Source organism: Polyergus mexicanus, unplaced genomic scaffold, assembly GCF_030449975.1.
Source record: "Polyergus mexicanus isolate NDT 795.1 unplaced genomic scaffold, iyPolMexi1.0 SCAF_2, whole genome shotgun sequence".
Taxonomy (NCBI): domain Eukaryota; kingdom Metazoa; phylum Arthropoda; class Insecta; order Hymenoptera; family Formicidae; genus Polyergus; species Polyergus mexicanus.
The window spans coordinates 9592130-9880487 of NW_027223322.1; the positions used below are offsets into that span (position 1 = coordinate 9592130).

At 36.2% G+C, this 288358-nt stretch overlaps 7 protein-coding genes across 13 annotated transcripts in view; 3 read left to right on the forward strand and 4 right to left on the reverse strand.

Moving 5' to 3' along the window:
* LOC138942202 (chemosensory protein 2) overlaps window positions 1–3122 on the reverse strand; it is a 7320-nt gene extending 4198 nt beyond the window's left edge. The window contains exon 1 of the mRNA XM_070312246.1: window positions 2958–3122. Within this exon, the coding sequence (XP_070168347.1) occupies window positions 2958–2975 (18 nt within the window). The 5' untranslated portion in view covers window positions 2976–3122. The remainder of the gene's footprint in view (window positions 1–2957) is intronic.
* An 11393-nt stretch (window positions 3123–14515) lies between these two features.
* Pygo (pygopus family PHD finger) lies at window positions 14516–20775 on the forward strand. 3 transcript variants are annotated; one of them, XM_070315888.1, is made up of 5 exons: window positions 14516–14847; window positions 16209–16499; window positions 16582–17601; window positions 17706–17851; window positions 17922–20775. In XM_070315888.1, the coding sequence occupies exons 2-5, from the start codon at window positions 16284–16286 to the stop codon at window positions 18040–18042; spliced, it is 1503 nt and encodes a 500-aa protein (XP_070171989.1). In that variant the 5' UTR covers window positions 14516–14847; window positions 16209–16283; the 3' UTR covers window positions 18043–20775. The 3 variants fall into 3 exon arrangements, with proteins under 3 accessions (XP_070171989.1, XP_070171990.1, XP_070171992.1); XM_070315889.1 differs by lacking the exon at window positions 14516–14847 and adding an exon at window positions 15037–15194; XM_070315891.1 differs by lacking the exon at window positions 14516–14847 and adding an exon at window positions 15220–15349.
* Window positions 20776–23293: 2518 nt separating this feature from the next.
* Window positions 23294–28885, reverse strand: LOC138942206 (tubulin polyglutamylase TTLL13-like). The gene is made up of 13 exons (XM_070312260.1): window positions 28615–28885; window positions 28247–28328; window positions 27890–28180; window positions 27206–27362; window positions 26870–26970; window positions 26579–26707; window positions 26252–26477; window positions 26002–26183; window positions 25656–25890; window positions 25231–25365; window positions 23900–24262; window positions 23705–23744; window positions 23294–23624 (listed from the first exon to the last, which is right to left on the reverse strand). Exons 1-13 carry the CDS (start codon window positions 28883–28885, stop codon window positions 23434–23436), a joined length of 2403 nt encoding a protein of 800 aa, XP_070168361.1. The 3' UTR covers window positions 23294–23433.
* A 1135-nt stretch (window positions 28886–30020) lies between these two features.
* On the reverse strand, window positions 30021–33285 carry LOC138942213 (D-aspartate oxidase-like). Of its 3 annotated transcripts, none has more exons than XM_070312281.1 (8): window positions 33005–33285; window positions 32254–32473; window positions 31616–31828; window positions 31197–31413; window positions 30846–30913; window positions 30653–30770; window positions 30474–30575; window positions 30021–30320 (listed from the first exon to the last, which is right to left on the reverse strand). In XM_070312281.1, exons 2-8 carry the CDS (start codon window positions 32436–32438, stop codon window positions 30204–30206), a joined length of 1020 nt encoding a protein of 339 aa, XP_070168382.1. In that variant the 5' UTR covers window positions 32439–32473; window positions 33005–33285; the 3' UTR covers window positions 30021–30203. The 3 variants fall into 3 exon arrangements, with proteins under 3 accessions (XP_070168382.1, XP_070168371.1, XP_070168392.1); XM_070312270.1 differs by having other exon boundaries at window positions 31188–31413; window positions 33005–33284; XM_070312291.1 differs by lacking the exon at window positions 30846–30913 and having other exon boundaries at window positions 30653–30750; window positions 31202–31413.
* Window positions 33286–36168: 2883 nt separating this feature from the next.
* Nup44a (nuclear pore complex protein Nup44A) lies at window positions 36169–39187 on the forward strand. Of its 2 annotated transcripts, XM_070312304.1 has the most exons (6): window positions 36169–36374; window positions 36564–36720; window positions 36816–37077; window positions 37209–37442; window positions 37527–37814; window positions 38771–39187. In XM_070312304.1, exons 1-6 carry the CDS (start codon window positions 36264–36266, stop codon window positions 38934–38936), a joined length of 1218 nt encoding a protein of 405 aa, XP_070168405.1. In that variant the 5' UTR covers window positions 36169–36263; the 3' UTR covers window positions 38937–39187. The 2 variants fall into 2 exon arrangements, with proteins under 2 accessions (XP_070168405.1, XP_070168414.1); XM_070312313.1 differs by lacking the exon at window positions 38771–39187 and having other exon boundaries at window positions 37527–38393.
* A 1635-nt stretch (window positions 39188–40822) lies between these two features.
* LOC138944841 (uncharacterized) lies at window positions 40823–43449 on the forward strand. The gene is made up of 7 exons (XM_070315901.1): window positions 40823–40976; window positions 41320–41385; window positions 41680–41781; window positions 41993–42106; window positions 42180–42341; window positions 42518–42686; window positions 43264–43449. The coding sequence occupies exons 1-7, from the start codon at window positions 40902–40904 to the stop codon at window positions 43362–43364; spliced, it is 789 nt and encodes a 262-aa protein (XP_070172002.1). The 5' UTR covers window positions 40823–40901; the 3' UTR covers window positions 43365–43449.
* On the reverse strand, window positions 42828–241576 carry LOC138944840 (neural cell adhesion molecule 2). 2 transcript variants are annotated; one of them, XM_070315898.1, is made up of 14 exons: window positions 240495–241576; window positions 114896–115028; window positions 106556–106758; window positions 84957–85067; window positions 82836–83039; window positions 61217–61368; window positions 55373–55517; window positions 55108–55238; window positions 54034–54193; window positions 52617–52910; window positions 49592–49900; window positions 47854–48180; window positions 47262–47452; window positions 42828–46649 (listed from the first exon to the last, which is right to left on the reverse strand). In XM_070315898.1, the coding sequence occupies exons 1-14, from the start codon at window positions 240616–240618 to the stop codon at window positions 46374–46376; spliced, it is 2760 nt and encodes a 919-aa protein (XP_070171999.1). In that variant the 5' UTR covers window positions 240619–241576; the 3' UTR covers window positions 42828–46373. The 2 variants fall into 2 exon arrangements, with proteins under 2 accessions (XP_070171999.1, XP_070172001.1); XM_070315900.1 differs by lacking the exons at window positions 114896–115028; window positions 240495–241576 and adding exons at window positions 111523–111638; window positions 111776–111841.
* Window positions 241577–288358: the final 46782 nt, after the last annotated feature.

Here is a 288358-nt window from a genome sequence, read left to right on the forward strand (position 1 = left end):
GCATACGACGTGTCGTGAGAGAACTGTCGGTATTAGTATAGTATTAATTACGCTCATGAGAAGCTCGCGCCCATGCATAGCCCAATAATTACATATATCGTGTATTTATATCGGCGCGCCACTTTCGCCCCGCTTCGACCCGATGATTTATTCTCGCTTCGCGTCGTCACGCTTGCGTCGCACGGCACATTTGCACGATTATAAAATTAATTTGCATTTATGCCGATGAAAGAGAGGAGATTTCCCTTCTCGTTGGTGAATGGTTACCGAGAGATATAGCTATCAGCGAAAACGCACACACCTTCTCATAACTTATACGTTCGACCGATATCGTCGTCGCGTTCGATAAATAATAATTTAGCGACACGCCGCCGCTGCCGCCGCGTCGATGCGGCATTATTTACGGCCGCATTGATTTACGGTTATCAAATTAATTTACAGTTGCTTAGCGATAATCGAGATATACTAGCGAGATTGTCGCCACGATCGGTAGCCGCGTCTTCGCGTTTGATATCGAGCACGGTCAGTAAATAACATCGTCAATAAATAACACAGCTTGCTCTTCCGACTACAATATTTGAGCGAATTAGAACAAGCGAACTGTTTGGGGTGAAATTAATGGTAGATCGTAGATTAATAATAATTATCAAACAAATGTTATGTGGTCGAAGTGCATTTATATCAGGACTGCATTTCGTATGAAACCGTAAAACTTATCAATAATTAAAAAGCATAAATGGCATCCTCATCAATCTTTAATTTTGTGATGTTATATAAATACAATAGATTTTTTAACAAGAAAATAATTTTGCACATATTAGCATAAACTGTGCTAAAACGCTCTATACAAAAATTAATTTATTGTATTCTCCAGTCAATGTTCAGGATTAAAAATTTTGTAAGTTTATGCGGCATACGATTTGGGTTTTGAAATCGAAAAAATTTTTATCGATCATTTGATGTATTTTCTTACATTTTCATTATCATAAATAGATTTACAAATTATTTTCTGTATAGCGTCAAAGAGAGAGTTTCGTTTAATTTTTTTACTCATTACTATACAGGCTATAAACGCGTCTTTAGACCACAATGTGGTTGCAGTGGGGTTTACGAAATCGTTCGACAACTGTCACGATTGTTATTCTAGTCGATTCCACACCTTTGGCATAAGTATACGATTGCGATACGTATGAATTATAATGTTATCGCATTGTCGGATAAGCCGTTGTTTCAATCGCGGCGCACATATAACCGTTGCACTACGTGCGAAAATTCGACAATTGGATTTTATAACAGAAAAATTCTCTTTTCTTTTGTAAGATTTTATTCATGGTTCTAACAATAAGTTACTTCTTGGGAGCATATATGTCAATTATTTAAAATTTTCACGTAATTCGAAAGACGTATCTATAAGTTTATAAATTATATAAGTTTCTCTTTTTACTTTGAAATAACAAGTTACAAATTGCAATTTGTTCTTGTATCTTATGAAATATATTCTTTTACAATTTAACTCAAGTAAATTTATTTTATTATATTAATTTTTTCCACTTTTCCGCTAGTATCTTGCAATATTATAAAAAACAAAACATATTAATACAACTCAGTTTCATAAGCACTCAATATTTTAGATCGAAAGACACTCGTGAAGATTTGATTCGGATGTCAATCCTATTATATTCATGCAAAGTAATTAGGGCACGTAACGATACGTTTGTCTCGTTATTATAATAGAAGAATTTCGATATGAAGTTTCTCTCTGTCCTTCATCTCTGCTATCTATCTTTTTCTATATTGTATGCATGTATGTGTATAATTGTTATAAACCAATACAATTTCAGAGTATAGCGCTTTCAAACGCATTACAATGTTTTTGTAAACGCGCAATGGCGGAATTATTTTCCATCATGCGATCGTTTATCCGTATAAAGATATGCAACAATGAAACATTATTGGTTTAATTTAATGGCGCATTAATCCGAGCCTTTGCGTAAATGCAAACATTCATTTCAACAAACATTCATTCCAAATTCGGTAATATGGTCTGTAAAATACATCCTTATTGGCTTCCAATATTTGCTTCATTCAAATAGAATATCATCTACATATATCCGGGAAGCGAAAAGATAAAAAATTAATTTTCTTCTGAAAAAGGCAAGAGTCGTGAAAAAAGTGCGCAAAAATAAATTTGAAAAATTATTTTATTCAAATGTATTTTTTTATTAATATGACAAATTTACTTTAAACAAATTAATTATTATATTTATTTTATTATTGCTAATACGCGTTATCAAACAATATTTGCGAGTTTTAATCGTAGGCTTTATTTATTTTGTACTTTATTTGCTTACTTTATTGATTTAACGATACTATAAATCTGTCCGAACCGATAATTTTGGACTTATTCCTTGTTATTTCTGAGATACAGATAGAGCGCTTTGTAAAAGCAGCGCAACTTCTGAGACACACGTCCCAAGCAAATATGCAATTATGCAAAGTAGAGCAATTTTTTAACACGAATTTATTCGCCACTGGGCATCTCCGTTCGTACGGGCTGAAACGCATTACAATAAAAATAAATCGCCCGGAAGCGGCGCGGTAGGGTCTCCCCTATCCTCATCTGCCGTAAATGTATGACACAGAGCGAATCCGCGAGGAGGATCCTAAGTATCTCATATCGTATCCCTGAACCTGAACGCCCGATGAATAAGCTCCTTGAGGCGATATCTCGTAGAGGCAGGTTATCGTAGGGCGAGAATTTGCCCCGCATACCGAAACAAACCACCGCTCCCCTAAACGCGTGAGCTTCGCGAACGTGTCGGTTCTCCCTCGAGGGCGCTCTCCCCCGAAACTTTAAATCACCGGTCGCGTATACACCTATATAATAGGGTGGAGGGAGATTGCGTATCGCGCGCGCGAGAGTGTGCATCAACCTGTTGCGCACGTTCGTCACTCACCTTGATTGTCGGAGCCATATCGAAACCTGGGAGATCGCGCCGCTTGATCTTGGATGTTTTGCAAGAAGGTATCGATCAGCGATATCGATCGAGACAATGAGAAATGACGTTCCAATGGAGAGTCTCGAACGTGTGCTCCTTCAGGTTGATCCTCTCACCGCAAAATCGCGCGACGCACTGGGCCCTGGGCCTAGAGAGAGTACGTATCTGTGGTCTTTCCTCCCCTTCCTCTAGATAAGTATCAAAGTGTGCGTGGCGCGCGTAACGAGTGATATATACCTGCACTCCGGAGAGATACTTGTTGTCTCCGACTGCCGGCAACGTTGAAGGAAGGGAAAAGGTGCGTGACATAGCGAGAAGTAATAATTTTTCACCTTTGATAGATATGCATAAGCGGATGTCGTTATTTTATGCGACTTTCGTCGACATGCTGTTTCTTTCGTAGAAAATAAAATGGCGAGAGAAAGAAAGTTATTAAACATTCTCAAGCTTATCTCGAATAAAACGTAAAAATTTACATGATTTATTATATTTTGTTCTATATAAATTAAATTCTCGAAAATAATTAGAGAGGACTAAATATAATTTCATCGAAACATAATATTTCTTGTGTTTCAATATTTTATCATAAATTATAATTTATTGATAAGAGATATTTTTGACAAGAAGCGAAGGAGCGAGCGATCGAGTAAAATGTCGTTATAATCTGATTTTTTTTTTTTTTTTTTTTTTTTATTATTATTGTTGACAAATTTTCTATTTATACTTTTAGTGTGAGAATATTATTTTATTATATCATACGTATATCGTACGACTTTTCGCTCGCTTTCGTGACAACGCATACGGAACAGAACGGAGCAAATCGTTAATTTCTTAGAGAACTTTGTAGAACTCGAAGCGGATCTCGCATCATTAGGTAATAGCCGCCCGATTGATTTCACTCATTGAAGAAATGTGCTGTTATAGTTGGCTATTTTTGTTCAATCTCCTTAGCGGAAACAAATTTCATGCTTTATGTTACATAAGGAAAAGTCGTTTTCGCGGATTTACCGACTTTTTTCTTGATACACTTTGGAATGGCAATTTAATTGTACATATCCGTTAAATATTGCAGCGCGCATAACGTTGACGATCGGTTAATGCGTATTTTTAACTGGTAGATTAAGATGTTAGAAAACTAGAGCAAAAATAGCGCCTTCTATTTATTCAGTGTTATCGATGAACTCTACTATTTTAGTTCCTTGAAAATACATTGGCTGAAATATTTAAAGTTACAAGAGATAGTTGCAATAATTAGCTCAACAGATAGCTAATAATATAACATCTTCGTTGCTCGACTCTTTTAAAGCTAATTGTATCATGTAATTTATCTCTATTTGAGATTTTTAATTTTCATATTTTATTTAATTGCATTTAATTTTCATCTCTTTTAATCTTCTCATCTTTAAAGAAATACTTTCTCTAGATCTTGGTAGACGATATAATGAAAACGAGCGGAAAGAGACTTCGAGTGAATATTTCCATATTCCAACAGAATTAATGATCGCAATGTGAGATAAAATATATCCGCCACCATGTAAAAATATGCATTTATCTCGTCGTATGTTCAGACAGAGGTCTCGGCTTTTTACATCGACTCTACGCCCCTTAATGTGGCATTTGCATCGCAAATTCTATCGCTATTTTCTCCGCCGGATACATCCGATCCGCAAAGATTACATCGTTACAAAAGCAATCCCTTTAAAATCTCCAACCTGTCTCTCTCTGGGACGAATATAACGAGTCAACGAGTGTATTTTTCGGCGCGCATGTTTCATTTTGTTGCTGTCGCTCTAGCTTTGTCATCAACCGTCAACCCCTTTTTCTTTTTTTTTTCTTTTTTATACGTTTTACCGTGACTTCATAACCTGGAAGCACGGAAAAGAATTTCCGGCTAAAATCGACGAATTTAATGGGTGTCCGGTATGCGATGCCATATGTCGTAGCGTCATTCGCGTTCGCATATGCAACGCGTGCTCGTCCACGATGATAATGGGTTTCGAAAGTAGGATTCGACGAAAAAAGAAAATAAAAAAGAAAAAAGATGACCTGGGAAGAGAGGCATGAAAAATACAGCGTTGTGTCGGCGAGAGAGCGGACACGGCAACCCAGCTTCCACATCAACGAGATGAACCGACGACGAGCGAAACTCGTGCCTTGTATCGATGAAGGTTACATCGGCCGGAATTTGCTGTGCACTCTCGAGCCGGAAAAGTTTCCGCGGCTTTGCGTCAGCGAAATTACACCGACAACGAGCATTCAAAGAGAGTAAACTTGCACAAAATTTAGCAAAATATAATTAAAATTAATGATTATTGCATAATTAAATTAGTAAATAATGATTATAATTATAAATATTAATCAGTATTTAGGACTGATAAATAATGGAAGAAGGATAGCTAAATTAATCATCATTCACGGTTGAATTATCAATCATTAATTAGAGACTGATATTTTGGATGCAATAAATTAACGATTAAAAGAATATTGGAAGCTTTTATGAAATTTATATATATTAGTTAATTGTTAACGAAAAAAATCTTGGAATTAATACAGAGTATGAGAAATTTAAAGAGAAAATATGTTAATTAAATATGAGATGAAGATTTTTATGCAAAATTTATGGAAGCTGGTCGTTATTTATTCAACTTCTTAATGTACGAGAGATATTACATATATAGTAGATATTATATATAAGTCTACTTAAAAATTAATATACTTTATAAATAAATGTGTATCCTAAATAAATGTGTACATTTTTGAAACTGAAATTGAGAGTTGTATTTACAATTGTTTATAATTCAAAAATTGTTAATATTTTAAAATTAAAAAATATAGATAAAAATTACAACAGATAAAGAATATTAATATTAAAAATATGCCAAGTAAAAAATACATTGTTAAAGTTTTATGTCAGTTGCAAATTCTCTGTGTATTGGCTCAGAGATTTTCGCGGTATCAAACCGATGGGTAAGAGAGTCCAAAAAGAGCAGGATTCTAGTCCCATCGAGACGTGCCGAACGATTGCATCGATTTGTTCGGCAGTTTCCGTAGAAAGATTTAATTTTCCGGGAGGAACGAGTACTGTATTTTTGTTCGAAGATTTTCGCACAACGCCGGCGGCATCCGAAAAAGGGCGGATTCCAACCCCGTCGACGTGTCGGAGCGATCGTGCTTTCGCGCTTCGATTTTTCCGCGCCGCCTCTCCGTCATCGGTTCAGTCTTCCTTTTTTTTCGTCACTCGACTAGGTTGTCGGGAGCTGTTTGAATGGGCTATCGTTTCGAGGCGATCCGATTGTTCCAACGGAACGAGTTTACCTTGAAAAAAAAAAGAGCCCGATGGGGAAAAGGGGAGATCGATGGCTTATTGTGCTGTTAGTCACGTCGTGTGGCTCTTCCGAAGAGGGACGGAAAAGGAAGTACGGTAGGGGAGGTTTAATTCACCTCGCATTGAGTTTATTTTAACATTTGTAACCGCTTAACAGCGCAATTGATCTTATATTCTATTAACGGCGCATGCATATTGAGATGCGTCAATTTTAAGCTCGCGCGTGTATAATACATAAATAGATTTCGTTATAATTTAATTTAATAATAATTGAATTCGATAATTCCCTAAGTATTTAATTTATCATGAACTATTTTTTATTTATTCCAGATAAATTTATTTAAGCTTCAATTAGCTTTAATTAATAGTTTAAATTTAAATATTTTTTGTTCATCAATTTAATAAATCGATATTCTTGATTTAATTATCTGCAACCATCATTCTTAATTAATTGATGTAATAGTAATACAGTTGTTAATAAGAATTAGATGTTTGTTTGCCAGAAAAATTATGTTTTCGATTATGGTCGCGAAAAGAAATTAGGAAACACTAAGCTAATGATTAAGGTGATTTTAACGAGTATGTGCCGGGCGTACATTTGAGGTATCGCGCGAATGTGGTCGCTCGTTAATTTTTTTTCTCTTTTTTTTGTCGCTTCGTTATTTACCAAGCTATCGGAAAATTCAACAGTTTTATCCTTTTCCCGGGTCCGGCGCAAATGGTTTTTCCGTTTTTACATGGCGTAACAGCCATAACATACGTGGATGACTGTGTATAGTGAATTGTATAAATAAATGTTTCGCATTTCAATTTGCAGCGAAACGAATGTTGTTACACCACTCTTTTACACATACATATATGTATACATACGTTTATATGTATATATATATGTATATTTATATTTTCCGGAAATAGCGCTGTAAATCCTTGACTGCCAAGTAAACTTACCGTGAGGTGGATCAGTGGACGTTAAACCACCAGATTAGAGGCAGGAAAAGGATGATGCTTGTTTTAATCCTTCTGCGAGGGTTAATCTCCTCCGAGAGAATTCGAATAACCAGCCCGTAGCTTAACAAGGACTGGTTTTCCTCTCCGAGGATATAAATTTAGATAAACAAGTTTTAATCACATTTTGTTGCTGGGAATTTTGCCGCTGCAATGTTAACTGTAATTTAATTATGTTAATTTTAAGCGAATTTGTGGATATAATTATTCTTCCATGCACGCGCATGCACACGAACGGGAAAAATTGTGCGCTTTAAATATACGAAGCGCGAGATTGCGCGCCCGTTGTCAGTAACGATATCGAGTTACGCGAAATTAATCGTGCAACATTAAATTTATCGACAGAACCGTCTCGCGTTTGAGTCCCGCTTGATATTGGCTAGATTGAATAAATCGTCCGTGTTATTTAAATATTTATTCGCGGGAAATTACTCGCGTCGGCTTAATAAATTCAACTATGATTTCCCTGTAGACTTGATCTCTTTGCTTCGAGGCGCTGAAAGTTGGAAAAAAATACGAAGGAGAAGAAATCTCTCTCTCTCTCTCTCTCTTTCTTTCTACAGATTTTCTTTATTTTTCGTTTAAAGCGACAATACAATTGATTGAAAAACAAATCGTTCGTAAAACTCAATGATAATTCTGTCTTGGAAAAACATACGAATACGAATAGATCGCACGACTTTTAATATATGATCTAATGGGTATTATAAATCTTTTGCATTATTAATATTTTTATTGACAGACTTAACTGATTAACGATTATGCTCTTACATTCGTTATGTTTTACATTATTATTTATATCATTTCCTACACATTTGTATATGCTATGCTTTCTTACATAAATCTAGATTTATTTTATATTTCTTGCAATGTTCCATATTTTTTACGGCAAGACATATACGATAATTTTTATTTTTATCGTTATACATCGTTATGTTAGTTAAATATGAAAATAATTTTTATAATTTTTTATCGTAGAATAAGATAAAAATTCGGGTCTTAAAAAGTCTATATATCAATACATAGCTATTATGTATATCTGTAAATATGAAAGCATGAAAGTTGATTCTATTTCGCAGATACAATAGATACTTCCTCACGGTTTTTACAATCTGCATCGAGAAGAGAAACCATTTCACACAGATTTACTGCAGTTACATTGTTCGCGCATTCGGGTAGTCTGTAGAAAGTCGTTCGAGATTGAAACCGACTTGATTTAAGGATAAAACGAATTTTTCAATCCACTATTTGCGCGTGACCATAGGAAAAGATATATATAAAGAGCGATATTGGTAAATTTGACATTTTCATTGACAGTCACAAGGTATTCGATCGAACAGTTCAACAACGACAATGATAACGACGACGACGAGTTAATCACCTGCCGACGTGAATGGCAACGTCAATGATGAGCGAATGAACGGGATTGAACGCAATTTTGTCATTACGAGAATTTTGTTCGCTCGAGATAATGCGACCTGAGAGAGAGAGAGAAAAAAGGAGAGAGAAATTTCGCCGTGCGTCCATGAACGAAAGCCGGGAGCTTCCGTTTAATGGCAGGTTAATTTTTCGTGGCGAACACAAACAATCCGCGAACAACAACGGGACGTAATTAACGGCTCGCGGAAAGGGCGTTCATTCCACGGTGATTCTACGTTTTCACTCGCATCTCTCCCGTTGTACATAATGTATCGTGAATGAGTCGCCTGATTATCGGCCTGCGAGAAAGAAATCCCAAGGTGAAAGTTCATGAGAACGCGTTACGGCCCGCGCCATTCGCTCGCTCGACGAGAGAAAGTGGGAAAAGTCGGATCGACCTGTCGTCGTTGGTGAACAGTCACAGAAGGTGCGTGCGTTTCCCGGAAATATCTTACATAGATGTCAAACTTGGACAATGTTAGAGGCAGATTAAGTAAAAATCTCGAATTTCTTTTTTATATAATTATTCAATTATATTTGCATAAATATAAAATTTTATATATTTATACCTCTTTTATATTTTATAATATGTTTATAATATATAAAACTTTCGAATATCGTTATATTTAAATATAAATAATTCTTTCGATATAAAGATTATAATCTGGACTTAAATACTATCGATAACGAAGTGATTATTTGAGTAAGAAAACACATAATTACGGATCAATGAATTCTTTTTTTTTTTTTCTTTTCAAAATTGCATATTGAAATAATATTAATACGGATTCTATTAATCATATAGTCTTAGATTCTAAGAAGACATATAGAAGATCGCGCGCTTGTGGTGAAAGAGTTTTAAACGCGATATTATTCGCGCTCGAGATTGCGTATCGTGCGCGTATCGTGCTATGGTTCCTGATTTTTCTCCGGACTTTATCATGACATTATTGATTGAAAACTCGACGGCTGTATTTCGACGCGCTCGCAACGCACGTAGAGTGGAGCCGAGGACCACCACGGGAAATTGACACGGTTCGCAGCCGCGCAAACATCGCCGTGTAATTATCGCCGTCAATCGTCTGTTCGAAAGGCAAATCGAGTGGCGGCGGGGGAATTTTCTCGTGCGAAAATGATGATATGCGTAAACATGCATGATTTCTTTTGTAAATATAATAAATGCAAAATAATGCAGCAAGATATCACACAAATGTCGTAGGAAAAGTTACGAGAGGACCTCGGATCGTTAAATTCTCATTAAATAATACACGAAGCAAATAAATATTTTGGAATGTGATACACACACACACACACATCTATTTTCATTCGAACATATTTTTGAAGAGTGCAAGAGTCTCGAATATTGCACGAATATTGAGGATTCGTATTGAGAATTCGGTCAATACGCGAAAACAAAGCAAGTTTGCTTTTTATTGATGTTTCGTCGATACATTGTAACGTGCACGGAGCAAGCATTGCGCAATCATGCCAATGTGAGTTTACTAGAGCCGAAATAGTTATTGGAAAAATAATTGATAGCTATCGTAGTGCTAATAAATTTCAAATCCGTGAAAGCGTTTCCTCAATAATGTTATGTAATGTTATAATATTCTATATTCTTTTAACAATTGCGACAATGTTTTTCGATAAATTGTCGATCATTGTCTTCTCTTTTCTATATATGCGATTGTATAATTTCTATATCAGTTGAAATATTACTTCGATATTTTAAAAATCGTGTTTGATATTCAAATGGAAGACAATCTTGTTCAATCAGATCGGATCTCGAGTTTTCTTTCTATAATATAATTGACGCGATATATTTTCTCAACAATAACGATCATTCGAAGAAAACAGGATTAATCGTTCTATTATCAGATTCTGAAAACAGAAAAGATAGAAATCGCAAAGAAATGGCTACCGCTACTTCTCCGATAACAATTGAACGGCGTTCGAGCAGTGAAAACAGCAGCGGACTTTCTTCAATCTTTTCGATAGCGCTACATTTTCTCGCGAGACATATTAACGATACGACGAGCGCGAAGTGACGTTCGAGATACGTTCCACCGTTGGAGGAATCGTCCGAGTTAAATTCTTTATAAGGGACACCGTGGAATGTCGAAGTATCCTTGAGTAACAGGTCAAGGATCGCTTCTCTCGACTCCGTCGGCGATGCAATCGGCGCATCCGGTCGGCGATGGAAAAGTATGTTCGAGTGGTAATAAACCGAGATTGCATGCGTGTCATGTATACATACGTGTGCAATAGAGATGGATCTCTATAAAAATTTAGGAATGTAGATTCGAAATACCACGTGAACTCCAATAAGTCTCAGCCGTCGAAAAATGTAATGAAATTCTTGATATAACTTTTACAGTCGATCTTTCATGTACAGTATACAAATCGATTCTTAAATAAATATTTTTTTAATTTACTTAAATAAATATTTTTTTTAATTTAATCTGCTTTTGTGGTTACTTTCCAAAAAAATTTTTACCAACAGATCTGAAGGGGAAAAAAAATATTTCGAGAAAAGTGATATGCGATTGATAGGAAGTTACGCGGTCCGTTGACTTTTGAAATATATTTGATAGTTAAATCTCATATTTCTATTCGCCAATGGAATTGACAGGATATTTCATTTTCAAAAGTATTCGTTAATTATTTAAGGTCATATATACAGAATTCTATTTCCAGTGTATTAATTTTTAATGACAGCTTCTTTATGACTAATTTAGAAACGATTAATCTTTAATAATAAAAAAAAAAAAAAAAATTAAAAAATTATCAACTGTCTCTAATGCGCGATTATAAGCGGGCGTCGTAACGAGCTGTCAAGAAGAAGCTACCAGGATTATCTTCGACAAGTGTGCCGTTCTCACCGCCTCCCTTTTTGAGGCCTCCGGCTGAGTAACCGTCGAGCCTTCGCGTAATTTGTGCAAATCACCCATTTCTTATTCAGGACACGCGTGCACCACGCGACAGATTGATTGGCGCGCTGTTTTTGTTTGTAAAATGTCGCTGTTTGCGGAATCTGTTCGCGTAGATAGTCGATTGCTACACCGAATAATTCGCCAATTGCCGAACTCTTCGCCGCCACTCCTGTTAAGCCCATTCGATTGTGATTCTTTTCTCAGATTTTCGACTCTTTTTTTTTTTTATGGTACAATATTGATAATGTTAATCGAGAATCAAAGTTTTATCGTTTTATATTAGGTAGAATACATTTTGCTTTAAATAACATTGATTGAGTTTAGGATTTATCGAGAGAGCTATTTTTTAGTGTATAATATATAAAAATCTTTTTAAATATTTTTATGGAAAATGATTCTTCTCTCCTCGTAAAGATACATGATTCTGATAAATCAGTAGCACTATTGTTGAATTGTGAGAGAAGTTTCGTATTTTATTTTTATGTAAAGGTAAACTGTTTCCCAGAAAACTATGAATTTTCATGAGTTATCTTTCTTCCGACATTTCTACTTAATGCAAATATTTAAAAAAGAAAATTTTAAATACAAAATGAATTTAGGAAAGATATAATATTTCTGGGATTATGAAAGACTACGTGTGATAATTTGACATTTACACAACATTTGTTTACACGTATTATTACGTACTTTACACGTATTATTACGTACTTTTAATATAAAGTCCAAACGAATTGAAATATATTAACTTACATTTTATTATTTATATTTCACACTTTTATGTTATTAAGTTAATAATATAAAACAATAGCATGTGTTTGTTTATTATATGTAACAGAGCATTATTCCATAATTTTACTAAGAGAACGGATATTCCTCTTAAATAGCTCATAACCGTATGATTTACCCCATTTAGTAGACTCCTCCGGAGAAATTTATTAAATCCTTCCCTTGTCCGTCTTCACGTCTTTTGTCATACTCTATCCTTATCCTTATCAAGGGTTCCCCCCAGGACGCCCATTCCAGCTTTTTCCCCTCCGGGGATTGGCCCAGTTTTTCCATTCTGCTCACGATGCTCCCGATTTGTACCACTTTTGCCCAGACGAAAACGACGCGACTCTCTGGGAAAATCTATACTCTATCCCTTCGATAAAAATGAATCGCGAGTGCCCAAGCCGTTAATGAGATCGATAGAGCCGTTAACGTGAACGGATAAACCAACATCTCTACGCTTTTTCATATTATTTCCCAGGGAATTATTTTCCTATCGGATTAATTTCATCTGTCTATTCGGACAACAGATAGACGTTTATATAGGGATTTCTCTTTCGCGATGCAAAATATAATCTAGATGTGTCATAGATACCAGCGACCGTTTATGTCTACATGTAATTATATAATTATAATGAAAACAGCTATATGCGGTAAAAAAGAGACAAAAGGTAAAAGTTCGTAAAAATTTTCATTATTTTATCACGCAATATCAGCATAAAAATATCAAAACATAAAGCTTTTTTATTAAAATGATAAACTTTTATGTACCCTATAATACGTATCTTATTTTATACTAATTAGTATATGTATATGTATGTGCGAATCTCATGTTTTTAACATATTTTCATATACTATGATGTATGTACATTATATCTTTCTGAAGCAATCGTTTGGAGTTTAGATTTATCGACAAATCATGCGATATCTCGCGCGTGTTTCATAGTTGTGATCTAGATTAATATTAAAATAAAAACAAAATAATGGCACATGGTTCCGGATATATATGTATTGTGTTGTGTTGTGTATGTATGTATATATATATTATGTAAGTAGATAGGTATTGTCCAAAGTAAATATCCACGAGAATTGTCTTTTGCTTGTTGGAGTCGGGTTAATTTACTGATGTAACTGAAATGATTAAAATGATCCGTGCAAGCTCTCTAGGATCGTGAGACAACTTTAAGCCCTCCCGGATATGGACGGAAGATCCGCCGTACAAAATGTCACAGTGTGTATTTCACGCATCTGTACAGAGTGCATGTGACGTTATATATGCGCGGTAATCATATATTAACTTGTATCAAGAACTTCTCTCTTACAATTAATATTTGAATTTTAGAACTAATCGCAGTATTTTTTATCGCATCTATTTATCCGTTTTATATCGCTTTTGTAAAGTCTATTATTATATTGGAAAGTCAATAGAGATTGATATATTTAATTTTTTTTTATATATAAAATTATCTTTAAATAAATTCTCATAAAAAACAGGATATACGCTATATAAAATGTACAAAATTCTATATTAAAAAGTATTAAATAATTCTATATTAAAAAGCAAGAAGTGAATACAAAAATTGATATTTCCTGCGAAAATAAAAATTTATATGTATATGTGCGTACTTTTAATAAAAATCAAATAAATATACATATAATGACGGCAATAGAAATGTGAGAAATGACATGTAAAAAAACATAAATTATTGTGATTTTTTATCATATAAAAATAGACATTTTTTTACGCGGTGAAATCGTTAGAATTTAGCGTATTTTTTTACGAATTACAGATCGCGCGTAGCGGATTCACGCGATTACTATTTACATTACTTTCGCTTCTCTCTGCGTTTAAACGACGCGGACGACCGAAATGCGACCAGTGACGTTATCTATCGGGAGCCTGTAGCAGTTCAGGCTCTCGTAGACGAAAGTCGCGTTCCACTTAACGACTCATGGTACCATTTCATCCTTGTTGACCGAAAGTTAAACAAAGACAGATGACGCTCGCGAGCGTTGCAAGCGTTAAGCGGAATGCGCCCGAGAGCGACACACAGACGTAAGAGGGACACGCGTAAATGCGACAATGGCGACCTGAGAGGGATCGTGGCGTGCGTTACCTCGCTTCCGTTCCTTCAGCAGTGCGACGCGCTGGGTGAAAGTGCGATAGTGCGTTTATCGCGATCGTGTACGCGCGACCGTGAATGCGTGGCCCGTTAACGCCACCGAGAGACGCGTCTTCCGAGAGGCGCGAATCGCGAATCCCCGCGTACCGCTCGTCCCACCGAGGTCAGCGAGACGGCGATCGAGACAGCCGCGATTCATGGTGCTGGTGTATCCCGTCGAAAAAACGACCGAGCTATGCGCACGTTCGCGTCGTCGCCTATCCTATAATGCGCTGGTGAGTAAGAAAAGGACGCCGATTCCGCAACGCATCGATAACACGAGAAGCTCGACCGGCTTTTTAAATCGCCCGGTGCTCCGAGAGACCGAGTGCGCGATCTACGCGCTATACTACGCTTACGCTACGCCATGCGTATATACACACGCGCATACACACGCACGCACGCACGCACACATAATGAGATTGCGGAGGCGCCTGCGGAGATCTCGACGGTGAACTCGCGTGGTTAGGTTAGTCCAGCGAGATTGCCAGGCGGAATTTATTTTGTTCCCTTTTGTGCACGCCGCGCGACGCGGGCTCTCCTCTATTTGTTGTATCACGGGTCTCTTATCGCCGTTCTCAAGGTATGGTCGCGTCAAGAACGCGCTCCCCGCTCTCTCTTTCTCTCTGTGTGCGTGCGTGTATGTGTGTGTATTTCTCTCTCTCTTTCTGGTCTTCTGGATTTTCCGCCTCCACACGTTAACGGACGAACCAACTACTAGTGCTACTCGAAGTAACGGTAGTAATTTCGTTATTTATATCGGCGTATATATAAATATAGGCGACATGCTTCGAGAGATAAATGTATATACGTGGATCAGAGATTCGTGTGTATATTTATTCATAGATTATATACTGCGCTCTCTCACTTTCTGTCTCTCTCTTCCCCGTACGCTAGTAAATTTATGAATGATAACTCTCTCGTGCTCGAGACGAGACTAACTTTTTAATGGAACGACAGTGCGATATACACGTACATACAATGTTTTGCTATCGTTATCTGCTCTCGTGGCTTCATTCATCTGCCAATTATCGGGATATTTAATTAGTGGCTGGATAAAACATATTCTTTTCTCTGATTAATATATTCGGTAATACCATGTGTTAAAAGTGAATATTGTGCAGAAATGTAATTAATAATGAATTTATTGCGAAAGATTTATTAGAGTTATATCCATCTTTGCATTATTTGGATTATAGATTATTCTGTATATTTTGGTGTGGAGGGATATGTTTATAATTGGAGAAAATATTTTGTAGCTAAATAAAAAAATTTTGTATGCATTTTGTATGTACATGTAATATTTGTTTCGTCATTCATTTTCATATATATTAATATATATATATATATAATCTTATATTAATACATATATACATAGTTGTTATTATATATTCAATTTAATAAAGTTCAATTTAATTTTTAATTCCTTAAAAATATCAAAAATATATATTATATTTGAAATAATGACTAATAAATATTCGCCTATCTACGGAATTTATAAATATGATATACAAATATATTAGAGTATGATATAGTTGCGTATAGCTCTCTAAGTAAATCTATATCACAACAAAGCTTTTTTTTTTCTTTTTAACAGTGGATCAGCAATAATTACTTGCCACGAAAATTTAGTGGTACTGGCATGATAAAATAAGGAAAGTGAACGAAGGAAATGAGCCACAATATCGCGGGCATGCCACCCTTCACAAGGATGCCATTGGCGGGTATGGGAATGGGTGTGAATATGGGCCCAAATGCCCCACATCCTGACTCTTCTGCACATCCTCATCCACCACCACCACCACCAGCTGGTACTAACCCTAAGAAAAAAAGACGTACAAATTCAAACGTTGCTCAACCACCTCCACAGCAACCTCCATCTGTACAGGTAAGTTATTGTATCTTTATTATATTTCTGTGTTAGCATTTAATTATCATCCTGATATTAATGGGTAACAATTATCCAACAGGATCTACTACCCCCACCTTTATCGGGTTACGGTGATACAATAGTAGCGAGTAATCCTTTTGACGATACACCGCCACAGACTTCGCAAAGCCCAATGATGCATGGAGGTCCTCCACATATGCATCCTCATCATCCGCATCACATGGGTGGACCTCCTATGCGAGGCATGAGTCCTTTAACCTCTATGGGTGGCATGAGTCCTATGATGCCACATAATATGGGCAATATGAGCCCCATGGGTAATTCACCCATGACAAATCATATGAATCATATGGGAGCTATGTCTCCTATGAATCATGCTCCTCTCGGCGGCATGAGCCCCATGAATAATATGGGGCCAAACATGCCACCTGGTCCAATAAACACTATGAACAATCATATGAATATGAGTCATATGGGAAATTCGCAATTAAGCGGTCCACCTATGGGTAGTCCAATGAATAATATGAATAGTGGGCCTATGGGTAGTCCGATGAATAACATGGGTCACAATATGGGTAGTCCTATGGGTGGGCCTCTAGGTTCTCCGATGAATACTATAGGAGGATCTAATCATATGCCTAATGGACCAATGAATATGAATAATATGAACAGTCATATACCGCCCAACAGTCCGTTAAACGGACCATCGCTAAACAACGTGAATAGTCCATTAGGACACAATGGATCTCAACCTCATCCGAATCATATGGGAAACAATCTTAACAATTTAGGAAGACCTATGAATGGACCTATGACTACTATGAGTTCGATGACATCAAACAATATGAATATGACTGTGCCGAATCAGATGAACAATATGAATATGGGTGGTCCAGGAATGAATATGCCTAATGTGAATATTAGTCATCATAATCAAATGGGAGGTCATATGACAGGACCAATGGGTACAATGCCCAATAATATGGGCGGTGGACCACCTATGGGACACCCCATTAATTCCATGGGAGCTTCTCTGCCACCACATGGATTTCAAGGTCCAGGAATGGGTCCAAAGTCAATGCCAATGTCCTCAGTCAAAGTAAGTTATTTGTTTTATTAAGTACATTACTAATTTATTATAGTTATATTTAGCATAATGTGTAAATTATGCAAATTTACATATGATTTATTGATTTCTTTCAGGTATATCCTCCAGAGCAGTCAATGGTATTCAATCCACAAAATCCTAATGCGCCACCAATTTACCCTTGTGGGGTTTGTCACAAGGAAGTACACGACAATGATCAGGCAATTCTGTGTGAATCAGGTTGTAATTTTTGGTTTCACAGGTGAGTTGATAGTGTGACGTGATTTAGCAAGATAATATAACGCGCGTTTTAATGAACGCGATTATTTCAGGGGTTGCACAGGATTGTCAGAACATGCTTATCAATTATTAACGGCAGAGATTTATGCGGAATGGGTGTGTGATAAGTGTTTAAATTCGAAGAACATACCTCTAGTTAAGTTTAAACCATAACACTTCGTGTCCCGTCGTTCTTGCGACGCTCGAGTGACTCTTTGTTAGCGTTTATATGTGGTACATGCACATATGCGCGTACGATTGCGCACATATACACAGACACATCCACAGCACACATGATAAATATTAGTGCACATGCAAAATCGTGCATACAATATAAAGATTTGCTGTTTGTTAATAACTTAGCTTTAACTTGTTGAAATATTAGGGTATCATTCAAATCTTGCGTATCAATGAATACAAAGGAAAAAATAACAGTCAGAAATTATTTTAAATTTTGTCCGATTGTCCAATTGTGACAAATGGGTTCATAAACTAAATTATTAAATTAAATAAATTTTAAAGTGTAATATTAGCATTCATATATTTCTTTGTTTCTAAAAAATAATGCGTAATATATAGTTTAAAGTATTTTAAAAGAATTTGGTTTAAAACAAAAATAAAAAAAGATTAAATATGATGTTTAATGATAATATTATAATATCCAAGGTTTGCAAAAGACCTAGTATTCTTATGACTAACTGCATTTAATTCAAAATTAACAGTATCTACGTATCGATATTAATAGCAAAACAAATATATATTAAAGACAAGCCATAAGCAATTGCATCATCTTTGTTTTATCCTACCTAAACGTTTTTAATAAACATTGTAATAAATATTATCTTTCAAGAATTGATATAAACGATTTGTAATATTACAATTTCGTGAACAAAATTAATGTTTATGAGTACCATTTGTCATCAGAATCATTGGGCATCGATTAAAGAATTCTGCGAATTTTTTCGACATTTTTAAAAGTTACAACACATGAACATTAACGTATATCTAAATGATATCGAGTGAATTGTAAAAAACATAAATCATTAAATGTACAAATAATGATGACATTTGATTAATAATTTTATTATATAATCAGATTATTTATGGAAAAATGAAAATATGTTTGAAACTATATATATATATACAATACACAGGTCATGTATTATTTAAACTATTTTTTGTTTATTGCAATTGATGAATGTATCGCCTTTGACACATAGCTATATTTATTGTGATAAACAAATTATTATTGATTATTACTGAAGATTGACATAAGAGCTTGTCACAAGTCCTATTTTTATTGTTAGATCTACATGTTTTATTAAACTTAAGTGTATGACTCAAAACAATCAGCACGAATGGGTCAACTTCGTTCAGAAAACAGAATTATACAGACTTAAATGCAGTATTGGTACTCCCAGACGATATACCTAGAAATACTGCAATTCTTATATTTTTGTATGTCATGTATTTTAATATAAAAAAAACCATGGTAAATTTTATATTTTAATATCTTTAGTTTATTTTAGCGCTATAATACTTCTTTAAATTTAAGTAAAAATAAAGAAATTTTTATTAGGTTAACATTATTTTTATATAAAATGAAAACAATATATGCAAAGCTTTTTGTATGCACAAAATAAATGAACTATTCAGTGACTTTGAAAAGCTTAACAGCAAATTTGGTTAAATGTGCTAGTATTGGTACATATTAAAGGCTATGGTATATAAATTATGATGTAAAAATGTATGTACAGTCTAATCTAAGCAAGTTTTGGACTGACAAAATGCTCAATATAATTTATATTGATATATGTTCAAGATATTTTAATTAAATTACTTATATTATGTTTTTAATGTATGAGAAGAGAGAGAGTTTGATATACAAAACTCTTTAATTTGCACCAATATGCTATAGTGCAGCCAAATTTATTAGAAGATAAATGGAAGTACAATCTATAAAATAATTCTCTTTGTTTTATGTTAACCATAATTTAGTTGATTATATTGTCATTGCCATGGTTTAAGCTCTTGATTTGAGTTATATACAGTTATATTAAGTGGTTATATTAAGATATAAGAACTGTATATCTTTCTAAAGTTATGTAAAAACTTTTAACGATAATGATATTTTATTTTACCAAGCAATCCTTACAAAGATTGTTTACGCACACAACAGGAATTTATTTGACTGACATAAACATGCAAATTTCTCTATTATAATAGATAATTTGATATATAGGAAATAGACTCAATATAAGCCCCTGACATTTAGGCAGAGGGTTAAATGAAAAATTAATTTGCTAAAAATCTAACAATAATGATGAATCAAATTATAATATTGTCAAAGTTGCGGTTTTTCTGCGAATATTTTCTTTTATAATTTATCTTAATATGATAATCTCTATAATATTGAACTTGATTATGCAAATAAAGACTGTTGTACACAAAATGACATCAATATGTAATTGGTTGGATTAATGAAATGCTCAGTAGAAGTATACATTGTTCAGCAAATCTGTTCATTTTATCATTTGAAATGCTCATATTATGCCCATCTCTGTATTTAGATTAATTAGTATACAACAGACTTTAATCTGCAATCAAATTTATTATGATATTAAAAGCTAGTTATTTTAAAATAAACTGAAATAATGTTTTAAATTATAAAGAAATCTTAACAAAGAAATGCATACTTAACAATTTTAACTAGCTAGCATAATCTTTCGCATCTACTAGATGCATAGTATCGAGGATATGAATATTGAGAAGAATTGAATATTATTGTCATAAAAAATTAACCATTAGAAGAAACAAGGAAATTAAAGTCGGCAGCTAATACAAAATTATTGAGTCTACGAATTGTATAGTTTTTTATATGTCATAAACTATTAGCCATATATACAGAGACACATATATGCATACATAAATATACATATGTATATATATATATATATATATTGTGTGTGTATATATATATATATATATATATATATATATATATATATATATGCATATATATAGCTAGATAGATAGATAGAATTTAATGCCTGTGTTAAACGGAGATTCAATTTGACGAACAACAGAAATTGTATCGAAGTAATTAGTATCTCTACTTTATCTCGATCATATTAATTAAAAATTTATTTTTGATCTAAAATTATTAAATTTAATTTTCAGATTAAAAAACATCAAATTCTTAATATAAAATTAAGTAATATAATTAAATAATTTTAATTATATTATTTAATTAATTATTTAATTAATATTAAATAATTATTCGCGCGCGCAGTCTCCGTATAATTCATGCTTTAAGCTTATTTTATTATGATCATTTTTAACACAATATATATGCGTATCACATATGAGTGACATACAGGATGCTATAATTACATAATGCTCATATTAGTATTACAACGAATAGAATACCATCTTCACATATCTTCTTTCTATATTTTCTCGTACAGAGAAGAACGTCACACTAAAACCTGTTAACATTGCTTTTATTACGAAGTTAAAAAATGCAGGGGATTAAACGATTTACAAACTCTTATACAAATAACAGCCATTGTCAATGACTAAGGCAGCAGAGGAAATCGTTTTGTAGTACAAATCAATGAGCTGTAATTTAAGTGATAATGTCTGAGTTTTCACAGAATTAAATTATAAATGATATAATTTTAAATATTTGCTACATGTTTATTCATGACACACAGAGCATGTGTTTCAATATATACTTTTTAATAATTTACAATCCTTTGTTTGGTAATAATAATTAAATGTTTGGCAAAATAGCTTAACTCCCCCCTGTAAAATCTGTTCGAAACAAATGCATTTTGTATATGTCCAATTATTTGTCTTATTTTGCACTTCTTTTAAATACAGTTACCTTTATTTTCAGTGGAAATATATATGTATATACCGAAACATGGTGACTTTTCAACACAGATGGAAATATTTCGCATGAATATATATATTTACGGTACTTGACTTCTCTTTTTATAAGCGCAGTATATAAGGTATCATAAATGTATATCTCTATTGACTTTATGTACATAAGCCTTTCTATATCTAAGACTTAATATGGTGGGAATCAAATCTATGAGACGCGCAAATATACGCCGCAACCACAGTGGTTTTTATGTAAATAATATATATCACGTTAAAAAAAAAAAAGAAAAAAGAAGATTCACCGATTGTAATGTGTTGGATGTATTTCGCACTTAAAATCTTGTTCTTACAATGACTCAATATTGAAGGTGTAATTTACAGTCGAAGGAAACGACCGACGTTGCATCGCTACGTGCATGGATTCTGCAAAGTTATACTGCCATTATTTTACGCGGTGTGTTTTATAAATGAGGATAAAAAAAATTGTACTTGAGAAAAAGTCCTGTCGTGCGCGATTTAGAAATTTAAGGTACAGGGCAATGCGCTCTTTCTTATCGTTGCCAATTCGACGCATCGCTTTGCATCACAGTATTTTATTAATCGATGAGTATATTATTATGCTCTACCGAAAGAGTAGGACTTTGGATTCTCAATTACGTCGTAACACGTGAGAAACACGTCTATTACGGGCACAATGCGTATTGATTGCAATATAGAATGATAAGACTAAACGAGAAAAGAAGCTACAGAAAGCATAGCATGGTGAAACGCAGCGATGAAACGATATGAACGCAATATCACGAACGAGGCAGAACCCAACACGCGACAAAAATTGTTCATAGATTATTTTTTATCTCTCTCATGTGAATACAGAATATATATATCAGCAATAAAAATTGTTATACATGTTATAGAGTAGCGTACGTATGTGATCATTTGACATACGTAGCGCACGTAACTCCCACACTTAAGCGACGTGTACATGTTCACTCATATCTATTGTACATATTTATATGGCACTTTAAATAACAAATCGATACATTGTTGATTTTTATATTACTGTTCTCTACCTTGAAATAGCATTCGCTTACACACCGAAATATGTGTTTTAAGATTTGTGTTGGACTTTCGAATATTATACAAACCACAAAATTTATTTTTTTTTTTTTTTCACTAATTTTTTTCTCTTCAGAATAAAAATGTATATAAAGTATTTTTCTCATATTCAATATATATATATATATATATATATATATTTAATTTAAAATTATTTTTCTCAATATATTTTGTACGAATCTTATTGTTACTAATTTTCATTAACGTGATCAATGTTAACAAAGTTAATGGTAAGAAGATCATATAGTGTTATCGCTTCAAAATAATTGCCTATATTTTTTCAATCATAATTTTATATTAATTGTTTTTATATTTTTCATAAAGGTAATTTTTTTCTTATATTGTTATAACGTATACTTTTTTTATTTTCTTATTTTTTCTACACGAAAAATCTATTTTATCTTTTTTATCTGTTAGGTTTTAACATCAATTCTAGAATAACTTTGTTATAATTGTATTTTATATAATATTATAATTATATATTTTTAGAAAAAGTTAATATCTCACAAGAAGAAGTATATAGAATCATAATAGATACAAATATAAATGTATGGCTTACTATAATTTTGATGAATAGGAGGCTTCTCTTTTCTTCAGTGTATGTAACCGCACGGTATTTGACAATGTTCGAGCAATCTGAGCTTTTGTTACACGACTCCTATTAGTAGAATTCATATCCTCCATCCACAATTTTTGCGGTATTTTTGGACGAACATAAACAAGCGCTTCATTACAAGTTATCCACAAAGCTAAATTAAAATGTAACATTTTTAGATACATATAAAAAGTTAGATACAAAATATAATAGTATAATTATCGATACGTTTACTTTTGTTTGAATTGTTGAATTCGCGTCCCTCCATCTTTTGCTAAAAAAAAAAATGCCTATATTTTATATATTTCTTAAATATTACATTCCTATTTCACTTTAATTATTAAGATGTAAAAGACTAAAATTGATCTAGATCTGAATTCTGATTCGATTTTTTAAAGAATAAATTTTGCTTCATAAAAATATAATTACATTATTCCCTTTCAGAGAGCATTGTATGTATTGGTCCGTGGTTAGTTGCGTGGCATGTGTACAGTTATTTTGGTGACAATGGCGATGTTGGTGCGCAGAGGAAGAATTCGTGTTATCATTCGTGTTCGCGTGTTGCCCAAGTCTGCCGTACAATCCGTACTTTCTTTCATCAGCAGGTCGTAACGTGCCATTCTTCTTCATCGCCATGTATATCTGCTCTAGCATACCATAACTCTTGATGAGAAAATCTCTCTGCGCGAGAGCCGTTATTCGCTCCCTCTCCTCGGATTCAGATATGATTTCAGGCTCGAAGGAATACAACGTGTTGTTGGTAGCAGATCCCTTTGCGTCCTGTTTATTGATCTGCGAAAAAGCGAGAAGATATAAATACGCTTGTTCATTTCAAGGGTTGGGAACGTTACTTTATAAAAGTAACGCGTTACCGTTACCGTTATTTTTTGTAAAAAGTAATGCGTCACCGTTACCGTTACCTGAAAAGTAACGATTCGTTACTTTTCGTTACGTTTTTATTTTATTGTAATGTTAAAATAAGCTATTAGATTATAAAATTATTTAATAATCAATATTAAATGTAATAATCTATGTTACAATTAAAAACTCTAAATTAATCTCTATATAGCAAGAGTTTTTTATATTAAACTTATTTAATAATTCTAATTTTTTATGTTAATATCTTTACTTTTTAATACACTTATCTTTATAGGAATTTAAATTGTAATTTACAAATTTCAATTTTATCGAAAATTTTTATCAAACATTGTTTTTAAATATTGATACGAGAAATGTTGATATTATTAAGAGAATATTCCAATATTCATTATCAGTATTGTAAAATCTATAATTTACGTTATTATAGATTTTCAGTACTGGCAGTGACTATCAAAATGCAGCCTATGATAGAAGTCTACAAAATATTTTTCAAAAAATACATCTATTGAGAATAAATATAAGATAATAAAGAACCAAAAAATAACGATAAAAGTAACGGCTAATTCGTTACCATTACTGTAAAAATGTAACGATCGTTACCGAAAAAAAGTAACTGTAACAGTAACGACGTTACAAGTAACGCGTTACTTCCCAACCCTGCTCATTTCTTGCTTCTTTCTTTAGATGAAGGAAGACCTCCCGTCCCATTCAATGGCTTTTTTTATTTTCCACTGACTGAGACGTCGTATTTTAATAAGAGATAATTATTTTCTTCCTAATTTTTGCCAACAGTTTCTTTGCGAAGAAATAAAATAACGAAGAAGCATTCTTTTATGCAGATGGCAGTTAAACCGAATGAATTAATTGTTTCAAATACTCACGTTTTTCCTTGGTAGTACGCCTGCAGATTTGCTCTTCTCTTGGAATTTCTTTGATGCATTCGAACTTTCAGAGCCTAATTTCTGCTCGCTCCATTTCCTGACTATTCGTTTGCGTTCCTCCTCCTTCGCTTTCAGCTGAAATGTGATGAAATTAAAACTAGAGCGATGAATAATAGATATGGCAAGTTGTTTTATTCATGCCGGCGTATCTCTTACATTGCAAAAGTTTTATAATCTTAGAAAATTGATTTAATTATTTGGATATATATAATTTTTTATGATGTACATTATTCTTATGAGATATATCACAATTTGTTTCTTGTGTGAATTATTATATGATGTCAATTTTTATATTAATGTAACTCTTATAAACTTCATCCGTTGATTTCGGAAGATCGAATTATAAAATGAGAGGAAATTTTTACTTCGTTTTCTTCCCTCTCTATTCTCGACGCTTCCTCTCGCGCTCTCGACGCTACCGTATCTTGAAAAACGGAAAGCGTATTCTGCGTGAAGAAAGGCTGGTACTTATCCTCGCTAAGACATGGATAAATTCTTCGAAAATTGCCCATATGGTCGTCTTCCCACTGAAACTGTCTCCGCATATAATCGTTCTCATTCCTCACAGATTTCGTCGAAGCTGTCGTATCATTAGTTTGACTGCACATCGTATGCAATATTTTGATTTATTATAACATCAGATTTTTGCTACACTGGATACAGTTTATAAATATAAATTATGTTATGTTCTCTCTAATACTGAATTTCTACCTGAAATCCTTTCCATTTATGCCTTGAAGAAGTCGCTCCCTGATTCGTTTCTTGTCTTCTTCTATTATTTTCTTCTTGTCGCATTGTTGCAGATTTAATATATCAAAGATATCCATTAACAATCCTTCCTTTACGTCTTTATCTATTTGTGCATCTGTATGAAAGCTTGGCGAGTGATTTACCTGATAGATGTACTAAATGTAGAAGATACGCTTAATAATGTTTCTCTTACATAATCTTGAAAGATTACCTCGAGAAGGTAAGGTTTAAGTCTCCAGTCGAGTAAAATGTCGAATCCCAGCAACTCGAAGCACGCATAAGTTTTGTCGTGCATCGGAAAGCACGTATGATAATTGTGTTTTAATACGGGATACGCGGCGACTAAGGTTTTTATTATAATTCCATCGATCTTGCTCCATAAATCATCCACGTCGATATCTTTTGCTTTTAGCCATTTATTAAATGTCGAGATCTTTCTGTAAAATGAAATTTGTTATTTTGTCAACTCGCATTTTATCATATTATCATTTTTATCATTTTATTTTATTATCGATTTTACAGATCGGAATATACGAACCTTTTACTGCCAATCTCGTCATCAATAACATACATCCGGCTGTGTTTGTTAACGGAATAATTTGTCAAATGCATGAACATGTTAGAAATATTTTGACCGGTCGGTTCCTTGTACTTGCTGGTCGCAAATCTGAAAGTGTAGTATTTCTCACAGCTTTTAAATATATATTAAATTGATACATATATTGGCAAATACATATTTGCTAGTATAATTTTTTTAAACAGTTACTAATAAAATATGCACTTCTTATAACTATTAATTTTTCAACATTTTTTTAAATACACGTCTTACCTCGCGAGTCCTTCGTTGTACACGTAAATCCTGAGAGGATCGCAGGACGTAATTAATGCGTAAATACGTAGATCAAATTTGTATCCGTCTATTAAGAAAGGCTAAGGACGTAGTAAGAAAAAGGGCTGTATGCATTATACGTGCTTTGCACTGCAACTGTGAAGTTTTTAATTACATCTACGACTGCATATATTCGTCGGAAAGAAATCTGAACGAATATCAGACAGTAAAAAAAACGTAGAAAAATTTTTCTTAATTTGAAAAAGAGCTAGTTAAGTTCTGTCAATAAATTTTTGTCGACTTCTTTACTGCATGAAAAAAATTGATATTCCGTACCCTTGCGATGTACACTTGACAGATCAAACGTTCGCTTGGTTTGATATCCTTCAATTGTTTTGTTAAGTAAATACCGCGTCCTTGGCAGCCCATATCCGGTTTAAGGATGAAAGTTTTTGACCTCCGCGTCTTAGCATAAGCCATTGCGTCGCCATGACTGGAATCCGAAATCTAAAGTTTCCGATTTGCTTACACGCTCACACATCGACATTTGGAAAATATTGATTATTCTTTATCGCCGTAATGGCAAACTCCTTCGGAATTTACGACCGGGAACCCGAGAGCAGTCTCTTTCATTCGGAGAAGCAAAACATAATTATTCATGCTTGTAAAATAGATAAGAGAGGACTTTCGATCGATAGAAGACATTCTTTGTTCTGATACGTGAGAGCGATTCGTAGAATTGCAATATGATATTTTACCTCGTTGATCCTAACTATCGCTACTGAAAAAATATGCTTCCATTTAAGCTATTGTGTTTCAATTAGATAGTGAAAGTGAGATATATAAAACAGCCGTACATTTATCAGTTATTTAAAGAATATCTTGTTTTTGTTAATATGATTGATATATAAATATTTTATCAAGAATTTTTTTAAAAATAAGATATACATAATGAGATAACATTTTTATCAACTAAATCAATATTGTGGAATAATATTAACAAATAAAACATTATCTTACTCCGCGGGAAAGCACCAAGTTTTCGGGAAAAAGTTATAGTCCTTCGGGAACAGCTTCTGCATACGATTGAGATTACGAGCGAGAAGATCCTTTCTACATATCTCTGTCATTCCGGGAAAATGATTGACTCTCTGAAATCTCTTCATGTCCTTGGCACGCTCTACGCTGACGCTCAAATCGGTCCAATAAAGATCCCAGCTGCTGTCCTCCGTAACTTCTCTCATCCCGAATCGCGCAGCCACCCGTCTAACCACGGTGTATTTGCAGTTCGTCGTGCAGATTGTTAAAAATCTATTTCGTTAAATCGAAAGGACATTTTTGATTCTCGCGTGAGAAGTGTAATTCCTTTCGACATACCTCCGCTTTCTCTTCTTGGTTTTTGACGTTTCTTCCACGTTTTCCGTACGCTGCTCTGAATCGTTTCTCTCATGCAATGCGTCTAGATTCAACAAATTTTATTTATAAGTGTTATGAAATAATAATGTGGCAAATTTGCAAGATTTGGTAAAGTATATTTAGTAAATCATATTTAAAGTATTTTTTAAAGTTATAATATTAAATTTAAAAATGTTTACAATAACTAAGTCATTAAATCAGCGAAGAAGTTTCTGAATTTTTTATATATTTATGAATATGATATTATTACATTTCTAGATAGTTTTTATTATAGCATAATTTCAAATTTTTCTTATATAATTTTGTTAAGTTTAGAATTGAATGGATACCTGTGTTATTGTCTTTGTCTGTGGTAATTTTCCAGTGATATAGCTCGGAATCATGCTTGGTAACACCTATTCTGTCGTTTGCAAGCGATAGAACGTTCGGGGAATTGTCGGGAATGATGTATTTTCGATCTCTAAATACAGATTTGCAAGATTTCCCTTCGAAGCCGCTATTGGATTCAACACCGTTTGTCACACCAGCGTTTCTGAAATTATCGTCTTTGGAATCGCGTGATATCATCAATGAGTACTTATCGCTAAATTCGATGATCATGACCGATACTCTTTTCCATTATTCGATTATTTCAATCACACTGTCAACGCGCGTGTATCATTTATAAAAGCGCGCGCGATGCCACAATCAATTATCTACGCGTTGAGCTCAATTTGTACTTAATCCCTTTTACATTTACTTTTATCACGCAGAGAAACAATAAATCGCTAATCGATACGTTGCTTATATGTTATATCGATTGGTGCTCAAATCATTGATAAATTTTTTTCTTTGGCAAAGCCACAGACTTCTAATATATAAAATAATATACACTGACTTCTATTATATATTATATATAAAGGTCTGTGGGAAAAGCTACTTTTATAAATCTGTCACTATTTGCTATGACATTTGTCACTGTTTATCTGTCATCCTCAGACGATTTTTACTTTCAACTTTTTATGATTAATTTAAGGTACCGTTTGTAGTAGAGCCTTAAAAAATTTATACCTGATTCTATTTATATGTATATATATATATATAACATAAAATAAAAAAAAAATTGAACATGTATATATATATATATATATATTTTATTTATTTTTTTATATTGGTTATTATTTTCAAATTCAATATTGATAGTATTATTCTAGTAGATATTTTAAATAGTGTGCGTACCTGTCAATATTAACAATTTTCAAATATTAGAGATTTTAATCTTAACGATGATAATTCGCTAAGGAATAAAAGTTCACAACCGATATAGATCGCACTGCGACTAGAGAAATACGCGTCGTAGACGTTCTAGCTTTACGCGACTACTGCGGCACGGTCGACATGTAAGGCATCTCGGTAGTTAGTTTGGTGCTTTAATTGCACAGTTTGACGACCATATTTAGAATTGTACAGTTACGAAGTAATCACGACATGAAACTTTAAATAGGCTCGTGCGCCTTGCGCAGATCGAACTCATGCGCGCGCGTTTACGCTTGTGTTTCTTGACGTTTAATTACATTTTTTGTCTTTTTACCGTTGTTATGCAAAACAGACAGGTCTAAAATAAAAGTTGCAAAAATATTGTTCCAGTGTTAAATAGATTTGGATAATGCGGATAAAGAAAGATAGGAGACGGTAATATTTATTCAACGAATTGAATATATAGAAAAAGAGATTATAAAGATTCATTTAAATCTGATCAAATTTATTTCATTAAAATCTTGCATCTAGAAACATAAGATAAAGATAATAAGAATGTAATATTTTTAATAATATAATCCTTTTGGAATTGTATGAGAAGAAAAGATTGAGCAAGGTTGAGTGTCGCGATCGTGTGCGAGTAAAAATGTATGAATAAAAAGTTTGTTCTGTCCCTGGAGAGTTACAGTTTGGAGTTTAATTCTTGTACTTTCAAGTTTCTTATCATTTCCACGACGTCTGTGGCACACCCCCAGCACAACGTCACGCCACTTCCGCCGTGGCCGTAATTGTGTATCACCTGAAGTATAAAATACGAAATGAGCATTATAAGAAGCGATTCGTAGACTACAATGCTTATCATAACGATTCGTATGTACGTATTAAAATTCAGTTCGATATTACTCATGATACGACGTAGCTAACATAGCAATAATATTTTATGGCGATATACCTTAATTTCTTTTCCCGTAAGCGAGCTGAGGGTTTCACATTCCAGACGAACTCGCGGTCGTCCTGGTCGAAGGCCTACCCATTCGCGAATTATTTGACAGGCCTGCGACAAAAATCATCAAAGTAAGAGAATCGTTCGAGAATTATCCATAATTGAATTTACGTTGGATAACTTAGTACATTTAGAGATGGCATCATGCGGCAACATCCATCGTAAATGTTTTTAGAGTCTTCTTCCCTTGCAGAACAGTCGAAATCACCTTCTTGATGCGTACCGCCTAGTACAACATTGTTGATACTATAAGCAGAGATATTAGGGAGAAATAAATGTCATTGCCAATAACTACGGATTATTAATGCTTGATTTATTTACTTAGGAATAATGTAATTGCAAGAATCGTCGTCCAGTAGAAAACAGTGCATTGTCCAAGGTGCTTTTACCTTAAACAAATTTTTCTACATTAGTTTTCTCATTTGCAACACATTCGACAAGATAACAAAACAACAAAATATTTTTTAAACGATATATTACATTTTACGATAGAAAGAAATAATATTTATAATAGAAAAAAAAAAAGATTAGTGCTTAAAAAAGATTAACTCTAAATAAAATATATAAACGAATCACGATTACTATCATAACTTTAATATATTATAATTGTAAATCTGATTGTAAAAAAGATTTATGCCATGATATAAATTGGAAAACGATTACCCTATACACCTGACCTCTGATAGATGTCATCGTTTTATCCGCGACAAGCTCTCGTGCACCAAGTCCGCTACAATTTATTATTAAATCGTATCCTTCCTCGGCTAAATCGTGCAACGTTTTAATATTCCTTTTTTCTATTTTTCCACCCAAAGCGATGAATCTTTCCATCAGCCACGGCAGTAGCAGAACCGGCTCAGCGGTGTAAGTTATAAAATGCCAACCTTGTCTGAAATTATTAGCTTAAAATCTCGGAAAGCGCGCGCTCTCAGATAAAAGAATAGTAACAATAATAATAATTATAATTAAAACAAAAATTAAGTAATTTGTTTAGGCACAAATATAAAAATTCTAATAATAATATTAATTCAATTTTAAACTATATGATAATTTGATTTTAAAAACGATGTATAATAACGATAAAAACATACTTATAGTTAGACTTATGTTCTTCATTCAAGCGTTGTAATTTTTCGTCAGTAATTTTCTGGAACCCGTATACAAGTTTTGCCCAATTTATATTAATGTTGGCCTCGCAATCGCTAGTAACACGAGTTACAGGTATCAAAGAAACACCTGTTTTTGATGATAATCCAGCTTTCCACAATTGTTCGAACCATTGATGCGTGCAGCCAGCCCATCGACTAATAATACCGTATGTGATTATTATTGTAAAATATTTATTAATTATTAAAAATACAGTTTGATTTTTAAACTTCTCCATTTACATCTATCTTTGTCTACTAAAATTGTGCATTTTCACTTACGGTATTTTCCACAGATACAAAAGAATATATATTTTCTTAAATGGAATCAGTGTGATTATCACCGATAAGCAATGGTTTCAGTTATAATTATAGTATCGTAAACAGTGAAATTTCACTAAAAAGAATTAATTAGTAGTTAATGATTGATTCATTGAAATCTTACTGCCATAATCAGTGAAAGATAAGACGGAGAGAAGCAAGTGTGATTTTCACTAAAAATCGGTGGAATATTCATTGATCTTTGTTGTAATATTGTTTTAATCAGTGATATTTTCACGGATTTATTTTAAGAGAATAATCACGTTATATTGTCGATAGGTGTATCGCCGAGAAGGTAAGGACCCCATAGGCCGGCACTTCCGTCACCAGTAGTGTCAGGCGAAAATGCGTCGGCAAAGATCTTTACGTCATAGCTCGGAAAAGCATCTTTCACCGCGAATGCGCTCGTTACTCCTATTACACCAGCACCCACGATTGCCACGCGCATCTTTTTCTTCACCGATGTTCACCAATATCGCTTTTCTGCAAAAATTGAATTACGAATGTAATTTAAGATTGCAACGCGTCGGAAATCTCTATTATCAGAAATAAATATAGATCTTATATTCCTACACAATAAACATCTATGTTTATTTCTGATAACAGAGATTATCGATAAGTCGGAGCCATCTTTACTTATAAATGTACTAAACGCTAGATAGAGATTTCGCAAATTCAAACATCTTTAACAAATCATATTATTATGGAAAATAATAATAAACTTTGCATTAAATATAAAAAAAATGAAAAATCGTTTTTTAAGTATAACGTAACATCCATAGAATATATATATATATATATATATATATAGAAATTTTTAGAAGATATTTATAATCTACAAAATTGATGGCATAGTTTTTTTACGTGCGATATATTACATTATGACAATAATTAATACTTTTTTATTACACACATTTAATTAAATACGTTTTTTGATTTTTTACTTATTTAAATATTTTTAATTACACTTATCTAAATACGTAATTTAATAAATGTTGAAAATTTTTTACTTACTAAAATTGAAACCACTTTTAACTCTTGCTTTTTTATCGCATTTCCTTAAATATTCACATGAAACACGATTCTCTCTTCTGTAATATAAAATAAAAAAATGTCGCGAGAATGAAGTTAATTGCGAGGCACTCGCGCGTTACCCGGGTTTGTTCTCGGCAGATTCTTCGCGCAAATTACCGTTGCAGTTTACAATTTATGCATATTGATAGCGCGTAATAATAAACGTAACGAGGTCGCGGGAATCGATAACCTCGGTGAAAGAAGATTTCTTCAATGCTACGTGCAAATGTGACGATTCCTCGGTGTGAGAGGACGGATTATTAAATGACACTACGAACGATGGCACGCTCTTCGTAATCATGACGATAATAATTTGCTAAGTTTGCAAGTAAAATGCAAGTGCTCCTCCCCTGACGACAATCTTACAAATGCTGAGGATGGATTATAAAGTATCCATTATGAAATTCTGCTTTTAAATTGTCTCCTCGTAGCTCAGTACACATTTACGACGTCACATATTTCTAGCATAATGCCCAATAAAGACACGGCTGAGTTATGCTGGAATATGGGAGCCGCAAAAATCAAATGTAAAAAAATCTTCTTCTTTGATCAACAACAACAGATGATTTCGTCGCACCGTACTGTTAATAAACAGAGCATAATACTTCTAACGATACTTTGCAAAGTTCTTATACTCTGTTTACCGAAAGCACAGCGCGCACATTTTGCAATAAAAATGTCATATCGCTATAGGATCGCTATAGGTCGTTGAACACACTATCGGATATTATATTTAATCCAAAATATATGTTGGATAGTTATTTTATTTGCGAACGTCTTTTCGCAAAAGGAGATACACACTTGTTTTACAAATTGTCAAATCAATTAGTGTAATTATAATATTTGAGGTAATAACGCAATATCTTTTATGATGTATCGGACAGCCATTATATTTCTAATTCAATAAAAAAATCTAAGTCATACATTTTTTTACTTTCTAATTTATTTATTTTATTATTTTTTATTTTATGTATATTGTATTTTGTATATACAATAATATTTATTATTTATAACTTTTTAGGATTCTATTATTCTATTAATGTATTCAGCACAACTGATAGAAATATTTCAATGTCATAGTTATATTTCAAAAGTTATACGTCACAAATGTCTAGATTTTAAAATATATTTTTTATCCATTCTGCGATACTTTAAAATATATTATTTTCATGAATTTGGAATTTAATTATCGCGTCTTATGCATCCTTGATGATCACAAAAGTATCGGTTACTTCGTCGCGAAAAACATTACTCGATCTTTGTTATTCACATCCGTTTTAGCAGGGGAGCTATTATTTCGATCTGTCATTTCGCGGCTCGATCTCGACACTGAATTCAAGGTGCGAAGCATCGTCGTTTCTTAAGACGACTAACTGAAGTGCTTGATCCACGATATGGAGTATTTATTTACCCTATACGAAACTGCCCTAGACATAATATAGCCCGGAAATGCGATAAAGGGTATTAATGACAGTACACCGGACTTGGCGTACAAATTGTTCTTCCTGATGCGTTAATGTTCGATACAAGTTTTTTGTTATTTCACGTTATTATCTTTTACTTTATTGCAAAATTTTATTACTTTATTTTACTTTTGTTTGAGAAAGTGAGAGAGAGAGAGAGAGAGAGAGAGATAGAGAGAGAGAGAGAGAGAGAGAGAGAGAGATTTTATGCGACCAAAGGTTCTTTTAATTTTGACGTATCTGTTCGAGAGTAAAATTAGGATATGCAATTAATTAATTAAATTTTATTTCTTTGCATATTAAGTTTTACAAATTTATTATAGAAATAGTAATATATGATTAATTGATGAATTTTTTCTACGTCTTTTTTATATACGTCATCTTTCTCTCTTATTTGACATTATTCTATTAAATTTTAAGTTCTACTTTCTAAAAGAGTTAAAAAGAATTTGAATAAAGAATAAAGAAATAAAAGAAATCGAAAATCTTGCGTAAATAAATAATAAAATATTCTATTTTGAAATACAAAAAATTTATAAAAATGATATTGAAATATTCCGGATATTGAATTCAATTTAGATCCTATATTTCTTTTTATTTACGTATTATAAACAAAAAAGTTGAATGTTACCTTCAAGAGATTGATAATCACCTTATTAGCTTCGCAATAATGATAGCTCATACTGAGCGGTATCATCGCTAAGGAAAGATCGGTAAAAATATCCGGTCATTATCGCGATACACCTGATCGCATTCATGGCGATCAGCCGGGGTGACCGAGGAATAAGCTTGCAGTTGCAATTGCGCGAAAACGAATCGGATAACAGACACCATATGAACGGGTTCAAAGTGTTATCCGAAACCGTCATCGGCCTTACAGACGAGACTGCAACGCTTTGCAATACCAGCTCCCCGCTTTTTCAAGAATTTTTTAATCTGTTTTTTCTTACTTACATAAAGCAAATTTTCATCAAGATTAAATAGCTTAATTAATACTGGTTATATGAACAGATAAAAAGAGAGATAAAGTTTATTCATAAATGGAAAACCAAGAATCTCTGGCTTCTCTTGGTTTTATCTAATCTGATAATTTATATATATTTCTTACATTCACAATATAAATCAAAAATATAAAAATCTATATAGAGTGATATCCTAATAAGATATTATAAAACTTTTAGAAGCTAATTTTTTTTTGGTTCATTGCATTTCGAGTAAAAAATTCTTAAAGATAGTTATATTTAATTTTCATCATTATATTATTATTTTGTATATTGTATTGGGATAATATAAGTATAGTCTCAACTTTTAATTAAAAATTGAATATTTTGTATGTATGTCTGTGTGTGTGTGTGTGTGTGTGTGCTGTGTATATGCAGATATTTTAATATTTTTGGCAGGTTTGAGATATAATATGTAGAGATGACGCTATCATCCAATTGTCTTTCTATAACTCTATGATGCAGTCTCATGATGCGGAATGTATAGACCATTACATACCAAGGACAGAATTTTTTGTCCTGATTGATTCATTTAATATTTAATTCAATGCTATTTTATCTCACGAGTTGAATTTCCGAATGCATCTTAAAAAGTGCCAACAGATGTCGACACAGGGCATACTATACGATTAAGGTTATGTGTGATAACTTTCGACGCGTAGCATTCTTAGTAAACAACAGAAAGCAATATAATTTAATACGCGAGTGATATATTTGACATTAATTTTAGTCGCAATGTTCGAGGCGCACAGCATCAATGCAGAACACAAAGATCTCATACATGATATTGCCTACGATTATTATGGCGAACGCATGGCGACATGCTCCAGCGATCAATTTGTTAAGGTATAGTGAATAAGAAAACGATAATTTATTTCTTTTTTTTCTGTTTATATTTACTGTTTAATTTAATCATCGTCTCTTGTGGCTTTTCGTGCGACTAATATATGAATATTAGAAATATAATTTATAATTAGTCTTTTAAGTGTCACTACTTTCTTTGTAAATATATATGTACAATGAAACGTGTCGCAGGTCTGGGATGAAGATGAACATGGAAATTGGCACCTAACTGCTTCTTGGAAGGCTCACAGTGGTTCGGTATGGAAAGTTACTTGGGCGCATCCAGAATTTGGTCAGGTTCTTGCTACATGTTCTTTCGATCGTACTGCTGCTGTTTGGGAAGAAATTGGTATATGATTATTTTTTTTATTAATTTTTTTTATGCAAGTTTAATATTCTCATCACATTTTTTTCATCTGTCATGTCTTTTCTCTTTCTTGACAGTTGGTGAAGGTTCAGGCCCAGAGGCACGTGGTAGTAAGCATTGGATTAAAAGGACAAACTTAGTTGATTCACGTACCTCTGTTACTGACGTAAAGTTTGCACCAAAGACTTTAGGCCTTTTATTGGCCACTTGTAGTGCAGATGGATTCATTCGGATATACGAAGCACCAGATATCATGAATTTGAGTCAATGGACATTACAACATGATATCAATTGCAAACTTTCATGTAGCTGTCTTACATGGAATCCATCTCTTTCAAGGTAAGCATATATATTTATTTTTAGCCTTAAAATTTGTTGATGTGATGTCACAAAAAATATAAAATGATTTTTTACATATATAATATTACATTCTTTTTTTTTATATTGACATTAGAAAAAATATATTTTAGATTACATCCACCTATGATAGCAGTTGGTAGCGATGATTCAAATCCATTGCTTGGTGCAAAAATTTTTATTTACGAATATTCTGAGAGTAGTAGGCGTTGGGTGAAGGCTGAGACATTATCAAGCATTACAGATGCTGTTTATGACATTGCATTTGCTCCTAATTTAGGCAGGAACTTCCATACATTGGCTATAGCCACAAAGGATGTACGGATAGTTACCTTAAAACCAATACAGTGAGTATCGATATTTAAAGCTAGATAAAAAATTATAGACAAATTAAGGCAATAGTAAAAATATTTATTATCTTATTTTTTTAGGGATAGTATGCAGACTGGTGTGTCACATTTTGAAACAAATGTAGTTGCACAGTTTGATGATCATTACTGCACTGTGTGGCGTGTTAGCTGGAACTTCATGGGAACGATTTTAGCGAGTTCCGGTGATGATGGCTGCGTTCGATTGTGGAAGGACAATTATATTAATCATTGGAAATGTATTTCTGTCCTCAAGGGAGACGGTACCCCGGTTCAAGGTGCCGAAACTCCCATTTTAGCAACTCCTCCGAATTCATCTACGCCAGCTCAACAGACGCCGTCTACCACCAGGTACTATAAACTGGGTACCATCAGTCATCCAAACCAAGTACCTTGGCATTAGAAGATTAATTAATTTCTAGAATAGACAACTGTCAATTATTTTGAATTTATTGATATATTTACTGATTATGTCAGTTTCTATTAGACAGTAAAAATGTGTGGAGCGTACATTCTCTTTGTTATAATAAAATTGTGATTTATCTGTGTTCTCCATCCATGTAAATCCTTAGTTCACATATATATATTTTGTTTCGTTTATAATATGTTTGTTTATAAATTGCGTTTTTTAAATGTTGGCTCTATTTTTTAAGCACAATATTAAACATTTACATCAAGCTAAAGATATTATTATACATAATGCTGTGTTCTGCACTTTTATTATAAATTTACATTTTATGTAGCACCAATTTCTCCTTTTTTTTATTTAGACACGCTCAATTCTTACATTATTATTTATTAAAGTCTTAAAACACTGAAATATTGATCATAAAAAAGCGCAATTTATGAATGTGATATAAAATATATAAACAGTTTTTGAGGATATGAATGGAGGATATGAATGTCATAATATGGATATGTATTTGTTAAAATCAGACTCAGAGAAATTTCTAATCTACTCAAATTTTGATAAATTATTTTTTCGTAAATTTATTACTGAAATAAATGGCGAAAGATTTGTAACATACTTTTTATTAATAAATGCTATTTCTGGATTATAAATACGTTTTTATTTTCTCCTCCCTCGATCAATTTTTGTCAAAATTTGTCATAGGTATTTATTTTTTAAAAGATGATCTGCACAGTGACAGTCTCTTTCGTTGCTTCGTTATCGTTTTGTCACATAAGCGATTTTATGTCATATGTTCGTTGGAGACGGACCGCATTTATTAATGCGCGATCTTTCTTCTTGTGCGCTCTCTCATTCTTTCTTAATCTTTTCTTAAAATCTATTTTTACCATTTCAGGGCTATAAGCATAACTACAGTCATGACGGAGAAGCCGACAGTTACCGTCATGTGCAGTAATAAATGGCAACCGCCCGTTATAAAGGGGCGTTTTAGCAAATCGGTATGGTTGGGTAATCCCAGCGAACTAACACCGCCACCGCTGCCGTTCATAGCAAAGAAATAATTGAGAAACAATTCTTTGCAATCTAACATGCAATGCAATGTAGTATTATTTGAAATAAGTGCATGTCGATTAATTTTAATTCGAGTATATAATAAGACATAATTTGGCATACTTTCGTGCGATAATGCGAAATTGTTTTTTTACACAATTCTACTTAATTTTTCATAGTGATGTTTGAATATATATCGATAAGCAGATTGTGATATATATTGAAAATTAAACGTAAATAGATACATATATATAGTTGTATAAACTTAAGTTTATGTTTGACAGTATTGGAAATATTATGCAATGTTTTCACTTTTATTTCTTTTTATTGATTTCATAAAATTAAATTTCTTTATACATGATCTCGGATTTGCGAAGCATTCTCTCTTTCTCTCTTTCTTTCTCTCTCTCTCTCTATCATTAGTATATGAAATATTTTGTTAAACATATTTTTAGAAGTGTTTGATTAATTACTTAAACTCGAGTACAAATCTCGGGTACATCTGATTTTACTTTTAATTTTGGAAATTATATGTTTATATGTATAGAATATATACTTTATTTTATTAAACTATACTATTATTTTAAATTACTAAAATATTATAAAACATCACACGCGCGCCATTTATTTCTTTATTTCATATATCATTTAATATTTAATAAATTCCAAAACTAAAAACAAAAATGTTTGTGAATGTACAACAGTGTAATCATATCGATGCATATAATATATAACATGTCTTCTAAAAAAAAAATATTATTTTTTACATGTTGTTTTAAGAATAAAAAATGAGCAACATAAAATGCATTAGGATATTCAAAATAAATGCAGTATTTTGTTATGCCAGATTAAAAAAGATTCATATTGTAACATATGTAAAATTGAGATAATCTGCAAGATTACCGTAAATTACTACAAATATCATCGACTTTATTATTATCGTAAAGCATCTGCTAAATACATCTTTTTTTGTACGTATTACAAATTAATTAATTAATTAAGCTATTCTATAATGCTGAATATGTATATACACATACAGGATGGGGCATTTATATTGAGACATATAAATATCTAAAAAATAAAGCAAGATACAAAGAAATGTTTCAGACAAAAGTTGTTCGGTTCTAAGGGAGTCATAAGATGCCATTAGTTTGACCTTGTATGGAGGTACTTCGGAGATTTCAATGTCAATCTTGTTTTTTTAAATGGAAACACCCCAATTTTTTTACATAAATCGATTCCTTGCAATATTCTGCATAAAAAGTTATAGAGGTATGATGGCCAAAAGTTTAATAGTTTACGAGATATTTTATACATTATTTTATTACTTTACTTCGAAATAATTTTACATAAACTATGAAATATCTCATAAAATTATTAATTTTTTAATAATGTTACCTTAATATTTTAAGCTCAAAAAATAAGAGACATCAATTGATGTAAAGAAGATAAAACAAGATTGACATTGAAATCTCCGAAACGCCTCCACCCAAGGTCAAACTGGCACCATCTTATGACCCCCTTAAAACCAAACAACAATTGTCTGAAACATTTCTTTCTATCTTGCTTTATGTTTTAGATATTTAGGTGTCTCAATATAACTGCTTCACCCTATATACATACGTACATATATACATATTGTATACATGTGTTTTTATACATATATTATAAACTTGAAACGACTATTTATGGTTGCATATATGAAACTTGCATAAATGACGTAAATGACGTTGCTTCAAAGCAAACATTCATATCGATAAAGGACTTTTTTGATGTATTCAGATTACTTATTCACACTGCCATTATGTTGTTTCACATTGCATATTAAAATTATATCGAAAATGCAGCTGAAAAGAAATTAAACTGTGATTTTCTGTTTTTACGTAGATAACGAATTTTGTGAATTTCCAAAATTAATAATAATATATCATATAATTAATATCATCAATATCTTGTAATTAATATGCAAGAAACTAATGACTGATATAACCGAACCAGTAAGAAAAAGTGCTTTAGATGTGATACAATACAATCTTCATGCTGCAGGTTGTGTAAGTATCGTTTTAATATTTTGCTATTTGCAATTAGAAATTTCTAAATTTCTAAATTTCTAAATTTAAAATTGTATTAAATTTTTATAGTAATAATATCAAAACGTGTAATAAAACACAAGAAAAAAAATCTGCACGTTAAAATTTTTTTTTCAAATGGATTTACATAAATAAAACTTAGGTATTCGCGCGTTTGTTGTAAATATAATATAAATTTAATATAATACACATACACACACAGAAAAGATTTATATATTATACATTAAAAAAGTATAACATTAAAATTCATAATTTTCTGATTTGCCCCCTAATTTTTACATGTAGCATATCGTTAATTTTTCAGAATACTTACGTTACACGAGTTGTGTACCTCGGGAAGTATTATGGAACTCATGAAGTTTTGCAGAAAGTAAGCGCGTACTACTATAAATCATATTTTATAATTCAAAATTTTGCAATTGTAAATACAATAATCTGTGTAAACAATTTTTATTAAACTTTAAAATATATTGACTAAAATTCAACGAGAATAATTGAGTAAAATAATTTAAAGATAATTCTGGATTTGCATTACGTAAAGAGATAATATTTTAATATTAATTCTTTGACTCAAGGTCTCTGATATCAATTATAATTAATATAAATAATAATAATAATAATAATAATAATATTAATTTTTTTTATAATTTATCATATTTTACAGAGAATGGAAGATATTATACACGATTTACAAATGGATTACAGTGATATGCCTATCACAGGACTATTTCTTATTTATCCGAAATATTATATACACTTATTAGAGGTATTTGAACTCACATTCAATATTTCTATATTATATGTTCACAATACTATATAATATTAAAATATTAAAATAAATTATTATATTAGTTGAACCGTAAAATTTGCAAATTTATTAATTTAAAATTACAATTTTTATTTGTGCCATCTATTCAATTATTTGCTCGTAAAGAGTGATAAATGGAAATAAGATAGAAATTTATTTTCTTAATAAGGCGTGGGAAGACATTATTTATAAACATTACAAGCTTATGTACGTTACTACGGAGAACAATGAATGCAAATTTGGGAAAGCGATTCCATTGCCTTCGTATCATCACGTTCATCAAGTCAGTGACCCGATTTACGATGTATATATATTTATATAAAAGTGTTCGCGCGAAATATATATCACGCTTTCAGAGATTTTTCGCGAGCTGGTGCCACTTTTATACGATACCGCCTACTTTAATAGGGATATCAGAAGGCCACACATTGGACGATATTCAAAATCAGGTTTCAAATTGCTTAATGAAGATGTACACGTTGTGCGAATATGTAGCGAAGAAAAGTTTGGACAAAAAGGTTTGTAGAAATGTAGAAGAAAACTAAGGGATCTATAAAATATTCTCTTAGCTAGCACAAACGGGGCTTTAACGAAGCTTCAAAGAATTGTTTGAAGTGCTTCCGAGTCTGATATTGAATAAAGCTAAGAATCTTTTCCATTTTATTTTGCGACATAACTTTATTCGATTTTACAGTTGATCAACGTTCAAAACGTGCTACGGAATTTGGGAGACAAGGCGGCCCGAAACTTGCCCGAAAGTACGGTCCTCGAGTTTCTCTTGAGCGTAAACTCGCCTGTTTTAAAAACTATCGAGGAATATCTGCAAATGCATTCCGACATGTCACCTAGCGCGTTTTGGGACGGTAAAAATAATATATGTCTATTTTAAAGGAGTTTCGAATAGCAGTAAATCTAATATTAATGCATTAATATTAATGTTTCACATTAGTGACGATTTTATCGTTATTCATTTTTGAAAGGATCGCAGAAAGGGCACAGTAATGCGCATCGCCACGTGAATAAAAACGATTATTTATTTCAGAATATTTACAATATCAAAAAAACATTCTCTGGTGTAGGGGTACATGAGACTCGTGTGTGTCGGAGACAGTCCTAAACTAAGTACATATACAAATTTTAATGTGTTGTCTCGCACAAATGGCAGCTGGTCAGATCCGGTCTCTTTATTGTGACATACAGGCAGTTAATGCAACGCATTCTTATTCTAAAAAAACGATTTCTCCTTGTGTTTTATTTTTAATCGATATTTAAGTTACACACGCGGAAATGAGGCCGAGGGCAAGCGGCACGCGTCAGTCAAACTATCGTGTCTTCGTTAAAATTATCTTCGTGATTCATGTGCGATCGAGAGATATCTTGACACATATGTGTATCTTTCAGTGCTGGGAGGACTGACAATATCGTTTGATCATTTTATAGATAATAATGTATGGCCACCGCCTTGCGATATCATGCCACGCGACGTATTCGACGAACATGATCGTCGAAAGATTTCGTGTCATCCGAACAGCGAAAAATAAACGTACTCCGGAAGTCAACTCTCACTAATACAATGTAAGAAAAAAATATGATGAATTATTTTTTTCTTTGTGTAAAATATAACAAATAAAATGTGATTAATAAATATTTTTAAACATGTTGTTATCTTCTGTTGGAAAAAATTGATATTATTTATAAAGTTTACATGATTTTATAATATAGTGCGCGTGTAGTGATTACACACACGCATGCACGCACAGACACACACGAATATAGAATAGAAACTTTGGCATTCTGAATCCAGGTTTTATTGTACGGTTCGTTTTCGTGACGTTTTTCTCTCATCGGATTGTAGAACTTCTTTGGTTACAGCGTTTTTTTTTTACTGTATACACAATTACAATTATTATGTGTGCAAAAGTTATAACAAGGGGAGAGGGGAACGAGGGAACGGGGGTGAATGTATAATGGGCTGCGCATTTCAACGTTTACTAAAATTCTCTTCGATAATGTACACTCACAATACTTCGACATCAATTCCATTAATGGCAATAATAATAATAATAATAATAATAATAATCAACGATTTGTCTAATTTTTAATGATCTCTCGGAAATGACGTAACGTAACGCCTAAACAATCGAGAAAACAATCTTTGCTTAGAATTTCTCGAGGCATTACGGTTCGTTTAGCGTGATTTTACTGGTCTCGTTTCTTGTACATCAAGTAATTCTAAGTATTCCCGATCATCGTCCGTCATTTCCTTTGGAAACGCATACGAATGCTATGCTTCATTCATGTAGGACCGTCTCTTCTGCATAGTTATTTGTATGCATATATAACAGACTGAAACACGACGACGCGACTGCAAATAGTCACAACCTACATTCCGTTTATGGTCAATTTATGCGAAGTTTCTATCTGATAGACAAATAGGGAGTTGCTTCAACGAAACTTTGACTTCATTTATAACATCGCCGCATCGAAATAAAATTGAGATTCTATTTAATCATTCTAATTTTGCTACTAGATAGATGAGATGATTTTATAATTTAAATATAAAAAGAATATAATGTGATTTTTTAAATAAAAATACATTTTCCCACTCTCGAAATGTACTTAAAAAATAATTTTATCTAAAAAATCTTTGCCCTATTTTTCTGGAATGCTGTCCGCTATAATGGCAGAAAAAAAAAATGCAATATAGCAATCATTCCGTCGATAGATCAATTTTACGATTACATTGTCGAATTCTAGAACGATATACATATATACTAGCGCATCGATCTTATTTAAATATAGCGAACATCAAAAGATTATTAGAAAGATATTTTCTTTCTTTCTCTCTCTCGCATTACGCACACAGCCATATATAGAATAAAATACATTCTATTCCTCACGTGAATCCTTGCAGTCGCAGCAGGATCGTCGCATCAATCGAGGAAGCGTAAACCTGTACGCAATAATCAATCTGTACAGATCGAAGCAAAACGGGTTATCACTTCTTGCAAAAAGGTGAGATTCTTCTACGTGCGCGCGTCTCGCGTAAAATATTATAGCTTATTAAACTCACCGTCCAGCAGTCGACTGCTCGATATCAAGCTACACATTCAGTTCTCATTATTTTACCTTTCGCGAAACGTGCCTTGAATCACTCCAATCGATGACGAGAATATCTCAGTATTGTACGGAGGATATGACGAGGCCCTCTTCTTGGTGACCCCTTTTTTCTTTTTAAAGCTATATAATACAAAGAGGCTAAGAGCGGTAGCCTCTGCTGAACGAAGTACCAACAAGATTCACAAGCGTCGAAACAGGCAGTAAGTTAGAAGTGCTATCGCGATTACCACATGTTACGAAAGAACGCGTCCGTAATCCGGAACGCGTCCCTCTCTCTATAGAATAAGATTCAAGACTTTGAAAAACAACGTTCATCATACTCAGTACATTTACTTCGAAGGAAGTCGTTACTTTATACATTGTACAAGAGATACTTGATTTTACCGTATAATTCAGAATACTGCAAACTGAGACGGAAAAGCGCGATGAGGATATTGATCTATTCCTTTTTCCTCTTCCTTTCTTTTGTCTCGCTACTCCGCCACTAATTTTCGTACGTTTTGATTCTCATCGATAGAGATACAAACGATATGTCTCTGACACAACTCTTCCCGATTCTCTTTCCGTTTCCGCATTGTCAACGTTATAAATAATTATAACGCGCGCGGGACGATGACGCGATGGCATAATGATGCGTTGATCATCCCTCTCAGTGTACATTATTCTAGTCCGATGCCTCCCGACTTAACGCATATACATATTTATACTTACATCGACTAGACAAATTGTACAGTGTTGTGTTCATAGTAAAAGTGGGAATAAACCGTTAATATACGCGACTCGTACAAAATATCTCCGCGTCTCGAGGTATATACAAGAGTGTGCACGGTAAGCTTTTTCTCTCTCGCTTGTGCGTGCACACATCGTAAACTCACTCTAGCACACCGCAGAAGCTCGTCGAGGTTCCACCGGGGCACGGTCACGCAGCTACGCACGAGATGAGAAAAGCCGGCGGAGCAGCCGGTTCGTCGTTCTTCAGTGTAAAAAGGGCACTTGATTCAACAGAGAGGCGCAAATTCGTGACGCTTTGTCGGAATGGAAACGTAAATCCGTCGAACTCGAACCGGCTCGTACGCCCGAAGCGTCCCGAACAGCACAGACGTTTGAAAAATGTCCCAGTTTAAAAGACATTTCTTACGAATCTTCCAAAGTTTTTTTTTTTTTTTTTTTCGGAGAGTTAATTTTCGGATCTAGGTAATAATAAACATCTTAGATGTCTCAATCGTTCTTTAGAAGTCTAAGAATAACTATTCGGCCCTTCAAAAGACATTCCAATCTTAGCGCATAAAGACATTCTAATAATATTCTATAAACATCCTTTAGATGTTCTTGTGTCGTTCGGGACTCACAACTATCTCGTGATTGACAAACGGCGCGATTCATAGCAGTTCGCTCACGCTGCAAGTGCAGGCCCCGTGGTGGGTGTAGGGTCACACGGAGCTCTCCCTCTTGGCCATTACTATCGGCGTACCTATCGTCGCGTCCTTCTGCGACTGAACTGTTAGACAGCATTGGCCGGGCATCCGCGTCTCACAATCCTTCGTTAGGAGCGCACTGCTGCTCGGGCAGGTCCTGGTGACGACACCCAGACCAGCGTACAGCATCGGAGGACTCATTGTCATCGATTGTATGCTCTGGCTGGGCCAGTGTTGCCTCGGCAGGGTGCAAACGCCACTCTCGTAGACATCGCCCACCAGCGGCTGAAACTGAAATGCGCTCGTAATTTTCGTAGATCAATCGATCGCGCGAAGTAACATAATTACTTGAGAGAGAGAGAGAGAAAGCTTCATTTATTGAGCGCTCTGGGATAAATCCCCTCAAGTGCGTAAATGCAAGACAAAAGAATAACAATAACAAGAAATTATCAATATATAAGAACAATATTAAGCAGAGTGAGTGTGTACGAGTGTAATTATAATATGAATGAAGTAAATGAATGAAAAAGGAATAATAATATTAATAGTGGTAATAGCGATAATAGATAAATGCGATAATTGTTAGATTCACGATAAGTAAGCAATAGAGAGAGAGAGAGAGAAAGAGGGGGGGGGGAGAGAGAGAGATCTCTCATTCTCAGTTAAGAAATACTATCAGTTACGTTCCACATCACGGTATCATTGATATTCTACTTAATTATTTTATTTAATTCCGAACCACATACACGAACACACACGTGATGCACATCGTTTGAATTGTTCCAACGGTAAACTAACGTATACTGATTGTTATTAATATAAGCTCTACTCTATTATTTCGTTAAACATTTACGGAATATTTGCATAACGTTTATGTGTCATTGAACCTTGAAGGGAACTCACGCTTTTGTGCTTCGTCGACAAGTTTGAGAATTCGTGCAGCGGCATGCCGTTGCGAATTGTACAGTAGCCGATGTAACTGCTGTGACCGCTGATGGAAGTCACCGTTGAGTGTTCCAAAAGGCTCCTCGATGGTGATGTCTCGATCGTTGATACCAGACGTCTCTTTCTCAAATATTCCGACGGTTCGTCGCCTATAGAGAAAACGAGCACGAGTGTTTTATAATCAGAAATTTCGTCCTAGAGTTTTATGAGTTTTTTACTCATATGCGTATGTGTATGTAAATACGAACTAAGAGGAAGTTTCAAAAAAAATTTACAAGCGCGTAAAGGAGCGAGGCGCTCCCTCGGCAAGAGTTTCTTTCAATCACGAAGAAAATGTTTATGAATACTTAGAATTTGTATATAAATTATATTTACATACCTTTTTAAATACATATATTATCGTAATCATTTTTTGTTTTATATATTCTCTTCTTGATGAATTACAAAGAGGATAAAAAATTTAGATTTTTCAATATAATTTCGGCTTCGCTCCCTTAATTTTGCCAGAATTAATACAGAATTATAATTAGCAAATCGCAAAGATACAAACCGGTGATTTGCTGTGGAATGATATCCGGATTCTTTTCATCGCTCTCGCTAAGATCACCGCTGGTGTCGAGCTTCCTGAACGGACTACTGGGATGTTTCTCATCCGCGAGCAGACTGCATCCCTCTCGGAATCGTAGCTCCCTTTGTATAGGAACGGTCTTCGTCTGCTTCGCGTGATCCTCCATCTGCGACTTGTTTTGTTCCTCCACGTGCGTGTGCTGGAATCGTAAGACGACCATCACTATGATCGCGACGATGATGAGGGCCGTCACCACGCCGATCATCACGCTCAACATCGGTGTCAGCCGGATGTTCTGTCTTGGTCGTTCTGCAATGTCAAAATAGTAAAACGTAATTGGAAAGAACCGATATCGCCGTATAATTGCTTGTAGACGTACGCGATAAATTTATATAATAATTTTAAACAGCTTTCAATCGTGACATGAATAATTCGTTCTGATAAAAATGCTTTTAAAAGCACTTTAAGATCTTGACATGGCATTAAATTTTTAACGGATTTTATGTGATACGATGAATATTAATAAAAGCATAGATGGTGCTACATAATAAAATATCATGCATGGCGCAGCTTTTACGAGAGAATAAAAAATATAATGGAAGGTGTTCGAAATTACAAGAGTCATGCTTGATTCGATCATGTATTTTGTTAAAATGCGATTTGAATAAATATAGCGCATACAATATATATTATATTTTAATAGAAATATAAAACGCGAGATCTCTCAACAACCTTTGGTAGATGAAAAATTACGATAACAGTCGCATCGAGCAAACAAGGGGAAAATTGTCCGACCGTATTAAATCGCCAATTTCTGATCCGATTTTTCGCGCGATCATAAAAGCGCCAAAAGCTTTTTACGCGGCTCACTCGACGAATTAATATTGACTCGATGGCTTTTCATCAATCCGGTCAATTGGCGGCGACTCATCATCTGTGCTGTATGATCGACGAAATTTTTCCGTAATTACTCAGATTTCATGTAAACCTTTCGAGATTATGTACATCGTCGTAATATCCAGCATATATATATATATATGTCATATCATAGGAAGAAAAACGTTACGACTGGCAAAAAGTTTTTAGAAGACTTAAAAGAAGCCAGAAAAACTTTAAAAATTAAAATTATATACCTTCATATTTAGTTTATTGTTTTCGATAAGTTTCGCAATATAATATTATTGAAAATTTCGTCTATTAAACATAATTTTATAAAGCCAATTGAATTTTACACTGTCCTTAAATTTAATTTTATTTTTTCGTATTAAATTAACGTTCGTACTTAATTTTATTTTTTCGTATTACTTAAATTGATTTTCTTTTTAGCTATATCAATTTTCAATTTTTCAAAATGCGATCGCACGACCTCTCATGATATGAATTTTATGTCACAAGCAAGCAAGTTTGAGAACTACTCGTGTAAGATACATCAGATAGAATGATGGCCCCCGAATCAGTAACTTCCTTGGAACTTTTAAGCAAACCGAGTATCGAAGCTTCGTTCAAAAGATATCGAAGGCTTTGGAGTTGTTAAAATTACAGCGAATTTTGCAGAAATTTTTACACGAGCATTAAACGAGTATCACTTGTGAATAACGCTACATGTATCAGAACTGATATGTAGCTTTCGATATCATATGTGATATTCGATTTCTGGTGCGAGGATATCAGCGTCCGTTAGTCCTTCAAGGGAAGGAAACAGGAATATTTGCGCACTTACCCGACTCAGACGTCAATTGTTTCTCCGGTAGCCTCAGAGTGCCGGCCTGCACCACCATCGCCTCGCTACGGCCTTTGTCGTTGTAGGCATAAATGCAAGCCTGATAAAGGGCACCCGACTCCAGCTGAATGACGCTGAAACGCGGCACTGGCGACGTAATATTGGCACGCAACTCCTGGCTGTTGCTCTCGCGTACCTCTAGCAGGAAGGATTGTGGCAGGCCGCCGTTGAAGCCCTCCGTGCATCGCACGGAGAATGAATTGGTCGATGTGTTCGAGGTTGTGCAATTATGGACCATGTCCGGCCGGCCTGTCACGGATAAGGTTCGCTCACGTTTTAAAATGCACCGCGTTCGCACGAAACTATTCGCGCGTTCATAAGAACTCATAATGAGTACGAGGTAGCGATAATATCGCAGAGACAATCTTTAAGTTTCCCAAGTATGCCTTCGGTAACTAAATAACATATATTTTTATACCAGAGATATTGGAGTATTGATAAGATGGCCAACGAGAAAATAGAAGAAAAATAATAGAACAAAAATAATAAGATAATAGAACAAAAAATAATAAAAGTAATAATGTTGAATCCTACATCGGTAAAAATTAGAAATCGGACTATTTCTTTTTATACAATTGTATTAAATTTTTTGAAAATAAATCTCTACTGGATTACGAATTCGTTTCAATGTTTTGACTATTATAACTGTTACAAAATATTTTAAAGCTTTAACGGATTAAAATATTCGTTTAACTTCAATCACGCTAGTAAAGTGAATTGTAGAAATAAATGGATTACATGTTAGCAATGTTAACATGCTAGCATGTTGAGATACTTTCGATTTGCATGTCAACAATGAGAAAAGCCTTTTAAAATGATTAATATATATATATATATATATATATATATAAGACTTTAAAGAATTCTACAAATTTTATTTTTCTACACAATATACAAAAAAATTTATTTTTCATTAACACAATATTTAATAAAAGACAATCAATATATCTTGCGAAATGTAAAAAAAATGTGAGTGAGAAAAATTGTTTTATGAATTTAACTTGATATATACATATATATATATATTGATTGTCTTTTATTAAATATTGTGTTAATGAAAAATAAATTTTTTTGTATATTGTGTAGAAAAATAAAATTTGTAGAATTCTTTAAAGTCTTGTTAATATTGTTAAAGTCGAAAAATTATACACAAATAAATATAAAAGTAAATTAATTCTCGAATTAACATTAATGGTTGTAAATTAATTATGCAATAACTCTCCTCAACATTTCTAAAGTTCGTTTATACCTATTTTTTACGCCGCTATTAAAGTGTGCTACATTTTAAACAAACTAATTATATAAGCAGTCTAATTATGTAAATAGATTCTCTTCTCAGCGTCAGTGTGTTCCAAAGTTTACTTTAACTTTCGATATTACGTTCTTTTCTTACTAAGATGATGTATAGTCTCTTATACAGACGAGGGAGTGTTATGTAACATATCGTATATTCGCGAATCAGGGCATGATAGTTGCTCTGTAAATCTGATTGACGGTAAGCTGGCATATACAAGAGCCACTTGTAACCGAGTCGGCCGTAAAGATGCACGGTTGTATACATGGTTTTTTCTACAAAGGTATTAGCCGATGGTATACTTTGCGGCTCGTAAAAGCTGACTAAAAGGGCAGCAACGAGACGGTAACGGGGACACGGCATATTGTGTCGCGCGAGAGAAGAAATAAAGAAAAGGAAATAAGCGGGAATATGCCGAGGTTGTTCTCGCGTTTATGGTTGCTGAAAAATCACAGTGCCGGACACCTGCTACCCATTTCGCGGTTCCTCCACTTTCTTATCTTCCTCCTTTCCCCTCCTTCCCTCCTTTTTATCTGCACCCGTCGAATCCGCAGCTTTTTGTTGCAGTGTGAAAGAGTAAAAAGTAAAAGCTATTTTCTTTTTTATGTTCCGAATATGTGCGTGTTTGTGTATGGACTTGTATACGCGTTTTCTTTGCATCAAAGCAATCCGATAGCGAATCGTGATTAATTGGTAACTCGAGCACCACCAAACCGGCAGAAATACGACCATTATTGGGAATAATGGGAATGCCGATGTTATGGATCTTCGTTAGACTTGCCTGGGTTTGCTAACTCATGTTTTAAATAAAAAAATAGCAGCGTCAAGTTTTATCGTGATAATGATTTTTGTTTGAGAAATAAATAAATTTTTGTTCATGTTAATATATACTAGCGAAATGAGAACATATATCCATATTATAGTAATTACGTATTATTTAAGTTTTATACATCTACATATTACAAAGACTTCTGATATTTGAAGATAACTCGCGATTTCGATACTTCATTGTTAATTTATTTCATTATTCCGATATTAATTTTAGAGCTAATTATGATTGCATGACTTTAAAATTTCAAGTAATTGTATAATTCTAATGGAATGGCACATTCTGTCTCTTTCCGATTATACATATATACTGAGATTTGAATTAGTTATTCAATTCCGTAAATTGAAACTTTAGAAACTAGAAATCTGGATCTTAAATTAGCATAAAGTTGTAATTTTTGGAAGAATTAAATTTCTCAAATAAAAATCACATTAGCATTAAATTTATCATTAATTTTACCAATTTAAGAAAATGAAGCGGATTAAATATAAAAATCTATTTTTTTGGATACAAATATAAATCTTTTTAATTTTCTAAATCCGAGAACAAGTTTTAATCTTTTAATTCAGAGAAAATTATAATTATTCATCCTTATTACTAATTTTCTCTTTTTAGAATAAATCTCTATTCTTTTTATATATCCACTCATTCTATTTTTTTCTTCGGTTCACAAAAATTCTGGAATAATTTGCATAACTTTATTACGTCACGTCGTGATTGAGTCGTAACGATTAATCTTCTTGATTAAAAATTCATGCTGCATATTGAGTAACCAATTTTGTAACGTCTGTTCACATTTTCGTCAATATCACAATACGGATAGGAATGAGAAAATACTTTACCAGCTGGTATAATGTGATAGACGCAGGGCACTTGTTGTTGGCCGATATGATTGCTGGCCCAGCAGAGTAGCGTACCATAATCTAATTCTGTCATTGGTGTGTACGAGACGATAGAGGATGTACCGGCTCGTACTATGTGACCTGCCGCAACGTCGATACTCTCGGCGGAGTTATTGAAAGTCCATTTGAATTGCACTTCCGGTGGATTTGCATCCACTTGACAGGATATATTCGCTTTCTCCTGTTTTGCCACGCCGTGAACTTTGGTCTGATTCGGCTTGCACGTGGGAGCGACTGTAGACACGAAAATCGAATGGTATCGACAAATAATTAGAACACCGGATGCGAACGATATCTATGTTCTATGCAGAGTCCGTTTTTTTTATGTTATTGCAAAATATATTAGGATTTGACGGACATTTAGTGATTTATTAAGTTTTTCGCACATAAAAGTCCGATAAGAAAATAATTTGATTATTATTTTCGTTTCAACCATTGACAGATTTTCTAGCAAATTTAGAGCCAATGTGTTAAAAATATTACGGAAAAAAGTTAAAAATTATTAAAATTTAATATCTTGTTGATTCAGGGCCACACATACACATATTGTATTTCTTGAAATATTCTCGTGAAAACAGATATATTCTCTGCCGCTCTTTTAAACGAATAAAGCTTAATTTCCATAGATATTTTAATTTCGATGTTAAATACGTGGGAGTAACTTTGCTATATTATGTTCCATAGCGAATCGGTTCTCGCTCACGAATCAATTCAAACATTGATTAGTAAAACTGTTACGATTCGTGAAATATTTCGATATCGCATCCGATAATCTGCGCGCACAAACGGATGAACTGGTTACACGCGCAATTCACGAGGGACATTCAGACGTATGTACGTAAACCCGGAATTAAAATTTCACGGTGGAAATTTACGGGGGTACCGAATTTTTACGTGTTATAATCCATTATTAATTAAAGCCGGCTGAACGAAGCGTATCTGTTTTTCATTACGCTGTCCATATCGTTGTCACGTTACCATTTACGTTCTTAGCGTGATAAATAATCCGAAAAATCGTTTATTTATCACCAAAGGGAATTCTAGTAATACTTTAACAATTTGTACAACAATCCATGAAAATCCAATTATATGTTTCTATACGTGAAAAAAATTGAAAAGCCTCGGATGATATTCTTTTTTTTTTTTTGTTTATTAATTGTTAAAATTATTGTACATAATTAATTTTGGAAAAAAATATTAAATAATTCAACTAGAAAACTCTAGATATATACATATATATATTCAAAATTACTTTGAATACTTCTCATATATATATGTATATGTATGAGTAAAATTGTGTCATCGAAGCGTCTGACCTATTCAGTATCTTACTACTAGCGAATGCTGCGATACATACACATCACGTTGAGATAAAAGGGCGAGCTCTCGCCGTCCCCCTCGGTATTATATCCCACGCACGTGTAATTGCCGGCGCTTTTGCGATCGACCCCCTGCAGCACCAGGCTCTGGTTGCTGATTATAATACCTTGCGTGATGTTGTGATGGAGTGCCTTGCTCTGGAAAAAAACACGATAATTGACGGCCTCTCTCGCCGATAGATTAAACATTAAACCGCCAGTCTCCGCTTCCCCGGGATAGGAGAATTATTTTCCGCGTGTGTGCACGCATTCCGACGCGTTTGTGTTTGTACGTAAACGAGGATCTAGCCTCCATACAATCTCCCTCATCAGAAGCGAGGGAATACGGGAGTGCTGGCGGCTCGGGTGACGAGAAGTTATTATAAAAGTTTGATGCTTCGAGCGCCGAAGTTTGTATTCGGTCTTAACGTAAGTTGGTGCTCTCACGAGTGAGTACGGGTATAATCGAGCTTGTTAGCCGGCGAGAGATCTCAATCTGTTTACGACACTCGGGTTTTAGAACTTCCCGGGCGTGGGTTATGGACGAATTACTCGCGACAAACATTGTTGCGTATCTTCAAGATTGATTAATGATAATCGCAACAATTCAGGATGAGAAGATACACGTAAGATAATATTCTCGTAACGCGACGTACAAACATCTCGTTTTTCAGAAAATCTCTTCTCCAAGATATTTCACGATAAATAAAAATATTTATCGATAAACCGATATAATCTTGACGAATTCCATTCTGAGAATACTGCAATAATTTGAATTGTTTATCTAAAATTTAATTAACCAAGTAAAACTTTGAATAAATTTTCATAATCGAAAATTTTTGATTTATCTTATTTTTTAAAGAATGTCTAATACAGCTCATGATTCGGAAAATAGCGTTTGTTGTACATCTTACTTTAAGATAATTTTATTTTTGCAATAATTTAGAGAGTTATATATATTTCTTTTTCTCCATTATATCGAATTTAGTTCGAACACCAAGACATACTGGATACTCGTCTATAAAATAACGAACCGAATATATTGTTCTGATTAAAACTATATTCTCACTCACCTGATGCCGCCATTCCACCTTGTAAACCGAGGGTTCGGCCTGTATGAGGCAGTCGAAATATACATCCGTGCCCTCGCGTATATCGTTGGGCTTCAGTGATGTGCCGAGCTGGATCTGCGTCTCCGGCGTGTCTGCGAATCACGACTTTCGATAAATCGTCAAAATCAATCGGATTCGTCTGAATAAATAAGGAAAGAACATCGCGCGCGCGCGCGTGATTTCCGAAGGGAAAGAACGCAGGAACCGTCGCCGTTTATAAGCTTACATTGTATCTGGAGTATCCAGCCGTCCTCTATTGGCGCGGTTCCCATGATTCGATTTTCAGCTTGACACGACAAGTGTCTACCGGCGTCTGCCTTCGTCGCTATGAAAGATAAAACGCTGGTGGTCGTGTTCCCATCGGCGGAAGTCTGTAACAACATTATGATAACGTTCACCGGGATTGATTCCGTCGACCTGCCGGCGCCTTCCTCGCTGCATTTATTCTCTTTTTCTTAAGCATCGGAGAGACCGCCTATCTACCTTCTGCGTTGTGTCGATGACGTTCAAGCTCCCATATATTAAAAGCGTATCTGTCACTCGATCTGGAGGGTCGGCACTAACTATAGCCGAAATTCTCGATCAATCTCTCGTTATCCTTCTCGAGGGATCGACCTATTTTTTGAAGAAGTAGCTTTTATCTTTTAGAGATCGGACCGTCATTACATCAGGTTTGCCTGGTAACTGATTTATTCAATGGTTTTTCTTTGATTTATTTCCACGACTTGTGTAATTGTGTTAAATGTGTACAAAAAATAAATAAGAGATTCTGCGCTTTTCTATTTTTCAAGGTTGTCTATATTTATATTGTCGGTTGTCTTTTTCTAATTTAATAATACATCTATCATCATTAAGAAACTTTATTCTATATATATATATCCGCGGAAACTCTTAAATTCATTAAAGTCATACAGATAGTATAATGCATATATGTGGGTAATATACTTTTTAAAGTAATTCATCCTTCAATTTTTTTATTAAGAGTCATTTCTTTAGAGCATCTTTAGAGCGCAAATAAATTTCATTTCTTTTTTCAAACGATATTTTAAAGTTGTTTATTGTTTTGTATAGCATTATTAAAATAAAAATATAGTATATCTAAAATAAAAATTCGGTTCTAAAAGTTTGAATTAATAACTTAACAAATTTTTTAAGATTTTTTTTTATTGTAGATTTTATTTTGCTTCTTATATAAACTAAAAATGAGGAGAAAGTAATTATTTAGAAGCGGTAAAAAATTTATGTTATTTATAAATGTGATGAAATTGACATTTAATTCGACGCTGTAAATTCGTTCTTCAGATCATTCTTCAAATCGAAAACGTATCTAAACGATCAGATGCGCATCTCCACGCAGAAAGTCGCGCGCCCGAGAACTTCCGATTCGATTTACACCATCGGGACGCGCACTCAATGCAATTTGCAATCTGCAAGCTCGACCTCGGCTCGTACAGCTCCTTAAAGCGACTATAAAATAAAGTTCTCGGACGCGCACATTGTTCCGCGTAATTGTGCGTAAATTATCGTTATCGCGGTGTCACCGGCCCACGAGAGACTTTAGTAAAGGCGTCGTTAGGCGACAAATACAATAATTTAAATCAGAGAATAGCGCGGCAAATAAAGCTTAATTTCTATAGATTTTTTAATTTCGATGTTACACAATTTTACAATAGAATGGCTAGATTAAAATCAAAGCATAACAATTCAACCCGCGGAATATATGTCACACACAATATTATTTCTTTCTACTATAAATAATCAGATGATAAATAATTTTTTTTTGAACATTAAATACAATTCCATAATAAATTAAATAAATTTAAAAAATTTTCAAAATTTGTCCATTCTTCTTTTATTGCCACTTTTATAGCTGAATACGTGGATATCATCGTCCGCGGCAATTTCATATTCGTCAATCAAGGCGAATCAATAGATAAATTGTTTATAAAAGGATATATTTTTTTTTTACTGAATATGAAGTCTCAATACTGAAATGGATATTGGATACCATTTATGCTATAACGAACGTCCATTAGGTTATACATACATTAAGTAGCCGATTAATCATCTCCTTTTGTTGTTACGATTCGAAAATAATTTTCGTCCGTCCGTACAATTGAAAGGCTTGTACAAGCGCGTGGATGAATGCGTGCGGATAAGTAAAAACCGGCAAAGCTACCTTTTTCGTGAATCAGTTATTTGTCAGTTAGAGTTCGGTAAATAAACGCGTTCGCCGATTGATAACAGAGGCGAGTAAATAACACGAGTAAAAGACTACGAATCTCATGTTTAGTGTCGATTTTGATCACAGAATAAAACATAGAACAAAGCGCACGAACTTGTTTTATTTTGAAATTATCGATCAATACGACTGTTTGGGTATATTCCCATGAATATTCCTTTTTTTCGCTCTTGTCCGAGCAAATAGTTTGGGAGGTTTCCAAGATTTTAAAGGATCACAAACGAAAAATTTATATATTTTTCGATATATTCTGCACTTCACTTTATGAGCGGTTATTATTATTATATAAAAGTATATAAAAAATCATATTTTGCGTGCGCATCCCGAATTTAATTTCAAAATAAATTTCAGTAAATTCAATAATTTAGATAATTTATTCATATCGTGGTACATGTGCGAGGCTTTTTCAGCTTTGTCAAAAATCATGAGTGTAGTAGAAAATTTGAGAGTTTTATATTTCTCGCTATCGTATTTTATATTTTATTCAACATATCGTTACTTTCATGATAAAATCATTTGCAGCTTCGCTTCATTTAAAAATCCTGTAGCGTTCGTGAAAAATAAAGTTTATATATTATGAATTAACTTAATTTTACGTGAATTCGTGAATTAAACGATTCAAATTTCGCTTAGTCCAATAAATCGGATCTACGCATTATATTCTTCGTGTCAAACCGAAATTATGAGCGCAGTAGCCAGAGAAAATGCATCGCTCACATTATTCATCTCTTTAAACGAATAATAAAGCAATATTTCATAGAACCATCAAAATATCTCGGACGATTTTTTAACTTCCCCGTGATGTTTGCAAGAGGAGAGCGGAATGCGTGTACCTTCAATCTTGCGCGGGATGCGCGGCGTGGCTTTGCGTTGTCGCGCGATTAAAAAATAATCGCGGGACAGAGGCGCGTTTGTGCGCTCGCGAATAATAAATTTGGTGTCTTGTTGGGGGAATAAATCAACGGCAGGAGACCCGCACGCTCTAATTTCGTTCCAATGGCGACGGCGGGGAGCCGTTTCGCGCAAAGATAATTACGAAATGAGATGCGCTATCCGTTAAAAATATATTTCCGGTTTGCGCATTCCAGGAGGGGTCGCGAATCGATTAACGTAATTGCTACAATTTTCCCGACGATACGCGACAGAGAAAAATACTGCGAAGTGGGAAGCTCGTTTACGCGAGAGGCATTATGTATGCTACTAGTAGCTACTTTTACGCGCGGTTGCGAAATCACGCAAAGCCGAGAAGGATGAAGCTCGAAAACTCTTGCCGAGATACTGCGTGATTACGGAAAGAGAATGAGAGAAGAGGAACGAGCCCCTCGCTCCTGGTCGACGTTTCACCGTGGATTATAGCGGTCCTTTCCCAGCCATATTTTCCCCCTTCCGGCCATCCTTTTCGCTTTTATGTTTAACTTTCTTACGTAAGCAACGAAACAATCTACAATACCGTGTCGTGTAACGGCGGGTATCGACTTTGAAACAATATTTTCTCTGTCCCGCGCGTGAGCCCTTCGCCCTTCGTCATCATCGTCGTCGTCATCGTCGTTGCCGTCGGCGTCCTTAATCCGCCGTTCTCCGGCAAATATTTACGTCGTCGTCTTAAATGCGGATCAAAACGCGGATACGACGCGTATGCCGTTGTTTGCGCGTTCGTATGCACCATCCGGTGTATTTTATCAAGGTGACAGTGTGGGGAAAATCGAAGTAGAATAAACAGTGATGCTCGATTTCGCCCGACAACGGGTCAATTTATTCGAAAGTACGTTCTTTCATTTCGTCGCTAATCCGTGTTTCTATTGACGTTTGTTTGCGTTGTATACGAAATACCTTCATCCGTTTCTCGCGACAGAAACGCCGCGTTCCGGTTAGAGCGCGTTCGATTTACGTTAAATCGAAATTTATTTTGCCGCGCGCGTTCTAAATGAAATTGAATGAATTAATGAATTGTATCGGAATCGAAAGAGAGAGAGAGAGAGAGAGAGAGAAACTAAAAAATAGAAAGAGAGAAAAGACATGCGCACATGAGAGGATCCTACTCTAATAAATCAAATATCATCTCGGTGATATATTTATTATTCGAGCTACTTATAAAATTATATTTATCGGTATAAATATATTTGTGAGGTATTTCTTTATTATCGTTGTTAATTAATCTCATAACGACGAAATATAATTTTTTTATCGGAATATTATGTACGATTCAACAATGTTATATATTGTATTAAAATAATTTCTAGTCTTCCCATTTTATTTTCAATTACATGTTATATTCGAATATATGATTTATGTGAAAAGAGTTTCGTATTTTGAACAAAACGTACTCTGATTGTGTTTACAAGATACCAACAACTCGTTATATTTTTTTCTCTCTAAAACTGAGAAAATTGATTCTCATACTATCAATTATCTATCTATTATCTACTTTTGTTTCATATCTGACACGCGCGTAAACATTTTATTCTGTTAAAAATTGTTAAAAGTCTTCAACACGTAAAAAATATGAAACAAAAAGCAAAAGATAGATATACGAGAAAATTCTGTAATAAATTCGGTTTTAATAGAAAATATATCAGTTATATTATTTCAGAAAGAAATATCTTTCGTTTAATTTGATTAAATCTTTTTTACTCTACTCTCTCCTATCGCGATACTTTTTTAATTTTAATTTAACAAGAATATGTTCCGACATTACAGCTCTTTAGAATAGCTGCATTTCCCATTAATTAAACGTAATCCTTGCACCGTGCACGCTACTGTAAACGGCAGTTGATCACGTAATTGGTCGTGCCTATCGTCCTTTTTGCGCTCGTCGCTTAATCCGTGGAAATTGAACGTGGAAATTGCAGTTCCACCGCGATGAAATTAGGAGACACATGTCAACTAGACGAGTCGAGACAATCCAGGAGATTAATTGTCGTCTTTCACTAATGCGGAGATTAATCCAATATTATTGCTACAATGAAATACGACCGCGCAAATGTTTGAATTTTAATTGAAAAAAATTTAATTTTATGTTTTTCACACATATTTTAATTTGTATAAATGTTTATATTTATTTGTATTTATATTTGTATTTGTATTTATATTTATTTGTATAAATGTTTATATTTATAAATGTTTATATTTATTTCTAAAGATTTTTTGACCAACAAAAATTTACAAATTAAATCAGATATAAAAAGAGAATTAATAAATTTAATTTTTGATATTTTTTTTATGGTATATCGTAAATCCTGTGGGGAAAAATGTAATGAATGTGTGAGAAAGAGTCTGAAAATTTAGGCACGCACGCGACAAAACTTTCTAGCAGTGATAGATGTGTTTTTAACATATTAGAGAAAAAAGACTACGAAGTAGATGCAATTCAAAAACTGTGTTAACTTGGCGCTTATGATTTAGTTTAGTTATTAAAGTACTTATTCTCCCTCTCACGCGTTCACATAATTTAAAATAATAAAATTACCACAACACATCAACGCGTTATTATAACTAATAATAAAATAGTATCTGCGCAGGAAATTTTTAAAGAGATACAATATATCTTTCGTATTATTATGTTTTAGAAAGTTAATTATTTAGTTTATGAAAACCTTTATGTCATTTACTTTAGTTTATTCAACAAAGTTAAATAGATTTTAGAAATTTAATAATAAAGCACTCTCCTTGAAAAAGAATATGGTTGACAAGAGACACCTCAGGTTATCATTTAAGGGACGTGTCTCTTATTTAAGACAAGAGTGACTTTATGCGCGGTCGGGGAATAAAGCCAGGTAAAATATATGTTCGCACGGGGATGAAAATTGTTTCATCTAGGGACGCACTTACATTCTCCTTGGAATCCACTAAACGCTGACCGTTTCTCCACCAGGTGATGCCGGCCGGTGGCCTGGAGCCGGAAGTTGTGCAGACCAAGTCATACTTCTTACCCGCCGACAGCGGCTGGTTCGCACGAGCTATCTTCACTTCCAAAGGGTTGACTGAAAATTATTTAATTCACTAGTTGAATAATGTGCTTGATGCGTCTCTCCTTATCCTTTTATAAATCTTCACAAAGGATATTAAAATATTTTATAAAATGATGTATATATGATATATTTTATGTTAAATCATTGTTATGTGTATAATAAAATAGTCTTTTGATTTCGCATTTCGTCGGACTTTATTAGAATCTTTTCAATGCTCTCTTCTATTCAATTTAATGGACATTGTCAAATATTTATATTAGCTTTATTTATTTTAAATTCCAAACGAGAGATACTTCAGGTAGCAATATAATTATGAATTTCGGTTATATAAATATAGCTATATTATATTAAAATGAATAGGGGAATAATAAATTTATCCAGATAGAAAATACTGTAGTATAGGTAAGATGCGCGCCGAATTCGAAAGTCTTCTCAGGTATTCTTACCTGCACATCCCTTTGCAGTCATATACTTGGTATGACGAATTTTAAGCGTGGGATCATAAACTCTCCCTCTCCTCATTAATCCTACCGCCCGCGCTCTCTCTTTTCCGCTCTCTTACTACTTTATCACGCGCCATGTATCTTGCTGCGCGATAGCTCAAGTACTATAACAAAGTGAATAACTTAATTTAGAGCGGAGACAATTAATCTTGCGTCCCATCTTGCACGCTCTTTTCCAGGATGATTCAAATGTTTTTCAAGATGACTTAGCAATGAGCGTTCACGGATTCTTTCCAAACTTTAAAAATCACCGTACAAATTCATATACCAAAATATATGAAGCTAAAGAATAATCAATAATTCTTCATAATATACGATAAATATTTTTTTTCATCTGCAAAGTTTCTCTAAAACAAATATTCTTTTTTGAGTTAAATAAATTTTTCTCCAAAAATGCCTTTTTTCTGTCCTTCTTTCTTTCTTTTCCTTCTTCTTCCTCTTCCACATTTCAACAAAGTATCTTCAATGTACGCTTTTACTTCTCGACTTCTGGATGTATCGATTTAAAAATTTTGCGGTAATCCCGACGTCCAGCAAGACAAATTAAAAAAGGTCCGCAATTAATTAACCCCACTCGTTGTTCTAATGTCCCCGCGATAGCGGCGCGAGTAAAATTAACCGCCCGGCTGCCCTCGACTGCCGCTCGTTTCTTCGTTATAGCGGGTCGCTAGCCGCAAGACGCGTACCTTCCTGCACGCCAAATTGACATTGATAAATCCTCTTTGTTATAAAGCAATATATCATCGGCGCGTACTTCGCCGTGCACGAGGAATTGAAGTTATTCGGAAAATTATCGTCAGTTTTACGTAAGATGTAGGTGTGTAAGGTGTGTGTGTGCGTGTGTGTGTGTGTCGATGAACACTCTATCAAAGCATCCACACTTCGTTTTCGATCCTGAATAGTTTTGGCATCGAAATTTCTGCTCAATATTATAGTCAGATCGATGCCTTTAATATTTAATCCTCTTTCCTCATCTTTCCCCAGTTACTATTTAAAATTATTATAGTTTTACTCTCCGCTTCATATCTCGTGGAATGAAAATATTAAATGTGTATGTATTTCAAAAATCTTTATAAGTTTTAAAAGTTACGGCGATATTGGCTCCCGAGGATGAAGATATATCGAATGGAATAGATATCGAATAAGCGCAAGTATCGACAGAAGTTTAAGTTAAATACTCGTTACTCTATGTATTCACGCGCGAAACGTCGCGCTCCGTCCTCTGAATTTTCCAGTCAATGGGCGAAGAAACATTTTCGCCCTGAGTGCGTTGAACCCGGGAGAAAATTACGGATCCGTTGCACTCGGCTATACTCACGTATAGGTTGCACGCTACGTGACTGAGAATTTATAGACGCGCGAGTAAGGCGATCGTCGATAACAGCGCAAAGTGACCATGAACGATGATTTTGCGAACGTCGTAAGCGTCGTGTAAATTGATAATGATGAGTGTTGCTGGCTTACAAACGGTCGGTGGGAGAGGAGGAGGAGGAGAGAGCCTTAGTTATAGTATTTATAGGACCGTACACATACATTACGAAAGTTCGATGATTTACAGAGCGATAAGCGTCGCAAGTGGTATGGATCAAAAATATCTGTACGGAAGCTATCTATCTTCGTCGTTCTTTTCAAGCAATTTACGCGCATCCGTTTACGGATCGCGGTAATTATTCGCGGGAATGACGTATCTGGGCGTGACGTCAAACTGGGAGGTCTTGAATAATATCAATCGGAATAACAGACGTATATCCGCTCCGTAATGACAGTTATTAATTAAAAAGAGTGGTCTTGCATTTTTGCTCACTATTTCTCTTTTGCCCGATTCCGACTATCCGATATGATGAGTATAATAAAATTAATTAAAGCCGACTCCTATCTTTCTGCTGTCGACGAAATCCTCGTCGATATTATTCTGCTATGCAGTTTTGCTTCCACTCAATAATTCAAGATCGATTACAAAATTATGGCGCGTGCATACGCTCCATATAACTCAATCGGTCGTAATTTCGGTTTTATCGTGAATTTATTGACGAATAAAGCGCGTATCGTGGGATAAAACGAGGATTTTGCTGGTATTTTGGAAAATCGTATCTTATCGGTTTTCGAGAACCACTATACTATTTCTCGCGCGATATAATCAATATTCATATTTACAGATATAGGAAGAAGAAATAATTTTCAACAAAATAAAATAATATTCTAAAGGCTCCATAAAGCGGTCAAATTAGATCTAAAAAATATGAGAGACAACGCATATCCCATTTTTCTCAAAATTGAATTATGCAGGTTATCGAAATCTTATCATATAGATTCAGCATTACAGACAGAAGCGCAACCAGTCTCGATAACTTGTATGGAACTGGAAGACGCACAAATATTCTACTTCAAACAGAAAATCCCACATAACCATATCTCTTTTCTTCCTGAGAACTCTGGCTTATTGGATATATGGAGTTTCTAAACTTTTCGATTCAATCAAATAGTGATTTTTATCATAACTGAAGAATAAAAAAGATTGTATATATATATATTCAATGCGCAGCGTAGCCTATATTTAATCGAAGTTGTTCTTTTAAAGTAATAAAAAAGAAAAGGATTTATTTAAAAATCTCAATTAAATAAGTATTTAAATTTCATATTTTTATACAACTCGTGTATGTATGTGAAAGGTTACTCTTTTATGGATTACAATATTTTGTTCGTGTGAATAATTCCGTCGAACAAATGTGAAACCGTCCCCGTAATTTAGTCACCTTGAGAGAGAGAGAGAGAGAGAAACGACACCTTCATACTAAGAGAAAGAAACTCGCTTAATTGTGCCGCGATCGCGCCTAGACAGCCTGATTGCCGGAGTAATATTTCAGGCATTCTAACTCGTCGCCACTGGCAATAAGGCCGCCTTGGCCCCGACATTGCCGCCACCGCCGCCACCACCGTCGTCGCGGCTGCCGTTACCACCACCTTCCCCAATTTCCACCCCCTGAGTTACGGTTCGGGACTAATTTACATGACTTGCACCGAACTAATTCGAGCGGCGGTCGATAGCGCCGACTAAAGGGGTTAAAACGACGTTTACTTTATTACGTAATCACGGGGAAACGTAATATTGACAAAGGCGCGATGGGGTGGTTTGGCGGCAGCGGCTGCGGTGCAGTGGTTCGGGGACCGAACCTTACCGATCTCGCTCGCTCCGCTTCAAAGAGCGTGGCTACCGTCCTCGTTGTGATGCCGCGAGTCTTTGCGCCGCAGTTTGTTACTTACGATTTGCAATTCCACCCGATGTTTGAGTTTACGGATTGAGATTTATGGACTTACGCAATCGGGTGGAGCGAGACGAGACAAGGTGATTCAGACGAGTCGGCTCGGGTCATACGCGCGTGCTGGCTACGTCAAGATACGAGGAGAGTCTCGTTTGCATCTTAATTAAACGACAGTTTCATTAGCGATAAGTCTCCGGTATTGCCGACTTAATTAATGCGAATATAATGTCATCGCGACGTTTAACCCTTTGAAGTGTGACCTTACGTCATAGCGTCATCGTCTTTCTAATCATCCTCATGGGATACATTCATTGGCCATCGTGATAATCCGCCCACATTTATCGACCACCATACCATATGCGTACCGTATACCGACAGGCAAGTTTACGAGCTCCCGATCGGATTAATCTTGGCCAATCTCCCGTTATTAAGTGGTATCGAGAAAATTAGGAAAATGATAGATTTATCTTCTTTAAATAGAATGATTGATCCATGTAACAGATTTCTCAAAATAATTTATAACCATTATAATTGTTGTGTTTTAATTTTTCATTTATTAAATTCCATTTTGATTTATTAAATTCCAATTTCTAAGTAATAGTTTTTATTTATGCTATCGGATATTATATAAAAAAGAGAGAGAGAGAGAGAGAGAGAGAGAGAGAGAGAGTGCTTTATTTAATTCGTACTTTACTTCAACTATCCTTCAAAAGCATATTCATATCAATAAATTTAAAATGAGCAAAAGGCAAACATTAGACGGATCTCTCTAAATAGATGTTCATTTATATAATTAATTAATATTAATTATAATTATATTAAATTTACATCATAATAATTGTTTCAAAGCTTTGCTCTAAATTCAGCATACGTACATTACAAAGTCATATATATGAACATCTGACAAAGGGGATACTGAAGTGTACGTGTCTTAAGCAGATTAACCTGCAGTGCGAAATTGTGTGTACCTTCCCTCTCTCGGTATCTCACAATGTATTTTCGCTTATTCAATAATAATATTGATAATAATATTAACAAACAGATATATCGGCGGACAGGTGTGGATTCAGGGCAGCTTTATCCCCGACGTATACTACGCATACACAGGAGAGTTACAAATCATATCAACATGTTGGCGGATATTAGTGGATTTAGCTGTCACTTCGCAAAATTCTAGATATTGCTTCGCTATGCAATCTGGTTATAACGGCAGGTAATCATCATGTAGGACATGCCAATCATCGTTGAATTGCGTATATGCCATTCGATATCATTAAAGATGCGCTATTAAAGCAAATCTAGTTACTGATATAGGTGTTTATCTGTCTAAATACTCGGTAATATTTAAATATTCAATAGCATTATGAATCTACTCAATAGTTCTATCGCATCTGACAAATAATTACACAGACGAAACCACTAGCGAGTTGTTGAAGATATAATAATAATGTAAAAAAAAGTTTTATATTTCTTCGATATACAAAAAAATAAAAATTAACGACGTATTATTCTTAAATCGATAATTAGATCATGAGACGCATAAAATATTTAATATGCGTTATATCTATTGGCTAACATTGAGTTTATCGAATTCTTATCTCCTTTTATAAAACAAAACAGAGATTCATATAAATTTTTTTATATCAATTTTTAACTGAATATAAGATTACAATTTACAATTTACATTTAATTTCTCGATTTTACACATATGATATATGTATTGTACATATAAATGTTTCGTGACTATTTTTTTTTTAATGATTTAGACGTACATTCCGAACAGATGCAAATCTGTGTAGAGAGTAAACGGAGAATAAAATTATAATTTCAACAACAATGCGTATGTTTATAGCGCAACGTGACCTATCTCTCGGCTCCTCTACGCAGATGCTTTATCTTTACTCGTAAAGTTTATCTAGCAACCCACGGAAATCGGCACATGCGCTGCCTGTCGTTATTGTTCCCAGGCTACGTCGTTGCGGATACCATAAATGCTGTATCGCGCGTACATCGGCAAGAAAATTTGCTCCACGCAAGCGGTTGTATCACGCTGACACTCCGTGGCATTTCGCATTCAACCCTTTCCCTCGTGTATCGCGTCTCACGGGTACATAGTAGCTCTTGGAAATCATATCCTCTCTTACTTAAGCCCGATTCACGCATGCCAGTAGGATATTCATATCGTATGCGTTCTCCCTACATGCCATTCACGTTAAAACAGCCTCTTGAGATCAGTCAACGTATTCAATTCTAATTGATATTGTTATCCCTTTCTCTCTCTCTCTCTCTCTCTCTCTCTCTCTCTCTCTCTCTCTCTCTCTCTCTCTCTCTCTCTCTCTTGTATACAAAAACTATAAGATATACGAGCGAAAAACAAATTTCAACTAAATTTTTTAATATTAAAAACAATCTGCAATTACATGCATATCACATCGTGAGAAAGAAGACACTTGAAAAACAATGAATAATATGCAAAAAGAAAAAAAAAAGATTCTTAAATATGCAATAGAATTATATGTATAATGAACGTTAACTGTATTTGTGTATATACTGTACATCAAGTATAATAAATCGGAAGTTGAAATTGTATTCTTTTATATTTAATTATATAAAAAATGTGTCGCAAAAGGAGAGACAAGAAATTCAATAATTTTTATACAATATAAATGTTAACTATAATCTTTTAAGAAATTCAACATAAACTCTATTGTTTTTAAAAATAGTAAGTATCGTGCACGCGTTCCTCTTATATTTGGAAAAAAATGTATAAAAGATCTATTTTTAATTCCGCATATTTCGCGATATAATTTCTTGTAACCTCGTTATCTATTTCTCCGTTACCTTAATTCTCTTCATACACGTACAGTAGTGCGAGAGAAGCATTCCCCTCGGTTGCGCAAAACTAAATCCTCGCAAACTCGTTGACAACTTTTTGCACAGCGCGCACGTCTCGTTCGTGGCATCGGCGACCAAGTGACTTCTCGGCGAATATGCGGGTCGCACGCTGAAATGGCAAATAAGCCCTATTGTCTGCGGTTTTAACTCAATGAGCGACGTAATTTCCGCCGGCCGGAGCGTCATAAATATTCATTAAGAGTTAATTTTAACTCTGTTCTCTCTCTCTCTCTCTCTCTCTCTCTCGCGCGCGAACAAGCAATACGCTTGATCACGCGCGCTTCGCGTAATCCGCGAAGATAAACCTGACCGCCGATTATATTCCGGTAGGTGATGAGGCCAAGGGACGTGTAGACGAAACTCGATGTATCGATCAATGTTGGAAAATTGTCTCGGTGCTTTTTACAAACGAGATGTGTATAATTAAGAGCTGTACGGACATTGGACGACATAGAAAACAGATCGTGTGTTCGAAAATGTGCTTTATTGCATAACAAACAGTCGACTCGAAAACTGACCGAAACTTGACCCGCGTAACACTGGCTTTGTTCGAATGACGTTTCTAGTTACGTTTCAATGAAGAGAGGGTAAACAGGTAGATAAAACCCGAGTTAAATCTTAATTAAGTAATGTTTGTAGCCGCGGTTTTTATTCTTGTGCAAAACTCTTTTAAAGCACCGAGATAACATGACAACAACGCCTTAACTAGTAGTCTGTTAGCGCGTAAAGCGTAAAGTAAATCCTTGCCTAAGGAAAATAATTTGGAGTTTACTCCGGCATGCAGTCGAACTTTTCTTGATCCTGGTATAAAAGCTGCTGTTCATCTTTCAAATCCGATTACAAACATATAATCTCGCGGTAATACACTTTTAATACGCGATTCACACACACACACACACACACACACATACACTAATAAAATACGCGGAAATAATATGAGCGTGATCGGCGGTTATATCAACTTGAAATTCTTTGGCGTGGCAAAGTTGCCGATAAACTCTAATAAAAGATAAATATATATTCTATTATAAATATATTCTATTTTCCTTCAAGCAAATTTATAAGCGTTATTTCTTGGATGCATAAAAGAAGATTTTTGATATTCTATATTTTCTTTTTTTTTCAATATCCGGGATATGTTTGATTGAATTTTATTTTTCTAATTTTAGAGAAATCATAAGACTCTCTATATATACAGAGAATAATTTCTTATTACCATATTTGCAATTTTTTGCTTAAAAGATATAATCAAGGATTGAACTGATTATAAATGAAATATTGTGAATAAATTTGAGGAGCAACATAGATCAACGATGAAAATGGCCGCAAAGACCGGAGTAGGATGATGCTGGTTTCTCATGGGAGCGCAACTTTAGGGAAAATCACTACGCTATGGACACTGTCAATCTCGAGGCTGACAATGGGTCTCGCGGGTGTCGAATGCCGCACGAAAAAGCACTTACATTTAAGCACCGGCCGCATAAGGGCGTGAAGCTCCTCAAGACAAAGGGAAATTGGATGAAAGCCGTCGTCGTAGCTGGCGTAGCGGGGAAGATGGTTGAGAGAAGGAAAAAGTGTGGAATGAAAACGGTGTTTGCCGCAAAAAGAATACCTGACCTTTTTCCGTTCTACCCGATTTCCACTCCCGCTTTCTACACGATTCCCACGTAGAGATCAATCCTTAAGCATTATAAACACCGAACAATATAGATTAATCGAATATTGTATAAGAGAAAAAAACTAGAACCAACAACATTAATTTTATTGATAATTATATATTCTAATAGCAAATATTTTTTCTTTTTTTTAATGATTTGATATAGATATATACATTTTTTTCTTTTCTATAAATATATATATTTTTTCGAATAAAACGTTAAGTTACTTAATAAAAGTTACTTCAAATAATTTAAATCAGACATCTATTTCTTTTATTACATTTCATAATTCTATTTTTAAATAAATATTATTAAGATAATATTACATACCTTAATTAGAAAAACATGGTGCAACTTTTAATGATCAAAAATATGTTTACGTTAAAAAGTAGATTCTTTCTTTCGCTCCGCTGCAGTAATATTATTTAAATTTCCTTAAAGTACAAAAGCTTGTTCTTATACGTTCGTAGTTTTCCCGCTGTTATCATATTATTTATGAAATATATATATTCATTTATATTCATTGTAAAAAACACAATCATGATAGAATAAGATACGCCTTATTAATGACTACGAATGATTTCCTGATGGAAAATGGAGAAATGGTAAAATAAGGATCTTTAGATAGGAATATCGAAGCATTGATGATTTTTAAAGAGAGAGCTATTACAGTTAACCAATATCGGCGAATGGAAGTATGACCGAATAAGACGAGATGAATGGTGATAAAGTCAGCGTTCGCTGATTGGAACTCTTTCTATATTGACCGCTCTTTTATTGCTTCGTACTTCAACGCGAGAGAAATATCGCATTCTTCCAAGAGAGGTACCGGTGAAAATTTAAGGCTTTCGGATATGATGTTACCAAAATCCGACATGATACGCGTTTCCCTCATGCGAGTACCAAGAAGATAGTTTCCAAATTTCCTAGTACATGCAATTTTTATCGAAAGGATACGAGAGATTTCAGATAACTGAGAAATTTTCACTGAGAAATTTTCACTGAGAATTTTCAAGCTTCTTCCTCACTCGCAGTTCATATGTACTGACGGATGTCGCGATGAATTAAGTTAAATTGGCTCGCATTTGCAAACGATGGCCTAGCTCGACAACGTGCATTAAAGTTTCCTCGCGGCGTTTGTCGCGGGAAATCTGTCGGATACACTCTGTTCTCCCGAGACATCCACAGGATTCTACATATTCTAACGTCATTCTGTTCATTCTTCCTTCTCCCCTCGTCCTTAGCGAAGTGTCTTTTTAGTAGCGGTTGCGACGTCTGTATGTATATGTCTACATATGTACTTATATATTTATATACTTATATTTATCTATTTATATATTTTACTTATTTGCGAGTAAACGAGAAATCTATCATTACGCGTTTTGATGTGCGTGTGTACTGCTTGTCGTACTCGCGCACACTAATGGTTATCGATTTCCAAGGGCGCCATATCGTTCCTCGACAGAATGTCTGGCGATGAACAAGGACGGCTTGCGTCGCATATAACGAGGCCGTTCATTAATCCGCAATTCCAACGGCTCGGGATTTGTCGCGCATATTATAACAAGCGGGCATACCGTGTCGTATGCGTGTATGCGATCGCATGCGATTGTAGGGTTGCATTGCGAGTGTACCGAGACCTTCCAACGCGAGAAAGATCTGGTTTTGGCTTAGATCGAGATAAATACATGATTTATGTCGCGAATGTTGACCCTGTAATAAAATGTTCAAAGTAAAAAAAGATTAAATTATATAAGTTTACGAGCAACCTTTTTCCGAAAGTGAACGTTTGCCTTAAACGACGATCAAAGTAGAAAAGTTTTCTGCTTCATCTTCTTTACTTTACGTTCAGAGATCGTATGGAATGAATCATTCAAGGAAAACATGTATTTCGTTCTGAGAGACTCGGATAGCTTGACAGCAGCATCTTGCTATGACGAAGCCATTCATAGGAAGCGTTCAAGTATCTTGACTTTGTCGAGGGTAACTATGCTATCCATAAATGCAAACAAGAAACTACGAAAATGCTTCGCAAACTCTAAGGAGAAATAGTTTCGTGAGCCCAATTAACATTAATGTGTTGATTCACAAATACTCGCAACTTATCTCATATGATTAACTTGTTACCCATAGAAAAAAATCATGAAAAGTGCAAATTCAAATTTATGTATGTTTTATGTTTACGAATATTTATAAGAAGAGACCATCATATATATATTTTTTTTTGTTGAAAAATGTAACGCAAAAAAAATTTATAAAAATATACTTACTTTATAAAGATACATTTCAGTTACAGATGATAAGATGAAATTTTACATTTTAAATTAAGATCAATTAAGACTGTTATACACAGTAGGCTTTATAAAGTTATAGCATTATTTTATACGATTTGTATAAAAGACAGAACACCTTTAACTTTATACATTCAAATATAAGCGTTGATATGTAAGCGAGCAGAGAAAATACGTGGTATGTGGCAACGAGGTGGCTCAGCGACAAAATGATCGTCAGCGCTGAATTACGTTTGTGTCACAATGTGACGTGTTTAAATCATGGCCATTTCAACTGACACTAAGGAAGTTGGCGTTACACGCAACGTAAAGCGCAAATTGAGTTTAAAATTGGTGCAGGTCATGATAGCTTCAATTGCGATGTCCGTCCGTTTCTGATGTTTTTCAAGAAATTGTGGTAAAATACGCTACGCCACATAGCGCTGTATAGCGCCGTAATGAGAACACCCGAGTGCTTTTCTTTCAACATTAATATGATGCACACGTATGTTTTTACGCGGGAGGAGCTTACTTTTGTATCGCAAGTAAGACACCTTTACCGAAATGAAACTTTTCTCATACATTCTTTATCCTCAAGGTATTGTATACATATATGTTACATATATCGCAAGTGATCTCGATTCTCTACTGATACACCGAGATTAATGAACAACAATGTTGAAATCGAAAATTCGATTGTTTATGAAATTGAAACGAGACGCAGACTGTTCTCGATATATGTTATGTAAATAACGATAATTGATATTAATTCCGGATTTCATTTTCACCAATTAATTGACTATCGATCAATCGCGTTATAATTTTTTCACCTGATTATTGCATAATGCACGTTTAATAAAATTCTTACGAATTCGTGGAATAATTTCAGGAACGACGTGAAGAACTATGTTATTAATATACTAGTTGAAATTACTTTTGGCGAGCTTCCGGATTCCGATAGAAGCGGTGATAAGGTTCCTATTGTCCGAAGCTGCTAGGATATTTTCATTCTCATTCCGATGTTTTGCTTTTGCCTTTTTATATATTATATGTATATACAAAGTTTTACTTGGTTTATTCTATAAAATAATTTAACGATTGACCGCAATATTTTTAGATATATAGTTTCAAAAGTGCAGTTTTTAGGTCAAGATTATTTTTGCTTGATGTACAAACTTAATAAGTATCATCAAAATTGACACAAAGAGAGACAGGTTTTACCACCTTTAAACATCTTTAAACATCTATTTTAACCCTCCGTTAGAGTCGTAATATTTTTCATCCCAAATATTAGGATGGATAAAAAATTAAAATGTTAATAATATGGTTTAAAATAAATTGAGCGACAAAAATAATTTCTCTTTTTAAATTATATTTTATTTTAATTTGTTTTCACATATTCATACATCATTCTTTTAATTTTATACATCAGCTATAATATGTATCTATTGGATATTGCGGATTAACGGAGGGTTAAAAAAGTACTTCAAGTTTTTACAAGATTAATTATTATCAGATAATAAAGGGAGAATTTAATATAATTAATCTTAATATATCAAAAAACTGTAATTTAAATTATTTTAATTAGCAGAGACAATTTGAACGATATAATAAATATGTCAACTCTTATAAATTCAAAGTAATTAAAATGCAATAATCTCAAGAATTAATATTGACTGCCATTTATTAGTCGCTATTTTATGAATCGATATTATTTTCGAAAATTTATTAACGATGCTTGAATCATTCTTCAATCATTCTGTAGAGATTGTTCGCGGGAGATGGCGACCGATTCTAGATCTTCCGCGGCCCGAGGCTGCGCTCTTTCCCTTTTATGTTTCTGCCTTTTCTTCTCTCTCTCTCTCTCTCTCTCTCACTCTCTCTCTTTCTCTTCTTGCTCCAACTACTCTCTCGGCAGCATTTTTGTCGTTGAAAATTCAGGCCAGCCGCGAGCGAACGCGGAGCGTCTCCTATTCAGCGATCATATGCCTATTCAGCTCGAGTGGAAGAAGGAAGGTTGCCGCATTTCACCGTAGATTATCGCGGCTCGTTCCACGGGAAACGCAAACACACAGCCACAGTGGTTTAGATATTGTTTACACACGGGGCTGTGTATGGAGGTGTCGTTGATATTGCAAGCCATTCTGCGTGGATTAAGCCGCAATGGAGAAATAAAACGAGGGAACAGCGATATTTGCCATAATTATATATAAAAATAAATATATGGACATATATATATTTTCGAGAATTTCTGGAGTATATATATTCACACACATACACTTAAATAAAGAGTATTTTCATATATCTTCTTTGTAATAATTTTTATGAAGCATCAATACATTAGTGTTTTTACTATCGAAACCTATATTGGTCTTCTTAATTTTCCTCAAAATTATTATACGTATAATGTATTATCTATGTACGTGGTTATTGAGGCAATTATGATAAGCGCCAAATTTTTCAGGAGATATTATTTTCCATTATAATACTTCTCCCTGAAAATGTTTTCGCCATAACAAACTCCGGATAATAGCGAGCCTCGAATAATCCGCTGATTAAGTTGATTAACAAAAGAGTAAATAGCACCGTGCGATGCATGGCGTATGCGCATTAGTTTTCGATGTAATTAGACTGTATATAATGTGCTAATGCGTAGCCTTTAAAATTTGTTCGTTAAACAAAGCATTTCATAATCGCTTGCCAGAGAATTTCATGAGAAATACGAGTGCGTTTCTTAGCGTGTATGATACCGTTGCACGTTCTAGATGGACTTACGTGTTTCATCAAATAATAGAGATGCTTCGATGGATACGATTCCATCGATCATCTAATTATTGCAAAATTGCGGAACAGAGAAGATTGTCAATGAGACTATTGAAACTCTACGATGTCTGCTGCAATAACTACAGTATATGGCTAATAACTCTTGCTGCCCAAGCATATGCATTTATCAAACTTGACATGCTCTTCTCGTTATACAGGTTCTTCCATAAGTCATAATTTTTTTACGAATCACAAGAAACAAGTAGCTAAAGAGACTGACATTTATTTCAATATCGTAAAATCAAGAGTTACATATGCCTTTGGTATAAATTAAATTTTAGAAGATAGATTATAAGGAGAGAGACAGAACAACACTTCGCTGTTAATTATTCTGCAACTAGCGTTAACTTAAGAAGACACTTTAAAACTTTTATATTTTTCTTATACTTAAAAAAAAAATGTAATATAAAAATAATTATAAAAATAATTGTATACTAGTTATTTCATATAATCTTTCCAAAAAATATATAAATAAAAGAGTTTCAATTTTTATTCTGAAAAATATATTGCTAAGATTAAGTACACATAAATTTTGGAACAATCTGTATAGTCGATTAGAGTTCTCATCGAAGCGCGAAGTAATTGTCCCGTCATCGTTCCGGAACCTGATCGGCAACAGAGCGGAAGAGGCCTTAAATCTTGCAAGATTACCATATTCCTCGATGCTGTATATGCGGCTGCACGGCGTAATCATTGATTCGTGTTTGAAAGTGCATTTAACTCACCTGCCTCACACCGCGAATTGCATAAATGCTATTTATTTCGATATCTCGGAATCGAGCAGAATTTACTAGTTTATAAAGGATTACAAATTTTTTCGCTAATCTGTCTTTGAAAGAGATATCTATTTCAAAATCTCCACCTAAATAAACTTGATTAAACGCAGTAACACGGCAGATGTGAAATGTGGCAGATTGAATGAGATTTTAAATTAAAAATTTGCTCTTGTTCACCTACATTTAACTTGGTTTGTTGATTGTTCTAGACGTCAGGAAGCGGTTACTCTTTCTCTCTCTCTCTCTCTCTCTCTCTCTCTCTCTCTCTCTCTCTCTCTCTCTTTCTCTTTCTTTCTTGACATTGAATATTCAACTTTGATCCATTTCATTGTCTGCTTTAATCGACGTTTCTAGACATTGAAAACACTACATATTTTTGTATCTCTTGGCTGAGTAATAAAGTAATGATAATTTCGAAATATAAATAATAATATAGATTATAGATAAATATATTGCGATACATATATAAATATCCATTTATTTGTAAGATTTTAAATAAAAATCTTGCTTATTTAATTATTTTCAAATTTAAATTATTCCGATCAACACAAGATGGCTGTCATTCCTATACGTTTTTACTTTTGATTTGCTCTTGTTTTTTTTTTGATACTTTTGTTTTACTCTCTGTCTCTATCGATTCAAAAAGATATTGCATATCCATGCAATCTTACACAGTAAAAAAGAAATACGAACGAATCTAGATATTGCATATCGGCATTCAATATTGAAAAGTATGCTAGAATTATAGAAAAAATTTTTTTCAAATAAAATTTTTATATACAAGACAAATAATAACTATAATAATATATATATAGTATTATTTATCTCATAAAAAAATTTTATTTAAAAAGAATTTTTTTATATAAAATATATAATATATAAATTTATATATTAAATATAAAAGTTTCCTATATTGGATGCTTATACTTTATTGTATTAATAACTTTTTTCATGATATAAAAATGATTTGTGAAAATTTTTACCTCACCGATAAATATATTAGATAAATACAATCTAGATTAATTCAAAAAGTTCAAAATAATGAATTTGATGCACTGATTGGATGATTTAATCACTTTGCCAAATCATGCAACGGAGAGACGTTCGAGATATCGAGGAGAAATGATGAGGATAGAAGAAAGGGGGGCGGGGAAAGAGACGCGAATATCTCGTGGGATTCTGGCGGATTGAATTGCAAAGCGAATGAAAACCAAACCCCGCGGAAGGAGTCGTTGATGAAAGCCAGCGACGTGCGTTTTCCACTGCGTTTCCGCATACACGTGCGCGAAATCGCGAGATGGTACGCGAGAGTGCAATAGCATCTTTCGCGGAGGCGAGTAAGATCTATCGAGATTTTCCGGGAGGAAGAAGGATAATTGCGCGCGAAACGCTTCTCGCTTTCGAAGGAAGCGTACTTCTCACAGAGAGACGAGTAATTGATCGGCAGATTCAATTTCGCGCGGATAATGAAACGTCGCCGAAGGAAGAGCATGCCGGGGTAACGATCGTTTTGATTCTCTTCAACACCGTGGTTGCAAATTGTCAAAGTGCAAAGCAATGCACGCCAAGTCTTGAGGGAAATGTAAAAGACACTTTGCTATGGAAACTCATTGAGTGCATTAGAGAGGTAAATTGTTGACTTATAACAAATTGTGAATTAGTTGAGTTGAATTTATTGACTCTAGTATATCAAATACATTCATCATTCTTTTACCTAAATTGATTAAAATTGATTCATTTAGTTGATAATGTTTGTTCCAATTAATTTCTAAATATAAATTCGAAATATTTATAAATTCCAAATTCTATAATAATTCTAAAAATATCTCTGTTTCTTTAATTCAGTTTTTTAAATTGAAAATCTGCTATATAGAATAGTAACTTTTAAATTAAAAATAAAAAGCTTTTGAACTTTAAAGATACAAATATAGATAATATATTTTTTTTTTTATTAGCAGATTTTACTGCGTCAAGAGAGAATTGTAACTCGAAATTATGTTTAATAAATTTTTAATATAATGAAATGAAAAAAAGATTATCTTTCTATAATAATAATAAAAAAAAAAAAAAAAAAATTAATCTCAAATAAATTAAGGAATCCCCCAAATTAAAAAATTAAACTTATAGTAAAATAACATCTCATGTCAAATCTATGTCAAAGATTTATTCTTTTAATAACTTCTTTATTTTTTCAGCGTGTATTATATAAATAACACAAGAATTTTTTTATTTTTGCCAAATTTGTCGTGAATTAATAATCAATCATTCTTTTGATTACAATATTTACTTCCGTTATTTACACTTCATGCAAATCGCTCATTAATCCTTTATTATCTTGCAAGGATATTTGTCGGGCTCTTCTGACGTCTGAGTGGTTAAGATAATAGCCCGTACAAAAGAGAAAGAGAGAGAGAGAGAGAGAGAGAGAGAGAGAGAGAGAGAGAAAGAAAGAAAGAGAAGACAGAAAGATAGACAGCCGGTATTCACGGGATGCGTCTAATAGGTATTGTCAAGTCAGCGCGCTAGCGAGTCGACAAATGACTTCCGTATTCTGACAGCAAAATGAATAACGTGGCGCTCGCCGTTACATATGGCGCGTGCGAACACTTGCCAAGATCAGCCGAAAAAGATGATCCGCACACTAACGCTCCACGCCGCTCTCGGGATATTGAAAAGGACTGCGCGCTTTTACGTAAAAGGGAGATATATTACACGGGAAATCCGCATTACCGAGCGCCGCATATCGAGTGCAAAAGTTGCCATCGTCAAAGGAACGTTGCGAGCGACCAGCACGTGGTATCCGGGCTGAAGAGAACATTCTCTCTCTCCTCTGCTGTCACCCCAGCTTCCCTTAACCGTCTCAGAGAACGCATCGTATCTAATATTCGATCATTTTGGTTACCGTTACGAGAGAGAAAGAGAAAGATGTGACATGTATTAATATATATAAAATATTGACATTTTTTGGAGAAAAATGTACTCTCTAAATTAATTAAAAACTTTCTGTTAATGAGACAGGAAATATGTCAATTAAAAAAATCAATATAATCATACAATTAACAATAAAATCTTTTCTGTATGTTTCGCCTTTATCAAATTATTCTTTTAGAATTGTCTGAAAAGCAAAAGAGTATAAATACAAAATCATTTAAAAAAGAGAAAAGTTCTTAGATTTACGTTTCTCCTTTTATCTCTCAAGGACCGATTCCCCGAGCTCACTATTTATATAATATACTTTTCATTTTTGAACAAGTAATAAGCCTTTCCTACATTTTTTTGCGATGAACGTTACGTTTTCTGTTAAATAGATCGTTTAAAAGAAAAAAGAGAGGAATTCAAATCAGTTTGGAATTGCGACAAACGTTCTCCGTTCCGTATTACGCTCGCTCTCAAATCGTTCTCGGGCAGTCGTCGCGTAACAATACCTGATAAAAATCGATTTAACTGAGAACAACGCTATTGCTCCAATCCAATTCGTGTATGCTAATGGGATCTAATCCTCTTGTCTTTCTCGCCCAATGTAAAATCGTCCGATAATTTCACGTTATCTCCAATAATGTGCTATTACGTAGCGTCGCGTGTTTAACCGATTTTATTCCGAATGACTTTCACACACCGCAATGTCGCCTGCAAGCTTTGTCAAAAGTAATCATGAATCGTCGATTTAGAAAAATATTACAGTACTTTTTTTTTGTTTCATCATGCAAAACATATTCTTTTGCATATCTGTATGTTGTCGCTTTTTTATCCTGATTTATTCTTTCGCGTATTAAATAAATATATCAATGATCAACTATATCACTCTACTTTTTCATTAAATTCCACTTTCCATTTTAATAATTTTTCAAATGTAATTTATACTGTGCTATCAACAAGAAAATAATATGTTGTAATTATTTATAACTAATATCATAACGGGTTTCGAAAATATCGCGCAAGTGTTAAGTGTTACTTTTGTCGGTCAAAAATTTTAAAAAATCGTATATATTTATAAAGAATTTTTACAACCTTATTTGTACGCGCATGGCAAACATATACGAAATTTTCTTCTCTCGAAAGTTTGCGAGAAAATCAATTAGCCAGGAAAACTATCGCGTATGTGCACATTTAATTATGTCCGAAAGCGAATAAAAGTTTCTCTTATTATATTCGAATTAAAGCCAATTCGAGTTGGAGCCAGTAGAGAGTAGAGCATGTTTGTCATTGTGTTTCGTCCATTACTTTTAAATCGTGACCGAACTTTTCTCTGTGTATTTTTTAATGAAGATTTTCTTGGATGTTTTTATTATACGCCGCCATCAATATAAGAAGAATTTCACAAATGCTTGATGCGTCTGCTTCTTCATTGATTCTATGATTTAAATATATTTAATGCAAACTATGTTTTCCTGTAAACGATATATTTATTCATTTCTAATATTATTGTCGTCATACTTGATTCTTTTTTGAAAACATTCTCTTCATCATACATATAATAATTATAATTGCACAGTACAATAACTAACTTATATTCTTTGTGTTTTTCTTTATGCATATAATTACGTATCTAGATATCTTATTATATAAAAGATATAGAGAGAGTAAGATGTTCACATTTATAATATTTTTATTTTCTTAGAGTTGTTTTTAAATCATATTATTGCGGGTGACATCAAGCAATTCCTAAATTTATTTACGGAGAATCAGTTTGAAAGCAATGACCATAAATTTTGGAAATTGAAACTTGATACATATGGTATATGCGTACATTTATATAAGCAGACACAATTTCATACAATTCATGTAATGTGATATTATTATTTAGATATTATTTTGTTTGTACATATTTATACTTCGAAAATAGTGTACAAAATTGTTACATTACTCAGAAGGTTTCAATTTCCGGTTGTATGTTTGTTTTCAAAATAGTCGATTCGAATGGTAAAGCGTTTACAGGAAAACGCATTTTAGAAGATTTCAAAGTTATCTCATTCTCATTATACGACGATTCTGTTATTCCGTATCCTGGGGAAGAACCATTTCGGCATCTCTCCTCCCCCTGTAAAACGCGATAGAACGGGAAGAGATTTCGCGATAATCTACCTTCTTCAACGTGGCTTGCGAAGAGTCGACAAAAGTAGAGCCGTACGTGACGTTCGCCTTTATCTCTGCCTCCGCAGAAAAAGGAAATAACGCAGTCGGAATTTGCCGCTAGCATCGCTGCCGCTGCTATCGGGAATATTTTAAATCACGTCCGGGATAATCGAATTCCACGCCGAGAAGACGCACTACACTCGCCCGGACGTTATTCACACTTTAACGGCGGATTCGCACCCTTGTCCCCAGCATTCTCACTCTCACTTCCTCTCTCTCTCTCTCTCTCTTTCCTTTCTCTTCTTTTTTTTTCTTTAGCGCGCCATTTACGCATCGCTGCTACGAGCGATGCGAACCTCCGATCTCGTAAAGAATGCAAAGGTTCCTCTAGGGAAGAGACCGGAGTGCGTCCTCTGGACCGTAACGCTCGTAAATTGTGCCGTCCATCCTGATTCCATGCTGCGGCGAGAAACACGCGATCATCTCATCTCCATCGCCAATACATCGCGTTCTGTATTTACTACGTGCCGATATTCTAGCCATAAGATTTATAGAGTCGACAACGCGGCTCGAAGGAATGTCGATATTTGTTGGCTCTCGCTGAATATACTTTTTTCATTAAAATAAGTGCAATTTTAAAAGCTAAATTATTAATCGAAAACCTTTTTATTTATTTATTTTTGTTACGTTATCGGACAAAGATATTGTCACGGATAAAGAGCAAATTAATCGCAGGAAGAAGGAGAGAGAGAGAGAAATATATCTTCTTTTTTAACATATAGATTTTCTTTCTCTTACTTGTGCAAAGAGCGGGAAACGCTGATTGTTCTAGATCTCCGTATACTGGAGTTGTCCTGTATTAGCGTAGGATATTTGACATTGGTATGGATGTCAAACATCTATATCAATACACCAATGGTATTGATCTGGATGTTTGACATTGCTCTGTATGCCTTAGGTATCCATGTTGTAAACGTTATTACGACGTATCCCGTGGTCCAAGGAAGAAGTCATCGCCATTTATTTTCTACCGCACCCTATTGACTTTCATCCGCTATGTATATAGAGCGTTCTAAGTTGATATATAATTCGACAATAGTCACCTTACGACGAAAATTTAGCAAAGGAAGATAGAATATAAAATCGAATGAATCTTTTATCAATATTCGGTAGTGCTTTACATTACAACGTTGCACAATTTAAATGCTATGCGCATAAGCTTTCAACGAATTACATCACGCGAATAAATAATAAGAAATTAAATTTTACAAATCAAGAATACGAGAATATGAACATTCGACGTACAATGCAAGGCGCGCGAGCATTGTGTTATCGAATAGATTCTTGAATCGAATATAATCTTCTGAAGAACGGACAGAGCGCGATAGAATGAGAAATCACTATTTTATGATTCGAATACGTATCAAAGCTCGGACGGATCCATATCCTTTCAACGCGGGCCGACGAACTCTGGCCAAGAGCGGTCGAATATCTCATCTCTCTATATCGACGAGTTCTCGCGTTTATCCCTCTCCCTTCTTCCTTCCTTCCTTCCTTTTGAAAGTTCACTCATCGTCGGCTCGCACAAATGGATCTAGAAAAATGGCCATCGGATTTTCTATTATCCCGATAAACATCTCACCGATGATTCCAACGGTTTGTCAATAGCACGATGGATATAATATAGTCGAGATGTTCGACGAATCCTCTTTCGTAGGAAGTGAAAGGCAAATGCAATATCATCTAGAGCGTCCCGGATTACATGTCCCTATCAAGCACACGCTCAGTTTCTATCCTATTACCGGATCGCAAGAGAATTCAGCTATCTAAGTTCACATATCTTTGTCATTGTCAGATATAAGACGATTAGTGCCAATAGAAAGCATCTGGAAATTGTGCCATGAACGTTGGCTCATTACATTACGCCGCGTAGATCCTTCATATATCCTGACGAGAAATCCACCAGATGATATATTCATGAATATTCTGCAGAGAATTTTCATTTTAATCATACGATTTAACTGTTCATTACATTTTTATCATACGATTTAACGTCATTATTATCGTATTGCTTAGGTGATTGCGCATCAGTTATATTTCGCGGAAATGAAAAATATCGATATATATAAAACGCGTCCCGCGGCGTGTATTCGTCGACGGCCGCGGACGAGCGAGTCGAGAGGTCGAATTTTTATGGCAGAGCGGATATATGGATACTTACAATTCATGTCCACGCGGACTGACGACGACAGAGGGATCGACCTATTGTTATTCGTGGCGTTGCAAGTCAGCACCGTGTGGACGTCGTCCCGGCTCAAATTTTGTATAACGATCTCGCTGCGTGTCACGCCGTTGCGCAATACCGTAATCCGGTTGGTGACGAATTTGTCGTTGCGATACCAGGACACCGTCGGGGCCGGCTTACCTACGGAAATACATCAATTTCGTTTCAGCTCGCTGCGTGTCAGCTAGGCGGAAAAATTATCGCACCCGGTATCGACGAAACGCGACGCTTCGCGGAGGTCTTTTCAGTGCGGATGCGCGCGTATAGAGATGCTCGAGTTTTAACAGAATTTATCGGTATTTCTATTCGCTCGATAAACTCGCAACTATTGCGAGATACCGCTGTGGATTTAATAGTACGAGTATCGAGGTCACTCGCAATTCTTGTTCAAAAACACGAAATAATAAAATGTAATAATTATGGCATATAATTACACTAGTTTACAAATTTCACACTCTTTTTAGTGTAGGAAATGGAAACAACCTTTTTTAACGTATTTTGAGTCACCGAATCCAAATCCGCAAGGCAAAATAGTCTATCGTATCAGGTTTTCGAGAAATTGAAATCTCCAAAAAACGCGTTTTTTTTATCATATTTGAAAATTCGTAGCAGACGAACCCGATGCAAGATTTCAGACACGACTCAAATAAAAACTTGAACATTGTACTTTAATATAAAAATATCAAATCTTTTACCGCAGGTACCATGGAACCTCAAGCGCGCTTTGTTTTTAGGTGTAGTCGCGCTGTGTCAAGTAGAACGATTGCCCCATGCAGTCCGATTGCAAAACCGTTGCAACAGTAAAAGTTTTAATCATAGATTTAATATACAAGATTTAAAGTGAGTAAAATTATTTACAGTTAAAAAAAAAAATTTTAATTCAATCGTTCTACTTGATTTTCTCGAAAATTTGACGTGATAGAAATTTTTTGATGGCAGATCCGTGCTCAGCGTTTAAAATTATTCTAAAAACAATATCCAAATGCTCTTGTACAAAACCTTGTAAACTAATGTTATCGTAAAGAGTTAACGTGAAATATGAAATTAATTTTTCATTAAAGAAGAGTACAAATAGTGCTGTTTAACAATCAGCTGCTATTTGCGATTACAAACAATATTCGCGAATTATATTCTTAACTATTTACATTATTGTGTGATATGTCCAAAAATAATTACTTATTACAATATAATTAATAAGAAAGTATACTTATCATATAATGAATCATATAATACTTATCATAGAATAAATTAACAAAGATTAATGCAAACATTTAACGTATAATAAATAAAATTGTTTTGCAGTTTAAAATATTGATAACTTTTGCTTTAGGGGAGATGAGTATTATCCATAATATACGTCCCAAAAAGATATATTATTTATATTTTACCATTTTATATATAATTTCGATATTATAAAATTGTTTACATATTTTTTAGAAATCTGCAAAACAGAAACTATTAACATAATAAAGTGCATAAACACTTTATAACAACCCTATAAAATTATCTTCGTAATAATCATCGCTATGGACATCGTGTTCAACGTCATATGCGATATAAACACGCCGATTATTTATTCATAAATAACGATATTTTGCATTGTACACAAATATTTACTTCATATAATATAATTTACAATGTAATTAATGGTTATCATTTATATAAGAAATTAATAGATGTTAATGCAAATGTGATTAATATGTATTATACTCATAATGTGCGTATATAGATATTCCAAGTCTCGTTAATCAATTAACATGTATATATAATTGACGTCCCAGTATGATTAAAGGTAAGGTCAAAGGTAATAGTAATAATTATTAAAACGTTATTATATATAGCGCGTTGAAATGAAAACTTTGACTTTTACAGAAATAGAACATTGTTTAGGAAACAAAGACTCTGAATCATTCTCGTGTCGACAATAGGCTCGCAATATCGATCACAGGACACGAATAAAACTCGTATTATGGGATACAAAAACTCATGCAGCTTTTCGAGATTGAAAAAAAACGTTGCCGCTATACACTATGTACATTTCGTTTTTACGATACTCACCGCCATGGATGTTACAGGAGAGTCGTAGAGTGTCGTCCTCCAAATACGGCCCGACCGTCGAGACCCTCTCTTTCCCGTTCTCGTCGATGATCGCGATCATGTGCGGCGGTACTGGAAATCAACAGAAACGTCGATATAGTTATCGTCGAAGAATATTCATGAGCGCGCGAGAGGCTTTTCTGGTCGCGCGACTCTGACGCGAGGCGCGGCCGCGGGTGTCCCGGGCTCGCGACGCGGTGGAAGCTGCACGGGACAGGCACGTCACACGAAAAGTCCGATAACACGAAATTGGTATTGGAAGATCGTGCCTGAGATATCGTGACGGCATTAAATTGAAATCTGAAATCGATATCGAGTCGCTCCGAGGTACGTCGCCATGTATTTCTGACGAGCGTATGTATCGAGTGATGCGCCCACGGTGTCATCTCCGCTCTCGAGGCCGGTCCCGAAGTCGGGAATTGTTGCGTTATCAAATATTGGACGGACATACGAACGTAGTTTGCTTGAAAACTGAGGGGGGAAACTTAAAATAATAAAGACGGTGCTCCGCACGCGCGGAAAACTCGCGCTTTATCGTTTCGTTCGAGGGCGGAATTTACGGAGAAATCAGATTGTAGCGCTTGGTACGCTCGTATTAGGTTGGGAAGTTACTTGGCAAACGGAATTCCGCGGGCAATGTAATTGAAAAATTACAATCGCGAAAATTATGCCGAAAGATCGCACTCAGTAAGAAACGCCGCTACGTTCTACTTTATTTTCCTTCCCAGCGGTATTTCCCGCCGCATAAAGAATTATTTTGGTTCTGCATTTGGAATGGAGCGGTATTTTATTTTTATTGCAATCTTCTTTCATGGTATATCAAGAGCGACAGTTAGAAACTCTTGAAATCAAAAATAATTTGACGAAAGACAGTCCCTTCAACTTGTATATCAAGTGCATTTTTGCTGTTGGTAAGAAAGAAGTTGTATCATATCTCTCTATCTTGATATAATGTCTTTTATAATTCTATATTTATGTAAGTGTGACATTCCGAGTGTCTATCAATTTTAAACATTTCAATAGTCCTTTTCTAACATTATAAGAAAATATATTTGACTTTAGAGTGCAATTTTACTTATTGTTAATGCTTTTTTCTATATAAGAATTTTGCACACACACACACACACACACACATATTGTGTGTGTATATATATATATATATATATATATATATATGATATATATATATATTCTATATAATTTTATGGAAAGAGTGATACCACTTTCCTTTTTTTATCACTTATTCATTATTTATACCAAAACAAGAAATGAATTCGTAAATTGAATTCGCACGGCATCAATTTTCTGGAAAAATCTCATTATCCTTAACATGCGACACAGATTAATTAATAGAAAAACTTGTATAAAATGTTTGAACATCTTAAATCATTCTATTCCATTTGTCATATACCAATTTCCGATAATTACTTCATTAATTTATAGCGTTTTCAATTTACACAGTGTTGCTCGATTGACTGCAATTAAGATCAGATTTCTTAAAGCTGTTTAATTTGAATAATGAACGGCAAATCGATAAATATTTTTGACTTTTTATATTACATTTAATTTGTAACTTCTAACTTAGAATATTTCTTCGGAATGTGCAAATACATTCCGAATGAGATAAGATATCATATCATATACATCATCATCATAATTATCATCATATTGTGAATGAAGCAGAATCGCGTAAATCAAACGAGTATAATAGACGTGTGAAACTTTCTTACTTTTATATTCGTTTTTAGATTCGAATACCGACTCTATACGGGTTCCTGTTTCCTTCCCTTTCTTTCTCGAGGATGGTTTCCTTTCCCCCTTCCTCTTCGCTCTACATTTCCGTAATCCTGACAAATGGTATACGAGGAAGCATCATTTATCGGTATTAGCCTTTGTAGCATTTACCGCTTTGTACTATCATAGTCCGCCGTGTAATACGTTACGTATCTCGATTGCCTTCCCGTCTCCTTAAGGAGGAGGAACACAATGTACTCGCGTCGATCTCGGTTGCGACCTTCTTTTTAAAGGCAAAGTCCCTTCCGTAAAGACGCCCGTTCCAGTAGTCGAGAACGACGCAACGCGCGACGCGACGCAGCGCGGCGCACCATTAATCCGCGACAGGTCTGACAGTGGCGCACCTGCACTACTGCCGTTATTTATTTCCGCGGAGAAACTGCCGCGGCTGCTCTATACTAAGACGAGAATTATCGTGCTTTAATGAAACCGATCCCTCCGGTAAAACTCAATTTATTATCCGACTCGCACGCGCTTTCGCGTCTGACTTCCTGTCGGCTACTCGCCCCCTTCTCTCTTTCTCTCTCTTTCTTTTCTTTAATTATTTACCACGGTTAGCTAAAAGCAAGACGCTCGCGCGCGCGAGATCATTCCGAGTCGCGCATACGATCATTTTTCACGCATTTTATTTGCTTCGTTTCTATAAAGTAAACGAGTTTCGATCCAACAGCGAAGTGACGATGAGATTAAATTTGTTCCATTCGCTAGCATGACGAGAGATCAGGATTAATATAAAAATAGATCTCGCATTAGTAAACCCGGTAGCCCGGAACGATTAACGCCCGTAATGTTGCGTCATTTAATACAATATATATTCTCCCTTTCTCCCTTTTCCAATTACTAAGGCAAGACATAATATTTTCTCAGAATTATGAATGCCAGCAGAGATATTTACGGTTATGACGATATAGCGCGCGCGGTCCTCTGGAAATATCCATACAATTCTGAGAAAAAGCCTGAGAAAAAATAAATTGATTTCACATTATGGCTTTATTTTGTCTAATAAAATATAAAGGCGAAGGGAGAGATATTGTTGCGATGTCCTATTTTTAGTGAGCCATCCTATATATTTCACAAAATATGCTTCCCATGTACGTTACGTACGTGCACTTTATGGTCGACTACGTTGCATATAATTATCGCAGACCTCATCAGCCGATTGTACGCGAAAGTTTCCGTAAAATACCAGCATGTAGAGTTATTTTAACAAAGTATATATATTCAATATAATTTTAGAATTGAATTTTGAAAGTAAACACTGTGCTTCTTTGACGTACGTGACAAAAGATATTCATACAATATCAAAATTTAACTTTCACAAGCATCTCTTCTCTGATGTTCATAACACATACATGCTTTCGTATAAAGTTTTATTTTGCAAATAACTGTTAATTAAGAATTAAATAATTGAGTCTATCAATTGAAAAATATACCCGCTTTCGTTCAAATTTCTTTTTGTATAATGTTTCTTCATATATAAATGAATTTTATTGTTGTCGCAACATTATTATCTGTTTCTATTTTATTCTTAATTTTATTATTGTTTTATATTTTTTTATTATCGGGATTGTTTTGATACGTGTAAAAATTACCTATTTGCAATTTGTATTATTTTACATTTTCATTTCACAATTTTGCTTGCTCGTACACATACAGTTCATTAGCACAGGCATTTCATTCGCGAGCTCAAGTACTTTACGTACCAACGCGGGACTGGTCAGATTTATTGTTTATAAAGACTCTTGATTTCGGGGACATCATCAGCATCGAGAGTGCGGCGTCAGTGTGAGCATCGGAAGTCCGAAACTGTTTTTCGTGCTTAATAATACCGAGGTGGGTATGGGTGGCGTGCGAAAAGGGAGAAAAAGGGAGAAGGGAACGGACAGTAACGGACGACCGAGCCATCGGGCGGTAATTGTCGTGCCCGCAGTTACGTTGGTTAATTTCAGTCGCCAAAAAGTTACTTCCGCCTTTCGTTCCCGGCGTGGCCATAAAAAAATTTTACTGCGGTTCGCGTGCTGGTGCGCAAATGAAGCCGTATCAATGTGCTAACGGCGAACGAGCGCGCCATAACGGCATGCGGGATTTGATTTCGGGCACGAACTTTACATTACCCATCGGCCACGCGAAGTTTCACTCTGATAAACTGACCTTTCATAGCGAAATAAAATATGTGACTACGATATAAGAAATTTAAATGAAAATCGTGCGAGCGCTATAAGCCATCGGTTCATCGCACAAGAGAGCGCGATATTGAGAATATAAATAATATTTTTTGCTTGATTCTGTAGATAAAATTTTCTAGCTGCCGATATATAATATTATGACATTACTCGCTGGATTGTCACGAAAGTTAATTGTAATTAAATACATATGCAAGAATATAATATGATCAAAAATATGTGAAATATGCATATATATAATACTTTAAATTTTCTTATGAATAATTTATGTACGGTAATGTCTCATGCATATATTTTGACATCATCGCACAAGCTTTTATTATGTACTTCTATCGAGATTAGCTTAACGAACCATTCTAAATTACCATCGCAATTTCACTTTTGTCATCGTATTCGCTTCGGTCATCGAGTCATCGGTATGCATGGTATGCAACACGGTGCGATAAAGTTTTGTCATGGCGATTTTTTAATTTTCCACGTATGAAAACAGGCCGATTAGGCTGTCATATACGGGGGATGTATGAAATTGCGCCCATGATTGAAAAATATTTCCACAGGAAATACACAGAGGTGTTCATGGACAAAAGTATGTTTTTTTATTCATAAAGTGGCGCGGCGGCAACTGCAAAAAAATAAAGCGTCTGGCGATGTTGTGAAAAAAAAGAATTGGGTATACGCGCGCGCATACCCAGATGAAAGAGAGCGTATATATGAATTCTAAAGGGGCGGCCGTTCGTTCCGATTATTTTCGTCAATGCTGCGCCGATGAATAGGGTGATCCGATTCGTTTCGCGAGTACCGTTCCGCTTTGGCGAACGCTTCGTGCTTTCGTCGCCTGCCGTCTCCATCCTATCTACATCACGCTTCTATTCCGCATCTCTTCTCCTCCCCTTTTTTGCACGTGCCGAATCAAAACACGTTTGTTAATCCTGCGAGATGGAGAGCAGCGGAGCGAGAATATCATGGATATAGAGATCCCGGCATGACACATTTCTGTGGCTGTACTCGAAAAGCACTTCAAAAATGGCATTGCGACGATTGTAAACTCAGGAAAACGTAGTTAATATTCGTGGCAATAAACATAGCATTACTCGTCATCGATAGACATCAGACAACTGCCATGGTATGTTTAGTTTTATTAATTGCAAAATTGAGAAGACGTATATACATATATATGTAGAAAATTTGATTTAAAATATAAGAAATATATTATCGACTTTTATAAAAAAAAAATATATCTCTTTTATTTTTATTGTTTTAAATTAGTCTTTCATAATAGTAAATAATTTGAATAAGTAGAGAGGAAGAAAGAAAGAGAATGAATAATAAAGCATTAAAACGATTAAGGAATGAAAGAAACGTGCCATAATATTTTTATAAAAAATGAATTATTATTTTTATAAATTCAAATTTAATTTTCATGTATATGTATATTATCATATGATTAATAAATTAATAACATAGTTGGATTCAATGATGTTAGATTACAAACAAATAGTTCACTTGCAATATTAACATGTACGAGAATGGAACTTCACAATCGACAATTAAAAAGGGTAACGAGTTTACGTTCATGTTGTTACAATATATAAGATTAGTTTTGCAGCGAAATAGTAATTTAGATCTACATGCGCCAAGACTGCGTGCTAATGCAAAACAATTTAACTGCAAAATAGACTTAATTTCTTCGTTAATATTAAAGACGAAAGAGTTTACTTTTCCACTTACGCAGCGATGCAATTTCCTGCATTCGTTCAGAGGAAACAGCGCTACGCAAATGCAAGAAAAAGAATAAAGATATCTCGTGAGAATCATAGAAAGCAATCACTGACCGTACAATTCTTTATGTCGTATCGTTTGAAAGACAGAAAAGAACCCACAGAACAGAAAGTAACCGTGTTTCACGTTTTACATCCTTTCGATTTGCATAGAAAAAATATATAATAATACCTTACACAGTATTTCTTATTTTTGCAACAATACATTTAAAATATTATAAAAAAATTTCTGTTATGATATTTTTTTAAATCAATATGAATGATGTGAACTATTTTCTAATACAAGACATTTCTCCAGATAGCTTTCTAAATTGATAGATTAAAAATTGGAAAATTCGCGTAAAACCCCATATTGAACCATTCTATCTTTTTTAACAGACGAAATTGTATTATTTATGCAGAATTATGACACAGAGATATAAAATTTTAAGTTACGTAAATGCATGAATTCTCAACTATTTGCAATGGTTGCCAATATAAAATTTAGTTAATAAGTAGCTCACCCCCAATTTGAAGGATGACATCATTAAGTCATTTTTTAGAGGTCCTTTAGGGACATGTGATGTTTGGATTATTTATTTTATATATATCGCGTTTTATTTTTCGATGTGCACGCGTATCAAATTCAAATTGTAGTACCAGTTAATAATATAGGCGTTCATTATATGTCCCCTTGATAACGACATAAAGCCGATAATCCGTTCTTGTCCGATTTTCCCTTTTCGACGAAAGGGCTAAAGAGAGCTCATTATTCGTCGCGACGAGTTTAAAGATCTCATTACAATAATTGCTTTCGAAGCTGCCAGCATAACATTTCAATGTATCTGCACAAATGTTTTTAAAAACGTTGATATCCACAAAATTAGCTTGCTGAATATCAATTTGATTAATTTTTTTTTTGCAAAAGCATGACTAAATATTGTTGGCGCAAATAAATGTCACGTTTAACCAATTCTTTTTTCTTTTTCTCTTTCTTCTTTTTTTTTAAACATATAATTGTGTAAATATTATTTATATATATGCGAAACAATATGATTTGTACAATATTCAATTTGATAAATGAGCTTTTCTATCTAGGTAAAAGATACTTTATAAAAATTGCTCTTTTCGCGTAATTTTTTAAGCAACCAATAGAATCAGACATGCATCCAAGCACTCCGGATGTATTTTATACGAAGGTAACTGCAAACTCTAATATGTTGCATGTTGCAATTTTCGGTGTAGAAGTCACGCGATGCGAATCTCTGTACTTTTATATAAAATCCCTGGATCGGTAGCGAGCGCATTCGGTATCCCCGTGCGGTAATATACGAAAAATCGCACGCGAATACAAACCGGTACAGGGAGACAGAGAGACATCGACAAAGAGATGGAGAGTACATATCACACGGCGCAATATCCGCTCTATCGTATACTACTTGTTCTCTCTCCCCCTCTCTTTCACACAAATGCACACGTATACATATGTGTGTACATATACATACATACACATACGTGGATTTTGGTCTCGTACGTGCTCGGGCCAAGGGCCATATACACCCCGTAGATATACATCCGGTATAATCCGACGCCGCGGGTCCAACGAAACAACGGGCTTGTCGAAGCGCGTTCTCTGGCTGAGACTTCACCGGAAACGACGACTGTTTTTCCCTTCTTTCCTTTTCGTTTCGTTAGCTTTGGCCTCTTTGCGCCCATCTCGCCGCTAATACGCTTGTATTTTTGTTCGAATTTCCTCTTTCTGCGTCATTCCGCTCTCCGCGATTTTTCATATCTCGTTGCTTTTAGAAAAAAGAAAAAGAGAAAGAGAGAGGAGGACAAGGAAGGAGAAGAGAAAGAAAGGAAAGAGAGAGAGAGAGAGAGTTGCTTTCGAGTTGACTTATTGTTAGACTCTTAGACAAAACAAAGTACAATCGATTCCTAGCCTCTTACTCCTTTATCCTACGGGGCATGAGATTGTTTCGTTGTGTTAAAAGGATCGCCTACATTCACTATATTGACCGAAATGTACCGTAAAGGTATACGCCCGCAAAGAGAAAATAGAATGTGAAATGAATTTTCAGATCATGCGTCATATTTTTAAATTAATTAAGAAGAACATTAACTTATCAAGGAGAAAGGAGAATCGCAGGGTTATATTTTTTAAATTCATAGTTTAAAATCATTATAGGATTGAAATAAATCAATCATCATTACAAACTACTTTTTTAAGAATCATTGTTTTCCTATATTAACGCGTCATTTCGTTATTTAGATTATTAATATTATTAATAATTAATTTATATTATTAATAATTAAATCAAGTTATCAAAAACATTTTTTTTTCCGCGCAAAAGATTGTAATCTCTAGACTAATGTTGCGGCAAAATCATGTATAAAACTCAAAAAATATGACGATAATATGTGTTACATATTTAAAGAGACGAGGATGCAAAAATATAATTACTCCGAATCTAATTATTTTTTATCCCATTATTGTGACGTTCGTTCATCGTGATGTTCATATATAATTATTTAATTAATTATCGACCGGAATGTAATTCTCACGTTGCACACGCGCGTCTTTGACAGAACGCGTAATTTCTGTTTCGATGATGGCGTAATTATCTCGGTGCGCGAAAAAGCGACATGCGAGAAGCAAACGAAGCTTTCGCATTCGCTGTTGCAGAGCGCGGGTATAAGCGAGGCACGTGTACGTTATCTTGCACACGCACGTATGAATATTCAAATCCGCGCGCGGGATGTTATATAATTCAACGCCAATTCAAGATAAGTCTCATAACCAATCGACCGTACCGGATTAATACGCTCGCTCGCGATATCATTTAATTAAATACACGTGACAACGAGCGAAACGATTCTCACAGACGTTTCTCCGAACGTTCTCTCTCGCGGTCGATGAGAAGATCCCGCGAAACAAAACAAGACGCAAAATTCTCTGGCTTTCCTTTCTGGCAATAATTGTGATTTACCCATCGAACGTGACTCCGGAAAATAAGAAATTTTTTTTGCCGAACCACATAAGTTAAATATACGCGAGATCGACAGAGAGGCTCTATTACGGCTAGTCTTCTATTTTTTATGGAAAATGATACGCCTCTCCATATCGCGCAACGTGAATATTTTATTCTCGTATTTCATACTTGACGGGAATATCTAACCGTGTCTAAAGAAAGGCGTAGCGTACGGCAAATATTTCTCGTCGAGCTCGAGAAAGATACTCCGCATGGATTTTACAGACCGCGTCCGTCAAGGAATACAAAAACTGCGCGAATACTATGAAAAATGTATCAAGGTACAGAGAAATGCACGTTTAATTGCTTGGCACCATCGCTGGAAAGACATCCCTATACAACTCTCTACATCTCTAAAGAAGTTTAATAAATTACGTGTGGTAACTGACCGCTACTTTGAATCGTAAAAAAACCTGTGATTTTAAAAATCTTCACTATATATGCAGATCGTTTTGAGATGACTGTTAAAATGTTTTATGTATAATATTTTATAAATAACTAACAGTCTCTCTCTTTCTCTCTCTGAAATTTAGTAAATTAGATTTAAAACGTAACGCAATCTTTATTATTAATCTAATATTTTATATGGAAAAAACGAGAAATATTTTTACAATTCTCAATATGTCTTTTTCAAATTATGGTAGATTTTAAACGTTAGAAAACTTTTTTAATTTTTAATAACTGTATATACACAGTATTTATGAAACATGCTAGAAAAAGAAGTTGCGCGCCTTTCCATATAATTATATATAAATAAAGTGATCTTCTTACGCACATTGTAGATTTGATTTTTCCAAGAGATTGTGTTTCAACTATAGATATATGTACAGTCGAACAGTTCATAACATCAATATAAGTCAATTACGACAGGTTAATCGAACTTTTCGAACTTTCTTTACTTTGTCAATATCAATGTAGTTCTTGCATCGAGAGTGTTCGATTGTCGTTTCCAATAAGACGTCGCGCGTGACCGAGTACACGTTACAAGAAAAATTCTTTGTTCCGTAACGTACACATACAAGTGACTAGTGGTCGAGATTCAAGCGGGCGCTGTAAAGGACGGCCGCTAAATCATCGGATGTCGCGTTAAGGAGAGTTCGCGATCGTTACAGCGATGACGTTTCTTGTTCCGATGGTCGGCGGCAACTTTCCTTCCGGCTTCGTCGCGCGGACCTTCTTCACCAACTCCGTTCCAGAAGAGTGTTTCTTATAACGCGACGAACCGCGGAGCGAGCGAGCGAGCAACTTTTCGCCGACTTCTGCGTCCCAAAAGTCCTCCGCGATGGAAGGAGGACGGGCAATCCACCGCTCCCGTACAGTCAAAAGTATTTTTGCCGGCTAAGATTCAAGTAGTAGTACGTAGTAAAGTGGTTTCAAAACTCGACTGCAACTTCAGCGGCGGCAGGAGGCCAATCGTCCAAACATTAAGTAGATCGCGTCATCTTAATTTTGACGTTGTACACGGATTTATCCTGCCTCCGATTTGCGGATGTGTATCCACGCGATCGAAGCACGGCCGCGAACTGCTGGCAGATATCAGCTGGATATACTCTGTATGTGATTTGCGCCGTGCTCCGAATTCACCGTTAACACTGTATCGAACGTATTTGTTTTGCACGCTAGTGACGATGTGTAGCGGCCGTATATAACCGCCGGGATAATTAATCATACTGTAGTAGACTGGTATGCGATGTACACAGAGTTCGATGGATAGAACACAATCTACGATTCCGAGTCGCGACCAAACATCTACGTGTTGTTTTTACCATTGAAAAATCGACGTCATTTTTTACGCAACACGTTTCTAGCCGAAATTTTTGTTTCACGCGGAAATTTATTTCTGTTATAAGCAAAACTCGCGATATAATATAACATTTATATAATATAACGATAATATATAATATAATAATTATATTACAATCCTCTCTATCTCTCTTTCTCGCTTGTCACTCCACATTAGTAATAATTTTTCGTTACTGTAATAATTTTGTCTAATTACATATACATTGAGAGCAATTTATAGCAGTCGATGTAACGAGGAATTCAATTCCGTCGTTGATATTCCGGCTATATACGTAAATCTCCCACGGCAAGAAACGTCCGAAAAGTTTCTTCGCTGAATGTTTCAGATTTCTACTCGGTTAATCCTATGGAGCGCTTAGGTAGAATCGGCATTGAGATAGGTCGATACGGGAGAGAAACTCATCAGCCTTGCCGGAACTTTTATAAAAGTTTTGATGGATTCACTTATACGAAACTTGGCGATAAGAAATCTATTTTACATATTACGATTGAATGCACAATGTCATTCGCGGTGCACGGCAATATTCGCGCTCGACTTCAATCCTCGATTTTCGAAAATACATTTGTTTCTCGACGATTATTATATTTCACGTCATCGATTTATTCAAACGTTCTCATAAGATCACAAATGAATAAAAGTATGAGATATAGATAAAAACAGAGTTAATATTAATCAATAAATGGTATAATACAAAATTAATGTATCTTTATATTTTTGTTAATTCCTATACTACAAAATATCGCGAATTTCGTTTCAAGAATAATACAGATGAGGCAAGATGCATTGTCGCGCGATTGCTATTCGATAACATTATGCAATTTTACGATTCCCTCTCTTTGGTACTATATATCTTCCGCACCGTTTTTAAATCAGGATGGCGTGATACTTACAACCTCGGAACTACTAAATGGAATTTCTTGTGAGAAACGTGATACACGTAAGTGCTCTCGCTGGCTCGCGGCACGATCGATAATTCCGTGCTTCGTTGGCCGGCAGCGAATAAGTATGTATATTCCTTTAATGACTTTCGCGCGCACCGTCTCTATCCGATCGCGTTTCCCGTAAGACTTGCATTTGCTGAGAGTTTCCGATACCGCCATTTTCCCTTGGCCGATTCTCTTCGCTGAAATTAACATGAGAGTGTACGGAGGTATCCGTTTGCTCTCCAGTTCTCTACTTAACCGATCTTGAGCGCGTCGATTAGTCTTCCGGACGCTGCTTCCGGCGCTCGCTCTCTCTCTCTCTCTCTCTCTCTTTCTTTCTCGAATCCTTCGGTTTTTCAAGATAATGGAGGGCATCGAAGACGAAAAAGCGAAGCGGAGGGTCGAAGAAGAATGTAATAAGGAATGAGAAAGCCGAAGTAATTATTTCCTTTATTCTCCTATTTCCGAGGAAGGAAGGAGAGTAAGAGAGGAAGAATTGACCGAAGTGAGTAAAGGCGTAGATTCGATAAGAGCGTCGTCACGTTCGCCCGGTGCCAAAGTATCCCGACTCGTCCGTGTGTTTACCAGCATGGTGGAAAAGTCGGATGAAAACGATTAAGGCCTCGCAACATTACGTGCAACAGAATTTGAACGTCGTTTTCGGACGTTCTCGCAGCGGGGAGATTGCTCGGACCATCCTAGATCGCTTCGTACGTTGCTGCGCGCTCTTCTTTATGTTCCATTACATCCGACCGTATACTGTTATTGTCTTGGCACTAAGCGGGCACCGTGAGCTTCATCAACTCGAAAGAGTCTTCCCGGAGTCGCTTAACCTTTATTCGCGTTTCGAAACGAGAGGAAAGAGAAAACGACCGCCTCCTCGGAAAAGGTCTACATATTTGAACACGCATTCTCCTTCGAGGTCGGCATCGACCGATTTTAATCGCCTTTTAATGCAAAAATCGAGTGTTTCTTAAATCTGATGAATGCAGAGTAGCCGTAGTTTGCGACTCCGTTTTTGAAATAGTGCTATTGTTTTATTTTACGATATTTGAATGTTTATGTCTGGCTAATATCTTCGTTAATAGCACATATTGAACTATGTCTGTTTTATACAGAATGTTACATAAATCGTGTTTTTTTTCCCAAAATAAAAGACTACAAGAAATACATACAAATCAAGGTATGTGTATATATATATATATATATATATATATATATAAGGTATATGTAAATAAAAAGTTTTTGAGTTACAACGATTAAAAATTATTTTCGTAAAAATATCCTTTACATAAAGACATAAATAGCATAAATAAATTACGAAATGATATCTTCTAGTTAATTTAAACACACGCTATTTTGACAGAATTTCAATCTGCGGTTTAATCAAGAAAATATCTACTTTCCAATCACATACTTTTTCAATCGAATCTTGGCGGTAGAAAGATCGACACAAAAATTCATCGAACAATAGTAGTCGAGTCGAAAGGAAATGCGCAATTTCTGAATCGCGTTGTATACCATCGCGAGTCGATTCATCAAGCAGACAATCGGGCGAGCGGTGCGCAAAAAACTAATATTTCCGAGTAACAAATACGGCAAAGAAATGATTCGTAGAAATAGCGCGCGGAAGGAAACTCCAAGTTGGGTAAACTCCGGAAGACTTATGACGATAAGCGCACGCTCCGCGAACCCGCAATTTTTCATTGCGCGCGCGCATTGCGTTTCTCTATCACAATGTTCAATTCCGTAAAATAAACGGACGCTTAATGCCAAGCACCGCGACAATTAACTTCGTCTAACTAATTTGTTCCGCGTCCCGTGTGGCGGGGTTATATTTACGAACCTGTTTGCAACGCAGTGCCAACAAACAGTAGAAACTAAAAACTTGATTGCACCCTCCTCCGCTTGTATTTACTTCCGTGTTACGTTTATCTCGCACGCACGTACGCGCGCAAGTGCGCAATGACAATTTTCAATTTCAGAAATGGATTAATGCTTTCCATGATCGCGCCGTACTTTTACATTGTTCTGCAGTCGTAATAATTTAATGTCGTAATCTTTAAATTAGTAATATGAAAACTTAGAGAGAAATATTACAATAGAATAACTGTAGATAAAACATCGCTCTGTTAAAATTCTTTGGATCTAATTAAATCTTTAATTAAATTTTTAAAAAATGAACAATGTTTGCTTGAGAGTTTTTTTTACTGGTATGCCGTAGGGAAAAGCAGCTTGTATATGTATATCATTCTGGTACGAAAAATTGGTACGAAAAATGGATCTCGAATTCAAACCATACGAGGCAAGTTCGAGTTTCATCTACTGAATTTCTCTTTCTCTCTTTCGTTTCGCGAATGAGTGTTTACACCATACAGTCTAGGGATAATAAAAAAAAAGGATTTCCAAGCTTTATATGTAGAGCCTTTCATTGAAAGTTACATATCACTCTAGTTTAAGAATTTTAGCGGCACCGCAGAGAGCAAAAAATTTATGCGCGCGTTTTCGTCCGACATCTATCTTCGTCCGTTCCGTTTGAACTCATCTCCGCATCTCAGAATTAAAAGTAACACGAGATACTCGCGTGTATAGTGAAAAAGTATAGTAATCTCGGTACGAAGTAAATAGAGGAAGGTAACAGCCTCATAGCTACCACAAGACGGCGTCGTACGCTTTACAAGGGTCGTCGTCACCGCCGCGCACGCATCGTTACACATTTCGGGACTTTAATAAAGATATTTTACGAGAAGTTATTTCTCCTCCGTTCCCTGGCTCTTTTACATCGTCGGAGAATGGCGTGAAACGGAACACGGTAAAATACTCACCCGGCAAAGATGCCTTGAGAACTCGCGCGATGCTGACGCACCCGGTATAACGAGTCCGCTCGCCGCACAAATCCGCGACATTAAAGTCGCATTTACGGCGTAAGTGAGTAAGCAAGAAAATTTCGGCAATTCTTGCTTGAGAACGGAACTTTCCTCTCTTCTGTTGGTACAGGGGAAAGATTCCCGCAGGCTCCCGATCGACGGAATCTTATTCCCGCTGAAGTGGATACATCAGTCGCCTACCAGCGAGGCAGTGCGCGCGTGTGTGTGCGTGTGTGCGTGTGTGTGTGTGCGCGCGCGCGCGAGCTTAAAAGTAAAATACTATTAAAAGTTCGCGGGAAAGGCGCGAGCGGGCAAATCCAGATCAATTACCTTTCGGGAGAACAATCTGAGCAAGAGCAGGGTTACTGAAAACTTTGGGCCTCCCGGGGTGGATCTCCATTCGTAACTTTCGAACAAATCGAACGTATCCAGTGACGTAAGCTAGGTTTCCGTCCTTCGGGAATTATACGGTAGAATTTGCTACATTTTATGATCATATTTTAATGTTCAAATATTTTCTTATATAATAATATATATATATATATATATATATATATATATATATATATATATATATATTATAATCAATGTATCATTAATCAACAGCGTTATATATGTCAATTGCTATTACTGCATATTATTTTTATTACAAAATTGTTTTAAAATGTTAATCTATAGAGATGGTTATAATATAACCGGATTATAGTGAATGTTTTATTTCTTTTGTTCATAATCATTTGAATAACACGTCTCCAAAATATAGTATATGTTTGTGTATATGCTATGTATATATGCATGAAGGAAGGGTCGAATACAGATTTCGACGAGAATAACGGCTCGGGTTGAGAAAGAAGTCTTATAATCCGCTTTAAAATTATTATTATTTTAGTTTCATTTCTTACAATTATCGCCGCTTAATTTTTATCCCGCTCGTTATAGCTCAACGTATACCATATATATTTTCAGATTTTACTGGCGGCCGCATCCATTAGAATCTGAGAGAGTGGAGGAACAAGGGAGAGCAAGGGGCGTGGGTGAAACGAGTGAATATAATTTTGAAAATAATTATACTCGTTGAAAGTTCACGGATTATGAGGGAAATAATCGTAATCTAAATTTATCCTGATTTTGAGCTGGCTAAAACTGATTGCGATGTATTATCTCTTTATCGTACGGTACGCTAGATGCGATCCACCATCTCCTTTGTGTCTGAGAGCTTTCAAGATATTATTTCCTTAAAAGATCTGCCCCGGATATGACGTCGAATTTTACAGGGATAAAATGTTTCTTGTTTCCACTGAAAAGTTTATACTTCCGCACTTGACTGGTTTTTATTTCGTCCGGCTATACGTAATTCCATCCGTTCATCGAAAAGAGAGTTGATTCGAGTAAATATAACTTCCGAGACTAACACGTTTCATCAGCACTACTTTTTTTTTTTTTTTTTTTTTTTTTTATTCAACGTGCCGACCTACGATTTCCAATAAACCGAGGGTTCTAAGAATACGCTTGCGGCCGAGTGAACTTATAGCGGATTTACACGAGTGGTGCTATCGTGTATCGACTGGCTGTCGATCCGACATTACATCTGTTGTTTTGCGCCGTACTCGATACTCTCTGCACTGGTTTACGTAACCGAGTGGAGAAGAATTGGTCACACTGTTGCTCCAATATCGGAAGTCGAACACCGGTGATATTGACACCAACATTCTGTAGCGGAAATCGTGACGGATATCCCCGCGAAACATACAAGTTCTTCCACGTTTAAAAACATGATATACGCCGAATGATACGATCCCTTTCTTTTAAAACAGGAGAAAGCGCGTTATAATTTTCCCTTTTTTGTTTAACGCGTAAAAGCGAATAACTTATCGTCTGAAGATTTCAACCGAGGAAAAAGTCGAGAAATGAGAATTGTTTTTCCATGAAAGAACGATTTTCTGTTATTCTCGTTATTCAGACGTTTGTCTTGTAAAATCATCTATGCGGCAATCTAAGCATTTGTACTCGCGCGATACCATCTTAATATCATTAATCAAAGTTTTTTCCAAAATTTGTCGATTAATAAATCTTGCCCCTTTATAATTATAATGCAGAACGACTGAGTTTTATGCAAATTTATATAAATAAAAATTGCTTACTCCCTGTAAAAGAGAATAACAGTTCAAATTTTCAAAAACTTGAAAAATAGAATCTTAATTACATACATAAGGTCCTGCTTCGCTAAATCAAAATTTTAGATTGGCTTCTTTTTCTCTATGTTACCTCGTCCACAAGTCCATCCATAGTTACTTAACTATGACAAAGCATCGCGGTAGGTAAACTGCTCGTTAATCAGAACGCGAGCATACAACAAACTCTTAAATAATCGGTGTGCATTAATCATAATGCAGTAGAAGCGGTTGCGGAGGCACTATATCTCGCGCATTTGAAATAGAATATTTTCCTTAATGGTGATATAAACAGAGTTCTCCTCCATGTTTATCGTTGAATGCACAACAATTGTTGGGTTGGATCGGAAATGGAGTTTCCATGACTCGAGAATATCAGATAACGCGAATAGATGCGAGGTGAGACGACGTTACACTTTGCATAGAGCTTGTGTGTATGCTGTCATGTCACAAACGCAAGGGAGATGAAGTAATTACATTCCTATTCTAAGGAAACGATGCGAGCAGTTGTTTGCCTTTACGCAAGGTTTCAATTATCACAATTACAAAATTGAATATATCGCAAAACTCAACGACGAATTGATCCGCAAACACAAATATTAGATATTATTATATTATCAAGTTATGTATCATCTTTTTTATAGAAAAAAAAACTGCTCTCGCAATTTTTTTCGCTCCGTTCTTTCCTTACTTTAAAGAAACAACAGTTCAAGAAGATAAATGTGATCGTTCTCTGTACCTCGACTTCGAGGAAGTCTTAATACGAAGAGCCGCCATTTCTTTAGAGTTTTTGCACTGATTTCTGGTTCCCCCGTTGTTGCTCGGAAGCCACCTTATCTTCACGTCGTTCGTATTTTATAGAATCCTAAAGCATGATATAATATCTTTGCTTAAACGAAAACTGATAAATACATACATTGAACGATGCCTCGAGGCTTTTTGAGTACTGTATTCTCTCAAATCGTTCTTCTTTTTTTATTAACAACACAAAGTGAGAGCCAATTTTGAAATTGATCCATAATTATAATAAAATTAATTACGGGGAAAATCGTTTTATTTCACTATATAATAATTAAATTACGTGTTATTATGTATAATTCAATAATGAATTAATCCCAAATATTAATCCAATAATTATTAAAAAATATGCAATAAAATATTTGCAAACATTTCTCGATAATACATTGTCAATAATTTGCAAAATTATAAAATGTACAAAATTTATGTCTGTTCGCACGTGCGTGTCATACACATTGAAATGTCAATATTGGCCGACAGAAATTGCAAGGTATGTCGCTCTGAAAATCATCGGTTTCTCGCGGAAAATTTATCGAATTACATTCTATACTTTCGGAACTGGCATACCTTGTATTTCTCGCGTTCGGCCTCGAAAAGGGGACGCACCGTCTTAGTACGATAAATGCCCTCGTTTACCGAAGCTTTAACTTCAAGCGGAAGGTCTGCTGCCCGTTGACTGTACAAAACTTTTCACTCTTTCCTCTATTCTTTTTATTTTTTTTCCTAGAAACCACTGTCAAATACAAAGTTTCTCGATATAGCGACTTGGGCAGCTATCGTGATACAGGCATCGGTATCCTTGGCGAAAAATATGGCGAGTTGGATATTTTTACAAATGTTTGTGGCGTTGATAAAAAGAATTTCTTTTGAAGCTATCTTATCCGTATTGAGGAAATATTAAATTTTCCACAACACAATGTTAAATTATTTATTTTCACTTTGAAATAAAATCTAAGTATTTTTATCAATAAAAATATCGATAAAACTGCATGAAAGGTAACACACTTTGGATTTAATCGCCACTTAAATATGTTGTAGAGGAGGTTTTTCTGAGTAATCCCCCGCGAAAAATAAATAGGGAACGGCATTGATTTAGGAGATGTAACAAATTGAAATTTCACAGTTTTAATGCTTTTTCTCAGATATTATAAAATAATATTAGGGAAAGTGAAATTTAGTACATTGTATTTGTTGAGTGTGTATCTATCCCGTAAATGTAAACAAACACTTTTTCCACGCCTGTTTTATACAAATACAACGTAAACAAACTTCAAACTCATTTTTCCTTATCTTATAATAGAAAAAGCATTAAAAGTAAGAAGGGAATTACTCAGAAGAACCTCCCCTATAACATATTTAAGTAGCAATAAAATCGAAGGTGTGTTACTTTTTATGCAGTTTTATCAAAATATTATTATACATTATTATTTTAAAATATATATAAATATAATTATACTTTTATCTTTCGTAAAACCAATAAGATTTTTTGGAAATAAATATTAATATATAAATGATATTTTTTTTAAAATAAAAGTATATCTTTCTGTTTTCTAAATTTACAATTCGCCAAACGAAGAATATTTATTTTGGTCACTCGATAATATATCGCGCTCGATTGATCCGTTCTTTATTGTATGTCCCCAAACACAAAACGTGGTCCTATAAAAAAAAAAAAAAAAAAAAAAAAAAAGTACCAATGATCGAATCGTTCTCCTTTTTATTCTCATTCACTGTCGTCATATCATTGTAATAGTACACATCTGATTCTGAGTGCTTTTCGTACCCTGCTCTGTCTTCACTTCGTCTGTTCGGTGCACTTGCTTCTCCGCGTTCAGGTCTTTGACGAGGCTGCAACGTGCAAATACGCGATAGAACGCGGACGTAAAGGAGAGTGATTTGATAAATTCGAATGCAGCCTTTAACAGCGCACTGTTTTTCGCCTATATCGCGAGCATTCGTTCTTCGTCGTAAATAGTGACTATGTCATGTATGTATCTGAATGTTCTCTTGCTCTCTTATGTGTCCTTTTAAAAATGTTATAGTACAAAGTTTTAATTTACAATAAATCTCAACTAAACATTGTGTTCAACTGAATAGTATTTAACTGAATATTAATAAGAAAATTTAGTTTATCAAGATTATACGTCTTTCAAAATCATTATTGTTTAAATGGATTTATTCATTATTTCGTTACAAATTATATTTAAATATATTTTATATATATATATCTAATTTTAGAACGTAACAACACAAGAAGAAAAACAATAAGAAAATTAAAAAAATAAATATAGAAGATAATGACAGATTTTAAACTTTTGTGGAGGTATATCTGTTAGTATTTTACAATTATTATTAAAAATAAAGAAATATAATCTGTATCTGTAAGATCGATTGTAAATTGATTCTATACTTTTCGACGAATCGTTAAAGATATATAACCGTTATTATCGAGTCATTCATCGTGCATTATTATATAAGAAAAAAAAAAAAAAAAAGAGCGAAAGAAAGCTATATGCAATTTTGCTTGCAAAAGCGCGATGGGAATAAAGGCACAATAATTGGTGTTCAGCTAGAAAAGCTTTACCTACGGCTGAAATGTCTACGAGTAAGCACGGCTCTTAGTAGGAACGTGCGAAATGTCGGTGGATCGGGAGGGAACAGGAGGAGCTAATTATCCCGCGGGAAAAATTCCTTAGCTCATACTGGCCAGCAGCGAATCCCAGAGGTGACGCACGTTCATTCGTTGGCGTTTCCATAACTTTTCAACAGGATTGTTAATTGGATTCTTTTTTCTCCTCCTGGCCTGTGCTCTGCCACCTCTCTCTCTCTCTCTCTCTCTCTCTCTCTCTCTTTTCTTTTATTTGGCATCGTATGCTCGCTTTGCCCCAATGACCGTTTACTTTATTTCGAATTTATTACGTTGCTTTAATCGTCGTTTTTACGATTCTATTGTTAGCGCGCTGAAAATGCTCGTCACGTCTAACGACAACAGAAAATGCGGTTGGAAATTAGGCGTAACGTTAAAATAAAGTTAAAAAAAAAATTTTAAATACTGCCTTCTAATTAACATTTTTATCAGAGTTTACGATTTAATTGGAGAACAAGATGTCTTTTTAAGCTCACTTATTTAAATTACATTTTTTTATGTATACAATAATTACAATTTTTATTCGAGTTTGAAAAATATATAAAACTAGATAAATAGAATTAATAATAAAATTTTAATTATTAATATTTAAAATATGTAAATATTTCTTTCTCTATCTTACCCAATGTATATATTTTTTAATGATATTTTTACAAGAATTATATAAAATAATTTTATCGTTGTAAAAATAATTATTGTTACATGCTGGTTTATAACGTCACGCGAAAGCAGCTACGTGATGTAATTTATTAAATATGGAAAGATTTTAATTTCAGTAAAAATCTTTTTCGGTGATTTTGGGCAATAAGCCTTAAATCAATCTTATCAAAATTAAGCCCTTGTAATATGACAGTTTTACAAGAGTAAAGTTGCAAAAGTATGACGACACGTAACTTCAAGGCAATACTTTATACGAAGCCCGTAAAACTTTCGTTTTTAGCATAATCGTAATATACATCGAGCGACTGAGCACTCGAGCGTCTAATTGGATATTAACGAGATACGTAATTATGTACAGGGACAAACTCTGACAAAGTTACAATTGGCTCCGCTTACTTGAAACGACCCTCTTGAAACACTTCTTTACTACTACGAGTAAAAATAAGGAGCTAAACAGAGAATTATCGCGTTTCGGATAATGATAACATAAATCCGAAATGGAAATTGCCAATCTAATTCAAGATTGATTCGTCTCGATTGCAGAACATCAAAATGTATCTGACGTGAAAGATTGCAAAAACTTTCCAATTTCCATCTTCAATTTTCGTTGCTATTCATTGTAAAACGTGACTTCGAGCTCCCTGACGACGACCGTCGCAAAAACTTTGTAATCGAGCGAGAGCGTTTCATCTAATTCAAGTAAAGCTATGCCCGGCTAGTTCACTGGACAAACCTAATTGAATCGATAACTAGGAGGACAGTTTACAAATAATTATATTGGTTTAACAATTATCTATCGACTGAACGTACCGTTTCATGCAACGTTTCTGGATGCACATTTTGAAGAGGACGACCTTTGGCATTTTATAATATTTTCTTTCTTAACAGAATGAGATATCGAATAGCTTGAGAATAAAAACTTACCGATTACTGTTAAATTGACTTTAGAGTTTCTTGTCTGGCCGATTTGAAAATCGACGCGGCATCTATAGATACCGGCGTCTTCCTCTCTGGTATTTTCGATGCCCAACAGCGCTGGTTTCTTGTCCAACATGAAATATGCGCGATGCGAAAACACAGTATGGTCCGACCATCTTTCGGCGAACTCTCGGTTTCTAGCATCGATGCTGCAACAGAAAAATTAAATATATAATTATATTAGTAATTTATAATCGAACATAGCATATAGGCTATATGAACTATCGTTTTACGTTAATCTTCTCTAACAATGCATAATCTATCCTGGATATAATGGATGTGCTTATAATGGACGTGCAATCTCTTCTCCTCTCTTGTTTTCTAATAATAAAAGGAAGCTTGCGGTATTACGTATCAAAAATAATTTAGTAGACAGTTCGATCGTATTAATATCAATGGGTTATAAATCCTCTTGCTCTTTTTTATAATAATACTAAAATACTTATGTAATGCGTAAATTAATTTAGTACATGATTATGATGATAGTAATAATAATGTGATTATTCACGCTTTAGAGGTACGAACTGAAGGATTAAATTTCGTTAAAATTAAAAAAGGTAAATAAAATTACACGCATCGAGCTAAATGCTTCTACATATAATATCGTTAAAAAAAATATAGATCGTGCAAAATGTTATACATATAAATTATCTTGCATAAGAAAATATTTTATGATGTAATCAACTGTCCAGTCATGGATATACATAATCCAACAGACAGATTTTTCGAAATACTGTATCGTACGGTTTATGATATGTGTCACGCGCAATAATAAGCATGCGAGTAAAAATATCTACTTGAAAAGAGCCGCCTCGTTGAATTATGGCGAGGATAATTTCACGGTAGATAAAACACGTTTAATACTTGTTACGAAAATTGTTATACAACCAAAACATAAATAGTAAATGTTTACATTGAACAAGCGAAACGGAAGTAAAACCGATTCTTGTAAAACAGAGATTTTCCCGTTGCCACAATGTCGCATCGTTGTTTTTCGCCGAATTGCAAACTTTTCTCTCTTTTTCTATTTCTTCCCTTCTCATTCTCTCTCTCTCTCTCTCTCTCTCTCTCTCTCTCTCTCTTTCTCTTTCTCTTCTTTTCTCTGCGTGATCTCGTCATATAATGAAGTTTTCGTGTTTCTATTGCGAGAGATTTTTTCCACACTGATAAGCCTTGCTGAAAGCCACTTAAATCAATATAACGGAACTATTGAAAACGATGTAAAAAATTTTGTAAAGATATCGGTGATAAAGATAAGGTGTAAATGTTAAAAACAGAGAAGTACCGACAAGATAGTGATCTATTTTTAACGCATTATTGTTTTGATAGATTTTTTGCAAATTTATTTATTGATGATATTTCCTGAACGAAAATTTATGTATATTAAAGAGCATTCATTATTTTTGCGTATTAAAAATATAAATATGGTTAATTAAACTTTTAGTAAAAAAAATGACATTAAAATGACATCATATCAATTTATTAATTTGAAATGATATTATTTCAGTAGAGATTTAATTTAAGATTGAAAAAAGCAATTGAAATTCAATACGCGAAAACAATATGTGAAATAATAGATAAATTAACGAAAAAATGTCCTCTCTCATATCATCGGGTTGCTCATTGTCAGTCCACGTCTCTGTGGCGAATATCGAAATTCTGATTGTTCGCTTCTAATTTGACGGCAAAAAATCGCGAAGCCAACTCGGCAAAATGACATTTCGACGACGTCCATTCCGACTCCAACGGCAGATGATCAGTGTGCAATATGTGTTGCACTCGTCAATTGTCATTTGGGTGGCTTGACACTCGTTTTTGAAAAATATATGATACCAAGCGGCTATTTTAACAGTGAATGTCATTACCGCGGTAATTATGATTAAATGTTTATCAGCGTTGTTCTATTGCGGCCGGCGGTCACGGATGAATTCATCAGTCGAGAGAGAGTGAGAGAGAGTGGGGGGGGGGGAGAGAGAGAGGGGGAGGGAATAAATTAAAATCCACAAGGGATTTCGCGCCGCATAGTTTAAATCGCGTTCTAGCCCCGGCGCGTTATCAGCGCGGCCGATGTAATTGGCACATAATTAAAGTTCCTCCAATGATCGATACCACAATCATTATTTCAAGCCGTAACGCTATTAAATTGTAATAATTATACTGCCATAATTGATTTTGTGTCGCACGGTTGCGCTCTCTTTTGCTGTTAATTACTGTTTAATGATTTATATGACGTATGTGACACGCGGATTCTATAGTTTTAAATTTACAAATATTTGCCGATTTCATAATGCGTCCGATGACAAATCGTAAAATGTAAAAACAAATTTCTTGAATATTAAATATTACAAATATGATTTCATATCTCACATTCAAAGATCAATAAATATTTTCGCTGTCAAACTGACTATATTTACCGACCGTATTTTTGATATTAGAATCTCATTATTGGAGCAAATAACTATTACAAAAATAATTGACAATGTTCTATAAATAAATTTTCTTGCAGATAATGTGCCGATTGATAACGATAGAAAATTGACAGAATTTATCGCGGACAAATATAAATGTCACCTTGTTAGCTTTGTATAATAATTGATTTATTAGCATTCCAAACGTAAATCCGAATCCAAATCCACGTCATTTGTATTCTCTATTCGTACAATTGTATTGTTGAAAAATTGAAGTATCTTTCACTTAGCGCCGCGAATAAACGCGTATCTCCGCGAAATTTGAAAGAGCGAATCCCCTTACATATCGTCGCTATATTTTTTTTTTTTTTTTTTTGCCTTTTAAGATCCGCGTCACTAGCGCTACTATGTGACGAACTTTTCGGTATGTATATTGTAACATTTGAAAAGATTTTAAAATCGAGAAAATATTTCAGTGTTATATGAATAATGATGTAGGCAGGATGCGAGTCGCGTGTTAAGCAGCACGGCATTGAAATATAAAGTATTTACAGCCATCGCTAATCTGCGTTGCAGAGAGAAAGAGAGAAAGAGAAAGACTATTTATGCACTATTATATATATATATAAATACATAATGCTATACAATAATTTCACGTTAAAAGACGTGTATCTAAAATAAAATTTGACTGCAGATGAATTAACAGAAAGTTGCAGAGTTAAATTATTATTCCATCTATTCAAATGGATTTGCCTAAATTTTATTTATAATTTTTTTCTATTATATTTGTTTATCTTTTATAATATTATATTATATTATAAATATATAAAAATTTTTGATATATATTGTAACATAACATTAATAAATCTAACATGTGTGCAAGAGTATGATTTTATTTTTATGCAGATAATGTTTAATTCATTATCAATATTAAATTAAATATCTTCAGAATGAAAAGAGACTAATTAACATTAGAAATTAATAAGATTTTTAATGTGAAACAGAAATATAATTAATAAGAAAATAATTAATTCTGTTGTCGGGTACATCAGCAAAGTATCAAGATGATGAATAATTTATTTGTTTTCTGCATAATTCACAATATGAGGCGAAAATTAAACCGGGAAAAATCACGTCGCGATAGGGAAACTAGGTGGACGCAATTTTATTGTCTACCGGGATTAACTCGGTTAAGACGTCAAACCAACGTTGCGCGTCGATGAAACTATCACGAAATTTCGTTATCCAACGCGCTCATCGCATTTTCCCCGACCAACTCGGAAAAGCTGTACGATGGTGCGGCCGTATCGTCGACATTGCGTAAACGACCCGATGTGCCGGCATGTGATGAGTAATTAAAATCCGGTGCAAAATCATACGAAACATTTAAATTTGTTTGCGTTACCCCGAATAATGGCGCCGTGACGTGCACGCGCAAACTAAATCGTAACATCATCGCATTGCTATTTTCTTCTCCTCTTTTTGTTTTTCTTTTCAAACATGCATTTCGATCGCAAACATTATTTTCGATTGTACATCGTTCCTTTACGTCACTGTCATTAATATGTGTGTCACGCGGCGGGTAACAGATGTGTAATATAACCACGAAATTTAATCTACACAATTTTCCGTGCGGAATCTATTTCAATGATTAAAAAACATCATTCGTGAGTCTCTCCCTCTCTCTCTCTCTATTGTGTTTCTTTAATAATATAAAACAATATCGCAAAAATTGGGGGAAAAAAAAACTTATGGTTCTTTTTTCCTACAATAACAATGTCATAATAATGATGTCAAGAAAATCATTTTTTTATGAAAACATATTTCTATGCTCGCTCAAAAAAGACGAGATACAATTTTGCGTCCCTTTAAAATCTTATGCTTGAAATTGTCTCGAGCACGTTTCATGTTTGCGCGAAATGGGGGAAAAAATTATAGAATAATTCACTCACTCAACTTACGCATCCGCTATACGCAAATATGTCGATTTCTATTTACTTTTAAAATTTCACGAAGAAGATTCTTGCACACACGGATAAATCGTGAAAAGGCAATCGGTTATCGTGCGCAAATTTACACGATATAGGCGATCGAATATTAACTTTCGAAGCTCATTTACTCTCGTATACACACCCTCTCAATCCCGAATCATTGCAAAGAAAATTGTGAACGATATTTCATTTTCGTTATATTTAATATTCGCAAAGCGACTATTATGCTTTGTCGATCGATGGGTGATTACTATTACATGTATTAGCGAGAGAGAGACATATACGCGAACAACCGATACATTAATTCAACGTTATTCACGCTCACTCGTTTCTCATTGAAAGAAAGAAGGAGACACGTCACGTATATCCTGGAGACACGATATCATGTGATTTTTCTTTTCTTTAACAGACACGCGTACCGCGAAGCGATTAACACACGAAACAGAAATATTTCGATTGTCTACAAGAAAACTAATTATGCCTATACAGCTAAAAAATGCGTGATATTAATTACCTTTCCATCGATTTCGGAGGAATGTGACATGTATCGGAATCAGTGAACGTATCGCCATATCGTGTTACTGAATGTCGACAAGAAACTTGGCAAGTAGTTTTGGCGAGCTTGCATCTCTGTAAGGTAGGACGTGTAAAACGTTCAGATTTTTTTTTTCGTGCTTGTTCTAACCGCACAATGTGAAGGAGTACACGTCGCAGAATACACGAGAGTATCGAATTAAATTTTTTCTTGAATATAATATATGACTTACTTCGATCTTGTTGTAATTACGGGCTTTTTGAATTTAACAGCATTATTATTTCAACGAACAATCGCGATGAACTGTAGCTGTTGCGCAGACAGGACGCAGACAGAAACGCTTGTTGCGTAGTTAAAAGCGATGCCTTCACTCTTATCGAAAAGCGATGAGTTGATTGGCTATCGCGTCACTTAATACTGCAAGTGTTTTCACGTCTTGCATCACCCCGTAATACATAAATCACGAAAACAAATTGACCAATCACGCGTCTAGTTACAAAGGACGCCATATTGTTGAGTACTTTGTACTAGACGCGTGATTGGTTAGCTTTTCATGTCTATGCATTAGCGATCTATGCATTCAGACGTCTATGCTTTCTCCCTGAATTTGGCGGTAAAAGCTCTCGCGTTTTCCGTTAATCACCGAGTGTCGATCGTCGCGAGTATCGAGCAAATTGCCGGCTAATTATCGTCGCGATTACGTCGAGATCGAGTTTCTTCGCGAACGATAGTGATATTTAGTCGGTGCGTGAACAGACGCGTCGTCGAGATTTCGCGACGAGAGCCTCGACAAACGATCTGCTTTCAGTACACTCGCGCGTCTTCGCTAGTCGTCGAATGGCCGCCATTAGGCATACATGGATTTCGGGAAGTGCCGAGAAAAATATTCGGATAATCGGTGCGATCGCCATGAGAATATCTCGCGAATGATAGCGATCGATGTATTTAATCGGTGAATGCGCGATGAAGTTTCGATGAGCAGTGTCTCTTTTCGATAAACGGCTTCGTTATTTTCGTGTGAATCTGCTATATATATGCGCGTCCGTTAGTCGTTGAAAGACAATCGTACGTACGATTAGATGAGTATTAGGAAATCATCTAACCATCAATGTATTAATATATTCGTAAATCGTCGAATGGAAATATAATTGCGAATTTCGGGAGTGCCGAGAAAAGATATCTATCGGTAAATGTATTTCGTCGTGCGTTTCGCATAGTCTCTGATAAGTGTCTCGAATATCTTTAACATCGCATCGGGAGTATCGAATTTTGCAATGGACGATCGTCTCGATCTTTCCCATTGCATTGAATAACGCGTTCGCGTCTACCGCGATTTGTAATCGGCCTCTATCGTTTCGCGCGTATTCCAGTGTTTGTCGCGAGATGTCAGTCTCTAAACACGTATACCGCGCGATGATAAGTATCTCTTCAAATATCTTTCGACACAGCGCGTGTCGCGTCGCCAGTGTCGAATCTAGTAGCAAACGATCATTGGATTGCGCAGTCGCGATTATTAGCAATCGGCGTCCCTTCGCGCGTGTCGGTGTTTATCACGAGACGTCATTCTACAAACACGTGTTTCGCTCAGTGATAAGTATCTCGAATATTTGTTAATGTCGCATATGACAAATCGGGAGTGTCGAATCTAGTGACGGACGATCGCCTCGATTTATCCATTGGATTACGCGATCGCGGTCGCGATTATTATTTACAATCGGCGTCCGTTGCTTCGCGCGTTCGAGTGTTTGTCGCGAGATGTCATTCTTCAAACATGTGCTTCTTCGCGCAGTATGTGATAAGTGTCGGAAATCGTGAGTGCCGAATGTAGCGATGGACAATCGTTTCGATTTACCCACTGGATTACGCGATCGCGTCTACCGCGATATTTGCAACCGGCGTCCATCGCTTCGCGCGTGTCAGTGTTTCTCGCGAGATGTCATTCTTCAAACACGTGCTTCTTCGCGCAGTATGTGATAAGTGTCGGAAATCGTGAGTGCCGAATGTAGCGATGGACAATCGTTTCGATTTACCCACTGGATTACGCGATCGCGTCTACCGCGATATTTTCAATCGACGTCCATCGCTTCGCGCGTGTCAGTGTTTGTCGCGAGACGTCATTCTCCAAACACGTGTTCCGCGCAACCTGTAATGTGTATCGTGAATCGCGAGTGCCGAATCTAGCGATGGACGATCGTTTCGATTTATCCACTGGATTACGCGATCGCGTCTACCGCGATATTTTCAATCGACGTCCATCGCTTCGCGCGTGTCAGTGTTTGTCGCGAGACGTCATTCTCCAAACACGTGTTTCGCTCAGTGATAAGTATCTCGAATATTTGTTAATGTCGCAAGTCGGGAGTGTCGAACCTAGTGATGAACGATCTCCTCGATCTAGCTATTGGATTACGCGATCGCAGTCGCGATTATTTGCAATCCGCATTCGTCGCTTCGCGCGTTCCAATATCTGTCGCGAGACGTTCTTCAAATATGTTCGCAAAATGTATTGAAAATAAAAAGTATCATACGGCGAAAAAAACAACGAGCGACATTGGTGAGTCTATATAAATACAATTATTTATAATTAAACAGATTTCATTTTTGTCTTATATTGTCATTTTTGACGAGTTGTACAGTAATAATAAATCATGCTTTTTATGGGTATATTTCTAAAAAATATTTATTAGTCATATGACAAAAAAAAATTATTTTAAAAATACTCGTTAAAAATAAAAGATTACTTATACGTATCTCTTCGGACAACTTTTACAATATATTAATTACATAATAATGATTGATATGGGCGTAACTAGCGTGTGTGCTGTTGCGATGTTAAATTTTATATTGTAAAATAATATACAGAATTTATATTTTTGCGTCTTATAAGAAAAAAACTGTAGATTTAAACAACACAATTTTTTATTATTCAAATACTAACAATTTCTGATACACAAAACGCACACTAATTCATCTTTTTTCAATAGTCAGTATCAGAGCCGATACTTATGCAATATTCAACGGTGATATTCCTTGCAAATAAGAAATATATATTCTTTTAGCGTCGCGACGAAAATCGAGTTCAAAGACAATTTTCGAATAAAAGCGACTACCAATCTCGTATTGTGCCGACGGGCTGTTTGCAATCCGTTCTGTAGCGATCGAGAAACGACCGGCGGTACGTAGTTTGCAGATCGCAATACACGTGCATATGTACGCGCGCATATGTATGCACGACTGTGTTTCCTCCCCCCCCTCCCTGCGCCCCCGCCCCCCCTCTCTCCTCCTCCACGAGAATGTGTGCGATCGCGAATGTACGCTTGTCTATATATATATATATGAATTGATTGCACTTTACCTGTAAACTGATGTACCGAGATCCTCGCGATACCAGAGCACAAGATGCACCGAGTCTCCCTCGTGAGTGGTTGATATGTCGCAGGGAAGATAGGCTGAATCTCCGACTAGTGCCACGATGTGTGATATGGGTACTGGATAACAGATAATGCGGAACAGTTAAATTCGATTTAACAGGGAAAGAATCATTTTCGAGAAATATAACAGGTAAATCTTCATGGCGCGAAAATATCTTCCTCAACTCTCAGTGAGTTGTTACCTAATATTAAAAAAAAAAAAAAATCAATAAGATTGAACTAATTGATCAGACGAATTAATTGTTAAAGATTATTAATTAACGCGAAAATATTTTCTTTAACTCTCAGTAAGTTGTTATCTAATATTTAAAAAAATCAATAAATTCGAGCTAATTAATCAGACAAATTAATTATGCAAGATTATTAAAATTAATAAAGAACAATATATATATATATATATATATATGTTCTCATTTTTTGAGAAATTTTTCTCGCAAATTGATTCGCTTTTTAGAAACGTAATCAGGTGATCGCGATTTTATACGCGTATGCAATAAAAATGTAACTTGCAAAGTCGGATGCGATACGTATGCATATTGATAAAAGTGTAATTTGCTCGCGTGGCATATAAATGATTTTATTTTATCAGAATAATCTTTCACTTTGTATGCAATTACGTATCGTGTTTGTTTCCGAAAGCGAATTTCTCTGTGATTATATTATTCGGCGATGCGAGAACGCCTGTTTAATGCGATAAGTATCAGCCTATTATTGCTCGTTTAAACCAATATACGTATAATAACGTTTAATATTAGGATAAACACTTTTGCGTTAATTTGTATTAATCTATTAATTTATTCAATTATAACGTGTTATGTCAGTAAAAATAAATTCGCGTTCGCGTTATTCTCTAATTCTCCTATTCAATTTTATATTATCAATAAAAAAATAATATCGCAACAGTAAATTTTATTACATTATTTTAATTACATATGTTTTAAGCACATTATTTAATTATAATACATGATATTTATTAAATGTTTTTATAATATGTATAAAATAACTATTATTGCACGCACGTTACGAACCAGATATTTTACATTCGTTCCATGAACTAAAGTCGCAGGAGCGCTTTCCGTTTTATTTTCGATAAAACATCTTCGGCTGCATATCATACGAAGCCGTACGAAAGCTTTGATGCATTCGCGCATAGATATACCGCAATAAGGCTGTAAAAATTCAGTGTGTGCTCGTGAAGATAAAATTCGAAACGTCGGTAAAGCATCGCATCTGGTGCGTTGCTCGCGGTACGAAAATCCTTTCGAACGAAATTAAACGATCGTTTTTATTTACGATATCTCTTTCTTCGTTTCCGTTTTTTTTTTCTTTTTTTCTCAGGATATGCGAATGCAACACGGTGCGAAGAATTTTGAAGTATTTACAGAGATACTAGCAGAGATGCGCGCTAGTATCGTCGCCGGAATTGGAGTCTGTGCTCGGTTTGACGTTTCGCTACATCGTTTTCTCGACAATGCCATATCGGTAGTCCCTCCCTTCTTTTGTACATTCGCGGTCCGTTCGCCGAGATATACCTAGCGTGAAAGATACGAAGTAACAAAAGCTGAGTCGCGTTGATGTAAAATTTTATCCGAGAACGCGCTTTTTTATTAAGAATAAAAGCTGCGTCGGATTTTTAAGTACAATAAGCATTCGTTTTGCATTTGCGCTGTTTACAACGCAGCCTGGAATAAGTAATATTTTTTACAATTATCTAGTTGCATGTTCGATAAAAACGCTTCGTTTCATATGTACTTCTATATCAGCTATGAAAACGTATCGTTGGTTTCCATTATTTTCTTATGTAACGGAAGAACCATTCATACGCAATAACTCGTTCTAGATCTCGAAAAATGCACGAACAATGTATGTGTATTATGATTTCGCAATATGTAGTTTCGATTGTTTTTAGCAATTGCTAACTTGATTCGCGTCTTATTTATGCATATAAATTATTTTTACATAAAAATATATAAAAGGAATATTTTATAAAAGAATAATTATATATATTTTAATAAAATTGTAAACTTTGAAACTTTATCATACATACATGTTATGGGTCATTATCTATTGCTAACGCTAACTTAAATTGAATATAGTTAGAAGCAACATTACATGGACGAGAAGCAGCTATTATTAGCTGGGCTAATAAAAATTCTGTGTAATCATTGCCGTAATACCGAAAAGTAGTCACGGAGCAGAGTCCGTCGAGAGGATCAACGGAATGGATCACACGAATTCCCCGATAAAATAATCCGGTGTATGCGGACGGATTACGAGAGATGTATCCTCACAAAATTTTCTCCTCGTAAATTCGGAGAAAATTAGAGTATTACCGACCGACCTGATCGGATTAATGTCCTATGATGGACCGTTGAATTCTAGTGTTCTTTTACGGACGCAGACGCATCTCGCGACCATTCCTCGCGGATTTATCCTAAAATCGGGTCTTAAAACTATCGCGGTATTAGGGAATGGAATCTCGTCGAAATGTCGGTTCAGCACATCCCAAAGGAGATGAATTCTCTTCTTTCTTCCCTTTTCCGTGCTTTCTTTCTTCGTCGTTTCGATGCATCGGAGATATCCGGCGCGGACTAGCCGCAATTTTAACGACGGATGATTTTATCGGACCGACAGGCGTTGCGAGTAGATTTTGTTGCGCATGTTCGTTGTTCGACGCGTGTAATGGCTTCCGGTGCCATCTCGCCGATGTGATGCTTGGAATATTTCTCTCTTTCGCCAGAGAGCCCGATCCTATGTACTCTTTTCGTTTCCTCTCTCCGAGATATCCGTAAGAGTGCACCGTGTCATCGTGTCTAGTGTCTAATATAAGGCATCTTACGCTCTAGTGGGAGCTCAAGACGTATTTTTCGCGATGTTTTTGTCATACGTATATAAGAGTTTGCACCGTTTGACACTTGCGATATGTATATTGTGGGTATATATATTTTTTTCATGAAGCGAAAAATAATTATTCTTTTCCTGTATGTTACTCAATATCATTTTTATGAGCATTGTTATATAATTTTATATCAATTCCATAAGTAATATAATTTATGAAAAATAAGAGATAACGCGAGTTTTTTTCATGTTAAATATGTAACAAGATTTGCAAATTTATAACAATCAATGAGCGTAAAGCTGGCATATTATTTTGTGGAAATCCATAAATAATTAAGAGTTCTGATTTTATTTTTAATAATTCTATAGTTTTGGATTACTTAAAAACAAATATAAGTAGTATAAAAAAATGTTTTAAATAACTATTTTTGCATTTGTTTGTGATTATTCTGTGTTTTAATCGATGTTTTTTATTTAAAAGGTAGGATTTTTTTCTAAGACTCTTGTCGGATTATAAATTTTTGAAAATATGACGAAAAATGAAGAGGAAAATATCGCAGTACAAAGTGAGCTGCTTCATGAACTTGGCATCTCAGTTTGTTTTCAGATATTTTCTTTGATTTAACGCTCAGAATTATTTGTTTCAATTATCACAAGGACAATATATTATCGAAAATAAAGTTAGAACTATTAATTATTTATGAGTTTCCCTAAAATGGAAAATTAATAATCAAAATACACATTCTATAGTTCTATAGTTCGCGATACACATATATTATCTTTTGTTACACCCTGTATCGAGAAATCGTAAGACGTTCGCTTGCTTTTGGTCTCGGCTAATATTCGCACCCTTCGCTTTGCTTTACCTCTCGCATCTGCTTCGATCGTTATGGTGACGTTTGAAAACACGTCTTGACGTTTCGTGCCGTATCAACGACGCGTGTGCATTATATCGGCGTCGTTGCAGGCATCGCTTGCTTGCGTCACGCTGTTTGTCATATCGCGGCAAGCATATATACATAAACGGCTGTCGTGCAGCAACGGTAGCAACTAGAAGCACACCGTACAATCTGAATCGATAATATCAAAGGGAAGAGAGAGGACATTGTAGGCTTCGGTCTTTGCGGTCCGCTCTAATTTGCCTCACATAAACCTTCTAAATGACGCAAATCGGCCGACGTGAACGAAATATTTTAAATGGTATTTCAATTAATTGCAAATGTTCGGAATTGCGTTTAGCGATTTTAACTCTTTCTTCTCTAGAAAAGTGTAATCTAAGAATTTTTGACCCTTTGGGTTATTGGATTGCTTTTATAGTAAATGATGATCGCATATAAAAAAATAATATTTCTCACTACTTTACATCTCTCATCCCATCTGCCACCAAACGTGCTTGGAATTACTCGACATTAATTAAAATATAATCGAGACATGTTTTAGTAACGCAAAATAAAATTTTCACATCCTCGAGAAGAGAAAAACTTGCGAAAATCTCCATCGCGGCATACAAATGTACGCACTGATCGCTAAATTTTATGCAATAGTAGAGTGGAGGGAGGAAAGAGGGTGGGGAGAAAACTATGTTAAATTTACAAATAATTTATCGATGTAAATAACGCATAAGCCGCACCAGATCGCCGTTATCGTGAATATTATATTAGGTATAAAATATTGTATTTGGATCCGCTTGCGGGACTAAATAAATACTATCCGGTAATCGGTAACACATTTGGCGCTCAAGGGGTGTATATAAAAAATGTATTTATAATAATTGAAATGTTTTACGGCCATAGAACATATTATTCGCCGCTTGTACGAAATCGTGGATTTATTCGCGACCGCAGATCACGTTGATGCATCATAGATACACCCTTGAATAAAGTATGTCTACCAAAAGCGTGTTTTGTACTTTTCCAAACATCGTTTAATATTTTGCGGCTCAGCTTTGATTATTTATATGCGGAAATTTCTGTTTCCCCCAAAATATTATATTGTACATTGTCTCTGTCTGGACGGACTTACTACATTTCTCTTTTTTTCACATGCAATATTTTGAAAAATATTTATTGCGAACTTCTTACTCTTAAAATTTCATACAGAGATAATCTGTGGTTGGATATAGCATTTTGAAAAACCTTGTTGGTTGAATGATCGAAAATACTCCGTTGATAAATTAAATATGTCATTGAGCCAATCCGTACTTTAACTGTACTATGTCGAACATACAGTGGAATTGCATTAACGTCGCACGCTAACGTTTTTCAATTTCGAGCTTTCGCGGAACATTCTGCTTACAGTTTTTTTTTTTTTACAAGCGTTTATAATTTTTTAGTCACGTTCACCTGTCATTTAGAGCTTTCAATTTGTATGTGACGTTGATTAGTAGATTGACACGTAGATGAATAAAGAGAAGAAAAACATGAAACGCAAAATTAATTAAATTCTTCGCGTAAGACAGACACGCAAGATTCGATCATTTCACAGAAACGATACAAATTTAAGATTAACAAGTTATTTGGTTTGCAAAATGAAACACGACACGTTCTGTTTACTTTGCATTTCTGTCAGAGATTTACAATTATAATCTCTCTGTTAATTGAAAGATACTCGCATGGTTACCAACAAATACGCGTTATATTTGCATACAAAGGCATTTCAATAATTTCTGTTCATTGCATTATGTTGAAATTTAATTATTACCAGTTGCAACCATCGCGCTGTTTTACGTTATTATCGCATGCAATGAAAACTATTAAAATGCAGTGAGAGTTGCATAAATGACACTGTGCACCGAGTGGCTATTTATTAATCCAATTACATTGAGAATTCGGTTTACAACCGAAACACGGTTGACAAAGTTGACGGATATCGCGATCTGACATCGCGAACTACACAGAGCCCATTGATGTCCGCGCGCGCGCGCACACACAGGATTTATTTAATGACCGGTTTATCTCGCGACATCGATCCTGATACCGGAAATAAGTCCGCGCCATTTCATCCCGGATATATCCTGCGGGGACGTAGCCGGAGGTCATGAAAGCGGGCGTTTCGGTCACGGTGCGTCCTGAGGGATCTGTCCTTCCTATCCACGGCCGACCGCGTTGGTTTTGCCAATGTAAATTGACTTGTCAATTTGCACAATGCATAGCAATAAGCGGCACGCTTATGATGTAGCACGTGCTTGAGTTCGTGAAATCCCCTTGGTTTCATGGATGAGATATTCCGTTATATCCACTATCCCCGGGATCCCTAAAGAATCTTGCGAAAAGAGCCTCGAAGAGACATCGAGCTCATTCTTCGGCGTGTGTGTATAAAAAATTGCTTCATTCATTATCTTGATGTTTGTTAATACGATATAAAATAATCAACCTAGATTCCATTCATGATATGAGAATATTTGGTTTAAATCGAGTGCATTACGTCATATTCGCATTACGCCGCATTACTTCACATTGATTTACAAGTTCTATAGCACAAAACGATAATAACTCAGACAAGATTAAAATGTCTTAAGAAGTAAAAATAATGTCGTTATAATGTCTTTAGAACGTCTTTTAGATACGCGTGAATAATTCTCTGAAAGTTAAATTTATGATTATTTATAAATATTTCAGATAAATAGATAACAAGCGCAAAAAAAGATAATTTTTTAAATTTAATGAAATAAATTAAAAATAAAATATTGTTGATAAGAAAATCGACATTATGTTGGTTTTGTGATACAAAATGCGGCCGGATTGTCTACAGATAGATTATTAAATTTTCTATTTTACAGTCAATCGATATGCTTAAAATATTTGTCGTACGACAAATGTAATATCGGCCTAAGAGGAATATCCAGAGAAATGTCATTTAAAACTAAAAAAGAACTAAATAAACGGAGTGCCAACCTAAGGGCCAATAAATGAAAGAAAAAAAAAAACTCAAAATAATGATCTTTCATCTGAAAGTACGTCTTCTATTGTTGAACTCGAATGTAAATTTGTCCGTCGTATTACTTAAAATTACACGACGTATTACATGAAATTACTTGGGTGATTCCCGGTAATTCGCAATACATGTACAAATTTTTGGTGAGTGAGACACCCCTCGATTTAAACTTAAACGATGTAATATGATTTTCTTTTATTACGAGATGACATGACGAATTGAATATATAATTTGGAATATAAAATTGAAGTTTGCAATCAATTTTTTTCTATACGAAACACAATCGTTGCGAAAACGTTTTATTTATTTATATGTATATATTTACATTTATTTATACGTAAGATTTTTATAAAATAGCGCGAGATTTTAGGTATTAATTTGTTGGAGCATCAAATATTTGAGTCTTTGATGATTTGATTAAAATACTTGATATAATGTTACGTGTGCGGCGTACGTTATTATTCGGGAAATTACATAGCGCGAAGGTTTAATTGGGATGATGGCGACGGTAGTATCCGGCACGTCTGCGTCAATTGGGGCCGATATTCTCCATCGAGCGGTGTTTCTATGGTGTTTCCTTATTGAACCGGTGTGTGTGTGTGCGCGTGTGATATTCTGTCAAAATATTTTCCATCCAACCCCCTGTACGCGTGTATTTCATTTTTCTTGGCCGAACTTAATTTCTCGAAGACGTCGATACTGTCGGCTCTGGGGAGCATTTTTCACCAAACAATCTCTCTAAGCCCGTCACGCTCTCTTATTCCGTCCGTCACTCAGCTCGATATTTCTATATTCCTCGATATATTCCGCCACGCACACGCATCGCATTCAATATATCGCTATATATGTGACGCTATAGACGTGATAGTTGCATTGTAATATATTTCGATATAATAATATCAGATTTTCGAATTATGTTTATTATAGCTAATTTCATTTGTCATGGTATGATGATATGAAAAATAATAAACTTAATTATTACATTTTATATATACGGCGCAAAGTTTTACTCTTTTTCTCTCTTGTTTTATATCTATTATAGATTTTTGGATTATACATATACAACGCGCGTATTTACATCAGAAAAGCAGCAAATGAATCAGCCGTATTAAAAGCAATAGAAACGTATGGATAAAAAAAATCTGAGTAATGCTGACTAATAAAATAATAGTACATAGAATGTACGTCATAATAGCATTTGCAATTGGATTGTAGCTATATGTATTCTGATTTTTGTTACGACAAAATTCAAAGGAAGAAATCTCTATTATATTTTTATTCCTATTCATTTTAATTATACTTCAGCAGACATACGAGGCGAAAAGACCAGCCTTCATGATTCCCCGAATGTCAATCATACGTACACTTCTGCGCACACATACAATTTATTTATCAATCAGAATATTTAATAGCGGATAAAATTATTCATGCATATGTCATATCGAGAATGACAAGCCGCTCTGTTGCTTCGGCGTTATCATTCTTCATTTATTCGCAACTATACGGCACCAAGCTCCATGATCAGAGAGAAAATCTATATATTTCCATGGAATTACTGTTGTAAAGAGGATGCACGCTATATACTCTCTAGATTTATCCAATTTTCTAAGTTTCCAATTAGCGTATATTATACCCAGAAATTATAAGCAGAAAATCTTTATTACATTTGAATTCTATTTTATTACAGATCATGATTTCAAAAATTATTTTATCAATAATGATAATCTAGAAATTATATAGCAAATATTATTATATAGGGTGTCCGTCCATAAATGTCCGGGCAAATATCTCAACTGATTGAAGTTACAAGAAAGTTTAATAAGAGAAATTAACACAGTTTTTAGTCCGCATGTAAAAAAATTTTTTTTATCCGGGATCTTTTCAAATTATGAAGTGTTTTTTTTTTTTTTTTTTTTTTTTTTTTTTTTTTTTTTTAATAGATAAAACTCCCTATTCTTTTATTGCATATTCTTACGGCCCTTTTTGAGAAAACTTTTCAAAACATTATAATAAATTATTTTTTTATTATATATTTTTCGAGTTGTTTTATATCGTAATTTGACATATAAAATGTAAACGTATAACATCGCGCATGCGCGTGATATAAATTATTATATTGATTTATAATATGTACATTTATCGTATCATTTTTTTTAATAATATTTTTTTTACACCGATTGATTTATCTCATTATTCTATATAAAATATTTCTATATTACGGTAAGATTATCGAAAACTAAATATTTTACGAAATATTTTGATATAAAATATAAAATAATTAGTTTTCGATAATCTTACCGTAATACTAATAGAATAATGAGACAAATCAACTGGTGTAAAAAAAAAAAAAAAGTACATATTATAAATCGATATAATAATTTATATCATGTACGCGCGCGACGCAATACAATTATATTTTATCATGATATTATAACATCCATTATAATTAGAATTTTTTATAGAAATGTATAAGAGTTATAGAAATATATTTAATTATTGTCATATTTTTATATCTATGTAGTATCTCTTTTTATCTAATTCAATATTGCTTTCCTACCTATATAAAAAATGCTGCATATAAAATGTTACTCATAATATTATTATATAATTTCGTGATTATTACATGCTTTCAAACATGCCATCATATTTACATTATAAAATTATATTATTACCGATAACATATATAGACAGAGCTGTACGAATCAGTGGCGTGGTAGTAAACTATTATTTTTGCATAACATCATATGCATGAGTGATGTTGATTAATCGCATGAGCCGATCGATCTCCATCCCTATAGCGATAAAAATTGATAATTGGCGATAATTGAACGTTTACTTTATCAGCGTGAAACTGCAACCATGCGCGGACTATTTTTCCATTGTTTTCGACAAAATTGAATCGTACGATGAGAAATTAATAATAAGAAAGTGCATCACCGTTTCTAAATGGTTAGAAAATTATTTTACTAATAAAATTATGTCAGATTTATGAATCCCTTGCCGAAAATAATTTATGCAATTAATCGTTAGTTTGCCCTCGTTTCCGCGCGACTCGTTCGATTCTATGCCGGATTGAATGTTTTTACAAGAAAAGGATGAACAGCCGTTGCTGGAATATTTCCAAACAGTTCAAATACGAATTCTCGTCTTGCTGCGAGTCGTCAATAAAACCATACCTCGGAACAGGTTATAAATCTTGTCTTCCAGCTTACAGCTTAATCATCAAAAAATGCCGACAACCGATAGTGATTTATTCTGCTTTGAAATATACGATCGTGTTAAATGAAAATATGGTTGGCAGTGCCATTAGCCGGCGACCGATAACACAGCTGAACTCTATCGTATTATATATATATTTCAGAATGTCAGAATAATATGTCGGATATAGGAAATTAATATAAATTGTACATTTGGTTGAATAATGCGAATTTAATATCACTGAAAAATATAAATAAAGAGAATGCCATAAAAAATAGAAATACCGTCACTATCGGGAACTGAGAGAAGACAAAAGAGTTGATCTTGTCTGATATTAAATGTTAGACGATAACCCTATTCACATGATAATTACGCGCAGAAAAACAAAAAATAATTTATAAGATAAACGTCTCTTCTTGCAATTTGTGATTAAAATTTGTAATTGGTAGTCGAATAATCACTAATAATGACTGTACCTGATTTTAAAAGCGTAAATGAGTAAACGAAAAACATTGTCACGAATGATGATACATCAGCCCTTTACAAAGTTTGATAGCATATTTACCGTTTGCATGGATATTATTTTTTGTTCTATTAAGTGATGTAAAAATTCTAAAAGAAGAAATTGCAGACATATCACCGCTAAACGGTGGATTCGTAATTATAATAAGCGTGTTCGTGTTATCTGTGCTTTTCCTTCATAAACTCGGGGAGAAAGAAGCCTGTTGCACAAATCACAATGATACGATACAAGACTAGAAGTTCGTCGTAAAAGTGGGGAATTCGAATTCTTTTACATACGTTTTTAGACGGGATACAACATCCGTATTTGATCGTGGATTTCGTCGATTACTTTTGTCATCTTCGCACCTACGTGCTTTACGATACCGCCTTACGTAAACTATGTTTCGCAGACGATTACTCTTACGTTTACCGAATTTTATCACGTATACAATTTTATCCCGTTACAAATGTATCGGGCTTGTGTACTCGCACGTCCCAAGATGAGTAACGCGTTGCCATCGGGTAGAACTTCAAAGCTCCCGAGTTCTCACATCGATTCAAACTATGGATGATTTAAGAATTATATGGGATATTTACGATTGGATCGAGATAAAAGGCAATTGATTGTATTATACTCCATAAAAGTATAATGGTAATGTCGTGTTTTTGCATGTTAAATTGCTAGAAAAATTAGGAATTTGCAATTTCTAGTTACATACTTGATTATGAAGATTATTACCAAATTCAGAATACACCTTTTAATTTAATAAAAAAATATTCGCGGATGTGTGATTAATGCAGTTAATTTAATAAAAAAAATATGAAAATTATAAGAAAAGTCGAGACAAATTTCAAATAATTGCGGGCTAGTATAAGAAAAGAGTTTTTTATTACAAAGACTATTATTTATGATATTTAGTAAAGACAACGATTATTATTCTCGTGTTTTGTTAGTTGTGTAGAAGAATAAGCGGATGGGCCCGGTCGTTCCGCTCTCGACTCCAATATCGACATTGTTTCGCTAATTCTCTTTGACCGAACGCATTGGACCAACAATACTGAGTCCGGGTTGGCAATTCCATTTGTAGAATTTATCGAGTCAGTCCTGGGCTCTATTTGAGAATAGTTGCGACGCGCCGATTTCCATGGCAACGTAGTTAGCTTGGAATGATATCGACTTTGATCTTAAGTCGGACATCGTACAATGACATCAACGATCGACATCTCGCGTGACCAGGGAGCTATCCTAACTTTTCGGTTATGTCAGCACTCTATCGAGTTGCCATTGGATTCGATTTCACGGACTTTGCACCGCGTTCGAACGCTTTTCGCCGGTCCACGCGGCGTTAAACGAAACAATATGCACTTTGCGGATAGTTTAGCGGCGATTTAATTCAGCTACGTCACGCACGATATCGTGGATATGGGCAACGTCGTTTCTTCGAAAAATCGAATCGAGAAAATATATAACGGATGTGAATTTTTCAATTATAAATGGACTGTTTCCCTTTTTAAGGAATTATTGAAAGAAATTGAAATATGACGCAACGCGTGTGAAACGCGAAAAAAATCATTTTGAAACTTTGTCACGTTCGTTACATCATAAAATGGATTTTGCCGCAAATGTATGGTACCCTCCTCCGAGCTAGAGGCCCCTAAAATTTTGGGAAAAAATTAAAAACTGGCTGTATTTCAGAAAAAAAAAAAAATGGCAGAAGGTTGAAATTTGGTATGGCCCAGTAAATTATGAAGTAAAGTAAGCCATTAAAATAAAAACGTATATTATGAAAACATTAATTTGCCAAGCTCGCAGGGGGGTTTATTTACGGACCCATGTTCACAAGAAAAAAAAGTCTTATTTTGACCTCTAGTATATATGCGTTTGTGTGTGTGTGTGTGTGTGTGTGAGTGTGTAGAGTACACTATACTTATAAAAGAGTAGTAAAAGCATTGAAAAATCGATAATACGTATGTCAGTAATAGGGCGAAGAAACTGCGAAGCTTCTTGCGTAATCTTCTTAATAATCTTAAGTACTATCTCCTTTAATTTCTGTGTTAAGCGCTCGTTATGCGATAATCGTCTCCCATTTCCATAATACGGCGAATCTTTCTACGAGCGCGAGTATTCAATCATGTCGCGCGCGCAAACGTAACGTATTATTGACGGAACAATCGTGCGATTATTCGCGTACGGGACTGATTGATTAGCGTGATAAGCGAATTGAGATCGTAGCTGCAATTAATTAAAGGATATTATCTGTTATATGCGATTCGCATTGTCATTACGGATTCATTGAAATAATTGAATATTTTGCAGTTTGATTATTACACTTTTTTATAATGTGCATTATTCCCTAAGATAAAATACATTTGCAATTACATTATTCTCTACGAATGGAAAGACCTCGATGTTTACGAGAGATATTTAAAAATTAAAACGTCAATACACAACTGTATAATAGAATATTCTCTCGTGGCACGATTTAAAGCGACCAATAAAATATTGAACTATTGAAAATATTTTTTACGGTGTTTTATTCATACAGTTAGTTTAACAAACTTCAATTTGAAAATCGATTCGTAAATAAAAGAACCTGATATCGTGCGTAATATCGAAATCGTCATTTGAATTCGCAATATCATATAATTGTAAAAATTTTTTTTTTTCCGTATGCACGAAAATGCCTTTCGTTATTTGTGCGAGTGAAACATTAAGAATAGAGGAACTATTGTATTGGGATCGGGTCCATTTAGATAATCCAAAGTTACGTCGATTCCCGTGTCTAGAGTTGCGCAGTCGTTAAAAGTACGACGATCGTTTTCCGTTCTCCGTCCCCGAGGTGTACTTCCGGAACATTCGCAAATTCTGTTCGTATCACTTATATCGGATGCCTCGACCCGGGGGTATACGGGTGTTGCAGCGAGCGGTAGACGGAGGAGAAAAAGCAGAGGCAAGATTTTGCAAGAGTCTCTCACAAACTTGTTTTCGGAATCTCACTCCAATCGTTCCGTTCTTACCGTTTTGATACCGTTTTAAGATTAAATTAATTTGAATCCGTACAAATACATTATCCTTTGAAAATTACTTAGCATTTTTATTCTTACATTTTAAGTTCTCAAAGCGATTCTATTTCTGTGAAAGAGTAAAACGCTAAGAGAGCACTTACAGCTTGCCTTGAACTTTGCCTCGAGATTCGTTTTTTCGCTGTAATAGAAAAATCGGAACCAAATATATGCCATTGTCATCGAAAAGGCATGAAAAATATTTGTATTTTTCTCTACGCAATTTTATTTTAGTCAATTTTTAATCAATTTTAATGCTAAATCAGAAAATTTTAGCAAATTTTTTCAATTGTTATATTATAAAATTAACGAATGAAAATGTTTACAAAAATATTTTAGATACGTATTCATCGTGTATGTATAATATATCTATCATTTTAATATTACATGGAAATATATACGCGTTTTAACGAATGTAATTTCCTCGAATAGTGATGAGGACATAAAGACTCGCGCAGTATTTGACGAGGTGTCATTGGTAGAAATTTCACTTATTAAAGAGGAGATCGCGAATATGTCACCGCGGAAATAACAATTGCAGCGGTGCGTGCGCATATTCGGCAAAGCCTCGTATATTCGAGCCTGAAGAACGAGAGAAAGGAGGAGAAAAAAAGAGAGGAGGGAGTGGGACGGCAAAGCCGCGTCTCTGAAAATAATTAGAAGAATCCGCCCTCTATAAACTTGTGAAATGTGGGCAATGTGGAGTTTCATTAAAAAACCCCGGCATCATGTTTCCCGCCCGTCCGCGACAACCGCGTCGGAGAGCGATTTTTTCTTTTATATTCTCGCTCCCATATACATATATACTTGCACGCACGCACACAACGTACAATTTCGCGGTGCCACTCGGCGGTGATGTCAATACTAGTCCGCTCAATTCCCGATACTGGAAAAAGCCCTCTTTAAACGCTCTCGCTATTTTTTCTCGTTTTCCTTCTCCGAACGAATGACGAGGAATGCGCGCAATTAGTTTCGGGACGCGCGTGGCCCGCCACCATATGACGATTACGCGCGCGTGTAGGTACACATATGCGTGGATCTGATGAATTCCGATCGTTCCTTCAGGCTTATTTATGTAAGAATGCGTCTCGTTCAACAGCTGTTCTATGAGTTATTTTCTCTTTGTCTTTATATCTTTCTCTTTCTCTTTCTTCCTGATCTTAAATTAAAATTTTCTTAACAACATGCTTTCTTTTAACTTTATAAATTGATGAATAATTCTCTCGAAATTGCTAACTACGTAATAATATTTGTTATAGTTTAATTATGAAATGTTAAATGTATAGAAAAAGATTATTGCGTGATATGTTTATGAATTTCTATTTATAACTTTTCTTATTTCTTATGTTAAATAGATAGACGCTTTTGTAATATCTTTGAGATCGTTTGCCAGACTGGTATGTACAATACAAAACGACGGTACTTTGTAATGTTTTAAGTATGTTCTGTACGTTCCGAGAATGCTGCATTATTAATTAGAATTCTCTGGATATCTCATGAAATATCATAAGTATTTGCAATTTATCTTACGAATGTCTTTTCGAGACGATATATTTACAGCGACATATTATAATGGTATCTTCTAGAGAAGAAGATAATCTCGCAAATGTTGTTAATACTTAGGTATATAACGAAAAGGATTAAACACGGTGGCCACGTTGAAAATAATTTCGAATACAAACCCTGGTGTGCAGTTTACGATCCCGCAAAGAGATTGTGAGATTTCAGTGTAACGGTCTTAATAGGAGCATATCGCGCCAGCTTCTGCGGTTGCGACTTACGTTAGGCTGACGCAGACGTAATTTCGCGGCTATTAACGCGACGATCTCGTATAAAGCGTCGCTACCTCAAAGCACGTTTTTGATCAAAATCACGGCGCGTTATCCCACGGACGCGTTGGATACTTTCTCTCTCTCTCTCCTCTTCTTTTCACCTCCTCTTTCCCAAGCAACACGCCATCCAAAAGACAAACTCATTTACTCACCATCCTCATCACTATCACCCCTCTACGTACGAAGATAACGCGCCCTCGACGTGGCCGGCACGTCTTACCTTCCTATTCTCGCCGTCTCCTTCATACTTGCCGCATTCTCGCTTTCGGACTCTTCTTTATCTTCCGGTACTTGCATTCAATTTGCCGGGGATGCGTATCGTAATAACCGGTTGGCGAAAGCTCGTCGAGATTCTCGTCAAAACAGCGCCGTCAAATTTCCGTCAGATGTGACATTAGCACGTGCGCGTGAGTAAGAAATGGGATAAGAGCGAGCGGAAAGTGCGATAAAAGTAAATTAGATGCAGTCGGCTAGTCGCGCAAAGGTTCGCCTGGACCGGACGGGGGTGGCTTGTGCGGTTCGAGTACCGTACACATAGAACGTATACGGGTGGGTGGGTGTAGAGACCTGGCTTCCCCGACGATCGATCAGGACGACGAAGATGCCGCGGGTTGGCGAGGCGGGAAACGCCTGCGTTTTAGCTCAGTTTATAATCCTTTCTCTGACATAAATTCATGCATAATTTAGCAGTTATTACGGAAAAAAATAGTCAAATTATTTTGAATCAAGAAACATTTTTGGAATTTCTTGGCATTTTTGGCATTTTGAGAATTTTCATCTCTGAGATATTTATTCGACGATCTTGGTTTTTTTTGTCCACAAATTTATATAAAAATCGTGACAAGTTTTGTTATATCATTTCACAATAAATATTTGATATTATAAACAAAATAGGATCGAATCAAAATTTAATCAATATTTTATTTCTAGTTTGAATTCATTCTCATCGCTATTGATTTTAACACAAATATTTAAGACAAATATTTGGCTTGGATCAATTTACGTCCGTTCGGAGCAAAGGTGGTTAATGAATGCACAGTTCGATTGGAATTTCACTGAATACGCGCGTGTGAGATTCGTTTGTTCAATGCATAAAATCGTTTGTTTCCAAGCGCGATGGGGGTTTCATTACGCGAAACAATTTTCGAAATGGCGAGCATCAAGCGTACAAAGTCCGCGCGTATTCTAGAATCTTTAACTCGCTATTGAAAAATTACTCGTATCCTCGTCACGGAATGCGCGTTGGATCGAACGATAGCTCACGTAGCTTCGATCCGTATTGAGCGAGAGACAATGGAAAATCGCGAGTCGAAAAACGAATGCTCGAACAAGCCTCCGATGCTCGTTGGAAATAATCGGTACGCGAAGTTGCTCGTTACATCACGGTGGACCGCGATCAATTAGAGCGCCTCGTTATTGTCGCGACGGTTTAGGCCTCCATCGAAACATCTGGCGTTGATACCACGTGCGTGACACATCGCAATCTATGTCGTCCATACGTCGAGCTAACGGCAATTAGGCGAACGCGGTTGCATCGGGCAAACCATGCGTTGATTACAGTCAATCTTTACAAAGGCGCAGTTCGCTTATTCGCGCATAACATATATTCGCGTAAATACGAATATTTCATAAAAGATCGAAAAAGCATCACGCGAGGCAGCGCTGGCTCTTTAGTTTGTATCGGAGCAAAAATACAAATATATATTTGAAAAACTAATGAATATATTTTTCATCTTATTGTTATATTAATCTTTCGTGCTTCCCTTATATAATAGCGATGAGAAAAATTTAAATTAACTGCATCGTCGACATGCCATATGATTTTCCGTAGAGACGCAATCATCTCTCATGCATACGTTCCATGACCAACTTCGATATGGGTATCGAGTATTTGAGCTAGGTCGATTCGCACTGAATTCCGGGGCGCGATTATTCAAAGGAAAATTCGTGTAAATTCGGAAATACATTTACGGCATTCCAAGAGGCCGTCAACCGTGGGGGAATATGCGTGAGAATCGCGGCACGTGCGACGCCACGCTGAATGACACATCCTAAAACGCGGGGGCGTCTCATACGACACGTGGACACGTGGAACGTCTCTTTTGGCGGCAGAGCGCGTTTATCGGATGTAACACGCGTTTCCTCTCGGTCGGGACATATTTCAGACATGTCAGACTGAAAGCCGGTTTTATCCCACCTCGGTCCGGAGAGCACAGTGTTGCGTCGCGCCCTGTAACCCGCAGCCAGGCTAAGCCTAGGCCGGGATTAGACGAACAAGAGAGGCTCACGGTATCCCTGGGGAATGACGTAGCCATTCTGTTGTCATAGCGAGCTGCCGCGACGGGGGCTGTTCCATAAACATCGGTCCTACGATATCGAGATGTTAATGGTGTATTGCGTATATGGTATGTACATATACATGACCATGTAAGAAGTCGGGAATTAACCAAATTGCCGGCTGAATACCTCTCAGGACGGCTTAGTGCATTATCGTTAGGACAATTAAAATAATAACGAGGATTCTCTCTTGCGTGCGCGAATGAGTGTCCGCGCTTAATAAAGCACTTGATACAATGATCCCGTCGCGGCAGTATAACATAACTTATAGCATGCTTTAGTTTCTAAGCTCTTTATACGTGTTTCATGCATTGCGTTCATAATCCCTCTTAAATCTGAATAGATTATATTTCTCGTTGTTAATCGTATTTTAAAACTATACCGATGCGATATATCGTTAAAGCGGTTTGCGTTAAACGGTAAGTAATAGCCATTTCTACTTGTACAATGTAGTCTATTTTGTAAATAGAACGAATACTCACTATTATAAATGCTTTTTCTTCAGACTTTGTACTACACATTTTTATACAAATTCACGTAAAACTGCGGACTCAGGTCTTAGGAGATCAAGCGCAAAATCTTTGCGCTCGGTCAAACAACGCGCGGTGCAAAATCCAGGAAATACTCGTTTTGCCTTCGCATAGTCTAAAATGCGAATCTCCTGCCTGCATTCGCGCCGAGCATCTCGGAGCGCCTAAGCCAGGTCGGATTAGACAAACGAGCGCAAAGCTAGGGAAACGGTGGCTCGACGCCGTGGAATCGTGGTCTTTCAGATGCATCGGAGCACCTCCGCTTCTCGTTCGCTCCCATACATTACCGTTGCCGACTGCAAAGACCCGCGCGGAGTCTCCATACAGTGCGATATATCCGCTTGGCCTAACTGCCAAATTCCGCAGTGCCATTCGCATTCGTTCATGGGGAAAGCGTAATCGTTCCCCGTCTCAAGGAGCAGTCCGAGAAATTCGTTCCGCCTTATTCATGAGGAGGCAATCTTCATGCTGCGGGACACTCGAGGGCGCAATGAATTTCGATGAATCGATGATAACGATGGAAATTTCATGTATTGTCCTGCGGTTGTATTCTCTATATATATATTCGGGATGTTTGTCGATATTTATTTTATAGATTGCGAACCACGTTGTTTGTTACAATTACAGTATTATAAATCGGAGATAACGGCAGACATATAAGATATAATTTAATATATGAAATTTGATATCTTTTTTTTTTAAGCTTGCAAGAGATATAATAGTTTTAATTATTAAACCAAACGTATATTACATACGTGAAACTCGTCGGGAATGACGCGTAAATGATGCATAAATCATAATATATATATACATGTCAAATTCACTTAAAACAGGAATCGAAATGTCGCAATACGTGAACGTTCTGTCAATTCGATAAACGATAGGGCGGAAGCCCGGAATCGGGTTAGACCCGCCTTGACAAAGTTTGCGCGAGCAACGGGGAGGGACAATTTTTTGCGTTCATCCGACGCGATCGACAACGCGTAGACATCGTCGACGGAAGCGCGACTTGAAAGTTATCCGGCGACGATGAGGAATATTCACGACGGACGACGGCATTTGTCACGGTCGTGACCAACAGGTAGCCCAGGACAGCGGTTATTTCTTCTCCGATGGTCGGAGCGACGAAATGTTGGCGCGCCGGTGTAGAAATGGTTCGATTACATTGTGATCATTTGAATGGGTCGAGGCCGCTTGATAGAGGCCGGAGAGGTGCCCGCGTCGACGTCGTTCAAAGGGAGGAAGGGAGAGAGAGAGAGAGAGAGAGAGAGAGAGACGAGTCAGATGCGAGAGGGGACGACGTCGGACGTCGCCGACCAACAGGTGCCGCGATAATAGAATTTTTCTTTGTGCCGGCTGTGCTGTGTTCGCCTCGGAAATTTGACGAGAGTGCTCGCGAAAGCACTCGAGCACGCCATGTTTCCTCGGTGTCGGCAAGTTTTTGTTTTATTTCCAATCGGCCGAGGCCACGCTGTCGATCTATTTTGCTATACGCGAACGTTGTCGTTGCCGCGAATATTTCTTCTCAAAACAGGTATATTGTCGATTCCAAAACATCCTCCGTGACCCTCGTAACGGTGCGCACAAGCTACATTGCGTGTACTTTGTGGCGTTGCGTAGCGAATAATTTAATTTTTTTATTTTTTTACGGCCTGTAAAACATCATTTCTTTGTCGCGGCGATTGCTTGTTCACTGCGCAACGAAACAATCCAAGAGAGAGAGAGAAAAACTGCACATTGCGGGACATAATGATGACACGATGCCAAGTATAATTGCGTAATGTAATACGCTCGTATAATTAGAGGTGCTTCAACGCGGAAATACACGAGCGGTTGCACTGTACGCGCTGCGTTTCAAATGTGATCCTGACATTATTTGAAGGTGTAATTTAATAACCTCCCTTTACCCACCATCCCCGCTTCTACGCTAAATAATGCGCCGCTAAAAGAGCCGCAAATCCGTTTATTCATTTCGCCGTTACATTCCCGGAGTTCTCCGTAAAATCGCCGAGAGAAATAGGCGAGCCTGGTATACATAAAGATACGCGAGATAGAAAAGCGGATTATATCTACCATTGTTTCGTTTCTCCCGATGTTATTTCGTCGCGTGGAGTATTTTAAACTCGATTCGCGAAGGTAAAACGCGGAGGTAACCGCGCGGACGATATTAGAGCCGCTCATATTATGCAGATGGCAACCGTCAATTTCTCTATCTGCGATATATTGCACGATTGGGATATACATATGAACCGACATATATGAATTTCGTATCGTCGCATTAATAGCATCGCGAATAGTTCTGTTAAAATAGTTTTAACTCCTCTCGATGTGGTGTGCTGTGCTGGTAACCGAATATAGGCAAACATGTCATTGCCTAATGTTGTTTACTATCATTTCAATAAAGTTGACTAACGTCAGTCCTATTAGATGGATGGCGAGTTTGCGAGCAGGAAACCATTGATCAATAATCCGCTATACTATGACAAATGAATTTTCGTTAATTAACTTGCGTTTTGCGTATGTGCGGTTTCTAGCCGCGAGTATCCCCCCAAATACGCAATGCAAGCTTCCTCTCGCGTTTTAGAACTGATTACTTTTGAAATATGTAACAGTAAGACACGTAACTGACGTATAATGAGCTCATGTGGAATCATTAAATTAAATTTTTATTTTTATTATTTCGTCCTTTATAAATTTATTGCTGCTTTCTTTTTATACAATATTATTAACGCAAATTATATTAACGTTGGAGTGAAATTTATTTAATCTAATTCCAGCTGTCTGTTAAAAACGTAAAATTACTGTTAATGTTATTATTTTTTTAATCCATTGTACATTTTTGCAGAAAGTATACAATGACGAAATTCAATTATACGAGTCTCATGCGAAATACTAATTCATATTCATACTTTCATACGCGATATCTTTGCATTAAGAGCTTACTAAACTTTTAACTAAGTTCTGATTTCATTCGTGACTTTTATATATATATAAGCAATCGTAGACGCAACATATTTTATGTGAAATGTTTTAAAAATGCATACGTTTTTTATGAGCAAAATTAAGCATGCGCTTTGAAAGCATTTAAGAAGCATTGTGTCGATGAAAAAACTGTGTAGGACAAAGGAGGATTTCGCGCGCGCTGGAATTTTCGCGAATTTTATTGTGATTATTTCTGCGCGGTCAAATATTTTTCTCATTGTAAACTCACACTTCATTAAGAATTCTGTCAATTATTCTCCCTTTATTGTTTAAATAAAATCAATGAAACGATTCTGTTTTCATCCGTTGCGCGAGCAAAAATTTTGGAATTGTTAAAATTTCATCTGACGATGCATATCCGTCAAATTTGACGTTGCGCGGTAATCCTTTATTCCAACTGTTCTCTCCGAAACCATTCGCTTGCCCCGCGAATGTACACTCCGCTAAAGCCGCAATTTTTAAACCGGCGTTACAAAAAGAGAAAGAGATATCGATAGGCCTGACAACGATGTACGATGTCGATAACGGATGGGGCGCGACGTTTATATCGGAGAACGAGATCGATAGAATTAATCCTTGCGAATTGAGATAAGACAATGATTTGCGGGTTGATAGACTCGTCGATTTGACAAAGCGACCAACAGGTGCGTCGACGGGAGGGGTTCTCTCTATCAAGAGTTGTCGGGCACTATTTATTGTATTTATTTCACGGCCACATCCGTGTATGCTTCGCGACGCGACGTTAACGACACGGAACGAAGCCGTGTATTCTCATCGACGAAAGAGATCTCCGACGTCCTCGTAGACGCAGCGGAAAATACGATGTTAATGCTAGCCAACAGGTGTGCGACGACGAACACTCGCTTTTCGCGGGATGCACGTCGGCAAAATCGATTCGATTGTGTTATGCCTGTCGGGACGGGATCTCGTTTGACGTGAATCATAACGACCTAAGACACACGCATAAAAATTTGCGACGGAAGGTGTAAGCTACCGACTAAACTAATAATTTCTCCGGATAGCAGGAGAATTAATGATCTTCGCGCGACGGATAAACACGATAAAAGTTAATGCGTTGCATATGAACGTTATGTATGCTATTTAATTCGCACTCAATTAATTATTATTTAATGCATTTCGTTGTCGTTTTATCGTATGATTGTAATTACTGTTAATAATGCAAACTGTATCTTTGTATGCTTGGTTAAATTTTAAATAATTTATTTAAAAAATTATAACTTTTGTATTATATAGAAATAATAATTTACTTAATTATAATATTTAATAAAATATTTTTGGAAACAAAATACACATATATTTATTTAAGCATATAAATATATATTTATTTAAGTAAAAATAAAATCAAAATTAACAAAATGTATACTTATCTGATTTTAAAAAATTTTATTTTCGGCATAGCATTCCATCAAGTTTAAATATAATTATATTTCTATCGACAGATATTTATTTTACACACACACACACACACACATATTGGTTATTTCGGTATTTTGGATATGATATATTTTCAGTTCAGCGATATGTGCGCATCAAATTCGTATATTTAATGTGTGTAATTTACGTTACATATACATAATTAAATATAAGATGTAATTGAACATGAACGGATTTAAAATGTAGCGAGTGATGAAACTGTCGCGCGTATGTTGGGCGATTGCGTTATATTATTCTAAAGCAAAGTAGAGGTAATAATTAGGACGAATCCTTCTCGTGCAAGAGGAAGAGAAATCTTTGCACGAGTAACTCATTAAAAAGTTTTTCTCTAAAGGTACTAATCTTTTCGGGGGAACTTCGGGAGTCATCGAATTATCAGCCTCGAGTTCTATGGATGCTGGTAAATGGAGGAGATCATTTCGAAACTTTCGCCTTAGGAATGCTTTTGCTAGTCTCACGTAGCTATCATCTATACATACCATACCGCGTCCTTCCGCTGTGACACGTTGAGCTGTTATTGATCGTCGCTTTTAGGGTGTTATTAACTCTCGAAGTAACATCGGTGAAACTTGTAACCCTTAAACATTCTCACTAATAGAAGTCAACATCGATAGTTACTAACGGTCGCGTAAAGAAGCATGGAAGATTGGTTTACATTGCGGGCGCGCCGTTTAAAAAACTTTTATTGCAATTAAAACTTTATTCAAGTTATTTCATGCAATAATGTTTAATCATTGATTACTCAATTTTAAATGTATAAAGTAAGCATTTATCAAATCTATTTTATACCACGTTTAACATATCTATATTTATTCCAGAGAAAGAGAGAGAGAGAGAGAAAATCTAATTTTATCATAGTTACCATTTTTTACCTTTTGTTTCAAAAAAATATCATTTTATTATTATCATTACCATCATGTCATCATTATTGGTATTCCTCTGAATATTCTTGTTGAGAATTTAGTGTGCCGCACACTGAAATAATTATTGATATTTATTTATTTATTTTCTTTTGATCCGGAAGCAATGTCATTATTATTTCGCTTTCCTCTTGTCTGCGCATCAGAATGATATAATTCAGCGAACGTATCGTCGAGAAGATGTATAGTCGATTTATAATAAAATATTTTTCGCGCAGCATACTGATTCGATCATGGACCGACGAACTGGGAAGTCTCATCATAAGGCAAGTTTTACAAAAGACGAAGTTAATTAAACTTCGGACTTCCGTCCGGAGGACACGCGCGGCGGGTGGTCTCAAGTCTGAAGCGGGATAATTAATTTATACGTGTAACGTACCGCCGACATTACGTTGATATTCATTAGCTCACAGTATGCGGCGATACCGAATTTTACTCCGTTGAGTAGAACTTACATTTCCTGCGTTCTTGACACACGCATGATTTACGAGATGCGTGTCGAGTGTCCTCTTATGTTAGCTCGCACAAATTTATTTAGCGTCTTTTACGGGGGGAAAGGGGGAGATGAAGGGGAAAAAATATTATTCTCTCGAATTATTTTATCGTAAGATAATCATATCAAGACAAACGTACACGTAGAGCTGTAGATATGAGATCGCTTGTGCGTGCAGACGTCGCTATGTTCGAAATACGATCGTAAGAGTGTCTTCGTGGAGGCAGCATCAGAGGTTGGTCGATATCCCTCCATCTCGTGTACAGTCCGTACAGGAAGCCGCGTTGTATGCTATTCACCCTTGCTTTCGCGCAAGTGAAAATTTCCTGCTGCTCCCGCGTCTCTCCCTTCGTAATACTGTCTATCACTTGTCGCACTTTCTTATCTCGCTTATCTCGCATTACGTGCGCACAGATCATTACAATATCGTACCTTATTCACACCTTTTATAGTCTTGCATATAATGGACCAATAAAAAAGATTTAAAAAATATAAAATTGTAAATATAATTTTGTAGCTAAACTCATATACATGAGACTGTACGTGTGTATTCTATTATGTTTTACGTATTTTATTTCTTCAAATATACGTGTTTTCCGTATTGTACGGACACATAAAATTACAAATAGAATTCTTTTCCGAATTTCTTATGTTTATTCGCGAATTATAAATCGTTAATCTAAAATCTAAAATGTGTTTATCAAGATAATATGAAATGAGTAGATGTATATTTTCTTTCACATTTGAAACGTATTAGACTTGTTTGATTTAACGTTTCTTCATTCATGTTAACGGTTCATATATTTATACACGGTTTACTTATTTTAACATTATTATATCTTGAATATTCGAATTTTTTAGACATTCGCAAACAATTTTTTCGATCGAGCAAAATATATTATTATTGTATTTTACGTATACTGATATTCTCCCGAAATTCCCGATAAAAGCCGTTGCACAGAAACTACGTCAGAACGGATCATCTGTGAGTATCACAGCAACGAGATTAAGTCTGACTCCCACTTTTCGATGTTGTCTCGTATAATGGGATCGTCTTGGGGACGAGATTACCGCCAACATTAATCAGATTACGATCCGCGCCTTAGTACATGACGTTTAGCTTGCCATGTTGTGTTTATATCCATTTTAGCTTATGGTGTGCATTAAAAATTCTTTACTCTGACGAATTTCTTTTACATTGATATTAAAAGAAACATAAGTAAATTACACAGAAATAACATGTCGGAAAAATCCGGATTAAGTGGAAACGGAACTTAATGGCTTTGTTAGTGAGTCCACCACTGAGGTTCGAGAGATTCTTTTACAATAGTTTGTTTTAAATTTAACTCGAAATTCGTGTTATTTTCGCGTTTATATTTCATCGCGGATTATGCTATCTACGTACGGTATAGATCAAAGTACATTTTATCCTTTTAAGCGCAAAGTAATGTTAACGTACCGATAACAATACCGTCGATATCAGCTTTGATCGTAGCAGACACGAACTAAACATCAGAACAAACCAGTTAGAAACATAGACATCGAAGTAGTCGAAGACGTACAAGGTAAGCGTCAAAGTAATCGAAGAGGTATAACGTATTCGCTAAAGCTGCTCGAAGACACGCAAGGCAACCATAGTATAGCACTGTAATGCAATATTTACAAATATAATACGATTATACTTTGTATCATAACATTACTTTATACGATATTAGGTTAAATTTGCAATATATAATAACAAATTTTACGATTGCTCCGTCGTGTAGAAACTAATGTAGGAATTAATATCTTATTGCGCGAAATCACGTTACGTTTCAATTAAATAGTGTAATATCGTGCTTTTCGCCACTTATATCGCGAGCTCATCGAAGCGCTATCTACCTCGTGAGATGCCTGATAAAGTCGTATTAGAGGCAACCACTCGCTCTCCGGGGTGGCAGCCTTCCCGCGGTATCGAGCCTTATCGCGGGGGTCGCGTGGTATCGAGGTCACACGGCGTACACGGGCACGCGAAGGACGTCGTCCCGACTTTTGCCAACGATTGTATCTCACCGTGCTAGAGAGTTGCGTTGAAGTGGCCCGCTGGATATTAGATGGCGAGTCCTCAGCATGGGAAGCGTTCTTTCTTCCGCCCGCGAACAGGCCGGCCGGCGTACGTCGCGCGTGTAAGCGCCATGCTATTTTAGAGAGCGCCAGGTGCTAGAATGCCTCGCGAAGAGTGTCGGACTCGAAGCGACCTCCTTATCATGCATGTATACGTGCAAATCGAGTTGGAAAGAAAAATAAGATGGATATGGTGAGATTTGGTATTTATTTTACCAAAAGCTAGAATATATATTTGATGTATTTCCTAGTTAAATTGCGACGAAATTTGACGAAAACGTTACGTCTTACGTTAAATATTGTGTTTATCGTAAAATATAGATGTATAATTTACACAATCGGTTAATATTATAAATAAATTTCTTTCACAAATAAAAATATTACTTTTAACGCGTATTTATTACGAATAAACACATCGAGATCACTCTCGTGTATTCTACAGCATCGAAAATTGAACTAATCGAAATTAACCGGTTCCGGTTATTGAACATGTTCTAGAACTAGCTATCTCGAGGAGCACTATATGGTACGATGGTATGTGTATATAGGTGGATAGATTCATTTATCATGAATCGAATCAAATTTTACCGGTACTATAGATTTATATAAATTTTTTAAACTAGATACGTAGTTACAATTTAACAACATTTGCTACATGATGGGAAGTAAGCGAAAACAAAATATAAATACACACACACTACACAAGAGTAATATAATTGCATAATTTCCAAGAATGGCAACAAGAAAGATAGAAATTTCTCATCATTCTATATCTACAATTTATAAATAATCTTTATATACCATATGTTAATTAAACGATTCAAAAGTCTCTTTGTAAGAAGAAATTAACATTTAGAAATTAAAATTTTAATTAAAAAATATTTAATAATTTTAAAAATACATGTAAAAAGCAATATCTTTATTTATCAAAGGACTTAAAAATTATGCAATAATATTAATACGAGTTTAAGATTATTTACGAGAGAAGCGCGTTAATTGCACGTCTACGTTTTATGGTTTCGTCAACGAGATATAGTGTTTCGGCGAGGCAAGAAGAGGAGACTTGTGCGCTCGGATGCAAGTGCATCGTACTCGACGTTTGCGGAGCGGAAGCCAAGATGTGCCCGAGTAATGTATAGCCGCCCCGGCAAATGCATAATTCTACGGTTGTGTCCGGGTCAAGGGGTATTCGTGTGTGGCGCGATGGCCTAGGAACTTCATGCGTGGGAATGAGCAGACTCGATTTCCAGTCGCACGTATGCCAGGTATACATACTACGATGTGCATGGATAAAGCGAGAGACGGATGGAGTGGAAAAGGCCGCATCTTGTTCAATTGGTCCAGTCATCCGGCTCATCGCTCTCGTGGCACCGTGTTAGCGAGAACGGATTGGATATAATGCCCCTTTCAATGCGCTAATTGCGCGATATATGTACTATATTTACGCGTGACGCATGCATGTGCATTAGTACGAGTTCTCGTATATTTGGGCGATCGGATGATACGTGTAACCGTATCGTTACTATACACCAGTTATTAGATATCGCGAGTTAGAGAGTCGATCATACACTATTGTTACATTGCGGATGTTGTGTACATGTAACATTCGCTCCGCAATTGCAACTGCTTTCGGGAATTTAATATCGAACATTAAGCGTATCCTTTGTACGCGTCCAAATCCTTTCGTCGTTTAACGTGAGTCATAGTGGGTTCGCGCTGCATTTCACTGCATTTACGCGAGAGTCTCTCTCTCTCTCTCTCTCTCTCTCACCTTACGTTCAGCAACACGATTGCATGTTAGAAAGTAGTCCTCTCAAGCGGGTAGAGTGTACGTTACGAGCAAAGGGCTTAATTGCATAATTGCATGTCTGAAATTGTGTGAGTGTATAATCCAGCGGCGCGCGCGTGCTTAGCGAGTCGACTTGAAAATATACTGAAACGGCGATGGGCGTATACGGGCCGGGCCGTTACATAGATCGCGTCATTAGTACGTACAAATGGCTCATTTATCCGCGCTTTTGCAGATAAAGGTCGTCCCAATTCTTCCCTTTCTCTCTCTCTCTCTCTCTTTTTTTCTTGCTTTTTCTGGTCTCTTTCGAAATTTTAACGCTCCGCAACACGCCACATCGATAGCCGGACACTTTACGAACTCATTGCGTGATCGAATAGCCACTTTAAAGTTGTGCGTATAACACGGAAAAAGGGAGAAAGTTTTCCCGTCGGCTTCCGAATTTTTTTTGGTAGAATAACTGTAAGAAAGTAACGCGTTCGAGACCGCGCTCGAACTTTTCGAATATTCTTGAGCGAGTGGTCGAGAATCCACAAAAGTCTCTCGAGAAATTAATCCTGAGTGCAATATTAACGATATCGATTTAACGTGTCGCAGATTTTCATGCTTAGATGCACTTTCCAATTAAGTCATAGGCCATTCACCTATGCGAATCTATTCGCGTGTGTAATTAGTGACAAGAGATTATTAACTGTATGGAAGTTATGATTTTACACGAGAATATGTAATATACGTGTGTATGTGTGCGTGAATGGGTTCTACAAATTCTTATCGTTTTAATTTTTCCCTTTGTACTTGATCGCGCAATAGATATCTATGTAAAACATGCGATATTAATTGAAGCGGTATGAATTTATACAATTTCCTAGGATTTATACATCGTACAATAATTAATATCATTGCCTCTTGTTTGAATTCTCCTAGTTGCATTGCTTTCACATAGTTTAAATTGCAATTTTTATCAATGTTCTTCGCGAAAATAACAGAGATACAATTTTTCTCACTTTTCAAAATTACATCCCTGAGATATTTATGTTTATAGAATTAGCACCCAAAACGCGCGCGTCTTCTTTCATCCCGTTGCATCTCAAGCCTTCGCCATGCCATCTCGGTAAGTACGTAATTGGAGTAGAAAACTTAATCGCGGCAACATGAAAGAGACCTTTCGCTTTTGAGCGCGGAGCTTTACTGCGATTTTCGTGTGTGACGCGAACGGATTTTTCTCTTTGATCGTCTCAAAAGTCATCAATTTTCACGTTTACATGAGTTTTCCATCATCCTTTTCATTTTCCCGTCAACTTTGCCTAACGGATTCAGCTCGCACACGTTCCAGAGTACATATTCGAAGCGTCGGTCGATTCATGATCGATAGACAGCACATGGCAATTTATTGAAACCCATTAAACTACTTTTATACGATCCTTTACGACACTTTGCTATGCACTCGACAGCCGTGAATACAAATATCGGCTGCTATATATCATCGCGGAGGAAACACATCAAGACGCACACGGTTCTCTGATATTTTTTATAATTCATGCATATTTAAAGAACGATTTAAAAGGGACAAAATATATATCATGATTAAACGATATATTTTTATAATATAATTAAATTTATAGAGAATGACTTATATAAAATTTGTAAACTAAAATATTTTTTAACATGCACACATGCATTATAAATAGAAAGAGAGAGAGAGAGAGAGAGAGAGAGAGAGAGAGAGAGAAAGAAAGAGGGGGGGAGAGAAAAAGAGAGAGAGAGTGATATTAGAAAGTAATAATAATAATAATCAAAAAAAGATGATATATTATCAATTAAAACATTGGAACTGCGAGAATCATAGATTTGCAATAAATGCAGCAATGATTACAATACAATGAGATAATAGTGAAATTGTATTACGGCAGAGTGAATGAGAGAGAGAGAGGAGGAGAAGGAGAAAGGTGAGTGGACGAATAAGAGAAAAGAGAATATGTGAACAGTGAAATTGCCTGATATCGCGATTATATTTTTTTCATGCAGATGTAAACAAATTCGAATTCCAATGCCCATTATCGGATTTATACGAGTCAATGGCAAACGCAATAGCATTATTTAAAAATTACAAGCGGATTAATGGGAAACATATTGCTGGTACAATATGTGTAATCTGATACCGATGTCGTGCGACGGCATTCACAAATGCGTTACAAACGAGACTCGCGATTTTTTATAAGCGTTAAACTATCGTCGGCGTTCCGGTTGCCCATTGACGTAAATTCCGCGCGCAACATACATGCATTATTTATCAATCGTGTACAGATTGACCACTATCGAGCTGGCCTTCCCCACTTTGCAAAAATAAAAAGACAACGCGCAATTATGAGCTATTTATAAGCTTTCATATTCCGCAAATTAAAAATTTTGAGCTCGTTGAGCAGGAATTTAATACTTTTTATGGGGGGAGGGGGGGGGGGCTGACTCGACGTCGACTCAGCCCCCTCCACCACTTAAGAATACAAATATTCAATCAATCTTTACGGCAGAATTAGGAGTTATCTATGAGCTTTGAAACTAATATAATTTTAATTTTTGAGCTCATCCCCTTAATTCATAAAACCACCCCACATCTCCCTGGCACAAGAGAGAATTATACTTAAAATGAAGGAAATTAACTGACATGAGTCGAAATCGACTGAGCTCCCCCACAAAAAGTGTTAAATTTCTGTCCACTGCAACCAGCTCAAAATTTTTAATTTGCGGGATATAAAAGCTCATAAATAGCTCATAATGGCGCGCTATTTTTTTTTTTTTTTTTTTTTTTTTGCAAGGGGGCCAGTTCGATAGGGGTTACACATTGGCGACTAGTATCCACGCGTTTCACATTTGGTAACACAAAGTCGTTCTACGGCTTAAGTTTATGGCTTGTAGAAGCCTTTATAATGAGATCCTCCGCTCCAGATGATAATAACTTAATGCTTCGCCGCAGTTCTAAGGATTGAGAGGGTGGCGAAGAGGGTATAGGGACTACCTCGCGTCCCTGTTTGTCTCTTTTTTTAAATTATCTATATATTTCTCGTATATGTGTATGTGTGTATATATTTGCCATTATGAAATGATAAAACTTTATAATTTCATCTTCATGCCGGCGACTTATGCGAAATTAATTCTCGAGCGGGTGAAATGTCGGCGTCGAATTGTGGTTAACGATCGAATGTGACCACACCCCATCTTTTATCTTGGCGATAAAGCGTTTGCACTATTTTCACGTGGTAAAACGCTATACACTGTTTTTTACGCCATACAAAACTTCTGTGTCAGGCCTATTTCGACAAGTATGTAGCTCATAAAATACGGAGAATCAATTTTGTTTAAAAGTATATTCGTTTTAAATTTTATATATACTATACTGTACGTATATATATATATACTATATGTATAACTATCCTTGTTATTGCAAAAAAGCTATCGTAATTTTTAAATATAACATATTAACGTTTTTGTTATTCATTAAAAAAACTACAGAATAAAGGCATTGAAAGGTACGAATTTGAAATATTTCTGCCATTACAAGCTATTCATAATATCCATAATCAACGAGAATATTACATCTCGTGATTACTCATTATTACAATATTAATCCCTTCAGTCATCTAAGGCATCACAGATGATCAAACGGATATCTCCTCAGTGGTTATTAGTACCCCTAGAAATTCCAACAGTCATTAAGCATATCTGCATGATTATCTGGATGACATATTAGATGTCTACAAGGATTAACATTATAAAAATGAATGATCAATTTCGTTGGACTTACTTCCTGGAGATCCTATCCTACAGATATTAGAATTAGTATGCATTATCAGATAATAATGGCAGATCCCCCGACAACCAGGAGCACAGTGAGATGTTTTCAAAAAAAAAGATTTTCTTGCAGCCAAGATCAACCTTTCAGGCGCGAACAAATGATAGCAAATGTGTGTGATGTCTGCGCGCAGTCTGTGAATCTCATACCCTCTAGTAGCGAAAAACTTTTCGGTGCCGTGCTATGCACGACTGTGCGGACTCCTGCGGCCATGCGCCGGCTATCGATCCGGTCCTTTCTCTCGTCCGTCCCCGCTTATATGCGATAGCCCCACGAACAAGAGCGTCAGGGTATTTTGTTTCGCAAAACGCCAGGTAAAACGAACGCCGAGGAGAAAATCGACGGGACGGAATCGAGAAGAAGGTGAACGATAGGAATTTTTTTTTTGTGTATTATGTTCCGCTCGAGAAAAAAAAGATATTGCTCTCCAAGCGCATTAAAGTAGGACGAAACGGACTGAGACGACGAGAAAACGTGAGAACCACATGTCTTATTAAATTGTGCGACATATTAAATGTATATTAATATAAGTTAATAGAAAATAGTAGAGCTGTAAACAGTAAATCTCGTACAGAGAAATAGTATATACAAGGTGTGTCCTACGGGATGTTGCTAAAACTATGTAATCAGTTGTCATTTTTAAACGCATATGAGAAACAAGAAAAGCAAAATATCTTTTGATGGAGAACAGCTTTATTTACATATAAACTAAAGACCATCAGAGATATTTTTATCATTTAATGAACATTTATTAAAAAATGCTGAATATTGACAAACTTCATGATAATATTTTCAAAGTGGGCGCCGTCACATAATTGAAACAGAAATTAAGTCTCTTTCGTAGTAAATGGAATCTCACAAAGGAATGGTATATAAATAACTATAAATTTTTTATAGTTTCCGAAGGAGACTTGATTTTTATTTGCATTCTGATGTGATGCGTATTTCAAATAAATATAATATATTAAGATTATCAATGTTTGACATTTTTTATAAATGTGAAATGAAAATATTTCCGATTGTTTTTTAATAATAATAAATGATAAATATATCTTTGATTAAAAATATCTTTAATTTCCATATGTAAATAAAACTACAAATATCTTTATTAGAAGATATTTTATTTTCTTTGCTCTTTCTCTCTCTCTCTCTCTTTCTTTCTCTCTTTCTATTAAATATGCATTCAAAAATATGATAGTTGATTAATTTCAACAATTTCCTATGAAATATCTTGTAAAAATAAGTAGGTGATTATCAAAATCAATAAATTAAATGAAATAAAAAATGCGATAAAAGGTAGCACACAAAAGCGTGAATATATGTACAAAGATATTTTATAAGTTTAACTAGAGAGAAAGAGAACTTGATATCTAAATAATAACTGACGTGAGAAAAATAAAATATGAGACAATTTTTATAAATAATCGAAAGAGAAGAGTATATATTCAAGAGAAGGCTGTTGTCACAGCTGCGCCTAACGCCAGAAGCAATTTAGAGGGAAAATGAGAAGGCGAGCACAGAGTCGGCAACTTCTATCTCGCCGAGAGCGCGAAAAATAGAGGAGAGAGAGAGAGAGAGAGAGAGAGAGAGAGAGAGAGGGGAAGAGTGAGAGAGAAAGGCGCGAAGGGGGAAAGCGGAAAAGGGCGCGATACCGGAATTGCAACTGCCGCGTGACCCTTCCGATGATTGAGTATCCCGCGAGTTGACCATCTCTCTCCCGATCCACCGACACGCCGTCTCCCTCTTCTTCATTCGGAAGAGATAAGGTGGAACAAGCTCATTTCATGCCGGACGAAACTCGCCGAGCTGTATAATGATAGACACGCGAGGTGCGAGAACAATGCGCGGAGTTTTGGCAGCGGGGAGGAATTACGAGGCGCGCAGCCTCTCGTTCTCGCCTCGCTCGACTCTTAGGATTATCTATCCTGACCGGAGCATCATTTCGACACGTGTTTCTAACACGCGAGCGCTTGTCTACGTGCCGATGTTGCAGAGGAGCGATCGCAAATGTAATAGCGACGACCGCGCATAAGGTACGTTCTCGCTTATGTCACGTAGCCCGATAAACTGGAGGAAGCGTGAGTTAGGAAGTAATTTAACTTCCGACTACCGCGGTGGCGTTTGATAAACTTCAATACCATCATTTCGACATCGACAATAAAAATAGCGTTTTATATTCTATGTATTTATATAAAAGACACGATATCATAAGCGTAAAATTATAAAAAAATTAAGGAAAAGATGTAAACAAAAAAAGATATTCTCTGTTATAATATACATGCATACATCTTTTTTTAATCAGCTATTATTTACAGATTATTTGTGCTTAACACATTGTGCTATTCGTGTCGAATCTTCTATCTTTTCAAACTTTTTTTTTTACGATGCAGGTGTAATTTAAATGCATGCATCTCGAACGACCTCATTTCTCCTAAAAATTCATAGACGATCAATCTACTTAGAGAGAGTCATCCCGTTAATGTAAAAAAGATATTTCCTTATATACGTTAACGAATTTGCGGAAAGTACACGGTGTATCGCGGTGAAAACGCTTAGTCGATTAAACGAGCTTAAAGTTTAATAAGAATGTAGACTTGATTATCGAGATGCTTAATATTAAAGAGACTAAAGACTTAGGAATAAGAAGTACAATAATATTTCTCCATAAAATATTTACTACAGAGATCAATCTCCAGAGATCAAAGTTTTATTTTATAATATTTGTGGTTGAAAAGATTTAATCCTGCGATATTATTATTATTATTATTATTATTATATAAAAAGAGATCTATATTCAAGATCTAGCTCGCGAAAAAAACAGGAAACAAAAGTAATCAAACGTCCAGTTTCTCTATAGATTCTCTATAAAATTTCTATAGATCATTTTATTGCATCTGTGTATTAGCGTCAATTAATTATATTGCTATAAGAAAGTACAAGGCAATGTGTGAATGATGTGAACTCGGATAAGCTATGTAAGATTTAAATTTATATAAATACGTTAACACACGATACTGAACGAGATATTTAAAATTGGTTTGTTTCGCTTAAAATATCGCTCGTGTTATTGATATTATTTATTCGATGAGTTTACACTCTACAATCTTTGATCGAACTGAAGCGCCTCGGGCAGACTCTGTGTCGGATGCAAATTTTCAATTACTTGCCGGGACCGACTATTACCCTCGGTGCTCTACCGTGAAATTAGAAAAGAACTGCTATCTCCGTGTGCTGCTCCGTGTATGAATGACGCATATAAGAACGATCAGATCCACGCGGGTCGAGAGAGCGCAACCCATTTTTTTATATCTCCCTTTCCCTCGAATTCTCTCACAAAATAGATGTTTGTATGTTCGTGCCATTTAGGGTGAGAGAATATCTCGCGACGTTTATTCGACGGTGAAACGAGCTCTCCGTCGCGAGACTCGTAAAATACGATTCCGTCTCTGCTGTGTCGCCTGGATCCGCAAACTTTTCTTTTTTTTTTCCCCCCCCTCCATCCGTTTTCTCTCCGCGAAAAGCATTTCACCGTAACGGAATTCAATAATCGGATTTTCAATAAAAAGTACATCACGTTCAACGAATGGCGTGTAGTGCGTAAGCGCGGTCTTCGAGATCGTGCGTGAGATTCTTTACATTTTTCGAGGATTACCATTTGCATAGGTATCATTCAAGTGCCGCGATCACTCATATATCATTTCCTTGGCGTTGCCAGCCGACACATACGGTGAATCATTCGCTCGGCTCAATAAATTGTTTCCTCTTTACGGTTTCCCTTAAGGAATGTTTTAGAAAGAAAACCCTCGCGGATCCTACCCCTGCCAAACGACAACGTTACGTATCGACTTTTACGTCGTAACCGGCCGATCTCTCCTTGTCGTATACTCGCGGAATGGCTCATAAAAATTCTAATAAATAATAAATTAAAATTTTATTTCTCAGAAATTTTGATAGGCCGCTCGAATACAAGCATATAAACGGCAATCACAAATATCATGATCGTCTTCTTTCTCTCTTGACATTGAATAATTTTATTGATATTCAATATATAAAGACCAATTTTATTTTTTTTAAAAGTACGATCTTATATATAATAAATTTTCGATAGTTTTTATTATTACGATTATTAATTATAGTTTTTTTTATTACAACTTTTTTTTTAATTCTGAATATAAAAACACATTGATATAAATTTTTCGATGGCATATACATTTTTAATTTATAAAAACTTAAAAAAATTCAGTTTTTAAAGCATATTATATATATATATATATATATATATATATATATATATATATATATATATATATACAGGATGTCTGACATGTAAGTAGCCAAACGAAAAGTGGAGATAGATCGGGTCAATCTGAAGCGAAAAGTCCTATACCATTTTGCTAAATTCGCAATAATGATTATGTTATTAATTAAAATGTCTGAGCCAATGAGTGCGTGGGAAGCGGTAGGCCGGAATCGATAGAAATGTAAAATGGATTACTTGTTTATGTCTCTTAGCGTCAGAAGTATCAGCTGAGCGAGAGAGGCGGAGTCACGCAGCGCGCGAAACCGCGCCGGAAAATAATTATCACGCATCGAGTGACGAGCGATGTCACCGCGTCGAAAAATAATTATCCTCTCGAATTGTTTTTTCGATGGCAAGACAATGATGCCCTATCATTTCCACACCACCTTGCGGTAGATAGCTTGGTGCGCTTCTTTATAGTAGTTTTCCCTGTAGGCCTAATCCACTCTCAATATTTAATGTAAAAATTCGAAATGTCGTCCTCCTTCTCGTATGCATAGTTATCTACCGCAAGGTGGTGTGGAAATGATAAGACATCATTGTCTTGCTATCGAAAAAACAAAAAACTTTTAATCGAAATCCAGATCAGATTCGCGACACGCACCGTCTATTCTTATTTTGATTCAAGACATACCGGCGTGTTTCACTCCGAGGCGTTTCTTGAAACGGCGATTGACTGCAGATATTCGTCTTTTCGCTTTCTTTTTCCTCCACTCGTTATACTCCATTTCCTTATCTAGCGCACGCTCTTACGAAACCCGTTCAAAATCCGACTGAAATCGTGCGATTTTTTCGAAGAGGAAAATTCGTCCGAGCTGATAATCCTTGAAAGGAGATAAAATCAGTGAAGGTATATAGAACACACACACGCACACACACACACACACACACATATATATATATATATCGGAGAAGAGATGTACGTCTCCGGGAGAACAATAAAGAAGAATAAATTAGATTTGACGATCTCTTGAGTACAACAAATCTGTTCTAGATCTTTGATATTGGTTACTTATCCTTGTATCTCTGAAGAGTCAAAGGACTAGTTGTAGGATGATATATTGAATTTCACAGTGTTTCCTTAAGTAATAATATATTTTTCAATCTCTCAATGCGATTTAATGATTCTCTATTTTCTCTTTGGGCTTATCATAAAGATTAATTCTACGTTGTTTTATTCGAACATATAATTTTATATATATTTGAAAATTTTGATGCTGCAAAAAATAATATTATTTTTTTATCATGTCAGTTAAATTTGTTATCATATTTTAATTTAACTCTTTTTTCCACGATACCTAATATATTAAAAGTTTAAAGAATTATGCAGGAAATATAATTAAGAAGATATTAATTCTTCGAATTAATCACAGAATTCACTGATGAAAGGAACGACAGTTGTATTGTACCTTGTGCTTTTCCTGCAGGATGTATTTAGTATTCGTTTTCGAGTATATTCGGCTCTTTAGTCGAACAAAGTGACAAATGTCACTTCCCACGGCGGTTTGTCGATAGTTCGACAGGAGTTTCGCTGCAGTTACAGATGTGTTTATTACAGTACACGTCGCAACCGTAACAGGGCGAAATCTCGGTCTCCGCAGAAAGGATCTCCGCTACATTCTTTCGTGGACGTTCGTCCAGCTATCTCGCGTGCATAAAAGGACAAATGCAAGAATTCGCGCGCGTATACGTGGAATTTTGTATTAAAATTCCTTCATCACATCTCTATTTCTTCCTTAGCATGCATAACTATGTTATATGTTGCAACCACGTTGTCGCGTATATGACAAATTTCAATCTTTATAGAAATTTTCGCTTTTTTTATTTAAAAACTTTTTAGCTTTAGATAAAATTTTTTTTTGTCGAGAGACTTGTTTTTGAAATAATCGTGTATAAAAATTTTTGCAATATATTGATAAATTAGATTATTAGAGTAGATTATTAAATGCAGATATTTAATAAATGATAGAATTATAATAGGAGTATAGTTTTAAAATTTACGAAAATATTCAATAAATAAATTAATTAAGTCTAAAACGACCAAATCTTTAACTTATGTACAGGATAATTCATATGACTTAAATATTTGATCAGTTCGCGAATGTGAAATCTTATATTACGCTATCAAAAGTTTGGTACTAGCGTGGCAAGAAGAAGATTTGCCTATCTTCCTTGGTTTCAACATCGAGACCGTTTAAACTTCTAAAACTTGATGTTATCTATATAACATTCAGAAGAGATGACTCAAACCGAATAAGTACGCGTGATACTTTACATGAAGAGTACTATTAGAGTTGACGAACTTTTCACGAACAAAAGTTCATTTACAGAAAGGCGCTTCGTTCCTTCTCATTGTCAGAAAAATTCATAGCGCGGATTATTTCTCCGGAAAATTCAAACCTCACCGGGATGATTCTGCTTGGAGCCAGGATCTTGCATGTATCGCGTTTTTTATGTGTTGACACGGTATATATAGAAGTATCTTTCCATTTTAGTTCTACATTACGTTGGATTAACGTTACGTGGGAGCGAACTGGGGAACATGATTCCCAACCAAGAGCGCTAGCTTAACGTATTAAACGACGAAACTTTTCTTGCTGGTAAGACGACTCGTTGGAATTTCACAGAGCTCACCTTCGCTTCCTTCGTGCGTTTCTCCGCGCGTTCCATTTGATCGTTGATTCCCTTTCGTTATCGTTATCCTAGTTGTTTCATTAACCAGACCGTTGCATTCGATTCACATTCAAACTAGAACAAATTCGAGTTCCGTGCAATATCTTTTCGTTCTCGTGCAGATTAGTGCATATTCGCGTATATTGGATTTCTAGTAGAGAAATGTAAAAATCGTTACGCTAATCAATTTCTCAAAACTCGCGATTATTATATGGAAGAAAAAAAAATTATTAATTATATGCAATAAGCTGCGAAATTGAAAATTGAAAGTTTTTTTTTTTTTTTTTTTTTTTATAATGATATATTTTTTTAAAGTAAAATTGTGGCTTTGTATTTTGTCGATTGAATGCTTTTTATTAAAGACGCGACTTCATGATCGTTTTGAGCCCTTCGTGATTTGTTTCATAATGCAAATATTCCTCCGATATTATAGATCGCAGACAACAATAATGCAAGCAAGCAGAATCCAATCTGGGAAATGCTACTTGCATCACCATGGAGAATTCGACTGGGTTTGTCGACGTCCAATCTACAAACAATACCGGCGCACTCGGTGCTTTTCATTTCCTTCGTCTCTAAAGTGCCCTTTTTGCAGACAGTTTCTTCGAATATTGTTTGATCGCTTACTCTCTTTGGCCGTTATTATTCTTTTGTCGTGATATATAATGCAACTGTCATTTCGAATGCGCGCGTCCGATGTAATCCCATTTTTCCGAAACTCGGTCGCGAAGATTCGTACAATTTTTTCTTGCCGGTCACGATCCGTTGTGTTTAGCTTCTTTGCTTCGTTGGTTCCCGAAATTGCAATATTCGTCGCACCTTTTATCCATTCGCGCAAGAAAGTGCGAGCGTCGCTGGCAATCGTTAGTTTCTTCGCCGACGTATCTTGGCGCATTCGATTTTCCGAAATTTGATATTTTGATGCAAAAACAAATGCGCTTTAAATTTTCGAGACTGACGAACGTTGAGTGGTTGCACGCTAAAAACTCGCTTCGCGGACAAGCTGAGAAAAATATTGAGAAAGAACGCTGGCTTTGAGAGACATGACGTTTACTTTTACGTCGTGTTTTTATTATTCACTCACATTATGCGTTCTTTCGCGTTGCTGCTCGGAAATTTCTCGGAAAAAAAAATGGAGCTACCTTTTTTCTCACGATATGCTGGTCACATCTGCGGATTGGCAGAAAGATCTCGGATCATCTCGGTAAATATTATTATATAACATATATATAAATATTATTACGATCCTTGCGAAAAATGCGTCGTAATTTCGTGCATGAGAAGCTTCTTTTCGTATCGGAGTCTTGTATCAGTCGCTTGATCGGTATTAAAAGAATTTTAAGAGTTTGCAAGCCGCATGTGTGGAAATCAGAGCATCTCTGTCTGATCTCTCTGATTCTTCTTTTCTTGCTCTCGCGCTTTCTAATACCTTCGAGGACGAGTAAGAACATTGTAGTGCACTCAGTTGGAATTTCGCCTCCGAGCTAGATTTACGTTTCGCACGATTCGCCACAAATCCGTCTTATTCGAGACGGGAAAACGTTCCTTGCCGACTCTGCCACGTACTCGCTTTCCTTCCAAGAGCATTTCTCGAAAGTCTGGATAATCGGCAAACTACCTAAAATTAGTTTCCCAACATTCGAAATAATTAAATCTCTATATGTCATTTGTTTGTATATTTCTTGTATATGTTTGTCGTTTCGAATTTTTATTTATACACCTTTAGAAAAATAATTACTCAAGGAAAATAAATTTGGGAGCGATAATTTTATACGTAGGTCCGCAGACTTTCGTTCCCATATTGCACGTACGTTTGATCGGTGATTTCTCATTCTTCTTTTTTTCCTCTTTTCTCGTTTCGTTGGTATATCATGCAGCAGCGGTGGCATATACAGCCGTGAAATATGTATGCCCGCCTGAGGCGAGCTTTTTAAGCTTGGCGGTGCTCCAAAGGGCCCAGGGCGCGAAGTCGCGTCATATTTCCTAAATCATCGCACGGGAGTCGAACGTGTCTGAGGAAACGAGCGATCGAGCGGGTATTTCCCGCGAAATTTTCTTCCAATAGCATCGTGAAGCTCTTTCCATGTGGCTTACTCTCGATGCTGATAAACCCTTTCATTTGCGGATATCACAAAGGCCCGCTGGTAGTATTTCATATATTTTATGAGCTCAATTTTTTTCAGTTTGATAAAATTTGATTATTGTATTTAGTTTAACGTATTATTGCAAGTTTTTTTCGTTTAAAAAATACTGTTGAAATAACCGTGACGAATAGTAGTGATATTTTTTTACAGAAATAGTATCGATATGTATACATATCAAGAGATATTATATTGTTTTGCAGATAAGAATATAAACTATAATATCGCTCCGATATTTGGACGCAGGTGCAAACACGTTATCGAGGATATATACAAAGTATATTCATGTATTATATGCAAATATTTTCAATGATAATAAAAGCACGGCGAGAGGCTGTATTCTTTATAACTTCTTGACAAATAGCATAGCATTGTTATTCAGCAAAAAATATAAATTTAACGTAATAATGAAAATGCATAATTTCAGTTTTGCTTTCTACAAAAATTTTATGAAAATCTACTTTGTATAACAAATGCTTAGGATACAAAAGTAAATAAATGCGTGTGTGTGTGAGCGTAATTTTTGCTAAAATATTGATTATATAAGCGGGAAAGAAAAACGACTTGAAATCTCATTTGTATCATTTTGTAATCGTATTTTATTTCATTTATGTGATCAAGCAGCGCTGCTGTACGAATGAGAAATCGCGTGTTTTACGGGAAATAAAATATCAATATACTTTTCCGTTTACATAATTATTGTAAAATTAGAAGTGAATTTCTTATGGAGAATTAAATACTGATAACAAATATTCAATACTATAAAACATGTGCTGAAAGGTAAATAAAAGCGCATCCAATATATCCAATAGCACGCGATTTAAATAACAGCCTTGTAATGCTTTGAATCGGGTTTTATATTTCATTAATTAAAAAGAAAAACAATGTAATATAGACTCTGGAAAATGTATGTAATTAGACGCAATTTTAATGACGTATTGTAGTACGAATCCAACCGCAGATCTGTAACGAATTATCTACTCATCGAGCGCGCTATTTATTTTATTATCAGACGTAATAATCATATCGTTGAATGTGTCTCAATTTTCTTGATTTATTACGGCAGACAGGAGATTTATTATAAAAATCAAATTGACACATCGATTTCATCCTATTCAGTTTGTTTATTTAACTTACCTATAAAGATATTTTTGGTAATAATGTTTAGTTATATTATCGTCGACAATCATATGTTGCTCTGCGAATATTGATACCCCTATTATTCTATGAAACAGCAATTTTTTTAGATTGAAATAGATATCTCCCAATGTCAAATACAATCATGCATAAATAAATTGCTATTTAAATTGCCCGAAACAAATTAATATATGTACAATTTTTTAGAAAAATTCGAATCATTTTTATTTTGTGATATTTAAAAATATTCGAATTTATAAAATCTTCCGAATTAGAAAATATATATCTTAGTAATATCGAGTTACGAAACTATTATATTTAAAAGTACATAATAATAATGAACAGATATCATGAAATTTAAAGGTTTTTTGAGTTATATTGTTTAAATCGCGATGTTTGACAAATAAATAAAACTAAAAACAAAATCACCAACAGACTGAAATAAAGAGACATTCAATCTTTCTTATAGTCTCTCTTGTTAGTTTAATATACAAAATATTCCATCACACGTTTTCGTTTAACGCATAGATCTACCGCGATTTTTCTTATATCTGCGAATTTTTTAATTAATTCAGAGTCTTTGTGTTAACATTTTACCAACTCTTTTTCAGCGCTTTAATTTTCTATGTTAGATATCATGGTAGACACAAACTTTAAAATTCTATAAAGTATACTTGGATCTAATTGCTTCTTTCTGAAATTAATTAAGTTTATAAGAAGTCTCTCGAACACTGAAAACTTTGCTAACTCGCCATTCGATATTTTTATTAAGACCGTGTCTTTTAAATCGGCAAAAAAATCTGTAGATAAAGGACATGATAATAATTTTGAAATACTTTATATATTTTCTTTTCGTATTGCAATTTAATTTTACTAATAACATGAAAAAAGAAACTAACTAAAAGTAGATAAAGTAGCGAGACTGTTATTTTTTTCAGTAAATGTTTCTGAAGGGGAAACAGCGATTCATTCGCACGAGGCATGATTTCGGGGAGTTTCTTTTACCGTATGAACGTCGCGGATCTCTTTTCCCACCGTTGCTCTCGAAGTGATTTTCCGCTAGGTGATGGTAGGTAGGTAGACGATAAGACAGAATGAGAGAGCAAGACCTATGCACACGCCCCGTTATTCCTCTTCTCGGCTTCAATCTCAGGGCAATTCTCGGCTCTTCACCTCGACTCGACTGAGACGCAATCCATGAGCGGGGGACACTATCGCGCCCCGCAGAACGAGATTTCGATCACGGGGCGAAGATGGAGCGATACGAGGAGCTTTCACGACGAACTCGCGATAATTCGTAGCTCGCCGCGTCAAGACAATTCATGTGGCACGGAATCATCGTAGACATCGATTGGATATTCGGGTCATTTCGCAAAGAATATCCAGTTTCCGCGAGAAGTTAACCCTTTCATTTTCAATGCAATACATATACTGAAGATTGTATGTATGAGCTCATAATTATGAAGATAATTTAAATATTACGGATATTTCTCTCTTAAAATAATTGGAGAATTTTTTATTTCATATATCAAAAATAATGATTGAATCTTTCGTATTAATCTTTTGCGGTAAAATAATAAAATTTTACGATCATTACGAGCCTTCTTTTGTATGTATAACAAAATATTTCATTATCTTATTGTTAGTTGTTTAATATTAATAACTTTTCTCCTCCTTTATATCCGTATAAGAATTCTATATAGGATTTGATTAATTTTGACTATATTTTTATTTTAAAAACCTAGATATTATCTGGAATATTTTGGATATAAAAATAAGAGTAATAACGTAAATAATAATTATTTTATAAGTCTTTGTTATATCAACGAGAATAATAATTAGCGTTACATTATATGATTTGTTTCGGTACACTGGTTGATTTAATTTTTATTATAAAAAGTAGCTACGCGCAAAGCTACTAACAATATAAAGCTTGGCGCTCTCATTTCATTGTTTACTACCTTTTTATGTTCGTTATCTTTCCTGTATTCATTAGCTTTCCATAATGTTACGTGCAAAACGGATTTACAATTTATGTTTCTGTATATTTGTCGTTTGCGAAGTGCATTAAATGAAAAAAAAAAAATAGAAAGACAGAAACACGCTGATAGCGGGAAAAGGATGTACTGCATTATTGTGTGTTATTATTAACGCCGACCCCATAAAAGCCCAAATCGCTTAAAGGGTTATATACGATAACGATGTCAATTTTTAACATTTCCGGTCACTTCCGGGATGAGATCTCGCAGCTAAAGGAAGCTTGGCAACGTTTTATCTATGTGGCAAAGATCAGTTATCCGAAAGCAGAGAATAGAGCATTTTATCTTACTTCCGTTCCGGCGTAATACTCGGTTCAATTTTGAGCGGCTTTCGAAAAGTCGGAACTCTGTCGCGTTAGAAGATAGATATTATATGTTGAGAACAAGACATTAAGTTGAAAAGCGTACAAGTGCAAGCCTCTTATGCTCGTTTAGAGAAAGAAAGAGAAGTAAGAATTTTATCCACGGACTCTCCGGTAATCTAAACTTTTTTTTTTCCGGTGAGCTTGTTCGCTGGCGGAACAAATTCGCTTTCTGCGAAATTTCAGCAAATTCTCTCTCTTTGTCTTTTTTTTTTCAATCTATTCAGCTCGTCCTCCTTTCTCGGTGTTGAATTTCGTACTCATCCTCGGTCCGTGGACCGTTCCAACGCAATTCGCGTTTATCGAGTGGGACAAACGAGGCAGGATACTTCGTCTGGCTTGTTTGGTCGTTCAATCAGGTCTGCATGCATGACATTTTGTACGATACGTAGATACGACAATCGAGAGTGAGAAACATTGCACACGCTTTTTTTATTTAATCAAATTTTTGTTTGTATGCGAGAATTTAATATGTCTATTAATTATAATAGGCTAGTTCTTCAAAATTCATTGGAAGATCATATTAAAAGAAAAATTGTTCGAGATACTGCAGATAAGGAGATAATTTTATTTTTATATCAGAATTGATGTATTTTACTAAAATACAATAATAATTTTATTCATATAAACAATTTTACAATTGCAAAAATTATATGGAATTTTCCAAATAGTAGTTATTTTATATGTACTAGTACTTTTTATCGATGCACGGAAGTGTTACTACGATAAGAAGCTTTTCATACGGCATATGCAAATATAATCGTCTATTCGCGCCTCTTTCCCTAACTTCGTACGAACAGTCAATTAAATTAGTCGTACGAGCTCCGGGGCATCTATCGACGATCCTCTCCAATCACTTGCAATTCCGCTAATACGCGCCAGCGTATAGGTGATACCCGGGACCAATTAAGTGCCATAACATCCGAAATTGGGGAATCGCGCGAATTCAAGATCCTTCACATTCGCTTTACGTTTACGACTCTCTTACAAATATATTAGCCCGAAATTCCCTCGCGCTCGCTTTCGTCCTTTGAACACGATCCAAGTCCGCGTAAAGTGGCCCACTTCGTTTGATCAACGATCTCCATCGACTTCGTATCGTATCGACTGTTACGTAACGCATTCCGAAATGGGAACGTATCTCATTATATTATCGCGGAACGCGGGGCGATTAGGCGCTTATCGAAACTGCTACGAGAAGTTCGAGGACACGATTTTTCACTTAACCCGGAAGGGGGTCTTTTCCTCCCGCTTTTCGGCCCGCATATCGGACAAAGCGGAGAGCATTCCGCGAAGTTTGGCCAAAGTGTGGAGCGACGCGATATTCATGGTGGCACAACCACCACTGAGCACCATCTTGGACCCCTTCATCCCGCTTGGCAGCATGATTAACTAACCCCGAGCGACAACAATCTCGAGTTCCGAAAGGAAGGAGGCTGCCACCGATTCTCCGATATCCCGGTAAATGGGCCAGTCTGGAGTTTGCTCTCGGCCTCGAAGTAATTGCACGCGCCCGAAGATAATTGCCGCGACACCTTTGTTACGAAGCTCCTACTTCGAGCACAGAGTGCTCTACGGGGTGTCCCAAAGTGTTTCACCGACAGCTTCAGGGGTGGATTACCTCTTAAGATCGTGGATTAGTCACTGAAATTGGGTTGATATACGACATGGTGGTTAAAAATGACACGCGATTCTTCTTTGTGATATTGAAATAGATGATTCTCTCGCACGCAAGAGTTATTATACGAGCGCAAAGAAATCCTTCTTTGTTTTTCCTTTCTTCATTAATAAATCATCGTGTAAGTTAATCCACACATTTTACGAACGAAAATTGATGTTATGGCTGATGTATAAACTTATATACGAAAAATTAAATATTTAAACTATTAATATATTATTCAAAAGGAAATTTTAGGCACATTTCATAAGCCTGTCCGATGCGTGAAAGTAATGCAAGAAAATAATTTAAATAAAAATTAAAAAAAAAAGAATTATTTTGTGTTTTTCGATATTATTAAATAATTTTGGATAAATTTTTTAAGTAAACGAGATAATAATATAGCTCTAGGATCACTCGGTGTATACAAAGGAAAGGAGATAGAACTACATGACAGCGGTGGGAAGGGATGCAGAGAAGATGCACGATACTGAGAGCGTCGTAACGGATTATGTAAGGAGTGATGCGATAATTGGAAAGTGAAGAGGGAAAACTAACTAATTGTACGTCACGTTCACAAGCTTTCTCTCATTAGTAAGAGTACACATGAAAATTAATTAAATAAAACGGGACGCAATGTTTAATCTACTCTGCTTATCTTCTAACGAATTGAATTGAGAGAAACATTCCTTTTTAATCATTTAATATTTATTATAAATTAATTTTAAAAGAAAGAAGTTATGCGATTCAGAAATCATTCATATCCGAGATAATATTTTTTTTTTTGCATGAGTTTATAATTCTATCTCGAATTAAAATGAAACACGTATTCAATTGAGGAATTAACGACTGTAAATCTATTACATGCACTTTCTACACCGAACACGGATTTTCCCCATAGATCAGCGATAAGGCAATAAAAATGTTATATGTATAAAGCAGTATAACAAATATTGACCGATCCGCGTACACAATGGTAGATAAACCCGACGAAACTTTACCTACGGGACAATCTGACACTCATGGGACACCCGTTCCCGTGCGAAACTTTCGGCATCACGTGCCGACCGTCAAAATATCACTAAAGCGTAACGATTTGAGAAAAAGTTCAGGGATGCGTTGCGTATTGGCGCGAAGCTCTTTCAATCCTCGCGAACACTATCGAAAGAACATAAAAGTATAAGATTTCGTCTAGGGCTGCAGTATTCGGCGCGTATATAAGTTACGATCGACGAGAATCCCCGCAAAACTCGCTCCAAAAACACGCTCTAGCTAATTAAATTTTGCTACTTCTGACTTGTGGTCAGTATATTTGCGCAGAGTGATTAATATCTTATATAAGTAATTAGTCTTATATATACAGAGTATCAGTATATAATGCTATAAAGTATTAATAGTAGATATATCCTTTAAAAGCGTTTTTTTTTTTCACGTATTTCTTTTTATCCCGCCTCTTGAGAGCTTTTTCTTATTTAGTCGTCTCGGAAGGGACTGGATGGTCACATTTACAAAAGAATTTAAACGTCAGTCAAGTCACTCTTGCTGCGCTCGTCCTGTTTCTCTCTTGGCGACCATCATGGTCGCAGGAGGATCCTTAAGAGACTCTATAAATTAGTTTTCGAGTCGCTCTGGGCACTACAACGCGGTACACCACCTCAACTTTCTCCCGATTCAGGTCTAGTCTTGCGGTTTGGAAAATGTGAAAAAGTCACACGCGTATTTTAAATGGGTTTAATATCATTAATAGTTAGTCATATTTTAACTTTAATATATATATATATAATATGTGTAATACATACATCCATATATATATATATATATGATACATACAATACATGTATAATATATATTAAAAACAATATTTTTCCCTTTTCACATCAAATGTTAAAATTAAATATTATTCTTATTAAAATATAATTATTTATGTAATTTATATAATAACATTTTTTTAATGTCCCATATAATGCTGTAAAAAGATGCGTATTTTGTAAACGCAATGGTATAATTTTCATTTTCATTTTTTTTTTTTTTTTTTTTTTTTATACTGTTCAAAGTTTATATTCAAATATAATTATTTAAAAAATAATAATCACTCTTTGCAGGATTAAAAATATATAGTTTGAAAATATGAGAAAATTATATTTACATTATATTTAATTATATTTAATTATATTTAAATTATATACAGAACAGAAAGTATATTTATAATGTTAATAAAGCCGAATGTGTATCGATAATAAAATGATAAAATTGATAAAATTGCTAAGAAAAATATTGATAATAATATTGATGCTGCGTATTCTTGTAAAAACTAAACGAGAGAGACAATTTGCGATGATGGATAATACATATCTGCGAATCTTCCATTATAACGAAGGATAACTTTTCTTTGATCTTTAACAACTCACGCGTATTTTTTTTAACTTCGCTCTTTATCTTTTTTTCAACTAACAATTAATATAACACAATTCAACCAAAGATAACAACGACTTGCCGACTAATGAAAAACAATACCTGACGATAATGTTGTGTTAGTTTGTTTGTTGCCGGAGTTATTGTCGTTAACAGGCGTGTTCGTATCGCGTAAGTAATTGAGAGACCGTCCGGGGTAAAAAGGAAAAGATGTAAGAATGAAAAGATATTAACGAACAACTGCTTTCAACTTTGTCTTTTCTTTAGCATGACTCGACAAGTTTCAAGAGTTGTAACAACTAAATACGAATAAATTACTACAACCATCTATACCGTAAATCTATTTTGCAATTAACACGTATATTAGTACTTTTATACATATATATACGAATGCAAATCATTAAAGCGATCATTGATCAAGGCAGCGGGAAAATAATTCTTTAGACAAATTATCTGTAGTTACATACTCTTGTATGTTTCGTGCTAATTTCTTTAAAAAAAGAAAAGACTAGTGTATGCTCTTATTAATGAAATTTGAAATAGTAACATTCGTTTAATGGTAACTAGGGCTCTCATGAACTCGAATAAAAGCCGTTTCTACTTTAAATTCCAACTAAGTACCGTATACTTGTCTCCTTTTTATTATTCCATCTCGTATTCTTACATCCTTTCTGGCAAAGTCACTTACAACGAATACACTCAAAGTAACACGTTCCCTCATCGTTTCTTAACTTCTTACTCGGCGCTCTATCCTCGCTTGCGACTCTACGCGCGCGCGCGATTCACCCCCTTTTCCCCTATCGCTCTTCCTTCACCCGGGGATTCCGCTTTTTCTTCAATAGGGTCGCCGCGTTGCGTCGCTTCGGGAACGAGTTTAGCGCCGAGTTGAACGCTCGGATACGAAATGGCGGTAAGAACTCACGAATCGGGGAAGAGAAGAGACGAAGAAAAAGCGTGCGATAGAAAGAGACCGGAAGAAGGGAGAGGATGAAATTTCCTCGATGGTCGATCGCTCGGTGACGCCGGTTAAGGCAGCTGCGAAAGATTTGAAAGCGCGATCGCGAATTGCTTTTCTGAAAATCACTGGCGGCAGCGACTTAACGGCCGGACAGTTATCGGGCAGAAAGTCGTTAGGAAGTTCCTCGCCCACGCGACCGCGGTCTTCCTCCGTAAATTCTTTCGTTATTAGTTCTATCGAATTAGTTCCGCGCGCACTTCGGTATAGGGAATTACGAGGCCTACGTAAAAGTTTCTAATAAATATTTCATCTCGATAGCACAACACTCGAATAGGGATACTTGATATTTTGATAACTTTGTTCAATGCTTATAATGCGTTTCGCCCATTCATTATGATTGAGAATTTCTCGGACATTTAAAGCTACGCGTGAAATAGAGATTTCTCGATGAAAATATATGTGGTTAATATACGCGTTCAAAGAAACGATTGATGCCGCGATAAACTTGAATTTTGTAACGAATGATTAAGGATTAAATTATTATTGCCATATTCATTTATCTTCCTTCTACGAAAATGCTGAGTTCATCGTAAATGTGTCCGAAATAAATGTGACAACGGCGGTGTGTGTAGCGTTTCATTATTTTCTGAATAATAAAATTAATAATCATTTGAAGAATCTTAATCATTATCTTAAATATGATTTTAATAATTAATCTTTTCATTAATTATTCGAATAATGAAATTAATAATTATTAATTTGTCATCTTCTTTTAATGATATTATAAAAAATTATTACCTTGAATATAATCATTAGTCATTTTATCTTTTAACTTTCAATTCGTGGGAAATGTCGCAACATTTCGCATTCGTTTCGTTATTATAATTATCCTTTGACGTTATAATAATAATTATGAATTTAATCTTCGCTACGACGCGAATATTTCTTTGCGAATGCGTTGCGGAAGTTTACGATTATGACGGATGTTTAAGATTTTAGTGAATACTTTACCACCGCCGCGCGAAAGCATTGCAATTTGTATCGCAGAATGAACGAGCGTTTTTCTTTTTACGGAAAGAGAGAGGTCGTAGAATGAATTGAGCTTGCGGTGATTTATCGAGAAATTCATTTGTTTAGATTACTGCAATAGACATTGCCCTCCATTAAGGCCGGGCGAAGGAGAGCCGACAAGTACACGGACGGCAAAACCTGGTGTCTGTTCGAATGAGAATATAGGATATACGAGAAATGTGTAGGGGGAGGGAAGGGGATCGTAGGGGAGGAAGATTACATCTTAGCGAAGAGTATATCGTGGAACAGTGGTAAACTGGCCCCGCAATAATTATCCGATCTAATCCGATCTCGTCGATTGTAAAAAGATAAGTGGTACGAACTTAATGAGAGGACGGAAACGTCATTGTACAAGAACCTTCATTTGGTTACAACTGCAGAGCTATGGGTGTTCACTGATGATGAAATAAAACGCAATCGCCAGCAATTTGATTGTCGACGGTTTATCTATCGTAGCAGAACTTTGCACCTTAACGGACTTCGATACTGGAGAACCCGACAAACGTTGAAGTCAATTGTATAGGTTGTACGCTATTATCGACTATTGTTTGAACGAGAATACGCGTTTGAAATCAATTTAGAAATGCACACAAAATATATACATCTAAAATATAAAATATATGTATAATATTTTAAAATATACGAAAAATATCAGTGATAAAAGTCATCGAGTTACTCGTATTTTTTATTCGCTGGAAGTAAATAAAAACATTTTGAATATCAGGAATTATAATCTCAATCCATTTTCTCGAAATTACTTATTCATATTATTCAAGAACTAAAAAAATGTAATAACGCTGCCTCATACGATTGACTCGCCCCATTTAATTATGAAAATATAGATTCGTGACGGGGTAAGAGGCTCCGCGAAATTGCAAGCGAGACTTCGATGCACGCGATGAATCCTATTATCTCAATCCGTATGATACTGCATATTAGAATTGGAGCGTCTTCGAAGTTAATAATGAATCGACACTTTTAAAGGAACAAATCATATTCCAAAAGCCTCATCTTTAGCGATGTTTTATTATTTTAATCATTAATTTATTTTCTCTCTTATGTCTCTTATAAAAAAAAAAACATTAAAAGATACCTACTTTAATTAATGAAAAGATGTAAGAAAATATCTATATAAATCTAATGGAGAAGATTAATAATCTTAGACAAATATTGTTTCTCTACATTCCTGAAAAGAATTTTATTTTTCAGATATGTATCTAAACTGTCTATTTTAAGATCGCTTAATACATCGGAGGTTCAAAGTAATTTTGGCGCCTCGGACTCCCGAGATTATAAAGCTGACGATATCATTGCGGCGATACGCAAGTTCGCTCGCGGCGAACGCATTGCGTCACTCGGGGAATCTCGTTTCCCCGAGCAATTCCTGGCCGATAACACTCGCGCCCGGCTGCTGCCACCGCCGGATAGGTCCCGATCGGTCAAAGGGAAGGAGAGCGAGAGAGAGAGAGAGAGAGAAAGAGAGAGACGTCGGTGTGCGGGATCGATTTTATTGGATCTTCTTCTTAGAGATTTGTCGGCGTGCCACGACGGAACGGGACGAGACGTGCGACTTGCCGAGGAAGACACGACTCGCCTGACCCAGAATTTCGAGTATTGCTCAAACTTTCCAGATAGGATTCCGCGCATTGTAGCCACCGCCATTCGCTCGCTCGCCCGTTGGTACCGTGCATGAGGGTAGTTGCGATTGTGAACCGCGAGTGAGAGGAGAGAGAGAGAGAGTGAGAGGAGAGAGAGAGAGAGAGAGAGGAGGTTGACCGAACCAACGGGTAGGATGAATGCGGGAAGGGTCGCACCACAGCGTATATAGGAAGTGCGTTCTTCTCTCTCTCTCTCTCTCTCTCACACTCTTTTTCTCACTTTCCCGGCGAGTGAGATCGATTTTCCTTTAATACTCCAACGCCCACGTACGCGCCCGCACAGTCCGATCTCCCCGGGGAACGCAATGAATAAAAAGTTTACCGAAAGCCGCGTGCGGCGCAGCAGCACGGCAACCAACGTCTATTTATAGTGTACTGAGAGAGAGAGAGAGAGAGAGAGAGAGAGAGAGAGAGAGAAAGCAAAACAGAAAAAAAAGGAGGGAGAAAGAGGCGGTTTTGTCGGAATAGGAGCGACGTAGACCATCGCTCGACACCTTCGTCTCGACCAGTTTTACGTAACGGAGAGACTTAAGCGGATTCAGCTCTTTCTCAATTAATCGTGTCTTTCGCGTGTCGAATCTGTATGTAAACGTAACATTGTTAATGACATTAAGCTCACAGGATCCTCCTAAATAGATCAGGGACAAAGTATGTATGTGTGTGAGAGAGAGAGAGAGCACGTTAATCTGTTTTAATCTTTATACACAAAAACGTTTGTATACAAGCGTAATATATTTAGAGGCAGTTGCGGATGTGCATTTTTTGGTCTTGCGTTGTTTCGCCGAGATGAAAGTGCCTTAAACTATTAACACTCTTGCCGGCGTTCTTTGCGCTACCGGCTGACTGTTACGTGCGTTTTAATTCCGTTGCACGCGGTAACGCGGATCGTAAAGCGCGAAAACATTAATGTCGAAAGAAAGTAGCATGTACAAAGAAGCGTACAAGGAAGCGTGCAACAAACATTTATTTTATGATGAAGATAATAATATTTGTATAATGTAGTTGATATATATATATGTGTGTGTGTGTGTGCGTCAGAAAAGATCGTTTAATAATTCAACCAGCGAGAAAGAAGAAAAGCAATTTCCTTTATATTTCACAAGAAACTCGGGTCTAGTTGTTTGCCATGTATAATCATAAAACTTTTCATAGAAACTTTTTATAAAAATTCATTAATAGATATCTCAAAAGAGTTGAGCGCAAAATGGAAGATAAATTTTAAAGAATTTTAGGAATGACGAACCGAGAGATATCAGCTCGTCCAATTTCATTAAAATTCCGAAGCTAATTAGTGTCTCTTGAAATATGCAAATTTTGTTTCTATTCATTGTACCGATGGCGAATCTCTATTCCGCAGTTTCGCATGTAAGACGTCGCGAAAGCGCATCCGTAATCCCGCCGTCAAAATCTTCCTTCCGTTATACATCTCGATCGTCTCTCGGTATTCTTCCTTAGAAACGCGCGCGGCTGAGGAAAGAAATTACTTCCATCCGGCAATGCTCCATGCGAGTAATTACCCGATCGATAAAATCGTCATTCAAAGGGACGGTAAGCGAGCGCTACATAATGCAGACATCTGAAGTGAATCGCGCGCCTTGAATATTTCAGCGTATCCGCAACGGGAGCGCGCGAGCTGCCGCAAAGCGAGAAGAATTCTCTCCTCTACGTGGAAATTCGGACCAAGGATCGACCGCGCCTGCCACTTCATCCATCGGCAATCGATGCGAGTCTTATCTCGCTTTTAAAGCCGGGTGATTTAGCGGCCACTAAAGCGGACATATTCGTGTATAAATCGGATTTATGGCCCGGCGGAACGAGTCGCGCACGTGACATTAACGTTATTCAACGCCTGTGCGCGCGGCGCACTTACATAATGTAATACTCGGGCATTTGCATAATGCAAGTATCCAAGAGGTGCGACTCCGCGTTGAATCTTTCAGAATGTGTCTCTCGTCCCCGGGGCCAATCGGATCTTCTCTTTACCTCTTTTCCTCCTTCGAATCCACACGATTGTTTCGCGAATTGTCCCGAGCGAAAAGCTCGCGCCGTCATAAGACAGATTTCGCGAATCTGGAGCGCGTGAAATATTTACGAAGCAACAACTACGGTTCGGGACGGGGCGAGGCAGCGTCGGATGCGACGATGATTTATACACGCGAATGGGACACGCGTTCGCGCTCCGTTTATGAGGCGTTTACGAATGCGAATCCTAACGGTGCGAGTCCTCTCGACCCCCCGTCTATACATGTGAAGAATGACACGTTTATAAAAAATATAATAAAAAAGAGATAAATATACCTAAAATCGAATTAAATATAAAAAATATGATGTATAATTATATGTAAATATATAAATGTGTGACATTAAACACATTTCTTTTATTTTAAATGAAACATTCTCTTGACGATCTTTTTAATTTCAATATATAACTAATAATAAAATGAATAACTGAGGAATTATAATTAAACAAGTTCGGCAAGAGTATATGCATGTTAATAAAGATCTTTTGAAAGTAGAAGAGCAATTTCTCTAAGAAAGTTTGCAGTACATTACAGGCTGTTATTAAAAAGTATTTAATGGCGAGTTTTATGGCAAGTTGTTGCGGAAGCGCACTATGGCAAATAGCTGAAAATTAAATAGGATTAAATTAAAAAGAAAATTATTAGTGCTTTGTCTGCGAGAATCGTACGAGGCAATTCTTATTAATCGTACAGAACGAATGTTGATCTTAAAACAGAGAATAAATTATATAAAAAACATCTTTTCATCATCGAATTATTCATCTGGTCGAGAGTGCGGGCAGCACTTACGAGCAGCCTAAGAAAGCATAACCGTATCGTGCCATCTGCCATAAAATTTCTGAGACTATATTTTTATGTTTCGCGGAAACACCGCCGAAAGATATTTCCCAGTAACCCTGTGGTAGCTATTTGGCTCGAATCCCTGAATTCGAAGGGTAGGTAAGTCGGGAAGTTTGCTTGCCGTGTTCGTAAGTAATCTCCAGGGTCGATGCGAAGTATTTCGATGCCCCGGGCATATATATGCAGGGTTGAGTGTCATAAAAATGTACAAGGAAAAGGCATTGACAAATATATTATAACGAAGATAAGCAGGAATAGGATCAAGAAAAGGTTTATTTTACGGAAAATATAGTCGATGACAGAATGATTGGGACCCTTCTTGTTTATTAAGCTTCACGAATTCAGTACTAACTAGATTACATAATACGAAGTTTGCGAAATAATAAATACAAAAGAACGACAATATTGTCTTTACTTTTAATCCAAGTTGAGTCGCTCTCCATTCGAAACTTTGTGGCTCTAGCAAAGTGTCAAACATGAAAGCCAGTTCGTGTCGCCAAGCTAGTATGGACAAGTGAATCTCTAGACTCTAGAGTATAGGTATCGACCATATGAATAGTTATCGGTCGGAAGTATCGAGCTTCGATGTAACGAGCTGTAGCATGCCGCGTCGCGGATGAAACCGTTCGCCAGATATTTCGCAACAACCCTCTTCGACAGCCAGGGAATTTTTACTCCGGTCGTTGCCGGCAACGAACGACCGCTCAGGTCAGAGTTTCCGCGCACGTCGATGGTACCGCCGCTATTTAAAACGATAAGCTTTTGTTGCATCGCCCGCCTTTTCGCTGTCAACCCAGCTACCCATTAATGCCCTCACTGGTCGGGAGTAACGCGCGGTAATTGTGTCAATGCTTTTCGGAGTTTATCCATTTCACCATTTTCCCGCCATTTTTAGTTATCAACAGAGAGCACAGTAGTTAGAAGGGCAATAGTGGACAGTTCATATTTCTTGCTTAAATAGAGATTAGATCCATTTTCTTTATCGTATTATTTTCTGACGAAAAATTCAATGATTAGTTTTTGAAATTGATTTTTCTTTGAGAAAAATTGACATCCATAGTTTTTCAATAATTAAAACTAAACTTTCGAAGAAAAATGTCATCTTTCAATTAATTTTAAGTGCAAAACTTAACGAAGATGTAATCGAATTTCAATGTAAGAATAAGAGTTATGAATATATAAATTTGACAAATTGCTATAAATATTGACATTCCTTGAAATAATTCAAATAATGATATTTTTATTTAAAAAAAATCAGTCTCTAATCGATCAAGGAATCTGTCTTAAAAAATAATGCGGTAGAAATGAAATCTTTTGTATATTTAATTCATAACATTTATTATTTTCTACCACACATATACACACACAAACATATTCTCGTTTCAGAATTTATCCTTTTTAATAAAGCGAAAAATATAAGCTGAATTTATACTTTTTAATCCACGTGTCTCTTCGAGCATTTATTTCCTCTAGCTCGTTATACGAAGTCGGATTGTGCTGCGGAGCGAGTAGCCACGTGCGGGGCAGTGCATTTTTGATAGAGTTCTCGAAGCAACGTCTTATCGACCGGCGGCGGCGCGCAAAGGTTTAAGCCGACGCGCATGCAGTCTCAATGCAGGCGCACCTTGCCGAGCGAAAGTGGTAACAGGGCAACCCATGAAGATGGTTTAAAGCACGCTTGACTGTAATTAAAGCGAAGGAGGAGCCTGTTCAAGGCGAGTTTTCGAGCCTGCTCATTATAATTATTCGTCCAGTAGAAATGGTGTAATTTCATTTTTTCGAAATCTTCATCCTGGAAGATTTAGGGGGGGGAAAAAAAAAAAAAGTGAGATTTCTCAAATAAGATAATCATAAAGCGTTTTGTAAGTAAAGCTACTGAAATAATTTTTGCAATGATAAAGTTAGTAATTATTATCGAAGAAAATGATAGGTAATTTATTGAAAATCGCAATCGGAATTAATAGTTATCGAAAAATTGTTAAAACATGACAATTGTGATTTATTCTGTTAGAAAACCACTGGATTATAGTATATGTCTGACAATGAGTATATCCGACCTAGATATGCTAGAACTAGAACTCGAACACTTTTTTATTCTCGAGATTCTCGGAATTAGACACACGATGTTGCATATTATATGGTTACAGTATTTCTTATTTGATTCTTTCGCGCTGGCAGTAGCATCAGCCGGACACGATCAATATTCTTGTACGCTACTGCTCCCGACTTATATATTGTCTACACGCACTTAACTCCCTTGTAAAAGAATAGGAGATGGATGGACAGCGCTTCGTTCTATGCCAGGAGACAGTGCGATAATCCGTGGAGATCAAATACATAAACGTATACTGCCGACAACGGAGGCGGCCCTCCGTTAAGCTTCAGCGAAATAATATGTCTGGAAAAGAGAGAGAGAGAGAGAGAGAGAGAGAGAGAGAGAGAGAGAGAAGATGTCGTTTGTATGGCTCTCGAGAAGCATATTCCCTCGAGCGATGGACAGAAAATACATACGGCTGTCGTATAGGATTATGTAACATTAGTAGTGGCGTATTTAAATACCAATACGAGTTTGAAAACCATTACTAGTCGCTAAATAAATCGGGAGAAAAAGAAGTTAAAAAATAACGCGACGACACGCTGATAAAACAAATTTCGAACATAGATACAGTTTTGAAAAGGGATTTGATCGGATAAGTAGATTATCAACCGCGAAATAATTATTAGAATATCGACTATTGAAATCAATAAATATAGTAATTAATCTGTTAAATCCTAATCGCTTTAATCTTAAAAGCAACAAAATCAACATGTCCGAAGAAATCGAAATCCCTCTCAGAACATAACACTTTCTTTATTGGTCGTATAACGTGTGGAAGTTAAAGTACGAGTCACAAGAGAGGATCACAAATTAAGTTTAAGAGGGAATCAACGCGAATGATATAACGTTGAGTTAGATGCGATTATTGTTAGCTACGGAATAGAATCAAAAAGACGGTGCCTGTCGACACGCAACAAGAGTCAACGTGTCTACTAAGGCGTTCTAACTTCTATACATTAATGTCCATTCGCATTCTCGGAAGTGTGTTGAAAATTTTCTTAGATGCGCACAAAGAGAAAGAGAGAGATAGTCGAGAGAATTTCTCGTGGGACACGCGAGAACGGAGAGAGAACTTGCATCGCAAGTTCGAAAATGACAGTCCCGCGGCAAACGAACACACAAATATACACAGACATAGAGACACATATTCTCGTGTACAAAAGAAGGATCCGTTCAGAGAGAAGAGCCGCACTACTCCAGAGAGTCGCGCGAGACGGAAACCGCGTGCGGTGGCGGTCCGAGATTAATTACAGAATTTCAGGAGGACGCGCGGGATCCGGTAATGTCCCGCAAAGACTGCAACACCTCGTTAAAGGCTTGGCAAGGCTTACGTCGTGGACTACCGAACTGGAGATTCTCGCATCGAGGCTCTCGTACTTATTTACTTGCTCGCGATTGGAGAAGGACGAATTGTGTGAAAGAAATAGGACTTTTGGAATTAAGAGCGGCGGGCTAAAAGCACGGCTTAACGACACTTTCTGCAGAAGGCGCAGCCTTGCTTTATATAAATCCACGTCGTTACTCTGACCTGACGCTGCACCGTCCCCCTCGCGTCTGTAACGGGGGCGGTTTTACTCTTACGATTACTGTTATGACTGCCGGTTACCGTTATACTCTCCGCCTTACCTAAAGTGCTCCGCGATATTACGTAATACGCGGATCCGCTATCTCGTGCATTCGTCAGAGATATGACGGACAATTTGGGTATGTAGTTGATGTTATCGTCGTCACAATTATCCTGGCAGTTTGTTCAGGAACGCCCGATCGACTCTCTCTCTCTCTCGATAGGATCGAGTCTTATCGATCGAGTTTTCGGTCCGGGTAATTGCGTCCGGAATATACGAGGTCGTCATCTTACTCCGCCCGTGCGGACAGTGGACTATCTTTCGCTCTTATCCGCGAAAATGAGCTGTCAGACTGTCGCGAAAACTTGTGACATTTCTGCTAAGGGGGTACGAATTCGGTGTGCGAAAACGTTCCACTATATTATCGATAGCTATTATAATCGATAGATATTCGCGCGCGATCCATCATCCGAATAATTGCCTTATCTATTATGAGCGAGCCAAAAATTCTCGGGTTCGTGTAAAAAAAATTGGTAAACACGTTGACGAACGATCTTCATAAAAATGTCACTTTTCCCGTCTATCTAAAATTATATCTATTTTCTTTTTCTTGATGGATACGTGCTTGATTTTAAAATAGTAAATTTGACTGCACTCTGAAATTTAGTGGTCGCGCGATCAAACAATCACCATTGTTGCATCAAGACGAACGAATGGACGAGAAGAGTAAGAAAAGGAGTGCGTGAAAATTGCAATTTTACGTTAGAATCTCCCTGTCGGTATATGGGTATTTCATCGGCACTTCACCGAGATATATCCCGAAGCAACTGTATATGCTGCGTGCATAGAAGAAACGATCGGCTAAAGAAGAAAATTGATGTATTCTCGGATCAAACGTGAAGGAGGGGGAGGAGGGGGGGAAGATGGGTGGAACTTTTGTTTTCGCAAGAGCGATGCGCGCACAATGCACGAGACACACTTGGCATTTTTTTTTTTTTTTTTTTTTATCTGCCATTTATGCGGCTTGCGACGGCGGCGATCGAACTTTACGGTCTGACGCGATGCGAAAATCACCGACAACAACAACAACAACAACGAGGACGATGAGGATGACGACGACGACGACGACGACGCCAATGACACAAGCCCCGGTGCACAGATGCATACACAGACGCACGGGCGCAATGATGGTGCAACGGAGGCGGAAGAGCATCGCGTGCGCGCGCGAGCGCAGCAGACGTCGATATGTATTCTCGGTCGACTGGCTGTACGTAGATAGAGCAAACAAGCCGCGCTGCAATTTAATCGAGAACGCATCGGCAGAAAATACATGCGCGCCCGATGAATTTCGAAGTCCGCCGTCTCTCCTTTCTCATTCCGAACTGACTATTCGTTCCCTCTTTCGCTCTCTCTCTCTCTTTTCCTCCCTCTACGAAATAAAAGCCGTGTTCTATAGTTTTGTCGTCGACATCCTCTTGTTGATGTTTTAAAGGAGAGAAATTTCTCAGAGATGGATTTGCGTATTTTTTACATCTTCCTTCTTTTATTTTAATTATTTTTTTATTATATTAATTCTATGACTTGATATATGAAAATTTTTGTTGTATAAAAAGAATATATTGATATATAAAAAAACATATTGATATATGAAAAATAAATTTCTTTTCTGTTCTGTTATTATTACATTATACATACTATTACACTGCTATTACATCTGTCTTTATATATTATGATAATTTAAGATGAACATCGAAGTCGAATTAATTTTATTTTAATGTAGCTAATTTCTTGAAGAGAGAGAGAAAGAGCTATCAAGTTTAAAGAAATATATACACACGTAATATATATATATATATATATATATGAAGCTGTAGAGATTAACTGTAAGTTAATCAGGGAATATTCGACGAGGTTTTGTTTTTGAAAATAATTATAATCGATAATAGATTTTAATGCATTGGAATATGAATGTGTGCGGTAATCAATTACTAATCAATCAGCATATTCAATATGCTATAATTTATAATGCGTACGATGAAAATTTAACGAAATGATAATGCTCCAATACATGAAAGCGGCGCTGTTGTTTGATTTATGTTAATGTTTATGTTTAGAAGGAATTAAACTAGTTTAGATTTATTTTGTGCCGAAAATCGAATCATCGATTGATCCATAATACATAATATGTATTTACGGCATATTTCGAATTAATGTGAAATCACATTTCCTATCGGGATAACACACATGTGGCTTAGTTTCCGTCAGTAATAAATATCAGGATGAGATACGCGCGTTTCATGTCTGCAATATCGACAATGCAATGATATAGCGATTAATATGAAATTTCATAATATTAATTAGCACGCATTTATACAATGGACGCAATCGTACATATAAATATTATTCTTTCTTATTTTCTCATTTTATATTCTCTATTGATCTATTGGATGAATAAAAACTTTTGCAAGCATGGATTGCAAAAGTTCTTATTGTCTAAGGGTTCTCTATTATTCTTATCTGTTTTTACTAGCATTACTGAATATGAAAACATTCTCTACATCGTACGTAGCTAGATTTCTGAGATTCAACGCAACGAAAGATAAATTATTAGAGCATACAAGTTTATTATTCCGAATTCACTCGATAATATTTGAAAGCGCGTAAAAATAATTCGCACTTCCGTGTTTCCGACTTTGTTATTAAGATAAAAAAAAAAAAAAAAGAAAACGCTTCTTATATCCTCTTTATTGATTTATCGGCATGATAATTACTTTTTGTGAATATAAGATGGTTAGATTAGGTATAAAAGAATTTTCGAAAAAAGAATTAACTTAATTTCGACTTTGGCAGATTATTAAAAGAACATACTATTTATTTTTATTCTATTTACATTTATACATATATTCTTCGATAAATTAATTTTCACTCTAGGAAAGGAAATATATTTATTTCGATTTTTGTGTGAGATTTGTAGCATTACTATACGAAGGATTAATAAAATTTCACATTTTTTTGGCTATCAAAACGTTCAAAAATTCAAGTTTATCTATAAAATATATTAAGACGGAGTGTTATTGATGTCGGTCGTATGAGAGACTTTCTAAAAATTGAAATATGACGACTTTTAGAACGCTGAAATGTGAATCAGAGAGAGAGAGAGAGAGAGCAGTCCAGAGTTATCTATTCAACATAATGGGCACGATGCCCAGAATCAAAGGTACCATCAATGATCACGTAAAAATGGCTCGGAAGCTCGGCGTGACTGAAAAATGAAGAAGAAAGAAATCGCTTGAATATCGGGTTTAATAACCTGTTCTCTATGAATATACGCATCCTGTGTCTTTTTATATAATTCATGACAATAAAATGAAAATATCCGCCGTGCTATTTATTTAATCCATAATTTTGTGTGAATACGATATATAATTTATACTTTGCTATTAAATTGTACCATAAAAATTTCGTTGAAAAAGAAACGTACCATACATAGATACGTAGATACATCGAATTAAAATTAAATATTGATTATCTCAAATTATTATAGCTTCCATTGAGAAGTCGATGCTAATTGAACTTAAGAAAATCCACAGCGTCAATGTAGAATTGGATCCAGTCCATTGTACGTCGATTGGATTCGCTTTCGCGCCGTTCGAATTGACAGCGCGTAATTGCGGTTACATGCGCAATCGAGCTGTCGAGATGCGAAGGGAACAGGAGAGGAAACGTGGTCTCTGAAAAATGATAGGCCATTGATTTCGCGTTATTCCATTAAAAACGTCAAGCCGTTCGCGCGGCGCAGTGATATCGGCGCGACTCCTCGCCCGCACGCCTCCTCTCTCGGGGAAAAACAGTCTGTCAATAGTGCGCGAATCGTCGACACCGCGTTACTTTGGGCCCGTCAACGGAAAACGCCGCATAAATCAAGCGACGTCGTTAGTGCGGCAGCGCGATCGATCCGTCATTCGTCGGGGTGCATTATCGCGACGTCAATAATTCTCCTTTCGACGGTAACGTTCAATGAGCGGGAAGGGAAGCGCCCTGACGCGCGATGCTCTCATATGTCCGCGAAATGCTCGTCTAATTACCGACGCTGCGTCGTTATAAATTACCCCGATCAGTAATTCCAACTGATAATTAGCGAAACTAAATGATTGCTTCGCAATGAGGACGGTCGCGATTACGCGAATATCTTGGCAATCGCGTGCCGTGTTATTTGCATACCTACGTTCTTATTACACGACGACGATAGCGGGCTCGCGAGGCGATGTAATTTGAATATCGTTTCCTTCGCTCATGAGACAATAAGAATACCCCCTTAACAAAGTATACGGTTTAATTTCGGCACGCGATGCTGTTTTTTTTTTTTATCGACAACACAGATTTATAGCTGTACGATCTAGAGAACAGTGCGCGGTTAAAGATATCCAACACACGCGTAAATAAATCAGTCAATTTCGAGCCAATCTTTCATTACCTCCAATACTGATATATTGACATTCACTCAGTCTTTTTCAGCCAGCAATTATATGATATTAAATGTGGCGATAGGATCCAGTTGCAGAATTCAAATTCAGTACGTTGCATAATTCCCAACATTTTATAAATAAAGAAATAATTAAATACAATATAAAATCAGTCCGCACAAATGCTTTTAATAATTTATAAATTCTATATAAATATCTATATAGGTTTGATAAATTTAGTGATAAGAAAGTTGGGAATCTTAAAATGGATTATCCCTAAAAAGATACATGTGAATTTTGTATTTGGGCCAAATGTCCACAAGACAGAATTGTTAAAAAGCACGTTATCTTTAGATTAGCAAGGTAACGATGTGTGTGTCGATGACATATTGTCAGATTTTTAACAAAAACTCGCGGGAAGTCGACAGAAAATTTTAACAGTGTCGAATTGTTGGACAAATATGAAGAACGCAACACAATTCTAGAGGAATAAAAAGAGGAATAAAATGAGAAGAACGCTGCATAAAGCGTTGCATAGCGCGCGCGGCGGAACTTTAAATGCTCTTTTATATTCTTTTTCTTTTAACTTCTTTTCCGTGACAATAAGTAACGTCGTCATTTTATGCAAATTCGTACGGTATATCGTATTTGTTACTTTGCAATCTCCGAATTTACGCGGGAACTAATATTCGAATTACATAATGCACGAAACCGGTGATGACCGCTACGATATCAATTAATTAAACGATCGAGAATAATGTAATGAGATGTCTGCATACGTAATCTGATTGCCGAATTAAATATGAGGTAATGATTAGTTACTTAATTAACTGCCGAAGCGTAATGTTACAAGTGTAATTACTTTACACAGAAACGTAATATCAAACTCGCTACAAAATAAATGTGTATCTATATTTGCGAATGATACCGGCGATGTTTTATGCATTTTCCGCTGTTCAGTTTTGAATTTACATCTTGGTAAATATTTATTGATACAGTATGCATTATTATCATATAATTATTAAAATTATAATCTTTGTCTATAAATGTAAAATAATTTTTGCTTATTCAAAGTTTTAATATATATTTGAATTTTAAATACGTACAATTAATACAATCATCTTTATCGAATCATGTTTTAACAACGGATACATTGTCAATTTTCAAATCGATAATTCTAAATGCTTGGGAAAATTAATTTATTCTTTCTTTCCATTTTTCAAATTTTATTCTCTATTCAATCATTACTGCATATGAATAGATTTTTAAATGCAATTTTTTTATTACAAAAATATATTTAATATATTGCGAATTGAGGATTTACAATATAAATAATTTTTTTTCCCCTAGACTCGATAAAAAATTTAATTATCCAATATTTGTCAAAAATAAATTAAAATCTGACCCGGCAGTAACTGAGAGCAATTTGCGCATTTATAGGGAAAATAATGTAAGCTGCCAATGTGCCGCGTCGTGCATTTACTGAGACAATCTTCCTTTCCGAATAAGACGAGTTATTAGCTCGAGGCGTTTGTATCACTCTGGTAGATTAATATAGATAACTATTTGTTGGGCGTCAGCTACGTTTACCTATAGTTCTAATTAGTAGATGCGCTCTCCCCATAGCGAATAATTACGTGTCTCTACTTCTCGTCTCGAGTGGCGCTGCGGAATAATATTGAATCATTGTAAATAATAGCCGAATCCCTGTTCGAATCGAGACGCTCATCGACCGGTCTCGCTGCTGGTTTGTTATATCTGCGCGTCCTCATTAAGTTCTAATGGAATAGTGAGAATAGTGAATTAAACATTGCACGGCTCGATTAATTAATTGCGCCGGGTCTGTGTTACAAAGGATTTCTGTTACATATACCTGTATCTCTGCATTTGCGAACGTTTTCATTCTTTCAATGATTGAATTGATTTTTTTCTGCGTAGATTACATTTTTTGCAACTGTTGAAGTCTTACGCGCGCGGCAGTGAATTTAGGTAAATTTCTAAATTCGTCGATATATTCATACAAAATTACGCAAAATTTATATACATATAATTAATATAGAATTTATGAAAGAGAAAAATGCAGTATGTGTCAAAGGAATATTGCTCACGCGCGATAGTAACAATTAAGAGAAGCGATATAGAGAATTAAGCGACCGTAGAATATATGTATAGATATAGATCATCTGTAAGATCTTTGTGTAAAATCTTTCTTTAATTAAATTGTCTGTTTTAAACATGATCTCTATGGCTGCGTTCGGAAACATTATCCGTGTGCACACGAATCTCGTTCTATCTTTGTTAGTTATTAAAAATTGAACACGGATGTTTCCGAATATAGCCTATAATAGTGAAATTTTTATTCCGCTAATATCGAGCAGGTTTACATAGGCCATATGTATTGCGACAAGTTGATTCGATTATATATTCAAAAGCGAATTTATCCCAAACACGTATCGTGTTTCGCAAATATATTACGAAATTATATTTTCTTTAACACTAAAAAACCGCGAAGTAAATTGAAACAAACTTTCCCACGTCAGCATTTTCTTGCGGCTTGCGCACTCTATTATGCTTGTGCGAAATTAAACTCGATAAAAGAAAAAAAAAACTCTTTATATAATAATACCTCTTTCTACCGTTACCGGATTAATTCGATCGAAAGCTTAAAATTATTAAAAGAGTCTTCAATAATATATTTTAGCATTGTTTGACTCAATATTTTGTTTGACTCAATATTTAGTTATCTATGCTAGTTATTAATCGCAAAATTAAATTTACCATTCTGTTATTTGATTCAAAAGTATCAATTATCCGTAAATTAGAAATAATATACGTAATACCACGATTTCAATTAATTTTAATTTTTCCGTATTGTTAAAACATTTATAATATTTTAATCGATAGGAAGACAGACTTGATTTCGCATGCAGGTCATGTGTGCTGTGCGCGTATCAACCACTGCGGACGATGAATCGAGAGCAGCACTGCTGGCAGCGTGTAATTAGCCGAGCTAAACAATCGTCGTAAAGCCATGCGCGCTTGCTTGCGGTGCGCTTAGATGCATCGATGCACGCCACGAAGGGCACCGTCGCTGATGCGCGTTATTTGCATACATTCTCATTAGGCGCCGGCGCTCGCCGAGGATAATTTGAATATTGCACTTTACTCGCACTGATGAGATGTAATTCGTGCGGTGTTCCGCGTGGAACAATTCTGCGTCGCGTCTCACCGCGCCACTTTGCCACGGAAGGTCGGAATCTCGATGAGGTGTTTCCACCTCGGCAGAGTAGACGGATAAGCTGACGAGCGGTTGGAGCTTGGTGAATGAATAGCGTCGGGCTTGAAAGTTTCGATCTTGCACGCCCCCCCGTACCCATTGTCAGGAATTCTGTATATCTACTGTAACCGTATTACCCATGTCCAAATTCGGGGCGCTGCTGATGATTGGGTCGGGCTATTATCCGTTACACGATTCTAACAGAAGTTCGTAAAGCGAGATTTTGCAGTTGCTACAAGCTGTTATTGTGTATTCAGGATATCGTCAAAGACCTCTTTCATAAACGTTTATAACATATTATGCGGGCCAATTAAAATAGGATTTCTAGAATATTAAAATTCTTTGCGTATAAAATACAAGAATATTTATATATTATTTATATATTAATTGGCTACAAGACAATGGTTATGAAAATAAATGAAAAAGCATTGCGGTAGAATTCTCTCTTATATCAAGATATTTGCGCAAGAAGCATAGCATCTGCGCTATTCTCGAAACTTTTCATTTTTTTAAATATAATTCTTGCTGTTTATAAAGCTGTGTGGTAAAAGTTTGCTTGCAAGCATTACGTTTGCGTGAAAAAAAAAAACTCGCTTACTTTACGCACATAGTGTTTTTATTCGGTATGTAGTTACGATCTCTCGGCGTGTATACCACAGTTTCGACAGTACTTTAAAGCAATAGAGATAAATGCATTAGTGATCACGTTTGTAACCGTTTAAAAGTCACTTGCAACAGTTACTCGCTGCGAAATATTCACACGCGAATGTTATGGAAATGAATTTATTGACACATGCTCCGAGATAGACTTTATGCCGACTATTCAAAATGTATACGCTACGAATTTCAATCTACATTCTACACATTCTAAACAAGAGCTTACTGCACGTCGGATGATTCCAAATATGCTCTCTGACATATCCCGCAACGTTTGTAATGCGACACAACCTTTCTCTGTAATGTTCAAGGAAGCTTCTCGATTTCAAAACTCTGTAAAAAGGATCTTTCTAATAAAATTTACAATCCGTTTCAAAAAATCATTTATTAAATAATATTTCTTAATTTCACTTAGAGATCGTATTATAAGATCGTTACTTTCTATTTTAATCTTTTTAAACAATTTATCGATTCTTTTCACAATTACATCGATTCTTTTCGACTATGTCATTACGATGAAATTCTTTAGCGTCAATAAGTGCGAGAAGGGGATATAAGAATATATACGGGCAATTGCAAATTGTTCGTCTCATTAGAATGGCTTTCCAACGGGGCTATTCGCAAAGCTCTCTCGGAGCGTAGAGCGCCCGCTACTCCTGAAAAGTATATTGCGAGTCGGTGTGCCAAACTGCCCGGAACTTTCCCATACTTTAATTAGCAATGTGTCTTTGGATCGTCGCTCAGAGTTGATTAGTCTTCGCGTTTGTTCTTTTTTAAACTGCAACTGTAGGAGCGGCCATGCGTATACATACGTTATACGGTCGGAAGATGCAGCAAAAGCTTACTGTATCGATGAATGCGGCAATTTCTAACGGCCGCTATTATCCAAAAGCCATTCTAACGAATGTCAGAAACTGCGAGTGATGTGGACAGAACAACTGAATTCTCTCACTGTCTTGTCAATGACAAATTGCACGCACCGAAATTTCATATCGCGAAATGTTGGGGTCGTTGCAGATGAATCGCGGTTGATATATGGAAATAAATCATATATATATATATACACACACATATATACATACATATACATGTGTGTGTGTGTGTGTGCACGCGCGTGTGTGTGTGACACACAATATATACACATACATAAATACATACATATACATATAAATAAAGTTTTTAGTATAGTAGCGGCATAAATCTTTCGGAAATCGTCAATATATCTTAATATCTGATATTAAATATTGACAGTTTTTTTATTATTAATTCGATATTAAAAACGAAATATATTGGTCGCGCAAATCGTTTATTTACGAATTAAATTTTAGCTTAATTTAAGTAGCTGCATCAAAGCAACAATAAAGACCAAAAGATTGGTTAAAACCAATTAAAACAGCAAAATCGAATTCTTATTTCAATTTTTATTAGCCATTTATAATTTGAAAGTGAGATAAAGACGGGACAAAATAAAAATTTTTAAGAATCGTTCAATGTGGGAGAAATGTGGAAATTTTATTTTCTCCTGTGCGAATTAAGGAAATAGTCACGACGCGTTTTCATTCGACAAAAATATCCACATTTCTTTCTAGTTTAATTAGGAACGTCGTGTAACTGGCGTCTAGAGCAAATTACATTCTCGTTGTCATCTCTCGTATTCGTATCTTTTGAATTGCTAAATCATATAATTGTTGTATTCTAGAATTATATATATATACATTTTTGTTCACATATCCTTGGTATAAATTTGTCTCTTAATGCTTCTATAAATTATCTTTTATATAACACAAAAAGCTTTTTTATATATATTTATAGTATATATTATTAATATATCAATATATATTAAATTAAAATTGATATTGAGATATTAAAAAAAAGATTCTATTATTATATTCAATCAATATTTTTCATTCATATTTCGTAAAGTTAAATATAAAAATAGATTAAACAATTCATATAAAATAACTGCAAAATTTTATGCATTGTAGTTTGTCGGCCATAAAACAATCTAATTATTAGCATAACATAGTTATCACAGGCGTACATATATGCGAAACAAAGTTCAACCACACAATACTTTGAAATTTTTACAATGCGATGCTGGAACATAAAGGGCAATGTAAACCGCAATGTAAAGCGTTGAAATGCAGCGTGCAATAGCTTGTAATATCACTGGCAAGATTGTCGTTTCCGCGTTTCTAGTTTGAGAAAATTCCACGTTTCTCGCGCACGGCCATGTTAAATTCAACCCACAAATGCATATTACGTCAAAGGGCAAAGACTTCAGTCAGTTGCATCCTAGTGTCCTGTCGTTTTCCTTTCATTTCGTCGCCTTAATATTAAATTCTGTAATCACGCGCTCTGTGCAAACACAATATCCGTGTCGCCTTGGGAAGAAGTTACAAAGGGGAATCGCATCATAAATTACAAACGAGGTTTGTTATTTGCTAAATAACAAACAATTAAATTGTATAGATTAAGTGTGCTACGCGATCCTTCGATATTTCACGAAAGCATCGACACCAAAATATTTTTTGTTAAATAAAAATAAGATTAAGCTTTCTATAACCGAGCATTCACAGATCCTTCAGCTCGTCTTACATAATTCATCGATCACTCATACTAATTGGATTGTATTTTTTAACGATAGCGAAAACATAAAAGCGAACCATTATTTGACGATAGTTTTACGGTAATGATCGCGTATAAAATTATGTGCTTTTGAAGTGTGTGGTCGAGATAACGATTATCTCGGCGGTAACGCAAAGTGACGGTTCGGACGCAAACGGGCGAAACGGTCGGCGCCCTTTTTTTCTTTGTGCTTTTCGCGAGCGGGGAAATGGTGCAAAAGGGCGTTATCGCGCTGAACCGGGCAGTTGATTGATCCTATCGGATGCAGTAAGTGATTTCTTTCTCTCGCGCGAGTTTAACCGCGATTCTGAGGATTTTAATCGGCGAGCCGATTAAACATTTATCGCCCTTACCGCGGGAGAACGAATTTTTAATCTTTCACGGTCGGAGTTTCTCGCAATGAGTACGATTAGCGCGATTGGCTTCCGCATGACGGTGGAGAAACGCCATTTATAAAGTCAAATATGATTCTCTCTCTGTTTTTTTTTTCTCTCTCTCGAAAGCAAACGTTAATTTCTCAATTACTTGCCTTTTCTGCACTTTGCGATACATTTATTTGTTTGAATAAAATATTATGCATTTAATCTTTGCGTGCTAAGCTTTACGAATGACGGATTATCTTGCGCTTTAAGTAACCGATAATTTGAAATATTATTAGGCGCTCTTAATAACCGATAATTCTACTGCAAATTAGAAAATGAGAATATATTGATATTTATGAAGCATGATTATATTATGGTATAAAATATAAAATGGTTTATATTATTCTATAAAATTCCTATTATAAATCGTATATTGCATATCACTTACTTATTCGTTTTAATTAGATTATTTATTTATTACGTCAGATATCTTTTCCTCATCTTTTCCTTTGTCATGATACATTCGGAAATATTTTTTTAAAGATATGATTCATACATATTTTGATATAGAAAGATAAGAGGGAAGAATTAGAGAGTATCCAATCGAATGATGATAAAAAAAGAAAACGAACACGGAGGCAATAGAAATGGGAACAGGCGGTTGAGAGGCTCCGGCTAATCTGCAAATGGAAAGGAACTGAGATTGAATTTTACGTCCGAATAGAACTGGCAATTTTCTTCTCACGAATAGAGGCGAAAAGGGAGGAAGTCGCGGCGGCAGATGAGCGAGAAATTTCACGTTGAACGAACGATGAGACACACGTTCACGTGGTAGCGGCGGTATTCAAAGCGATGGATGTTCCTTGACAACTCTCGGAGTAGGTCTTTGACATGTTACAAGACGTTTAATTCGTCTTCCTCTCGCGCTTTCTCCGTTGCAACGAATTGTCCCTCAGAGTTTACGCTACTTCGACCTAACTTCTCTCACCGATTGCACTCTCGTGCAATCTCTCTGAAGAATCGTCTGGCTAAGGAATCGTCTAACAAGTTATGCACATCTCATAATGCACTCTGTGTTATTTCATAGTAATGAACGCGGACTTTCAAATATCTTTACAAATGACGTTCGTTAAGTTATTCTTAAATCAACAAATGCGCTTTATAATTATGTAAAAAGATATTATATGATGTTGCATTAATATCGATTCTTTACAAAAATTATATAAAGAGATCGTAAAACTTTTATTTATTAACGATAAAAATGGATATCATAAAAATCCTCGTACAGTTTCATCAAATTCCATATTGATTTTATTTTGCTAATTTAAATGAGGAACGGGAAATTGCGCTCCTCTTGGTAATGAACGTTGCGTTATTTGTTGAACACTTCCTAAAAGCACGTAACTTGTAATCGTTTGCGTAAATTTCCTCGTCAATGTAACGGCGTATAAATGAAATTTTATATTTCTCAAATATGTGATCTAATATTGCGCCAAACGTCGATAACATTTCCTTTGTAATAATCACGCCACATTGGCGATATTTAAGGCATCTTTCAGGAAAAATTTCACGACTCTCGCTAATAATTGTGGTTTAAAATTACAATCTTCGAATTAATGTCTTTATGTTAAATGTCGATCGATGTCGATAATATTCACGTTGTAGTCGTCACGTTACGTGGATGAACCTTTATTCGCGGCACGTTTCGAGAGACCCCTAAGGACTCGCAATTTCTCCCCTTCGATACTGGAAATCGTATATTATCGCGATCGTAATATTCCAAACCAATAATAATTACGCTTCTTGATAATAAACATCGTGAAATAATTACATTTAATGAAAATACATGAAAATACATACAGACCTTTATAATCATCGTGATTGCATTCTCGTATGGTATTATTTTTCATTTGACCTAATTCTTCAGATAGAAAACATGTCGATCATATGATACCTTTAAATTATTTTATCGATTATCTATATTTTATTTTATTTATCGGATTTTTCGGCAATATTTTAATTATAGAAATCTCATCAGGATTCTTTTACATACCTTTTAAGTAAAAAAATAGTAGAATATATTTTTTCATTATTATATTTTAACTGGAAAGCGGAAAAAGAAAATGGCATAAATTGCTCTTTGAATAGTCATTGCTTACGAAAAGCTTTTCTCACGTGTATTTATAAAAACGATTATTAAAATTTGTATAAAAGAAGTTTTTTATATATATAATATCAAGACAAAATCATTTTTCACACAGAGTAGATTTGATATCCTTACTGCATTAAATGCTCTCTTTATCGTGGTACGATACTTAACTCGTTTGCGTATATATTCCGATCAGGCAGAAACATTCTTAACTTCGACGCTGCAATATTTAAAATTGCGTTCTGCATTGCACGTGCGACACCGTCGCCCGACCATCGATATGCAGACGCGACATTGCCGAGACGATGAAGAAAGCGGTGAAGAACTAAGGGCGATCGAACTGACGGTGAAATTTATTTCTCTGCCGACGCGGAGGCACAAAATGCGAATTCGTATTCATACCTTGACGGATGCGCAAAGATGTGTATCAAAGAGCGAGTGAATAAAAAAACAGCTACTCAGAAAAAGAGTTTTTTTCAAACTAACGTCTAATGAGCGAGATCGTGTAAGATAGGTCGGCTTTAAAAGATTACAGTGTTCAATTTTTTCACGCTATTTTCTTATTTTTTTGCAATTTGTATCAATTTTTTCCTTATTTCTCCTGTATCGTTTTTTAAATTAATTTTATCGGAATTATTTTTCTCTCTCATTTTAATTTTTACAAATATTTATTTCATATATAGATGTGCGTTTTAAGACACCTAATCCAGAGTATGAGACTAAAATACATTGCAAATTTATCATGATTACGTTAACATACAGATGACTTCGACTAAAGAAGTTTCATTTTTAATCCTATATAGATGGAAGGGCTTTAAAAGATTACAGTGTTCAATTTTTTCACGCTATTTTCTTATTTTTTTGCAATTTGTATCAATTTTTTCCTTATTTCTCCTGTATCGTTTTTTAAATTAATTTTATCGGAATTATTTTTCTCTCTCATATTAATTTTTGCAAATATTTATTTCATATATAGATGTGCGTTTTAAGACACCTAATCCAGAGTATGAGACTAAAATACATTGCAAATTTATCATGATTACGTTAACATACAGATGACTTCGACTAAAGAAGTTTCATTTTTAATCGTATGTAGATGGAAGGGTGCCTTGCGTGAGATCTGCGCCTCCATGACAGAGAATAATATTTATCGTTCGATGTGTCATGGTTTCGGTAAGTTTTTCGTAATAGAAGTTTCTTTCGCCCTATGCGCCCTGTCGAAGTTAACGAGATTACGGACACGATCGCTTGTATCATATTCGGCTCGTCGACGATTCGTAAGAACTTTCAACAAGCGGGAATAAGTGCGGGATACCGTGAACGATAAACATTTCCGAAGTTTTTGGATTAACTTTCTTCAACTTCGCTTTATCTCGCTATCGAACCAACCCGGGCACGCGATGGGATAATCTATCGTTCGAGATGCGCGTTGATGTCCGCTCGCGCGGATCTCCGCTATGATCTAATAAATCCAAAAACAAAATTGTCTATGCGAACAAGAATAATATTTGTATTTTCTTTTAGCTATACATATATACATAAATACGTGCACTCGCAATTAGATTAAATTCATTCAAACGAGATTAAAAATTTGCGGTGTAATAAAAAAAAAAATATACCATGTGCGTGCGTTCCATAGTTAGCCGATATTTTTAACATAAAATTAACGGTAATTGTTTGTGAAAAATAACGCGGAAGAAGCGGCCATTTATCATTGATGACAGCGTAATAACATTTCGATTTCAATGTTTATTAATCAAAAGTGCTCGGACTACATTTATTTACGCAATTCATTGGAAGTGTTAAGGATCTCTGATCGTATTATCTCCATTTATAAATATATAAAAAAACATATGGACAGTGATCTCACTCTTAAATTGCATAGAATAAGCATGGTTTTTCTTTATATCTAAATAAGAATGAAAATATGATATTAAAAAATATATACAAAAATACATACTTTTTATTAATTTATATACACACACTATTTTATTAATAAAATATTCTATTCTATAAAATATTTATGAAAAGACAAATAATGTCGATGAGAATTGAAAACGTATAGTATTTAATTATATTGTATTATATTACTCTTTAAGACTACTTATTGTCATAATTGAACATTAATTGAATGATATTGAAAAATATTCTATGAATAATATGGGAATATATTATATTTGATATCGTAAAATTTTGAAAGTTTCGAAATTTGTGCAACTTTTGTTTGCGGAATGCTACGCTATTATTTGCCGTGTGCAATTAAAAGAAAGAAAGTTATTCTGTTTATTTTATATAAGTATGATTAAATCGTATGCGTTCTTCGACTTTTGATCCGTGTTTATGGATATGAACAGTGTTTCTGATTTTCCGACGATGATCCTTTTGCCAGGATCGTAATATCGGCCGCTACGGTGTTACGTTGCGGTTAACATACTGATTGACAATACGGATTGCGAAAGGAGGCTAAGACGTGTAAATGCAACATCGATGTACGGGCTTTAACAGTGGATGCGCGGGATTGATCGACGAGCCTGAGTCTGATCGGTTAATGGAATTTCCGATGTCCAGCAAATGCGCGCTTTCTTTCAGGAAAAAAATGTAATTGCCTAATATATTATGCATACAAAATTATATGATTTAAATTCTGCCGAAATTTTCCACATTACGATCGACGGGTCTGTCATACAATCAATGCTTATCAGTTTTATAACTGAAATATCGTGCATGATACGTATCCATAAAAATCGCTATCATCAACGCTATCGTTAAATGCACCAACCTATAGTCTCGCTTTGTTCTATGCATTGAGCGCGAGGTTGCACTTTTCTCTCTTTCTTTCTCTCTCTATTTCCTCTCGATCTCTCTTTCATTTTACGCGCGAATTTTCACGCAGTCCGTTCTGCCGTTGGTACGGAAAAGCCGACCGCGCGCAACTAGTAATCCATGAAGCGGATCTTTGCGTCGTTGTTTCATTTTTAAGCCCACGCTCTCATTAAAGCGGCTTCATTTATTTGTTACTCACAAATATATTTAAAATTATCGGAGATATCGCATACGCGCGCGAAAGATTCTTTTAGCTTTCTTTCGTATAAAAATCTAAAATTTTATATGTCATCTATAAGCGAAAGGATCACTCAGATTAAAATAATCCATACGTCAAAAAGTCAGTTAGGTGTCACGTAAAAATTCCGCTTCTGCAACAGTGGCTTCAGGAATGTCGGAATTTCTTTCAAACTTTCGATAATATTCTACTTTTTATTGTCGTAATATTTTTTAAATATTTATATGTTTCTTTTTTAATTCTTTTTATCTTTTATTTCTGAAAAGATCTTTTATGAATTTATTTGATCAATATTAGGTTTGTCAGATTAATATTGCATTTTGTGCCAAGCTCAAAGTTTGTCAGCTTTCATATAGCATAGCGATGAATTATCGTAAATATTCACCATATTTCTTAGTGAAAATGCGCTAAACTCTTGTTCGTTCGCACACCGATCATCAATATAATTGCGGTATAGCGTTATACATGCTGTAATTCATATACGTGATCCATAACTCCATCGCATAGCGTGTTGGGACAAGGTACAATGAGCTTATTTGTTGACCGATAGAGCAATCAGGATACCGGGCATCATTGCATTCCGATACATTGCATAACGCGCATGTGCATACATCAGTTTATCCACTTGTGTACGCATACGCGCTGCTCACAAGATCCATTTCGATGTTTTAATCTCAAAAATATATATAAAAACTATATCGAATAAATATGGACGATGCAAAAAAATATTATGCAAAATGTTAAATTAAAAATTAAAAAAGGATAACGTAAAATTCTACATTTGTACGCGTGTATTTTATTTTACTCGAGAAAGCATTATTTTCGACGGATTAATCTATTCTTTTGGCAATATCGTTCATATATAGGATTGTAATCGCGCTCTCGAGCTTTTACGATTGTTGTCGAAAGTGCCGCCTTTGTGGATTGGATGACTACTAGGATCGTTCCACAGCACCGCATCATGGCGACTCGAAACCGCCGACGATACATACCGTTGTTTGCGCCGCATCGTTTTGTAACCGCGCCCGAAATTTACGACTAGCTGCGGGGGCCGGCTTTCAGTCGATCGAGTTTTAACACGGCGCTCTCGCTCTAGCGCTCTAACTTCGTCTGGTACACAACGCGTTGTACACGTGCACATATTAGTGTACATTAAACGAGTGCCGAATATTTACGAAAGATGAAACTGCAACGAACTAGCCTTCAACAGTGACAGCGCGAGCACGCATTGTCCCTATAAATTGGTATATCAGTGCAACGATGCACAGTTCATACGGAGAGATAGAAAATGTTTGTTTCAAAAAATTTATACAATATTTAGGAGCGACACGATTAAATTTATCGTGCCGAGATTCAACGAAAAGCCAATAATTCGTTCGCGTTTACTGTCGACGATTGTCCTATAAATATCAATACGCTAATTGCGCAGATCTAATCGGCGTTAATTGACAAAAAGCGCACAATTTAATAACTGACACCGTAAAATTGCGGCAAATCGAATATAGAAATTCGGTTACGGAATCCGTGCACATTAATTAAATTAAATTATATTCAGATTTACACGCGTAATCGTATTGGTGGTCTCTCTGATCCATTCCATTTTCTTTCTCTCCCCGGGAACGCAAATCGATCCTTTCAAAATACCGTAATACGAATAACGCTATATTGAGTTACGTGCGCTCCCATCGGGGGATACACAAATAAAAATCGATCGTCTCGTAGATGCCATATAAATTGCTAAATCGAGACACATATTGGTCGAATGTATCTCTCTCTTTTATCCTACTCGTCCGTCGCGAGTTTATGCGCGCATCATCATATCTTGAGAGAGGAAGAGAGTCTCTCGTTTATCAGTAAAAATATCTCTCGATAAACTTGGAATATGTACCAGCGAAAGAATAATTTATACGAAACGCCGCCCTCGCGGATTATCCTGTTGCTACGGATATATGATTCTCACTTTGTCCGCATAGTATGCGAAGGCACGCTATGCGGCGTTCTCCTTTGTTTCGACCGGCGCTTAATAAACGCTCGAACCGATATGTATGCGAACGCTTGCATCTGTTCACATCGACGCTCATTATACGGTACACGCGAGGCTTTGATTCGCCGCGAATCGTTATACTGCACGCACGCGTCATTCCCTTTTAATTTACACAACGAATGGACGAAACAAACGCAGGATCTTTCTCTTCCCTTCTCCATTTCGTAGGGAAGACAAGGAAAAATACAACGGAGTTTCTCTGGCGCCGTGGGGTCCCGGACTCGAAAAATTTCACGCGATGTCCCGCAGCGCTCGACCGAAAACTATCGCGTTAACGCGTCCGTTCTTTTCGACAAGCGCGCTCCATGAAACCGGTAATCAAATTTGCACGTGTGCTTACTCATGACTCGTTCTGCGCGCGAAATATTCGCTCGCGATCCATCGTTAACCGATACGGCGTACATCGCGGGTGTCGGGAATTTGTTCGGAAAATTAATTTTAATAGCGCATCAAATAACTCGGTGCTCTTTGTTATTTGTTTTTGGTTTCGCGATTGCTGTGAAATTCAGTTAATCATCCTAAAAGAAATGATCTTTTTTTAATTTTTCAGTTACTCTTTATTACTCCAAATATTTCCTTTTTGAATATGTTTTCTTTTTACACATATGTCAATATATATTTAATATATAATTATTTAATAATTATTTATATTAATATATTTATTATATTGATATAAATTACAATGTAATAAAGTGAAGTTACCTAGTAGGATAATATATGTCGCATTCGTTTCGTAAACATATAGCAATTTAATAAAATAATGACGGAGCGTAAACGCATTTAATTAATAATTGGAGCTAATTTAAATTTTGTTTACATTTCTTACATCATTTTAAAGTGACATTGTGAACGTATTTAGAATTAAATTATGTTCTTGAAACTAAAATTATTTGACATGATATGTTTACCTGTCTGCGTCCGTTTACACAGGGGAATACGCGGTTTAACTTGTACATGCACCTTTATCATTGTCTGTTAATGTCTTGATCTGATTACTTTAAAAGCGCATCCTGACACATCTCCGTTCGCGGAAAAGAGGGTAAATTGAATTTCAGTAAGCATGTAATATGCTAACGCCGCACAAGCGTTCCCATCGCTCTTCCGGCTTGTCGAAGAGTATCAGTGTTAAAATACCGTGGCGATAATTAGCGTAAAAGTTCGTCCGAGTCCAAAGTTTCGTCTCCCTCGTCGTGTCCTCAACGAGTTTATTTGCTTGATCGATTCGAATACTGCGATACAATATAGCAAAACCAATATTCTATTTCAGTGAAAGAGGACACATCTTGAAATGCGTTAAACGAAGAGGAGAATTATGTATAGAAAGTATTGGTAGTATTTTATTTTTAAGAATATACAGATTTTTTTTCCTGTAATATATAACGTGTATCATGATTCGTGCCTGTATAGCGCTACTTTTAAATGAAAAATAAATTGGAAAGTCCTGAATCATTTTTATTCTGTGATGTTTAACGAGAGAGGAATTATTAAATAAAGGTCACCCAATCAACGCCGTTTTTTTTTTAAACAACCATACGTCATACATTCGTGAATCGCGGATCGAGTAATGTGCGTGGCTATATCCAACTCGGCATGCGATATTCACGGATATATGCCCATATGTCTAAAAAACGCTGATTGGGTAATGTTTATTTAATATAATTGCTCTCGTGTTAAGTATCGCAGAAAAAAAATGGCTGAGGACTTTTCGACTCATTTTTTATTACGAAATAACATAATTCGTGGGCGCGAATTGTGATATACCCCGTTTATTCTTTTCTCTACTTTTAAAGCTTTCGAGAGATAACACATGGTTCTACAAATTTTAAATAAAATATTAAACGTGCCTTTATTGCAACAATTAAATCAGTTACGATTATAGCGAACAGCGTTATAAATAGCGAGGAAGGGAGATAGATTTATTATCTGCTATTTTTTATAATAATAGTCAAGAACAAGCGAAGCTGCAGTTCCGATTCGTCGAAGTTTCTCGTCCAATTTCTGTTTGCCGCTATTCGATAAAACTTGACTTTAGAAGTTATTGAGAGCTGTGAGATATATTGCACAATAACTATTGTATTAAATATCGTCCGACCGCTATTTATGCGGGGCGTCAAGTCGCGATACTTTCGCGCGTGTTTTCAAAGTGTGAAAAAGTATCACTATCAAAGGATATACCTGCCCGAGGTAACTAATTAGCGTGTGAACTCTCCACCTCTCGAAACTCCCCGGCGCTCGTGCGTGCATTACGCTACGAGAGCGGAATAAAATGCTGATAACGGTTAATTAATTAAGTACACGCGAGTGTGTATTGGTTGGGGCGTGCGATAACGGCAACGCGGACGACAAGAATTCGCCGATGCGGCGATATTAAATTTGGATGCATGTAATTGCACACCCCACGTGTCAGCTACGCACACATTTACACGAGCGTATTAATAAAACAATAGGCAGAGTTAAAATTCCAAACATCTGTTGTGTTTCGTTAAGCGCGATATTAAGAAATAAGTAAAAAAATGCACGTGTATGTGAGAGAATTATTATTAAATATTTGCGTATAAATAAAACAATATAATACAAAAATATAAAAAGTAAGATATATATTTTTTGTGGAAAGAAAAATTCTTAAAAATATTACACAATAATCTAAATATTTTAGAATTATGTCAACATTTCGTATCATAAATATAATTTTGTAATCACTCTATGTTATGACGTATCGTACACGATTGTACACTATTGATTTTATCAATAAATAGAAAACGTAATGCGAAAAGATAGGTGACCCTTTGCCTTCATAGCTGCCGGTATCGAAACGAAAAATCCGATTACCGAGTACACAGATACGTGGAAATGATCCGGATAATCCGAGAATATGAAGTATATCAGATGAATTGGAGCGCGCATTCGCGCTTGCTAAATTATGCCATATTTATAAGACTCGCTACTATTCCGTCATATTTTCATTCGGATTTATCGCTCTTACGAATCGTATTATTCAGTTCGATCGTCCGCTTCGTTCATCTTTTACGACCGGAGCATCATTTATTACACGCATTAATACCGTGAAATTGTTCTGCCGTTACGACGAAAATAAAAACTCCAAGTATTATGACGTTGATCGTCGAACGTGTCAATGTGGACGGCATGTATCGCGATGGAGCAAATACTCGTGCGACACAATGTACGGTCGCTATCATTAATCTCCGTCAAGAGCTTGTTTTCTCAGCCATCAAGTCTAATCTTCAAAGAAACAAAGCCCATGTATTTAGTGTAGAGCCCTCATTATAACGACGCGGGAAAAACAATCTTAGCACGTATACCTAGCTTCCTATAGCATCTCTTGTAAAATAGAAAGTGATCGCAAAAATATAGTGAAAAGTCGCGCGTTTTTTGTCTATTAAAAATTCTTCAGCGAAATTCACATTTAGCGAATAAAAATACGCGAGAAAAAAACTTTGGTAACTAAACATAATTGGTTAAAATATTTTTGTTAAAAATCTGTCGAAATTAATTGGATATTTTCTAATTTCGCATTTCTCTAATCTACTCAAATTCAAAAATTTGTTAAAAAGTCCTGAAGATAAAACGAAACCGTATATCTGAACGAATTGTATATCGGCCGACGAAATTTCATATCATAGTTCGCTATTCTTCGATATCGTTTGCTCTATCGAAACTGTTTCCAATCGCATCGACGCGATCAATGCGGAGATTGTAAATTCCAAAAATTTTTCTCATCGCGCGTGGTGTACATCGTTGATTGCTTTTCCGAACCTTTCCCCATCGTACGTGTCGGTCGGGAACGCGACTCGCGGAGCGATCTGTGAAAACTAAATCCCGATGCGGTGCGAAATTCTCGCTCAATTACACGGATATTAATGCGGGTATTAATAGAATTTGTCGATTCGGGACGTCGCGTCTCGTTTCGACCGGCGCGCCCACATGTCGCGTCGCCAAATAATTCGCTTCGATGCGTTGCCCCGGTGTCGTCTCCGTTTTCCCGAGGGGTTGATGACCCGTATTTATATATCGCCGTGAATTTTGCCTTTGGACAGGTTATGTCAGCACGATTTTTATAATTACCCTTGCAAAATTCGTCGACTGCAAACTACGTTTGTAAAATACAAACAGCTGAGAGTTATCATAAGCGACTCTCCGTGTTCTTTCTGCAAAATCGTTCTTGCAAGAAACGACGAAAAAAAAAAAAATATATATAATTAAATTGTACCACTCGTGATATCGTTGAATAGCGGACACTTAAAAATATTCCAAATTGATTTTTATCGTGACATTTCTGTCAATATTTATGTCGCGCATTATTTCTATTACGAGTAATAGCCGAGTATAAGAACATATTTATATCTTAAGCTGTGTAAAGGCTTATAATACGCATCGTCAATTTACGAAAGATCATGCTTTAAATATCACTTCACGAATGTATATTACTACGCAAATAGAAAAAAACACGTAATAATATAATAATGATAGGGAAGCAGATGAAGAATAATTTATATTTATACAGTATTTTTTTTCGGTCTGCAATTAAAAATAATGATGTAATATATCATCGATTGTTTTTTATATGCAACTAACAATAAGATCCATACGTTATTTATAATTACATCTTATCATATTTATTATTTTTTAAATTACATGTTGTTGACACGCGATAAATAAATCATTCGGTTATTATACGGCCAATATAATGAGATTCATGAAACGTATCGTTTTTCGATCGAATTGTCCGCGATGCAATCACGAAACTGATTACGGCCGGCGCGTATGAATATCATGAAAATCATAAGAATATTTTTCATATGCCGTATTAAACGAACTGCCAAATTACGTACACATATATTTACGCCGGATACATTATTTCTCGGTCAAACATCGGCGCGCGCGCGCGCGCGCGAGCTAACGGACGATACACAGTTACGTCGATTACGACCACCGCGGGTGAAATAAATCATGAAAATTGCAAAAGTGCGCTTCGCATTAGGCGCTTGGCGCCTCATGCGTGCACTACATTACGGACGCTCTACAAAACACATGCACCAGCCTCTCATATTTCTATCCGCGATTTATGTGAGTTACGTTGCGTCGTGCATCATGCGCGCGCTTTCATTATCGGCAAATCAATCAGGCAGGTCACAGGACGGAAACGGATAGCGGTTTACCCGCTCTTTCAGCTACATTTGCAACTAGCTGTCCGCGTGTGCAGATGTTCATGTGTGCGGTACCAAAATACTGATATAATACCGACGTGTATATACATATATATATATATACCAATATAAGTGGGCTCTTGCATAAACGTCATTAGGACGAAACAGGACGTGTATGTGTGTGTGCGTGTGTATATGCGTGAGAGAGAAAGAGAAACGTTAATGTTGCAACACATGCATATTCATAATCCAATTATGATAATAATTGGCGGGAAAATTATTTGAACATATTTTACATTGGCTGTATCGCGTAGTACGTGCGTACGTTGTAGTTTCATTAAAGTAATACGTTTTCGCCGAGAGCAATTGTCGCGAAATCCGGCGCCGTAATTAACGTAAAGTGGAAACACTGCGAAATCTCACTACGACATTTTTGTACCGTTCACGAATTAACGCGCGCCAAAGAAGCAGGACATAAGTCGAGTTTCGTTTAACGCGGCGAAAACTGAATTGAGTACTTTTTAACTTTTTTTTTTTTTTTAGCTGTGCAGCTTTTTCAGGAATTATTTCCTCCGCGAGAGCATTACGAACGTTTTACGTTAGACGCTGCGTAAAAAATAATCTTCAAATAAACTGTGTATTTTTTTCAAAGTCCATCTGCGGGTATACATATTGTATATCGTTTCGACAATTAAATTAATTTATGACATCACGTTTGTATTGTCGCATTCATACACGCACACATACATACGCACACTATAATACCGAGGAGAGATCCGAGCTTTTTAAGGAAGGCAAGACACTGATGTATGCCAGACTCCGTAAAAATATGTTCACGACACTTTTCGCGCTTGTCAGACACAGAGATCGTATGCGAGACCGGTAGCTGTACTATAAAAATGGCTCGACTCTTTTTACTCTTTAAATATGTATCACACGTTACTGCTTAGTCTGTATGAGATAGTCTCTTCGAGACAGTAGCGCGTACGTCAGCTAGAATCAATTAAGGTCGTAAGAGTGCTTCACACGGGTCAAATCAAAGTCCCCCGGTGTGCCAGAGAGAAAGAAATACGTGCCTCGCAATGTTTCGCCGTGGCACGTTAAGCCGTACAACAAGAAAAATGCTTTCGTCGTCATAGTTGTAAAGCTAAATCCGCACTACGCTTTATCTTCTCGCTGCCACGCCCATATCGTATACAATAGCAGTAATATGGAAAAAAGGATTTGTAAAATTTTTTTTCTTATAAAGACGATCAACTATTTTTTGCATATCTATTATAACGTCAGAGAAAACTGAATATATAATAATATTTAACTTCAAAAAAAAAAAGAGAGAGAGAGAGAGAGATAAAAAGAAATTTCTATTATGTGAATTAAAATTCAAATATGAAAGGCAAATATAATTTAAGATTTCAGAATATTTGTAAGTCGATTTAAATTTTGATTTTGATTCCGGAAAGTTAGATATATAAATAGGATGCAATACGAATATTAAAATAAAGCGTGTGATTAAACGTGTGACTGCACCAATCGCGCATCTTGCACGCGACGCGATAGGAACATTTTTATTCCAAATATATCGGACATCCTGTAAAAATGCGAAGCGAATTGTGTGAATTTTGATAATAAAGATTAAGAAAGAAAGAGAAAGATGGGAGGGGAGGAGAAACATACCGATACATCGGTGCTTTTTCTACGTCCTCCCAGCGAAAGCCGAAGATTTTAACGCGTCTCGGTACCGAAGCGAACCGTCGCGGTTCGTTCGCTCTTATGAATACAAATTACCCGGTCGCGGCGGCGGTGGCATCGTCAAGAGACTCGCGGCAGCCCAACGACATGCTTGAATTAAAAAGGGACGAGCAGAGTGGTCGTTTCTCCCGATCCGTAATTATGACGACCCAGTTGCCGCGTATGCTGCAAGAAAAAAAAATCAATCGATCGACCCATCTGGGGCCGATTATTACGAGACTGTTTATCGCGTGGAATGACGTGGACCCGTTGCGGTCTGATGCAGTTTTTCTGAAAGCCATTCTTCACAAAAACGATAGATAAAGTCTCTAATACATGTATAAATATAATAAAAATACAAGATTCTTTATTTCGAGTTCATCTGAGCATTTCTGAAAATATTCTCTCAATTATTTTAATAATATAGCGTTTCTGATAATTCAAAAAATAATAATTAATATTAATAATTCACATTAATAATGATTCACATTTTTTTCCGTCATTTTGTTCAAAGCGTAAAATAGGCGTGAGATATCTTTTGAATCTATCTCTCATTTTTCCTGGAGCGAGAGAGAGAGAGAGAGAGACATCTAGCTTCGTTATCATGGCGCGCGGCTTCTTAATTACATGTCGATATCTTGTGGACAATGAGTTTGAGATTTTAATCGCTCCTTGTTTGCAATAACAAAAATAATCTCATGTATATCTGATCCACTACTTGAATGATGCTTCGAGTAATCCTGGAATACTTATCCTGCTTTCGAACTTATCATCGCTATCCGCGAATACCGCGCGAATGATCACGTTCGGTTGCCAGCAAAACCGGAAAGAATCGAGTGTGAGATCCTCTCCGAAAAAAAAAAAAAAAAAAAAAAAAACGGGATAATAACGTAGTAGGTCAGGTAGCAAACTAGAGTGCGGCACTCGTCGGCTTGCGGTTGTCATCGCTCGTTCGAAGCGGAAAATGGATGAAAGGTGAAGTTTGTAATATCCGTTGAAAGCCTGACGAGCCGCTGGATGGATGCTTCGAGAGGGCTGATGAGACTACCTTCCCCTGGCAAGAGAGACTGCGGAGAGAAGATATAAGAAGAATAGACGGATGGGTTGAAGTAAGGGAGAATGGAAATTCTCGTCTGTGTACATTTAGTCATCTCCGATGGATCATGCATCATTCGCGAACGTTTATATTATATATATTATGCATATATATCGGTCAGACCGGATCTTAATTTTAACAGCGGATTTTCCTTGACGAATGAATTTCAAATCCGTCGATTGCGGCGGAAATTGCCGGGAGAAGTCAACCAACATTTCAATCACGTAAAATCCGATTAAATTTGAAATACGTACTGTAAAATTTTATTAATTAATGTCATTTCTCGGAAGCTTTATTCATCAAAGCTACGATTTCGTGTAATTATATATGCGTAATGAATACAGAGCCGAGTAATGGCGGTGATAAAGATAATATGTATCAGTACTCGTGACAATATTTACACAATATCATTTTACATCTTTGGTTATTAATTATGAAACTTACTTAATGATTAATTGTGGATATATATTTACATATATTAATGTAAATATTATTATTTTATAATTTAACGAATATACATATAGATAAATATATATACATATTTATATTATACTCTATTTTACAAGATATGATTAACATAGAAAATTTTATAATATATAACGTGTATAAATAAAAAAAGATACTCGTATATAACTTATGCTAGAATGTCCACATATAAGTTATTCACCTGCACGAAGTTACCGTGAACTTTTAGCCGAGAAAATTCACTTGCTTTCCGGCAAGCTTATGAGAAGACTGCGAACTCTCTACAATCCCCAACAAGTCACTCCAAAATAAGAAGATAGTTGAGACAGCTTAGGAGAATCGGAGTTGCTTATACCGTCCAAGTTTCGAGAAAAACAGCACGTCTGCGGTTCCTCCGAAAAATGTCTAATTTCGCAAATGTAATATTTTTTTTTTTTCCATATGCGCGATATACATAGTCTATATATAAACTGATATAGTCTGAAAGTATAGTGTCATAATGCCTATACATATAATATGATAGAGATTTAGTGTATTTGAACTTCGAACCATGTATCAGTGAGATCGTTTCTCGCAAATGCTTAATTAGATGGAAAATTGTTTGGAAAGCAAATGTTTGAATATGTTTACGAAATATATATAGTTCGATATAGCTCAAATCATTATAAAGCAACTATCTAATATACTAGCGTATCCGTAGCTGCTATTAGAAAAATAAAATTCTAATGACATAATTAGAAAAAAATTTTTAAACCACAAATCACAATTTTATATTGACATAAATAGAAAATATGTAACAACATGTGTAGCTACATTCTCGTAATAACTTTCATTTATATTTCATCTCTGAAAAACACGAGTAATGTCAAATCAAGAATAAACGTTAAGATTACCGTACAAAGGATTCAATATTTGTTAGAAACGTGATGTTCGTCAGCTGCTTGTATATACTGCAACACAATACAAAGATATGCGCATCGTCATGTCAGAAGCACAAAACGTCGGTGCATTTGCAATTCCCAGGCCAAACATACTTGCAATTAATACCAGCACCGTTAGTGGCTCGACGAACGCAGATAGTGTATAAATGCATAGATGTTAGGGCACGCAAACATCTACAAACGTGCACATCTTCAAATTATTTCTTCATTAAAATTAGACGAGAAATAGAGAGAGAAATTATCCATATATATAAACGAATCCGATAAAATCTAACAAATGCAAATTAATAGTCGAAAATCGACTCAAACAATTTTCGATTCTTATCCGAAACTTGGCATTTGTACGCAGACTAAGTCTTAAGAGCGCGTCAAGAAGACGCAAATATCGTAATGCAAAAAAAGCAAAAAAAAAAAAACTACAAGAATTTGCACGCACAGATGTACCAATTGTTTGATCGATCGCTCGAGTTAAATCCGATAAATGCCGTTCCTCGGCAATTATCATTCTGCCCGAATTACAACAGAATTGTCTCATCACTTAAGTATTTCTAGATAATTAACTTCTCGATGCAGCGAATTTGAGAAACCGCAAATGCTGTTCCCGGGCTGTACCGTCGATCAGAGTTTCAATCGAATCATTGGACGCGATTATTGTATTTCTTCCTAATGACCGGGAAACGTTTCCGACTCGTGGTTGGGCGCTGAACTGCTCGCGTATAACGATATACCCCAATCCCATCGATCGTAACCGCGGTCCTCGAACTGGGAACGGACGAATAATTTGCAGATTATCATTATGTATAGATCGATCACGTGAATTATTTGAAACGGGAGAAGCATCATAAAGCGATAGAATAAATGTAGGGCTTACATCTGCATCAAACATGCCGCATTAAACAATTTTTATAAATAATCAAATCGGGCAGAAAAATAATATTTTCGATTGATGGACGATAATATTATGTCGTATTTGGTCTATTAAAATAATTGTCAAGTCAGTTAATTAAGTAAAGAGCAGTGATATCCAATTTCGCGCAGCTGGTAAATGTGATAGTGCAGGTCCCGCTGCAAGTTGTAAAACAATTTTCAACACTCGGGACTTTGAGGGATTGTTAGACGAAGATCGTTCTGAGTAATTAAAACTTGGCGCGGTAAGATGCAAATTATTTCAACTCTCAACTCGTACAGATTCATTTCTGTACTCGTATATATATATTACTTCTATCTTTCCAATCCCGATATTTTTCTCACAAATCTCGCGATTGCTTCGAATGTATATGATAATTAATAACTCAACGATACATTGATTTGAAATCATTCTTCTTCAAATTTAATGAGTATCTCAACGATATAACGATATTGGTAATACGTAGGAAAAAAATTTATATTTGTTGAAAAATATTGTAGAATATATTAATTTTTCTGCGCGTTTAAGAATATATTATTTTAAATTTCTTTATACAATACACGTGTATATGTATATATAGGCGTGTGTGTATTATGTGAGTTTATTGTTAGTATATTTTATATAAGAAATCATTTTAATTATTTGATAGATAAAATAAGAACAAGGATAAGACTCTTTTATTGCAATTTTTGGTTTAATAATTCAATTTATATAATTTTAATTATATATATTTATATATAATTTATTTATTCATTATCATAATTTCAATTATAAAATTTTTTCCGGAGATCTTTTTCTATAATACTTTTAATTCCGTCAGATTCCCTCGCGCTTTAGCTTTTCTACGCTTTCCTCAATATCTATTCTACACTTCACATAAATGCTTTATTCTCTATCAATTGTAATTCCCTCTTCATTTCCTGTTCAGCTTTTGCCTGAGCTTTTATTCTTCAGCTTTTTATGTGATACTTTACGCCGCGATAAAAATCAGAAAAGCCATCGCGAAAATGCTGTTTTCGATGATTTCGATGGTATACCTGCTTTGCTCATCTTCGTACTTTATTATCTTCATCTATTGATAAAAGTAGATATTAATATTATTAATAATAGAAGATCTAAAATGTGAGAAAAAAATATTAATAGCATTATTATAATTAATACTAATGGCATTAGTGATATATGTTTTAATTTTATTAAAATACAAAAAATGGGATACCGACATATACAATACAATCAAACATGAATAAGATGCCAAAATTAAACATCAAACTCTTTAATTCTCTATATGACCGTAAGTCTGAGTGGATCGTTGTCGACGACGGATTATTTGCGGGAGATTTAATCGAAGTGTTTGTTTGCTATCGCGCTCCTATAACGGACGACGACATAAAAATTCGCCAGCAGCCCAGAAATGCGCGTTGAAGATCCGCGAATAACTGGGAATGCGTCCTGTGAATTAAAGACATCTAAAATTTAACGAATGCCGCATGCTGGAAAATGCCTTTGCTCGAGCGGGAGTATTCTTAATCTCGCTCTACTCTTTGTTTATCTCAAGCCAAGACGGTTCTGTGTAATTGGCGCATTTGAGTAGTTACAGAAAGCTAAGACGAGACAGAATTAAAACCGGAGAAAGAGAGAAAGTCGCGCAGAATATGCTGTTGCATTCTCCCCTTCTCTCTCTCTCTCTCTCTCTCTCTCTCTCTTTCTATTTATCTTTATCCTGTTCTCTTTTTCTCTTTGCTTATAATGGAAAAAGTTAAAGGACCGCCTCGGAAGGAGTTAGCATTTTTGTAAACAACCACAACTTTACTTCTTAAACGACGGAACATCATAATAACTGCTTTTCCACAGCCGAACAATGTGCTACTAGATTTCTCAGAGAGCGTTTGTTTTTTAACCTAATCTATACCGGAATGTCATGGAAATTCGCATCTTAAGACACACATCTTAGGACACGCTTATTATATAAAAGCATATTGAAATAAATCTCTCTAATTACGGAATGCAGATCAAACATATGTTGTACTTCGAAAAATCTATGCTATTTATTTGCTTATATATATATATATATATATATATATGGTATATGACGTTATGGAATAGGGGGAGAGAAGTCCGTTCTTTGTTCGTCAGGGCCTACGATGCCATGATGAACACTATAACTTTTCATGCAGATGAACCGCTATTGCCTCCGCACGGCTATCTTCTTTATCCCGTAGCGGCATAGTAAACGCGTTATTATGCACAATATCGCCAGGCTGCCTTTACTTGTTCATTATTTATAGCAGCGGTTCCTCATCTCGGAATAACTTTACGTATACTGAGTTAGAAACGCAGACGGGGAATGTTCGGGGCGCGGTCCCTCAAATTGAACGAAGTCCCTCAAAAGACTCGAGGGACATATAGATCTTTAACTGTCGTTTCCGTATAATTTCATCGAAAAAATCGAAGAATAAATGACACCCACCGGATATCGAAAACTCCACGGGAACTTATCTCCTGGAAGATTAAAAGCGAACGCGGAATAAATCGAATAATATATTCTATCCACGATCGAATTGTTTAATCTCTTTTAATTTTTTATGAAGTCGCCAAAGTGCTTTGCAGGTTAACACTTTTTCGAAGCTTCAGCTTTTACTTTTGTGAAGCCTCGATGTTGAGATTTTACCATTACTGTCGATTGTGCAATACAATATCGTTGTCTTTTCACAATATGCCTTTAAATTTATTAAATGAGAGAATTATAAAGTGATATGAAAATATTACATCAATGTTTACACGGCGCGGTTTGATCTGTAAAGCTATAAATTCTATTAAATGGTAATATATAATATCAAATGCGAAGATTGCAGTTTCAAAGCTTTGCAATTTAATTATGAAATATTCACATTGGCACGTTCGAGGTTGTTAGACTGGGCATTCGAGTTTTACTTTAACTTCGAATATAATCATCTTTGCCGAGATGAAAAAGCTCCTTGAAATAGATAATCTGTAAGGTTTTATGACGGCTCCTACAATTTTTCACGATTCTCTCACTAGTTTCATTGAAGAGAAATTTACTTTTTTTTTTTTTTTTTTTTTATAATTTAGATGGTTATGACATTGTGCGAAATTACCATCCTCAAATGCTCTCGTGCATCCAGTAATCTTGTTTCATTAAGATATTCGAGCAAGAATTCGCGCGTTAATGCCGAATCGATTATTAAGTAGTGATACGAAAATTTAAAGAATATCTACGCGAGAACCGTATAACTACATAAAGCAATCAATTGCGTTAAAGTTTTAACGACGTTTCTTGTACTGACACGTGGCGAAAACCGCCAAAATCTCGGTCATAAAAGACGGATCGGTATGAAAAATTTCACGGTTTTCTCGATAGCGTGCGGCCGGAGCTCGCTCCGACTTGAAATACGATATTCCGGCGATCGTTAGCTCGTTGCGGGAGAATTTCGCCGGATACACACTTTGCATGTACGTCATATATTCGCCACCGCATCCGGCTGCTTTTTCGAAGATGGAACTTCGCCGGGCTTCCTTCGCCGTCGATTTTTCTTTCTCGCGTTCTAGAATTTCTAGAAAGAGAGAAAGTATCGGTTAGCGCATTCCCCCGATAACGGCGCGTTCTCGCTAACCTTTCGCACCTTGCATAGGGAACACGATATGATATACGAGCTCTGAATTGTGCATGTGTAGCCTCTTATCGCATTTACCTCGATCCGTCCCAGCAACCAAGCTCGTGTGCGCTGTCAAGCATTCGCCTTTTTGGGACGAACATTTGTACAATGATGCTGGACTATGGCAGTCAGCGGAGTGACGCCGGTTTCAACGTTTCGTAACGCGCATTCTTCCGTGATGTGCCTCGCAGTAGTATGCGGTTTGTATATACAAACGAATCGTGGCAACAATAACTCGGCGCGTTGCGGCAAAGTTTCGGCAGAGTTCGCGCAAATATTGACGAATCTCAAGCGAAATTAATATCGCATATGTTTTCGAAAGTAACTTCGTGTAAATGGGCGCCATAAATATTATATAGCGCGAAAATGTCAATGGAGTGATATTCATCACATATCATATTGAAGAGGAGCGACACATCTTATATTATTGTTATTATTCAAATAATATTTCAAAAGTTTAATTGGAATGCAGGGAAAAAAAACGTGATCCATCGTACATACTGCGTGTCGTTTTTATACGTTATTTGCATTTTACCGAGGAACTTTGTTTTCACATCTCGTTTAATGCGAATACGAAGAGAGAGAAAAAGAGCTCTTGTGGTGCGTCAGTTGCGCTCGATTCGCGAGTTCGCACCGGAAGTTACCTTGCTAAAGTAAGATGCGTATCCTACCGGCTTCGCGTATAATTTATGTAAAAATATTGCGAGCGATAGAATATTATTATCTCTGTTATAATTCGGCAACTATAGGTAACAATTTGATAGTCTAATTTTTCAACAAACTCGCGTTCTCTAAATGCTATTAAGCTTGTATATGCGTGTTGACGCAATAACAATTTCCGAGGTTAATATTTGATATTATATCTCAATAAATGTGAAATGCTCGGATCGTATTAATAATAAAAATTAATTTTATGGAAGCTTTGAACGGCAGGTAATTTAATAATTAAATCATCATATCTTTTTACGCTATTTATGATCAATTCCATACATAAAATCAATTTGATATATAATTTATTAACACTTGATTATAAATACGACTGCTATATAGAATTTTTAATCTGATGTTTGCCTCAATTATAGCGGCGACATTCGCTTTACTCTCTCTGTTACATACCATCGATTTTCAAATATTTTTACACGAGTTATTTCTCGTTTTATATATCGTGAATTTTATGTTTTATAATATAACATGATTCTCCACTTACACGAGAGAAAGTTTTATAACTATATCAAAATTTCTCCCCTTGAGAAGTTGAACCCTTTGAAACTTTATGTCGGACAGTGGATATCATGTGCAATTATAGAGGCTGAAGATACCGCTCTAAACTTTTGTTTCAAGTTTAGCGGATCCTTTCTCATCCTATAATGCCGGTATCGTCTTTCACCTTCTGTTCTCTCACACTACACGTTTACCAAAATTTTTGTTGAAATACTAGCAACTATATATTTCGATAAGAAAAGCTTAATAACGACCAACTAATGTTTAAAAAAATTGATTTTCAAGAATTTAATTTTTACAATTCTAAAAAACGATGTTTTGTATCAGTTGAATTAAAATTCTGTCTAGTTAAATTCTCGTTATTCCTACACATAATGTGCTTCAGAGAATAAAATTCTGACGACATAATTAAGCTTTGGAAAAAAAAAAAAGATGGTCTTACACGGTTTTTGAACTCGCCAAATTAATTTTTTTTTTTATTAAAAATTCCAACTTGGTCCAGCTCCGAATTCCAGCTCGAGTATGGTATAATCAAAAGAAGAGTGATCTGTTCGCGAGGTAAAGTGTCGAGAATGCAGAGCACGATTTACCGTGGTGCAGCAACACGTGCTTGGCGATCACACTCGTCTTCTAGTTAGCCAATCTCGTATCTCGTAGGAGGCCGTCTTTGTCCTTGTTTTGCGATGTGCGGTTACATCCGCGACTGCGACGAACGTGATAAGAGTGTAAAATAGGGGGGCTCGGTGAGTATACGCGATCGCGAAAAGGGAGAAGGGAGAAAGGCCGGGCGAAGTCTCTGTCCGTCTACAGGTTGTTGATTCCCGGCATTCATGACCCCAGTATTCGCCTCGCGAAATTAGTTCACCGTTTTTCAATCGGGCGGTCGACAAAGCGCGACAAATCGACCGGAATAACTCGGGATATTGCGTTTTGCAACTTAATAAAGCCATTAGATTATCGAGCGCAGTGAACGGGGATGGCCTCGGCTCGCTATGGCCTCGGACCGTAATAATGATACGTATAGCTACCAATGTGTGGGGTTGGCGACAGTATTCGCGTAGCTTCAAGATTGAGCTTACTTCCCTCGTTTAGTATCGCGATGTCACTCGATATTTTCACGACGATTTTTCCTTCTCGCGCGATTCCGCTTTAGATCCGCTATAAAAAAAGAGTCGTGTCTTTCCCCTTTGAGCCTGAATTTCCGATGATGGGTTGCTTCTTTCGCGCGTTTACCATTTCGTATAAAATAGATTGGTACTTTATGCAGGATGCGCGCATCAAGCGAAAAGCAGACTTTCTAGCGGAGCGATATATAAACTCTGATTATACAATATATGTTAAGACTGGAGAAGCTTTCGAGATAGTGACTTTAAAGTACAGGGATTAAGAAGGAAATATTTTTCTGTCATACAAAAGGATTCCTGCTAAGTGCTAAGGTCTGTAAATCCATTGTAACGCGAGTTGAATTACTCGATCTTTTTGCGTCGCATCTGAAAATAATTACTATCTAAAAGTCTAGCGCAATTTCTTAAAAGTGATTTAGCACGCTCTCGCTTTAATCCATTCGAATATAATAAATATCTTATGCGATATTTTTAACATATTTTCTTATACTCATTCATATAAAAATGTATCTTCTTTCTTCTCTCGTAGCAATCGTTCATTTTGAATATACATAATGAATACATAATGAAGAATATACACCGTCGTAATTAGAATCTTTGGCAATAGGAAAGCAATTATGCCATCATTATTACGGTGTGCTGATATTTCCTTGCCGTTTGATTGCTATCTCACAGGACTTCACCGATTACTTAGCCGCGCGCCTCAAACGTGCCGGAGTTTCGCGCCCTCGTCTTCTTGCGCTTCCGCGAACTTTTGTAATTAAAATTTGAATTCGCAGAAAATAAATAACAATCGAAGAGGCGAAAGACGGAGATATTAAAATCCTTTGATCTATCATTGAATCTAGAACGATCTGAATAAATAGCGCTCGGCACACGATGGCAAATAAATGGAGAGAGTAGTTTCACACACGATACTGTTCGAGTTCGCCGTTCTATACCATCGTCCCCCTTTCAGCAAGCTTTGGAGCATTCGATTCTTCCTTTTCGGGAATTCGTGCAATTGATTTCCGAAGTTACATCCCAGACGCTCGGCAAATTTTATATCTCCACTCCTCCTTCGCCTTTGTCCTTGCATCCCGTAAACTTATGCAATTTGCATCGAGATACGGGAGACATTATATTGGCTGGAATAGAGAGCACGGGTCGCCGATATTACGCGATACAGTTACAGAGCTTGGTTGCTCTATGCAAAAGTCCACGCGATTAACTCTCTCGTACTTCTTCGCTCGATATACTCTCCGATACTGAAAATCTCGTTTCAGAGATTTCTGGCTTCCTCTATATCCTTGTTTCGCAAAGTTGTATAATTAATTTGCGAATACGTAAAAAATAAAGTAATCGGGTAGGTTGTAGAGGTATTACTAAGATATTAAAAGCTTGATGATTTATCGAGCGAGGAATAATTAAAACGCCGCCGTTGCGGTAAGAGACGGATTATTTCACGTTAAAATCCTCCGGCGCCGTTTTATTTCCATAATTCTTCATCTCGCAATTTTTTCGCCGCCGGAGAAGCTCGTGCAGAGCTACATTTTAGCCAAATGCTCGCGGAAGGACTGTCGTTTCTTTCATTTCCCGCCTCATTTCCCTCATCGCGCGAACTTGCCTATCGATGCAAACTTGAATATTCGAGAAAGGTAGTACAGTAAGAGATAATTGAAGAGAGATTAATTGACGGAATATCGAAGAAACCTTAATAATTTATTGGCCGGCGAATTACTCGAATAATTAAAACTTTTCGCCGCGGGGGGATTATTCCAAGCGGGCTAATTCGACAACTCTATTTGCATAATCCCTCACGCAGAATAAGATTCTCCGCTCGCTCTCTTCTCATCGATACTTCCCTTATGTCGCCGCCGTCGTATCTGAAGTTTTCATAAGCTGTATATTTGCTTTATTTCGCGTCCGTAGGTTCACATAGGTGTAGAGGTTCCGGCTCGACAACGCGCGAAAACAGGCTTTCGCTCGGACCGGCACGGAGGAGTAGCGCGTAGGAGATGGAGCTGGAGCTCTACGCGACGTTTTAATTATTCATTAGGCGTTGAATATTCCGCATAGTGATTGACCGGCTAACACACAGCGGCTGGAAATCGTACGTATGTATAAGGCGGCGCCGTTGGACCGGACCGCGCTATTTCGTATAGAACTTTGTACCGCATTAGCCGGCGAATTCCCCGCCATTGGGACGAATCGCGACGATGCTTTATTTCCGGCGGTACTTGGTTCGCGTACTTTCTCTTTCCGGCCATGCTTTCCTCCTTTGTGCTCGACGCGTGCTCTAATCGACTTAAAAGCCAATGCGCTCTCCGCGATTTCCATTTCATCTCGGCCCATCGAAACTTTGCGAACGAGTTGTTGTTTAGAGTGCTTGCATATGGCGAATACACCGCGGGAATATACACATCGCACAGTTGGCAGTCGATGTAGTTTTGTTTTATGTCCGATGCATCCGCCCCGCACAAGTTTTCATTTACACTTCTGTACACATATACATATATACATGCACATATATATAGGTGGACCTCGAAACATATATTTGTCTTTACAATACACCGTAAAGTCTGGCCATGTTCAATTGAGCGCCCACTTCCTTGTCATATACATGTGTTTGTTATTTCATAATTTTAATGGTAAAGGTGTGATATAATACTTTCGCTTTTGGTATTTTTCGATTAAACTAAACACGACTCATAAATTCCGATTAATTTTAACGAATTTTATTTCGCCAGGAATTTTGCAAAACCAATATAGAATAGATTCTCATGCCGAGTACCCTAGAATTAATATATGTTAATTGCACGTAAATGTATTATACTATATATATTATACTACTGTAATTTCAATCAGTTGGTGGCAAGTGCATTTGAATCAGTTTGACTATGTAACATTAAAATTAACTCGGAGATATTAGGAAAATGTAAAAATATATGAAATCGCATTTACACGGCGTATGGAAAATTGCGCGATTGTGAATGTCGAGTCATATATTTTCCGACCTTTTCGCACGACCTTTTTCCATTTTACATACGTGGATATCAACGTTACGCCCCCGATTTCACGACTGCTTAGGGGCAGCTATGGGCCACCACAGGGATTGGATTTAAAACCCCGTGAAAACCAATTTATCCTTTTTAAGCAGAACATAAAGAAAACATCAAGCTTTAAATGCCAATAAAATGGAAATGTACCGCGAATAGCGGTACGTAGAAGAAATCTATTGAGAAAGGCGCAAATGATTCAACTAACGTTCAGCATTAATTTCGCTTCCTTGCATTTTATAAAAATCATAAAATACGAATTTTTTGCGCATCGAATAAATTTAAACGCGATATGACGCCAGATCATGTTGCATTTTGTCGAATATCTACATATATCCGTATATACCTAACAAACATATACATAGGTCTCCATATTTGTCAAGGGATCATTATAATGCATTATGATATAGTACATCGAAACTGTGTTAGTGGAACTGGAAGGACGTACAAGTTGCAAATATACATTATAAACTGAATAGCGGGAATAAAGCAAAATATAGAATATGTGTCCAAGAAATGTATTTTCTGATAAACTTAACTGACTATTTACAGTGATATATACTCGCTTCAACTGCGTCTCTATGGAGAAAGGCCACTAATATATTCATGAGTCTCGGTTACGCGTCTATCTGTTCAAGTAAACAGCCGACTGCACACGTATATGCGAAAGACCATGAGAGAGAAGTCGTGTGTTTCGTTTTAATAATTCATTAACGCTGATTTCGCGCCAGCGACGCGATGAGAGAATGTACAGACTATAGTAAGGAGCGAGTGGACAACGAGGTAACGATAACGGGCGCGAGAGGAGAGAGAGAGAGAGAGAGAGAGAGAGTCCCTATCAGAATTAATTTCTGCAACAGTGGAACGGTGGATAAGTCGCGCGAGGCATGTAATATATAATAGAAGAAAAAAGAAGAGAGTTTCGATGATAGCGAGTATATTATCTTATAGTTGCTGACCGTGCCGCTTTATTTCCATAACTCTTCCCGTGAATTCTTCGTTCCGCGCAATTTCACAGTAGCGTCGCGCGGATATACCACCATCATATTCCCGCCGAATTAAAGATCAGCGGAAATTAATTTTACGGCTGAGCGCCGCGGCGAAATACTGCTGGTGAAAAAAAAAAGATATAATAATGGCAATAGATAACGCGGTGCGCCGTTGGTCGCTAAATTAACCAAACGGCTCTTGTGCAACGAAATTTCTTGTTAAATATTGTAAATATTTACTACAATACATTTGGTCTTTTGTGAAAATTTCATATAATATATCACAATGTGTGTAATAAGACCGGAGATGACATGAAATATTTTTTCCTAATAAGTAAATAATAAATAAAATTTCATATCTCGCTTTATATATTTTGTCACTCATGGATTTTGTTTTATATAAAATTATGTGAGATATCACACAATCTTTAATCGAGATCATTTGTTAAATGGATCAATACAATGTATCTCGCGAAGAGAGCGAACGAATTAATAATCATACCTCCTTAATTATTTCGCGATGACTATTAAATTGGCACTGATTTAAAATTGAAATTTGTGCGAAGGAGCTCAATTTACTATCTACCGCGAACTAGAAGCGGCTTTATAGTACACCGGTGATAATTTCTGTAGTGAGAAGTGCTTTGTGTAATCAAAACTTTCCACGATACCGGGCGGAGCGTTTCAGACTTCATAAATAACGGATCTTACTCGCGATAAAGGATTACCCGTTTTAATAGGGCGAGACCGGCTAATCACTGCAACGATAAACTTTTCGGTTGTATTATCTATCTACTTACCTATATATAAGGCGTACGAGATTTCAATACGCGAGTTCCTCCTTCCGCAGACGCGACAAAATACTCTGAAACTCCTTTAAAGAAAATCAGTGAGAAGCAACACTCTCGACTTCGTATAACGTTTACGCTTTTTATAAAAGAGACCGAATTTTCTTTCAGAAGTTTTTTTCCGAGAATGTATTTACTGGAATTCACAACTTATACCAGTAATGGTATATTACATAAATAATTTTTCGCCGAGTTGTAATGAAGAAACTCATTAAAATAATACAATAACTTCAATTACGAAATGTAAAAGGCTTTTTCGGATCATGGAAGGAGTCGTAATGAAAACTCCACTAATATATATCTTTTTATATTATTCTTGTTGTAATTTTTCCCGTTCACTGTTCCCTCGCGCGTATTATACGAGATCGATCTCACTTTGCTCGTTTTTATTACGTTTTTAATTATTACACACAGAGATAAAAAAAGTTTATTAACGAGAAATTTTTTTTTACAACTATGGAAAAAAATTTAACGCAAATGTGAAAACGTATCTCGTCTTTCACGTATTATAATATAATTTGAAAATATTATATTTTATTCTTTATGTATTTACATGTAGGCACGTGCGTGTATGTGTGCATCAAGCATATCCCTAGAGATGAATATACTTCCATATCGCAACAGAAATGTTGAACTGTTGAATATTCGACGCGGAATGTCACGATTTCACGTTGAATATTATTCGGTGCATTATGCTCGGTTGGTGTGCGTACAACGTATATATGCACGTGAAACTTTGATTATTCTCCGAGGTATTGTGTTCAGGCGCTATCGCGTAGAGTCGTGATGCAAGAACATGATGCTAGGAAATTCAAATCGAATGACAGAGAACGGGGAGAGGGAAGGGTGAGGGATCGATGGGCTCCGATCCGTGAATGATGGCAGATGCTGCACAGCCACATAATGCATAACGTCTCTCCGGATTGTTAACAGGATTTAGAGTATGACGCGGTCGCGTATACACTCGAGATGTCTACTGACATGAGATAAAGGATCCCATGAAAGGACACACATTCCCTGGGGGAAAAAGAAAAGCCGCACGTGGAAAATATCAACGTTGATAAATGTCGGGGCCAAGAGTAATTCGTTTTACCTCTGTTCCGGATGGGTCGTGTAACTGTTCCCTGTCACCTTAAGAACATGGACGCGAACAAGAACACCGAATATTTATCTATAATATCGTAAATGGTAGATTCGTCGAGGGAACGTTAAATAAGATTATATTCTTGCCATAAATTATTTATTTATATATGTATATATATATATATATATATATATATGTATACAAAATCTCGCGAGACACTGAGAATTAAATAAATAATTATGTTACTTTTGTTACAAAAAGAAAACGAATTTAAATGCAATAATTAATTAATTAGTTAATTAAATTCTGGATTTTTTTTTTTAATTTAGAACATTTTATTCAGGGCGTAGCACACGCACTTCATGGATATTATATTAGGCCAGCACGGTAATTCCAGAAGTAGAGTCCTTTTGTAGAGCGTATGTAGGCCACATTAGCCCTATAATTCGCCGCATTTGCATGCGTACACGCGTGAGCCTTACGAGCACCGCGCTGTGTTTATTACGCCGCCACTAACCAGCGCTTGCAAATAGCAAGCGAGCGTAATTGAGAGCAGCTTGACGAGGGTAACGCAAGAGCCGATGAATCCACGTCGTCGGACGTGGTTAAATTTTTGCCAACGTGCGAAAATCAACGCAATTCGAGTTGCGCGAGATGGGGGATCGCATTACATAATATTAACAACGATTAAGCCGCAGACGGACGCGGACTTATCAAATTTATCCCACGAGAGTACACGCCAACGAAGATATTATACAGGGTGGCCCCGAACGTTCTACTAGCCAGACTTTGAGATAGGAAGTTTAATTCTGAACAAAAAATTTCCATAAACATGGGTCGAAAAATACTTCCTTGAGAAGTTATCGCTCAAAAACCTCTGATGCAAAGGAAGAGCAAAAGGTGAAAAGAAAATGAAACTTGATAAATTTCTTGAAGAAACGTTAAAAATAAAAAATAAAAATCTTTTTCTTTTATGAAAATAAAATAAATTTTTTTAAACTAAAATAGCACGTAATAGTAGAAAATGAATAAAGACGTGAAAAAACTAACTGTTCTCAAAATGTGTCCCCCCCCCCCTAGCTGCAATACACTTTCGGCATCGAGTAATAGAGACCGATCTACTCGCTTTGCGGATTTCCTCCTGATTCAACTTTAATCGATCTAACAATAAGTAACAAAAGCACTTTTTGTATATTTAAAACTGGTTATATCAAAATCTATGGAACGTACAACAATCATTTTGATCTCATTTGATAGATAATTTAATTTTCTACAACTTTTGTTTCGGTACTTTTTGTTAAAAGACGCACATTTTCCATGATATTTGGAAAAATATGTAAATCAAAGGTTTTTGAGCGATAACTTCTTAAGAAAGCATTTTTCCACCCATGTCTATAGGAAATCTTTTTGTTTAGAATTAAATTTCTTATAAGATCTCAAAGTCTGGCTGGAACGTTCGGGGCCACCCTGTATATGTAAGTCAAAATAATGAACGCGGGCGAAATGTAACATCCCGCGATCGGAGGTTGTAAAGCTGTTCGGAATTAAATTTATTAACGCACCGCACGCACATCCGGCCACTCGTTCGACTCGTCGTGTAAAATTTGATTGTACAAGCGGGGGCGGAGATTCGTATTCATCAATTTTATCGCTATATACTAATGAAGTTTTAGCCCGTTTTAACTGCGAACGATTGAGAGAGAGGAAGAAAGAGAGAGAGAGAGAGAGAGAGAGAGAGAGAGAGAGAGAAAGAGAGCGGGAGGAGGAAGATAAAGAGCCTCGCACGCGAATAGAGCGCGTTTTGTAACTGACGAGTGCATTGACACAGGGGCATCAGCACTTGTCGATTAATTGAATACGTATCGCACATGTCGATCGACATTTGCGTTCACCGGCACGAGAATGCGCAAACGTTACCTTCCGTTTCAAGCAAAGTAATCGAAAGCTCTACACGTTAAACTATTGTTACATCGATATGCCGTTCCGCACGTATATGCCAAGACATTAATCCTTGTACTATCGAGGAGACAATGGCCCATATTCAAAACGCGATCACGAACTTGTATACGCGTGTGCCTCTCTATCGAATATCGTATTGGACAATTTCGAAGCATGCTTGAATGGCCGATTAATCAATCACGCGTATTAGGTTTTGTCAACGGATTCTTATGGATAGAAAATACGAATAACGAATAAAGTTTATATCTTTTATCTTTTATCTATTGATTTCTTTTTGTCGTTTCTAAATTTGAAATAAAGATTATCATTATTATTATAGAAAAGGATATTGGATCGCATCTCCTGTTTTTAATTTAAAATAAAGCTCATCATTATTATTATAGGAAAGAATGTTGTGTCGCATTTTCACAGTATTAATTTCTTAATTTGAAATAAAGATTATCATTATTATTATAGAGAAGGATATTGTGTCGCGTCTCTTGTTACGCTTGATATCTTTATTTGCTATCGAGCGATGGCCCATATGAAATGTCTACAATTTAACACGATAGATCCATATACGTTGTTAATTGCGTCCAGTCCCTGCTGGTCTAAAACGTTTGTGATGCTGCGACTAAGTAGAGTTGCGAGAGTGTTTCGGTCCGTAATTGAGAGTGGCCCGCGGGTACACGGCCGGTTATACGGTTGCTGAGGTACATCCGCATGTCACTGGGCTATTACATTCTACGCGATGAGTGATATACCGAATACACATGATCTCTGCACTACGGATACATACATAGAAAGAGAGAGAGAGAGAGGAACAGAGAGAATGCGAGAGAGAGAGAGAGAGAGAGAAGAGACATCACGTTAGTTAAACGTCGCCTTCTGCGACGCCCGCAACCTGTACACATCTGTATAACGGCTACGCGTTTACACACATGTACGCGTAAACTACATGTCGCGTCTCTATCGCACTTCTATCCACGGCATTATCCGCAACCGCCGCGATAATCAAGCCACAGGGCACATCTACGTGTCCTACGCACCGCTAATAGCACGATGCAATCGGTGGCATCTCCTGAGAACGGAGATGCGGAACTTCTGCTGGCGTAAACCTGCGCCTGCGCGGGCCGTAATTAGCCCGCAGCCCGCAAATCTCACTCCCATGTATTTCATCAATCTCGATTAAGAGTTGTATCGTGCGGGTAAAGGATTTACCTCGAATTTATTTTAAAAAACATATTTCCTCTCTGTTTTCAAGAGGAACTCAAGAGGATTTTTGGCGTCTGATTGCTCGGCCTGCAATTCTCTCGTAGATTACAGCCGAGCGATGCTCGGCACGACGACGTGGAGGACAGGTCCAGGACTGTAATAAACCTGACTGCGGAATTTCGACGTATCGCGTCCTCGTAAACCTCCTGGCGTTATAACAACAGCGGCAGATTGGACAGTTTATCGCGGCACGTAGGCAACACTTTCGGCGCACTCGTGCGCAACTTTTCTCTCTTCTGGTACGTCGACAATTTTTTTTCTTTCTTTCTTTTTCGCCTTTTCTTTCTCCGTCAGCTGCGACGAATCGTCCATTTTGTCGCGATGCGCGTAAAGAAAAAAATTGGCATTTTATCGCATCTTTCTCATCGTCATTGTTAACTTTCCAGCGGTCAAATACGTATGCGGAATATATGGTTGCCAGTAGAAATATTTTTCGTTAAAACAAGTAAGTACTTTATAACAGTACCAAAACGCATTCGTATTTATAAAAATACCTATAGTTATTGATTATAATTATTATTATAGTTATTTGAATCATTCAAATAAGTAATTTAAAATGAACTGTCTTACAGTTCACTTCTGATAGTACATCAACATATGTGATTTACGTACGGAAACATTTATCTCTTTTATGCAAAAATTTATATTACTTTGCTTAACGATATATCATCGCGTAATCATTGCATAACGTATCTGTAGTTGAACGTTGCACGAACTCCTTTGCACGTTTCTAATGATTGCATATTAATGTACGTAATATGCCAGAAGGAATATTAATGTTGAACCACAAGCGATCGCTTACGTGTCTGTATTTAGATTCTAACGATATTTTAATAAATGTAGAACTCATTCTCTCTCTCTCTCTCTCTCTCTCTCTCTGTCATTTCTGTACTAAATTTATTATATTAAATGCTAGATATGAGTACTATATATCTTATCCATTCCCTTACGATGTAATTCCTTACAATAAACATTAAACTCTCTCTTTCTCTTTTTCTATATACATATATATTTATTTTTTTTAATTTTATTTTTTAAAACTTTTATATTATATAGTATCATGATATACAGGGTGTCCGACATGTAAGTAGCCAAACGAAAAGTGGAGATAGATCGGGTTAACCTGAAGCGAAAAGTCCTATATCATTTTGCTAAATTCGCAATAATTATTATGTTATTAATTAAAATGTCTGAGCCAATGAGCGCGTGGGAAGCGGTAGGCTCGCCGCTCGCCACGTGACTCCGCTTCTCGCGCTCAGCTGATACTTCCTACGCTAAGAGACATAAACAAGTAAGTCATTTTACATTTCTATCGATTCCGGCCTATCGCTTCCCACGCGCTCATTGGCTCAGACATTTTAATTAATAACATAATAATTATTGCGAATTTAGCAAAATGGTATAGGACTTTTCGCTTCAGGTTGACCCGATCTATCTCCACTTTTCGTTTGGCTACTTACATGTCAGACACCCTGTATGTATAAAAGATGTATTACTTTAATGTTATATTAATTATAATATAATATTTCTCTCTCTCTTATGGTGTATACATTTTTTATCCCTCCAATCTGCAAAATCTGCGTATTTGTTTTTGTAATTAGAACATAAGTGTTAAATTAATATTAAGATATAGACTGATATAGTATAATATGTATTGAAAATAATGCGTGAATGTTAATATAACAGTCTGCAATGTTAGTACACATACTCGAAGTCGCGAACTATATCGGTTCGATCTCTACGTTCGTTATTGTTTCAGACGAGCATTACTTTTGTTATAACCGTCGAACGTGACTTTTGTTTCTTTCTAACCGGAACGAGGAAATCTCTTCGTTCTCTCTTCTTGTTATATCTTACAGTGTCGTAGAAGCTGTATTTCAAACCACTCACGCTTTCTTTACTTTCCGGTTCGATCTTTCCTTGAAAAGCTTCTCGCCATGGACGCGCAAACCGCGTCGTATACTACGTATTGCGAGAAAATGTGTATGTATTCGCGCGGTGAGATAAAAGAGAATGTATCTATATGTATGCCATAGATATCAAAGCCACACGCTATTTTTAGGCTACGTGAGAGAAAAATCAAATCGATGACACATTTTCCTGTCATTTCATTATTTCATTATATAAATATCATTTCATGCATTTTCGTGTCATTACATAAATTCCATTTAATTGCAATTCTCTTTCGCGTTCTTTATTTTTTTCCACTTTTTTAATAAACTTTAATTATTCTCATATATTTATAATTTTTGTAAACGCTTTAAAAACGATGCATTTTTGTTAGGAGACAAATATAGCTTATTATAAGAATATTAGAATTTTGATATTGCCCTTCGTGATATTTCGTGATCCATTTTGATACACGTGGGACGATTCCGCTTTTATTAAAATAATCAGTTTCCTGTCCGAACTCTTTGTAACGATGCGTTTGCGTGCGCGGGAAAGTTAGATACAGCATTCCCGATGATTAAAAAAATCGATTTTTTTATATTTAATCATCAGAACTATTTAAAATTTTTACGTAGAACCCTAGAACTATTCAAAAGAATGCCGGAACTTTAAAAGAACTTTTAGATTTTTAGATGTGGTGTGCCAAGTTCACGGGAATAGATACGGCTATACGTCGTATAGCGGGGAATTCAGAGCGAATGAAAAATTAATTAAGCAACGGATGGCGTGGGCGACAAAGCGGCTTAAATCCTTCGTGGGAACGCGGCAGGTCATATATCCTCTCTTTTCATGGTTTTGACCCTCCAACTGGTCGAGGCTTTAATTCGTCGTCAACCCTCCCATTCGCCACCGTTGACGTCGACCGACGATAAAATCGCGCTGACACGATTTAACACATCATTTCCCCGAGACAATTTCGGAGATTGGAATCCTTAATGCAAACAACTGATTGCCACGTTTTTTGAAAATATAACGCAGAATTGCAAGATGCATTCTAGAAAAAACGGGACAAGATTGTGCGTAAATATTGTGCAACAGTGCACATTATACGGTCTTGTAATACATTTGAATTATTTTAGCATTATTTTCCGATTTGAGGTGAATGAATTGGAAAATAAGATACTTTCTACTTTTTTCATGAATATTATAATCAATGTTGTTTAATTGTTGATAAATTCGCACCTCGAAGAATGATAATGGTAAGTGCGGCATGTTTTAACAAAAATGTTTGATGGGATAACTTTAAATATAAATAGGATATATGTAATAAATAAGATATATGCATAAATGTTTAAGGAATATTATAGTTGATAGGAATTTTCAGAAATCTTATTTGTAAGTTATCTCATCTCCCCGTGTATAAACAATTATTCAGAAGTTAAATAAACATACCGTGAATTTTATTATCGCACGAAATATTGAAAAAAAGAATGCATTTGATCTGATGCATTTTTAAAAATAGCGATATCTATTTCAGATTGCGTAGATTATAGTAATGCGTTAACACGTTTAAGAAAAATTGCCTGTATAAACAATATTATATATATAACAATATTATAACAATTTATATATATACATATATGAGATGATTCCATTCATTGATTGCAGCATCAATAAGGGAACGAAGACGTTTGCTCATTATAAAAGTCAATTCGTTAGTTCGGCGACGATGATACGGGCGCATATATTAATTCTATATACAACGTGTGCTGAACTCACTTTTATATCGCATGATTGATTTTGCGGATACCTATACACGCGAAACAATATCGTGTAAATACAACGTGTCGTGAATACACGCTGCATTAAGTTTCTTAACCGCGTGCGGGTTGCTTTCGACATAACACGCACCGATAATCAACGTCTCTCGTTTACATGTACGATCAAAGACGAATCGGCAGCGATTACACGCCGACGTTCTTTGCTGTGCTTTGCGGTGTTCTACGAAGGGAAGGATCTATTGTTACGACGGCGCAATTATACGATGACGCTCGAAATTACATCGATCGTTCCCTCGAATCGACAGAGTTCCGCTCTCTCAAACGAATGCGTTTTAATTTTCCACGCTTGATAGTCAAAAGATGCAAACTTTGCGCTAAAGTCAGGCTAATATACATAGAGGAATTATGCCTTATAGCGAATGCACGGCGGGCGCAACCGAATCGCATTCTAGCTTACGTACCTAGAAAATTGCAACCTTCGCGGTGCAAGAAACATCGTGTGCTAACGCGCGTCATGCTCGCTATTATGATACAAGAATATGCACTACTCGCGATCCTCGTTTATACTAATTAAATATATTATCTTCCTTTTTATCGTGCGGGAAATTTTATATTTTAACGCCGAGTTCCTTTCTGTAAATTTACAGCTAATTTTTTCTCGAATCAGGTAATTTTATGCATTTAAGAGAGAGTCTCTCACGAATTAAATTATTATATTAAAGTATATAGATACAGAAATAAAAGAAAAACGATATATAAAAATGAGTTCAGTCGGTATCTGAATATTATTTATATCGAAGATCAGGAATTTAGAATCCCCAAAGGAATCAATTTTAATTAATTCCCTCTCATCATCTTACTTTTCGCAGAAAGTCACTCAAGATAGTTATACGTTTTCCCATTAGCGATTCAAACGAGCACTTTCCGACCGCACGATCGTCGGGCACGATGCTTCAGAGTCGCTCTTTCGTATAGCACCAGGTGGCCGCCAAGCAGGGCATCCAGCCCGATAGAAACGGAGATTAACGTCGCCGACGTATCGGAAGTTAAGCACGAGTTTTAACGCGGCTTGTCCCGAACGTGACTCTGCACAAACCGGAACACATGCACCGCGGACATTAAGACGTGATCAACGGCGGACGCGCATGCAACGCGCTCGCGTCCGATATTCTTTCGTTCTCCGGTTTGCGCAGCAGCGGCTACTTTGCCGAGCCAGGATGCATTCGGTGGCAGCAACTAATGTTTAACGGTCGTTGTTCGTACGGCAACTTGTAAGGTCGTTTACCTTTATTTTGGACAACGACGACATAATCGATTATTTTATCCGATTATTTTATTATTGTATCCCTACCTCTGCGCGAATATCGGTATCTTTAATATAGTAATATATTGTGTATATAAATAAATATATAATAACGGATTTGAGAGAGCTCTCTTCTTCTCCTTTCATTCTCTCGCTTATTTTTCTCTCCCATTTCTTTCGTTTCTTTTTGCTTCACCGACGAGGCATCCGCAGAATTGTTAGTTACTCCACTGCTTCCATTGCACTTCCGTGCTCCGCGGAATGTGTTCGCCCTACGCGACTTACTCACGGGAATTCTCTTACATCATCTCGCGCCTGCATATTTCGTTATCTTTCTCCTTCTGAGCTCTGACGTTCTTTCTCCTCTTTCCATGCGCCTTTCCGCCGCGTCATCCTTTGTGATGCGCGTTCATTTCGCTCGACTACGACAAAAGCGCGAGATGCGAAATCGTTATGTAATTCTAGATGCTAATTGCGTCTCGCGCGGTACCGTTTCTTTTAACCTCCCCCCCCCCCTCTCTCTCTCTCTCTCTTTCTCTCTCTTATTGGGTCGGCATTGCTGCAAGTGACGGCGTTATTTGCAGAAACTAGAGGGAGCTCGCGGCAAATGTTGATTTCGCTCAATTGTCATAGCCATCGTCTATAATTAACTCTTCTTCAATTAACTCTTAAATAATTATTCTTCGAGTTGATACCAGTAGTACAAATCATAATTTTAACTTCAGCTGCAATCGTAATTTGATGACATTGATAAAGTAACAACAAAGGTATTTATAATGAAGCTAATAAATAAACTGATCGACGTAACATACTTCCCTAATACAGTGATATCACAAAATCATAAGAAATAATAAGAAGTTATCGATTATATATATGTACACATCTACTTATATGTATCTTTTATACATTCACACACACACACACACACACACACACACACACACACACACACACACACACACACACACATCCTAAAATACTGTGATGTCACACTGAGAAAAGAAGTTATTAATTTGACAAAATGCGTTCAATTGATCACTATTTCTTTAATTGAAATATTTAAATATTTAAATTAAATACGACATATTAAATCTAACAATGTATTTGATTTAAATATTTCAATTAAAAAAATAGTATTCAATCGAACACATTTAATTAAGTTAACAATTTTTTTTTTCTCGGTGCACGTTTACCCCAACATCGTGATAATTCAAATTCTGCTATATATGTCATCACTTAGCAAGTAGCAATCGCTCATTAGGGCAACATTGAAATTGCGATATACCAACGATAATTACAATCCTTGTACGACCGAGGTTTTATCGCCAAGAGTAAGCGGTGATTTACATAGGTGCACGCCCCCGCATCGTTCGACTCCGAGACTGCTGGTTCTAACGGCTCGCTTCGCTCTCGACGAAATACGATGCGCCTCACGTGCGTGTTTTTCACTCACCAAAATATGTCCGCCTTACAAAAGAAAGAGCCGTCAGCCTGGGTAATTTAAGCGTCAGCACGTGTCAAGCACGAAGACGCGAATCGCGGCGTCACGTCTTTAACGCGGATGCGTTAGCGCGTCTCGCTCGCTCGCTCGCGAAGAGAAGGAGAGAGACGAAGTGGAAAAACGAAACGAAGTCGGAAACGGCAGCTGTCGCGAGGTTTACATTACGCTCGACGTAGCTTACGTAACTACGGTATTTGCAGGTTAAAGTCTCGATGTCGTTAGACCGCCGACAAACACCGCCCACGCTCGGGTGTGACGTCGAGCGCGTCTGGCCTTCCGTCGTGTCGGTTACTCGGCAAAGGCCTTGCACCCGGCAAGTAGTAGCCTCCTACCACTGGTCAGCTGCCGCGTGTCCTCCAAACCGGCACACATTCACATCACTCGTTTTCCTTCCGCCCATCATTTTTGCTAACGCAATCCTTCTCCGCTAATTTACGTAAAGCGTAAAGTTATGTAAAATATATTTCCAATTTCTACATAAATATCGATATTCAAGTATTTATTTATCACAACTTAGAATATAAGTGCGTTAACAGCTGATGGATTGCAAATGTCATCAGATAATTCCATATTTTCTGTGCTAAGAAAGAGAATATTTTAATATTCTATTAACTTTTTTTTTCTTCGTTATGCAAATATTGATGAAAAAATATTATCTATATCCGTGTATCAATATTGTAATTTATTATTCTGCGAACGGAGGCGTAAGATATTGTACCGTGAAATAACGCGTAATATTATTGACCGCTCTTTTTATGTTATGAAAAAATGAGAAGATGCGAGCACGTAAAACGGTTTATGATGTATTTAGAGGTAAATTTAAGATTTTATAATTTTATATTTTTTATTTGTACCATATATGTGTACCATATATCGCTTAAAGCAGCGGTAATATTAAAATCAGATACGCGTGTGAGATGAATAAAACTTGAAAATTATAATAATTGAACAAAGAAAGCAATCTCTTTCCTTTTCTTTTTATCCAAAGAAGTTATTATAGAAAATTTCGAATCTTAAAAAAGAAAATTAGAGAAATGCTTTTATTTTGCTTCTTGAACGACGCTGTCTATTAAGTAACATTAACATCAAAGATATAGTGACGTAAATGACACTAATATGCAATTATTCGTACATCATATATTTTGTTATATCGATAAAAATGCTTAAAGGTGAAGTTTTTAAATAATCTTACGCTCGAAAGAATGGAGAAATCATTTTTGTCAAGATATAATAAATTTACGTAACATTTTGAAAAAGTCTATTATCGACAATAGAAAAAAAAAAAAAAACTAATAGATTGTCTCTTTTAATTTGTGCAATCGATATATCGATGCTCGGAAAAAGATGCTTTACAGAGATTATTAATAGCTCGATAAAAAAAGAATTTGCCGTTGAAAATATTCTTCTTTTTTAAGTTCTATAAATCTAGCAGCTGTATCATCTATGATATGACACGATTGCTCCTTTAAAGCCAGGTGGTGCGAGGTGCAAACGACCTCGAAGTACCCATGCTGGCGTTTACATTTCACTCCACACCACTTAACCAACGCCTTCGCAGATGCAGGCTGATGTCCTCGTGCTGTTTAAACGCCACGTGTGCCTATAGAAGATAACCTTATCGTCCGTTACAATCTTGCTAATTTGACCTCTCGTCATCAACAGGCGATTGAATGAAGTCATTGTACTATCACGTGCCAATCATTGCATAGATAAACCGTCATGCGTAAGGTTTTTCTATTTTAAGATAAAACGTGATCCGATGCAATTTACGACATTAAAGTATCTTTTTAAATGAATAATAACAGCAATAAGACTCGGAATACTAACAATACTAAGTAGAAGAAACTGGCAAATAAAGAGCCAAGGCGCGGCTATTAGTGCTAAAAGTGTACGTTCCGGATTTTGGTCCATCTGATATATCGCGATTTAGCGCGTGTGTACATATTATTCAGATTACATTAAAAAATAAATTTGTCAAAAGAAAGAAAGGAAATATTTTCGACAGAAAATAAATTTTATTATCAAAAATTATTTATCGTAAAAGTTATAACTCACGAAGCATTCCCGAATCCCATCATCATACCCGAAACAAAATTATTTGAATAAATTTGTGATACGTAATATAATGTTTTGACCGTTGCAGAATTAATATATAACAAGCAATATATTAATTTCGTTAAACTTTTTTAATTTCTCACTAGAGAATATGCGTTTCGTACAAACATTTTCGTTTATGCATATATATTGTACATAATACGCATTGTGCGCGAGAACAGCGACTACTTTTAACACGAGCACGATATGTACTTTTAACAAATAGCGTATCGGGCGAGAAACAGCCGAGATGACGCCTCGGGTATGAAATTAACTCGATTAAGAAAAAGTTCGCTAACAGAGTAGCCGAAGTTCGTCGGAAGGCTAAGTATGGTTCTTGGCGATTTCTTCCGCACTCGAAGAGCGGAAACGTTTGGCTAACTTGGCCATTGCGCAAATTCACTTGCAGAACTGGGCGCGGATTCGTGACCTAATAGGGAACTATCTTCTGCGACGTGCGAGCGCGTCGTGCTGGCTAATTCGATTTCCATCGAAAGTAAAGACGCGCATTTCGACAATCTTCTCCAGCGTGCCGGCGAATAAATTCATTACCGGGCCTCATCAAGGATTATATTCTTACCCCTGCTAGATGTGGAATACAGCCAGCATCCGCTTGAGAGGGAGCGGAAAAATAGCGCCGCCGAGGGAGCTACGCTTCGCGCGCGCGTAGATAATCCGCAGATCTACAATTACATTTTCATATAGCGAAAATTGCATTTCAGTTCGGGTAAACAGCGGCAACGGCGAAATATAGCGGATGAAATATCGCGCTCGCGGCGAAAACTGTAGTCAGCGGATTTCTAGCTGAAAATGTAAGTATTGTCCCTAATGATGTTTTGTGGTAACTTTCGACACGGCGGACATGTCCGCGCCTCTAACTTTCCATAAATTTGCTTACGAAATTCGCGAGAAGTCCGAATCAGCAGGCGGCAATCTGGCATCTAGCAACATGCATAGTCCGGATTAATCTCCATATGAAAACGATGATTCAGTTTTGTAAATCTGTCAAACGTGTTTTGCTCGTCGAATAAGCTTTTGGTGTCCCGATGCGGCCAGTTACTTAATGAACGAGCATAAATCGCAGTAACTGCGTTTTATTTGGCGCCGTATGCGCGCATGCATTTTGCCGCGCGGAAGAAAACTAACATCGGGCGCGGAATAAATTTCTTTTTATCCCGCGCGACGGGAATATTCAAGCTATCCGCTCCGCTCTTCAAGTTACTTTTAATGCTATGAAATGAATCAAAATCACTTTTACAATGGCGCGCTGAAACGCGGCATCCCGCAGACGTCACGTATCCGCTACGATTTCTCTTCGCGAGCCGCAAACAGTTACTATGGAAACGACTGGCGGAAATTATCGCGATTACCGCCGACGCGCTATTACACACAAACGAATTGTCGTAATAGATCTTCCGAGGGAAACGTTAACGTAAGTACATACCAGGTAGCGAAGTCGAGTCTCGAGCTTGAGGTAAAGTGGCGCTCCCGCCGACGATTTCTTACGGCGACCTTCGCTCGTGAAGGAAATCTCGCGCAAACTTTGCGATTGCTTAAATTCACTTTCAAAACTCGTCGCTCAACGCTGAATGGCGTTGCAGTGGGAGAGAGCTCCGCGGCGAACTAACTCCGTTTTCATCGAAAGTACAGGACACTCGGCTCATTAGCTAAGCATGGCGAGGAATGGCAGAGCGACTACCGTTCGCAATAACAGCGGCACTGGTTAGGTACTAACTTTTACCTCCAACTCCAAGGAATACTTGGGCCGCAGTAAGACTTCAGACGAAGCTATTATCGTAATGCGTGCTTGTTAAGGAAGATTGGTCGCGTGCTAACTGGCAATTCCGTACTTCTATTAATTATATAGGGCGTTGATGCCGGTACATCCGAATCCTCGTATATTCATCCCTTACGCCTTGGTAATTGCAGATTGCGTGGAAACTTTCATCAGTTACGCGTGAAAGAATCTTTAGATTCGCGCGAACGATTAACACGAGTAAATAGGGAAACAAAAGTAGGAAACGATTGCGTAAGAGACACATTGCCAGATTTAAAAATATGGGCCATACACGGCGAATGGCCATATACTTTTGCTTTTTTGCGTATTTTTTACAGTATAATTTTATTCCGAATCAGATCGTTCCATGATGCTTCGCCCACTGTATAAAAAAATTTATAGACTTGTTCAACACGCATATTACATATAAAGCTTTGATGTTTTCAAGATTATTAAATCCTTTTGTTAAACCAAATGCTCGATTCTCTCGAATGTACCAATTTTACAGTTGATTTTATCTTGAGCTTCAGTAAGTGTGCTCGAAAAGATTGAATAAGATTTTACGATCCGAAGAGGAGGGGCGACTCGCGCATGTTCAGCGTTGCGGAAAATGATTTGGGAAGATTTCTCCAAAAGAGGAAGAGAGAGAGAGATTGGAGCAACGCACATCTATCAAAATCATACAATACTTGAAATCAAAATTTTCGATCGCTCTAATAAAATCTCAATTGAATCGACTACCTATCCTTTTTCCGAGCGTACACTGTCATTCCCAGCTCGTCGCCTCATTGTGAAGCCTCGAGGTACTCGAAAAGGCCCGAAGATTCAATAACGTTTTACGATCCGAGAGTCGATTCTCATCCTTGTGGAAACGATTTCGAAAAGTTTCGACGACGTTGAGGCAACGTCGAGACGACGAGGCGAGATGAGACGCGACGCGACACGACGCGTCGTCGAGAGGCGTGCTAATGCTCGTAAAAGGGGAACGACACAACGATAACTCGTACGCGAGCGCGCGCGCGCGGCATCCTGTTCTTATCCGTAATTTACGCCCGTCTAGGGTGCGGGTAAAGGTTGGCTTAAGGACACTCCAAACTAATACAACCCCGTACCAGCGCGGCCGCCGTCGCAACCAGTAACGCGATACCAGCATCAGCCGACTAAGCATCTTTCGCGCCCCCGAAACCCGACTTCTCGAGTGCTTACAGGATATGAAGATTGCCAAGATTAAAGCTTATGGTGAGACATCGCTTTTCCCCTGCGTGACATAAGCGCGCCCATCGTCGGGTCATTGAACGTTCGTGTGTGCACCAGTAACGGCGACAGATCGTCGGTGACGTTTCCTGGAAGCGACTGATTGGAATTATCGGTGGTTTATCGACGATACCGAGGGTCGCAACTCGCTCTTTTCTCGTCAACTTGCGATCTCGGACGATAGATAAAGGAAATGCGAATGATGTCGGGTATAAAGTATAACCCTTCCAAGACAGGATTCTATATCGAGATGAATCGATGATAAGGACGACGATTCCACACTTTTTGCAAATTATGAAAATAAATAATGGTGCAATCTGTATGTGAACTTTTTTTTTTTTTTTTAAATACGAAGTGCCAAAAAAAATATAAAGTGCCAAAATTCATCGTTTTTATTGATATAATAAAATCAAAATATCTAATTCTGATTAATTTTAAAACAAAAAATAAAAATGTAAAAATTCTTTGCAAGGTTATCCATGAATAAATCAATTTATAAATTTTAATAATAAAGTTGTACGTATATCTTATATATAAAGTTGTATATTATAATATAATATGTGATAACATAAACTTGCCATATTCGTGAGCACTTCTAGGAAGTCTCTTATACAATGTCGTGTAATAAAATACTCCAAATGTAATTTCATAGCACAGGCCTGTGTTGCGCAAAGCATATGTAATCGATTACACCGTTCGTAAATTTTCGCTCGCTATCTTTAACACGCTCTCGAGTTCTGCTGATTTTGAGGTAAACGGATATAGGCTGCGTTCCGAAAGCACGCTAAAAGCGTATTCTATCTTTGTTATTTATGGAAAGTTGAACAAGGACAAAGCTCATAGCGCTAAAAGCGTGCTCCTGGAAACGGCACCCATATACGAAGATTTCGAGAATATCGATAATACGCCACCTTTGGTCGTTCCGCGTCGTCGTTTTGCCTCTAAGTGACAAAGTCGCTCGTTTCTACTGTTATATCACCGGTGCAATTGGCTGACTAAAGCACCCGAATAAATGGATAAATATGTTTTGACGAGAGTTAATCTCTCGTGTATTGAGAAATCGCGCGTATAATCGTTGACTCGAACTACTTGAGAGATGTGCAATGCATAATAAAAACAGAATAGGATGCTATAATAATAATTAAAAGAAATAACGAGAACTAGAAACACAGATATGACTGGAAACAAGAAAGTTAAGTAATCTATAATAGTGTTATATAAAAACCATATATAATATTTTCTCATACTTATGTATTATTATATTTTAATCTGCATATTTTATTTATATCTTATGCTTTACGAGAACACGGTTATAAAAAAAGAAAGAAAAAAAGAAAATTGATTTCTCATCGTTCAAACATCGTGGTCGTGGCAGATAATCGTGTGCGCAGCAGACGTGCCAGATTTGGATCATAGCCAGGCGTGTAATATTCATCCCTTGACGGCGCCCACGCCGCTAAATTAGCAACGGTTACAACGTGCCTGCGCAAACTGTTTAGGCCCGCTTTTATATCCGCCGATTAAGGGGGTTTTCCAGCTAAGAACGCTCTTATGAGCGAGCAAGAGGACATTGTTTTATGAAAAGTTGCTGATGGATGGATGGATGGAGAGATGCCGAGGGTTCGACCGTCCTCGTAATGTTCTATCAGCCCGTTGAAGAAAGTATTCGCCCCTCTTTTAAGAGTAAATGCATCTTTTATGCCTCGCAGCCTTCTCTACGCCGCGTTTGATTTATTATCAGCAGCGATAAAATCTGACTCGCAAAAGAGCGAATCCTGTGCGGTGCTTTAGTTATTATTGAACAGTTGCACGTTCGATTAAATTAAATCGAGAGTCGACGCGATGCCGAACACTTAGAGATAATTATAAATATACATCGGGTGCATTACGTGCATCAGATGTCGATGCATAACAAGAAATACCGGGTGTGAGTCTGGGAAATCGTTAACTGTCCGCGCAGCATTTTCCCCAAGCGCCCATTAATTACGTATAATAATTAGCGAGCAATAAAGTGTATTGGCAGGATTTCATACGTTCGATACAAGTCCGTGCTGCGTGGCATGCTCCGATACCAATTACGTTCCAATTACGCGACACTCTATATCGTCGTCGTTACCTGCTCTCTCCCTCCCTCTCCTCTTTATAACTTTGGTGTAATATATTAATAGAAGTTATGAGGAGATACATATATATATATATATATATATATATATATATATATATATATATATATACATATATACGAGTACGACATGCGCGCGCGACGAATTATTGAGACTTAATCACCACTTAACACATTCGCGTTAATGATCTCGTATCGAAACTTTTGAGATATTAACAGACAAATGTTTTTTTATTATCTTTTGATCCCTGTTAAGCGAATCTATTAATTGTACGATTAACGTAATATAACGCGCCAAATTGTCACACGTTGTCAATATAATATAAATTTACAGTTGGATAGATTTTTATAAAATTACGGCAGAGAGAATCGTCGGCGCGTGCAATTGCGGCAATTACCCGACGCAGAAATGAAGCTACGATTGTTTAAATGAAATTGCCGAGTAGCGAAGAACTCGGCGAGAGTAGTTTAGCGCGTCGATGAGAAGTTATTGAATTTCTCGTCGTATTAAGAGTTAATTTCAAAACCATTTCACTCATGATGACAGCGGGTACTTTGCCCAACTATAAAAGACATTAATGCGTAGAGAACGGTTGTTACAATCATTGAGATTGCCAAAACGATATTATCGCATACTAACAATAGGGCGTGTAACGCGCGTACGCGCGAAACTTACAATTAGTTTCCCCTCGACATGTTACGGCTTAATTCGCTTAATTTCAACGCCGGCAGTGTGCTTATTATAGCGGATGATTCCATCAATCGAATTTGATGTCTTATAATTGCGAAAAACATCTTGAGACTGTATTCCGAGTAAAAGAAGTGCGTTTTTTTTTTTTTTTTATCGCGGAATATCGAATGCAATACGCAACATCGACACTTTCTGAATTTCTTCCTGAATTTTCTGAATTCTTAATTTTCGCAATAATCATCCGCTCACGCTTATAATTTCTCTCTTCTAATATGTATAATATTTTCCGCTCGATCGATTCTGATCATAGTCGTCGACAGATAACCAACGAGCGTCCATTTGTGAAAGTATCTTAACTCAATAACCGGTAGATAACACAGACATTAAACGATTACGGAGTTTTAAATGAAGTTATCTAAAGTTAGACGAAGAGAATTTAATAACGTTTTGCGATGTACCGATGGGCGATTCGTAATTTGAGGCCCATTTGCATTATCGCCTTTCCAGGTAATGCTGTATAAGCAATCGTAAAATTTATTAGCGAACGCGAACGGCGAGATCGTCGGATGAACACAACGGTGGAAATTGTGATCGCGCGAAGAATGTCGCATGAGAGACGCGAAAGAGATCTCGAAAGAGAATTGTCCTGGCATATTGCGGGATCTCGGAGCAGTAGACCGTGCGAGGCTCCACGATATTCCAAAATCATGTGCTGTTACGACGGACGGGCTCGTAAACGATGGAATATGATTCGAGTTATCCCGATCATCGGATGAATATCGCGACGATAACGTTCGCGATATCGCACGAGGGGGAATTATCCGTCCGTTATCACGTTCGCGAACTAGCAAACTAGCGGCAATGACGCGCGGATGCGGCGCCTAAGATATTCTTCGGTGAAGGGACGGCCGCTCGGTCGCGCTGATCGTAAAACCGGGGATCGTTGTAGCCGACGATGTCGTACACGGTGTCGATTAATCGATTTTCGTGTCGTGCCCGCTCACGCAGATTCGATATCAGCATTCGACCTAAAATCCGATATCACACCCGGATCCGATACATTAACCACGTGCAGCACGAGGCCTGTAGGCCGATTTCAAGAGTGCTTCGTGTTACAGCTGAATGCATCTAAATCGTGCCGGAGGATACAGAATGCACATGTACAGATGCGCATTTCGATGCTGGCAGCGTAATTGTTCTCTTCAATCGGCGCGGATATGTGTATATACATATATATATATATACGCCACGTTTTTATAAATTAACTTACAATATTGTTAAACGTATGAAAACAAAAAATATTTTTCTTTTTTTGGACATACAATTCGCGAGCTGCAGAAAATTTATCTCTATTTTTTTTTATAAGAATGATAATTTTGATATTATATTTTGTGCACGCTAGCAAAATGTCGCTAAGCTGGGCATTGAATTTCAACAAGCGCAATAAGAGAATAACGTGAGCGTGAATTTAGCCTCGTGACACCCGATGGGCTTAAACAATTTTTTACATCCACAAGCCTGGTACGAGCATACGGACTTCTGCGTGAAGTTAGCACCCCAGTTTTGAAATTTTAAAATTTTAAAGATTGTTCCAGGTTGTTCTAGGCTTGTTCTAAATTGTCAGAACATCAAATTTATATTATAAAAATTTTCGCGGAAAATTTAAAAAAAAAAACAATTTTTTTATCTGGCACCCCATATTTCGAAAATCGAACTTTTCAAGGTTGCTCCAGGTTGTTTGATTGGTCAAGAACTTTAAGAAATATTGAAAAAACAAAAATTTAAGAAAAAAACATTTTTGGCCATTTTTTCATAAACAAAACAACTTGCATAATTGTCGATTTAGAACATATTTATAACCGTGTAGAACAAATCAGAACAAAATTTTTAACACCAGAGAAACAATATAAGGCCCACTTTACTCTTCATAGTATACGGAAATATAATATTTATTGAAACCGTGGATGGTACAAATCATAAAATTAAATTACGCGTCTTTAAAAATAATTTAATACTAAATAGAGCACGATATGAGTTCGCGGGAGTAATTAATTTTGAAGGAGGTATAAAAGTGACATTTCACGTGCTATAATACTTTATAACACGAACATGGCTTTTGCCCTTGATTAATTTATTGTTGATATTTTCACATGAGCCACTATCAACTATTTCATTTTAATAAATAATCGATATGTTTATACTTTTTCCAAAAAAAATGATTTATCCCGTTAATTTGTAAAATAAGTTAATTTATAAATAAACTAATAATATATACACAATGTACATTAATTATTTGAAACCCATTTCTTGTCGCAATAAATTCATATAAATACTCATATTAATAATTTATCGATTAAGGTAGAGTCAGATATTTTATTAATATTAATATTTATTTCTCACAAGATTGTAATGCAAGAAAGCATTTCGGTAACGGATAGAATACGATAGTTTTAAAGCGGGAAGCCTGGAACAAGATTTTTACCCAAGAAAATCGAAAAATAAAATTTTCCGATGAAGAGTAAAGTGGGCCTTATATTGTTGTTCTGGTCTTAAAAATTTTGTTCTGAGTTGTTCTATGTTATAAATATGTTCTAAATCGATAATTACGTCAGTTGTTTTGTTTATAAAAAAATAGCCAAAAATGTTTGTTTCTTAAATTTTTGTTTTTTCAATATATTTTAAAGATTTTGATCAAACTAATACTTTGGAACAATGTTTGGAACACCCTGGAACAACCTTGAAAAGTTCGATTTTCAAAAAATGGAGTGCCAGATAAAAAAAAATTGTTTTTTTTTTATTTTCTTGCGAAAATTTTTATAATATAAATTTGATGTTCTGGAACAATTTAGAACAAGTCTAGAATTTTAACAAGTTTAGAATTTTAAAATTTCAAAAATGGTGTGGTAACTTCACGCAGGTAGCATACGGGCCCTTACTATAACAAAGATGCCGTCCGAGCTACGATGGAAAATCGATAACTCCGTATAAAACTAATTTTTATGGCCACTGCCGCTGACGGTGATAACGTTTCAACTTGACAGTTTTCTCGCCGACACCATCGACATGCATGAGGTCGATTAATCGACTTCCGCGCTTTCCATGCACGGTGCGAGTTCAATCGTACGTCCCTGCTGACGTGATACAATTAGACATCTTACATTTATTGGTTTAGAAACCAATAAAGTGTTTTTTGAAATTTCCAAATTGCCAAAAATTGCTGAAAATTGCCGAAACTATTTTTACTGACAGATTCGACGCGCGACTTGTAAATATTGATACATAAGTAATGGTTTTATTGATTGCATTGCACGTAGTAACGAATCGCAATTTTCAACCTGAAAAATGACAACGTGATCAAATAGGACACAACGATGGTTATCGACTCGTCAATCTCACAACGAATATCAATTTTCTATATGTGTGTGTATGAGATTGAAAAAAATTTTCTATCTCTATCTTTGTTAATTGAGTAAACTTTTATATTTGGCATTAATATCAACGTGTTACCAGTTTTCGTCATATTTTACAGATACTAATAGGAATTTTGCGTATATGCCAAATTGTTAAAATATCTCGAATATAGCATAAGTAATATACGGTACGCATCAAAAAACGTTAACACTTTCACCATTCTCCTAATTAAATTACTCGGCTCATATTTTTAATGTATTCTTCGATGGCAGGACGCGAATTTAATTTCATAGAACACGGTCTGCTTTGATTTTGACGTGAGAATTAATTAAAAGCGCTAATAATGTACCAGCGAAAAATGTAAAAATCACACGCATGCAGAAAATAAAATTTCGATGCCCTCCTACGTGACATCTCACGTTAATATAATTTAAATAATAGCATATATGTATATACAACGAACTGTCTCTCACTTTTTCTCTTTTTCTCTCTTTCTTTCTACATTCTCCAAAAATCTCATGTCATAAGGGAAACGAGTAAAATATACGACTGACATAGAAGAATGAGTCAAACCGCACGCGCTTAAAATCACACATACACAGTAGCACGTTCGTCCGGCTAGCATCATTAAAATTCAAGAGAGATTGGGCTTGATCCGGCGCAAATCCCGCGGAGAAGCCAGTGAAACTGTTCCAATAGACGAAAGTTTCCGTGAGTCGCGAAGGGCTGCCGACCTGGCCAGGAATGTCCACCGCCCACGAGAAACTTATCATCACGACCGATATAGATATAGAAAGGAATGCCCCTATATTTCATTCGCGTTACGCGAATCGCGACAGGTGCTCGATTAACGTCTGATCGCCTGGTCGATAGCGCCCAATTGTACGTTAAAAACACGGCAATTTCGATGCGATCTTAATCTCATATAATCTATTAAAAGTAGTTTTTCGTGCTAGAAAAGATTATAAATTCAACAAAAGACAAGTTTCTTTCCAAAAAGAGTTCTTACGTGTCTGAAGTTTTATATTCGTGCAAAAAAAAAAATGCTTTATTTATATAATTGCGCTTTGAAATAAAGGCTTGTTCAATCACATGGATGTTTTTTTTAGCCGTTAACCTGATTGACAGATAAATCCAGGTATCGCTGAACAAATTATACATTTATTTTGTTATCGCTTGTACAAAAAAAAAAAACGCTTGTATTGCATAAAGAGACAATGACCTTGATAATCGTATTGAGCAATTACGAAAAAAGCAAGAATGTTCATCTCGCTGAACGTGTTGCGCAAAAAAGCAATATACGGAGCAGAATAGCTATCTAAAAACGGAATCGAAAATTTCGTACGAATGCTGCACATAGAGCACGATTCGGTGTACTTGGCAAAAACGACGTTTCAACTTTACCATCAGTTTTGTCCGAGTTGCGTCAATTTACATCATATTACTTTGGTCTTTGGGCTTTCAAACAAAGAGACACACGTGTATCGAATATATCACGGGAACGAATTAGGGAAGTCGATTCGAGAAAATACGTAATGAAATGGGAAGCGTGCGGAGAGGAACGAAAATCTGCAACGTGCCGTGGAGGCATCTGGAGCGTAGAATTAGAGCGTAAGAATAGGAACGCTCCTGCACGCGCGCGAGCGCACTATCGATCATCAAGCTTGGCTGTGTTCTCTCGGGCACGTACTGGATTCGCGAAAAGTGTTTTAGAAAGCATTCTTTCAGCGTGACGTTAAACCAAGGATCGACCTTACGTTGTATTTGGTCTGAGCGGCAGGTTAAGCTCGGTTTAAAATTCGGCGGGGCGCACGGTAACCGCTAGATGGGAATCTGTTTGTCGAGAGGATGAACTGCTGCTGCTGTTGCTACTGGGAACACTGTAACTCCCGGCATGACGCCGTGACGTGATCCGTCTGTATGATGAGTTGCGAGAACTGTTGGCGATGATAAACGTGTAACGCGAGCTTGTCGTAACTTTTTGACTTATGACAAAGCGTGAGACGAGAGGGAGAAGGAGGACGGGGGGATACTCTCTGTTGTCATTTCAGCGAATTGCGATCCACTGGAATTAATCATCACCGATGGTAAATAAACCTGGCCAAATTTATCGTTCGTCTCGATACTGCGAGATATTAACGCGTACGACGCGTCATACACTTTGATGAATGTTTACGTGTACGTTATAGGTATCAGCGAAACCAATCATTCAGTATGACAAGACTAATTAAGGGCAGATATATTGAATAGCTTATTGAATAAAAATCATTGTTAGTTGATTGTAATGTGCGAAATTAATTAATAGAATCATTGGCAGATAATAAAAATAAAATAGTTTTTATAAATAGCAAAACAACACACTTTCGCGAAAAAAATGGGGATAATGAAACAATTGTACGTGCATGAATTATCTTCAGGACATTTATTACAAATAATTGAGCGAAATAAGCGATTTTTAAGCGAACAAGATTCTACTGCCAGGAGTTTCCGAAGGAAATTTTAGAGTCTCGGAAAACTCGGACGCGAAATCGTTTAAAATAATAGAATATATATTTTTTTTTAAATTATATTCTTCGTTAATTATGTAATTTAAATTATAAACGTTACGGAACGTGATACATTTGAAGTCGCGCTATGCACTCGACGAGCGATTCGGAGCTTTCGGTATTCTTCTCGGGTGCCGATTGAGAGAATCGCATCGACATTAAATCTCGATTACAAACAATGGAAACGAGATTTCCTCGACTCTTTGGGATTCTGCGCTTTGCTATAGCCGTTTGTCTATAGCCTTGTCGACGCTGCTTGCTAAAACGGAACATCTCGTGCTTCGAATAATGCCGTTCGCCATCGTGTTCCTTTGTAAGCGGCAAAATGCACGCTTATATATTCGGTCGGAGGAATCAACTGAATACCAACTAAGAGAGTAGCCAATCGTCCGCTCGGTCATTCCCGCATGCCGGAGGTTCTAACGTTTCATCCGGAAACCGACTACAGTCTTCCTCGATTCGTCTCGTTTAAGTGATCGGCATAATAAAATAGAAAGTTTATCTTTGACGCAATCTAAGTGTGCGTGCAAATGCCACGTTCAGCTTTAACCGCCAGTTCATTACATAGACGGTCTGGTTATCTATCAATTTCATCTACGACGAACCTTGCCTTCCAAATCTTTCCAACGGAAATATATATTGTATGTGAAAAATATAATATAAATTATCGGCGCATAATCCGATACTCCGATTGACAAGAATTTTCCTTTATGACGAAAATGTTTCCTAAAGATCTCGATAATTATTAGTTGAATCAATTAAATTTGCAACTTTAATAAAAAATATTTTTCAAAGAACATTCATTATAGGGAGTTATATCGCGTAATTTACAATACACATCGATTTACTTTCCAGCTCGATTTAAGTAAATATATCAAAAGAAGATGTTACACATATCTGTATCTTAATTAATTTGCAACATTCTCTTCTAGTCGTTAGCGGAAATTATACAGTAGAGGAAATTTGAATAGCGAAGCCGTTAAGATTATCATGATAATCTAGCAAGAGTCTTTCAAGCATCCCTCGACCACACTTAGATGTCATTAACACCTTCGTCGCTTACTAAGAAGCGCGCTAATATCCTTCATTCCGTTGAAACGCTCCGTTGACGGGAAATTGTCAACTTTCGCGCAGTCACTAACGCTAACACGGGGCGAAAAAATTTTCCGGCTTTATTGCGATAATTATTCGATCAATCTCGCGTCGCGTGCCGCAAGGGTTGATACGGAAAAATAGCGTTTCGAGCGCATCGCGAGAAATGAGATCTCTCCCTTCGTCGGAATTGAGACGAGGAGATTTTACTCTCTCCCCCCGCGAGTATCTTCATCTCCGGAACAATGAGATTGCGTGACGAGGAACGAAGTTTGATTCGGCACAGTTTCGCGCTCGCGCTCGTCAAACTTGGCTCGGCTCGTCTCGTCGCGTTCTGGAATCGTGGCGCGGTCTTTGTTACGCGAATCCCCCGAAAATACGCGACTCGCTGCGTATTTGACGACGATTCTTTGTTTCCCTTCTCTCCCCTTTTCTCCATCTACATCTCTGTCAAGCCGTCTCGCGTAACGACGATTCGACACGTATCGCTTTTAAGGGGCCACGACAGCGCAAACGACAGACAATAGTGTATCGCTCGATCGTATTTGCGGATGACCAACGGGGGTGGCCCAAGTAAGTGGTGGTGATTAACGAGCCGCAGTGCTACCGATATACAAACACATCGAGCCACTGACGGCACGGTTGGCTACGAAAGCGGCTATCGTCAAAGAGAAGAGGCGCCTTTGATCCGTCAGTGTTAAAATATTCCTAAGCGCGTCCCGGTTTGACTGTAGTCCGCTACGACACTGTTTGACGCGAAACATCGTTTATATACGCGATAATTTAACGATGATAGACGAAAGAGAGTTACTCGATAAAATTCGTTATGTATGCTTCATTGTGTCTCAACTTTGAAAGTTTACGCTTTGTCGCGTTTCGATGAAATATGTCAATATAACTGTCAGTGAAATGTAGGATGCGCGTGTGCCCGAGAAAGAGTACTTCGTTTCATATATTTCCAATATGTACAAAGAATGTTTCACGATATTTATCGCTAAAATATCAAGAGCCTTTCGTTTGCTGTTCCCTTTACAATTAAAATAAAACAAACTAACTTTGATGACAGATGAACGGTCGGAGGGGGAAAAGCGAGAATCAGGTCGAGCCGTGATTTCGCTCCAGCTCACACAAATATGATAAAAACACAACAATAAATTCAACAGCCACTTACTGTCTTTCACGCAAAATGCGCCGATAATCCAGAGCGGAAAGAGCGGCACGACGAGCACGTTCAAGTGTCTCGCGTTCGCGTTGTACCGTACACTCCTCCCGTCGTGCGGCCTAAAGTAAATCATGATCGTTCCACGTGACGCGGCACGATCATAGCAACACCGATATCACCAAGGTACGTCGTCGGTGTACATCCACCCTCACTGTTCGAAAACGCACACTGATCCAAAGGATCCAACGGATCTTCACTCTTCGGAGAGGAGATTTAATCAAGTCCGAAATCCGGACGATGTGGGTGCCGATTATCGCGTATACGATATCCACGCATCATCCTCCTCCGCGATGGATTTCCGGAGATGACGAGAGAGACCAACCACCAACCGGGGTTGGGTTGTTCGGACGGATCGCGCGCGAATACTGATCGGTTCGACGAATCCGCGACGCGCGAGAGACACACGGCGCTAGAGGAGGCTGCGCTGGACCACTGGATTATTTCGCAAGATCTCGAGACTCCGGAGACACCGGTACTGGAGGATCTTGATCGGGAAGCGAGTCGATCGCGTGTACAGTGCACCGCGTAGCAATTCTCCGCGTCGCGGGATCACATCGTCGATCTATTCGCAATATATCCGGAGATTTGCGAGCGCTAGCATTTCTACTCTCTTTCTCTAGCACTTCTTTAATCCTTTTTTTTTCCTATTAAATCCTACTTTGTTTTTCACATCGTCTTTTAATTCCGACTTTTCTTTCAGCACCGACTTCCTCTTTTATTTATTCTCCTGTTTTTCACACTATCCAAGTTTCTTTTCGCACCGTCGACTCTTTCCTTTTTTACCTCCTCGGAAGATCTTTGGCAACTCTCACCCCTTTATAACAACTTTTCTCTCTCTCGTGTTTTTTTTTTTTTTTTTTTTTTTAATTTGCCCGGTGTTCACTCGCGTCCTCGATGACACGTTCGATCGGCACGTTCGAGCGCTTCAAGCACGACGACGTGATGCGCGCCACTCACGGCGTCAGCGTGATTTCGCACTCCCTCCACGACTGTATCGGGGGCCGAACCGTGTACGGCCGCCGCACATCGCCGCTCACCTGCTGCGGCCGCCGTTGGTGCCGCCACCGATGCGTCGTTGCCGTTGCCGCGAGCCAGCCGACGTCGACGTCGTGAGGTCGTTGCCGTCGTCGTCGTCGCCGTCGCCGTCGCCACCGCTACCGCTACCGCCACCGCCACCACCGACACCGTCGATCGAAAAGAGGTCCGTGTTGTACGCGCCCGCGCACACGCTTTACCTCGCATGCGTATTGAACGCGGACACCGATGTCTCTGGACCTCTTTCTGCCTCCACTCGGCGGCACGCGCCGCTTCCTCCTCGTCGTTGCTGCTACCGCTGTGTACGCTCTTCACGAGTCTCTTCCTTCTGTCTCCTCTCTTTTTCTTTTCCTTCTTTTCTCTCGTCTCGATTGATGTAATTAATTTTCTCTTCTACGCGAAATATGATTTTCTAATGATTTAAAGCTCTCTATTATTATATTTATAATGTATCGTACGCAAATGTTGATATTTCTTTTTTATCTAACTTATAAGTTCATTATACTCGTATATTCTACAACGATCCGTTTTTTTTTTTACATTAGTATCTCATTCATTACTCTATTATAATATTATTTTTAGACTCTCATTTTTTTATTATTGTAAATCGTGCTATTTTTGCTCTAAAATAATAAAACAATTTCACCCCTTTTCTCTTGAGTATTGCAGTTCTTTCCGCGAATCGAAATCGAAGTATAAGCTTGTTGAAAACTCGAGTGATACGGTAGGGTGAACGCATGAAAACGAAAGGGTAAAGCTTACAATTAGATTGATTTTGAATGTGGATAAATTTGCAACATCGTTTGGAGCCAAGTGCGCGCTCGATGACAGTTCATTATAAACAAAAGTGGATATGACTTTTTTTTTTTTTCCCCATTCAATTTTTCCATTCCGTCTGCTGTACTTTATGCGTTGCAGCGCATAAAAAAATAACATCTTTTCCTTATCTCTTCACGACCTTAGAATTTAAGAAAGGAAAGCATTTCCAATTGGATTATCCAGAAGCAAGACGAAATGACAGATTATCAAGTCTGCGTGGCTTTTAATTATAAACGCGACATATATTCATGATACAACTACATGTATAATAATATTTCATTTGCAAAGTGCAACAAGTGAATACAGCCTTCTGCAGCTTACGAGTTTCCATACCGGTTTACGTAACATTCCATTTTTATCTATTTTTTTCTTTGTCACGCATGGTAATCTTTACCTTCGTTTTCCATTTGCATTCTCATCCTTTTGCGTTTCGCTCTATAATAGGCGCTCGATACGAAAGTCGGTCCAATAGGGAGTTTTCAAAGGAAAGAAACGCGTGTGTATCGAGTCTTCGAATGGAGATGAAAAGGACCAGGACTTTGCTTAATTTTATATCTCTTATCGAGACTCGCGGATGGATTATCGGATATTTGCTAGCATTGCACGTTAATCATCTTTATTACTATTTTTACAAATAATTAAACTTTCAATGTAATTTCAATCGCAAACAAATGTTTATTTAACATCATCGTATATGAGATCTGTGGTTTTGCTCTTTTATATTGTCTAAAATTTTAGAAAAGTGAGATTTATAAATATGCATTTTTCTCAAACATATTTATGAAATATTTTTTAGTTTACTGTATGTATATTTATCTCTTTTAAAAAACATGCATATAAATTTATACAATATCTAGGAATTTTTGTGAAAAAAAATTTATATATATATATATATTATTCATCATATATATAAATAGAGGATGGCAAAAAGAATAATTCTTTTGTCGAATATGAACGTAGTAGAAAAAGGTAGTTTAAAATGCCGCATTTGTGGAGAAATGAGATATATAATTGTTTTTGGTCTTTTTTCCCAGCATATCTTTTTTTACCATTCTTTATGCGTTTTCCTCTTTACTCATTAATTTTTGGTCTCTCTTTCTTTCTTTCTTTCTTTTAAGATGGTTCTCTTGCAATGTCGTCCGGAATTCCTGCGTGCGGCAAGAAATTCTCGAAAAAAAGAGATACTGTAGCTATGCAAAGAAGAAATTGTTACCGTCAAGGAATGTGCATATTTTCATTGTGTTACATTGTCTGAAGTTAAAAATCGAATCTCTCTCTCTCTCTCTCACTTTTGTAAATAAAAAAATTTTACTTCAAATAGAAAATCGAATTGTATGAAAAATAAAAAAAAAACATGATATTAGCTGTTATTAAATTGTTTAATAATCGGGCATTCATAACATGTTAAAGTTGATACATATCATAAAATATATTATCTAGACAAAATACATTTATAGGATATTTGATTTTCATGTATATCCTATGATGCACGAAATGAAACCAAATTATAGATTATATATAATTGTTACGCGCAACAATATATGGCTCGATTACAACGATATAATATTAGGGGCGAGTACAATTGTTATCGCGACTCGCTTTCTCTTTACTGCTAAAAGTACCCCGCCAAAAAATGATGCCCCATCGAATTCTTGGCAGCGCCCTATATCTACCGGAAAGGGATGATGAGGATTGTCGAGGTTGAAGAACGAAATTGAACTTGTGATGTGCGAGAAAGTACGTAGAACGAGCATGGCACTTTGTCACGGATGTGTTTCGCATCTATTTACGGATACATTTTCTCATCGCATATAGAAATTAGACTACGGTCTGAATTCTGACAAACTATTTTTTTTTTCTTTTTTTGTTGTTTGACATTTAATTCCGCCGACCGAGTAATTTGATTGATTTGTTTAAATATATGATAAATAAATATTAATAGTTAAATCGAGAATTTTTCAGAAATTTTATGCATTTTTATATTAAGTAAACTATTAGATTAAGGAACTAGGGTCTTAAGGGTAATTGTAGGTATAATACTCTCGATGCATTTCCTGTTTGCGAACAGACTTCGTAGACTACAACAGTTATTTGAATTCTGTAGATGGGTACACGAATATTCGGTATGCCGGCAAAACGTCTTAGATTCAATTTTTCGCAAATGGATTCTTCGTGGTGGAGTGTAGAGAGAATCTTTCTATATAATATGGCATGAAAATTTGATGCGAAAGAAATTGGATTTAAGCTGTAGTGCTGTGCCAAACACATCCTGTGTATACGATATATTGCCCAAGGGAAAGCGCAATGTGTTTGCTACTCCGATGGTAAACGATATTAACAAACGATGGAACACGGTCCAATTTTTTACGTCTCGATGATTTGTGAATTACAGTCAAGTCGTGCGAATCAATTTGTGTACGGTACGTGTACAGGGAGAAAAAGAGAAAGAAAGATAGACGGAGACAGAAGAGAAAGGCACTTCTATAAATGATAGAGAACGGAGATAGAGAAATTTCTATCAATTTTTTTTCCCCAAACTACAATAATTCTCAATATGTGTTGCTAATGGATTAGTGAAGGCTTGGGTCGTGCGCGCATCCAAGTACGCTTCAATTTGCGAAACTCTACGGTTAATGGACTCGCGCCATATCGAGCTATTAAATTCCGTCACATAGACGCGAGAACGATATACAGTATGAGAGAGAAAGAGAGGGAGAGAGAGAGATTTTGTTTACTGCACAGATTAGCGTAGGATTAGTAACCGGACTTTATTCTCTCGCACTCGGTGCATATCATACACCGAGCGTTGCGCTGCACTCGCATTATCGTCGCTTCGTGTCGTCCACGCACACTTATGTCGTCGACGCACTCGTTCGATGACATTATTATCGAAAAGCGTTTTACCACGGGGAAGCACGTTCGCTCGCTTTTCGCGGATAAATGTTACGTGTGGCAGCTACGCTACCTGTGAGACCAAGGGAAAGCGCAGCACGGGAGAGCTCTCTACTCCGCCGTTAAGCTATAATAATAGGCGTTGCACATGCATACCGTAGAGAGACAGGGAAAGAGAAAGAGTGAGAGATACATAAATACAGCGAACTCGAGAGATACATATAGGCGGCGAGATGCCCAGGAGGAAACAATGCGTCCCGCTGTGCACGTCAATGAGAACCGCGGAATCTCGTTAGCGCTCTAAATTCTCCTTTTTTGAGACCACGATGCATTTCCAGGTTCAAGACACATGATATATTTGCATACGGCTCTTACGCCGGGTGACTATAATATCGCCCGTAATGTCTTCACTATTCAAATATATTACGTCGCGTATACAAAGAAAATGTCTCTTGATATAATGTTAGGATGAATTTCTTCGCTACAATGCCATCGTTTAATTTTTTCTTTCGATATGAAAATTAAAATGTCACGCTTTATTATCTCGTTACATCGATTACAAAAAGAAAGAAAAAAACATATCTTCTTCGCTTTCGATTTACAATTAGTAATATCACGACGATTCATGTTGCACGCTTCAGTGCCAATTCCCAAATCGCATCGGAATTTGAACGTGCCGGAATGGGAAACATTGACGGTCTCTCCACGATGAAAATACGACCTAATGCTACTTAGAAATTTAGTAATCGATCGATACGCACGATCGAGCCATGAACCGAAGATGGATTACGCGCATGAGGGATCGTGGCGTTGGATAATGGAGAAGCCGGTCCGTATAAAATCACGGCAAATATTGTACCAAGAGAACTATGCCCGTATAAGAGCGAGGTTAATTGGTTTCGACGTTAACGTCGGAATCTTTCGGTACACGGGAAATTAACATGCTCTACTTTACGCGCAACGGGCGCACGAGCGTCGGCGTACAAAGTGTCGAGATTCCTGATGAAATTTTTAAAATTTTCTTCTGCCTGGTATGACGCGTATTTTCCAATTCTGCCTTTGTTTAATCCGACAATCATCATATATAACTCGCCGCGGAATTATGCCGCCGGCGCGTTCTCGCTACATTTATATATATTGCTCTTCCGTCTTTCAGTTCCGCCTTCGGTCTTTCGCTTCTTTTCATATTTTGAATACGCGTCTATTTCGCCCTACGGCGGTTTCATAGGATGCGCGGATATTAAATTATATTATGTGAAACTAACAGAGAGATCCGAAACAGAAGAGAAAATTGTATGTGCTCTATTTTCTATTAAATAGATTCCTCTCTCTCTCTCTCTCTCTCTCTCTCTCTCTCTCTCTCTCTCTCTCTCTCTCTCTATCTCTTTTTGCATACATTATGAAGATTTAATCAATTGTTTCAGTTCTGGCGCGATCAATATCATCATCGATTGTTACTCGTGATTAAGAAAAATCACTTACCGTGCAATAATTGATCGCAATTGCTTTTCGCTGTTCTTCTGTCATAATCTTGATATTGAAAAATTATGATTTTATTCAATCGATTTTGTCTATTACTGCTGCCATTTTTATATATGTTCTTCGTAGGAATGTTACAAACTTCTAACAATTCTAACAATTAAGCTCGTTGTTTCATCCTTAATAAGAATTTTTAATTCTCCGCGACGCGGCGAGAGTATCTTTGTTGAAGACCATAATTTCTCATGGACGAGTATGCCCGTGGGTGCACTTTGTTTTCGCGTTCGGACGCGTGCTATTTCGCGTTACGTTTGAACGGCAACGTCAATCCGGACTGTCGAGCCAAGGGAATGAAACGGTAACTAGCCGATATTCACTCTTCCCGGAAACAAGCCAAGGTAAACACACTGGCTACGAACAGTGTTCATTCATCCGTACTTGTTCGTGCAACGTGCAAGTTTTATTAAAATTCGCGCGTGCATAGTATGAGCTAATAATATTGAATAATAATGTTGAGAAAATTATAAATATTTAGAATATATGAAAATATTAAAAAGTGTAATAAAATATTACACCTCGTTGAATTGAATTTCCTCGAAATGATTTCAACAAAATAAATGAAGCAGCTAAATATGATCGAGCGTGGTATAAAATATTTCGAATAAAGTATGAAATATTTTAATGAGTGTGCAGTGAATTACGAAAAGAAGCAATATAACTATGAGCAAAATAATGAAATCGAAGCTTCCTAAATTGGAACATATGAGTTTTATTTAATAATTCCTCTGGATCGTATCGACGATAAAATTGATAGCACTTTCGAAATTTCATTACGTTATGATCGAGGTCAATCGAATTTACGCGATTGTAAGAACGAAAATATCTATGTAGAAACCTTATTATCGGACGAAGTATAACAATCGTCTGGGCACTAAGCCAATCACATTTCGTTAATGAAATGGAATTCAGTTTTGGCGAACGTGTAATCTTAATTCACTCAGACCACGTGCGAAGCATCGCAAAATAGAAAAGCACGATTGTAAACGCATTTAATGACGTAATTCCATTTCGAACGTTTGCTAACACTGTACATGATATTATACGAGCCAGATCAAAAATTTTTTTATATTTGATCTTCTTGTTCATTATTTAAAAAATAATTAAGTGATTCGAGATTTTTTGCAATCTCGATATTTTATTTATTGACGTCTTTATTTATCGATACGTCGTTATATACTTTTTTTTTTCCATTTTAGTACCGAATGTATATTTGTTCAAATATCATTTTTTGTATAATCATGATTACTGCAATTTTTAGTATTTACAAAAATAACGATGTTGTCCGACAAAAATGTTAATAACGTTAAGCTAATATCTCCCGGTCGAGCGATTTTCCTCATTAGTGCCGAATCGACTTGTCCTTTTTGCCCTAATTTATGAAGAAACGTCTTATATTTTGAGGATAAAATATAATTTTGCCATCTCCCATTGAAAAGACGATTCTTCGCTGTATAGCAGTAAAGTGACATCATCAGTGACTCTTGAAAATAACTATTACCAGATAAATATGTGAATGTTATAAATTCGCTGAAAATATTTTGATTTATTAAAATATTTCGATGTTTGACGCGAAGAGAAATAAGACTATTTTAAAATATGTTTTTCAAAGATATTTTATTCCAGCATAAAGCAACCGTATGTCTCCTTCAGTGTCATTTTTTAAAAGATACAACACATTTCAACAAAAAGAACAGTCTGTATTCGAGAAACATGACACAGGCAACCAAGAAAGGAAAAGGGATAGAAAATCGTGATGAGCAGTTTATAGGAGATCTCGTAAAAATATCTCGAATGACAACGTCGCGGGATGCCACTTTAATAGGATCTACAATTTTTACATTAACGGATGCTGCGACAGATACTGAAAGTGCACCATCTTCTAGAATTGTACACTTGGAAGATTATAATCGTCAATACTTTTTATTTCTGGTCATAAAGATAAATAAAAAAAAAAGAATACATACTCTCTTTCTATTATATCGGCTTATATGCTTATTATAGCCGGTAAATAAGCGCAAAATTTTACTTACGTTCATGTATACGATTAAATTAATGTGCGCTTTGGTTAAATCGTAAAAGATATACGTCAATGCTGATTCAAATATAATCATAGTTTTTTTTTTTTGCGTAATTTTTTAATTTAAAATTATATGCAAAAATTTAGAAAAAAATTAGATGTATATAAAATTAATTGCTCTAAATAGAAAAGTTTCAAGCATATCTCGCGAATACCCGAAGAACTAAATACGAATAAATAATTACAAATGTTCAGAAAATAAATAAATTTTATCAGCACGAAATGAGAATTCGTATTTATATTCGCATTCGTCCGCGTAAAATCCATATTTGTGTTCCCGTAATTGTCGCCACACGTAATCTCACTTGAGAATCTCTCCTCGTATCTCAAAAGGTGAGACATTCACAATAAATGATGTGAGATTCAAAGAAAATAACGAATATCTTGTATCAGAAGTGCGAGAATGCTATAAATTTTTTTGTGTTTCCACCATATCGTACGTCTTTATGAAATTTTCGATATTAATGTCTGTTATATTTTATTTTATATCTTCTTATATTTTATACATCTCGTACATATTATTTATATCAAATTATTATTTTTTATGTAGTATATATAAGAAATATTTTTAAATTAATAGACATAATTAATGCAAAACGAATCAGCTCTCTAAGGCAATCTATATAAAAAAAAAGTCTTTTCCGCTATAAAACATTCTCGAAATATCTTTTAAATCTCACATTATTTTAATATAATTTTTGATCAGCGATTCATCTTGCGTATTTCTTACATAGCAAGACGTTATTATATAACGTTATTCAGAATAATATCGTTTACCTCTATAAATGAAATGTAAAACGGCAGAAATAAGCAGTGTACCGTTAATAGATACTATATAGCTTCACTAACGATTGATTAATCAATAATCAATGCTTTAATCTTCTCTGCTAATTTATTCGTTCCTCTAAGAATTCTTCGTATATGAAACGTAAGCGCGACGCGAGTGGTGGAGAGTCATCATCGTCGTTCTTGGTTTCCATCTGTCTCGCGCTGTTGCGCATCGAGCTAACAACGTCGGGAGACCTCGTTATAAGCCGCACGAGGCATAAGCCATCGCGTTGAAAACGTGTCCGGAACGGGAAATACACGCAGGACACACGCTTGTACGATCGCGCGCTCGCGTCGTCGATACAAGTCGGTCTCTCGAGAACTCTTCTCGAGAAATTTTCACCGCCCCAGAAATATCAGACAGTAACCCGCTTGGCACAGGCTTGCTGTTCTCTCGTTGCACCTGTATGCGGCGCGCGCGCGGGAAATATCGGTCTTTAAAGTCGGCACACGAGCTCTCATGCATTTATGTATAACCGCGGTAGATAGGACGATCGCGCATCGATCGCACTCGAAAAAAAATTAATTGATAGGCGCGCGAGAAACGGGAAGAAGGACAAAGATGGAAACAGAACGAGTATCGGATGTGTATGTTGATCACGACACACCTCGTTCCCGTAGGGAGGAGGATTACTACACTGGTCTCCTTCCGTCACCCTTTGTAAAAGTTCCATTTGCCTCGGTACGGGTGCAACTAAGCGAGAGCGACCACGGTATTGTGTCCTCGATAGAGATGATCACCGTAACGAGAGACACTGGAATATGGAACGAATGCATCAAGTGCTGAATGCATCAGAGGCGTTGCACGGGCTTACCAGAGAAAATCTCTCTCGTATAAGTCGATGTGCGCAGTTCAATTGAGGGGTACAATATAGAAACGTTCGTGATGTCAATTACAAATTCAACCGAATAAAAGTATTATATATATATATATATATGCGTTTTATTTTGAATTTAAATAAATGCCGGGGCGATTAAAATTCATTATACTTTCGCTGAAATGTACTTGGAATATTCTCATAATGGTAAAACGAATTTTATATGTCATTCGATTTCGAATCGAACCATCACGTTCCAATTTCATTAACGAGCTCGCGAAGCGAAGAGGCATTTTTACCATTTGTTTTTATTCGTCTTCTCGTTGACCGAATGATGGCTTGTAAACCTAGCGCTAGACTATGCGCGTATTCGCAATTCGTGATTCGTAATTCGCGATTCGTGAACGGTATAAAGAAATCTGATTGGTTGAATTTGACGAATCTTCCATCCACACTATTCACGAATTATAAACGAATCGCGAATACGCGCATAGTCTGGTGCTAGTTTAAAAGGAAGCCGTTTGGAAGGCTACGTATGAGAAGGAAGCGGAACTACTCTGAAACGGCAGCTGCAAAACGCTCAACGCGCCGTCGTTTCACGAATGAGTTTTTCACGATGAGTGGTTAGACAGCAAAGAGGAGGCCATAAGATGATGCGTGAAGCACGAACGAGAAGAGACAACAGAAAAAGAAAGAAAGAGAAACGGGCAAAGAGCGAGAATGGGAAAATTGCGGGATATATAGCGAGACGCAGCGAGAGAGACGCGGGTTGTCGATGGAAAAAAATGCGGGCGACTGTGACGATGACTGTGGATGCATCCGCTCCCTCCCATTCTCTCCTGTCCGCCATTTATCGATTTTGCTCCCGTTTTCTCTCCTCTCGATCTGTGATACATACTCTCTTATACATATGAGAACTCGTTTCTCGAGTCCTTGTCATTATCGATCCTTTTCGCACATTGTATTGCATAATCGTTGCCGACCTTAACAAGTATGAGCTTCAACCCAATGAACAAATAAATTATCCATTCTCCATGAATTAAAATTATTAGATATCAAAATTGTATATTTTAGATAGATATATGTGTATATATATCATATAAAAATAAAAATATTTTACAGTTGTGTTTCAGTTATTTTTACATAAAATGTCGTATGAAAAAAAGCTTGAGAGAGAAAAGGCTAGATTTAATTGAATTAAAATAATACGATCGACTTAAATGCCGATGAAAATCGTCTCTGGATATGTCTCTGCCGAAAGAACGAGACGGAATGTATAATAAATATACAAGCGAAATGTTCTTGGCAATAACTTACGTTCTTAAACACGGGGAATGTTGTTGTTAGAATAATCTCCTTTCACCAAGTTCTCAGGTTTATTGACATCAGTCGACGTTGTAGAGCAAGATGTCTATGTATATTTGTATATTCGGAACTCGTACGAACGAGATTGTCTACGTATAAAAGGTAAATGTGCGCGAATATGTAAATATTTAGCGTATCTTTCCCTGATTTCCGCGTACGTGCGCTTGATCCTTTGCTTTCCCACGCAGTTGTTTCGTGTTTGTATTTTCTCCAGTTTTCGAGGAAGTCTACGGAAGCCCTTAAGATTTAATGCACCTATCTATCTATCTCTGACTATCTATCTCCTTCACTAGGTCAGTTTTTTTTCTCTTGCTCTTTCTCTCTTTCCTTTAGCATGAAAACGAACGAACGTCGAAACGACGACGTGCTTCTCGCGCGCCACGAACATCCAATAAATCATCTCCGCGCCGGAAAAAAAAATCGACGCAACTGGAAAGAAGGAAGGGAAAAGGCCGCGACAGTAGTCGACGGTAATTGAATGTCATATGGCGTCGTCGTCGCGATAATTAGCTTGAATTGTTTTCCACTTCCTGGCAATTATACCGGTTCGGCGCGATTGCTACGAGATCATTTTGAAACTTTGAAACAGAACATCGTACGTAGGATGCGATCGAGGATCTGTGCTATCCAATCGATTATCGCAATTGAGACGAAAAGAAGAATCTCGCGCGGTTTTGCGCCGGTAATTGCATTTTTACGCCGACGTCAAGGCGGTATGGGCCGGGCAGGATATTCATGAGAAAGTCTGACTACACGCTTTTTCATATCCCTCGGGATTATGACGAGCGAGAGGCTTATATCATGCAATGGAGATGAAAAATGTAGGATTAGTGTCCGTCTGTACTCATTACACACATCAATTTTGAGTTTTGATAGTATTAAGGGGTTACATATATTTTGACAGACCTAAAACGAGATCGAAATTAAGACATTTTTATTGTGGATAAAATTATGTTTTATAAAAAAATGAAAATACATGTCCTGTAGAGTAGTCTTCTGAGAATATCTCCCCAAAATTTCAATAAAAAATATTAAAAAATAAGATCTATTTATAAAAACTAATAAGGAAAATGAATAAGGATGTTTGTAAAAACGGCGTTTGAGAAACCAGAGATACCTTCGCCTCCTCTCATCTGAAACAAAAAACAAAATTTTTTCGTGAACTAGATGAACAAAACTAATACTTGTCATAGAATTTTTTCGATTTATGTTTATTTTTTATAAATAAAAAAAAGATTGATTCTTAGATCGAAAATCGTATTTTGGCGCTATGAATCTGTCGTTTTTCGAAAAATCAGTATTTTCAAAATCGGCTAAGACAAGTACTAGTTTTATTCACGTAGTTTTACAGAAAATTTTTATTTTTTGTTTCAGATGAGAGGAGACGGAGGTATCTTTGGTACCGCAAACGCTGTTTTTACAAACATTCTTATTCATTTTTCTTATTAATTTTTATAAATAGACCTTATTTTTTAATATTTTTTATTGAAATTTTGGAGATATATTCTCAAAAGACTATTCTAAAAGACATGTATTTTCATTTTTTAATAAAACATAATTTTATTCGCAATAAAAATTCGTTAATTTCGACAGTATAATACATTAATAATTTCGTAAGTATAATACATTATATTAAAGCAAAACATTAGATACTTGAAGTAAAAAGATAAAATGTAAATCGTATGAATTTCGAGATAATCAAACGCCAATTAAAAAATGATAGCTCCTGTTGTAAATTTCAAGTAAGATGCCATTCCTTATTCTCCGTTGCATTCCGCTCGAGTTTCTTAAGCGGCAGCTACATATTCGCTGTTGAGCGCTCATGTCATACAACTACTACAAGCCTTATAAAAAAGACGGTAAAGAAGAGTCTCTTAAAGCTAAGCAGCACCTTTTACTACTATAAGATTTACGAGCGCAATATGTAGATAAAAAAAAAAAAAAAAAGTGAATGTATCTCTACTAAATATATTTCTTAATTGTTCGCAATAAAAATCCATTTAAATTTAATATTATTGCTTATTTATTTGAAAAGGAGTAAAGTATGCGTGTCAAGCTTTTAAACTTGTTTCTCTCAAGATATAATATTATTTATTAATACTAGAACAACACAGTCGCGCGCTTTTTTTTACGGACATTTTTCAATTTTTTTAACTTTCTAAACTTTTTAATAATCCTTCTATAAAATTTAGCTTCATTAATTTAAAAAAATTATCTTTATATATATAAAGATTTATATAATAAAATCTAATTCTATTAATTTTAAAAAATTACCTTTTTTTACATTTCAGAATAATTTTATCTTTAATATTTTTTTTATTTAATGCTTATAATATATTAATAATTATCATTTTAAATAAAGTAATAACATTTTAAGTTAAATTAAGCTTTAAACCTTCAAAATTTAATAATTCTTTTATAAAATTTAATTTTATTAAATAGGGGAGATTAAAAAGCTAGAAGGGGCCCCATAAACTTTTTAATTCCCCTTCCAATTTTTTAAGAAATATATATGCATATATTAAAATTTAGTTATAGTTTACATTTATAAAAGAATTAAAAGAGATTCACTTTTTAAAATAATATACTCCCTTATTTCAAAAAATTTTCAAAAAGCCTTTCTTTTTTCAAAAATACTTTCGATGCGATTATTCACAAAACACGCGCGTATTGTCTTCTCATAAAACGAGGAGCTCTCGTTTATTTGAGGCTCAAGTATCTGTACGACTATAACTTGTACACGCTGTACCTTTAATACCCCATATAAAGAACCCATAAGCTCTGTAAAGAATTTCGTTTACACACACACACACACATACAACTTGATAAGTAAGGATGAAAAAGGGTGAGAAACGAAAAGAGAACAAAAGAAAAAGCAATAAAAACCGATGTCTGTAAACCAATCGACTACTCAGAAAGCGTTGTTTAGCGATCGTATACCAAGCCGCGCTTGGCCTGATCGGATCAAGCGCGCGACCCGAGTTTTAAATCTCGCATATTCCCAGTTTTCATCCTCTGATGGCAGTCCACCGATAGAATCGCGCGATAGTTTCCCTTTTCTCTCTCTCTCTCTCTCTCTGTCTCTCTGTCCCTCTCTCAGCCGGCCATATCGAGTGCTAGATCGAGTTTCGGGAAATAAGTGTTGTATTCGGTATACACGGATAAACTGCCGAGAAAAGAAAGCAGAGAAGGGAAGAAAATGGGCAAACGTGAAAAGCGGTTAGAATGGATGAAAATACAAACTGCCCCAAGTTGCAGCGTTGTATAGTGTGCTCTTTTGTTCATGTTTTCGATACCGCAACCATTTAATAAGGAAGAAGTGTACCTTCCGGCGTCGATCTGGATGAAGAAACCTTCGTCTCACCGTGTTATATTGTAGTATCGTTTAATGAAATGTTCGGAATGCGATATATACAATGTTGTCTTGAAAAACACCGATATAAAATGGGAGATTAAAGTTGATGTTATACTTGGACAAATCATATGTATTTTTTTCTCGTTATAAATTTGCAAAAATGATCGCTGTGATAGTCGCGACGATGGAAATTTGATGATAGATTTTATGGGATTATTTAACGTCGCAAATAAAACTTATATTATTCTCGGTGGAGCCTTAATCCTCCATCCTCGCTGTGCGATTATGAATTATCTCACACCGTAACACATTAACTGCCGCATCAAGAAGCAGCTTGTTCATATAAACTTCTTGATACTTTGTTAAAATATAGCGATATATATATAATATAATACGCGATAATAGCCTGTAAATCGTATTCTCGTCTGTGTTTAATATTTTTGGATTATTAAATTTATTTGCATTTATATAAGCAATCGCGGCTTATTAGTTTTACGGTAATATCGCGGGTGTACTGTTTCATGAATATCAAAACTTTGTAATTTACGTTACGTAGCTTTTGCGCGAGAAGAGGAAAGGAGAGGGAGCACGAGCGGAGCGGAGCGCGCGCATCCGATGTAGTATCTCGGAATATTAATTAAATTCGATATTACTTCGTTAATTAATTTGTCTAGAAGCAGGCGCCTTCGAAGAGCCTTGTCGCGGCAGAATTTCCATGTCTTTATCTACGAGAAATCATCAACTCCGCGGAAGAAGACGCGCTTTCTCAACACATCCTCGCGCGTAATGTTTCTTCTTAGAGAATCACGCCAAGAACGTTTCCGGGGAAAACGGCGTTAAAACGACAAAAATCGCCGGTCGAGCAGGCTCGCTCGGGTCTTTCGACGTCCGACGATTTTTTTTCTCCGCTTCTTTTTTACCCCGGCGCCATCATTTTTATTCTCTTTTGCCCACTCTCCGTTTTCTCGCTGAAACTATAAGGCGGAAACGGCCGCGCACCCGGTAAGCCCGCGGAAAAGAATGGGAATGTATATTCGTTGCCGACGCCCCTTCGCTGTCGAGCGACGCCGCGAATTCAATTGCAATGCATCGCCCGATTAAATTTATAAATTGACTGTTTCGTGAAAATGTAGTGTCCGGCGGTGCGAAATTCCGCTCGGACGATCCATTGGCGGGAAATATAGAACAATATATAACAATACTGCGAATAAGGCCGTGGCAAATTGAACTTTGAGCTAAAATAGGACCGTACATTCATTCCACGGTTGTGGGAAGTTTCTGCCTTCGCTTCCGATTTCTTTGCGCGAGTGATTCGCGAGAAGCAAACAATCGTTTCGTCTGAAAATACGTTCGCCGATGTTTCGAGCCGATGAGAAAATGATGGCGAGTACATTCGCTCTCATGCTTTCACCTGGCAATATACTGTAGATTTAATATGCCAATTGGCTGCATAGCATCAGTTTTCGAATATTTTCCATTTTGATTTTTTGATATCTGATTTTTTCAACCCTAATAAAATCATCGAGTGTATCAATTTTCAGGTTTTATAAAACGTTGGCTATGTTTTATAAAATATTTGGAATAGATAATCGCAATAAAAATGCAGTAAAAATCATACTCATTAAAGGAGGAGGACCAATAAGGTTTAATTTTTGGGCCAGAGCGTCGCACTTTTTTGATTGCATATTTGTATAGTTGAGGTCGAGAGCTTTTCCAAAACACCCTATAAAAAGCTTTTGGGAAAAGTGAAAGTTTACAAGTCTTCAAAGTTTAAGAAACATAGGCATGTAGGAAGAATGAGAATTATCAAGACTATCTAATTTATGACTTTTTGTGCTAAGTAGACTGCCTTAATTGTGTGTGTGTGTGTGTGTTCATCTGTCCAACATAAAGAAGAATCATCAAACATTGATTCCACCAGAAAAAATGTGCAAAAAATACATTTATGGCGAAAAAAACAAAATAAAAAACAAAGAAACAAAAAAAAACAAAAAAAATTCTTTTAAAAACCAAAAAATGTAACTTTGCCGTTGACGGTTCCAAGCCCGTATTTAAAAAGAGGAGGATAAAATAACAAATACATGTATATATTTTCAATCTGTCTCACGCACACACGGGCGCGCGCGCACATACACACACATACACACACACAAAATTAAGGCAGTCTACTTAGCACGAAAAATTATTTAGCTCATAAATCAAGATAGTCTCCTACATACCCCTATGTTTCTTAAACTTTAATGGCATATAACTTTCGCTTTCCCCAACGTAAAAAGCTTTTCATCGGGTGTTTTGGAAAGCTTTCGACCTCAACTATACAAATATGCAATTAAAAAAGTGCGACGCTCTGGCCCAAAAATCAAGCCTTATTGGTCCTTCTCGTTTTCGCTTTAAAATTTTTTTTTAAATTTTCCGCTGAAATTCAGCTGTAAACGAGTAAAGCTCAAACTTGATGGAGTGAAAATCAAGTAGCCTATCAATATATATTTTCAAAATTTTACATTTACATTATGGAATAGTGTTGATTTCGTATATATGCTTTTTTGACACTCAATATTATATATTTTTTGACAAAAAAAGATATCAATTATTTTTTGTATTAATCCGATAATATAAGGGAAAAGAATTCTATAGAGTATAATTGAATTCGCGCACGTAGTCAGCAAAAACACATCTTGTGAGAGATCCACTTCCTTAACTCTTGCCTTTCTTCATATTTATTTAACTCACCTGGCACAACCTGTTTGTTGAACAAACGATGTATCGGATTATATTTCAACTGGATATCTAAAGCCAACATCTTCTCAATCGAGTGATATGAGATCGAAGGCAGACCGTATAACGTGGTAAAACTATAAATTTCGATAAAAACTGAGACGGAAGCTTATATTTTCTCCGTACCATCGATCGCTAATTGCGTTCAAAGCGCGAAATCACATTTTCGTGTGGACGCGATCAAATATAAATATTAAATTTCCTCATACGGTGCTGCGAGATACGAATGTATTGTCGTATAGGCTAAATCCAAGTATACATTCTCAATATTCGAATATAATTTGATCACGATATATTCGTTCCGCAAATATTTCTTCGCGGATATTCTATTGTATTTCTGCTGCTCGAAATAGGATACCCGTAAAAGGAATCGAATTATACGAAATCCTTACGCGCTTTATTTCAGCCGGTCCGCTTCATGCGAGATATATCCGCCAGTAGAATTCCAATTCGCTAATCGAATAAACACGACACATTCCGTCAAAAATAAAGATCCGGCGAGAGATTCTCGGACGTGTATCGCGAATGCTTTGATCGCGAGAGCGCAAAACGATATTGAAATGGACATGCAGTGTGCTCGCGATGCACGCGATAGCACATCCGCTTTAATCTCGGAATTATTATCATTCGTCGATTGATTACACGGCCTGTCGTTCATTTAGCAACCTAGTTTGTAATTTCGTGATTCAGAGGGGCTTTACAAAGGGATCACGTCTGATGGAGTGTAAAGAGGAATGTCAGCAATTTGTATTCGTCTCTCGTGAGACATTCCGATTGAAATTGTAACGTTCAATAAAATTGTCTAGGCATGACTCGTCGCGCGACCCTCGTCGCGTAAAGATTCGATGACTTTTACATCTGATCAATTAATTCAACCTTTTGGTACGAAACAATGATGAACAATCTATATAATTGATAGAAAATTGATTTTGAGAATTTTATTTCTTGAAAATCCTATATATATATATATTTATTTCTCTTTATTATAAACTTTTCCCACTTATTTATAATTCTTTTCTTTCTACTACAAGGAAAACAAATAGAAAGCAAAATGGAAGCAAAATAAAAAATATTTCTTTTTTTAACGGAGAAAATTGCTAGCGAGATATACGCATGCATACCTATTCAGAGTTATAAGGATAATTATTTTCGCTATAACCACGAACCGCACATGGCGCATAAGCTTTGCCGATTTCTGTCCCGTTTAAATTTCCTCGCGCGAGAATCGCATACGGGACATTCACAAAGTGAATGTCGGATTTGTGATTTTAAAAGCGGGCTCATCTCTACAAGCTAGAGAACTAGTAAAACTTTCACATCGGTGACATTATCTACATCATCTACGTAGATTCGCGTCTCTGCGTCTGGCCCGATACCTTTTGTGAGCCTCTTGCATCGAGGTGACGAACGCGCGTTTTGCGAATGAGCACCCTCGTTGCCGACGCGACCCTCCCCTCCCCTCCCCCCCCCCCTCCCCCGTCTCGCACGCATGACGGCTTTTCTAAAGAGATTCTCTCTGTCTCATTCTCTCCTTCTGTCTCATTACATCGCAACACCCACCCATTCGTTTTGTTCAACAATTTTGTTTTGTTTGCCGAAACGCACTTAAGCAACGTCGCTGTCCATTATGCTCCGATGACATTGCTGTACGAACGAGTGGCTTGGCTGTTCTTGCTGCGGCCTTTTATCGTCTTTCCGGATGCATCTCTTTCTCTCTCTCTTTCTCTCTCTCTCTCTCTCTTTCTCTCTCTCTTTTCCTTTTTTTTCTTTCTTCCCAGGTATAATTCTCTTTCCGATGCTCTCATTTTTTTTTTTTTTTTTATCCCTGAGAATGTGCGATGAACTGAATTTCCGCGCTTTATTTTCATTCACCGGAAACATCGAGAGAGCGATAAATAAATAAATTAACAATGTCGCGTATCACTCATTGGGATTGAATTTATGTTTTAATTAGAATGGTAACTATTGTATCTGCGATGTGAAAATTTTTATTATTCTTTTAAGGAGGAGCCTCGCATATAATCCAATATGTTTTACACATGTGATCAATGTATAAAGTATATTTTTATATCTGAAAAATATTTATGATATTTTTAGACTTTTGGTTTTTCAGGGTTTAATGTTACGTTATAAAAAATATTCGATCTAAAAGTTCCGTACCAAATATATATTTTAATGATATTGATTTTAATCGTTAGTGTTTTATGAAAAGAGATATATGTCGCACAAAAAGTTTAAAATTTAATTGTACTTAAGAAGTAATTCTCATTAATTTACGCGACTTTTCAAGTAATTTATAAAGTTGTTATGTGTAACGATATATGTATACAAATATATTCATTAAAATCGAAATGAGAACCGCTTCAAGAAAACACTTGATCTTCATAGTGCGTGCCACGAGAAAGTTTGAGAAATTAACTTTATTACAGTCGTGATGTGATTTAGATCCCGATTTGGTCGCACGATTAATTCCCTAGCTTGGTACGAAGTAATTTCTTGGCGATCGTGGAAGGCCCTTTGTTACTTTTATCGTGCGTGTAAAAAATATAGAACAATTAGCGATACAAAGATCGTACGAGTAAGAAGTTTCCGACATTATCGGGCTTGCAAAATCCGTAATAAACGAGTACCGTGTATTTCATAGTTTCTAGAAATTCGTGCGTGCGCAAAAACCATCGAAATGAAACTTATTATGTATCATGGATATCTCTTTATAAAATACAATATGATGCAAAATATATATCTTTAAATAAGAATTAAACAGAAAAGAAAAATATGATTACAGAATGATTACAGAGTGATCGCAGAATTAGCTTACTATTAAACATAAAACTTTCAAATAAATTTATATACTAGACTAATTTTCAAAAATATCTTACATCTTTAGCTTTATCAGCAAAGGTTTCTTAAATTTATCGCAGATAATGGCAGCGCTAAATTCTCAGAAACTTGTGCGTGTGCAAAAACCATGGAAATAAAATGTGGATATCTCTTTATAAAGTAGAATCTAATATAAAATATATATCTTTAAATCAGAAGTAAGCAGAAAAGAAAAATAAAAAGTAATTACAGAGTGATTACAGAATTTGCTTATTATTAAATGTAAAACTCTAAATAAATTTATGTACAAATTAAAAAAAAAAAAAAAATCTTATATCTCTCTCTTTAGCTTTACCAGCAAAGGTTTCTTAAATTTCTCGCAGACAATGGCTGTGCAAAATTGTATTATCGCGTATTGTGCGGATAGGGGCGTTCATGCGCGATTTTCGTTCGGATGTGACGTGGGTGTGCGCGACGCTTATATATAAATCAAACTGGCGTATAACAACCGCCATCGTTATATTTCAACAACGACATCGCGCGCGTTTCCGCGCTCGAGGCATTTCCTCAAAGAATACCCAGATCTCTATTCCCAAAGCTGCGGGATCAGCACTGTCCACGCCACGGACGTACGGTCCTTTCTCTCGTTCCGTTTCTCTCTCTCTCTTTCTCTCTCTGTCTCTCTTATGCGAGTTTCGCTAGACGGAAACGTTCGAACTCGCCTGTGTCCAGAGAGCGTCTCTGTATAAGTATGTGTGCGCATGTGTATGTACGCACATGTGTGTGCGCGTCCGGTTACGCGTATAAATCCGGTCTACCCGCACGTGAAATGTACAGTGAAGCGGAAGTGGCCTCTACGTACCGGCGAACCTCCTCTTCCTCTTTCCCCTCCGTCGTTACACCGTGCGCGCTACTTCCTTTCCGCGCTTTCCTCCGCTATTTAGTTCCACGCTCTCTCGCCGACCCTTCCGTTCCCCCTTTCCCTCACCCTTCTTCCCTGCCCTTCGCGCACTCGTGTGTTCGCGCGCGCGCAAAAATGTCGCCAACAAACGAGCACAAGCGAGGAGACTACCGGAGCGTTCCGAGCGAGCGAGCGAGCGAACGATTCAAAGAATCGCGTTGGACGAGCGATGAAAAGTTTCGAGCATCCCTTTTGCGTTGCAGTTGACGTAGCAGAACGAGACGGTAGTATGTAGTTACGAAATCAAAGGGCCCGCTCTCGCACAGCAGCGGCAATTCCGATTCTTCGAGGTAATTTTCCTGTATTCAGGTGTACCGTACGATCCCGTACCGCAGTGGATCGTACTACGTTGCATCATCGTATCATCGTTATATCGTACCACTCGACGCGATTCCGCCGACCTCGGTTTCCGGCTTGCCGCCTTTTCTTAAGGTATGCGCGGCTCTCGCGGATCGAACTTTCATTAAACTTCGCACGAGTAGTCTCGCCGACTATACTTCCTACGATCTTCGTTTTCGATTTCTCTTCATTACTCCCTTTGTCTCGAGTTATCCGAGAAATGCGAAAAAGGGAAAGTGATACGATTCCAGAGATAACAGTTTCAGAATAAGGGATGGCGAGCCTCGGTCAAGACGACGAAGTCTTGAATCTTCATAACGAGTTTACTCTCCGCGTGGGCAAACGATACCGTAAAACTTTTCGCAAATAAATGATTTACGAAGGAATATAAAACAACAACTGATCTACGGATATACTATTCAGAATATATTACCGGGAATTATATTTTATTTGTATTCCTATCCAATAATACTTAATCCACACACACACACACACAAGATATATGATTTTTTTTTAATATTTGTAGTTATTGGCAAATATAGTCTATTAAAATATAATTTTCTGAATAAACCGTGACACACATACACACACATTGTTTTACAAGCAAGATCGCGAAATATATGCATTATTTTTGACACCAACACACAGCAGATACTTCGAATTACTACACTTAAACGGAGAAATGTGTTTTTCCTTGACAACTTGAAACGTACATTCAGCTAGGAACGATACTTGATTAAATTACACTTGTAGACGTGGTTGTAATGTCAGAATTACCGGCTACTAACTGTTACGAATAACGCAAGTTTTCTTCTCTTTTCACTGCCGGCGTTGGGACCGATATAAACTCTCGCGTACGTACGTTATAAAGATATCCGAAGAACTACGCGGTGAGAAAACCGTCATGTTTCGGCATGGAGTTCCACTTTTATGACTTTCTGCGGCTGCAAATACATACCATATAGCGAGCATTATTACGACCCCGTTAACATATTCGACGCCGAAGCTTTGTATAATTGAAACGGATAATTCCGCGGTCGCTCGTTGACCCTGCGAACTCTTGTGTCCGGCAAATAGAATAAATATTTCAGAGTTAACTAGGATGGGCACACCTGAGTCTAGGTTTTTGTCGTTACAACTGATAAACCTTGCGCTATTGCGCTATTTCCAAAATCCTCTCATAATATCGATGCGAAAGCCAATTATATATTTTTTAATTCTCTCTCTCTCTCTCTCTTTATTTTCTATGTCACAGGTAGATTTTTTTTTGTAACCTTTAATTTTCTTAATTTAAAAGATCTTTCTTTTTCCTCTTCGCGCTTTTCACTACCACCTTTTCTGCATTTGCTTCTTTACGTAATACGGATTTTCGTTCTCAAGGGAGCCTGCTCAATCCTCTGAAATCGAAATTTCATTAATCTCAAGTCTTCTCCTTTTCTTCGCAGCTGCTTCGATCCGGTAAGTAGTACATATGTACATATACATGCGTATATATATTCATATGGTTCTTCATACATCCATACATATGTTCTGTATATACATCAACGCAAATAGCCATGCCATGGTTGAAAAACCAATGAATAAGTAGCTTCCGTTTGATAAAATCGAAAATATTCTATCGGTATTTAAATATATTGAAAAGTCGTTTCTGTTATTTCGCGGTATATGTATATATATCATGTACTTGGTTATACTATTCTGAAAGAAATTTATAATTCAAAAATGTATATGTATATGTAATGTACTTGAAAAGAAATTCTCTGTATAATAAGCTAATGTGTATGAAGAATTTTCTAGTAGTGAAATTATTAATCTTTATTTTGTATTTATTATTTTATTAAATATATAGTAGTACATTGTAGAATAAAACACTTTTCTCTCTATGATTTTATATAATTGGAAGAACTTCCTTTTCCAAATATTGCTTTTTAAAAAGCGTGACACTCCTTTTTCAAAAGTGCAATAAACTTAAATAGTATAAGTTCGATTAATATTCTTTACATTATTTCTTTTTCTCGCTTTATTTAAAAAATTAAAATGTAATTAAAAATATCTGAATTGCGCTAAAATATTAACAAGCGATCGACTATGAAAATTAAGTTATTAATAAGGAATATGCTCAAGTTAAGTGCTACCTTTCTCTCAACGTGGATTATCGAGATCTACGCTGCCAAAAGTCGACAGTGTACGACGAATTCCTATCTGTCGAAGCTTTATGACACTTCTTTTTACAAGCCATCGAAAACGCGCGAATCCCCGGACGACCATCGTCGGTTAAAATTCTTTTTACCTTTGTCGATACAGCCTCGTTCGACACTACCGTAGACAGTAACTAGTAATTTTCATCAAGTTTCTACTTCTCCAAAGAACTTCTTGAATAATCACTAGAACCCTGGCAAAAAAATGGCATGACGTGACCTACATACAGAAAGTGCTGACGCGTACGATACAAAAGACGAAGTCGTTCGAGAGGAAGGGAGAAAAAGGACAAGCAATGACGATAACTTCCGTATTCCGAAGCACTGAACGTTATGATACGCATACATATATCATATTAGACATACATGTATATGCGCCATATCACGATCGATTTATCTGAACCAGAATTATTTAAAATATGACGCATATGCATATATCTTCGTATACGAAGATGTAGTGCATCGATTCAAAACAAAGTACATTGTAAAAATGCATTTTCTTACGCAATGCATATTTGAAAAATGGATGACCTAGGCAGGATAGGTTGCAGATATCGAGGCGTTGTGGAAGTTAGAGCGAAAAATACGATATATTCAGAACATAATATTAAGATGACGTCGCGCATCCGAACGAGATTTCTCTCTTATTCGTGCGAATTATATGTTCGCGTATCTGTCTTATAAGGCGGGTTTAATCCATCTTATACACGGTCGCGGATCGAAATTTCATTAATCTCCGAGACGCGCCCTTCTCTCGCCTCTATTCGCCTGGTTTCTACAGCTGAGGTCTATCTACTACTATGTGTACGTAGGTGCTATCTCGAGGTCATCCTTTCTCTCGTCGACGTGATTGCTCTCGTGCACCACTTTGTTGCGCCCCCCTCTCGTCCCTTCTAACCTGTCTCATCCCTTTTCCGCCTAGTGTCTTCCAATCCCCCGTTGTCGTCGCTAACGGCGAAGACAAACACTCACGCGAATTTCTTATGCAGCCGCCGCGCATACAAATGACATGTTTAGAGAGCCGGCGCCGTGCTCCTGTCTGCTAGCCCTGGAGACACAGGGCTTGTAAGAAACTAAAGGAGGTCTTCTGAGGGTGAGGCGCGGAAAGAGGATGGAAAAGGCGGTAGTTGAGGAAAACTCTTGAAAGAAAACGAGACGATGACGCCTCCTCACCGATTTTGAGAAAACGCGAGGGAACGGTGAATGAACGTAATCGGGGGATGTCCAGTCGAGTTCGCACGTGCTTTTGCTACCACGCCTCCTCGCTGTAGTCAACGCGATTTCTATCAGGACGAAAAGCGCGATTTCTGTTACTCTTGCCGTTCTTGCAGATTGTTGTACGGTAACTTCAAATGCGACAGAGGAGATGATTGGCGATGCCAAGTGGCAGTGGGCAATTTTGTATCGAGCGTAAATGTGTTCAAGTTAAAGGACAAATTTTCTACATAAATATATTAAAGCTATGCGATCTAATAGAATAAAGAATAAATGCAATTAAAAGAAACCAATTTGATATTTTGCGAAATAAAATAAAAATTGTAGAAATTATGTGATAAATAACGATGATTTATCTTTAAAAGCAATAAAGAAATGTAACAGTTTTAAATATAAGACTGTAAGCATAGGCAATTTTTAACATAGATATTTAACAATACAGCAAGAGCTTTTAAATTTGTTTTCAAAGAACAATGGTTTTTGAAAAGAATGGTTTTGTGTGTCGAGAACAATCTTGAATTTCTGTATCTCTTGTTAAAGCTAGAACCAACAGCGGGATTAAAGAAAGTTCTCTTGAAAATTCATTATATCGTGCCTATTCAAAGCAGCACATCTTAACAATGATAAAACGGAACAACATCGAGGAATCTATGTGTGGAAAACGTTTTCTGAGTGAGCGACCGATTTTATATAGAAGTAAATATGCCTCTTCCAACTTATTCTATGACATAAAGAAAGCGGTAGTTTGTTTACATCACGTTGCATCGGCGAACTCGCGACAAAGTTCCTTCTAACTTGATAACAACCTCTCGTTCGTTCTGCTTGCACGAACGAAGTTTGACGGAAGAAGCCTAGTCTATTCGCGTGCATCAAGTTTGTCGGCTCGCGCCTCTCGTTTCGCATAAATTGTTGCAAAAACGAAGTTCTCTTCGCATTTTTCCGTTTTCGTTGATCGCATCCGCTTGAATTCCAGATGCAACGTCGTTTAGCAATATTTGATTAACATTTTACATCTGTTTACCCACTGGAAGACACAAAAATAACAATGATTTATTTTTCGATCAATTAGCCTGACTTGTCATTTTTTAATATTTTCGTAAAAAGTCAGCGGATTTGTAAAACACTAAGAAATACGCGTAAACACGTCGATTATATTTCAGGTGCATTAAGGAAATTAAGAGATATAGTAAATATATTTAATGAAAATGCTCTGAGAAATTTCCTAAATATATACGTACAGGGATCTGCATATCTTTCTGTATTGAAATCTTTTTATAAAGCAACTTAGTTGAAACGGCGTGTTCTACTTAGTATAATATGAAATATTCGAAACACATGTGTACGTATGTTATCAATTTTACAATGAAAAATGTATGTCGGAAAAAAGTCGGAATTTCGGTTTAAGACCACCTTATTCACCGCGCGCATTTCGCTAAAAGACAAAAATTTGCTACTAACAATAAGAAATGTTATGTGCACGTATGTACTCGCTATGTTTTCTGCCTTTCGTTGAAATTTTGCGGTGCTGCATTCATTCTTCTAAAACCCTTGTTTGGGATCAACAAGATGCAAGCGCAACGCGCGCCGAAACTTTCTTATCATGTATTTCTCTCTCGACGAGCAAAGTTATTTGTTTAGATAATCAGGCGACACATATAAATGACTCGAATCATAAATATCAGAAAATTTTAGTCTTTATTAAGAAATTCGACGAAATTAAAAATAACATATTTAATGACAAGTCATAACACTATAACATTATTCCAGTATTCTTCATATCGATATTTCATAACGGTGAAAATATAAATATATAATTTTTGTATAAGCCACTTTTATATAACGTAAATATCTTTTTCTCAATTTTAGCATATAAATTTTTAAACTACCGTAACGAGATAAAATTCGACTCGATAAAATGTATATACAATATATATCAGTTTATCACTTTTCTAAATATTTTCATAATTTTACGCATGGACGTTTTTTCATATCTTCTATAAAGGCAAATAATGAAAAATAATATTGATATAAAGAGCCTTCCAAATTATTAATATAAATTACAACATTATTTATGTTTTAATTGACTTTATAGTTATTATGCAAATTGTAATCATAATTGAGATTTACTAGGTACGTACCATGCACACGATTACTTTGTTTGTATTTTATTTTGTAAAAAGCTTTTTTTTTTTTTTTTTTTTTTTTTTTCATTACAACGGGAGAGAGAGAGAGAAAGAAAGCTATAGTTAGAAGCCGTTATTCGTGAGTTTGAATATTATCGCGTTGCTCATTTTATATCAATCCCATTAAAGCTACAAACCCGTTTGCATTGCCGGAGGCTTTTCACAAATTTTAAAAGCCAACGAGAATGCAGTTACGTGGATACGCTGCGTAACGCACAACCGGAAAACAGATTACTACGCAAAATATTCGTGGCGTACGCACGGAAACGATACAACACATTGCTCAGCTTGAAATTGCCTTTATTCGGTCAAGATTTTAAAACATGACCGTGTTAAAAACTCGGCATTACTTCGCAAACTCGTCATTGTCGCTGCCACTGCTGTCGGCGATTCCGCCATTGAAATCCGTCGATGAAATGCTGGGCTATGCGATACGATGCGATTTATCAATTAATTGCTCGATCGAGCGGATCGGTCGACTGGCTTTTTCGCCGCAGCTTATACGGCACCAATTATCGATTCCTGGAAAAAAAAAAAACCCGCTTTTTCGACGACTCGCGCATGTACAGTTAAAACGACCGACTGCGCTGCGAAAAACCGTCTCGGAACTTTGATCCCGGTTGTGCATCGCTTGGCACGCCGGCTGCGTGCACCCTTTGCCATGAATTACTTCCGCGAGTTCTACGAATCATTAATTTCTTTTTGAATTTCTACTATAATGGTGCCAGATTGTTTTTTGGGATTGCAAATACCAACAGATTGTTATTTATATCCAGCTGCGCGTAAAAACGAATTGTTTTTAGCATGAAATCTTCTTTCAATTACTGACAGTTCGCAAAAATTACGTTTGTTACTGTAACGTAAAGAGATTATTGAATCTGTTTCATTTGTTTCATTTCCATAATATGATAACAAAATATTCGTTATTATAAGTAAGCGGCAAAGTTAGGATAGATTCTTGTCGCGAAAATCCTAGAATTAATTAATTTCTCCGTTTATTATATTATTGCGTGAGAAGATGCGATAAATGTCGAAGTGAAGAGGCTCGAAGAGCGGCTAAAAATTGTGAATATCCAGTGTCACGGAAAGATAGAGGGAAGGGAAGCAAGGCACACAATTTTGTGACGGTTAAAAAAAAAAGAGAGAGAGAAAAAAACCGTGCCACACACATTTATCGGGAACGTAAAAGAGAAGGGAGACAAGTACGTTTTATATTGTCGCGACGATCTAATAACGAGGGAAAACGCCATCAGATTAAACGTAACGTGACATGGGACCGTTGGTAAAATACACCGCGCCTAGTTGCATCTACGTATGTGCATACATATATACGGCGACGAACAGGGCGCATACCACGATAACGGAGAAGCATCGCGTGCGAGGTACGCGAGAGACGCAAATATTTGTGCGAGCGCAACGGTCCATCTAAATACGATCAGCACCGATGCATGAGCATTCCGATGTATTACATGCTGTTTCCTCGAGTTCAGGAATGCTACGTGCGTCGTTGGCGAATCTTGCGCACGCCACGCGATCGGGTTGGTATTATTATTATCGGTGAACCTCGCGCGTTAAACGAGGTTTAACGCTTTGTTAATCTCCGTTCCTTTTTTTTTTCTACGTCGCGTGATCAAGACCGCTCGCATGCGCGTTTCACATCACGCCATACTTTTCAAGATTTATACGATCTTTCAAATGAGCATTACGATATCCGTTGGCAGTTTTGCGCAAACAGCGTACGCCCGTATACAAGTTCATTCGCGTTATATTCTGACAATATTAGTTAAGTCCATAACAAACATTTATTACACTCACGGGAACGCGCTTTCACTGTATTATCGCGATGTTTGTAATTTAACGAAGATTGCATGCGGTATATACTCGGTAATCCGTCGTAACATTATGCGACAATGGAAGAAGTCTGCATTTTCGTATCGTTTACGAGCCCGATGACGCATGGGATCCAGCGTAACATCCGCCGTTGTTTCAACCGTCTCTCGCCTGCGTTAGTAGGATAGCGATATTTGGTCAGAAAGCACTCGTGCGAGAAACGCTCGCGATCAGAGAATTTCGCGATCGAACTGACAATATAATTTATAATTAGCTTCTCTAAATAACGCGGAAGTTCTATATATTTACGCATACATGCACATTGCCGTAACGCGTTATTAGTATAACGAATCGACGAAAGACACACGATAAACTAAATTCATTTTGTTGTAGTAAATTTTCAATAATTTGGACATTTAATAATTAATAAGTAATTAATAAACAAGAAGTTGAGGCTCTTCAAGGTGCAACAAGGATAATTAATTTATAGTTAACGTAAATCATACAGACTGTTTTGGTATTATTAATTATCAATATTGCTACGTACGTATGTTACCAATTGTTAATTATTATTGTAAAACTGTTACGTTAATAATCATTATTGTCTAACAAGTTTATAGGAAATATTAATTTTGGATGTTTGCAAAAATGGAAGATATAATCTCTTTAATATTTTTATATGGCAAATATTGATTTTGCAAATATAATTGGAAAATATTGCAGAGCCGCACTCAACCCATTCACAATTACTCCAATTGATTCTAATTGAAATGCTTCTCGAATGAATGCACACAGCTGTATGAGTACGCGGTGTTCGTTATAACGCACTTCGAATGTGCACGCACATTCAACAACAGCGTACAACTAGGTAATTGTAAAATACCGTTGTTATCAAATTTCTCTCACAGCCTGAAATAACGCGAAAAGAGCAAAATAACTTTTGACGTATATCGTGACTAATATCGTGCCGCGCGCGATTACGTTAGCTTGAGAGATTACGATTGCACGGGCAACAGAATGTTATTTCGAATCTGACTGAGAATCTTGAAAGCGTGATGGTTCCTCAAGTTCTCGTGAAACTGTAGTAGCCGTAGCTATCAGCGAAGCCGAAATTTAAGCTCGCCTGTTATCGAACGGATGTAATGGAGTGGTGAAATTGTTCTCGTATCCCTTCCTCGACACGTTTCACTTCGATTCCCTGTTAATAACTCAAACTCGCAAGTGCCTCGATTACCTGGTTTGATTTAACGACAAAGTTTTATTACGCTAAAAGAGAGAAAGATTTATCGGACTTTCCAGTAACGCTCGGCAACTTCGCGACCAAGCAGGCAGGCGTTGCACACACATGACACAGCGTCGATAAGTAATAAAAAAAGATTACCTCGTTTTATGCCCTATAAAGGATTATCGATTTTTCCTGAAAATACTTGGGTCACGTGGAATTCTCTCTCTCTCTCTCTCTCTCTCTCTCTCTCTCTCTCTTTTTCTCTCTTTCTCTCGCGTGCGCGTGCATAGGGAAGCAAAATTAGAGTTCAAATTCTCTTCACTTCTAGTTTCAGGACACGGGTCTTTCGGACACGATATAATTGTAAAGCACACTTGTACGAGTTGTCGGACAAGCGTCATCGTGTTCCCGAATCAGTCTGTAATTTTCGAGCTGGCCTCAAACGAGGACGAAGTTCGCAATCACTGACGACCCTCATCGTCGTAGGTGAGATTCGTCGTCGTTAGTGCGTAAGCGAAGGCGAGTTCTCGCACCGGTTACTCTTGACGGGAAAGCTCGAGAAATCACAATTGACACACGATATAATAATGATATTACATAACGATAATCTATTATTACACGCATAATGATGGGCGATAAATTATTACGTAACGAGGTGCGGCCTTAAGACGCGCGATACCGGCTCGAGAAAATATTTGTCGCTTCCCGATAATCGAGAATAATCGAGTCCGCTCGTAATTATTGCCGCGACATCGATTTATCGCTCATCCACATTCAGGCATGCCCGCCCTCGCATTTTTTCACACGAACTAGAATAACGACCGCGCGACTATTTTTCGAAACTCTTTCACCGCGTCGCTGAACGCGCGCTTTGCAAAAAACAAAAAAAAAAGTAAAAAATACTGGGAAAAAGAGACAACAACGTCCGTCGAAAAGGGAAACTTCATCAGCGATCGCGCGGAGCAAGCGCGGTGCGATTGAAATGTTTTTACGCATTCGCGCTCACGCTCGCGTATGGTCGACGAATACGGCCTCTGGAGCAACCATTTCTCTACGAGCCCGCAGGCATAGAGAGAGAGACTCGACTAGAAATTGGTAGAATCTATTCGGCGAAAAAACCGCGGATTTGACGCTTTGAGAAGAAGCATTGATACTACTGACTCAGCAATCAAGTTATCAGCTTTTGAAAACGGAATTAAAATGTAAAGAGAACAAAATGATAGCGCGCTTTGGAATTCTATTATAATATTATATTTTGACAAACGAGAACCAAAAAGGAATACCGAAAGATCCTAATATGGTATATAGTACAGTTAATGATGAAAAGATTATTAATTACGATTAGTTACGATTAATCATGGTGAACTCTGTTGCAGAAATAAATGAATAAATTAATGTCATTTTGTATGTGTGTGAAATTTGGAAAATTATTATTTAAATTTTACAGCATTTTGAAATTCGTGAAAACCATGACGAGATTGTAGAAAAAATACTATGCTTGATTGCAGTATCGTTGACAACGCTGTCAGCTATTTTCGAAATGTTATATTTTTTCGCCGGCTAAAGTGGATGCGGTTTTAAACTTTTTTTACCGCAACTGTAAAATATGTATCTCTTTGTGAATTAGCTTATATATTTATTTATTTTTTACTTTTAATAAAAAATATTATTTCGATTAAATGCAGCAGCAGGAAATAAACAACAAAATATAAATTATGATTTATATTAGAGTAGCGTAAAGAGAGAAAGAGAGAGAGAGAGAGATCCTGTGTATTGCGAATATATGAATATTTCAATTTTCCATGCCAAAAAGCTATGTTTTCAATAACTTTCTGTATGTGGCACAAATGTTCACTAAATATCATATAAATATATAGAGTGTTTTTCCTTCTTTGCACACACACACGCACACACACACAATATTCTGTATATTTTTATTTAACATTTAATAATTTTTCATAAAACGGTTCACAAACCGAGCACAATTTTTCATATCTTTTTCATATCTTTCTAATATTTCTTTATATTTTTTATACAACTGTTTATTAATATATATAAATATTATTAATCAAAATGCGATATAGAAAATTCTTTTTCTAATTTTTTCGAAAACTAAAAAGAATGCAATGCATACTCTTATGTTCCTCTCGCAACTTTCATATATTCGCCCTCCTCCTCTATTCTCTTTCCCACAGAGTTTTCACATCCAGAATGTAGATCGAAAAAAAAAAAAAGAGAACTTCGCGATTAAAAGGTATCGCATATGGAAATGCTCGGTCGCAAGATCTCTGATGTCCGCGGTTACCTTTGAGCCATAACGACGTAATTTCTATTCATGATCCGTCTAATGAAAATATAATCGTGTCGGCTGTATATTTGCATCACCCCGAGTGCCGCTTTATACCAGTTCCACTGCTTCTCCATTCTGCTACACGGAAAAGTATATACCAAGTTAAGCGGTAGATATACTGCTCGACGTTATGGACTATGTGCTTGCTTTATTATATAGAACGAGGAACATGTGTACGTGGTGCGAGAAACGCGGCCAGATATATTATATCGCGCATTTATTAATGAATTAATGGGGATTTTGTACTTTTTTACATACGCTATATAAACTGAAAGACTACGTAATATATTTGTGGTCGTGCTGCAGATTCAAAATTGCTAATTATAAGAACAGCATTAAATTTATTTAGAATCTTCAATAATTTTATTTAAGCCGTAAAAATCTTCATATCTTTTAACAGATAATGTTTTGTCCAAATGAGAGAAAAATAAAAAAACACTTTTAATGCCATTAATAATATACTATGATTAATAAAATCTTTATCATTGAAAAATGCACTGCTATGAAGAAATTAGATATTATCCCTTCTCTTACTGGAAACGAAGTATAATCTTCGTATTTGCTAGGATATTATTAGAGCGATGTGTTTTTTATTTTATTGAATTGTCTCCGATAAAAGCAAGTGGAATTTTTCTCATTGTCAGTCATATCCGTGAATATATCGTAAAAAAAAAGCAGTTTTATCCTCACAACTGCGGATGAAAAAAAAAATGGTTACGGACTTAACGGACGCTAGTAACGAGTTTTAAATTGCAATCGCGCGACGCGATGGTCTTGCGTTTAGATCACGATTGCGCTTCAAAGTACACTTTGTCATAGGTTTGTTCGTCGCGCGGAGATTGGCGAAACGTGCAATTATTGTTCGATAACACTTATCCCGACAGGTTTGAAGAGCGCGACAGATAAAAGAGAGAGAGAGAGAGAGAGAGAGGAAAAAAGTAGGCGCATAATCGCGATTCACAGCGGCAGCTGTAATATATCGGACGGTATATACATATACCGTCGATGCGGGAAACCAAGCGAAATTCATAAAACCTATTCAATCTCTCACGTTTTCATCCGCGATGATGATTCCTGAGTGAGAGCTCGCACGCGCCACTTTGTCAGCCCGTTGTCGCGCCAATCGAATTCGAGATAATGGAGCGTCGACGTAAACGGATCAAACGGAGGTAATCCGGGATCGACCGGTCGCCCGTGGAGCCGCTCGACTTAAATTCAAGGCTTCTCCCATCGTTTCGTCGGACGAAACTTTTGCGAGAACGATCGTTTCGTTCTCCGTCAACTGATTTTGTCGAGTACTCTTCGGCGAAGAGTCTGACGTCGTTCTTCGTACAACGAACGCAAGATCGCTCTTTAATCTTTTAAGACCGGCCGGGTTCAAACGGGTTCGTCTCTGATTTTGTCGATGCGGAACAAAGTGGTCACGATAATGAAGTATAAACCGATTGACTTTCGATATAGTCGAGATTATACAGGGGATCATCCGGCTTTGAATATTCGCCAGTTTCCCCGACGACAGCGCGTAACGTCAACGGATCTTTTTTGCGATAGCATCTCGTTTGATCGCGCTGTAATTGCGCGTGCAAATTACGAGCAACTGTGTACAGAGCGGTTAAAGTTGCCCGAGGCGGGTATTATTTTGGCCGATAAACAGAGGTGAGTTTGTTGTCTCATTCGTTGAGGCGCACACTTGTAATTAAATAGAATAAATTGTTTCAATATTCTCGAAAATATAATATTTCTCCCCACCCTTAAACACCCGTAAATAATAATAATTGTTTTGCTCCGCGTACAAAAATCATACGTCATACTGTTCGGATTTAATTTTGGAGATGCATATTTTTTGCCGAACTGGTTTTTTACGGAGATAATGAGTGTCGTAATGTTGTTACAACGAAAATATCATCCATTTCATAAATGGAACTGTATGAATGTTTAAATCTGTTTAAAAATAAGATAAATATTCGATTTAATTTATAAACTTACGGATTGTTTTAATTTTTACATACATTGTAGAGGATATATTTCTAAGTAATACACGCTTATCAAAAATAATTATTACACATAAATGTATCACATATATGCGATAGATGTGCACGACATTGTTCGTTGCTTTGACAGAATAGTGCTTTTGGTCGTTTATATACATGATATTCGTGTCGATACTCTTGAAACGTTCACGTTAATCCAGTGGGCGATAATGGAGCACCAATGTGTAAACGGATCAGCCGACGATAATCCGCCGTCGATCCGATTCGTACACAGAAGAACTTCGACTAGTACGATGTATGTCGGAATGTGGACCAGCTCCTCTATGAAACACGGTTCGATAACGGCGATATTATGATCTACGCCAGGTCCGGTGCTATCGCCGCGAGACAACTCGTTTATCATAGCTTTCTCTCCACACAACTACAGCCTCCAGTTAGCAAGCGGAAAATATAAAGGAACTACACCCGACTCTCTCCAACTATCATATCATCTGACAATGAGTGGAATTCCGAGTAGCTTGCACAGTCCTTTTGATTCATCGACGAGATGTATATCATTATATATCCACGCAAGTATCGGTCATGCTAACAAAAGACACTCGTTCGCAATTTCGCTATAACTATCATTTATTTCGCGCGCGAGAACGAAGAAACAAATAATAAATATATTCATTTTTCAATTTATTTCGATGCAATCAAATCAAATTTTAAAGAGGAAAACCGTCGATTTTGCGTTATTGCATAAGAATCAACATCATTGCAACGGAGATTAATTCTTCTTCGATTATACAATAACTTTTTAATATCGTAAATCATATGACATATTATATATATAGAAATTCTTCAGAAATTAACATTTAATACAACGCAACTTTAATCAAGCGAGGCGATAGCGTCGCGACGTCAAGTATTAAGTTATTCGGGAATTAATTTGATTGTTGATCAAAGAAGATTGTATATTTTTTATTCTTTTTAACAAGAATAAATGTAATAAATATTTTTGGAAATCAAAAATAAACGAAACTGATTTGCTTTGGCCATAGACATGTGGTCGGTTCTACATACAACTTTCTAAACACATTTTCGATTTTGGTCAAGACTTTAAGAGATAATCTTTGCTGAAGGTGATAATAGAAGCGTAGGTCGGAATCATCACAAAGGGCAATCCGATAACGTACGGCGCAATCGAGAATAGTTCTGTTCAAAGTGGTCTGACCATTGTTATCGCGACGAAACATCCCGTTTTCCCTAAGGGATTCGACCTCTTTGATGGCCACCGGGTTTGCGGAGCGGAAGCAATAAGAACTTCTATTCTCTCCCTATCGCCACTTCCATCCATTTTCTTCTTTCTTACAAAAACTATGCACAGTTAGAGAAACTTTTTTGTCTCGAATACAAATTACTGGTCGCTACTTTATAACGAGACATTAGCAAGTATCCTGAAAAACAGGATTAATTTGCTTCGAATAATATTTATGCAAATTTTTATAATCAATTTGTCTACATTTATTCTTTATTATAGCATTTTTGTAAATTTTTTTTTTTTTTGTGTAAAATTTGTGTAATTATATATTATATAAACGTCATTAACTGTATAATTAATTATTTGTAATCCCGAGTTAAATAGATATCAATTGATATTATTTAATAACAATGAAATTGTAAGCTAATTGCAGTTATCTAATAACATGAAAAAGAAAGAGAACATTTCTGAACAATTTTTCGCAATAAGAAACTCTTTGACAATTGCTGCTTGGCATAATGGAGCAATAAGTATTTTATATACCATGTATTATCTAAAAACATAGCATAAAAAATCATAGTCAAATTTGAGAAAATAATCACTCACCAATTGTCGACTATGCGTCGTTCAATCCAAAGCTGCTTATTGAAGAAATGCAATACGAGCGAATAAAATCGTCACGACGTTTGCGCCAAGAACATTAACCGTTGGTGCCCGAGATGCGCATCGAGGTCCACAGAAGTATCCCGGCCGATACAATAGCCAGGATATGTGCCAGGATCGACATGAAGCACAGTCCTACAATATACGCCGTGATCCAGGCGAGATCCGATGCTATCGCCTCGAGACAGCCCGTTTTCCACACGCTCCTCTTGTTGTCTTCATCGAAGCTAAAGCACAAAAGACGCACAGATTTTAGAAAAAGTGCAATAAAAGATATAAAAATTGTAACGATATAAATCAATAATGTCAGAAGATATCGTGTTTATAAAAAAAGATGGTAATATCAATCCGATATTAATTTGTGAGATTATTGTATAGCGATGGGGTCTATTTAAATAGCCTAATCTCTAATCTCATGATTGTATATTTTATCAATATTATTCGATAAAGAGTTCTCAAAACTTCTCTATTTTATCCCGTGCTTACGCGAAAAAGATTGATGGAACCATTTATTCCTCATGATGCCACGCTAAGTAAGACACAAAGACTTTCGCGCTTAAAGGATGACGACGGGGTGTTTTATTAATGAACGTTCCTCTCGTGGATGCTGCGTGTTCCTCAATTATCAACAGCGATAACACTGCAACACCGTGCTCGATTTGACTTTCTTCGTGTGCGATGTCATCGCGCGTGGTTTATCTTTTCGCGAAACGAGCGAAAAAAAAGGAACGAGTTTAAATTAAGATTTAATTATAAGACTGGGATAAATGGGGAGAAGAGAAAATGTGGCGCCGTGCATTTGATGTCTCCCCGTTGTAAGGCGAGGATGAAGTGCCTTATCTGAGAAATTCAATTTTCTGGCGGAAAAGCTGTTCGCCCTTGCTTCACGACTGCTTTCAAGTATTTCCGGCCGCGATAGCCGCTGTACACTTTCGAAGGAGGCGAGCGAAGATTTATTCGCAATGCCGTTGAAATTCGAAATGACGAGAAATTTTCGAGAAAATGTGGCTGGAAGGGTGGCAAAACACGTTATCCAAGACCCCCGGCACGACCTTTCGCCGTTTATGATGCATTAAGGCGCCAGAGACCCTTGAAAGAACCGACTGCCTATTTTATCTCGCAGTTTATTTCACTGTTAACGGTACGTTTATCATTCATTAATGGGTTGAAAATGTGTGCTAATGACAACTAAGTAATGCAGCATAGTTTGGGATGATTATTTAAATTCATTTTTCATCGTTTTGTGAAAAATTTGGCGTTTCTTTTTAACAAATTTCTAAAGAACATAATATTACAAAATATTAAGAAATAATTGTAAAAAATGATTTACAAAAATCAATTAGTAAATGAAAATTTCTATAAACATTATAATTTATGAGAATTATTTCTTTTAGAGCCATTAATTCATTCGACAAGTTTTAGGTAAAATTATTCTTTATATGAATAAAAAAGATTCGGATATTTTCAATAACACTCGCATCTCCGCGTCACACAAGTTCAATTAAAAAAAGAAGAAGAATAAGGAAACCTTTTCTATGTATACGTCACGCGATCCCTCCTCGAGATTAGAAGAAGGATATTCTTCAGGAAGGCGAAGAAGAGCGAAATACACTCGAGCGTACAAAGATATCCTGGTAAAAGCTATTGAAGCGACCCGTATCGAAAATCGGGGAATATATACTACCGGGATAAAAGTGGGCAATCGTAACAGTGAAATATCTTTCAAGACAATAATGCTGTAATTACAACGCCTCAGAAGATTCACTGTTACGCTTTCAGAAAAATCGGATCAATTTCGTGAAATAGAATTTTTCGGCTCAAATCGCAATCTTTAATCCACTTTCATCTTCTCTTTTGTTTTAAAAACAATAATTATTGTATGTGTTTTTCTTCACTGTTAGCACAATTATGAATTAAATTATCCATACGAGCTCTTGGTTAAGCAGTTTTATAAATATAATTATTTACAGTATTACACACATAGCATATACGAAAAATAAGGAAATAAAAGAAAAAGTAAATCGTGTAAAGCTCACTTGTGATATTTTAATGAAGGAATAAAATTTCATTATTTATTTTTATTTTTCAAATCTGAATCGCAGAAATACCTTTATATGCCGAAGGCCACATACATTATTAACGCAAACAAAATTACGAACAAAGAGAGAGTAGCTTAAAAGAATCGACTAAAAAAAAGAGACTCAACCGTTGCCGGTTCAGCCGGTGGCAAGAATCTCATTGAACCCGCTCAACCGTCCGTCCGGATGCAGCTCGTCCCGTTTCACGTCTTTCTAGCCGCCGTGCCAGGCGTTTCCGTTATCGGCGCGCAAGACATCACTGCGTTTCCATATCCCCATCGCGTTAATCGCCCCATTGTTCGCGACGTCAATGGTCGGTGTAGTCGGTAGTCTTCCGTAAGCCTGCCGACGAAAACCCTCACACACGTACAATTTGAACTCATACGCGCGCGCACACACACACACACATTCAGTTAAGTCGCGTGCACCGACAAAGACGACGTCGTACGTGAACGTGCGCGCGTGAATATCGAGAACATCATTACGGACGGCGTCTCCTTGAAGCGCCTTTGTATATTCATTCTCGCACTACGTGTGACACGCGAGCGGACCTCCCACAGCAGCTTAAAGGAGAATTACGGAACCTAAGGGTTGAGGAACAGCGTGAGAGAAGGAACAGCAAAGAGAGAGAGAGAGAGAGGGAGAATTGAAGGGTAAAGGGACGATGCTGGAACCGCTCGCGTACACGACTGAAGAGCCATGGTTGTACTTCCGATCCCAGTACCACTATATACTAGAGTGGCTGTGAATTTCTCTCGTCAGGCGTCCCTTCATCCCACCGACCGTTTTACTGGGGCGAAAAACTTCAAAAAGAGTATCAGCACGCGACGCAACGATGTCGTCGCGGCGACTTTTCGCCGGGTTTCGGGATTTACGAAGCTGCCTCATTTCTCAGCTTGGACAGCCACGAAAAAGAATGGTATACAGGATGCTTTGGAGAATCCTGGAAATTAATTTTAGTGGCAAATTCCGTGACAAGTCGTCGGGGGAGAGTCGGTCCTTTATCTAAAGAACACTTTCAGAGAGACTACTATTCTACCATTATACCATTTTATCTATATAACTTTTCAATAGCGGTAAATAAAAATTAAACTGTTGTTCGTTGATATGCTGCATCGGTTGTATCTTAAAAAAAAAAAAAAAATACATTTGCATCACATCGTTTACCTTTATGAATGTATGGATCGCAAATATTGACGCATTTCAGCCAATTGTAAATACGCCTCGACTGCCGATATCGTATAAGCATTTCTGACGATGGTTGATAATATTTTTCAACAAAAATTGAATGGCAAAAGAACGAAATTTCCTAAAATTGTATGATAAAAATTGTAATTGATGATTGTGGCAACAATATGGTTTGTGACAACAATTGGATCGCAATCTATCGTATTATTCAGTTAATTATTAATATTTGTATAGCGTGTTACCTTTCTTACTCGTGTAATATACCGGTACACATGTATTCAGTGACACAGCTATAATTTATAATGTATCATGTGTTTATTGGCATGTGTATATTGGGTATGTGTATTATAGTAATATTTCATTAGCATTGTAGTATTATTATGAGACTTTATTCCAATAAATTGAATCTACTTAATCATAAATTTGTTGGATATTTACAAGTTGATACACGTCTGTTTAGTCAATGATAATTGAATTTTCATAGTATTACACTTATAGGTTGATTCTATATATATATCATGAATCATCATTGAACACACGAGAGACAAATGGTCGGAACGGTTTTGCAATGAGGCTGCATTATTTATCCCGTTGCAATCGTATACGAATATTCAAACAACGTTTTTACTGTACTTAACGCGTTTTACTGGCAACGACGACATTACGAATGATCTAATTTCTCGCGTGCATTAGCAGCAACACGCAAGCTGCAGATTGCGCGTTTTATCTACTGTACAAAAATTATAAATTGTACACCTTAACGCCGCGCTGTTATGCAAACGCGAAGTGCAACTAAAATCCCGATTATACGAGGCTATAAGCCCCGAAGAATTTATCAACACTTTTGAGAAATGTATCGCCCGCGCGAAAAAGCGAGCTAAGCTACGAATAATTCGAGGGGAGAAATCGCATGGCGCGAGCGAGAAAATTCGAGGAAAAATATCATGTAAATATGAAAAACTTGGGGACGACAAAGGACGCGGTGATTTCTTTGAACAAAAATTAAAAGTCCTAATGAGATTATCTACCGGACCGGAAAAGTTTTAATATAAAATAGTTTTAATATAAAATAGCGTTATCGTGACACCGAAAGGACTCGTATTTCATGGCAGAGCGAATAGCGAAAGTTCACCTCGAAGAGATGTATCTGCGCGTTACGCTGTTACGGGTAGAGAATGTGCTCGTCTCTCTACTTCTATCTACGCTCTCGGATTAGGTCATCCGTCGACAAGAATAAAATGCCAATGGGAGTAGGCAATCCGCGATTTTCTCTCGTAATATCTTTGCGAACACCTCGCTGAATGCGCGCTCTTTGGTTTTCGCGGATTGCATTGACGTCACCTGTCATTACGAATGCAATGTGCGCCGCTCTCGGTGCGAGAGAATTTACAGAAAATTTACTGAATTTTGATTAGCAAAAGAATTACAAACGCGACACAGGTTATTGACGCTTCCATTTTCCATATGATAATCCGTTCCGGATTTCATCGAATATATGGAATTGTACAACAAAACTCTCTCTCTCTCTCTCTCTCTCTCTCTCTCTCTCTCTCTCTCTCTCTCTCTCTCTGGTTGTAGAGATAAAACGTTTTCGCTCTTAAAAAGTTAAACATTTATCTTGCTGTATAAACTTGCTCTCTTTTGATACATTGACGAATAAAACGAGAATTTATTGGAACGTTTGTCAACATCGATGCGTGAATACGGCCAGCAATTATGACAACTATATACATGTACATCAAATCGAAAGATACAAATATCAATAAAATAATTTTTTCACGCGAGGCATTGCAACAATATGACATTGTACTAAGTGCGTTCAACTGAAACGTCGACTAGGATCGGTGTTTCGTAGAAGTCTCACCTTTTATTTGAACGTACCTAATATATATCATATAATCTTAATATATATCATATTAGCATTGCAGTCATACATCGGTGATAGAAAAGAGATTATCACGTCGAGCCCGGATTTCCCTCACGACCGACGTGCACGTATGCCGATGATGAAAAATACAAGGGTGCGCGTATGCGTTGCAAGGAGACATAAACACAAGAGAGCGAAAAGAGATGCGAGCGAGAGAGGATACGCGAACTAGGTAGAGATATTTTTCAGGCGGGCGGCGCGAGAGATGAATTCGCGCACAGCTTTCCCTCACTTTCGATTCGAGCAGGGCTTGATTTTCGAATCAATTTCAGCATCGAAGAAATACCTGACGCGTTTGCTTATTGCTCTTGCTAAAAAGCATCGCGACGCATAGCACGATGGATGCATCGTTGATATATAAAAATATCGACGCTACGCGTTACGTTGCGGTGCGTTGCGTCACGTTACGATCGGACGTGATCGCGTCTGCGGAAAAAACACGCCTCGGACTTGGTGGACCGCATTTTTTTCTTTTTTTTTATTCTCTCTTTCATTCCTCTCTCTTTTTCTCTCACGCGATCCTTTCCCCCTACCAACGTAGGTCATATGCATAAGCGACGTTGCGTGACGTTTCGCCGGCGAGAGTGCAGCATCGATCTCAACGGCCTGCTTGTTTGCACCCTCGTTTGTTCGTTGGACATCGCGTATGCGCATATGCGCTAATGTGTGTGTGCACACTCTTTGTATACGATAGGTAAAAATAATTCCCCGTTCGCACAGCGTTGTTGAAACATGTAAGATTCTGCGGGGATTATTAATAAAAGGGAAGACATATCGGCGCGGACGTTTAATATTGCCGCGCTACGATCCGGCAAATATAATTTCGTTCGAATGCAACTTAATCTACGCGACGAGTGCTAATACCGGTACATTAATAGCTGCAATCTCGCATCCGTTAGAGAGACACATTTATACGGTGGCGTTTACTTTGGCGTGATCGATGGCTAGTTCACTCTGTCTGAACGAGAAATCAGTTTTAACAAAGAGGGAATGGACTCGCAAATTTTAACGACAATGGGAATATGTGTTTGGACAGACGAGCTTGTGTAAAGCTTTTCATATACAAAATTATTAGTAATAATAATTAAGATTATTTTCTTTAATTACATGTTTTTGATTTTTTAATTTATCTAAGAACCGTAGATATAAAATTTGCACTGTTTCAATGCAATCTATTTCAAAATATGTCACTTTATTGATTAAATCTCCATACTACTTATATATCACTCATATATTCTCAGTTGGATCAGATATATTTTAATTAAAAGTATATAAATATTATAATTTTGTACATTAAAGTAAAAATTGTATATAATAAAGTAAATAAAAAAGTATTGATAGAAATAAAAAGAAAAAGAGAAAGAAAGAGAGAACTGACTCAATAGATATACATTTTTGCAAGAGAACTTTATATTTATATAAAAATTACGTAATGTTAAAAAAATCAGAAATAAATATCTTATTAAAATATTAGCTTTTATACTCTGCTTTCCGCGGAAATAAATTGTCACAGAACTTCGCTGAAATTACTGAAATTACTAAAGAAACAATCTGTTTCATATCTTCTAAATAAAGAATTAATTAATATAATGGGAAATATCTCTTCCCTTTTCGCGTAATATAGCAGATAGTTGCATTATTAATATTATAATTAATGGACATTACTGAATAAATCACAGCTATTAATGGATGAATCGCCGAGGTAGAGAACAAGAAACTTTTCTATCTTACAGAAGTATTATGCTGACACAATGTTACAAAATCGTAACAAATTATAAACTATTTAAAGTTTATTCAAGTTGAATTTATCTCATTAAGCACGAAACTGATTAATTCGTTAATCAGTCCAAGTTTCATTTACCAAGAATTTATCTATCTAATGTATCGTCGATATTTTATTTCTTCTCGCTAACATTTGTTTTAATAAAAATATTATATAAAATAGACGCTATGTATGTAACAATAAACGTGCAAAAAAAAGAAATATATATATGTATATATATATTGCTTTGAATGAAAAATTTATAAAGGGACGCGCGCGCATATGGAGAATGGTGTTTTCCATTTTCATGAAAAATATATACAAAAGCACGGCAGTGAGTGCACATTCGCTCCGATCTGCGGCTTTACTTTCGACTTCAAATTATTATTCATCTCAAGTATATTCTATCTCGTACAACGATTGTCATAAAAATATCGGTCGATGGAACGTCAATGTTCCTTGGCAAATTGCACGACGCGCTGTTCGAAAACAATAAGCATCCGATTATATTTCGCTCGTAATTTAGATCTTTTTTTTTTTTTTTTTTTTTGTTTTTAGTGACAACGAGCCCAAAAATTCGATAGCAGACTCACAAAAAACCAGTGTGACTCTGACCGTTAACAGCGCAATATCCTTTGTAACGTATCGTAACTCGTCGTTGATTTATCTTGTGATGCATTTTCCACCGCGGCCGTTTTGCTATTCTGAAGAATCAATCATCGATCCGCTGCTATCGATGATTGAAGGAATATAGGCGTGAAGGAATAATTAGGATGCTCTGTGCCGATTAACACAATAAATACCACTGCGTATCTTGTGGGCGACAAATTCTATGTGATATAATCAGATATAATTTGCACAGCGTGTAATTTGCTTCGCATTAAAATGAAGATCAATATTTAAACGAATTTATGGCCGCGCACGCGGTTTGTCGTACGTAGGACCAAACACGGTTTGTTAAATACACAACATTGCATTCGACGAAGAGACACGTGTACGTGCATTGCCGTTGCTCTCCATAGAAGGCTTCCGACATTATCATCACAATAGGCCGAACCTCCCCTTTCCAATAGGAATAATATGATCGCGGTAAATGACTTCAGATATACATCTGATGATAAGGTACGACCTCGTAGTATTAATAAAGCGATATCTTCCTTTAAATTTTTCTCCCACCCCTTTTATGACATACGTTGAGGCAGAGCGTTTGGAAATTCGAAAAATATACAAATAGTCGATACAAAATGTCTGTTACACGCTATGATACAGATGACACGAATTTTCTACCATCCGTTTTCTATAGCGAGATATACGGCATCTCGTGACAGCTGCGGAAATTCAACGCACTCGCAGTGTATCACATTTCAGTTACATGGAATAGATTTAAATTCTCATTAATATCTCTAAATAAGTGTAATCTCATCGCTCCAGATATGGAACTCAAGGTTTATCGAATTTAATGCGACGTCGAATATCGGAGGCATGAAAATTCTACGCGATAAGAAGTATCGGCAGACGTCAATTTTCGAAGAGCATGAACTTCATCGTGCCGTTTAAAAGTTTGATGATTCGTTTAGTACATCGTCAATTCTGATTTCAAGTACAGTGAAAAGAGAATCAATCGGAAAGTATAGATTTATCTCTTCAATAGAAAAGCTATTATTTGTTCTTGTATTTTTACGCGCTGCGGTTTTCATCTTGTATCGATCTTATGGACAAGCGGAGCGGCCTCGATATGAATCTTTGTAACACTAAACAAAGTATCTCTCCAGTCTGTGCAAAGCCTTAAAGAAACTTGCTCATCAGACTGGCGAGATAAATCAGATCATCCCGCAAGTTGCTCTCACGTTTTGGCGAGCTAGGACGCTTAAGAGCTACGAGGCAGCATTCTCGTACTCTAAAAGTCGAAAGCGAGATCGATTAAGTGGCATCAGGAGAGTTTCTTTAAAGAGGAAAACCAGGACGTCGCTTAGCGGGCTTGTTGGATTCTCATCTCGGGCGAGTCCTCGAGACAACTCTGGATACTAAATCTAAAACTTGCGTTACTACCGACCGTCTCGAGCACTCAAGGATATTTCTAGAATGTTGTACAAACCTTGTGAAATAGCAGGACGAGGGGGGCTCCGGCAGACCAGGATATCCAGTCCAGTCACTCGCTTCGTTAATTCCGCAACACTGTAGACGTGCCTGTCGATACGCGACAAATGACTTTATTATATATATATATATATATATATATATATAATATACATAGACGCCATTGTATATATGCCAGATAGATTGATTGCGGATCAAACGCTCAAAATAAAAATAACGTATTCGCGGATGTTGGTCTTTCTTTTGCGAAAAAATATTGGAAAACATGGATTATTCAAAATGAATACGCCAATCATTTATTTAGATTGTTTAAATATTAAAAGAGGAACATTTATAAAACTTTAACAATGTTTGGAAATACTTTGATATACATGAAACGAGAAAAACTCAATGGAAATATTCGTTAAATTGACGTTCCTTGATTTACATTAATCCCAAGATTATATCTCCATATATTTTATATAAAGTATAAAAATTGCGCATACACACAATATTTTAAAATTGTCTTTATAATGGGATAATTATGAATAAAACTTCATTAATACGGAAATGTTTGATAAAGCAAAAGTTGGATCACATCGTTTAACTGGCATTTTCGAGATAAAATAAAAAGCTTTTGAAGCTAAATATTTAAGTATTGACAAGATTATACATATATATTAAACTGTTTATATTATTTAAGAGAAAGTTCTATGCGCAAAAAATGTACAATAGTAATAAATTGTTGTAAGTTTCACAGACAAAAGCAAACGACTTTTTTCTTTTTTAGACTACTTTAGGAACCGTTGAATAACTACCATATACAAAAAAATTTTAATTAAAGTTTTAAATCAAACATATTAAAACACAATATCTACATTCTGTTATTACAAGATTAAAAGAGAGATAATAGAATAAAATATGCTGAAAATATTATGTAATTAAGTTATGTATAACAGTGTCCCAGAACGCGTTCATCTCTCTCTGTATCTTATATAAAAATAAATGAAATGAATTCAACAATTCTCGCCAAATAGATCATGTCATCGTAATTCCTTAAATTGGCCGAGAAATTGCACAAGACCCCGGATTTAACGCTGCCGGAAGGAGGTCCGTGTCAACGAAATGCGCGTCGCGAAACCGAAAGTCACTGGTAAACAGTTTACGAGGCGCGCAATTAGCGTAAATTGAAAAACACCCGTTATCCGTTAGAGAGGAAAGAGATCGATACCGAGCCTGCAAACCGGATCCACGGCGGCAGGCTGCCAGGAAGCTTCTTGACTACCATCCGGGCGTCCTTTTACGACGGATTAATTCGTCGATAAATGTTTTCGCGACGACGTCACGAGCGGAGCGCACCAAGTCGATTTACCCGGTACCCCGAAAATCGGGAAGTTGGAGTCGCAGGGGATATTTCGAAGGGGGATGGCGGAGAGAGAGAGAGAGAGAGAGAGAGAGAGAGAGAGAGATGGAGAGAGTACGTACCTGCATTAAATCCCAAGCGGCCGAGTAGTTTGGATAATTTCGTAAACGAGAAGTAAGCGCGGCATTAATCCATCCGCCTAGTGTCCCGAATGGAAGCGCCTGGCTTTCCCGCTGCGATATTAATAAACTCTTATCCTGCTGTAAAATAGCGAAGTTACAGTAATCCCGAGGTAACGTATGCGGACGCTCAATGTTTGTTATTGTTTGCCCCACCGCAATCTCCGCGATTCGCCTCGTCTACGTCGAAACGAGCCGCGAAATATTCGAACGTTCGTCGTTTGCGACGTTAAAAAATTCGCGTCCTATGTGTGTGTGTGTGTGTGTGTGTGTGTGTGTGTGTGTGCATACGAGTATCCCGTTTTTTAACGGATCGTTTTCAGCAATGGGCGAACCAAAAGCGTTGTAGTCGAGAGGGATAAACGAATACACGCCATGTCTCACCGCTAATCCGGGAATTCGAAATGACTGAGAGCTTTATCGATGGTGGTTAAATGTACAAGAACTTTATGATCGGCACTGAGAACGGCGCTAAAAATTTTGAAGCTATTTTGATTCCGCAGTCGCTTTTCTATCCGATTCTCGTACAGCCGAAGCTCGGATAGTAGTAGTTATCGGTATTATTTGACGGAGAGAGAGAAAAGTTGTTCGACATCTGCTTTTCTATCACTGCGATCATAACATCCGTGTACGATTTATCATCGATCTGTAATATACGTGCGGTCTTTCGCGGTGTCCAACAGTTTCGGTATTCCGTTAAAATTTTCATGATTTTCCGT

Coding starts and splice junctions, on each gene's coding strand:
- Pygo (XM_070315888.1), top strand. CDS start 16,284: ATGAGCCACAATATCGCGGGCATGCCACCCTTCACAAGGATGCCATTG. Junction 16,500..16,581: donor AGCAACCTCCATCTGTACAG/GTAAGTTATTGT, acceptor ATTATCCAACAG/GATCTACTACCCCCACCTTT. Junction 17,602..17,705: donor TGCCAATGTCCTCAGTCAAA/GTAAGTTATTTG, acceptor GATTTCTTTCAG/GTATATCCTCCAGAGCAGTC.
- LOC138942206 (XM_070312260.1), bottom strand. CDS start 28,885: ATGATCATCGAATTTAGCGATAAGTACTCATTGATGATATCACGCGAT. Junction 27,363..27,889: donor ACTTGGTGCTTTCCCGCGGA/GTAAGATAATGT, acceptor TTCGGATTCCAG/TCATGGCGACGCAATGGCTT. Junction 26,971..27,205: donor GTCAAGTGTACATCGCAAGG/GTACGGAATATC, acceptor CTACGTCCTTAG/CCTTTCTTAATAGACGGATA.
- LOC138942213 (XM_070312270.1), bottom strand. CDS start 32,438: ATGCGCGTGGCAATCGTGGGTGCTGGTGTAATAGGAGTAACGAGCGCA. Junction 31,414..31,615: donor GAACATAAGTCTAACTATAA/GTATGTTTTTAT, acceptor TAATAATTTCAG/ACAAGGTTGGCATTTTATAA. Junction 30,576..30,652: donor GCATGATGCCATCTCTAAAT/GTACTAAGTTAT, acceptor TTTTTGTCGCAG/GCCTGTCAAATAATTCGCGA.
- Nup44a (XM_070312304.1), top strand. CDS start 36,264: ATGTTCGAGGCGCACAGCATCAATGCAGAACACAAAGATCTCATACAT. Junction 37,443..37,526: donor GTTACCTTAAAACCAATACA/GTGAGTATCGAT, acceptor TTATTTTTTTAG/GGATAGTATGCAGACTGGTG. Junction 37,815..38,770: donor CAGACGCCGTCTACCACCAG/GTACTATAAACT, acceptor TTACCATTTCAG/GGCTATAAGCATAACTACAG.
- LOC138944841 (XM_070315901.1), top strand. CDS start 40,902: ATGACTGATATAACCGAACCAGTAAGAAAAAGTGCTTTAGATGTGATA. Junction 41,386..41,679: donor CTCATGAAGTTTTGCAGAAA/GTAAGCGCGTAC, acceptor CATATTTTACAG/AGAATGGAAGATATTATACA. Junction 42,107..42,179: donor CGTATCATCACGTTCATCAA/GTCAGTGACCCG, acceptor TCACGCTTTCAG/AGATTTTTCGCGAGCTGGTG.
- LOC138944840 (XM_070315898.1), bottom strand. CDS start 240,618: ATGATTTACTTTAGGCCGCACGACGGGAGGAGTGTACGGTACAACGCG. Junction 115,029..240,494: donor CGCATTTTGCGTGAAAGACA/GTAAGTGGCTGT, acceptor TCTGTTATCCAG/TACCCATATCACACATCGTG. Junction 54,194..55,107: donor AGGTGGAATGGCGGCATCAG/GTGAGTGAGAAT, acceptor GTTTTTTTCCAG/AGCAAGGCACTCCATCACAA.